Below are 288358 nucleotides of genomic sequence, written 5' to 3'. Positions count from 1 at the left end.
GAATAAATTTGCAAAGGACGAAGCTTATCTCGCTTGGTACATAAAAAGGGACAGAACACTGTTGGAGAAACAACGAAAAGAGCGTGGTAAATTTAGAGAAACGTGAAATCTCCAAATTTGGCGATCTTTTACAGAAGCTCGAAATTTAGCGCGAACTTCAATGCGAGATGCTTATAAAAGTTTCCACAATGAAGCTTTGTCTCGAAACCTGGTAGAAAACACAGATTCTGGTCGCATGTTAAGTATGCTAGCGGCAAGACACAATCAATAGTTTCTCTGCGCGATGGCAATGGAAATACTATCGAGACAGTGCTGCTAACCCAGAGTTGCTAAACACAGCCTTGCGAAATTCCTCCAACAAAGAAGGCGAAGTAAATATTCCAGAATTAGAATAAAAAACAGCTGACAACATGAGTAACTTAGAAATAGAATCCTCGGAGTAGTGAAGCAACTTAAATCACTTAATAAAAGCAAGCCTTCTGGTCCAGACTGTATACCAACTAGTTTCCTTTCAGACTACGCAGATGCAATTGCTCCATATTTAACAATCGTATACAACCGCTCGCTCGACGAAAGATCCGTACCCAAAGACTGGAAAACTGCACAGGTCACACCAATATTCAAGACAGACATTACGAGTAACTCATAGGCCCATATGATTAACATAGATATGAAGCAGGATTGTGGAACACATATATTGTGTTCGAATATTATGAATTAACTCAAAGAGAACGGTGTAGTGGCACACAGTCAACAGGGGTTTAGAAAACATCGTTCTTGTGAAACACAACTAGTGTGTTGGGTGCTATTGACAAGTGATTTCAAATTGATTCTGTATTTCTAGATTTGCAAAAGGTTTTTGACGCTGTACCACACATGCAGCTTGTAGTGAAATTGCGGGCTTATTTCTAGCAATAATTTTCTGCAGCTCTAGTAAACTGCAGATTTAACACTGTCGAGTGCACAGGAAATATTGTGACTTCAGCGAGTTTGATTGTGTCACTGTTCATAGGAAAAGATGTTTAGCTACGTGATTGGATTCGTGATTTCCTGTCAGAGAGGTCAAGGATAGAATTAACGGAGTACATCGAGAAAGTTTAAATAAAAGCAGCACCTTTTTTACTGTCCAAAATAGGGGAGAGAGTGGCACTGACATGATACAGGATTTGCGGTGGACATCATTAAAAGAAAAGCATTTTTCGTTGCGGTGGAATCTTCTCACGGAATTCAGTTACCAACTTTCTCCTCCGAATGGGGAGAAACGATCATCATGATAAAATAAGGGAAGCCAGAGCTCGGGCGGCAAGATATGGGTGTTCGTTTCTTCTGCGTGCTGTTCGAGATTGCAATAATAGAGAACTATTGTGAAGGTGGTTCGATGGAGCCTCTGCCAGGCACTTGTGTGTGATTTTCAGAGTGTCCATGTAGATGTAGATTTAGATGGCCGCAGAGAAATGTGACAATTTGAAGAATTGGGGGCAGGCCAATTTGAGGATTGTTTTGGGAGTCTTGCCTCCTTCATCTAGTCATATATTGTCCCTGAGCTACACTTTATCCGATAAACCCAAAGCATGTAGCTTACAAAGCACTTTTTGTTCAACTTTAGTTATGCCAGGCAACATTAGAAAATAGAAATCATGAAAGTAACGGAATAATTGAAGGGTTTGGTGCAGAAACGGTGTAACCCACAAATGCCCATTTTTTATATTTTTGTGTTTGTTGTTACTTCATTACATTGTTTTTATAGCCCATCATTTTTGTACTTCTTTCAGGTGCCAGGTCAAACATTAGTGGCGTAACTCGTAGACAACTATTTTGAAATTAACTGAGTGCAAAACTGGTGTAGCCCACTATGGATTCATTTAGTGAAGAAAATCTGAGTGATTCTGGTTTTGATCAAGAATATGTTCCACATGCTTCTTCATGAGAAGATGACTCTGATTATGAACCCCCCCCCAAAGGAAGCGTAAAAAGAGAAATGTGAAAAGACACACCAGTGCTGAAACAGCAAGACTACAAGCATCTGCTGTGTCAGCGCCTATAAATGATCTACACTCCTGGAAATTGAAATAAGAACACCGTGAATTCATTGTCCCAGGAAGGGGAAACTTTATTGACACATTCCTGGGGTCAGATACATCACATGATCACACTGACAGAACCACAGGCACATAGACACAGGCAACAGAGCATGCACAATGTCGGCACTAGTACAGTGTATATCCACCTTTCGCAGCAATGCAGGCTGCTATTCTCCCATGGAGACGATCGTAGAGATGCTGGATGTAGTCCTGTGGAACGGCTTGCCATGCCATTTCCACCTGGCGCCTCAGTTGGACCAGCGTTCGTGCTGGACGTGCAGACCGCGTGAGACGACGCTTCATCCAGTCCCAAACATGCTCAATGGGGGACAGATCCGGAGATCTTGCTGGCCAGGGTAGTTGACTTACACCTTCTAGAGAACGTTGGGTGGCACGGGATACATGCGGACGTGCATTGTCCTGTTGGAACAGCACGTTCCCTTGCCGGTCTAGGAATGGTAGAACGATGGGTTCGATGACGGTTTGGATGTACCGTGCACTATTCAGAGTCCCCTCGACGATCACCAGTGGTGTACGGCCAGTGTAGGAGATCGCTCCCCACACCATGATGCCGGGTGTTGGCCCTGTGTGCCTCGGTCGTATGCAGTCCTGATTGTGGCGCTCACCTGCACGGCGCCAAACACGCATACGACCACATTGGCACCAAGGCAGAAGCGACTCTCATCGCTGAAGACGACACGTCTCCATTCGTCCCTCCATTCACGCCACCACTGGAGGCGGGCTGCACGATGTTGGGGCGTGAGCGGAAGACGGCCTAACGGTGTGCGGGACCGTAGCCCAGCTTCATGGACACGGTTGCGAATGGTCCTCGCCGATACCCCAGGAGCAACAATGTCCCTAATTTGCTGGGAAGTGGCGGTGCGGTCCCCTACGGCACTGCGTAGGATCCTACGGTCTTGGCGTGCATCCGTGCGTCGCTGCGGTCCGGTCCCAGGTCGACGGGCACGTGCACCTTCCGCCGACCACTGGCGACGACATCGATCTACTGTGGAGACCTCACGCCCCACGTGTTGAGCAATTCGGCGGTACGTCCACCCGGCCTCCCGCATGCCCACTATACGCCCTCGCTCAAAGTCCGTCAACTGCACATACGGTTCACGTCCACGCTGTCGCGGCATGCTACCAGTGTTAAAGACTGCGATGGAGCTCCGTATGCCACGGCAAACCGGCTGACACTGACGGCGGCGCAGCTAGCGCCATTCGACGGCCAACACCGCGGTTCCTGGTGTGTCCGCTGTGCCGTGCGTGTGATAATTGCTTGTACAGCCCTCTCGCAGTGTCCGGAGCAAGTATGGTGGGTCTGACACACCGGTGTCAATGTGTTCTTTTTTCCATTTCCAGGAGTGTACAAAGTAAAAGAGGTAACCCTACTCTCATAGATCCTGGAAATGACGGACAAATGCAAGTACCTGAACTAAACAGTTACTGTCGTTGAAGGATATGGAATTGCTGATCTGGATGCGAGTGGATACTTAGTGATGTTGAAGATGGTCCTCCTGCCATTCAAAAAAAGTGTAGAAAGAAAACAAGAAATACTGATTTGTGGAAACTAAATGTAAAGTAGATGGACCGTGTTACTGGCAAGTACAAGAGGTTTACTTTCTATCATTGCAATTGTCCTAAAAACTGAGAGATTAATGTTCCTGAAGAAGACAGGCAGTGCAATTTTGAAAGGTTCTGTTCCCTTGGCAAAGAGGGTGAATTAGCGGAAAAAAGCTTTATCTGTGGATTAGTGCAACAAGCAATGAAGAAGCGGTTATATAGTACAACAGAATCACGTCGTGCATTCACTCGTACATACACCTTAAAGAAACAGAATGATACTAATGTTACTGTGTGCAGGCTTGCTTTCCAAAACACCTTTCAAATTTCGTCTTGTTGGCTAGATCGTGCTGTTCCTCCTTACAAACAAAAAGGAGAAGTCGCTTCAGATAATCGTGGAAATGTGAAACTGCAAAGAAAACTCCTGCAGAAGTGAAACGTCAAAGTTAGAGAACACATAGAATCATTCGCAAGGTTCCATTCACACTATTCCAGAAAGGACAATCTAAATTGAGAATACCTTAATCCCGAACTGAACATTGTCAAAATGCATCGTTTGTATTTGGATCGGTGTAAAGAACGAAATAGCACGCCAGTAAAGGAATCTGTTTACCGTCAGATATTTACTTCAGATTTCAATCTTTCATTCCATCCACCACATTCTGATACATGTAAAAGTTGTGAAGTTAAGAAAACAGAAATAGCAGCGTCAACTGATGCAAATGAAAAGAAAAAGCTGGAACTGTCGCATCAGCTACACCTCCGAAGAGCTGAACTGGTGAGGTCCCAAATGAAGGAAGATGTAGAACTGGCCAGATCTGATGCTGAGATGTGTGTTATAACATTTGATTTGCTGAGTGTTCTTTCATTACCTAAACTCCCAGTTTCTAATATATACTATCTACGGCAGTGAAGCTGCTTCAATTTCTGTATGCACAATCTAGTGGAAGGCAAAGCTTCCATGTATTTCTGGACAGAGACACAAGCAGCCACAAGAAGTTGCTTCATGTATTTTGCACTATGTGAAAAACCTTCCATTACATGTAAAGAAATTGGGCTGCTATAGTGATACTTTTGGGGGACAAAATCGAAATTTCAATTTGTCTCTTATGTTGCTATATATTGTCACGAATTCAGAGATTAGTGTTGAGACAATTGGGCTGAATTTTTTTGTATCAGGACTCTCTTCATAGCCTGTGACCAGGATTTCTCATTTACAGATAATGGGATGAAGAAAGAACAATATGTTTTTGATGCTGAAAGTCTTATTAGAATTATTGGGGCGGCAAAGGTCAAAGAAAACAGATTTCAAGTAATTCATCTACAGGAAGGCGCTTTTAAAAGCATCATGCCTTTGAAAGATATAACTGTGAAGAAGAAGATGTGTATGGACGATGACAAAATCAACCGGCTGAAGATGCAGCGGCTGAAATTTCACAAGGAAAAACCTTTTGAAATCGATTTCTCTGAAACAGTAAATCGAGATATGCCATACGGGTCAATGAATTGCAAGAAAACCAGAAAAGGACGTCAAATACATCAACCAGGTTGTGTCACGCTTTTGAAGTTATCTAAGGTGAAAAAACCTACAGTAACACATGCTAAAGCTAAAGACTTAATAAAGCTGATGAAATATGTTCCTCCCATCCATCACAGCTTTTATGAAGATATTAGTAATTCATAGGCTACACTTCCAGAGTCTGATACAGGCATATCTTTGAGCGAAAAAGGAGGAAATGGAGTAATTGTTTGTTTACAGGGAGAAATGTCTAGACATTTTTGTAACATTACCTTAGAAAGTTACATTATTTTGAGTACTAATGTCAGTAAAGAAAGAAGTTGTACTTTGTATCCCATGTTTGTAGGAAAATGTGAAACAAATGTTATTTTCTTCAATACATACTGTTTATTTAATTCCAATGATGTTATTTGCATCATTTTTCTTAAAACTATGAATGTAGGTTACTTTATTCTGGGAGCAAATACATATTTTGTTTGTAGAGAGCAACAATGACGCATAAAAGAATAAAAATGTGGAGTCCACCAATAAAGTTTCAAAGTGTAACCCACAATTTTGACACTGAAAATGTAATTTTTATGTTCATATAAAGAGCGAATATTTACATTTAATAATATATAATTTTTGTAGCAGTAATAGTTAATTTATGGAGTTTCTTTAACTTTTAGTCATATTTTCTAAAAAACAGGAAACTTGTGGGTTACACCATTTCTGCAGGAAACCCTTCAATTAAAGACCGTGGCGCGTGAGTGAAGCTCGGTAGTTTGGCACGCGAGTTTACCTGAATTTTGGAGGTTTTGTTAAGTAGTCAGGTTGATCTATACATTACCAGACTCGTGTGACGAGTGGCTAGTGTCGTATTAGCATTTGATTCTGCAATTATGTGACCTGAAATTGCGTTTAAAACGGGTAACCGTCGAACAACGCGCACCATCGCCGCTTAGCGTGTTTGCCCACCACGCAGAGGGCCAGGGTTCTATTAACAGCCGGGTCGGAGTCTTTCTTCGCCGAGTAGACTCGGTGTTATGTTGTCACCGTCATCATCATCACCGACACGCAAGTCGCCCATTGTGGCGCCACCTGAAATAAGACTTGCAGCGCGGCGGCCGAACTTCCCCGGATGGGGCCTCCAGGCCAACAATGCCACACGATCGTTTCATTTTTTCGTCGCCAAAGACCAGTCCGGAGAGAGCGCCGGTGTTGGGACGACACCGGGAACTGCGGCCATAGGGCACGGCGTCTCCGGCGTCGCGACGCCCGTGAAGGCTGGGGTGAGCAACGCGCTCCAGACACGAGACACGCTCGGTCACTGATGATGTCACTGCAGCAGTGACGGGCAGAGTACAGCAGACTATAGATGCAAATGCGAGTGACGTCCGTGCTCTGGACTAGTCTTTATAAGAAACTGTGGATAGGGCACGGTTGCTCGAAAAAAAAAAAAAAAAGCTGTTCGAGAAATCTGACTAGCTTGAACAATAACAGGGGCGCAGTAATCTCTGACTGTTCGGCATTCTTCAGAAAAGTAGAGAGAATACATTAGTGATTAATCTTGCCCAACAGAAAGATAGGCCTGTAGATGACGCTGAATGACACGGACAGAAGTTATACACTGAGATGAGAAAAGATAGGGGATAGCGGGGATACGGATACGCACACGTACAGACGGCAGTAGTATCGCGTGAGGTATAAAAGGTCAGTGAATTGGCTGATCTGTCATTTGTACTCGAATGCCTCACGTGACAAAACTTCCGGTGTGATTATGGTCGCATGACGGGGATTAACAGACTTTTAACAAGGAATGATAGTTGGAGCTAGGCGTATGGGATCGCCCACTTCTCAAATACACTCATGTTCAGAAAAAAAGACCAGAACGACTTGAACGACTAGAGGTAGGACGGTTGTATTCACGGGACATGTACACTCGACAGCAAAAAAAGTGGGTCACCCCTGAAGTCCAATGCGTAGGCTGCACCTGAATGTATGCAACCAACATAACATATCTGTGTTGCACATAGTCGCAACCCTCCACAGTACAGTCGTTGTAAGATACACAATGGGTACCGCAAGAGACTACTAGAGAACACCAGTCTTTATGACAGTCTGTCCAGATGTAAAGTAAAACCACAATAGTACAGAAGATATCAGACAGTCCTTAACGTTTGTAAACTAAACTTAATTACAATAAGTGACATTTCAAATGTTATGGGCAACTAGTTTTGTCACATAAATCGTTCAGTAATCCTTAGGCACAATTAAATATTTGAGACAGTATATAGATTTATAAAGTTGTATGGCAATTGGAATCTAGTTCTTTGATATCTAAAAGGTTTACCCAACACATGCTGAACGTCGTTCAACGTTCAACGGGGAGTGGTTTCGCATCAACTTTATGTAATACTAAGCAGTTAAAAGAAAACGTGATTTATGGCGGCAACCACTCTATGGAAATCCCAACATTAACAGCGAATCACAAGTAATATCATTGTTCACATTACTCATCAACAGTTACTTGTACACGAAGTTGTACTTTAAATGACATGACCAACGTCTTCGTTCTGGATCCAGATGCAAACCCAGAACGTAAAGCCATTGTTAACCAAGCAAAGCTTTGTGCCTTATCGAGACTCGATCACTAGGCAGAAAGAGACGTCAAATATTGACGTTTGCACCAGTATCAGTTATCAATTCTCAACTTAAACGTAAATGACGATAATGTTTGCACGAAAGCAGGAACCCTAACATGACAATTACCTTCTTGGTAATTAACCTCGAAAGACGCTGTATACTGTTGCATTGTCAAGGAATAAAGGATGCACATGTTTATAATTGAAATGCCATCATGTAATGCTGGGGACAAGGATGCGAATCCAGCACCTAATCGGATTCTTGAATAAGTACGTAAAATCAGAATGCAGATATCACAGTTTGTCACCAGTAGTGGGGTTGGAACCTTAAATGACGACTGAAGTTGTATTGTCTGACCGGGATTCGAACCCGGCGCCTACCGCCGTCGTTGTCTAACCAGGAACAGACGAGAAATGTGCAATGTTGGTTCACCATCACCGAGATGTGCACACGTTTAACTATAAATAAGGTGACGAAAACGTGTATGCTGACTGAGAGTCGAACGCCGCACACATGGTTATGAAGACACGTTAATAATCAATTTCATATTCAGTAGTAGCTAGGAGTAGCACGTTTAGTTGCAGACTTTAAAGCCTTACTCATCCCTAGTAACGTGTTGCCTAATATCTGCGATCTCATGATGTTAATTTACAAGTTGATTGACTGCCGTAAAGAGCAATGTTCTCTAGTAGTCGTGTATCATTGAGACGTAAATGAAGTGCCTCAGCAGAAAGTAATTTCCGTCGCGCAGTACGTATTGTTTCAGAGACACTGAGAACATGTTATAAGTGCACAAAACGTGTATTATATACTAAGTGTATACTATTATTTGGAGAAGCTGCCGCCTACCCGTTTAGTCCGCAACTCGTAGTCGTGCGGTAGTGTTCTCGCTTCCCACGCCCGGGTTCCCGGGTTCGATTCCCGGCGGAGTCAGGGATTTTCTCTGCCGCGTGATGACTGGGTGTTGTGTGATGTCCTTAGGTTAGTTAGGTGTAAGTAGTTGTAAGTTCTAGGGGACTGATGACCATAGGTTCGAATCCTGCCTCGGGCATGGATGTGTGTGATGTCCTTAGGTTAGTTAGGTTTAAGTAGTTTTAGGTTCTAGGGGACTGATGACCTCAGATGTTGAGTCCCATAGTGCTCAGAGCCATTTGAACCAATCATGCAGGCTAAGATTTCGTGGCTGACGGAAATTAACAGTCACTCCTGACTAGGCATAAAGAGAGTGATATACCTCATTTTTGGACAGTATCAGTTAGCAAATATCAACTTTCAATTACATAACGTAACATTTTTAACGGACGCTAATTCCTACCCAGCATCTATTGTACCTGTTAACGAACTACGAGAGATGTTAAATACTGCTACTTCACAAGCAACTTACTTGAAATGCAGTGAGGTAAAGCTTTGTGTTGGACAGGGATTCGAACCTAGAATGTAATCGGATTGTTAGTTATGTATTCCTAGAAACCCAAAACTTGCTTGTCAGCAGCGGAAAGAGGCGTTACCTGTTGTGGAGCATTGTAAGTTTTTCACCATTGCACTATGAGCTGAAAGTATTTTCTTACGATTTGCTAATCAATTTATTTCCTTCATACTTATCACCCTGGCATGGGAGTCTTAAGTGAAGAACATTATTGAATTTCGTATCGTTGACGGTCGATTCGAATTTCTTCAGAGACGCATGTATTGTATAGCAGCTTGGCAGTCAGAAAGCCGAGATCTACAACCATTAACACAACTTACTGTGTCGAGCTGCCAAGAGGATTTGATGTGTAAAGGTTTTCTTCTGATTTTGTTACATAATTTTTTCTGGGAATTCGCAGCTCCATGAAATAATACACAAAAAAAGCTCGCACGCTTTGCCCCTACCACGGTTACAACTGACGATTTTCTTAACCGGAGGAACACGAGACGCGGGCGGTAGGTAGCACGGGGCTACGGACACACTGCTGTCAGCACGCCACTCTCGTCTTGGTATTGGTCGCTCAGCCTCATAACGCATCGTGAAAGATATTAAAAGTTGTCACTTATGTGAAGAATAGCATTTCTGAAGCCAAAAACTTGAAATTTCTGTCTCAGTGTCTTAGCTTACGTGAGGATTATATACCAAGAGTCATTCAAATGGAAAGGTAATACCAAGCGAATTTAGCGAGTCAGATCAGTACCATACGCGGAAGTAATTGCACTGTCACAGTGTTGCCAAATGTTTGTGACGATGTTGCCAATTCTCAGCTGTGCTAGGAACAGCTCTGTAGCGTTATAGGAGGAAAATCCTGTGCTCGTGTCATAGGAGGATACGGAGAGGAGGCGCGGGGTTTGCTTAATATGCACCGTTTTCTCCTACCAGCTGTGTCAAACATTTAGGTGTGTAATCTTCCATCACGTTTACAGTTTCCCACAAAATATATACGAATAAAACACTTACCTTGTTACTATGTTACAAAAGATTATTTCAGTACAATAAAAAGTCTTTGGAAATCAACTTTGCCAAACTGTCACGAAAAGTAAAATAACAAACACTTTGCACCTCGAAATCAATTGCATCTATGGGCAGTATTGTGATCATACAAGTAGAATTTCATGAATTGCACGAGAATGTAGAAAAATGTTGGTGCGAATGGAAGCTGTAACAAACACAGTTACCTAATTATTCTGTACCACGTAATAATCAATTCATTTGATAATTCAGAAGAGAAGAAACTAAAAATTATGGTCATTAAGACAGAAACTAAAGTGCAGATGCGGGCACTGTGCAGATCTGCACTTTTTCATCTTCAGATCTATACAAATAATGTATACTAACTAGCGTATTCATTGCTTTCGCAATGTATCCCTCTTGTTTAGTCTTATGATGAACTTATGATGAACTGGATCCACACCCATGAGTCCGATTTTTTCTTTGTATCCTTCCATCTACTATCTTTGTGTGTTATTGTTCGGTGTTCAAAAACCAAAATATTATGCCTGCTCCCACGAGGTATTAAGATGAGGTCGCAAACTGTGGGAAGTTTGTTTTACAACCTTCGTACCTGGATAAAGAGCTTTTCCTATTTGAGATATCCGTGAACCTTGCTGCTTAAGACGATTTAAGAAGAAACTAAATTCCTTCAGCTACGCCAATGTTTAAAGAAATCGTGTTAACGGCACTAAATCGTGGTTTGTAAATCGTTTACCAGTCGTACTCTGCCGCATTTCGCTGGCTCGAAGGCAAAACGCTTACGACAAATTTCACAGAAGGAAAAAGGGGACGAAATGTCTCCCACTCTAAGGTCATGTTGTTTTACTTAAATGATTACAAAATCGGGTAAAATGAACAATGAGGTTGTCAGTATAAGCACATTACTGTTGTCAATCTGATGTTGCACCGCCCAGGGACTGTAATGATAAAGGGCCCGTTTAGGTCAGGCATATTGTACACAGAAGTGAAAGAGAGAGCACCACTAAATTTTACAATCCGTATGTATTGCATACACACAGAAATTACTGTTACAGTGTACTTATGGAGCCCAATGAGTGAATTGCATATTTTCCGGTGAGAAAGAGCACTGGCAAACAGTCTTCGCTACATTTGGTTACTTAAACTGGCGTCACTTTGAGCTAGAATTTATGGCCAGCGACTAAATGTAAGGACAGTGAGTCGGATGCGGGTTTTGCAACTGTGAAATACTTTCCTTGCATTATGGAAGCGAATATTAAATTTGAACTAATATTGCGAAAATTCTTGACTTGGATAGCTTAGAATGAAAATCTTTCTGCTTATTGCAAAGGAAAAAAATCGATTTTCTAAAACATTCTGTGTCATGCACAACTTGAAACTGGCCACGTCGACCAAATCATATCGAAGAACCGACAGCGACGTATATTGGAAGGCAGTAAGATCCCTTGGCTTTTGGTTTGGCAATATTCGACAGCCAATTCTAGGCGCAAGTAAATGAAGAAAGACAGCGCGTTTTCGTTATCAAGTAAGGTCTTCATCAATTACTTTAGTTTTAATGTGATCTACGAGTAATTGCTGATGTTTGATATTAACATGAAAAGGATTCCGTAGACAGGGAAAGAACTTGTTCTTGGGCAACTACTTCTATAATGACCAACAGGACTTACATGATCTTCAAGCACAATGTGTTCCAGCAGCGGTATTTAGAAAATGGTAGTAATAGTGACGGTGATAATCGAATTATCCGGTAACTTCACACTTCAAAGTGGATTTTCTGGAACTAAGAGATTCCCTGAATTAGTGAAAATTTCAAAATGGCTTCAAATCGAGGCTATGACGCCTAGAAGAGTCTTTACATCCTGCTGACATGAGAATAGCATAATCTCCACGTCAGAAGCTTGCTTCTACTTAACCATTTAACAGACTCGCGTTTTTTCCACCGTGACTAGTTTAGTAAGCTAAGCACATCATCCATTACAGCACACTCCTGGGGCTGGGAAATGTGGCCACAATGGTCTGGTGGAACGAATTATCACAAGTGCAATGCGTGGGTTCAGGCATTTACTTTTAAGAGGCACAAACAGATTTACTTTGCCTCTGGTAACCTCAAGAGAAAGCTGTTGTAATCCAGAATCCGCATTAAACATCACGTTCCTTCATTCCAAACTGAGCAGAGCCGGTTTACGTTGGAAAATGACATAGGTGGAGGTCAGGGTAAACAGAAATACTGTCACCAGTAAACTTACTTACATTAGAAAAATTTATTTTATTTGATGAACTGATAGCCTCCTAAAGGAACAGGGTTCTTATTTACTAGAGACGTTGAAAAATTTGGTGCCTGACTATGATTCGAATTCGTATCTCCTCTTTCGAGGATCTGAATCTCTCGGAACAGTATAGTTCAATCATTTCATTCCTTTTCCCAAGACTGCAGTCTTCTTTAGGTTTCCTCCAAAGGTAAATATGCGGGTCCGAATCCTGATCCAGTACAAAAATATTCATAACTTCATTTCAAGCCCGATGTGCACACCGGCCTGCTAGTGAAAATTAACGTGCATTTTTAATGTCTTTTCATGTTGCCAACAATTTCTGGACAAACACGCACACATCTTACTGTCGGTGAGTAAGCAACTGATACTTAAGCAATATTCGTGGACAATAAAGAAGAACGATAGGAGGGCGGTTCGATTGTCGCTCAGGCACAAAAATTTGTGTCCTTGTTTTAGATTAAACACCTAGTAGCTGGCAAGAAAAACCGATACGTAACATTTTATTGTACTTAGTTAACAATCAGATTACGTCTTGGGTTCGTATCTCCGTCGCAGAACTTAACATCATGCGCTTCATCTTTAAATTCATATACACTTCGTTACTTCTGAATTGAGATATATCAGACATCTTTCATGGTTAGTTAACAGGGATGAAAGGGTCTTGATAGGAGTCCCGGTTTATTACAAAACTGTCGTCTTTTATTTTCAAGTTTAGATTTGGTTACTGATATAGGCGAAAATTTCGGTACTTCATGACTCATCATGGATAGTCAGCAGTATGATATGATTAGATTAGATTAACACTTGTTCCACAGATCATGAATACGACATTTCATAATGATGTGGAACGAGTTATTTTAATGAAAGATTTCTTTACATACCAGTATTGAATTTCTTTACAACAATTTTTTACCCTCTCTCTCTCTATCTATCTATCTCTCTCTCTCTCTCTCTCTCTCTCACACACACACACACACACACACACACACACACACACACACACATTCTCTTTTTATTTTTATTTGTCTGTTGTGCTCGACTATCGGCGAGTCACGAAAACGTCCGTGAATGAATTTCTTAACTTACAGTTACGAAAGAAATATAAAAACAACTATGAGAGTTACTGATTTATGATGCTTAGTAGCAGTCAGTTCTGAGTATTATTAGCAACTAAGCTCCAGTCCCTAAACCTAGTTACAGAAATGCGAATCAGACGCATTACGTATTCCAGGCCGTAGCAGCCGCGTCTTTGAGGCGCCAGCTATGATCACTTCCCAGCCCGCTGTAGGATCACATGGGTTCGTCTTCTTCCTGCTAGTAATGTAACTGAGATTTGGCAACAGCGCAAGGTATGTTTGGCAACTCTGTGATCGACGAGTTACTTCCTGGTGTGCACGGAATTAAGCCTCAAAGTTCACTTGATTTCGCGTGTCATTTCCATTGAATAACCTGAGTTGTTATCGCTTGAGGTGTAACAGAACATTGTAATTTTACGGTTTTCAGCCCAGCAAAGTCATTGAACGTGGCAATCGCAACTAATCTCGTCCTGTAAATAGCGATTTACGAGTTCTAGCCACTATTGACCTCGTAAGAGGATGGCCCAAACCATATCTATCCGCTAGCTCCGTATTGGCGTGCTGACCTGTGAAAACGCGACTATTATGGTTCGCCGTTCCAGCCTCTCTTCATGTAACGTTTTTATCCCTTCTGTGTAAGAGCTGCAAGCAGTCAGATCAAACATCGATAAGCAAAACGTAAGAAAATACTATCAGCTCATAGTGCAATGGTGAAAAACTTACAATGCTGCACAACAGGTAACGCCTCTTTCCGCCGCTGACAAGCAAATTTTGGGTTTCTAGGAATACGTAACTTTATTTATGAAATGCCACGTTTGCATACCTGTTGAGTATGACACAGCATACCGTTTAAACTCAGACCCAATCGAAATCTAAGTGAATAGTGTTTTACTAATTCGTGCAGATAGAGGCACGCTTGTGTACAGATACTCAGTTTTGTTAAAACAGACTTTCGTCGTAAGGTTATCTTGGGTAGTTTTATTTCATTTCTTACAATACAGTGCACAGTTTTCGTAAGGTTTCTTTTAGTGTTGTTAAAACAATGTTAAACATGAGAGAGAAATTAATCATCAACGATATATGCGAATTCTCTGATGTTATCTATAACAGTCTGACAATGCACATGCAGTTTATTGATTACATGCATGTAGAAAACTTGTTCTGAGTTAAAGCTGTCAAACAAAGTTTGAAGAAGAATAAAATGCCACTACCAGACAACAGCTAATATACAAAATACTTTTCTGACTATTTTGGCACGATACGCTCTCCCCATACAAAATACAAAAGCTTCGAGCGCATCTGCTACCTGGCCGTCTATTAAACCTGAAAAGAACAAAATGACGCAGAAGTTAGCCTTTTTTCCACATGCGACTATTTTGGGTTGAGAAGTGAAGAGAATTATGTTCAAAGTTCCATTAAATTGATAACTTTAGCAGACAGCAAAACTGCGTTTAAAAAAAATGTAGTAGCGAATGTAATAGAACACGCGACATCCCATCAACAATGCACTACGCTTACCGTTACGCTACTAGCTGTGACGTAGCTACAGCACCTCTGGAAGTGCATAAAAGTTCCTCCAGAACTTCGGCATTCCACAGTGCTGTGAGATAATGCATATGGTCGGATATAGACTTCTGAGAGACAGACAGTTACAGCATTTCTTTTGCACTGCACGATGGTTTCAACAAACAGATAGCGCAATAGAGTAACTCAAATGGAAAGGAACACTTCCTATTTAAATATCTGCATCCTACACTGTTGGCAGTTCTGTGTAGGTGGCAGTTACGTTATTTTATTTCGGTGATTACAAAATAGAGTCGAATGTATGCACTGGGTAGCCAAGGCAGCTAGTTCATGGCGATTCGGTCAACCAAGTAAATGAATGTACTGAACATCCTGCAAACTACTACAGGGAGCCTGTGTGTCGGAATTCTCATCTTGAGTGCCGCAACGGAGTTATGATAGCGAAATGAGCCGTAGAGAAGTGGTTGTGGTGGTCTGCTGGACTCATGATAGTTTCATATGATGTTGGTCTCGGTTCGACTCCAACTTTTGCCGATGTTTTTTTTATAGGGAGAGGCAGATTCTATTCTCTTCAGCCTACGTCAAGTGACGAAGGTATAATGGCATTGTGGTCTGAAAATCACATTAAACATGATATTCCTTCTCTACCAAGTAGACGTTAGGTGGAACCACAATAAAGTAAGGAGTGGCGACATGTAGAAACTCTATCACCAGTAACTTTTCCTATACTAGTTATTTATTTCTAGTGACGAAACAAACCCTGTGTATGGTCACAGGACACTTATTCCATCTTTTATTTGAGCTTCTGTAAGTCGATAAAATTGGTTCTGAACTGTGAATGAAACTCAGACCGCCCTTAACGCGAAATTTGATCCCTTCATGACAAATCAGCTCGACTACAACTTGTTGTTTGTTCAAAACTGCAGATTCCTCAACATCTCCACATATTGCGCATGAATGGGTTGGAATCCTGGCCCAGCACTAAACTTTTCACTATGTATTCTCAAGCTCTAGCATGAGAACACCTATCTGCTGGTGGATAACAATTTTTATTTTTAATGCATTTTCATTCGTTGTCAACACTTACGATATCTGACGTTTTCGACTCCCAGTGAGACACAGAACTATTTGCGAGATCACTGTAAGTTCAGGGATGTTATTCCGAGCTGCTGGTGGAGAAAAATTCGGTAAGTGTCGTCTCTTTGTGTATAGTCAACAACGATATGTTTGGGGTTCGATTCTCAGTCAGCACTGAATACTTCGTCATATTATTTCTAGTTCAAACATGCTCACATGTCGCTGCTGGTGTAACAAACCCATACTCAGCGTTCCTTTTCTCTGGAATATAACAGCGATATGTGCCGGGTTGGAGTCCTGGAAAGGAAAAATTAATGTTTCGTCTCGTCATTTCATTTAATACATCTAGCTACTGCCGAGAAAATCCGATATGTCAAAGTTGATTGTGCTTCGATAGCAATCCGATTACATTCTGGGTTCGAATCCCTGTCCAACACAAAGCTTTACCTCACTGCATTTCAAGTAAGTTACTTGTGAAGTAGCAGTATTTAACATCTCTCGTAGTTCGTGAACAGGGACAATAGATGCTGGGTAGGAATTCGTGTCCGTTAAAAATGTTACATTATGTGATTTAAAGTTGATATTTGCTAACTGATACTGTCCAAAAATGAGGTATATCACTCTCTTTATGCCTAGTCAGGAATGACTGTTAATTTCCGTCAGTCACGAAATCTTAGTCTGCATGACCTGGGTTTGAATCCATATGCAGAACGAGTCGGTTCGTCGTGTCATTTGAAGTTCATACATATTCTCAACTAGCTGCTCGTGAATAATGTAAATTTTTAATGACTTTTGTGTTAAATAACAAGTATGGTATGTTACTTTGAAGAGGAAATCATGAATACGACGAACTTACTACGTGCATTACCTATCTGACGTAATAATGAGAGTGCTAACATTTCAGGTATGTCAGTTATTGCAATAAATGTGAGCTTACAAGCCTTAAGGTCAGTCTTATCCGTGATGAGGTGTTCCCTGATATTTGTAGTATCGTGGTATTACTTTACATCCTGAGTTATTGCGATACAGAGCAGTGTTTTCTAGTAGTGACGTGTTGGAACCATTTTCAATAGTCAAACGACTGTATCAAGGAGCGATTAGAGGACCTGCTATACAGCTGCGTTATGTAGGTTGCATGGGAATCAGGCGAAATGCAATCCAGGTCGTTCGGATACTTTTGAGCATGACTGTACTTCGTTAACAATCCGATTAGGTGCTGGGTTCGCATACCTGTCACAACCTTGATATGGTGGCATTTCAATTTTAAGCATGAGCATATCTTGTTCCTTGTTAATGACACCATATTAAACGTCATTGGGGGTAGTTCCCAGGACGGTAACTGTTATGACAGGATTCCCAGTTCAGTACAAACATTTTCGTCATTTATTTTCAGGATCTGAATTGATAACTGATACTGGTGCAGACGTCTATACTTCACGTCTCTTTGTGCCTAGTGATCTGGTCTCAATAAGGCACAAACAAAGCTTAGCTTAGGTGGCAATGGCTATAGGTGCTGGGTTTGAATCCAGGTCCTGAACGACGACGTTGGTCATGTCATTTAAAATTCAAATTTGTGTACACGTAGCTGTTGATGTGTTACGAGATCAGTGATATTACTGGTGATTCACTTTTTTCCAATTGCCGTACAGCTTTGTAACTCCATATATTGTCTCAAGTATTTAATTTTGACTAAGGATTACTGTACGATATATGTAAAATAATCCGTTTTCTCAGACCTTTTGGAATGTCACTTGTTGTAATTAAAGTTAGTTTATGAGTGTTATGGGGTTTCTCATCGCTAAGAACGTGTTTTCTAATATGTTTTGTATGACGATATTAGTTGACGCTTAGACTGACTGCCATAAAGACCTTTGGTCTCTTAGTAGTCTCTTGCGGTACCCATTGTGTGTAGTCAAACGACTATACCCCACGGGGTTTTGGTGTTTAGAGGACCTGCAACACAGCTACGTTATGTTGGTTGCATTCGGCATTGACCCACTTTTTTTGCTGTCAAGTGTACATTCTGCAGAAATGATTAGTATTTGAACCATGTCGACCTACGGGTTCAGGGTCAACATCGATATTGCGGAGCAGCACCACCTACCGGTAAAGTGTGCCCGCGGCTCTCGTTATCGCTATAAACCGAAGACAATGGATGAGTGTGACTTGAGCAGACGTGCAGGATGCCTCGCGGACGTATGCGCGAACTGTACCGTCAAATCAGCGAGTTTGAAAGAGTGCGCATTATTGGCATGAGAGAATGTGATGCATCCATCCGGAAAATTGCTGCTCGTGTGGGACAAAGTGTTTCGGCAGTGCAACGGGCGAGTGCCGAACAGGTCACGAGAACATGTCGAGATGGGTCAAGTCCCACCACGCAGACCATACCCCGAGAAGATCGACAGCTCATTCTAATGGCATTGTAGGACAGATCTGCGTTCTTCTCGGATCTGGCCCAACAGTGGAACAGTGTAACACACCGTATACTATGCTACTGGCCATTAAAATTGCTACACTAAGAAGAAATGCAGATGATAAACGGGTATTCATTGGACAACCATATTATACTAGAACTGACATGTCATTACATTTTCACGCAATTTGGGTGCATAGACGCTGAGAAATCATTACCCCGTAATAACGGCCTTGATACGCCTGGGCATTGAGTCAAACAGAGCTTGGATGGCGTGTACAGGTACAGCTGCCCATGCAGCTTCAACATGATACCACAGTTCATGAAGAGTAGTGACTGCCATATTGTGACGAGCCAATTGCTCGGCCACCATAGATCATACGTTTTCAATGGCGAGAGATCTGGAGAATGTGCTGGCCAGGGCTGCAGTCGAACATTTTCTGTACCCAGAAAGGCCCATACAGGACCTGCAACATGCGGTCGTGCATTATCCTGCTGAAATGTAGGGTTTCGCAGGGATTGAATGAAGGGTAGAGCCACGGGTCGTAACACATCTGAAATGTAACGTCCACTGTTCATAGTGCCGTCAATGCGAACAAGAGGTGACGGAGATGTGTAACCAATGGCACCCCATACCATCACGCCGGGTGATATGTCAGTATGGCGATGACGAATACACGCGTCCAATGTGTGTTCACCGCAATGTCGCCAAACACGGATGCGACCATCATGCTGCTGTAAACAGAACCTGGATTCATCAGAAAAAATGATGTTTTGCCATTCGTGCACCCAGGTTCGTCTTTGGGTACACCATCGGAGGCACCCCTGTCTGTGGTGCAGCGGCAAGGGTAACCGCAGCCACGGCCTCCGAGCTGATAGTCCATGCTGTTGCAAACGTCGTCGAACTGTTCGTGCAGATGGTTGTTGTCTTGCAAACGTCCCCATCTGTTGACTCAGGGATCGAGACGTTGCTGCACGGTCCGTTACAGCCATGCGGTTAAGATGCCTGTCATCTCGACTGCTAGTGATACGAGGCCGTTGGGATCCAGCACGGCGTTCCGTATTACCCTCCTGAACCCATCGATTCCATATTCTGCTAACAGTCATTGGATCTCGATCAACGCGAGCAGCAGTGTCGCGATACGATAAACCGCAATCGCGATAGGCCTTTCACCAGGCAACGCCGGTCAACCGCTGTTTGTGTGTGAGAAATAGGTTGGAAACTTTCCTCATGTCAGCACGTTTTACGTGTCGCCACCGGCGCCAACCTTGTGTGAATGCTGTGAAAAGCTAATGATTTGCGTATCACAACATCTTCTTCCTGTCGGTTAAATTTCGCTTCTGTAGCGCGTCATCTTCGTGGTGTAGCAATTTTAATGGTTCAAATGGCTCTGAGCACTATGCGACTTAACTTCTGTGGTCATCAGTCGCCTAGAACTTAGAACTAATTAAACCTAACTAACCTAAGGACATCACACACATCCATGCCCGAGGCAGGATTCGAACCTGCGACCGTAGCGGTCGCTCGGCTCCAGACTGTAGCGCCTAGAACCGCACATCACTGGGGCAGGAATAGCATCAGATAGTGTTTTTGGACGAATCCAGCTTATGTTTGAAAATGACGACCGCATTTTGGTCACTTTAGTTCGGCAGATACAGGGGGAGTGACATCACAGTGACCGCATACGCAAAAGACATATAGAGCCAACTTAAGGCCTTATGGTGTGGGGTGTTATTAGGTACAATAACAAATCACAGTTGGTGCGTGTCCAGGGCACTTTGACCAGTGTGACCTACGTGAATGTCTGGCGTGAGGAACTTGTTTATTCTGAATAACAAATAGTAGTAAATAATAATTGTGATGCTGTCACTGTTTGTTGGTAATGTTTACTGACAAAATGCAACCTAACGCTAGATTGCGTACTTACAGCTATCCTGTGTGGCCGTTTTTCAGTACGACTTGAAAATAGAGCGAGATTATTAATTGATCACCGATGCGTCGGTTCTCGATTGTGTTCAAGAGAAGTACGGATTGATTACGCGAAGGGGTTTTCTGAATTGACCTTTTGACCCGGATTGCCTTCACGCAATCAGAATCTTCGATGAAAATACCTGAGAGATCTATTTGAATATAAAAATGGAAATGAAAGCAAATTAGTGGAATTTCGTAAGAGAAAGATTAACAGATCGGAAGTTGAACACATTAGTGGTCTCCCAAATACAATAGAGACACCGCGATAAAGAGCGAACCTGTAACAAAGCTCATATACAATTTGAACATCATTTTTGGTTAGTGAAAGAAAAGAATAAGAAGGAAATTACTGCATCGTAAGATATTAATATATTGTGAACAAATTGGCTTTAAACTTCTAGACATTGACAAATACACAATAAATACATGACTTACATCTGATATTTCTTTTTTACATGGCGCAGTCCAATAATCGCTGCTTTGTCAGCCAGTTCCTTCTTAAAATTAAATGTCCTTGTGTGTGCGTAAGTACATTATATCCTCAGCCGAGTTAGCGAAACGTTTGTTCGTCGTTTCACATAGTTTTTACACAAAATGTAAATACAACTTGTATCAATGCTATGTAGTACGTCTTAATATGTCGGCGACGAAAAGTACAAGGGTTAATGAAATCTCTAGAATATTTCTTAACAAAATATAGTGTTCTTTCTTCTGTTTCGCAGGTTCTTGCTATCAAGCTCTGCGGCAATGATTTTAAATATCTGCGCCCAGCGGGTCATAGTGTTTATTTAGTGCATTTAAACGCTGGACGCCCGTCTTGGTATAGGCCCACATAAAAAAATATTTCGTCTCTTTACTCTCGCGCTGTGATGCTTCGCTTTTTTACGAACTACAGCTCGTTGTTTGTCCTTTTCTTTTATGACAAATGCCTCATAAGCAAAGTATCTGAAACCCAATAATATTACAAATGACATCCTGTGATCCGTAGGATCTCTGCACAACATCCCAGACGCCGTTTTCCAGTAAGACTATGGACGACCACACGCTGCTGCACGAACACGTGCCTTCTTGGTATCACAGGATGTCAGCCATTTGCCCTGCCCGGCCAGATCACCAGAGTTGTCGCCAATAGAAAATGTGTGGGATATGGTGAAACGACGGGCGCAGAGCTGAAACAGAAAGCAGATTAAAAAATTTGGAACCATGTAAATGGCTGTACCACAGGACGCCATTCGCGCCTCGTACGCTCACGCATGGAACAAGTTACCAGGGCCCATGGCGGACCCTGTGCCCACTAGGCAACTGGAGTAACTGAAATGCTAATCATTTCTGCACAACATACTTATGTACAAATCCTGTGAATATGAACGTCCTATCGCTAATGATTCAACGTGTTCTGCTTTTTCTGAAGATGAATGTAGTTAGGAAATTCAAAATTCCGAGATCCACTGTGTGAAGACTGTGGCGAGAATATCAAATTTCACCCAGTACCTCTCACCACAGACAACACACTGGCTGACAGCCTTCACTTAACGAGCGAGAGCAGCGGCATTTACGTACAGTTGTCAGTGTCAGGCAGGCAACACTGCATGAAAAAACCGCAGAAATTGATGTCGGACGTACGAATAACGTATCCATCAGGACAATGCAGCGAAACTTGCGAGTGCCTTTGCTAACAGCACATCACCTGCAGCAGCTCTCCTATGCTCGTGACCATATCGGTTAGACCCTAGACGACTGGAAACCCGTGGCCTGATAAGATGAGTCCTGATTTCAGCTGGTAAGAGCTGCTGGTAGGGTTGTAGTGTGGCGCTGACCCTATGAAGCAATGGACCCAAGTTGTGAACAAGGCACTGTGCAAGGTGGTGGTGCCCCAATAATGGTGTGAGTTGTGCTTAATGGAATGGACTGGGGCCTCTGGTCCAGCTGAACCGATCATTGACTCGAAATGGTTCTGTTCAGCTTTTAACCTCCCCACAGATAAAATGTATAATAATAACTTCCCAACAGATAAATTCCGTAACCTACCAATAATAAAAATGTGACTAACCTCTCAATAAAATTGTGGCTTACTTACAACCTTTCAATAAGTAACTGACTGTGAATCTAAACTGGTAAATTTGGACGTCAGCAGTGCTGCGTCATTGCCCTGAAAGATCATACTGAATAAATTGAAAATTCTTACCTCAATGAAGTCACCAGATAACGTGTATATATCTGCTCCTATAAGAAATTTTTCTGGCACAGCCCAGTGCAATGCTGGCCGATAAATTTGTCATCTATAAAAGAAACAACTGAATTTTCTTTACAATAATCGGGATGACCATGGTTTGGAGAAATTAGTAAATTCTTTAAATTGAGATGAATGATTGTCAAAAGCTATTTTTTATAAGAAAGATTATTATTAAGAGATTTTAAAAAAAACATTTACATGGGACTTGATGTAACAATAGTACATATGCGCGAAGCTGCTTTTACCTTATACTACATCGCTCAGGCACCGCCATCGCTCCCCACGGCCGGCCCAGCCAACTCGATACACCATACTGCTCGCTACTACTTACTCCTACTGACACACAGTTCCTACTGCATACAACACTGCTCTCTGGTCGGAGATTCTCTTATAGCTTACATATCGCAGGCAGCGCGTGAGCAATCCATCGAAATTACATCTGCTCGAGTGCTCTAGCAATAAATGCCTTAGTCATGGACTTCTTACAAGCTACTTGGAGACCAAACAACGATGGAATTCTTAAGGATGGCAGTGTGCCATATCACCAGACCATGATTGTTTGCCACTGTCTTGAAGTCATTCTGGACAATTCGAGCTAATGGTTCAAATGGCTCTGAGCACTATGGGACTCAACATCTTAGGTCATAAGTCCCCTAGAACTTAGAACTACTTAAACCTAACTAACCTAAGGACATCACACACACACCCATGCCCGAGGCAGGATTCGAACCTGCGACCGTAGCAGTCCCGCGGTTCCTGACTGCAGCGCCAGAACCGCACGGCCACCGCGGCCGGCTCGAGCTAATGATTTGGCCACCAACACCACCTGTCATGAATCCCACTGAACATTTATGGGATATAACTGAGAGTTCAGTTCATACATAAAATCTTGCATCGGCAACGCTTTCGTAATTATGGACAACTATAAAAGCGGAATGGCTCACTATTTTGGAGGGGACTTTGAGCGACTTGTTGAGTCCATGCCACATCGAGGTGCTGCACTACACCGGACAAAAGGAAGTCCGACACGATATTAGGAGGTATCGCACGAGTTTCGTCACCTCAGTGTAGACCTATAATAGTGAAGTTTGTGTTGTACAGGAAAAGGGCTGAAATCTTCAGAGCGAAGTAGAAACTCGCAAAGTCAGGTCTGACAATATGCGGGGTTCTCAGCTCTGAAAAAGTAAAGATTTTGAACAATGCGCTGTCGAGCTTTTGGGCCACAAAACGTGTGGACGAACAGCCGCAGGATAATGACGAAGACCGGAAAAGACAAGTCTGAGGTGCAGATGAGCCCAAATGCCTATGTTTTACAAGCTGAAAAACATGTCAGTTGTTGCTGCCTCTAGTTTGTGTTTACTTTTGTGTCTTTATTTTAAAAGAAACCATTTATTTTGTAATATTATTGGCGTTCGTAAGCGTCTGAGAACGTGACATACACGGTAGACAGCAATATGCGTACAAGGTGATGAAGATACTGCCTCACTGAACATTATACTCAATGAACCATGGCTAAATCATTATACAGACATGTGGTGTACATCGAAGGCCGAAGATGACACTGGAGAAAGTATGTACAGTGAAATAGTACCGCAGACAGTTTGGAATTTGGGCATTTTATTTTCAGTATCAGAGTCATAACCAAAACTTACAGCACAGTCTAAATAAGATATTTCAGACGCGTGTTCCAAAACTGAACTATCCAAAACAATTTTTCATCTGACTGGATATATTCCTCGGAAAGACGTTATTTTTGTTTTATTGCTAGAAATTTTAAAGTTCTACTTCTTGCAAATTTCGTTCAGCGGTAAACTGATCTTTGGAGATCATCTTCATTCTTATGAAAAATAACGATGTCATCACAAAACAAAGGTACATTTCCAATTGCGAAAAATGAAGTCAAAGTAGATGCGTTCTTGCACACTGCAGTTACATACTCAGTCTAATTTAGATTTTCATCTATTGTTACTTCTATTTGCTTTAACAGAGAACTTCATATTTGTCTCATTTAGCGCTAAAGATGGTAGTGGTTTCAGATATTTCGAGCTAACGACCCTAGAGTGATCAGCCAGTCACGCTTCGCTTTTGGATGGGTTGAGTTTTAATCCTATATCCTGCGTCCATTTCGACAGTGCGCACAGGTCAGTGTTGAGATTCTCCATAGCTGTCTTCAGGTTTATTGGTTTTCCGCTTAGATGCATCCGGAGGTCATCAGCGTATATGTGGTATGTGCAGTAGGAAAAAAACTGTTGACACATTATTTACTTACAATGAAAAGAGTATAGGACCTAATACTGAACCCTGGGACACAACTGTTACTACCTGCTTCCGTTGTGACCGTATTGTGCCGGACATGACGCATTGCTGGCGAGACGTCAGGTAGAGTGGAACCATTGCACCGCACTTGGCGAGAAATTTAGGCTGCTACGTTTGGCAAGTAAAATTTTGAAGTCGACAGTGCCAGAGGCTTTGCTGAAATCTAAGAAGCACAAGACAGTCGCCTCCTGTGCATCCGTGGCAAGTTTCAGGTCACCTGTTACCTTTATTAAGGCAGATGTCGTTCTGCGATGTTTACGGATTGTTTGTAGTTAACTGGTCGTGGACTGCAAGGCCTTGGAGGATGCAGAAGGACTGCAGATGGTGCTGTGGCAGCGTCCTTTATAGGTAGTGGCTTAACTAGTTCCTGTTTCCACGCCTCAGGGAAAAAAATTGTGATTTAGGAGTGGTTGAAGATGTCTGTTATAGTGTGCAGTAGTGGGTTAATCATAAGCTTCATCATTTGGACTGTGATGCCATCATGGCGATCTCATACACAAGAGGGCTTCTTCGACGGTATTGTCAGTAACATACTTCAAATAGAATTTTTCTTGGCTATAGTCGTTTACCCCCATGAAGAAATCAATGAGTCACTGTCTCATTTGTTGTTCAATTGTGGTTTTAGGTAACATAAAGTACCGTTCAATGGGATCAGCTGCAGCTTTTACTTTACCTGAACCAAGACTACAGAGGTTTCTCCATAGGACATCTGGTTTACTTCTGTTGTAGGTTAATGTATGGTCATACCTGAGTTTTGTTTTTCTCACAGCTTGACTCACTCTGTTCCGCTTCTACCTGTAAGCAACACGATTTTCAAGTGTGGGGCGTAGTTTGTATGCTCGATGTGCAGAGAGTGAGATTCATGGGTGTTTCAGATCTTCATTTAGCCAAAGCGCAGGTTTCCTTCTTAGGTTTCCGATCTTAAGGGGAGCACATTTGTCATACATTTGATTGCCGGTCGAAGTGGCCGTGCGGTTAAAGGCGCTGCAGTCTGGAACCGCAAGACCGCTACGTCGCAGGTTCGAATCCTGCCTCGGGCATGGATGTTTGTGATGTCCTTAGGTTAGTTAGGTTTAACTAGTTCTAAGTTCTAGGGGACTAATGACCTCAGCAGTTGAGTCCCATAGTGCTCAGAACCATTTGAACCATTTTTTTTTTCATACATTTGATTAAGTTTGTTAGTAAATGCAAGACTTTTTCCTTTATGTCCGAGAAGGGAATTGAGCCATGTATCGACTCGTGCTACACCTTGTGTTTGGATTGCATTGGTTTTCCTTTTCTTCCCCTGATGCGTTTGTTTGATATGTTGTTAGTCATTAAGTGGCTGCTTGGTTGTCTTTTCCCTCTGCTATCAATATCTGCGTTTTTGCTTCCGGGAAACTGCTATGGAGGAAGTGAGATCTTTGAACGGTTGTAACCTCGTGTGGCGGGTGCGGAAGAGGGGGGGTTGCGCGGAGAGGGTGTGGTGGACACGGGAGGGCAGTGTGGCTCTCCAGCGCGAAGCAGGCGTGGTCGGTTGTACCGAGTCGCCACGTGATGTATGTCGGTTGTGTGTGACGAGCAGGTCGAGTTGACCGAAGAGCGCCCCGCGTGTTGGTTGTATACAGAATCGCCCCACGAGTAGTTGCTGTACATTTCGCCTTGGTGGGACGTTAACAAGCTTCTTTAAATCCTTCGTTTCAACACTGGAGTTTAAAAAGGAGACAGCTAACATGAAGGAGCGGTCACTACCCGTCAACGTTGCAGAGAAGACGTGAACTCCGGTGACAGAGCGTGTTGTCGCGTGACAGTGGCGTGTTGGGTACGCTGGCGACGCGTGCGCGGTCGGATGTGTGGATCCTTGCCATCGGAGGTCGTGTACTGCCTGTTCGAGCATAACTGCAAGTTAAATTCGTGGAAGGTTTAATCATTAAGTAATAATTTTGTGTAACCAGCGTCTCCTCTGCCTTGTGGCCTCCGGCGACCGGGTTTCCTGTCCGCGGCACCGGTGTAATTGAAGACAGTGATCTTTCCTCCTCCTCTCGTTACTGTCCGATGGGAGGTGTAGTTTTGGCAGTTTAATTGTTTCGCTATTCTGTCGTGGGTTATTAATAAATTCATGCTTCTTGTCGGTTGATCATGTGGTCGCTCATTCAGGACTGTGTGGTGTAATGTTTCCTTCCACGAGGTTAGCTCTAATTCTGTCAGCAAGTTAAGCCATCTTATACCAAGTTTTCGCTGGCTAAAAGTCGGTGCAGTGACCAGCCTGAGAGTGGCAATTGTGTTTACGGGCGTATTTAAATTGGTCAGTATTCTGTCTAGCCTGAGCATCCCTGAGTGGGTGATTTGTGGCCGCCTTACACGGGTCCGTCATATCTGTTATGTTCTAATGATATTCCAGGACACTTTTGTTTAAAATTTTGTTAAATTCCTCCAAGTTTGTAAATTCCTTTTATTGCCATTAATCGTGTGTTTGCTGAGACCTGTTTAATTTTTTTAATGGCGGTGTTGGTAGCTTCACTACCTCACCGTACCTTATTAACAAAGTTCTGTATTTGCTTTAGTAGCCTGTTTACTAATGTTCTTTAAATTTTTTAAAAATTGTTGTATTGCTATAAATTACTTGATTGCCGTTAGCGGCGTGTTTAAAAGGCTGTTTATTGCCGTACTGCTAGTTTCTGTAAGATACGAATAAAACATTTGTGAAAATCTCAACTCGACAGTAAACTACTAGAAATTTGGCCCCGTTTCCCAATTTGCGGTGCGGCTTGTAGTAACCGTAACCAGTGTGTGTCAGGAATATAAGACGTCCCACAAACTATTTCTTGCGACTCAGTTGCAATTTCTGATAAATTAATGTGTTTGAAGTCTCGGTATGTAGTCAGTCGCGGTTTCTTTCAGGGGCATTCTAGCAAGTACGTGATGAAAATTATGTCATGGGCAGACATGCCTCGTGCAGATATTTGATAGATACGAATTACTCTTTTGGGGAATTTTGTTTCAAATATATCTATAAGAGAGTGACTACTGTTCGTGCAATGAGTAGGTGCAAGCTGAAGTGGCGACACGTTTGAAGAAGAAAGCACAGTGCAAGGGCTACTCTACAGAAAATTTATGTTAGTGTCACCAGCTATAATTATATGCTCATATGTCGATTCGAGACTTGAAAGAGGAGTTTCGAAGCAGGCGAGCCAACCGACTTTGGCAGGTTTGTACATGTCACATATCAGGCACTTTCTGTTAAGGGATTTGATCTCCATGAATGTGCATTCCACTCGTTTATCTTTGTCATTGTGTGTAGTACATTCGGTGATAAGTCAGAGTATGTACACCTCTACTCCGCCCCCTCATCTGTTACATCTGTCGTATTTCAGAAACATGCAGCAGTCTAGATTTACTGAATTTGTGGGAGTAGTTGGTTTGAGCCAGGTCTCCAACAGTAGTATCATACGGATGTGTGTGTGTCTTGGAATATATGACGGAAGTCGTAGAGACCAGCTGGCAGAGACTGGATGCTTGCCTGAGCAATATGGAGCTTGGTGCACTCGGGTGCAAAGCTCGCGAGGATCCGGCTGCCGGACATTTTGGACTGGACCAGAGGGGGTGAGGGAACAATGCATAGCGGGTCTGCGGTAGGGGAGCGCGGTTCCCCAGAAGTGAAAGCGACAGACATCTTGAGGCAGAGGGCAGATTTTGTGGCCAAGGCCGGCAGGCGTTGTCAGCGGTCATTAAACAACCGACTGGTGTCAGGAACTGAAAGTCGCTAAACAGAGCTGAAATAACCTGTGCGCAACAGTACTAAAAACGAGATAAACAGCGTAAAATCAGACTGTACTGTTAGTGATTCTAACGATGAATAACAGTGATATAATAATAAACTGCTAAATAAAAATGGAAGTATGATAGTAAATTAATCGTTGAATTAGAACTTTTTCAGAACATTGAAGTAATAGTGAAATATTGCACTATGTTGGTATTATGGAAATTGAACAAAATTAGTAAAAGTAAACCTAAACAAGAAAATGGCAGCAACAGGAAAGTATTCATCATCTTCCGTTCAAGGATTAGGCTGTCACCTGTTCCGAATTCACAAACAAAATCATTCCCATCTTTTTTTTAGGCCTTCCAATATCTCTCTTCCCATTCGGCTTTTAGTTCAGGATCTTCTGGGGAATTATGTTGTCTGCGTTTCTCATGAGGTGTTGCCTCCAATCTTCACGATATTTTTCAGTTTTTCATTGATGTTGAAAATATTTAATTCTGTTATAATATCTTCGTTTCTAATCATCTCTCTTCTTGTGCAGCCTTTCGACTTCCTTAGTACCTCATCTCCGCTGGTCAAATTTAACTGTCTTTTTTGTAGTACCCAGTTTTCGCTTTCATAGAATAACACAGGAACAGCCATTACTTTATAGAATTTCATGATGATGATATTTTTTTGTACTTCATGGCCCAAAATTAAAAAAGCTATTCCTCTTGACCTTGAAAAGAAACCTGTATAAACACTTATACTTCCAGTTACAGTGATGAAAGCTGACGGCACCTGGAACTGGTTATATCTGTCGTTTTCGACCCTTTGATCACACTTCACCATCATATACGCAACTATCCTGGCTGCAGGCAGACAACTGCAGAGATTTCTGTATGCTCTGTCTTCTCTACTGCCTTATCAACGTCCACTGTCCCTCATATCTCTCCTCTACCTTAACGCTCTTATCTGAACAAACACCTGTTCCCATCCTTTCTGTCCTACTCTATATTTGAGCCATTTTCTAGAAATCATTCTCAACAGCAAGAACGCTACTCTGGAATAACCTCCTGTATTGTGTTACAGAACTGAATAACATCTCCAGTTTCGGAAGACAGTTAATGACATCTCTATTAAAGCAACAATAAGGGTTACCACTGTCCCTGTAGGAACTCGTTACCTTTGTACATCCTCTTTCCAACCAGATCTTCCTTATTTCACAGTATTCTTAGCTGGTGCAATCTCCTCAAATTTACTTTACACAGAACTCGCTATATTTGAAAATATCTATATCGTACAGCTACACTGCCTAATATCCTGTAGGGCCTCCACGAGCACGCAGAAGTGCCGAAATACGACTTGGCATGGATTCGACTGATGTCTACAATAGTGCTGGAGGGAACTGACACCATGAATCCTGTCCATAAATCCATAAGAGTACGAGGAGGTGGAGATCTCTTCTGAATAGCACGTTGCAAAGCATGGATTCATGAGGTTCTCTCCATACCTGTACACATCCATCTGCTCAATACAACTTGAAAGGAGACTCGTCTGACCAGGGAACATGTTTCCAGTCATCAATAGTCCAATGTCGGTACTGACGGGCCCAGGCGAGGCGTAAAGCTTTGTGTCGTGCAGCCATCAAGGGTACGCGAGTGGACTTTCGGCTCCGAAAGCCACTTGGCATGGCTCTGAGCACTATGGGACTTAACATCGATGGTCATCAGTCCCCTAGAACTTAGAACCACTTAAACCTAACTAACCTAAGGACAGCACACAACACCCAGTCATCACGAGGCAGAGAAAATCCCTGACCCCGCCGGGAATCGAACCCGGGCGCGGGAAGCGAGAACGCTACCGCACGACCACGAGCTGCGGACACTTGGCATGGATTCAACTGATGTCTACAGAAGTGCTGGAGGGAATTGACCCCATGAATCCTGCAGGGCTGTCCATAAATCCATATTAGTACGAGGGGGTGGAGATCTCTTCTGAACAGCACGTTGCAAAGCATATGCTCAATAATGTTCCTGTCTGGGGATTTTGATGGGCAGCGGTGGTGTTTAAACACAAAAGAGTGTTCCTCGAGCCACTCTGTAGCAATTCTGGAGTCTCGCATTGTCCTGCTGGAATTGCCCAAATCCGTCAGAACGCACAATGGACATGAATGGATGCGGGTGACCAGACAGGATGCTTACATACGTGTCGTGCATCAGAGTCGTATCTAGACATGTCAGGGGCGCCATGCTACTCCAGCTGCACACGTCCCACAGCATTACAGAGCCACCATCAGTTTGAACAGTCCCCTGCTGACATGCAGGGTCCATGGAATCATGAGGTTCTCTCCATACCTGTACACGTCCATCTGCTCAATACAACTTGAAACGAGACTCGTCCGACCAGGCAACATGTTTCCAGGCATCACTAGTCCAATGTCGGTACTGACAGGCCCAGGCGAGGCGTAAAGCTTTGTGTCGTGCAGTCATAAAGGGCACACAGGTGGACCTTCGGCTCCGAAAGCCCATATCGATTATGTATCATTGAATGGTTCGCACGCTGACACTTGTTGATGGCCCAGCATTGAAATTTGCAACAATCTGTGGAAGGGTTGCACTTCTGTGGCGTTGAACGATTATCTTCAGTCGTCGTTGGTCCCGATCTTGGAGGCAGAATCTTTTTCCCCCGCACCGATGTCGGAGATATGATGTTTTACCGGATTCCAGATATTCACGGTACACTCGTAAAATGCCCGTACGGAAAAATCCCCACTTCATCGCTACCTGGGAGATGCTGTGTCCCGTCGCTAGTGTGTCGACTATAACACAACGATTAAACTCAGTTAACTCGTGATAATCTGCCATTGTAGCAGCAGTAATCGATCTAACAATTGCGCCAGACACTTGTCATATATAGGCGTTGCCGACCGCAGCGCCGTATTCTGCCTTTTTATGTATTTCTGTATTTGAATACGCATGCCTATACCAGTTTCTTTGGCGCCTCAGTGTATAAATTCTTTTTATATCTGCTGCTATTATTGTTTTTATTGTCATTATTGTCATTATTACTATATCATCAACAGTTGGAGCAGCAGCAGCAGTAGTAAAAGTACCGTCATTATTAACTTTATTAGTTTGTGGGGATTATCTGCTACAAACGACGACGAATAGAAAGACATTTTTATTATTCTTTGGTCGAGTTGTAACGTGGTTATTCTTTGCTAGTTTTAGTTTTGACAGTTCTGTCATTGAGTCCGTTGTCAAATTGTTGAAGTCAATTCTGGGGAGAAACGAGTAATTATCGTGCTTACTATCGCCTTTCCTTGCAGTAGAGACAGCGCAATGAGCTATAACTATAAGATGATCACCCCATAAAAGCAAGAGCAAGCGGTGTATTCGAACGTGTCACGAAGAGAGAGAGTAACTTCGTGTTACGTAGCCGAACGCAAACTGATACAACTACAAATTTCACGGCTACAAGAAGCAGAAATTAAAGACCCGCAAATGAAAAGTAGTTATGCAGTATAGGACGACAAGAGTTCACACCTAGAGACGGCGACGGCAGCAGCCGGAGGAACAGGGCACATTAGGTGGTCGCTGGCCTACGAACGAAGATACAAGTACCAAAGTTCCTACTATGGGAAGCAGGAGCTGTGGTTTGCCGTGCTGAATCTAGCATCTACACAGCATAACGTTACAGCAGATTACACTATATTCGCGGCGGCTGTCAACAGTATGGACGCGCGAGCGGTAGAGACAGTGCGGAATGTTACAGTGAAACCCCCCCACGCAAAACCGGCACCGACACTTTGGAGATACGGTAATTGTTGTGTACATAGTTCCGCATAATCAGCGCGTACACAACTTTCCCACTAGAGCGCGCCCCGCTGAGCACAACAGCGCAGGCGCAGCGCTCATCCGTCTCCGCACTACGAGATGGCGCTGCCTTAGAGATGGACCAAATTCTGCTTCCGCCGATCCGAGTATTAATATGTAACGCAGCCAGTGAGATTGCTGCTAACGTAGAACCTTTTCTCCTCGCAGATCACACTCGCGCAGTGACACATAAACGCGCGAGGTATTATAACGGGTGTACAGATCTCCGATTAGTCAGTCTGCATTTATCTGCACGTGTCTGTACCGGTCTATAGTCAAGTTTGTCTGCGCCTAATAAGAGTATCATATTCCTGTACATAGCCATGAAGATAAATGTATAGACACTTTGTCAAGTATCAGAGACATGTGAGAATAAGATTAAAGTACCAAGACCAAAGAAACTTGAGATTGTCAATTGTAAACATCATCTAGAATCAAGTTACGTAATGTCTATGCTTTTTATTATTTTAATAAATGTGTGTGAAAATTAATCAAGTTCTGTTTAAAGTTGGTCACTGTCAATCTGCTACTCTAAGCGTGCAAGTGGCATTTCTATCGTCTGACCTAACAGCAGAAGATAAACACGCCACGATAAGACCACGAGACATATTGCTGACACTCGCCTACTTCGTTAGAGCGACAAGTCAAATAATCTGGTGGTGTGTGTACCGAAGGTCTTACAGTACGCACACCACAGTGATACAACGTCAAAGCAGATTGAGGAAACAAAGGATGCAGCGGGTCCTGCACTCGGAACAATTGCCGGCCGGAGTGGCCAAGCGGTTCTAGTCACTACAGTCTGCAACCGCGCGACCGCTACGGTCGCAGGTTCGAATCCTGCCTCGGGCATGAATGTGTGTGATGTCCTTAGGTTAGTTAGGTTTAAGTAGCTCTAAGTTCTAGGGGACTGACGACCTCAGCAGTTAAGTCCCATAGTGCTCAGAGCCATTTGCATCGGAACTATTTTCGATAGGACACATTCCAAGTTTTGTCGGCACCTCCGAAGTACTGTAGAAGAGAAGTCAATGTTTAATGATACACCAGGGCACGTATGGTTCACGCAGCTGCCACTGACGGTAAAAACGACGATAACCACACGCAGCTCTGATGGCATCGACCCTGTGCTGCCGCTAGCAGCGGAACAGGGACAAATGGGCGCAGCAGCGATAACACAATGCGTCGAACGATGACAGCAAGGCGGAAGGGCCGGGAGCGAACGTTGGCGCGTAACTACGTGATCTGATGCTACAGAGTGAGGAAATACAGATGCAGCTTCAACACTAGTGCCGAAGAGAGAGGGCTCACACGGGATTACAGAGGCAAGCACGGGGGGGATGACATCAACTGGTACCACGAACGGTTCGGCGCAATAGCTACAAGGAGCACTGCACCCTGCTCGTTCCCAGTCGAGCTCAGCGATCTGCAACAGGTGCAGCGGGCCGCATGCTTCTCGTAAGTCGCCAAGACACAGGTGAGATGACCGTCGCTACAGTGGTTCTGCAGCCGTGAGAGGTGAAACAGCTTAGCCCATTCATGTCATCTGTATGTAATAACAGACAAACAAACGTTACCTAATCAATAAGGTATCAGACACAAATGTGCCGCCATACAGATAGAATAAAGAGGAAATAGTGGGGGCAGCACTTCATCTAACGGCCGCCAACGACTCGCCGACTAAGACATATGGTAATCGAGAAGTAACAGTGGACGCTGGGTTCAGAAAGAGATTCAGGTAGAAGTTTGTACTAGCAGAAGTGCTCGAGCCAATAGTGGGAGCAGACTTTACGCCGTACCGTGGGCTACAACTGGGCGCAGCACATATTAGACGGAACAGTGAGGTAACTATGGGCACTGCAAGAAGAGTTGCAAGCTACACTGTCGCTTTAGACAATAATACATTGAAACCTTCGCGTCTCCTCTATATCTATTTTGCTACGCAACCTTCCCTTCTACAATAACCTATGAAACCTTCCCTTAGGATTTCTATCTCTTGCTTAATAATAACAAATGAAATCGTCTCTTTGAAATTTATTCTCTTTCTCAATCTTCGCATACAAATTTGATTGCTGCTTATTAAAAGTGATTTTCTGATTATTTCGACGAGACAGAATGTGTCGTCGTCGTGGCTCTCAGTCGTTATCTACAATAACCTAAAACTGTTCCTTACCTTTTTTACTATTACTAGATCTCCATCTGACTGCTACATCGAACTGCGACATGAATATACTTACTCTGGTTTACTATACTCTATTAACTGCTGGTGGGCTGTCATAATAAGTGGCTGTATTTATTACCAAAGCTGACGTTATTCTTTAATACCAAAGCTGACGTTATTCTTTAATTAATTTGACTGAAGTTACGCAATTCATAGTTACACTTCATTCTTGACAACAATAAAATTTTTGCAAAGTTTTACGTTGATGGTTTTTGGGATGGATTATAATCAGTCATGCAACATTGCTGGCAAAAATTAATTATATTCTGAAAACGTTTCTTCAAATATTTCCTGCTGGTAATGAAATGATTTTACAAACGTTCAAATGGGACTTACTTTTTACAATAACCTTACAACTAGCATTGCGCAAACATACCTTCAGTAGTCTTGAGTTTCACAAAGAAAATAATTCAATAATGTAAGTTCCTCTTATGATAATAGTTAGCTAATGTCTCTGTACATCCGTTTATAATCTCTTGTAAATCATAGCTGGTGGCTGGCAGGCACACCGCTCCTCTCACCCTCTCGCTTCAGACCTGCTACCGACTCGCTTCACTTCTCGCTTACTACTGACTTCCTACGAACGCTAAAGCGCGGTCTCTCCTGCCAACAATGCTTTCTGGTGCAGACAATCCCTGCTACCATTACAAAATGTATCAATGCGCGGTCTTTTCCGCTCTTTCCTTAAAATGTATCCATGCGCGGTCTCTCCTGCCCTTTTTAAAATTATATCAATTTGCGGTCTCTGTTGCCAACAGTACTTTGGTGCAGGTATTCCCTGCTACCACAATTTCAAGTTAAGGACTCCCGTTTTATGCTACTGTTCTGCATTTGTTTTTAAAAATGACGAGAAATGGACTCCTGTTGTTTTATATAAACCGCAATGGTAGATACACAAAAATTCCTGTCTCACTTCTCCGCTTTTAAGAGAGTGAAGTCATGTTCTTCTCTGTAATGAGAGCAGTAAAAAATTTAAAAAATAAATTTAAAAAATGGTTAGCGTTCGAACTTCCTGAGACGAATCTGAATAAGGCGATGATTCGACTCCCGCTGAGCCACAAAATTTAATTTATGATTTTTCATAACTGGTCATGTTATTTAATTTATACGCTATCTACGAGGCGATATAATTTAAAAAAACACACACATATATTTGCATTAAGTTGTAGTGAACTTTATGTTATTTGACTACTTACTACTTCACATTTGTTAGAAGAAACATATTTATAACTATCGACAAATAAACGAAGAAACGCATAGTTTTCCTGAAAATGTAGGCCTGTCGTGATATCCGGAACTGCATTGCACCTCGACGCTTCGAGCTACAGAAAGAAGGGCAGGCCCCATTTGGCAGTTAACCTGTGTAGTTGTGAGACGTCACTAATGTACCAAGGACGAATAGTGTAAGTGCAGATTTCTTGAATACACGGAATTTGCACTTGTTCTGCAGAAATGGAGGTCCCTGTTCTTCTACTACTACTGCAGAAAATGAATATCATGACGATTCCAACCGTCGGCTAGTTCGCGACCCTCTTGCAAACCACGAACGCCAGGCACTTGGCCACACTGAACTCTTACTGACAGCACCTTTGTACAGGGACATCAGTTAAATGATAGAATCGTAAGACTTCTCTCTCGATTTTCTCTGAATTGACGGAGTAGTGCACCTTACTACTGCACGTTATGTTGTTTTAATGGCCTACTAAAGCTGTACAAAGTTTGAAGTAAGTTCATGATCCCATGTCGCGGCCTCCCTTTGTGAGAAGTGACGGTGCTATAGCGTATGCGCGAGGCATGGACCACGGCGCGCTGCGCTACGACCGTTACCTTATCTCTTGTTTGCCTTTCAGAGTGCTGTTACAGTGAGAGAACGTTATGGCCGAAGATTCTCTCTCGCCTGTTCACCTGCAGTAGACTACTGGGCCGCCGTTTTTAAGAACGATAATCTTCTTCGAAGATTGCCGGCATTTTTCCGCACAGATGGTCGTATTCTCATTCCCGGATTCCCTGGCTTCAGTGGAGGTAGAGCTGCGTTTCGGCACAGTAATACGTTTCCGACGTACATATATTACCTATTGCCTGATTACATCTACACCTACATGCACATACATACTCGACAAGCCACCTTACCGTGCATGGAGGAGGGTACTCTGTACCACTCTGTTAGTCATCCCTTTCCACTTTCCAGATGTCTCTCTGTCTCCTATATCTCGCCTCTGCGGTCATGACACGTGATTAATGTTGGTGGCAGCAAGACCGTTCTACAGTCTGTGTTTCGTGAAAAGGACGTCAAGCATTTCCATCCGCGTTTCCAGAGCACTTCTCTAATATTCGCATGTCTTTTTTTTAGTCGTCATTCATCTGACTGGTCTGACACGGACAGCCACGAATTCCTCTCTTGTGTGCAGCTGGATTTGCTTTCGTGCAGTCTGCATTGTTGCCAGATTTTCCTCTTCCCCTCTTCTATGACATAATTTAATGACATCATACATTGTTGCCATGTTTCTCCGCTCCACACCTCTGAAATCATATACCAACCGCTCATTCAAAGGACTGTGGGAAATTAAAAAAATCCAACATGGCGAACTTAGCCCAATTGTTCTAAGTATAAATCCAAGATGGCGTACCTTAAACGTCCTCTATGACTTTAGAATCCCAAGGCGGCGAACTTGGGGATGCTAGTCCAGCCTACACGAATGTCGGATTTACTGTTTTTCTCCCAAACCTATGACGTCAGAATTCGAGACGGCTAATGCAGGGCTACTGGTTGCAGCCTATGTGGTTTTCAGGACACTTGTGCTAAATAAAGAATCCGAGATTGTAGACCTGGGGATACCGCTACAGACTACAACATTTCGCGTGTTCTGAGGAGGGCACTATGTCCGCGTGGCAGAGCCGTGTGAGCAGCACGCCCTAGCCGCCACTCGCTTCGCACGCACTGCGGAGGTACGCAGCCGGCAGGTTTCACACACGTATAACGTGGGCGCGCACTCACTGAGGTGGTGCTGCCATGCGGCTAAGGAAACAAGGACTCCACAGCTTCGTGAGGCGTAGTGGCACTAATAGCCCCGGCAAGCACGGGAATGCATTTGGAAGTAGAATTTCTTTTCAGCTGTTGATTTCCCATTTTTTCTATGCTGAAAGTGTGCCAAGTATTACCAGAACGATTGAGTACGATCACGTATAACGAAAATAAGTGATAATGTTATTGCAGATCACTGATTTAGCGATGGAGCTGTCAATGTGTGTAAAAAAATTGCTGATGAAATAATGCTGGCATCCAGTTTGCTGCTAAAATCGCACTGACATTGAAACGTATTTAGGGCAGAACAAATAAAAAAGATTTATGCTGAAGAGCATGACAATAGATTATAATTTTCAATTTTGTTTATAATTAACGAAACAAAAAAATGGTTCAAATGGCTCTGAGCACTATGGGACTTAACTTCTGTGGTCATCACTCCCCTAGAGCTTAGAACTACTTAAACCTAACTAACCTAAGGACATCACACACATCCATGCCCGAGGCAGGATTCGAACCTGCGACCGTAGCGGTCACGCGGTTCCAGACTGAAGCGCCTTTAACCGCACGGCCACACCGGTCGGCAATTAACGAAACAACTTCAGTTTAGTTACAATGTAGCCTCTGACGTATAAACTGAGTAAATGAACTAATAGTTGATAGTATGGCAAAGTCTTCGAAAATCAAATAATCTTCCTGGCGAGACATTTGAAAAAAGAGTTGTGCTGAAAACTAATTTAAAAGCAACAAAATGGAGATTTGATTAAAAAGTGAAGTAGAACTGGAGCAATAAATGTCACTGGGTTTCAGATGTATCCATTATTTGTAAAGCTATTTATTCACAAATGACAAATAAATCTGTTCATCTGTGTAAATGAATAATGTTTCGAATAAAAATTATTATTATCTGTTATTCACGAGTAAGGCTATTTACTTACAAATGAAGAAAAAGTGTTTCTATGCGCGTAAATGAGTAATATTTAGAATAAATATTATTTGTCATCCACAAAAAATAATTTTTATATGTATTCGTTATTCGTTATTCAAATAAATTTTGTCAAACTTTGGTGATAAGCAAAGCACATTGCACGTTCGCACACTGCAAACTCGTAACCTACACTGAGATGACAAAAGCAATAGGATAGTGACATGTATACTGGATGTATCATAATTAATGGCGTAAACGTATACAGTTGAAAGTACACGATACTAGAAGGAAAAAAGTCTCAGTAAACATATGGTCGAAAATACATACCTTAAGAGCAACGAGCAATTTTTCATCTTATATACTATGAAACAACTCTCTTCTACTGCAAGTTCCTTGCTTTCCACATTTTGGGAAGTGGCAGTATGGACCAAAATATGAAAAGAATGTCCAGCAAACATTTGCTCTAAAACGCATATCTTAAAAGTTACGAGAACGTGATCATTAGAAGAGTTGTGTTTCAAAGTAGCAAAGATGATGGTTCAAATGGCTCTGAGTACTATGGGACTTAACATCTGAGGTCATCAGTCCCCTAGAACTTAGAACTACTTAAACCTAACTAACCTAAGGACATCACACACATCCATGCCCGAGGCAGGATTCGAACCTGCGACCGTAGCGGTCGCGCGGTTCCAGACTGAAGCGCCTAGAACCGCTCGGCCACACCGGCCGGCGTAGCAAAGATGAACAAGTGCTCATAGCTGTTAAGGAATACATTTTAGATCACATGTTTAGTGAACTTTATTTTCTTGTTTTGGTCCATACGACCAGTGCCCAAAATATGGAAAGCACAGAACTTGCAGTAGAAGAGCTCTTAAGGTATGCATTTTCGAGCCATGTTTACTGAGACTTTTTTGCTTCTAGTATCGTGTACTTTCAACTGTATGCGTTTACGCCATTAATTATGATACACCCTGTATATACAAACGGTGGTAGTATCGTGTCCATAAGGTATAAAAGGGCAGTGCATTCTCGGAGCTGTCATTTGTACTCAGGTGATTCATGTGAAAAGGTTTCCGACCTGATTATGGTCGCACAGCGAGAATTAACACACTGATCGCGGAATCGTAGTTGGAGCTAGAAGCTTGGGGCAGTCGATCCCAAAAATCTTTAGGAAATACAATGTTCCGAAATCCACAGTGTCAAGTGGATGCCTAGAATACCAAATTTCAGGCGTTACCTCTCACCAAAGACAACGCAGTGGGCGGCGGCCTTCACTTAACGATCGAGAACAGCGGCGCTTGTTTAGAATGATTGTCAAGACACAAGCACCACTACGTGAAATAATTGCAGAAATCAATGTGGACGTAAAAACGAACGTACCCGTTAGGACGCTGCGGCGAAATTTGGCGTTAATGGGCTATGGAGCAGACGACCCGCGCGAGTGGCTTTGCTAACAATATGAGACCGCCTGATCATATCGGTTGGACCCCAGACGACTTGAAAACCTTGGCCTGGTAACGTGAGTTCCGATTTCAGCTAGTAAGAGCTGATGTTAGGGTTCGAGTGTGGTGCAGACCCCACAAGGCCACTGATACAAGTGGTCAACAGAGCAATGTGCAAGCTGGCGGTGGCTCCATACTGGTGTGGACTCTGTTTACACGGAATAGACTGGATCCTCTGGTCCATCTTACCAGCTAGGACCATTTGCAGCTATTCATGGACTTCATGTTCCCAAACAACGATGAAATTTTTGTGAATGACAATGTGCCGTGGGAATGATTTCGTCACCCAGATCGCTCGACATGAATCCCATCGAACATTTACGGTCTATAATCGAAAGGTCAGTTCGTACCACAAAATTCTGCACTGGCAACACTTCTGCAGTTAACGGACGGCTATAGAGGCATCACGCCTCATTATTTCTGCAGCGAATTTCCAACGATATGTTTAGTCCGTGTCATGTCCAAATGCTGCACTACCCTGGGAAAAAGGAGGTCCGACATGATGTCAGGAGGTATCGCGTGGTTTTGGTCACCTCAGTATATGTGCAACTGAATGCGAGTGCTTGACATTCACGCAGCTGCTGAAAAGTGCTCACTCGCTCCGAGGCCGTAGGTTTCGTCACATATCAGATTTGTCCAGAACACTTCGTGGCGACTTCCCTGTTTTACCATTTCTGCAGACGCCAGCGACCTAGCAGCCGCAGTGTCAAAAATGCGTAGTGAACTTCAGCGTTGCAGTTGCACTGAGCCCGGGTTGCGTCAGCATTTCCCCTCCCTGTCTCCGCCCACCGCAAAGAACAAAGTTGTCATTTCCATTTTTGTTCATCATTGTCAGCAACTGTTTTTGAAGAATACAGAAGATTTTTTTAACGAAACTGGTGTGCTATTTCCTCACATCGGTAATCTTGTTAATCTACTCACATCGCCAGCCCCCCTGTGTAACGGACGACTTCTTCGTACCACCTATACTTGCTTCGCACAGACAAAGGCAAAGACTGGACGCGATAAAGCTCAGAAAGTAGTAAGATTCCAAAACAAAATGAAAGTAAAATAATGTTCTATAATATTCCGTTTATTTATTATATATTTTTTATTTTTTTATATTTATTTTTAAAACAGTTAAAAATAGCAGGAATATATTATTCTGGACGTCCGCAATGTAAATCTTGTTTTGCCTCCAGGTTCTCCATTCGACAACTGGAAACTTGCAACTCTCGTACAGATTACGCGGGACGTTGTTTTTCCGAGCCCAATGGTAGGAAACACTGCGTCTTCTTCAGTGGAAGAACCAGAAGACGCCGCTGGCATAGATGGAAACCTGAGACGAAAGTTATAGAACCTAACAATCAGCAGCATACAATGCCTTCCTGTGCTAAAGATGACGACAGGTTTCGCAGGCCTCACTGTTCGAAGAGAAGCATCAGGAAAAAGGAAGATCAGAAAAGCGAGTGACAGGACTGCAGGAGAAAAAATTCCATTTCAAATATGAAGAAACAAACAGATGTTTTGTAAGACGGCCATTTATTTTTAAGATTACTTTCTTATATGAGTCGTTTGGGTGATCTAGAGAAGTTCCAGCTCCGCTCTGAAACACAAAATTGCATATTGGAGGCTGTAAGAGAACACGGAACGAGGGAGCCACATGAGCAATATCCTGCACGATATGAGTCGTCGTCAACCAACATTAGTTGTACTGAACGAGAAAACACCTCTCGACCACTCATATCGTAGCCGAGGCCTGAGACATAACCCTAGGCCAATCCAGCTCACAAATAACAACTTCAGCGCGAGTATTATTGAAGATCTCGAACTTGAATGTATCATCGAGCAACGACGTAGCCAAGAATTTATCAAGAAGAAGAAGGGCGGGGGGGGGGGGGGCTCCGATTTGTTAAAGAAGAACTTGTAAAGACTCATGTTTTTCATCTATTCTGTAAATTAGCATAATGCACAATAAACCATTTTATTCGACAATGATCTCGGAGTTTTCACCAAGCGGAGGTATGATCTCGTTACTTACATGTGCTGTATTTTTCAAAACCACTAAGAAGCAGTCATGATCCAGTCTCCCTTCACCCTCCGAGATCTTCTTCTTTCAGTCTGGATTTGAGTTGAGGAACTGATGAGGAATGAACGAGCGCTAATTTTTTGCGGACTGTGATTATTACAGGAAGGGCTTTTGGAATTAAGAGAGCTCTGTTCGACAGAGAAGCTAAAACAATTTTTGACAGCAAAAATGCAAAGGATATAAAAACATTCAACCTTACACTTTCCTAATTTTCTCATTTGAGTGTCATCTGTCACTTCTTGCAACGTAAGAAACATCATTTTTTGTATTAAAGAGTCCCGGGCCGCGCGGGATTAGCCGAGCGGTCTCAGGCGCTGCAGTCATGGACTGTGCGGCTGGTCCCAGCGGAGGTTCGAGTCCTCCCTCGGGCATGGGTGTGTGTTTGTCCTTAGGATAATTTAGGTTAAGTAGTGTGTAAGCTTAGGGACTGATGACCTTAGCAGTTAAGACCCATAAGATTTCACACATATTTGAACATTTGAAGAGTCCTGGCAGACAAATTCATGAGCCTGAATGAGGAGAATTTGGATTATTATTTAGTTATGGTATGGCTTTTGGGGCCGGGAGTCTCTGAAGAGATGCGCGGCTAGCCTTCGAAGTAGCTCTTTTTATTTAAGCAGAGGGGCTGCATACTTAACTGGAATTGTCAGGAAAGAAAGGTATTCGCAAGGAATTGGTTGTGGCTTATAATAAGGAACCAACCATGGCATTTGCCTGAATTGGAAATGGTAAACCACAGAATACCATTTTCAAAGTTGCCTGCACATGGATTCAAACCACAGTGCCACACGGATTGCTAGCTCAGCGCCTCAACATGCAGAGCTACCCCAAATCGGTGGAGGATTTGGAAAAACTGATTGTTGTAAACTGTTTTATGACAAAATAGGATGCATCAAAAAAGAAAACTGAACTCGAACATTGCATGCTTTTCCTTTAATAGTGCGTGTTTAATCGTCTGACAGTCCATGAATGCTTGCATATTTTAGGATTTAATTGTACATGTAATTGCTGGCTTCAGTTATTGTATGGAGTGTTCAAAAAGTCTCTCCGCAGTGCCGTATGCCGCAGTGAATATACCGAAATGAAACTCAGTGAAATAAAGTTACTAATTTATTGAATATTCATTTTTATTTACAAATTTTCACATTAAATGTTGAAAGTTCCCCCTGTCGTTGAATACACTATTCAATTCGTCTAATCATGTTTCAAAACACAAGCTGTAACATTTCTTCTGTAACAGAGCGGTGAAAGTGGATATTGCAGTTTTCAATTCATCCATGGATTTTGGACGGTTTTTATAGACAATTGCTTTCGCTGCACCCCATAAGAAAAAGTCAGGTGGTGTTAGGTCAGGCGATCGTGGAAGGCCGAAATCCCTGTGAAATTATGCCATCACCAAAAACATCAGCAAGCAGTGACATTGAAACGCGAGCTGTATGCGAGATTGCACCATCTTGTTGAAAATAACTGTTTAGTGTTTCATTTAACGCAAGTTCTCCTATGAATGGGTACATAATATCACTGCAGTATCGTTGTGCGTTTATTGTTTCATTGAAAAATATGGGACGCACAATCTGACGTCTAGGAATTGCAATCCAAACTTCTATTGTCACAGAATGAAGTTCCTCATGAATACACAACGGATTTGCAGTACTCCACATACGAGCATTTTGCGAGTCCATGTACTCGGATAAATGAAACCACGCCTCATCAGTGAAAAACGTTTCATTAGGAATATCCCTTTCATTTTGTTGAACGAAATATTTGAACCATTGACAATAATGCAGTCTCTTGTAATGATAAGTATTTTTAAGTTCTTGCACGACTGTCACTTTGTATGGGAAAAGTTCTAATTTTTTCCTTACAGCTGTGTGGGCCGTTCGGACACTAACATCGATTTCCTGGGCGAGTTTTCTTACTGTCTTGTTCGGACTCATGGGGCATTTTATCGGAAATATCGAGTAGTTTATCCTCAGACAAAACGCTAGAACGACCACTTCTCGGTCTATCTGTCACTGAATCCGTACTTCGAAATTGGTTAATCAAATCTTGCACAGTATCGCGATGTGGGAGTGTTGTCTCCCGGAAAAATGAATTAAATGTTTGATGAACTGAAACTGTGTATTTACCGCTAGTTTTGAACACTTGTTCGACTAAAAACACACGTTCTTCGATGGTTAGCATTTTAACAGTGACAAAAACGAAACAAACTAACAAAGGAACTAAACTTACCAAACGTTCACGTCAACACGCGACACACACCAACGATACTACTAACGCTGGCTGAGATAAACGAAACAGTGGAATGTTGGGACAGTCCACTTGCAGGGAAGTAACGCAGGCGGGCGAACAATCATTCGGCACACGCGGCTAACAATCATACGGCACTGCGGAGAGACTTTTTGAACATCCCGTAGTATTTCAAAAGTGTAAATAGATTTTGGACGATAGTGGGAGGGAAGGATGCAGGGCGCAGTCGGTTCAGATAAATTCAAGCAGCCACTGATAAAATCTCATACAAAACAAACGAACTAAGGAGTATGCTGTCATCACATACCATTTTAACTCTACACAAACCCCTCCTCATTGTTTCATATCGAGGCTGCTTTCGTAACTGAGTACCTCCCATGTGACCAGATTTGGTGATATTTTGCAGTTTTGGCTACTAATGATAGAATTTTGAGCAAATTTTTAAAGAAATGCAATCACTGCCGTTCGAGGGATATTTCTGTTGATCAGCGCGGTTTTTGGGTGACAGACGAATCAAAGTGTATTTTTATACTCTGGTTTTAATTTAGTGTTATTTGTATTGTTATTTATAGTTTCGCTGCCTTATGAAATATTGCAACCCCAAAGTTGCCTGCCCCCGGTAGCTGACAGAATGTCAATCCTAACGGCCCAGGTTCGATTCCCGACTAGGTCGGAGATTTTCTCCGCTGAGGGACTGGGTGTTGTATTGTCCTAATCATCATCATTTCATCCCCATCGACGCCCAAGTCACCGAAGTGGCGTCAAATCGAAAGACTTGCACCCAACGAATGGTCTACCCGACGGGAGGCCCTAGTCACACGATGTTTATTTACCCCAAAGGTCTGCCAACCTCCACATAAAGACTCCATTGCTAACATAAAACTGCTATAGACAGGTAATTAGGTTATTATCGTAGTGCGTATACATTATTAACTTACCATAAAACTAGCGGACGAATCAAAATCGATTTTCCTTTTCTTTCTTGTTACAGAATTATCCGTAACTACACTAAGTTGACAGAAGTCATGGGACTGCGATATGCACATATACAGATGGCAGAAGTGTCAGGTACACATGGAAGAAAACGGCAGTGCATTAACGCTGCTGTCATTTGTGTAGTCCGCGCAGTTTTTGTCCAATGCGCCGGGTGAGTTCATTCGTTTGTTCAGAAGCGAAGGCCAACAGTGTCGGAAACCTTTCGGCTGGTCGGCGATGACAGAATCGCGGCGGCACACACCCAGCAATCTTTCTCAGACGATTTTACAGAAACTTTCAGTAAAACAATTAAGTTATGCTTTACTTATAGCTTTATATGTCAGGTTCACGATTTCGTGCCCATCATTTCGGTAATGGGCATAGTCATTTTAATATTTCCGTGGAAACAAGACACTGAGAGAAATTCGAAAAAGTTTGTAATGAAAAATAGAGGTCGCTGTAATTTTGCTTTTAGTGCATATTACATAATACATTTCAGCGTATGAAATTTTTTCTTTAAACTTGGCTGGAGGTCTCTATCTGTTACCAATTTCGAGAAAATTCTTTTGACGTAGCACTCTCATTTGCGATCGCATTGCGCCAGCGATGAAGCCAGAGGGAAACATTCACGACATTCCTCATACTTCATTTGAGGTATCGAAATGAGATTTCGGCAACTAATAGCACACAGAGAGGAGAGTATTTTGCGATATGGTTATTATTCAAAACTTCATTATCTACCATGTTATTCCACTAACTAAAGACTATTTCGATGAAAGAATGCAATTTTTAAAGGCCATTGATAGCAGGTGAAACAAGAAATGTTATAGGTTTTTGAACAACATAAATGAACACATCAGACGTTTATTTTGTACAGAGATTGTGCTTTTTCGTAAGCTACTGACCGTACTGCAGTTCTCACTTATAAACCACTTTTCCAGAACTTTTGCAACTGCGTCTGCACAACATGTTAATGAGATGTGACTGTGTAAATTACGCTGTGTTTTGACAAAAGAAGCAAATTTTAATATGGTAATCAGGTTTTACTCAAAATTCGCCACTCAAGATGCTTCTTTGAAAGTTTCAAATGGTTAACAAACCAGGCGAAAATAAATCGCTGCATTTTCGGCGAAACTCGTTTCAGATACCAAGCAAAGCAGAGGTGACAGTAAATCTTTTTAAATGGCCACCATGCAATTGTGGGCGTGGAGTACCCCACTTTACAGAAAATGTGAGCGTAGGCTTCAGTTTAGAACGGCATTTTCCTCTGCAGTGCCTGCTCTTAACCCGACCCCACGCCCCACCCCCCACCCCCTACCCCATGCGGGCCCTGTCATCTGCGCATATAGCGGCCATGGCATTCTGCGCACACTATACTCAGATGATTCATGTGAAAAGGTTTCCGACGTGAATTAACAGCCTTTGAATGCGGAGCAGTAGTTGCAGCCAGGCGCATTGGCATTTACCATTTCGGAAATCGTTAGGGAATTCAATATTCCGCGATCCACAGTGTCTAGAGTGTGCCTAGAATATCACATTTGACCCATTACCTCTCACCACGGACGACACAGTGGCCGACAGCCTCCGCTTAACGACCGAGAGCAGCGGCGTTTCCGTAGAGTTGTCAGTGCTCACAGGCAAGCAACATTGCGTGAAATAACAGAAAAAAATCAGTGTGGGACACACGACGAACGTATCCATTAATAAGCTATGGCAGCAGACGACCGATGCGGGTGCCTTTGCTAACAGCACAACACTGCTTGCAGTGCGTTTCTGGGCTCACGACCACGTTGCTTGGACCCTAGACGAATGGAAAACTGTGGGCTGGTCAGATGAGTCCCGATTCTAGTTAGTAGGAGCAGATGGTAGGGTCCGAGTGTGAGACAGACTCCATGATGCCCATGATGCCACGGACCCAAGTTGCCAACAAGGTACAGTACAATTTGGTGCTGGCTCCATAACAGTATGGTCTGTGAGTACATAGAATGGACTTGGTCATCTGGTCCAACTGGTAGTTTGAGACCGTTTTCAGCCATTCATGGACGTCATGTTACCAAACAACGATCGAATTCTTGTGGATGACAATGCGCCATCTCATCGGGATACAACTGCTCACGATTCATTTGAAGAACATTCTGGGCAATTCGAACAAATGATATGGTCACTCAGACCGTCCAACACGAATCGCATTCAACACTTATGGGACAAAATCGAGAGATCAGTTCATGCTCAAAATCCTGCACTGGTAACACTTCCGCAATTGTGGACGGCTATAAAGGGGACTTGCAACAACTTGTTGAGTCAATTCACGTTGAGCTGCTGCACAATGCTGGGCAAGAGGATGTCTGACACCATTTTAGGACGTATGTCATCAATTTGTCGCCTCGGTATAGAAACTGTCACAACAGCACATAGTACAAAAACAATAATCCGCAACACATTAATCTTATAAAAACAACAGTTGAGCTCGAGCAAGGCTAACAATTAGTCTTGGCTAAAATAGGGTTTGGCGATAGCCGGTAGTGCTATGGATCTATCGTTGGCATTGCTGTTAATAGATAGTGCGTATTCCTTTTTCATAGTATGATCAATCAAAATATCTTTGAGTTCCACTGCACAGCAACTAGGTCGTGAATAATTGTATTTAGGTGATACGAGGTGAGGGTTCCGGACACCCTGGACGCCCCCTTTAGCAATGTCCTTGTGTTAAGCGAGTGATGTAAACGCATTTCTAATAAGGTATGTTGGATTAGGGATATGATATTGAAATAAACTACAGGTACTGTTACAACGCTAGAAATATTAAAAGTTGTATGTTGAAATCTCATATGACTGGGAATTTGATCTATTTCTAACAACTGATTTACGGTAGCTTCGTGGGGACAGGGCTACTGGACTCCAAAAATCGTAAGTGTCGCAGCCAATGCGGGGCGTCTGGTCTGGCTTCGTCTCATCTGATTAAATTTACTAGCAGGAAACACGTTAAATGAAATCTGTGTATTTTTTCTAGCAAATCGTGCAGCTAACTTTGGTCGCAAATGAAGCAGAGCCGTTCTGCAAAATACCAGCTTTCAAGCTACAGGTGTAAGAGCAGATTAAGGACTCTGACACGGCTTCCCACTTAGATATGTTGAAGGGTTTTTCATAATATGGTTTCCGAGTGCTTACCCAAACACTGAAATTGCTTTATGGATATTGTTGACACTGCTAGTGACTACAGTATATTGTGAATGCAGCTTCAGGAAGTTAAAAGACAATAAAACTATTTAATGTCGAGTATGGGCGAAAGATTTAGCTATGTTGTCGATAGAAAACGACAAAGCTGTTAAACACGACTACAGTGAGACAGTAAATAAGTTTTCTTCACGCAAAGCAAGGAAATGCAGAATAAAATTGTAATTAAAAACACAATTCCTGAATGAAATATATCCGTGGCGCTTAATTACAGCTCCTTTCATTTGTAATTAATAATTTGTCGACTGTAAATAACTTACGAGGAGCAAACCAAATATGTTGTGTGTTATAATTACATCACTGTAATACAGTGATACATATACTTTGTTGTGCACAATATTTCTTACCATTGTAGTTCATTTAAGTAATATTTTTCAATAACGCTTCATTTTTATTAAACGTACTTACAAAATTAGCTAAATCTGTGAAGACAAATTTGTAGAAATGTAATTTTTGGGTTGGGGGGGGGGGGGGGCGGAAGGGCAACTTGGGCAGTTCCGCCAAGGATGCTGGAAGGCCTTGGTATGGCTCTGATTGTTTGCTGTACATTGTTAACAAAGTTCGCGTCGTTTGTTTATTAACGATGTATTAAACGACGGGCCCCTAAATCAAACAGTCGGACAACCAGAATACTCCCACATCCAGTTTGATAGCTGCTCTACTCAGTTAAGGTTAGTGATAATCTAGTTCACTCAGTATTGTTCATGTATGTTTTCTACCATGTTTTGTGATGTGGCGCAGTGAATTGTTCCACAGAAGTTATTTAGTCTCCGAAGTTTATAGTGCGGCGCATTTTATTTTTTACACTGAGATGTAGTAATTTCTACTAGTCTGCCCAAGGCAGAATCAGCAATTATTTCAGAGTTTTATGTTGAAGAGGGAAATTGTACGTAAGAGGCAAATTGAATAAAATTTGCACCAGCGTGAGCGAAATCTCTTTCTTCAGCATTTACGAGAGCATAATACCGTATGCGCCGTAAATACAGCGCTAAATGTGTGCTATATTATTTAAATTTGACCATTTAAAATCCTTTTCCAGACACGGAGTTCAAATCCAAATCTCGTTTTTCGCGACAAGTAACTAATTTTTTCCACAATTTTCATTGAATTACTTTATAAATAATCTTCATCGACGTGAGCACTCCTTTCTGATAGCGGGAGTACTGAATTGTAATAGAATCCAACGAATGTTGTAGTTTTGGTGTATAAAATAGCACAAAACAGTAAAGACCAAACTAGAACTCTTCTGCAGAATGAATAAAATTCCCTGGAAAATTAAAAACCTTTTGGTAGTAAAATTCTTAATAGAAACTATTCTTGGAAACTAACATTCGTTTGAAAAGCGAAAATCTTGAAACCGAAAAATTTTAATGTCTCCAGGTGGGTAGTTGAACCTTGATTATGGCGCAGACGGTGAATTCTGGAAGCCCTCGTTTTCACAATCTTTAAATGTAGAACATCGAAGTGTCCAAGAATCCATCTGTGACTGCTATTTTTAGAGAGGGGAAAAAATCTCAAGTCAGGTATCAAAGTGCAATGTATGCTGGTTGCCTACTGTGTTCAGTGTGATCCTGGAAATGAAAACTACTGGGAACTTTTACCTTACTCACTCACTTACTCAATTCCAGATACAACATTTTTCTTTGCAGGTAATTAAGCATTCTGCTTCAGTGATTATTTGACACTTGTCACAATATGGGGACATTGCCGAATGGGTTTTAATACTCTTCTCCACTTGTAATTACTGATTCCATCAATGTGTACATCCAATAGAAGTGTCTGCAAGTGTATATGCCTTCAAATATTGTGCCGATTCCTTGCCAGATTATTGGGGGTGTTGTGGAAAAGCAGATGTTAACTTGCAATAAATGTATGAAATGGTGGCCTGAAGCACCTCTTTTTCAATACAGCAAAATATGTTGACACAATCACATCTGTGTAATTGATGTGACATGTCTGTTTTTGTGAGAGTTTTGTATGCTTGCTGAAGTAAGATTGCTATGTAGTAGACATTCTGGCCAGTCAGTCCCCACTTGTAAAGCACTGTTGTTATTACAGCATACCTTAAAGATGATTCCTCCACTAATGTTAAGGCGCTACTTTGGGTTGAGGGTACATTGCTGCAACACCATAAAGATTTATCCATTATGAAGAATGCTGTCTGCATCATACCCATTTTTGTTTTATCTGATCGGTGTTCGAATTAGACCTGCACTATCCTTCCGATTGCTTAACCACATGCTTTGTGGCTACAGACTGATATTCAGCCCCCAACTGCTTCTGCTCAGTAAAGTGACGCAAATACTGGGTGGTGATAACATTGGAAATACTGCTCAACTGTATTATATATGAGCAATTTGTTCACGTTGAGTTGTCTCCTCTAGCTTGCTTGTAATTTTGGAACAATTTTCTCATAAATAATATATTAAATTTTACATTCTAGTACTGACACACTCTTCTATATGCGAGATCAAGTAAGGTGATGTGGATTTTTTTTACAACTGCCCTCTTTGCTAAAATATGTAAGGTGGTAGGTAACAGGAATCCCTGTTGCAGTGCACTTTGAATGGCAGTTTGTTGCAGGAAGATATGACTTTTTGGAGTCACTTTTTCAATAGACACGTTTCTATCTCATAATACACTTTCAGAAGTGTGACAGGTCAGTAGTCCATTCTACTGACAAGATGTCTCTGTTTAGAGTATCAAGACAGTCGCTCCATCCATGAACCACATGGGAAACTATTGTCTTCTTAAAACCACATGAGAAATTACAGTAAGCACTTCCCTCATTATCTGTCAGTATATCCTGTACAGCTCCAGTGGTGTGCTGCCCATGCCCAGTGAATTGTGGATCACTGCTGGTGTGATAATTTTGGCTCCCATGATGGTTCCAATGGTATCAGGTTTGATGCACTGCGATTGTGGTGTGCCCGTCCTTCATCTAAAGCCATTAATTTATTTTATCTGGTTTCAGACATAAAATATTTGTTGTAACGAGTAGTGAATAACTGTGCTCTAGATTCCTGAGGGAATGGGGGGCGGGGGGGGGGGGGGGGGGGGGATGACGACACCAGCAAGTGTTGCACGTTTTCTCCCCTTGTGGATGCCTATGACCATTGACCAAGTGATCAATGATGATGATGATTTTATATTTTCTAATAGTATTTCTTCAGTTATCCAGGCTGGCATTTTGTGAATTTTTCTTCATCCAGGGAAATAAAATTCTTAAGATTTTTCATACCAGTGCATACATTTTTTCAACAGCTGTGTGATTTTAGACTTATCAATAGGACTATCTAATCTTGCATTTGTATCATGCATTAGTCTTTCTCCCTATGTAATTCCAAATGCCGCTGCCACTTCTCTAAGTCCCTTCCTGACATTAATGTTTAAAATTTTAAGGAGGTACGCAGAGATCACGTTAGAACTATGTGACAAGGGTTTTGGAACACATTCAAGGTTATGTCAAGGCCTCCTTTGGAATGGTCATCACACAGAGATGTTACTTATAAAAAAGAATCTCATTTGCATATTTTAGATGCCAGTTATGATAACAGTTGGGACTGGGAGTCAGCTTTCACGGTATAACCTCAAAGTGACAGTGATATGTGTAGTGTCCGTAACTAGGGGTTATTACTGTGCAGTGTCTTCTAACAATTTACGATCATGTTAAACAAATGCACATTTATTATGCTAGTTAATGTAAAATTTAAAAAAAATATGTATAAGACCCTGTTATTCTTGTGGCTTACATGTATTGCTGTTATTTGAAACGTTTTGCTGCAAGGACTGCAGAAATAAATATTTTTCTCTCAGTTTCCTCTAGAAGAAACTATTGTGAATAGATTTTATCAAGTAGCCTATGTATGAAGTCCTATAATAATTTTATATTACATTATTCCTACTGTATTGACATTTTCTTCCTTATATGGCCATAATTAAAATACCTGCATGCTTCACATATCTCATTGAAGACACCTGAACTGAGATACAGCATCTATTGATATGTGAAATGTTGTTAACATAATTGTCTCTAGTTGTTACAAACCAGTGTGTTTTATTCTGGTTATGCTTCAGTGAGAAGTCAACAAAGCAACAACTGACACACTTGCATTGTTTTTTGCAAAGGAAGGCTTGACTTAATTCTACATTTCCCAGCTACGTAAAAGTTTGGTCCATACATTTTTATTTTCCTACACTATTTTGTGTACTGTGTCGAAAACCACAGTTTTGCATCCCATCTATAATAACTGATGTATCAAGTGTGTTGATTACCGTAGAGAGAAACAATGCGGTTTTCACAGGTATGGTACACAATGCTCGTATTCTGTTCTTTCGTTCCTACCAGAGTAAACACTTTTCAATAAGTACAAGTGAACTCTCATGAGAACTGGTGAAAATGAGGCTGTGTCAGATCTGCCTGCTGCCTATTAAAATAATACTGTTTCATACCAACTATTAATAATATGTTCATTATCCACTAGCATTTAGTTATTTCTCTCTGCTTCTTCTGCCCCCCCCCCCCCCCCCCCCCCAATCACCCAAGCATTTTAACTTGCTTGAGTTTCTTTCCTCTTTGTCATATTGGGGCTTACTGTTTGCTTATTTGCGTCCATCTTCTCCTCACCCCTATTTTCTTCCTACTTCTTTATTTTTACACATTTTGTCATTATTTGATTTTTATCTGCAGTATTTATAGGACATACTACTTTGGTCTCTGTTCTGTGTTTCCTAATAAAATAATGTGAAACATTTCAACATAGTGTACAAAATGTGGAACATTTCAACATAGTGTACAAAAACAGTACATCACAAGAGAGAACAACAAAGTATTTGGGACAATGCAAAATATAAAAAAGAACACTAGACTATGTTATACGAATAAACTTTAACAAAAAATATTTTATTAACAAGTCACCATGAAACATAAGAAAGAAATCACAGCTTGCTGAAATAAAGCACACTTGAAGCAAACACTGCAATAGGTTCCTTATTTGTACTTCACGCTAACCAATACAAAATTTTAGTGTGACTTCTCTACAAATCTTTATAAATTAGCATGACATTGATATTTACCTCATTTGCACAAACAAATTTTAACAAAATCTCTGACATTTTAATAATGTTTTCTAAAACATCAGTATATTGCAGAATTGAGTTCTTTTTATCCCAGCAGATACAGACATTGTACTAAAAATATTAGTTCTGTAAGGCATATATTATTGCACCTCACTGAAGTGTTCCTTCTTTCTACAGCTATTTTATTTATCTGTGAGGCACAAATGTTGCAAGTATTCTTTGATTTAAAAAAATATAATATGGACGTTCCACATTTGTCATCACAAAGTATGGTTCACTTAGCACGTCTATTCCAACATTTACTGTACACACGAGAAAACATATTTCCTACTTACATTGAATAAGCATTAGTGTCTCTCATTTCTTTCAAATTTCAGTTATTATTGTACCATTACACAAATCAATTTATGTATTCATGTGCTAGGAACCAATCACTTTCATGAATATAATAAAAGAATTATACTCCATATGTTACACAGTATAATTAAGTGTGGGCTCTGTCCTGTATCTCCTCTATTTTCTTGTACAATCTCATTTAATCAAGTCTGTGACTAGCATGAACAAAGTATAAGTACAACTATTCTATAAGAATATGTAACAGCTTTAACAGAAACATGATAAAAATTCAATAGTAATAATGTAATTAATATTTACTATTATTATAACAAGATAAACAACCATGATACATTTTGATTTTTTCATATAAAAATCACTTCAGTCAATATATCATTTCACACCATAAATACTTCATCATTCTTCAAAACAAGTATACATAAGCTGGCATCCTTAATTTCTTCAAGCAAGATGAAAGATGTAAGAACAAAGGTTCTATTCACATAAAATAGGCTATTATTGTACATACATTTACATTCCTTGATTCACAGTCATCAACGTAATATTTATTCTAGTCTGGTCATAAAGCATCTTTTACAACTATTTACACACGATAATCTACCTATTTGTGTAGATTAAAAACAATGACACATCTCATCTTACATCATATCACACTATATTCAGAGCAATATTATCACTTGAAATTGCTACTATAATATTTTTCCCCTCCTCTGAATAGTCTTTTACAACACAAAATTTGAGTATTTGTGCATATACTGTAGCAATACACAGTTACCCAAAGATGAGAGAATGTGGACCCTGATAATATTTCAATATTTAATGAAGAGTGATTTTGGGAGAGCATTTTATTTCACATACAGTGACACGAGTACACCTAATACTTACAATGACAGTTTGTCTGTGAGAATGATCTGCAACTAAAAGCTTCAAAAAAAACATTTCACAACCAAATAATTGCCAAACGAACACTTCATGCTCGCTGTGCCATGAATGGATGCAGTGAATCGTACTGACCAAGACCCATCTGGATGTGTTTCATGCGAAGTTCCACAGAGTCTTGGAAGCACTGCAGGTTCTCTGGACTCAAGCCAGCACGTATTTGCTCCATTGAACTCTGTAGCACTTTTACTTCATATGCACTGCGATCTGTACCAGCTAAGCTCTAAACAAAAGAGAGAAAAAACACACCCTAATTTGTTGAAACATGACAATTATTTCTCACAGAAAAAAATTTACAACAAACACAATGTACAGGACTTACAATTTCACAAAAATCAAATCCAAGCTTTCCATTATGATTTTATTAGCGTATGCAGTTAAACATGGAGCAATGCATCCAATGTGGTTGCCCTAATAAAATTAACTCAGTGACAAGATAGCTCTGCAATTATGAGTGTGATAGTGCAATCAGTAAAAAGAGAGGGAACTAAATGTTAAAGCTTGAACTCAGGAGCCAAGGATTCCCTCTTTTGGACCCAGAGGAGAAGAAGAAAAGATACATGGAAGAAGTGTACATAATTACCATTTTACTTTTTAGTGTGGTCAGAGAGCAATAAGAACACAGATACTTATAAAATATCAAATAGAGCCACATAGTGAGGCTTAATCAAGAACACAATAATTAATAAAATGTCATGAAAAATATAACCCTCTCCCTCGTACGTACCACTTACTAACTGACAACTAGAAAAACTATCATTCCAGTCACAGTATCAGCATGAACTGCATCTTTGTCTATACTAATCCACATTACAGGTGGTTCCTAGCAACATGGGTCCTGAGTGACTTGCTCTTCTGTTTTAACCTTTTCTAACTTTTTTTCCTGAGGAATGAACTACTCTCTCTCTCTCTCTCTCTCTCTCTCTCTCTCTCTCTCTCTCTCTCTCTGTGTGTGTGTGTGTGTGTGTGTGTGTGTGTGTGTGTGTGTGTGAGAGAGAGAGAGAGAGAGAGAGAGAGAGAGAGAGAGAGAGAGAGATCACACATTTTATCTCCTGGAGTTAAGTACTGGCCAGCAGGCCTGTCAATTTATTTTATATTTTTTATCATCATTTTCTATGCATTTATATCAAGAAATAACAATGGGCACACAAATGCATCTTTAATGTGCTTTGTCCAGTTACATGTGTAAACTTAGTCCCTGCAAATGTCAGATAAATCCAATTTTGTTGAGACGGACATCGATATAGATTAGCAAGAATTTTGTTCTCATTTTAAGATCTTTACCATTATCTGTGCTGGCAGTACACAAGAAAATGAGCTAATAACAGAAATATAAATCATCTTCATGAAACTGTAGGTTTATATGCATGCACATAATGCATATAATGTAATAATGACAAAGACCTTGTATTTTATTTTTATTACTCACCTTTACCTGCAATACGAGTGCAGTAAGCTGAGTGATGAGATTCAACGTACGTTCACTTTTAACTGGATTTACACACGTAATGCGATTATAGCGATTTACAATTGTCCTAGCTTCGTCGAGAGTGCTGTCTCGTAAATGTGATGGTGCCAGCATTACAGCCACACTTGGTTCAGGAGCAATCTATAATTACACACAGAAATTCAGCTACAAAATGTTTAATTTAATATTACATATAAAACCTATGCGTATGCAGCAGGAATTCAATACACTATTTACAATGGAAATTATATAAAAATGGAGAATGTATAAAAATTGAGAATTCGTAAGCATAACACACAAAATAAAACACACCTAACTTCTATAAACCTTACTTCATTTCCCAAATGTTCAACATTGGTTTCTATAGATTTTTAATAGGTAAGTAGCTACTTATTTTTACTGCAGATGGAAAATTTACTTTTTAGAGGTAGTTCAAAGACTGCTACTTAAATTTGTTCCTTTACAAGAATGGAGGCTTCCTCTTAAGTATTAATCTTATCAAATAGCTCATTTACTTACTACTACAGCATTGCAAGAATGTTTAATGTGATGCTAGCATTGTCCAGTCACATGCACTGCGTACATATAGTGACAACCACATCAAAAGTTGAAATACATAATATGTAAATGCACATGTGTTTTTGTTGGATCACGGAGCAAGTGATATTGGTGCCTCCAAGAGTGAGGAGGTCCATCGGTCACCAGTGCTACTGCAATTAATCACCAATGACAAATAGAAGTTGACACACTCCCAAGGATGAATCACACCTGTGACTATTCATGCTGTCCTCTTCCGTATATGTTTAATAATCCCCTGTTAGTCCTATCTGGTACAGGTCCCACATACTTGAGCAATAATCCAGAACTATTTGCACGAGTGATTTGTAAGTAATTTCCTTTGTAGACTGATTGCAATTTCCCAGTATGCTACCAATAAACCAAAGTCTATCACCTGCTTTGCCCACAACTGAACCTATGTGATCATTCCATTTCATATCCCTACAAAGTGGTACTCCCAAGTATTTGTACGAGTTGACCGATTCCAACAGTGACTTATTGATATTATAGTCACAGGATACTGGGTTGTTTCATTTTGTGAAGTGCAAGATATTTCAAATCTGAACATTTTAGAGCAAGTTGCCAATCTCTGCACCATACTGTAATCTTATCAAGATCTGACTGAATATTTATGCAGCTTCTTCCAGACAGTACTTCACTACAGATAACTGCATCATTTGCAAAAAGCCTGATTTTACTATTAACATACATCCTGAACAGCAAGGGTCCCAACACACTTCTCTGGGGCACACCCAAAGTTACTTCATCTGATGATGACACACTATCCAAGATGACATGCTGTGTCCTCCAGACCAAAAATTCCTAAGTCTGGTCACAAATTTCACTCGATATCCCATATGATCATTCTTTTGACAATAAGCATGCGGTACCGAGTCAAATGCTTTTTCAGAAATCGAGAAATACTGCATCTACCTTGTTGCCTTGATCAAAAGCTTTCAGTATGTCATGTGAGGAAAGTGCGAGTTGTGTTCTGCATGATGAATGTTTTTGAAATCCATGCTGGCTGGCATTGAGGAGGTTATTCTGTTCAAGATCTCTCATTATGTTTGAGCTCAGACTATGTTCTAAGATTATACAACAAATCTATGTCAAGGATACTAGACAGTAGTTTTGTGGATCACTTCTACTATCCTTCTTGTAGACTGGTGTGTCCTGTGGCTTTTTCCAAGAACTGGCTACAGCTTTTTGTTCCAAAGATCTACAATAGATGATAGTTAGCAGAGGGGTAACTCAGCTGCAGATTCAGTATAAAATCTGATAAGCTCAACACCACTGATGCTAATAGTGGTACGTCAATTACATCGGGTTTTCCTTTGTAAAGGAACATTTGAAAATGGAGTTTTAAGCATTTCAGCTTTTGCTTTGCTACTCTCAATTTCAGTTCCTGTCTCATTCACTACAGACTGGACACTAACTCTGCTGCCACTAACAGCCTTTACATACGACCAGAATTTCTTTGGGTTCTATGAAAGATCACTTGACAATATACTGCTGTGGTTGTCATTGAAGGCATTAGGTATTGCTTTCTTGACAGCCAAGCACGTTTCATTCAGTATCTCTCTATCTATAGCCCTAACCTTTGCTTTACACGCTTTGTTTTACACCTATTATGCAGTAATCTCTGTTTCTTTAGAAGATTCTTTACAATGACTGTACCATGAAGGTTCCTTCTCATTAACTGTTCTATTAGGTACATATGTATCCATTGTGTTGAGATATGTAAATTGATATCGACAGTTTTTCTTTTTTTGGCTGTAATTACTCGGCAGTTATTATGCATTCTGGGATGTGTAATAGCTGTTATGCATGTACTGATTAATTAATAAAACATTCCAAAAAACTCTCACTTCAATATTAAAAAATGCTCAACAAAAGGTTATGGGTCAATGGACAGGTGTGAAAGTATGGTTTTACAAATGTTAAAATAGAAATCGTGTATGGAAATCCAGAGCCAGTTCAGAAGTTACGCATGTGCCAATCACTCATATTTTGCCAACTGATCATTCTTGCATGCAGACTGACAATATTTTTTTCTCTCACTCAAAGCTAAAAATGAGTGGTACAGCACTTCCAGTGGTTGAAATTTGATCAGGCATTAAAATTATTCAAAGTGGAAATTTGCCATGAAGGCATATTGGGTCCATGACGAACTGTGGGATGATGTTGAAAACCCTCCTTCAGATCCAACAAAAATGGGACGATTCTCGGAAGAAGAGAAACAAATGGCACATTCCCGAATAAGGGACACACACAGGGCAGCAGAAGGGGCTTCCTTAGATCATTAATCACAATGAAATTAGTTAAATGCACATCCGAGACGACTACTGAGATCCCCTGTGAGTTGTGCATGATGTGAAAACGGTCATGTCTTCCATTCAAACAACCTAGCAAAAGGTATTCTGAGCAAATCTTAGACTTAGTGGATTCTGATTTGTGTGAGCAAACTGAGACAACACCTATTGGTGGAAATCATTATTTTCTCACATTTATTGATGATTTTTCAAGATTGAAGTTTGTTTATTTCTTGAAGAAAGAATCTGAGTCAACACAGATACTTATAAACTTCAAAGTCATGGTGGAAAAGCAGACAGGCAGAAATATCAAGAAGTTGCAGTCTGACAATGGAAAGGAGTATGTCAGTGATGAGCTAAAAGGATTTGGGAATTCTGAAGGTATTATCCATCAGCTTACAATACGTTACAGTCCACAGCAAATTTGTGTTGCTGAGAGAGCTAATAGAACATCGGTTGGAAAGGCTTGTACCATGATGTTCAATGTTAACCTGCCATGGGAGTATTGGGCTGAAGCTGTGTTTACAGCTGCATACCTATCAAATCATTCACTGTCCACCAGGTAAGATGCCACATGAACTTTGGCATAGGCCTTGTTTATCGTATCTGAGAATTTCTGGCTGCAGTGTAATGGTTCACATTCCAAAACCCCGTCACAAGAAGTAGGATAAGAAATCACAGGCATTGACATTTGCAGGCTATTGTCTGGCAGCTAAAGGCTATCGATTCATCAATAGGGAGACTGGTAAGGCTATCGATTCATCAATAGGGAGACTGGTAAGGCTATCGATTCATCAATAGGGAGACTGGTAAGGCTATCGATTCATCAATAGGGAGACTGGTCAGATAACTGTCAGCAGGCACGTAAAATTCATGGTGGATGGAAATTTTTCAAGTTCAAAGACAGAGGAACCTAAGACCACACGTGCCTTAGTGTTGAAACAAGTAGTAGTTCTCCAGGACATCAATACTTCACAAACTGAAGCAGAAGTTAAGTCAGAAGGCTGTGATAATTAACACTTTTATGGCTTTCAACAGTAATTCAATAGAAACTGAAGCTCAAGACAAGGGTTATGAGAATCAAAACATAGTTCAAGAGGTTACACCCCAAGGATCAAACAGAGAACCAAAACCCAAGACACAGCCTGACCATGTTAGTTACTATTTGAAAGAAGGACTTGCAAGTAGACATTGATGCCAAAAAAGCCTTGGGAGAGTCAAATAATGAAGAATGGAAAAAAGAACGAAGACAGAATTCTCATTTCTAGTTCATAACAACACATTTGAAGAAGTAGAGTTACCCAGGGGGACACAAACCACTCAAGACTAAGTGGGTATTAAAAATAAAGCATGGGACTACCAATAAACCACAAACATTTAAGGCACACCCAGTGGTAAAATGATGTGCTCAAGTTCAAGGTATTGATTATCAGGAAATCCTCACACCAATGGTCAAACATGCACCCATTAGATATCTCTTGTCTATAGCAGCTCGAGAGAACCTGGAGGTTGACCATGTTGACATCACTACTTATCTCTATGGAGATTTAAATGAAGAAATTTACGTCATTCCACCAGAAAATTTTGCAACTCCTGGAAAAGTATGAAGGCTGAAGAAAGCTGTTTATGGACTCACAAAAGGCTGGTAGGAACTGGAATCAAGAAATTGGTAGGAAACTGAAAGAGATCAAACACTGATCCTTGTATCTATTTTCACAGAGATGGCACCAAACTTGTCATCATAGATTTATATGTCGATGATATGCTATTTTTCTCAAATGCCAGAAGTGTTTTGGATCGATTCAAAAGTTCTTTGAAGGGATTTTTTGAGATACAAGAATTAGGACAGATAAGCCAAAGCCAATGCCTAAGCATGGAAATTACACAGGATTGTGATAAAGGCAAAATTGGGATCTCCCAGAAACCCCATGCAAAAAATGTTCTGGATAAATTTGGAATGAGTGAAGCCAAGCTGGTGTCGACACCACTTGGACTTGGTTTGGACTTTCAAGGGCTCGAATCATGAGATGTCAAGGTACCATATCAAGAAGCAATAGGAAGTCTTCTATATCTATCCCAAATCTCCAGACCTGATATGTGTTTCGCTGTAAATCTCCTTAGCAGATACAACCAGTTTTAAAAATATTGATTGGTTGTCAGTAAAAACATTATTTAGGTATTTAAAGGGAACTGTGGACTATAAGCTAGAATTTTGGAGAGATGGTAACAGAGAAATAATGGCCTTCAATGATGCAGATTGGGGAAATGAAATCGGTGACGAACACACTGTAATTGGTTCATGCATAAAAATGCAAAACTATTTAATTTCATGGCCTCTTAGAAAACAAAAAACTACTGCACTTTGTACTTGTGAAGCTGAATATACGGCCTCGATATCAACTGTTCAAGATTTACCGTGGTTAAGAAAACTTATGTTTCAGGTAGATCCATGAAGTGCTGTAAGTAAATTGTGATGATAAAACAGTCACTTAGTTATGCAAGAATCCAGTGACAAACTCTAGATCGAAATATACAGATAGAAAGCATCATTTTAATGCATGCTCAACAATTCTTTTAAATTTGAGCCAGAGTTCCTCTACATGCTGCTATCCTGTGCTGAAAGTTTCAAGTTACTCACTGAGATATGACATTACTGATTTTTTATCTATTTTACTGAACATATATGTCTTTCTGCTTGTTTTAGCTGTCCACTGTACTTTGGTAATCATTGTTGCCACAACCATATCATGACCACTGACACCAGTTTCAATGGTACATCCTCAAGACGTCAGGTCTATTTGTTGCCATTAGATGCAATATATTTCCATAATGAGTGGGATTCCTAAGTATCTGTTCTTGATAGTTTCCAGAGAAGGCATTTAGTGAAGTTTCACAGAATATATCACAATATCCTTTTAAGTAAATTAGAATATTACGGTGTAACAGGAAATGCTGCAACTGTTTTAAATCCTACCATGTATCTCAGACTGGAAATAAAGGATGTAATTAGAAAGGAAACATATAATAAGCCATCAGGCATCATCCTATTGGCAACTAATTACATGTGGTATGCTACAAGTTTCAATCTTAGGGCGCTTACTTTTTTGTGTGTATATCAATGACCTTTCATCTGCAACATTACCAGATGCTAAGTTTGTTTTGTTTGCAGATGATACAAACATTGCAACAAATAGCAAATCAAGTATAGTCTACATTTACACCTATATCCATACTCCACAACCCACTGTATGGAGTGTGGCACAGGGTACCCTGTACCACTACTAGTCATTTCCTTCCTAGTTCCAGTTGCAAATTTCTTTGTTACTAAACTAAAAAAAAAACACTACACGCAGTTTACAATTTGTAAGAGGTTTCACACTAGTACATGTCTAAACTATGATGACAAACAGATATTCTAAGATGACGATGTCAAATTCTTAGGACTGTGTGTTTAAATTCTTCGGATTACAGCTTGTTAATAAATTCAGCTGGGAGGAGCCTACCACACAACTGCTGAAGCACCTTAGTAAATCTCTGTTGTTTGCGATGTGAATGTTGTCAGACGTAGGTGATGTAAAAATGTGGTGTTCAATGCTTATCTTCATTACATAATGTCACACGGTATTACTTTTTGGGAAGCCAAGCTAAGGTTTTCCGGGTCTAAAACGTATAATAAGAATAAGGTGAGATGTGAATCCGTGTAAGAATTAGTTGGTGTGAACCCGAGAACATACTGCAGAAACCAGTTACGGAAGTAGGGATTCTGGCTACTGTTTCCAATATATTGATTCCTTAACGAAATCTGCCATTAAAATATATCCTTTTTCACACCAACAAATCAGTTCATAGAACCAATTATGGAAATAAGAATAATATCCACAAAGATTTAATGTTTGTTACTCTGGTCTAGCAACGTAAGGTTATCTGCATCTCAGGGTACTGAACATTTATATGTTTTGTGACACGTTATTTACCTTCTTCTATAAGATTTTTTTTACTTATTTCATATCCATGGGCACCTTTTCGCTTGGGATTTGAAGATTCTGACCCCTTTTACATCTCGGAGGATCTTCTCACTATATGGATCCATTGGAATGGAAAATACATCTAATCTCTGAACTACTCCTCCTCCTCCTCCTCATCATCATCATCTCTGCTCTTCTGAATTGTGCAATTCAAGTAAATAAGAATGACAACATACAAAAATAATGAGGAAAACCAAGAAGTACACTAAAACATAAAAGTAGTCTGAATAAAGGCGGTGATAACAGATCAGCAGTCTACCAGTATTGAGGTTATAAGAAATGAAATTTTAACATACTATTAGACATGAAATTTTAACATACTTGGGCAAGTATGATGAGAGACTGCAAGAGGTTTTGTTGGAGAAACTGTCCTACATCTGCATGAAAGATGTTGGTGTAGCACTGCAAAAAAAATTACTGAGCACAGCTAAGTAAAACTGACACATCTGTAACAACCGATCCACTGGTGCGACACCTGGAAGCCTACTTCAGCTGCTGCTCGCATCCCACCCTGGAGGTCTACAGGTTGAGTCCAGAGCAGTGCACAGCCATTCCGCCACCACTGCCCATGAAAGCAAACTCCTTACTCCTTGCTGCTTGCCTCTGTCTGTGCAAGCAGCTATCAGTACTGTTTGAGCCATCTCACTCATCCTGTGTCCATGACATGATTCTGCACACTATGTTCTGGACTGCTGGGCAGTCTCTAGCCTGCAGTCAGCACCCTCGCAGAATCACTGCCGTCATTACCAGCAGTCAACTGACACTTTAAGTTATTAGGCCACCAGCAGACAGCCACCTCTCCTTGCATCCCTTACACGAGCTTGTGTCCTGCATTCACCGACTTCTTCGAGTATCATCACGATTGTTGTAGTTTATGAACAATAAATATCAGTTTCAATAGTGATGTTTTTATGACAAAACAGACGACACCCTGACACCAGCTCACTTATTAAAATTTTTGGTATTATAATTAATACAAAGCACAGCAGTTATTTCACAGTACATTATTTTATTCTTTTTTCATTTCTTCTTTCAAAATGTATACGTTGTTGGGTAGTTAAATTTTTATAACTGTCACATTTATATAAATATTGTACAATTCAGGAGGTAATTAACACAATACATGGGTGCCACAGCAACAATGATGAAAGAAAACTGTTTGTAACACCCCCCTCCCCTTGCAATTTGTTATTACTGAATTAAATTTTAATACCAATAATTAATATAAAAAGCTGCTACACGACAGTGTTTTGTTTATGAATTGTCTTACTATCATAGCAAGTTCACCTCAATTGCACAACTACACTGCCGGAAAAAAATTAGTACAGTCTTTTAGAGGTTTCCAATTCACTCAAGATTTATTGTTGCAATAGTGGATATGGAGTACAAAAAATGATTACATTTACAGATATGTAGCACAAGCGTTTCTGAGGTATGAGACATTGACCAATGCTGAAGCAACCAACCATATTAGTACATGGCGTATGTAGCCTCCACGGGCAGCACTGACTGGCATCCAGTAGACGGTGCAGATGGCAAATACTGTCCTGGGTTACATTACGCCATGCGTGCTTGTTCACATAGTCAAGTGCTTCATAAGAGACAAGCCTGGAGATCATGCTAGCCAGGGAAATTGCTGAATTTCTTGCGTAGCATGTCGAGTTTCACGAGCAGTGTGAGGACAAGCATTTCCTGTTGGAGCCTTCCTGTAGCAAGGAAGGCAAAAGAATGGATCTAACAACATTCTGCACATACCGCGTGCTGGTTAGCGGCCCCTTCAAGAAACATCAAAGGTGAACGAGAGTCATAGCTTATCACACCCCAGAGCATTAAGGCCTGGGATGGGGCCTGTGTGTCTTGGACAAATGCAGTCTACGAGACAGTGCTCACCAGACCAACGTCTTATATACAAATGACCATCAATTGCACACGGGCAGAATCTGCTTTCATCACTGAAGACCATGGCATACCATTCCATCTTCCAAGTGATCCTCTGACGGCACCAGTCAAGCCATCCACTTCAATGCTGTGATGTGAGTGGAAGATAGGATAGAGGTGTGCATGTGCATAGTTTCACTGCTAAAAACCAGTTTGCAACAGTTTGTGTTGACACGTGGGCTCACAAGCCCTCTTATCTGTGCTATGGCATCTGTAATCCACCACTGCTGCTGTTGTGTACATAGTTCCGCGTGGTCAGCGCGTACACAACTTTCCCACTAGAGCGTGCCCCGCTAAGCACAACAGCATAGGCGCAGCACTCTTCCGTCTCCGCACTACGAGATGGCGCTGCCATAGAGACGGACCAAATTCTACTTCTGCCGATCCGCGTATTAATATGTAACGCAGCCAATGTGATTGCTGCTAGCGTAGAACCTTTTCCCCTCGCGGATCACACTCGCGCAGTGATACATGAACGCGCGAGGTATTATAACGAGTGTACAGACCTCCGATTAGGCAGTCTGCATTAGTCTGTACCAGTCTGCATTTGTCTGCACCAGTCTATAGTCAAGTTTCAGTCTGCGCCTAATAAGATTACCATATTCCTGTACATAGCCATGAAGATAAATGTATAGACACTTTTGTCAAGTATCAGAGATATGTGTGAGAATAAGATTAATGTACCAATACCGAAGGAACTTCAGACTGTCAACTGTAAATAGCATCCAGAACCAAGTTAAGTAATTTTTATGCCTCTTATTATTTTAATAAATGTACGCGAAAATTAATCAAGTTCTGTTTAAAGTTGGTCACTGTCAATCTGCTACTCTAAACGTGCAGTGGCATTCCTATCATCTGACCTAACGGCAGAAGATAAACACACCACGATAAGACCACAAGACATATTGCTGACACTCGCCTACTTTGTTAGAGCGACAAGTCAAATAATCTGATGGTGTGTGTACTGAAGTTCTTACAGTACGCACACCACAGCTGCCTTTAAAATACGATGATCCTGGCGGGCGTCCGTCCTGTGCGGATGTCCGGAGCCTCATCTATGGGTGTGAGAATGTTCAAGTGAACACTGATGTCAGCATTGTTGCACAACTGACGCACCATGTACATTTTGGGGGGCAATTCTCCGAAAAGACCATCCTGCCACTAGGAAGGTCACAATTTGACCCCTTTCAAACTCGCCCATTTGGCTGTAAGAAGCACGAGTGCATCTCTATGGCATGGTTGCCTGCTTGCTTCACATGTTCACACCACACTGAGCCTTCTAGCTGTAAGCATTCCCTGGCAGAATATGTTGAAACCATTATCAGTACGTCTATTATCTCACAGTGGCATATGCCATCATCGGATCAAAGTTAACACTGTCTTTTCAAATGTGCTATTTTTTTCCCAGCAGTGTCTGAAAGATGCAGTTCTGGTAATTACGGAGCACAGAAGGCTTTGTTGTTACTGCCTTCTGATAAATGTGGGGCCATACACAGCTTGCCAAACTACACACGTGCAGCATGTGCAGGCCGAGGCCCAGCCTCTCACTCAAATTTGCTAGGTCGTCCTCCGAAGAGCTCAGTTTGCGCATGAGTGACAGGTACTGCATAATCGCTATGAAATGACATTACAATACCACACACATATAAAGATTTAGTTTACAATGAAAAAGCAAATTATTACAATGATTGACACATGGGATTCATTGTTATGTACATTAAAAAGCACTTCCTGCTAAATTTGCAGGCCTAGAGCACACGAAGAAATTAATTTCACAAATAGTAATATTTCTGAAGTTGCACCCATTATTCCATAATCAGTTGCAACAGTTATCAATGCAAATGAACGAAGAGTATGGAAACCTCATATATTACTGCAAAGTATGTCCGTTAGGTCAAGAGTCCTACCTGGAACGATTTTTCGATTTAAAACTTGCTACCATTGAATTTATGACGAAAAAATGTGCACAGGAACAAAAATTAGAAACAACCAAAGTAGACTGCAGACTTCGCATTTTATGGGGACCCGACTGTTTTTGTCCACAGTAAGACATTGCAAGCTAACTTCTTTTTGATTTTATGGGGATGCATTTAAAAAGAAAATCACACGGTAGAAGTGACACATATCGACAGGGATAGTCCAGTTCCCTAAGCTCACCAGTGTTATAGAGAAAACAAGGTTTGAAGAATTTATCGTGACCTTTAAAGAACTACAATGAGAGATTTGTAAAGATTTTGAGGACACTGTCAATCTTTCATCCGTTTCTGAGCTGTTTTTGAGACTGGTTGCCATTTCAGTTGAAGGTGCCCCTGTGCATGTGCAGATGTGACCGACCTGCATGGAGGTAATTCCAGTTTTAATTGCAAATTTTTTATGTTAAAACCATCCAGGATGTCTACATTTCTTTCCTCAGGTAGAGTTTCCAAGCTTCTGGAGTGAGGCTGCAAAAATCTTACAAATATTTCGACTGACCTGTTTGTGTGCAAGACCTTTTTCGATTATGAAATTAAATTACTCACAATTACATGGCAACTTGAGTGCTCTGAAATTGTCTGCATCTGTCTGTATGCCTACAGTTTGTACCACATAAAAATTTTAATATATCTTCAGAATGGCAAAAATAATTAAATAATATCGAAAATTTGTTTTGTTTGCGACCCATGTTGCTGGGAAATGTAAAAATATAAAATGAAGTAGTATGCAGTGCAACTAAACTACTATTTAAATGCGTCACATTTGCAGTTTTCCCCTCTTCCCCCTCCTTGCAATCAGACAGCGTGGCATTGCAGTGGTGGAAAGGTGAAGCGAGGCTGAGGGCTTTGCCACCTGGGCCCGGGTACGGCCTGTGAGCCATCTTGAACACTCCTGCGATAAGCAGGTCAAAAAGAAAGACGGATGCTTCATTGTCTTGTAGTTGTCTCTAGTCTAAATATTAGTTTCATGCGGCTGTCCACATTAATCAGCCCTGTGCCAGTCTCTTCATCTCTGCGCAATTATTGCAACATACATTAATTTGAACCTGTTTTCTGTATTCATGTCTATGTTAACAAGTTCTAAGGAGCGTAACTGAACACACTACAAGACGACATCCATTCCATATGAACAATAGGGTGTGCTTGTTTTTATATGAACAGCAGACCAACACACAAAGTACTTATTGCTTCTTATTACGTTATCCTTCTCTTTCTCCACAGGATGACCACAGCACACTTTAAGACTCCACAAATCAACTTTGCTATCTGAGTGCTCTTTTGTTAAATGTTTTTGTATTGCCACTGTAGCCTAAACATGAGGTTTATACCTCTTAAACATGTTGCTTCATTAAATAATTTGAGTGTCAACAAATTTTGTGACTGAAGTGGCTACAGGCCGATACTGGCCAGTAAAAGTCATCTGTACAAATAATTTAACAGGCTATGGTGGATATTTAAAATAGTTTAGTCATTCAGGAGATAGAAGAAAGTTACTATAATTCTGTGTCTCGAAACCAATACCTGCCGAGATATGGATCATTTTAATTGTGGCAAGTAATGTGTACTATTCAGTGCTACAGACACTCTTACTGTTGCAGTTCGTTGTGCAATGAATCACCAGTGCTGTTGGAGAACGTTATCCTTGCAGAAAAATAACTGTGGTTTAAGCAGACGGGGCACCACCCCATTTTCTACGGATCGTGCACAGTACCTCACTACAATGTTTCATGGATGATGGACTGGTCAAGGAGATCCGGTGGCATGGCCTCCCTGTTCACTCGATCTGAGTCTGTTGGATTTCTGGCGATGGGGATATTTAAAAGGCGATGATGTAGTGGCCATCAAACTTATTTGGTCAGAGCCAATACTGACATTATGGCGGCAGTATCTCAGGCCATGTATATACCACTCTTATTATTAATAGGTAACCTACATAAATTAATATGATGTCAGCCCCAATACACGAGATGCAGTTTGCTGTTGACCTCCCCAGTACTGATCATTACAAGTCAGCATCATTCAGAACACTTTGTGTTGACTGTCCTCTGTTTCAGATTGTCCCACTCTCAGTGACCCCAAAGTGACGACACTGCAATTGCCTGACAAAATGTTGTGTTGCCTGTATGAAGGAATGATTAATTTGTTAATAACACTAATTGTACTTATATTTAAATGCATTATGCAGTATCAGACCCAGATCTGCAAATGTTTACTAAATGTTTTTGAATGTCATTTTTCTTCTACTCATTGTGCTTAATTACAACAGCCTTTAATTTCATATTACTTAGTAGAAATATACTGTCTCTGTAATGCGTGTTCACGAATCCATGTTAGTTCTGTTTAAAACTTATACCTCAACAATTGCTCAGTACTAGGCACACAGAACAAAAGAATGGATCTGTTTTTATACTTTCAATCCACCAACCACTGATCAGATATTGAGAGAGGTATGAAAATAAAACTTAAGCACCCTTCTTTCAAATGACTGTAACAATAAGGGAACACCACAAAAATCTGGTAACGTTTTCTTGGATATCTTGTTCATCTAACGTAAATTTGTAATAAAATGAAACAATCAAAAGCTTGAAACCAGCTAAAACTATTCCAGTTTACTTCTGGGTTTGTTCAGCAGAACATACATCCCATCTCCTAACATTATAGAAGGTGCTCCTTCATCGTCATAGCACTGCAACAAACAGCACTCTAATGTCTAGGAGTCTCACGAGTGCAATGGGAACACAATGGGCCACCACACCACAGGCCTGTTGCTGGTTTGAGCCCCACTGAACCTCATGACTGCAAGTATGCTACAAAAGGTGGCTACAAGCTTATGAGTGATATTGAAAGGTTGAGATGATTGGGATCTATAGTTGAAAGTTGGCTGAAGTTATTGTGCATCAAGTTCCAACAAAAGAATACAATATTGCATTGTATCAACACCACCTCTGCAACGCAAATAACTTAGCTTTTGTTTATAAATTCATAAAACTTTTCCTACTTGTAGTGCGGTACTTCCACATTGATTTAGCTGTAGTTGCTAATGCATATAAATTGAATGATGACCTCAGCTCACAAATGCACATTTCACTATATGAATGGATGGAGTTCAATTTCTCGCAAACAGATGGCTTTTAAATGTAATCTAAAACAAAGTAAAGGCAATGTGTATCACATGGTTGCTGATCTTAGTAAACAACCAGGGATGACTTGACCAAACACATACAAACGGGAAACACCTTGAGAATACCACAACAAAAATATCAACTTGCAATAACGTAATTCAGAAACTACATGAACAACTGCTGATACTCTCCGCATCTCATACTTGCTCTGTGGCCAAATGTTGTGCCCCACTATATATCAGAAGTTGTCAATCCAAGCATGCTGATGTAAAAACTATTACCACCACGAACCTCAACTCTTGGACCATCAAATCACTCCAACATTTTTAAAAAAAAGTGTTGAAATCCTGCCTTACCAATCCATGGAGATCTCCCACTACTAAACTGCACGGATGACTAAAGTCCTCATAACTGTCGCCATGTCTGGCTGAACGACTTCATAACAACAGTCAAAAATCAAAAGATAAATGGACACATACAAAGTTTGCCAATGTAATCCCATTCCTGATGTCCAGGCGGAGCTTCAAGGAATCCTCAGAACCTTAGGCCCCTACAAAACCTTTCACCCGACTCCATCAACCTCTTGACCCCACCGACACCCCGCACTCCTACCTTCTACCTTCTTCCTAAAATTCACAAACCCAATCATCCTGGCCGCCCCATTGTAGCTGGTTACCAAGCCCCCACAGAACGTATCTCTGCCTACGTAGATCAACACCTTCAACCCATTACATGCAGTCTCCCATCCTTCATCAAAGACACTAACCACTTTCTTGAACGCCTGGAATCCTTACCCAATCTATTACCCCCAGAAACCATCCTTGTAACCATTGATGCCACTTCCTTATACACAAATATTCCGCACGTCCAGGGCCTCGCTGCGGTGGAGCACATCCTTTCACGCCGATCACCTGCCACCCTACCTAAAACCTCTTTCCTCATTACCTTAGCCAGCTTCATCCTGACCCACAACTTCTTCACTTTTGAAGGCCAGACATACCAACAATTAAAGGGAACAGCCATGGGTACCAGGATGGCCCCCTCATACGCCAACCTATTCATGGGTCGCTTAGAGGAAGCCTTCTTGGTTACCCAGGCCTGCCAACCCAAAGTTTGGTACAGATTTATTGATGACATCTTCATGATCTGGACTCACAGTGAAGAAGAACTCCAGAATTTCCTCTCCAACCTCAACTCCTTTGGGTCCATCAGATTCACCTGGTCCTACTCCAAATCCCATGCCACTTTCCTTGACGTTGACCTCCATCTGTCCAATGGCCAGCTTCACATGTCCGTCCACATCAAACCCACCAACAAGCAACAGTACCTCCATTATGACAGCTGCCACCCGTTCCACAACAAACGGTCCCTTCCCTACAGCCTAGGTCTTCGTGGCAAACGAATCTGCTCCAGTCCAGAATCCCTGAACCATTACACCAACAACCTGAAAACAGCTTTCACATCCCGCAACTACCCTCCCGACCTGGTACAGAAGCAAATAACCAGAGCCACTTCCTCATCCCCTCAAACCCAGAACCTCCCACAGAAGAACCACAAAAGTGCCCCACTTGTGACAGGATACTTTCCGGGACTGGATCAGACTCTGAATGTGGCTCTCCAGCAGGGATACGACTTCCTCAAATCCTGCCCTGAAATGAGATCCATCCTTCATGAAATCCTCCCCACTCCACCAGGAGTGACTTTCCGCCGTCCACCTAACCTTCGTAACCTCTTAGTTCATCCCTATGAAATCCCCAAACCACCTTCCTTACCCTCTGGCTCCTACCCTTGTAACCACCCCGGTGTAAAACCTGTCCAACGCACCCTCCCACCACCACCTACTCCAGTCCTGTAACCCGGAAGGTGTACACGATCAAAGGCAGAGCCACGTGTGAAAGCACCCACGTGATTTACCAACTGACCTGCCTACACTGTGACGCATTCTATGTGGGAATGACCAGCAACAAACTGTCCATTCGCATGAATGGACACAGGCAGACAGTGTTTGTTGGTAATGAGGATCACCCTGTGGCTAAACATGCCTTGGTGCACGGCCAGCACATCTTGGCACAGTGTTACACCGTCCGGGTTATCTGGATACTTCCCACTAACACCAACCTGTCAGAATTCCGGAGATGGGAACTTGCCCTTCAGTATATCCTCTCTTCTCGTTATCCGCCAGGCCTCAACCTCCGCTAATTTCAAGTTGCCGCCGCTCATACCTCACCTGTCTTTCAACAACATCTTTGCCTCTGTACATCCGCCACGACTGACATCTCTGCCCAAACTCTTTGCCTTTCCAAACGTCTGCTTGTGTCTGTGTATGTGCGGATGGATATGTGTGTGTGTGTGTGTGTGTGTGTGTGTGTGTGTGTGTGTGTGTGTGTGTGCGTGCGCGCGCGGAGTGAATACTGTCCTTTTTTCCCCCTAAGGTAAGTCTTTCCGCTCCTGGGATTGGAATGACTCCTTACCCTCTCCCTTAAAACCCACATCCTTTCGTGTTTCCCTCTCCTTCCCTCTTTCCTGACGAAGCAGCCGATGGTTGAGAAAGCTAGAATTTTATGTGTATGTTTGTTTGTGTGTCTATCAACCTGCCAGCGCTTTCGTTTGGTAAGTCACATCTTCTTTGTTTTTAGATATATTTTTCCCACGTGGAATGTTTCCCTCTTTTTTTATAAAACCAGGAAAAGATTTGACGAAGAAAAAGTTGTGCCATTAACCACTGAGAAAAACTGATAGAAAACCAATTTTCTAATATCTGAAAAAAGATACAAATCCTCAAGATATATTCTATTCTCTGCTCCAGATGTGGACTGCATGAGAATATTTTCAAACAGTATTTCAGGCATCAGCATCACACAAGCTGCATATAAAATGTGAATCGTATTGAAAAACAGTTAGTTTGATTTCTAACAGATCCCTGCTATCACATATGAAGCATTATCTCTACATACTCATAAAAAATTCAACAGTAAATTGCTAATACATACCTCATGACAGAAATTCTGAACTGTTGTCAGATATTCTTGTAAATCATGGTTTAACCTCTCCAACTCAATTATAACACTTGCATATCTACGTTGAAAATCTTCTGGGATGTGCGTACCAAATGACTTCCTTTTTTCAGCTTCTGTGTTCATGTCCCTAAGCTTTTTAATCTTTGTCTTCTTCACATTCAGTATTTTTGAAAGACGTACCTAGTAACATAAAAAAGCACAACAATAAAAAAGGAGAAATCTTCAGATTTTAATAATTACTATTTTATCTCTTAGCAGTGCTATCTTTAATCCAGCCAGTATATTATTAAGATTGCCTATTATTCTTATTATCTCAGGTGTGTAATGGGAGTCTTTGCATTTGTTCTCCTCCTCATTGGTGGAGCTTCAGTGACAAATTTGGACTAATTGGTTAAACAAGTCTTCATTTTTGCAGATTTCTTTTAAGAAAATTATCTGCAATATGAGATTATAATTAAATATTTAAAAGCCTAACAACTGCAGCAGAAACAAATATGCACAAAAAAGTGACAAGTGCTAGCTTTCGGAACCTGCATGTCTTCATCTGGAAACTGGGAAGGTATGAAGAAGATGGGAAGATAGATAAGAAAAGAACAGTTGGGGTGGCCACCCCCCCACCCCCCCCGGGTGTAACTTTGCACATTACCTCTAAGTCATTTCACCCTAATACTTATTAAATAAAGTAATTAATTGTTTACACTAAATACTCTACAAAAGTGGGTATTAGCTAAGTGTATAAATAGAAATAACTAACAAGGAAAATGTTAGACCTGTGATGTTGAATCATGTTTTAATTTCTCTACCCACTGTTAATTAAATCTGCATAAGTTTGGCACTTACACGTTTACCCGACAACATAAAATGCAAGTTATGAACTGCCTGTGCAGAGCCCTGAATTTGTGCTCTACAAGCTGCAGCTTCCACAAGTTTGCGGGATGAGCACTAACTCAAATATTGAAATACAACTCAATATTGAAATACAACTCAATATTCATAGAGAAATAGCAATTACATTTTATCCATAATATTCTTTCAAAACTGGTAAGGACTATATGCTAACAGATATAGGAGTTGGACAAACATATGGAAACATTGTGAGAAATGCATGCTTGAATATAAATGCAGATGTTAGCCAAGCCTCCAGGTTGCACTGTTGTATCTGACCATGAACAGCACCTGTGTAATGTGCTCAATTCGTTGGAAGTGTCAGTCATGGTCGGAACAGTGTTCTGTGTAATCAATATATGATGATGATGATGACGATGATGATAAGTCAATTCAAATGTGGAAAATCATTAGTACGTGTCTGGTGTGTGCTTCCATAACCAAGGCTGATGAAATGTTTGGTGTTTCAAAATACACTGTTGAAAAGTTATACTGTATACATGGAAAACAGAAAAACATCATCTGGTAAGTTACAATGTGAAAGAAAGTGTGTTGACTGATTGTGATGTACAGTCACTGAAGAAGACTGTGAGAGGATGAAATGCAAAAGTGATTACAAAACTGAATGTTCCCATCATGAATCCGGCAAGCGTTGCAACAACAGAAAGGCAGCTCCTGAAGCAAGGAATTACAGGGCCAGCAGGAACTGCAAAACCACTCAGTGATGTCAATGCCCGTAACAGGAAAATGTGGTACTGAAACTGTAAAAACTTGAACTTCGGAGCAACAGGAGACAGTCATTTGATTGGGTGAGTGTTGTTTCACACTGTTACCTATTTCTGGCTCAGTTTATGTCCCAAGATCGAAACGTGGCACAGATTCGTTGATGGTTTGGGCTGCAAGGTTGCATTACTGCCAAGGATTAAGTAACAATTTTAGCTGATCAGGTCTATGCCACAATATAATTTGTTCCCACATGATGATACTGCATTCCTAGAAACAGTGCTCACATGGGGTGTCCAGTGATTTCTTTTTTCAGTGTCATATTGTTCTTAGTCCATAACCAATTTCAACTGATTTTATATAAAAAAAATATACAAATTTTGTCAATATATAGGAACATAATGGGAACTATACTCTGAACAAAACCTTGAAATGAACATTATTTATTTTAATCAACAAATAAACATACCAGGATATAATGACAGAATTAAATGTAAAATGTAATTTGAACAAAAAATTGCAGAGAAATTAGAGTGAGATTACGTTGTGCAGGAAAATTACAGAGACTAGGTTGCAAAAGAAGTAAAACAATAAACATTTAGATTAAGAGTAATCATCTGGTGGGAGCCACAGACATAAAAACAAAGAACATTATTTATTTCAGGAAAAAGTATACTTTTTACATGAGACCTGAAAATAAAATTAAAATACAATTTGAACAAAATGGTTACAGAAGAAGTAGTAATAGACTAGCCTGATAAGGACACATACTGAACATTAAGTGAAATAACAAGCAGTAGTTTTTAGTGATATAACTACTACTTCAATCTCAGCACTTTCCACGAGTTTTGTCTGCATACTTTGTTGTCCTCTAGCCTATCTCTGCTCAGTTTCTTCTTTCTTTAATTTTCTTTTGAGGACTTTTCAGCTGCCCTTCCCTGTGTTATCCTGCCCTTTCCTCTGTTACCCTTTCACTGTACCACTAAGTGCTTTTCAGAAGCTTTGTGACAGTTACAGATAAAACATGTCCGCAACCCTCTGCGTGAACAGCACGAACAGCTATGAGAGAGGCTTCAGTCAATCTTTTGACCAGACTAAAGTTATCAGATAAACTTTTTTCAAGGCTGGCATTGCCATGGAAGACACTGCAAGCAACCTTGACAAATTTCTTCACATTTTCATGCCCACTCTGTGGTTGTTCATTTTCAGAAGTTTGTGATTAAATTTTAGTCAGATGCACTCTTAACTCTATATCTGTATACTTCCCTACAGTCTGTGGTCAGAGAATTAATGAGAAAAATTTTGTCCAACACATTGTTCATAGAAGCAGACTAGCGTCTATATATATATATATATATATATATATATATATATGTCTGCTTGTGTCTGTATGTGTGGATGGATATGTGCGTGTGTGCGAGTGTATACCTGTCCTTTTTTCCCCCTAAGGTAAGTCTTTCCGCTCCCGGGATTGGAATGACTCCTTACCCTCTCCCTTAAAACCCACTTCCTTTCGTCTTCCCCTCTCCTTCCCTCTTTCCTGATGAGGCAACAGTTTGTTGCGAAAGCTTGAATTTTGTGTGTGTGTTTGTGTTTGTTTGTGTGTCTATCGACCTGCCAGCGCTTTTGTTCGGTAAGTCACCTCATCTTTGTTTATATATATATATATATATATATATATATATATATATATAATAGAGGGAAACATTCCACGTAGGAAATATATATCTAAAAACAAAGATGATGTGACTTACCAAATGAAAGTGCTGGCAGGTCGACAGACACACAAACAAACACAAACATACACACAAAATTCAAGCTTTCGCAACAAACTGTTGCCTCATCAGGACTCCTTCCCTCTTTCCTGATGAGGCAACAGTTTGTTGCGAAAGCTTGAATTTTGTGTGTATGTTTGTGTTTGTTTGTGTGTCTGTCGACCTGCCAGCACTTTCATTTGGTAAGTCACATCATCTTTGTTTTTATATATATATATATATATATATATATATATATATATATATATATATATATATATATATGACAACATTAATTAGCCACAACCTCAGAAAATGGACACAACTTAGAGAGCTCTGGGTCATTGTGACATAGCAAAGGTAGATATCTTGGAATTCCAGAATGAGTGATTTACATTTATGAAGAGTACGGTATCCAAAATTTTGGATAAATTGCCCCTGGCATATTCCATCACAAAGGGCAGTCCCTGTTTAGGCCCAGAAGTGGCAATTAACACACACCATGAGGAAAGGCAGGTAGGTGTAGCATTGACCCACTCACTAGCTTAACCACTTTGGTGGTCACGAGGCTGATGCCATCGCCTATGAGTTCCAAAGTCTAGTAGAGATCATGTCAAAACAAGAAATATTCAAAGAATTTGATGGGGATTGTGTTTGCATCAATCAATTCTGGATGACAGTCATTGAGTTCCGAGAATTGGCACATTTTAGCATGTAGTGGTGCAAGGAGGCTGGCAGTGTGTCATTCAGTTGTGGTGTGCCCCAGCAATCAAGTTTTGCTATGAGGCAGGAATACTACTGTTCTTCATTGCATCTCGTACTTTCCTGCAACCTGCACTTCTTTCTTTCTTTAGAGCAACTTCCATCTCACCACCTCTCTCCTTGACTGCATCCACAGGAAGGCAATAAAGTCTTCCTTGCTTGCGTATAATTGAAAGTAGTTTATGTTGACTAAGACCTACAGCAGCTTTGGAAATGTCTGCCAGAGAGGATAGAAATGACTAGAAGAATCACCTCGCACCCCATGCCCCAGCCACCTACTCCCACAGTCCCCACTCAGCATCTGGCCACCTGCATTACACTATTTCTGTTGCAGTCTTTAACTCAATGTTAATTAAACCAATAACTGCTTGTTAATGTTCTACTTACACTATTTTGTATCTACCACTAAAGGGCTATCATCACTCTTATTCATACTCAATGTAATCAGATCGATTGCTGCTGGCATATACAACAGTAGAGGGAAACATTGAAAAATATATCTAAAAACAAAGATGATGTGACTTATCAAAAGAAAGCGCTGGCAGGTCGATAGAAACACAAACAAACACAAACATACACACAAAATTCAAGCTTTCGCAACCAACGGTTGCTTCGTCAGGAAAGAGGGAAAGACGAAAGGATGTGGGTTTTAAGGGAGAGGGTAAGGAGTCATTCCAATCCCGGGAGCGGAAAGACTCACCTTAGGGGGAAAAAAGGACGGGTATACACTTGCGCGTGCGCGCCCACACACACACACACACACACACACACACACACACACACACACACACACACACATACAGACATAAGCAGACATATTCAAAGGCCTCACCCCTAAGGTGAGTATTTCCGCTCCCGGGATTGGAATGACTCCTTACCCTCTCCCTTAAAACCCACATCCTTTCGTCTTTCCCTCTTTCCTGACGAAGCAACCGTTGGTTGCGAAGGCTTGAATTTTGTGTGTATGTTCGTGTTTCTATCGACCTGCCAGCGCTTTCTTTTGGTAAGTCACATCATCTTATATATATATATATATATATATATATATATATATATATATATATAAACAAAGACCTGCCAGCGCTTTCTTTTGGTAAGTCACATCATCTTATATATATATATAAAAAACAAAGATGAGGTGACTTACCGAACGAAAGCGCTGGCAGGTCGATAGACACACAAACAAACACAAACATACACACAAAATTCAAGCTTTCGCAACAAACTGTTGCCTCATCAGGAAAGAGGGAAGGAGAGGGAAAGACGAAAGGGTGTGGGTTTTAAGGGAGAGGGTAAGGGATCATTCCAATCCCGGGAGCGGAAAGACTTACCTTAGGGGGAAAAAAGGACAGGTATACACTCGCGCACACACACACACACACACACACACACACACACACACACACACATATATCCAGACACAAGCAGACATATTTTGTCTGCTTGTGTCTGTATATGTGTGGATGGATATGTGTGTGTGCGCGCGCGAGTGTATACCCGTCCTTTTTTCCCCCTAAGATAAAAGTCTTTCCGCTCCCGGGATTGGAATGACTCCTTACCCTCTCCCTTAAAACCCACATCCTTTCGTCTTTCCCTCTCCTTCCCTCTTTCCTGATGAGGCAACAGTTTGTTGCGAAAGCTAGAATCTTGTGTGTATGTTTGTGTGTCTATCGACCTGCCAGCGCTTTCGTTCGGTAAGTCACATCATCTTTGTTTTTAGATATATTTTTCCCACGCAGATGGCAGTCAAATGCCTCTGTAAAGGATCAAATCAGGCCTTTTCCAGGGTTTTAAGACAAACTGCAAAAATTCAAGTTTTCCAGAACACACACACACACACACACACACACACACACACACACACACACACAAACCACGAGTTTTCCCTATTTTCCAGGACACTGGGCACCCTGTCACATCGTTGAAGACTGGTTTTGTGAGCACAAGAATGAATTGTTGAATCTTCCCTGGCCACCACGATCACCAGCTCTCAATATTATCCAGCCTTTGTTGACTACTTTGGAGAGAAGAGTGCATGATCACTACCCGCCTCTGTCATTGTTACTGGAACTTGACACTATTTTGCAGGAAGAATGGCACAACATTCCCTTGAAAACCACACAGACCTGTATTCTGAGACAACTAGGAGCAGTTTTTAATGCCAACAGTTTTTGTACACTGTAGTAGGCATGGTAATTTTTTTGAACCTGTGGTCTAGCAGTAGCATCTCTGTTTAGTAATCAAAACATCATGGGTCCCAGGTTCGAGCAGCAATGGTGACGAATGACTGGTGTAAGAAGTCACCCTCACTTTGCCAAAGGCCTTGTCAAAGAGGGAGGAGGAGTGCACAGATTTTCAGGGCACTCTCATGCCCTTGGAGCGGGAAACTGCCCCAAAAACAGCAGGAGAATCACAAGTGATCAACGGCATGGAGATGCAGAAGGCAATGGTAACCACTGCATTAAAGACACGTGGCCTGTAATTGAAAATGTGTCTATGTTCTCTCCATTGGCAAAAGATCTATAGGAGGGGACTCAAAAGGTGGAGGTGACAATGAGAAAATATGGAATAACCAACGAAGGGTTTACATTTTCTGAGTCTGAGCATGGAATCTCTGCAGTTTGAAAATAGTAGGGAAACTACAAAATCTGAAAAACAAAGTGCAAAGGTTCAATCTGGATACAGTGAGGGTCAGTAAAATGAAACGGAAGAAAGATAGGATTTTCTGGTCATATGACTATAGGTAACATCAACAGCAACAGAAATATGTTTGTAATGGGAGTATTACTCATTATGAGTAGGAAATTGGGGCAGAGAGATACGGTTGTTCTCATCAGAAAGAGAGATACAGTTGTTCCCATCAGATCTGGCAGCAAACCACCGACGATGATGATGATGATGATGATGATGATAGTTTGGGTTTACATGCTGACGTCACAAGCGGAAGATGAAGAAGCTGGGAAAGTATATGAGGATATTAAACAGTATGTAAAGGGAGATGGAAATTTAATGATTATGTTGGATTGGAATGAAGTTGTAGGAGAAGGAAAGAAGGAAGCGATACAGAAGAATACAGACTAGGCAGTTCCGCACTAAATTTCATATGGTAGTAGTGAATCTCTTTTCAAGAATTGCAAGAGGAGGAGGTATACTTGGAAAAGATCTGTAGACGTAAGAAGATTCCATCTGGATTACATCATGGTCAGACAGAGGTTCCAGAATCAGAGATATTGGATTCTAAGGTGTATGCAACAGCAGATACAGACTCTGATCATAATTTAGTAATGATGAAGAGTACACAGAAATGTAAGAGAATGGAAGAATCAGTGTGGAAAGAAGTGGGATACTGAAGTAGTGAGGATTGATGAGATGTGTTTGAAATTTGCAAAGAATGTGGATACTCCAGTAAGGAGTACTCCAATAGCCAGCTCAGCTGAAGAGGTGTGGACAGCTGTAAAAAGGACAATTACAGATGTGGACAGTCAGACGTAGGTATAAGAAAGGTAACTCCAAAGAAACCTTGGGTATCAGACAAAATGAAGTACAAAAATGTTCAGTGAAAGACATAAATACAACAATATAAATCACTTAGGACTGAAATGAAAAGGAAGTGCAGAGCATACAAGGCAAAATGCCTAAAGGAAAAATGTGAAAAATCAGAAAAGAAATGATGATCAGAAGGACTGACTCAGCATACAGAAAAGTCAAAACAGCCTTCAGTGAAATTAAAAGCAAGCTAGGAACATGAAGAGTGCAATGGGAATTCCACTGTTATATGCAGAGGAAGGAGTGGATAGGTAGAAGGAGTACATTGAAGACCTCTATGAGAGCGTGGACTTGTCCGATGATTTTATACACAGTGGCAAATCAGAAAGTCTTTGCCCCAGTTTTTTTTAGGCAAATTACGGCTCTAAATATGAAGCCCACATATCCATTCCCATGTTGGACATTTCTTGGTTTATGCCAGCCTTATCTGCCATAGTTCTAATGCTGCTGTCAGTTGTTAAAGATGGCAGTTGTGCTTCACATGTCCACAACATTTGAGAACTGTGAGATAATGGTGATGAGAGTTGAACAAAGGACACAAAGTCCTGCATGACAGTGAGTGGTCGGGGAGGCTGCATTCATCACTGACTGACATTTCTCAACATCACGGCTATTTCCTGGAGCTTGGCATATCGTACAGGGTGCTTATGACATCATTCACAGGTCCCTAGCGTACTGTAAGATTTCATGTTGGTGGATGCCTAAGAAGTTGGATAACATGATGAGAGGTAAGCAAGTGATGTATTCACTGAATCATCTGGAATGGTACTCCAAGGAGGTTGAAGAGTTCCTGGACCACAGTGTCACTGGCGATGAATAGTGGATACTGCATTTCATGCCAGAATCCAAGCAGCAGAGCATGGTGTTGAAACATCTGGGTTCACCGAAGACAAAAAAATTCTGTTCAGTACCATCTGATGAGAAAGTGATATTAATGACCTTCTGAGATAGCTGTGGACTGCTTCTGCTGGATTTCATGTGGCAAGGTGCAACCATCAATGCTGACAGTCATTGTCATGTAGGAGGGTTGCCATCAGGCAAAGGCACCAAGAGGTTCTTGATGTGGACAGCACGATTCTGCTCCATGACAATGCAATACTACATGTGGCAATCAGAACTGCCAAAAAGCTCGGGCATTTCACAAGGAGATTCTGAAGTACCCACCATACAGTCCAGACTTCACCCCCTACTGATTTCCATGTTTTTGGACTGCTCCAGAAGTTCCTGGCAAGACAGTGATTCACAAAAAATGAAGCAAGGACAGAATTCTGAATGGTGGTTCCATTGCCAGCCGGACAAATTCTACCACAGAAGCATCTCAAATTTAGTGATGCGATGTGACAAATGTGTTAACTGGTGTGGGGACTATGTGGAAAAATAATGCAAGGTATAGCTTACTTTGACCAATAAACAGTAGCGGCAAAGACTTCCGATTTGCCCTTGTAAGGAAGACGTAGGGCTCCAGTATTAAAGTCAGAATTTATAAACGCTCTGGATGACTTGAAATCAAATAAAGCAGGTGGGGTGGGTAACATTCCATCAGTATTTCTGAAATCCTTTGGGGAAATGCCAACCAAATGACTATTCAAGTTGATGTATAGAATCTATGAGACTGACGACATATCAGTGACTTAAAATGTCACTCACACTTGTAATTGCGATGATAGCAAGGGCAGATAGATGCGAAAACTACAGCTTAGTCAGCTTAACGTCTATGCATCCTAGCTGCTGACAAGAACAATACAGAATGGAATAGAAAATTAAGGATCTGTTAGATGGCAATCAGTTTGGCTTTAGTAAAGGTAAAAGCATCAGAGAGGCAGTTCTCACTTTGCACTTCATAATGGAATCAAGATACACTCACAAAATTTGTTGATCGAGAAAAAAGGTTCAATAATGCGAAATGGTGCAAGATGGGCAAAATTTTGAGAAAAATAGGAGTAAGCTATATGGAAAGGTGGGTGATATACAGTATGTGCAAGATCTACGAAGAAGGAATAATAATATTAGAGACCAAGAACAAAGTGCTCAGATTGAAAAGGGTGTAAGACTGGGATGCAGTCTTTTGCCCCTACTGTTCAATCTACACTTCAAAGAAACAATGATAGAAATAAAAGAAAGGTTGAAGAATGGGATTAAAATTCAGGGTGAAAGAAAATAAAATAAGATCTTCAGAAAAAGTGCAGAAAACTTACAGGGTATATTCAATGAAATGGTCAGTCCAATCAGTACAAAATCTGGATTGAGAGTAAATTGGAAAAAGACATTAGTATTGAAAAGTAGCAGCATTGAAAACAGCCCGAGCAGCTTAATATCAGAAATGATGATCATGAAGTAGATGAAGATAAGGAATTGTACTACTTTGAAGCAAAATACCCAATGGCAGAGCAAGGAAGCGTGACATAGAAAGCAGATTAGTGCAGGCAAAGAGGGCATTCTTGGCCAAGAGAAGTCTACTGATGTCCAACACAGGGTTTAATTTGAAGGTGAAAATTCTAATAATGTATTTTTGGAGCACAGCATTGTATACTAGTGAATCATGGACAGTGGAAAACCCAAACAGAAAAGAACAAAGCATTTGAGATGTGGTGCTAAAGAAGAATGTTGAGAATCAGGCAGCCTGCTAAGATAAGGACTGAATTGGTTCTTCGCAGAATTGGCCAAGAAAGCAACATAAGGAAACCACTGACATGAAGAAGGGACAGGATGACAGGGCATGTGTTAATACATCAGGGATTTACTTCTGAGAAGAATAAAAACTATTGGGAAGACAGAGATTGGCATATACCCAGCAAATAATTGGGGATGAAGGCTGAATATGGGCAATTTCATCTCAAGAGTTTCAAAGTTTGCTGAATAAAATATGTGTTGAAGTTCCACATGATCTCTCCAAAACTAAGATATTTTGATTTTCTGATGATTTGTTAAAATGCTACAAACCTCTCTAAATGAGAATATTTTCGAAAGTGTTGTAACAAAGGGAAAATTGTAATAAAGATAGAGATATCAATTTATTTTCAATAAATACTCTTTGTTCCCAATGCTATGAGACATGCTTAATACATATATACTTCTGAGTTTCTCCATTTTTTTTTGGGGGGGGGGGGGGGGATTAACTATTTTGCGAATTTCAGAATTATATTCTAAAAACATGAATAGTCACAGGACATTAACAGTCTTGAAAAATGATAAATGGAACGACTGCTAACCGTCAGCTAACACATTAATGCATGAAATTCTTAAACCGTCAAAATATTGGTACATAAAGATCAAAGAATATGAAATTTTTTGGTCATTTAGAAATTATTTTCTCTAAATACTACTTCCTAAATGTTCTAGAAAATTCATGGTACTTTAGTTGGTCATTGTACTTGGGGAATGTACAATAAGATGGGGCTATACTTGTCTGTACAAAACATGACAATTTTTTTTTAGGTAGACCTAGCTCTACTCTCAAGGTCAAAAAATCAAGGACACTTAAATATTTAAATTGATCACAGATTTTAAGTAAATGTCGCGCAAAACTGGTATTTCTGAATCAAAATAACTATTTTGCAACATTATAAGTTAGTGGGAAAACAATTCATAATTTTTTCGAAAGCATTTTATAACAAAAATGAGATACACAATATTTATACCCATTTTTCTTTTTATATTATTCACAAATTATTATTGTCTTCATGATTTCACTTCTTTGTGGCTTTCCATGAATTAAAATTGCCTAAAATGTAACCATCAACATTGCACCGTTGAAAAGAGTTCACCCCCCCCCCCCCCCTCCAAATCTGCTTCTCATTGAACTTGTACAGGCGAGCTGAATTTGCACATGGACAAGGATGATCCAACAAGAGCAGTACTTGGAAAATGGGAACTGCGCAGTGATCTTTTCATGATGGCCTTTTGAAAGCATTAGCAGGACCATGAGGTGTCAAAGGAGATAGTTGTATCTTGCAGCTCACGAGACACACTTATTATCTGTCCCACCTACCAGCGATCATCATACACACAAGAAATGAAGTGCCTTACTACAGAGTCTTTTAGTAATTCCTACCACAGGCTTCTTAGCACACCACACTTCTCTCTTTTTTTAAATGGAATTCCCTTAATGTACTTTCATTTAGAATTAAAGAGTTTCATGTTTGTTATCAATGTTGATATGGTGTGTACAAATCCAGTAGCACCTCTTATAGCATCAACAGCTTTATGCTGGAGATTGAATCTTGTTGCAAGAGGTTTACAGATACTTCCTACCCATCATGTGCACTTTTTCCGTGACCTGTTGCTGAAAATATCTATTTTTTGTCTTGATTCCTGTACTACAATGTTGACCAAGCCCATAAAGCTGAAAATGGTTTCTAAAATGAGATTATGCGCCAACAATCACATACACGTTTACGGGAGGCATGGCCTCTAGATTCTACGTCATCAGTTATCATGCTGACATCTTAGCATGCATGAGCACTGTCATGAAGGAGATGATCACAGACAATAGCACAACAGTGTTATGTTCCAAGGAAGTGAGCAACACATGTGAATATTGATACCTGTGATGTGTGCCAGTGGTAGCTTTGAATTTCATTCTGCAAAGCAACATACCAGTCCTCAGCGAAGTCAAAATGAAGAACTAATGTGTCAGTATTCTGGGGTGTGGCTGATTTTACTTCTGCTACGGCCTGTTTCTGAAACCTCTGGATATGATAGTGAGTTATTCTGCTTGAATAGTCATAACTTCAGCACGAGGACACATTGCACACTCCTGCAACCAACATTTATCTTGCGGCTCTTGACATATATAAAAAAGCATCAGGTCCATCTCTGTGTACTACTTTCCAGTGAAGCTGCTTATGGCTAAGCAAACACGTTTCAAATCAGTGCAGTAAATACATGTGCATACTCCTTTCACTGGCTGGCATTTTACCCATTTTGGTCATACGGAGTAGAATTTTGTGAGACCAATTTTTAAATTTGGGTTCTCCTTTTCCAATAGGAGATATGCTTCTCTTATTGATCCCGTCATATATCTTTTTACCTTTTTAACTGATTCACCATTTTCACTAATAGACTGCTTAGGACTTGCCTGCTGCAATTTGTCATCATTTAGGTAATATTCCAGAGCAGCAGTGCCCATCATCTTGCAACGGATGCCTACAGTAAGAATTCGGACATGCCCAAATACTTTTCTCATTCTTTATTTTATGAGCTTTTGAAATCAAATAATGGGAGGAAGTGGGTATGTATTTCTGTGTTTGCTGCTTAGAATAGCTACCTCGTGTCATTGTCGGTAACTGTACCTTCTCAGTATAGATGCCTGCTGAGATAGCAGTATTTAGGTTTTGAAACCACACATACGTTTCATCCATATATCTTCATTTTCTGCACCAAGTGCGTCTACATTACACACTTCACAAAGTTTTAAAGATTCTTCTGTAAAAATTGTTTCAGTTTCTTCTTACATACTGTTTCCTTCTTGTGCTCCTTACCTTTCCTGGACATTTAAGGGGGGATATAGTAGGGGCTACAGCAGAAATTCTGACATTCAACAAATCAACAACTTAACACTGAGGAATATAAACATCTACACTGTCTTCTTCAGTTTCACATTTGGGTGATCGTGATAGTTCAAGATTTTTTTCTTGTAGCAAGTGTGGCAATTCCTGCACAATGGGTGTGATGCTAATACCATTACTTCTGACAGATTTCCAACAACTGTGAAGTGTTTTTGACTTTTCTTAAATACCACCTTCTTGTATCTTTTTTCATAGTACACACACCTCTCTTTCACTACAGTATTTCCTCACTGACATTGTGTCTAACAAAAAGTTCAAACCAAACACAAAATTCAATGTAGAATGGTGTATGTACAAATTCTCACTTGTTTGTTATAAACAGAAGAGCACTGGAAACAGTGTTGCCAACATACATACTCTACACCAGAAATTCAATTATGCAAAATATGCAGAATGTTGAAATATTTTTAATACCTCACACAGAAAAATATTGCCCACTGTGTTTGTACCAACTATTAACATAATAACCAACCAATATTTTGCGTAATTCTCAAAAGTTTTCAGATAGGGTTTTCAAGTAAATAATTCATAAAAACTACTAAAAATGCAATTTTTTACGTTTTTAGTAATAAACATCTACGTAATACAGAGAGCCAGAGCTGAGAAGATATTGTTTGTAATTACATTAGTAGTATCCAGTAATATGACAGAAAAGATAGCATTCTGTGACTTTCCAAATCAGTAATAAAACAATTAAGTAGAAAAATTAACTTAAGTTTAGTATTTTCGTCTTAAATTTCTAAGTTAAAGGAAGCCCATATGTATGCTGGTGTCAGCTTAAATTTCAGCACACTAAGAGGGAGCTTTAATGCAAATTATCTGTCAGGTCTCTCTGGTTTATTAGTTATATATTTTTTTCTTTTCTTCTGTTTTAAGAGTTACTTACAGAATATACATTTTTCAAAGGGTCATGCCATTTACAAAAATTAAGATAAAACGAAAATACTTTATTTCTTAACACTCATGATATAGAGGCCTAATGTATATTTATTCCAGAAAAATTAATAACCATGAGTTGACATGACCTGCGTGATTTCAGATGAAATCACTCAAATGTTACTGGAAAAGGAAGAGGTTGCCACAGGAGAGAAATTTCTGGGATTCTGCACCACACCTGTCAGAAGACTTGTGATGATCAAGAAAAGAAGTGCTGTGTTTGTGTGTTTGAAAGCTGAAAGTTTAGCAGTCTTTTCATTGTGTCCGACTGTGACTTAACGCCTCCTCCTCTGCGTGTTGAGTCACAATCTATCATTTTTATATTGTTGTTTTTCATACTGGACGATCAGTTGTTCAAAGTATTAAAACATTTAAGTATTAGTCTGAATACAACACAAATTAGTACTACATTTATTAGAGAACACTCAAAATTTGCTTGATCTACTAGACAAGCTATATGATTTGCACATATTTCATGGTAAACAACAGAAGAGACAAGAGTATGGATATCCACCACCCGATGTCAGTCATGGCACACAAACAAGAATATAATGTTCACGGCAGGTTTTGTCAAAAGAGACTTGACACAACCAACTTAATAAAGACAACAGTTCATCACGTCAGCATAACAAAAATCAGTATTAGAAAGGAAAGCAAGCAACTTTGTATAGTAAAGGCAAAAAACAATCATGTGGTAGCTAGAGCACTATTTTTCAACATTTCAATGTAGGCAGGATAGCAGAGTTTGTTCCAAATGAAAATCTGAAGAAACATCAGCAATGAAGTCAGCCACAAACAGCTGTATCTATAAGCGAAATTTCAAGAACACGCTCAATATTTACTCGACTAGACTTTGAATCAGGGTTCAGTGACAAATGTTTGTCAGCCTTTGTTAAATTTATGGAAAGAGAGAGAAAATAGTGGAAACTTTGTTGCGAGAAGACATAAAAGAAAGAAAAGTGATAGTACATAAAAGAAAGAAAAGTTATAGTACAGCCAACACTAAAAGCTCAACATTGAAGAGAAAAAAATGAGGACTACTTTGGCCCATACAGGTAGTCAGATTAATTTAAATATACCTATGGCAATAAATCTCAGTTGATAAAAATGTGAAGTGTTTACAGAAAAGAGGATACTATTACAAGGGGGTACTAGGTAAGAAATGTAACGGAATTTAGAAAGAAGCAATAGTTAACTTTATACTTTGTAAAATTTACATTTCACGCAAAAAAGTGTTTATTCTTTTAGTAGCCAACTGGCTGAGTGACATCCAAGGAGACTTAGTTACGGATCAAATGATGAGATTAAAACATAATGGCAAGGAACGAACAATTGATTTTGAAATCTATTGTGTCTCAGATACAGGTCTTGTCGCAGAAAATATGTGGGACGTATTGGTACATGATGGATAATAGTAAACCTCACTAAAGAAAAATGCAAAAGCAAATAAACCAAATTTAGGTCGTGAGGTGTCAGGTGCCAATCAAAGGTGCTTACAATTGCCAAAATTGATGGCACCACAGAAGGAACAGTTAACAGACTAGACAGCTAAATGGCTTAAGCAGTTAAATAAAATATGAGGTGTGATCAAAAGTAATTGGAACTTACTAATTTCGTGGGCTTTATGCATCTGATATTCAGAAATTTTTTATGTTTTTGGTAAAGGTGTTCCTGATATATGTTCGTATTTGCAGCTGTTCTCTATATTTAGTTTACTGCTGGAAAGGTTATACACCTTTCCAAGTGCTCGGCAAATTTTTATTTTCAAAAATGATGGATCAAAGAATTTGACATTAAATTGCGCTTAAAAATGGAATAAAGTGCAGCATGACATTTGAAGTATTGACTGTGGCTTTTGGCAAACCTAGTAGGAGTAAGACAAGAGTTTACGAGTGGTATAAATGTTTCAAAGAGAGTCAAGGCAACACTGAAGATGACAACCACCCTGTATGCCCTAGCGCATCAATACTGATGAAAGTGTGGAAGAAGTGAAGAAAACAGTTCCGAAAAATTGCTGAATCATTGTCAGAAAGGTTTCTGATGATGTCGGGGCATACCCTTTGGCTAATCCTAAGCATCCCCCCCCCCCCCCCCCCCCCCTTCTGAAATTGTTGAATTTGGACCAAAAACAATGCTGCTTACATATCGCTCAGGAATTGCTGAATGGAGTTGACAATGATCCAGAACTTCTATCAAAGGTTAACAGGTGACCAAACATGGGTATTATACAGATATGACGTCAGAACCAAGGCCCAATCATCCCAATGTAAACTGTCTGAAGAGCCAAACCTAAAATAAATTTGAGAAGTAAGATTGATGGATGTTCTTTTCACCGTTTTCTTCGATTACAATGGGATAGTGCACATCACGAGTTCCTGCCTGGCCTACGGTTGTGGGGGCAATAAGGAATACTACGAGTAAGTTATGTGCCATTTGCATGAATCAATGTAGTGGGGAGGGGGGCCATTATTGTTGTGAACTAATCGTGGAAACTGTATGATGATATGCACCCCAACACGTGTTCATGACATTTCGGTGAAAAACAAAACCATTATGTTGCCTCAGCCACCCTAATAGCTGGACATAGCTCACGTCTTTTCTATTCTTGAGCCTGAAGAGAACCATTAAAGGACATCATTTTGCCACTGTTGATGAGATAAAAACAAAATAACTGAAGGAACTGAACACCATGACGAAAACTGAGATCCAGAAGTGTTCCCATGATTGGAAAATTTCTGGCATAAGTGAGGGGGTTACTTTTAGGAGGACAAAGTCGTCGTCGATGAATAAATAAAGATTTCTTAAGAAAAACAAAAATTCCTGTTACTTTTTGATCACGCGCCTCATACATGCATAAAAGTTTAAAAATGCATGACAATGCGAAGGGAGAAACTAGCTTCAGGCCACTCTGGGCACATACTGCAGCAAGAAGTAATCCCTCCAAAATGCACCAGAAACTGAATGTTCATTAAATTTTGTTATGAAATCCATTTTCCCTGTAGAACATGTAGCACTTTGAGAAATTTGTGGAGACTAGATGCATTATCAGCTACCAAAGTGAAATTCCCTGATTTCCAGACACAGTTTTAGAAATTTCTCTGACAAATCTTGAGATCTGAAGGGTGAGTGTACAGGCGAGTTGACAAAAGTTTGTAAGGACTTCTATATTTATGAACATGTTATGAACTCTAATTCTGAATCAACAGCAAGTTGTCAGCTGTACAGAACTGAAGATGTGAAGGGTAAGTAAACTGGTAAGTTGTGTAAATAAAAGCCATTTTGAGTTGAAGGATTCCCCTGTTTATTAATGAGTTAAGTCAAACTTTGACTTAACTGCATGTTTTTGTTCCCTCTCACATACAAGATTTATGAACTTTCCAGGCGAGTCATTGCATCAATGAAAGAAATATGCAATATATATCCCCCCCACAATGAACCATGGACCTTGCCGTTGGTGGGGAGGCTTGTGTGCCACAGCGATACAGATAGCCGTACCATAGGTGCAACCCCAACCGAGAGGTATCTGTTGAGAGGCCAGACAAATTTGTGGTCCCTGAAGAGGGGCAGCAGCCTTTTCAGTAGTTGCAAGAGGAACAGTCTGTATGATTGACTGATGTGGCCTGGTAACATTAACCAATACTGCCTTGCTGTGCTGATACTGCTAACGGCTGAAAGCAAGGGGAAACTACAACCATAATTTTTCCCGAGGGCATGCAGCTTTACCGTATGGTTACAGGATGATGGTGTCCTCTTGGGTAAAATATTCCGGAGATAAAATAGTCCTCCATTCGGATCTACGGGCAGGGACTACTCTGGAGGATGTCATTATCAGCAGAAACAAAACTGGTGTTCTACCGATAGCAGCATGGAATGTCAGATCCCTTAATTGGGCAGCAGGTAGGTTAGAAAATTTATAAAGGGAAACTGAAAGGTCAAAGTTAGATATAGTGGGAATTAGTGAAGTTCAGTGGCAGGAAGAACAAGACTTCTGGTCAGGTGAATACTTGGTTATAAATACAAAATCAAATAGGGGTAATGCAGGAGTAGGTTTAATAATGAGTAAAAAAATAGGAGTGTGGGTAAGCAATTATGAACAGCATAGTGAACGCATTATTGTAGCCAAGACAGACACGAAGACCATGCCTACCACAGTAGTACAAGTTTACATGTCAACTAGCGCCGCAGATGACGAAAAGATTGAAGAAATGTATGATGAGAGACGAGAAATTATTCAGATACTGAAGGGAGACAAAAATTTAATAGTCATGGGGGACTGGAATTCAGTAGTAGGAAAAGGAAGAGAAGTAATAGGTGAATATGGAATGGGGATAAGGAATGAAAGAGGAAGCTGCCTGGTAGAATTTTGCACCGAGTGTAACTTAATTATAGCTAACACTTGGTTCAAGAATCAGGAAAGAATGTTGTACATGTGGAAGAGGCCTGGATACCTGGAAGGTTTCAGATTGTTTATATAAGGGTACGACAGAGTTTTAGGAACCAGGTTTTAAATTGCAAGACATTTCCTGCAGCAGATAAGGAATCTCACCACAATTTATTGGTTGTGAACTGTGATTAAAACTGAAGAAACTAAAAAAGGTAGGAATTTAAGCAGATAGCATCTGGATGAACTGAGAGAACCAGAGGTTGTAGAATGTTTCAGAGAGAGCATTAGGGAATGATTGATAAGAATGGGGAAGGAAATACAGTAGAAGAAGAATGGGTAGCTCTGAGGGATGAAGTAGTCAAGGCAGCAGAGGATCAAGTAGATAAAAAGACGAGAGCTAGTAGAAATCCTTGGGTAACAGAAGAGATATTGAATTTAACATGCAAAAAGGAATACAAACATCTCAAAAAAGAGATGGAGAGGACGTGCAAAATGGCTAAGCAGGAATGGCTACTGGACAAATGTAAGGATGTAGAGGCATATATCACTAGGGGTAAGATAGATACTGCCTACAGGAAAATTAAAGAGACCTTTGGAGAAAAGAGAACCACTTGTATGAATATGAAGAGCTCATATGGAAAACCAGTTCTAAGTAAAGAAAGGAAAGCAGAAAGGTGGAAGGAGTATATAGAGGGTCTATGCAAGGGCAATGTACTTGAGGGCAATATTATGAAAATGGAAGAGGATGTAGGTGAATACGAAATGGGAGATACGATACTGCGTGAAGAGGTTGACAGAGCACTTTTCGGAGAGCCAGCCCTGACAAAACTCTACCCTCTGGTGAGCAAGATGTACTATACTGGCTAAATACTCAAGACTTCAAGAACAATATTATAATAATTCCAATCCTAAAGAAACCAGGTGTTGACAGGTGTGAAAATTAACCGAATTATCCGTTTAGTAAGTCACGCCTGCAAAATACTAACGCAAATTCTTTGCAGACAAATGGGAAAACTTGTAGAAACTGACCTTGGGGAAGATGAGTTTGGATTCCATAGAAATGTTGGAACATGTGAGGCTATACTGACCCTACAACTTACCTTAGAAGGTAGGTTAAAGCGTTTGTAGATTTCGAGAAAGGTTTTGATAATGTTAACTGGAATACTCTCTTTCAAATTCTGAAGGTGGCAGGGGTAATATACAGGGAGCTAAATACTATTTACAATTTGTACAGAAACCAGATGGCAGTTATATGAATCGAGGGGCACGAAAGGGAAGCAGTGGTTGGGAAGGGAGTGAGACAGGGATGTAGCCTATCCCCGACGTTATTCGATCTGTATATTGAGCAACAAGTAAGGCAAACGAAAGAAAAATTTGAAGTAGGAATAAATAATCCATGGAGAAGAAATAACAACTTTGAGTTTTGCCAATGACATTGTAATCCTTTCAGAGGCAGCAAAGGATCTGAAGGAGCAGTTGAACAGTATGGTCAGTGCCTTGAAAGGAGGATATAAGATGAACATCAACAAAACCAAAATGTGGATAATGGAATGTAGTCGAATTAAGTCGGGCGATACTGAGGGAATTAGATTAGGAAATGAGACACTTCAAGTAGTAGTTGAGTTTTGCTATTTGGGGAGCAAAATAACTGCTGATGGTCGAAGTAGAGAGGATATAAAATGTAGACTGGCAATTTTAAGGAAAGTGTTTCTGAAGAAGAGAAATTTGTTAACATCGAGTATAGATTTAACTGTCGGAAGTCATTTCTGAAAGTATGTGTATCGAGTGTAGCCACGTGTGGAAGTGAAACATGTGTGATACATAGTTCGGACACAAAGAGAATAGAAACTTTCGAAGTGTGGTGCTACAGAAGAATGCTGAAGATTAGATGGGTAGATCACATAACCAATGAGAAAAGAATTGGGGAGAAGAGGAATCTATGACACAAACTGACTAGAAGAAGGGAGGCACATTCTGAGGCATCAAGGGATCACCAATTTCGTATTGAAGGACAGTGTGGAGGGTAAAAATCATAGAGGGAGACCAAGAGATGAATACACTAAGCAGATTCAGAAGGCTGTAGGTTGCAGTAGGTACTTGGATATGACAAAGCTTGCACAGGATAGAGTAACATGCATCAAACCAGTCTCTGGACTGAAGACCACCACCACCACCACCACCACCACCACCACAACAACAACAACAACAACATGCAATATATATCATAACATTAAAGCTTACAACTAAAACAACAGTGCTAGAGTACTTAGTGACATTTTCCCTGCCAAATAGTAATCAAGTGTTTGCTCAACAATAAAACATCAAATATACAAAATTAACCAATGGAAACCAGTCAAGACTCCGTTGTGAGGAAAGTGATTTCTATCCACTTCAGTGGCCCTCTCGGCCAGTAGCCATGACTTTTTGGCATTAAGTTCATTAAGATGAACCTCTTTCATCTAGCTCTCTTGGCTTGTTCACATTTCTTCTTGCTTTAAAGCCTCACCACACCAATCTCGAGTACTGTGACAGTCCAGAATAACGTTCTCATTGACATCATTCTTGAAGAGATGACCAGCCAGTTTCAGGCTGTCATATACTTGATGTATGGCTGCCAATGGCTTGATTCTTGGTTGACTAAGTGACTATCATATACTCTTTATTTATTATCTTACTCTGTGAAGGCTTGACAATGGCTCAAAATGAAAACATTTTAGAGAATGTTGTGCAAATGCTGACAGGTGATATCACCACAAAATAAATCTCTTCAAAAGTTATCAATTCTCGTTTCACATCACATACAAAATTTCACGGCAGATAATACATCAAGGTTAACTACTATGGACATCACATCAGCAAGAATAAAAGACAAAACAATGTACAGAAAGGTGCCATGAGTCCAAACATTGGAATTCACTCAGAAATGGCATGACCTGCCAAAAAAACTATATTTTAGCTGGCAATTGAAGATCTTCAAGATACTTCAACATCATTTAACAACTGTAAGTATCTATTTTAATCTTGTGCACCTTTACTTGTCTGTGCAAGTCTTCAGAAGGAGGATGATTTTTACACATCCATTGGCCATATCCTCGTTTTTTTCAGCCAATGCACAGAGCAAAACTTTTTAGGGAAATGTAGATTTTCTTGTTTATTAAATCTTTTCTGATCAGCTCTTCTTACAGGTACATTCTTCAACACATTATAAATGGATCTAAGTACAATTCCCCATTTAGTCTTTGAGGCTGTATTCTTGAAATGCTGGTGAACTATATGGAGTACACAAGGTCCCACATACAAAAGCTGATGCCCTTCAAGAGTGCCCAGTTGACATTGGTCCGTCCACTGATACTTGAAGCATGTTGGGAAGACTCAGGTCAGAAATTTCCACCTTAAAACCATTCAATATATCGGCCGCAGTGGTACAGCCTAAAAATGCAACTGAAAATTAGTGCATTTCAATCTGTTCAATTACTTTGTGCCAATAGCTGTGAGTGATACTTATTTGCTGCAACCTTGCCACCTTGTGAAGGCTCTCGTCAAATGATATTACGAACAGGGCATCCCCTTCAAGATCTGTGATAACATTTTGCCTAAAGTGCGGAGCTAACCCATAAACGATATCTTACGATGTCTTGCTCTGCCACGGCTGCAGGATACTACATAGGTCGGAACATGACCTGAAACACAGCAGTCTGTTTGTCTGTATTAGAAAAGGTAACATGGGTTTCGATGGCCTGCTGAGTCCATTGTATTTCTGCCCTTGTAACGTCATACGGGATTAGGTACTTTCAAATACGGCTATACACAGTGTTAGTGGCAGTGGTGAATGTGAGATTGGACTTCGGTTGCTGGGAGAACAACATACTGACCATTAATTGTGAGATCCCCAATTCACCTGCTGCCACCATCTGATCAACTGTCAAGGAATCGTCATCATCCACGAAGACAGGAAGTGATCAGGAAGTACCAGTGCCCTGAAGACAATCAAACATCCTAATACGATGATGAAATTACCCATGAGATACTGTACGGTAGAACAGCAGTCATCAACAGATGAGTCTGTCTCATTTGTTTCAGTATGTGCACATGAAACCAACCTCATTGTCTAAAAAGGAAGTGAAAACAGCAAAAACATTGGAAAAACAGAATGTACCTTGCTGATCCTCCCTCTTCACCGCAAAACCAGTAACAAGTTTATAATTAACACCAAAACTTGATATTAGAAAAGGAAAGGGTAGGCTGCATCAAACTGTGCAAGCGTAGGTTGCAATGCCAAAGTCAGGCAGTCACTTTGGAGTGCCACCCTGTTGACGAGGAACTCAGCTCGCCTGACAATCCTGTTCTCTTTGCCTATCTTTTAAAAGCATTGTTGGAATACCCTTTTAATGGCTGACTACATCTTCTCAATGCTAAGGTAAAAACAACTTGAAAAAAGTCGTATTGGGGTTCGTGAGGCTACTCAAGAGCACTGGGTAAGAATAAATATACTCTAGAGTGATTTAAGAAAACTTTATAGTCTGTGAGGGGCTATACAAATACAGAGCAATGTGAGATTATAACCTTACTCAAAACATATCCCCATATGTCAGTCTTTTGTTCAGATACCAGCTCCATTGTGATGCTTTTTGTTTCCTGAACCTCCCTGTGTCCTGAACCCAGGTGTTGTGTTACATAGGCAGCCTCAGAGTCTATGCATCACTTAATGATCTTAGCACCTCAACTTATCAAGGACTGACAAGAGATGCCTGCAAAACAGGTCCATGGTTCTGGTCTGTTGCGGAAATCTGTTCATGAGTTGGCAGATATTCAGGCTCAGTCATGAGTCACTAACATCAAGTTTTGAACTGTCACAATTGTTATCAATCTGTGCAACAGATAACTTGTGCAAATACTCAAATCTCACACCTACTTGCCACTCTTGTCAGAAGCTGCTCGGCTGCCACCAAGCAAGCAGTGGTGATGCTGACTGCAAGCTGAGGGGAATGTTGGAGAGGGGAGATGCGATAGAAAGGATGGTTTAGGGAGGCTGTGCACAACACCCAGCAGCTATTCAACTGCATACCGCCAGCAGCAATGTATGGCACCTCTGTAAACAAACCATTTTATCTGCTGAGCCAAAAACAAGAATTTCCAGTGTTTTTTTTCTGAATTTCCTTGGCACATTTGAAATTCCCAATTTCCACAACTTCTTGCAGCCTTGGCTTCAATCTGCAAGTATCAATGGCAATGAGATAGCCGTGATGATTGCTCCTTTCACATCGGCCCACAGGACACACACTGTTGACAATATGAGCGGTTGTGAGATTACTACCACAGCTGCATGGGAATCCTCTTGATGCAAAAGGAACTCATTTAATATTACTGTCATTCTGAAGCTTAACTAATAGGTCCTGCATGTTCATGACCAAAAGATTGTTGGGGTAGCACCTGCAATATGCATTGCAGGCACGGAATTGCTACAAACAAATAAGTCCTTTTGTGGAGAGGGTTTTAATGTACTCACGACCCATCATATGGCGAGCAACTCTCCAGTATATACCTTGCACGCTCTTGGCAAGAATAATTCTAATGCTTCGTGCATGTGTAAAAGCAAAACCAACCCTGTCATTGACTAACAATCCATTCATGTGGATACATGTTGAATTTGGATAGTCAAGGAGAACTGAGTGGAACAAGTACCTGAGAACAGTGGGATAAGAATTTTTCTTATGGTCACAAAGGAGGTTCATCTGAATCATAGGACTGCGTACATACTACGTGGGGTGCAGGGAGGAAACATTATAAACAAAACTGCAAGGTAGGGCAGTTGGAGATCCTAGCATAGAGCTTCCGATTTTATCCCAACTGGTCTACCAATTTTTGGGCAATTCATAAACGGTCTGAGCTGATGGTAGTGAAACAATGGAATAACACAGACTGAGAGACATTCGACAGATTGTTGCCACAGAGTTGGTGGGGTGGTCTGAGAAGAGAAGGGACACCAGCTTCCACCAGCAAGCATCTACAAGACTTGTATGGAAGTATCTAGTTGTCAACCATGGATAGACCTAACAAGCTCAGACTGAGAGTGCTGCCAAACCAACAGGCAGCAGTAGTCACATCAGGATAAAATCAAGCTTTATAAAATTGCAGAAGAACCGTGAAATTTGTGCCCCAGGAAGTGGTGCTGAGAAATTTGTGAGCACACAGTTCGCGTTGAGCTGGCATTTGTGTGAGAATGTTAACTTACTCTCAGTCAATAAAATAACACAGTTGGTAAAATGCACACAAATGATAAAAAGCACGCAGTTAAAATCCTTGTAACATTCACGCAAGTTGGTGGCAAACATGATTCTCTCAAGTTTGCACAAACATGATTCTCTCAAGTTTGCAGCAGAGCACCACACAAGCAGCAGCTTGGTGCGGTGCGGCAAGCTGCCGAAAGTGAAAAAGGAGATCAAAAGCATGATTAAGTGGCACATTACTGGATGTTCTGCTAGCCCCTAAAGATGTTCTGCTAGCCCCTTTAGCAATCTGATTATACTGGTGGAAGAACTTAATGAGGGAGTCCATCTGTTTTGGGTGCCAGAACAGTTTGCCAGTTTATGTAAACTCAGGAAGACCAGCCTATTAACACAGATGAAATTTTAACAAAATATTTTAGTGCTTTAGATCCAACTAGTGATTTTTGATCCAGATTAAAGGCAAGTACACAGCTCTGCTCTTTTATGTTCTAAGGGAAGTGTTAACCAGTTTCCTGTTGACTTAAGAATATCATGTCAAAGTTTCAGCCAGTACTATATTTTGCCTTAAGGGAAGGGTTTATCAGATGAAATTATTTTATATAAAGATGATGTTCCACTTATTTAAAAACTTTGGGAAAAAACACCTTTATTTAATACAAACATTATTACCAACGCTCACAGAGCAATGTATCAGTGTAAAATTAAAGAAGGCCTATTTTGATTGCATTAAATTAAAGTTTTTAGGACATAATTAGACCACAAGGTATTAGACCAAATTTGGGTGAAGTGGAGGTCATTGCCAAATTTCCCATACCTAAAAACCAAAATCAAATCTTAATTATGCCTTGTTAGATCCTACAGACATTTTGCACAAGAGTGCAATGAATACGACACAGTCATTTAAAAAATGCAATGTTGAGAAATGGACATATGAATATCAGCAACAATTTGATCACATTAGGTAGGTACTCAGCAGTCCCTGTCACCCTGTTTTGAGGAAGTTTTTCATGTAATGACAGATACATATGGTTTTGAATTGGGATAAGATATATTTCAGCTAATTCAAACTGGACATGGGGAAGAAAGAAGGACCACAGCATTTGTTACTCGGTTGCTTGTCATCTGTGAGAATAGTTATACAGTTACAGAGAAAGAAACTCTTGCAGTAGTGTGTACTTTCAAGAAATGTACATTTTTTTGTCAGGTCACAAAATCATAGTGCAATCCCACCGCTGTGCCGTGTTCTTTCCAATGCAAAGTGGCTACTCCATAATAGAAGGACTTTGTCATTACGAGAGTCTGACTTTCACATGAAGTGTGTAGAAGGAAGCAAAAATTATGTAGCACATGCACTTTCAAGGGCACCAGTTGGCCTGAAATGTGATACTAACATGAGATATGTAGATGATAAAATTACTGTGTTTTGCTAAAACAAGTTGAGAGAGCTAAAAAAAATGGTTAATCACTTAAAAGAGAAACAGGAGGGAGATCTCCAGTTAAAAGAAATAAGGTTAAGACAATTTTGTATTCACAATGACATTTTTTTGACGCAGATATGCGCACCACAAGAGTATATATTGCTCCTCATATAATATAGACATGAGGGGCATGGATATTTTGGCCCAAAAATTTTTATAGAGAAGACTAAAAAGCATAATTTTTTTAGAGGCATGATGTGTAAAATAAAGAAGACAGTAAGATCATGTGAAACTTCTCAAAAAGACAATGGAGTTTTGAGGCACATAAATTCCTCAAAAAGACAAATGGAGTATTCAGGCACATAAATTTCCTATGTACTCTATTGTTTCAAGTTAACTGCAGAATTTGTGTGCAGTCGACATTTACATTCGCTACTAAAAAGAGTAGGAGATGCAATACTTGTTAGTAAATTTAGAGATTTGGTCTAAGCTTGTCAAAACTCGTCCTTTGAGACCAACTACATGCAAGGCCTTAAAAAGAATTTCACTGCCAAGATATTCAGAGATAACACATATTTTAATATTAAAATTTCATACACACGCAATCATAATGTGTGAAATTGGAAGGCTGTTCTGTACAAAAACGGTCCAAGTGGGCAAAGGAAATATAAACTATTCTGAATAACATGCTCCACTCTTGCAGAAGTAACTCACTGCAAGGGTTCAGATGTCCTGAAGGGCATGAACTTATTCTTAAGAATGTGTTGGCCTCCCCTCACACAGTTTAGGGAACTGAAGCAGGTGTCAATGAAAACTTAGACAAAATAGCTAATAATTGTGAGAGTAAACACAATGTAAATATACATGTATCTAATTTCCAAGTGGAAAATATAATTGAGAAGAAACATCACAAAGTATGCTTATCATATTTTTTTGGGGGTCCAGCCCCTGAATATATTTTTGAAATTACTGAGAAGTTGTTTAACCCTTTGCTGAAACATTAAACTTTATTTATTCAGTTTTATTTTTCACTGGACATCATAACTGCTTTGGTTTTGGTTCTAGCATATGAAAATGTTGGGTCATAACTTTGTAACCAGTTGAGATGTGGAGTCTGATGTTTTGAAACTGAGTTTATGTCTAACAGTGTGTTTAGTAACACCTTTCAAATTACTGTTGTATCTTTGGTTTCAACAAGATCTCTCAAGTTTGGTTACACAGCATTAATAGCGCTCCTATGTTTAACTATTTTCTCCTGGTCTTTACCCTCACACTCCTCTTTAAGGGCAGCAGGAAATTCTCCTGTACATAGTGTACAATAAACACGTACACTGTAACTGTCATTATATAGTTTCAAAAATTCTTATTCCTGGTGCAGGTTAACATTAGATGCACACTTTTTTTGCCCACTGTTATAATAATAATAATAATAATAATAATAATAATAATACAAGGTAAAATGATCAAAAACGTGTACACAAGTTATTTCATATGTGAAAACAATAGGCGTATTGCTCCTGTTGTGTTGCTGAATTACTAACAGTGGTCGAAAAGTTGTGATGGAACCAGGAGCCATGTATCTCCACCAGTGTCAGTGCTTGCTCCAAAATCAACTGAAGAGAGGTGCAGCCTTAAAAGAATGTTTATAACTGTGATGTCCAATATATAGGACTTAATAAAAAAAAAAACCTCACTAATCATAAAATTCTCTGACTCCGGACATTCTGGGAACTCCTGTGGTTGCCCCAGGCAGCACTAAAAAAAACCAGGCCTGTGGCAGCAAAGCCCAATTGTATGGCGAACATTTATTGTACAAGATCCAATTTCTAAATAGACATTAGGACTATTTGGCAATGGAGATCTGACGCAATGCCCAGCTGATGATGATGAAATCATTGTTGTCACAACCACATCATGGTCTCTGATACCAGTTTGAATGTGGACACCCTCAAAGACATCAGATGTATTTCCTGCCATCCAGTCTAATTATTTCCGTCATAAGTAGGGTTCCAAACTGTCTGTTATGGGCAGTTATTAGAGAAAGGATTTAGTAAAGTTTCACAGGATGTCATGTCCACTACTAACAAAACTGTAATTTTCCCAATTGATTGCTGTATGATTGGAGAACTTATATACAAGTGAACTGAACTTTTCTCTAAAGTTTTCGATTATGTCAGAAGGTGAGTATGGTGGGCAACAGAAGGATCCAATTAACATTTTAGTTTAGTTATGTCAGGTTCCACAGATCATTTTCCCGATTATTTTATCAATATCATGTGGAATAAGTCAGATTACAAGATATATATACACACACATGAATAGAGCTAATATTAATATTACTGAAATTTTTAGTTCTGCACATGCAACTACATTTAGTGGTACTTTTTTTCAATACCATTTCTGGAACAGCAACTCGTCCATGGAGTAGAAGTAGTTGTCCAAAAGAAATGATTTTAAGATAGATTTAAAATTTGGTCTACTACCTGTCAGACCACTTTATGGTGTTGGGCAAATGATCAAAGATTTTTGTTGCTGAATAATGTACTCCTTTTTGAGCAACTGACAGTTTCAATAACAGTTAGGATAGGTCGTTTTTCCCTCTAGTGTTGTACGTATGAACATCACTGTTCTTCGTGAATTGAGATGGATTATTTGTAACAAATTTCATTAGCGAATATATGTACTCTGATGGTGCAGTTAAAATACCTAACTCTTTGAAATGGTGCCTACATGACGTCTTTGGGTGAACACCACTGACGTCCTTGGGAGAACACCACTAATTATTCTCACTGCTCTTTTGTGCAATCAATACTTTATGTCCAAGTGGTTAGTTACCCCAGAAAACTATTCCATAAGACATTATTGAGTGGAAATATGCAAAGTACGTTAGAAGGCTGTTTATTACCAAGACTAGCGATTATACGAAGAGCGAAAGAAGCTGAACTTAGTTGTTTGAGAAGCAAGTAACATGCTTCTTCCAGTTCAAGTTGTCATCAATGTGAACACCCAAAAATTTGGAGAAATCTACCCTGTTAACTGAGCCCTGTTCATATGCTACCATCAATTGTTGGTATGACTCTATTCTGTGTACAGAACTGGATATAGTGAGTTTTTTAAAAATTAAGGGAGAGTCCATTTTCTGAGAACCACTTAATAATTCTTTGAAAGACATCCTTAACAATATCTTCAGCTGCTTTTTCTGGAATGGGATTTATTGTAACACTCATGTCATCTGCAAAAAAGTACTAGTTCCGCTTGCTGAACATTAAGTGGGAGGTCATTCACATGAATAAGGAACAGCAGAGGACCTAAAATTGAACGCTGTGGGGCTCCCTTTGTGATAACTCCCCATTCACTAGAATTTACCACCCTCCCAACATTATTTGTGCTATTCAGCACAATTTTTTGCTTTCTGTTCATTAAGTATGAACCAAACCAGCTGTGTGTATAACCATCCATAGAGTCAAATGCCTTGGAGAGACCACGAAAAATACCAACTGGTAACAATTTGTTATTTAGGGCTTGCACTATCTGATTTGATGGGTAAATGTGTAGATAGCATTCTCAGTCGAGTAACCGTTCCGGAATCTGAACTGTGACATGCTAAGTAAATTATTTTCACTTAAATGAGAGACCACTCTTGCATACGTAACTTTTTCAAATATTTTAGAAAATGAAGTCAGAAACGAGACCCCTGTCCAATCAATCTCACCTTCAGTTTCTATCTTTGTGTATTTGAGTTTCTAGTTTCTTGTGACAAATACACCTCCACCATTTACAATCCTTTTCATAAACACTTAAATTTTTCCCAACAATCTCACTGCCTGTCAATTTCATGTTTCAGTACCTAGTGCTATGTGAATTCCACAGCTCTTCAGGAGCACTTCAAATTCTAGCTTTGTTGCAAATGCTTGGCATTTAACCACTAGGATTTTAATACTCTCACCTGTAGAGGCCATTCTTTTCGACTTTGCTTCTGGATATCCTACAGCTGTTGTTATCTGGACTGAATGAAGAGTTGACAGCTTGTGTGCACCCCACACATTGTAGTGCACACCTGACCCATTTAGAGGGACCTTACAGTTCTCAACCATATGGTGCAGGTCTAGGAAGTCATAGCCTAGCTTGTCACAGAACCTTTTAAGCCTTTGGTTCAGCCGTTCCACTAGACTTCTGAACCAGGGGGCCACAATGAATTCTGGGGACAATGCTGCAAATTGAGCCTCATTGAAACGCCATTCACAGGACTTAATTTCCGCATATTTAAACTGCTGATGATTGGCAGACCCCTATCCAGTTGAGTTTGCCTCCATTTAACACGACAAAGCAGGTTTCTCCAAAACAGATGAAGTGAGACCCACTGGCTCAGTTTCAGTGAAATACAGCACCACGAACTGGTTGTAATGGGGATCAGTAAACCACCGTGAGTCCTCTCTGGTTCCTCTCTATCCTGTATGGAACACCTAGATTTCCCATTAACACACTACCACAGTCAAACAGATGAGTAATGACACATCCCGTACTTCCTGCAGAGCAGACAGGGTCCACAGGAGAGGATAGTACTTGAGGTTCCTTTGAAACAACAGGTATACAAGTCTAGGGAGCTCTTTCAACACACCAATTTACAGTAGCCACTAATCATTTGACAGGAGTCAGGGCTATTTCCAACTGCTTATGAACGTCAACTAACTAAGCCCGTGTTTGAGAACAGCATTCACAATGGGGCTGCACTGTGGCTGGTGCAATGTTTTATATACCAAGGAAATAATAATTTTAAACTATGCCAGCTGACTATCTTCTAATCTGTTGAGATAAAAAATTACTAATTCACTCTAAGAATTTATGCAAATACACAAAACGAGATTTCTACGTATGTGTGTTCATTCATATACTGCGGCTCATTTCATTGTTGCTAGGCGCTGGTGAATACAGTCAAAAAGAATACCTATCAGCAATTTTAGTTCCTCCTCCTGACTACAATATAACTTTATAATCTGTATTTAGTCGATAAGAGGAAACATTTATACTTTGCTCTTTCTTTTTCCAGAGCTATGATCCATTTTCATCACAAGTCAAATGTCTGTTCGTACTGCCAAGTTACTCTGCAAGAGACAGCCAACAGCCACTAGGTTGAATCATCTGTTTCCAAGAGCTAAACCAGAGAGAATTAACATCATCTGAATCCACACTGAATCACTATCAAAGATTAAGAAACTCAAAGAAAAAAGAATCTAATGTAATGTATCCGACATACACCGTTCCGTACGGCAAAAGCCATCATTTGTGTGCAACAAAGTAAATTAATTATGCAGAGAAGGAATTTTAATTTTCATTTACTTCTTTCCATACACTTCCCTGGGGTGGTCTATCCAAGATAATATGTCATAGCCTTCTTGTATCAGACTTACATGCCAATAGATCAGCTTTAATCATTTTTTAACCAAGCTGTAACTAATAATATTTTTTCTTTTCATACTGAGAAGATTGTTTTGGAATATACGTTTTGTGTGATTGCTTTTAATCACATTAAAATGGAAATGGGGTAACAGAACCTATTGTTTCTTTAAAGATTTTCTATGCACAAACATTACGAATTTCACATTTATGCTGAAAGTGCCAAATAAACGTCCAAAAACAGATAACTGTTGTCATTTGATCATTATGTTACAAATACCTTTCACTTATTTTCTTGCAATGATTTTATTCTTTAATGCTGCTTTGCCATTACACACCAATCAGCATAGATAGCTGCTACCACTGCAACTTAGACTTTAATTGGAATTAACAGTAATAAGCTGTAGTAAATCCACCAAGAGAGGTTATGACATGAAAATCATTCTGAAAAATACATTATTTTATACCATTTGCTAAACCCACCTATAAAGATACAATTTATTACTAAATTATATTTCAGTAATTTTCCCAAAGGTTCAAGCCCATTAAGAGACTCAGCTCAGTTGTTAAGAAACACAATGAGATCGAGCAGTGACATTTGTTACATTCATCTAAACTGAAAATGACCTCTATTCTCAGCTGATTATTATTTCATTTGAAATTTTCATTTATTAATGTTCTTTGGGGCAAGAGCTATTGCAGAGACTACAGAGCTTCTGTTTCGAATTTTTCATTGCATTTTGACATTTTGATAAATAATAAAACGAATATTTTCTGTATTTGGACTTCTCATTGCAAGATTCCGATAAACTGGTATACAGCAATTTCTCTTTTGTGGAAGTGGTAGGTGTGTGGCACTGTTTCTGAATTATCTACATTTTGGCAATGTATAATGTATTTTATGCCCCTTCCAGATCGTTATGTTGAATTTGTACATGGACTACTGAGCACATAATTACTTTCATTGATGATGACTGGGATAAATTCAGACTTAAATTTTTGATTTATCCAAATAATATCTTCAACAGTATAATTTTCTTCCTTTTTAAGTCAGAGTTCCTGGAAAGCTGAAGCCCATGAAGTTCTGATTTCCTCAATAAGATTCTTACAAGTGGAATGGGAACAAAGTACTCTCACAAGGTTAAGCAGAACAGTTAACAAGTTTGTGACTCTCCTCACTATTGCTAATAACACACAGTGTAGCTCAAGATAGTGTCAGTTGTCACACAATCAAGAATGCAACAGTACAGTTTGTGTACACGGTTCAGTCTGCCTACATGCCTCAGAGGGTCACTTCACCCTGAGTCGTATGTGTCACTTTACTGCAGGAAGGGTTTGTGGTGATACAAAAAACATTCAAGATTTGTCTCTTAGTAGTCACTATCGGTCAACATCACCTGATGACCGCTACCTGCAAATAGCAGCTCATAGGTAACCCGAGGAAAAAGCAACAGAACTGATGCCCTTCTGGGAATGAGTGGGAGAGCTGTGTTCACCCAGACAGTAAACAACTATTTTCATGGTTAATTTGGCCTCTGTGTGTCCAGTATGAACAACACTACAAACCACCAACACTACAGGCTGTGATGAGTGTGGGTAAGGATACACAATGATACTGGAGAAATGGCATCCGGTTCTCTTTACTGACCGATACAAGTTATGCCTGACACATGATCACTGTGTAGGGGTGTGGAACTGGCAGAGTACCAAGCGACCCAGGTGTGCAGTCTAATGGTTTCAGCAGGAAGGTGGATCAATCACATTTCGGGATGGATTCATGTATAGATTGAGGGTAACTTTGAGGAGTTTTGGTGTTAGGATAGGATCCTCCAACTCATTGTTCTCCAGGAGGCAAAAATCTATTAATGGAATGGCCTGTAGTATAAACATAAACCTTGAACATCCTTGGGGCCCAGTAAAATTTTCAAGGTGTTATTACTGAAATCCTGCTGACACACTGGCTACTTCAAGATGGCAGTTGTCGGAGAGTGGGACAGGCTCCAGCAGCAACGTCTCAACTGTCCTGTGGACAACATGCCGAGAGGTGTCCAAGCATGTTACAGTGCACAAGGTGGAGCAAAACTGCATTAAAGGTAATCCAGCAACAAATTTTCAATTTACAGATGAGAAGTCCTGAACAAACTCTGGGTTCTTATATTGATTTTATCTCACAGCATAGTATAAACACTTTGACATAGCAGTCAATCTTTAAGCATACAAAATGGAAACTCAGACCACTGGGAAGGCAGGCGGGGGAGCGGACTGCCACGTAGAGGAATGAGCCACACTACCTACACACAAGACTGGCAGCCTACATCAGCCTACATCTCTGTTTCGTGCTTCCATGAAGACAGAACTGACACTCGGAGACAGTGAATGCCTATTATTTTTGGGGTTGTGGGAGTCATACTCAAATTCTTGGATGGATCTACCGTAGCCCCTTCACTCACTTCACAATACGAAAACAACGTGCAACACACATCAAACAGAAGTAAACAGAGAAATAAATAGTGGCTACTGCAAATCACTTGCCGAGGTTGGTAGTGCGGTAAATGAGGTAGTAGAAGATCGACCTCTACTGATGTGTAATGCAACTGTAGTCCAAAATATCCATACTTAAAACTGCCACCTTGAAGTGTCTGTACTATAACTTTTTTTTCGGTTCTGTTTCATTTCACAAGGATTATTCTTTCATTCTCTCTCTTCTAGAATCTAAGCCCACACACATTCACAGATAGGCAGATGGTACAGAATGTTCCTTGAGTAGTGTGTGTGTGTGTGTGTGTGTGTGTGTGTGTGTGTGTGTGTGTGTGAAAAAATTGAAACAAACGAACCAGCAGCATCACTAAAATTTGTATGGCCTTTAATACTACACACAATTTGTTCCATTCCATTCAAATTACACAATACAGTAGCTTTTGCTGAATAGTGTGCTATACCAAATATAAAGAAATGGTTTTGGTATTTTTTTCCAATTTTACCGTGAACTTCCTCTTCTGTTACATGTTTTCACACTATTACTTTCAGATTTACAGATTAACGTAATACCATCAATAAACATGAACATCTGTAACAGTTTTAAATACAGTTAGTTCATTTTTCTCAATTCAGAAGTAAATATTATTGTGTTCTTCACTTACTATCATTTCTAAGAACTTTACTGGAAAACCACCAAGGATCCCATCAGATGGGATATTTTTATTCTTTGTAGAGTGTGAACTGCTCAGCATGGGATCACTGATGAGCCTTGGAGACAATGCACCTGAATAGCGTGGAGGTGTTGTTATAAATGGCACAAGATTCCGTGGTCTGAATTTCTGAGCGAAGCTTGAGAGTGTTATTGTCTCTGGAGGATCATTTGACTGAAACAGTATAACACATCAGCTATACACACACACATACAATAATCAATCTAAGTATATAATATTTAAAAACTCTGATAAGTAATGGTAATATATTCCTGCTTTACATTTGAGAGATTTAAAGGTCATAAGATGTTAAACATTAAATAACAGCAATTGGCAAATTACGTTATCATGCAAACAGTACTCAATACATTTCTTTCTACCATCCCATAAATGTAAAGAGCAATTACCAGCAATCCACACAGTGAGCACAAAATACAAACAGCAGTGAAAAGATCATATTTAGATAACTATGTACAAGGTAACAGCAATGTAACTGAATAATATCTTTCCTTCTGAATAAAACAACAACAAACTCTTCTCTAGCGTAGTGGACAGTTAGAAAGAAGAGGCACATAAACATAACTTACTAGAACTTCATAATCTGGCACTGAATGAGTGCCAAGTCCTCCTCTCTCAAATGTTATTCGATATGTGTTGTTTGATGTGTCCACGGCATCAATACTTCCTGTAAATAGACCATCCTGCGGCTTACGTAATCGAGCTGTAACTTTTGTGCCTATAACAAGTTGCAAGGGAATCTCAGGAGGAAGATCCTTGCAGGTAGACAGGTCAACAGTCTTTCGCTGTTGCAACAGTCTGATTTTTGTACGTTTTCTATCCAGTTCCCGGCGCTCCTCTTCAAAAAATGACTGAAAAATACACAAACAAGTTTAAATACATTAACCTCCTCAGTCTAATGTTAACTGTGATTGATATTTGCTAAACATAAATTAGTTTTTAAGTTTCCTGTGTGTGTTCCGGTCACAGAAAATTTTAAATACAACAACCAGTTCCGTGCTTAGATAGTAGAATTTGAAAGATTTCGGGAAATAATATCACAAACTACAAAACAATTCATAAGTAACAAGGCAGCAAATTCAATTTATGACAGCTGAGCTGTTACGCCCTTTTTATATCCTAACCATTTCTCAGCTTTATATTTTGTACTTAAAATGAATGACAGTGTACTTTTTTCCTCTATCATGATTTTTTGTTATTTTGCTAAGGCAGTGACACATAGCCAAAAATATTGAAATAGATTAGTGTTAAGATCACCATAAGCTGCTACGATATATATAACCTTTATTGAACAACTAGATCTGGTCACATGAACTTCATAAGGCAATATGTAATACAGTGTATACCATGCACAAATGCAATTGGCTAAGATGAAGTCAGCTAAAGTACATCACTTTCTGAGTTTGACAAATGTACATGTTTCCTCTGAACTGCAACTTTGCTTAATGCCAAATTTCTGTGAATGGGTACTGTAGGAAATTACTACACTATACAAACAAGTTCTTGATGACTGATACTGTCTACATGGTAGTGTTCCATACTTGGGCACCTCCTAATGTGAACTGAACACAGTGCATCCAATGTCAACTTGAGAATGTCATTCAATATATTCTCTAGCAAGTAGGGGGAGGGGAGGGGTCGGGCCAGCTGAGGTTACAACCTCTCATATTATGACTTAAAATGGCTCCTTTTCTAGGGAAATCAGTCTGTGGTTCCTGAATTCAGTCAAAACATAGGTCATTAAAAGGCAACAAAGCTGAAACGCGAAATGAACAGTTACAATTAAACTTTTTTACTTTCTTTCTTTCTTTCTTTCTTCCAGAGTCCATTTAGTGTCATGCTTAAGGAAAATTGGCATCCACTGTTGCAAATTAAATCTCATTTGTCATGTTAATACCCAAATGAAGAGTACTATGGATTCGACAGCCTGTGCTGTATCGGCTACAACTGCAGATAGCTCAGATGATAAACACACATTAAAGTGTAAGGAGTTAAAAAAACTGATGGCACCCTGTCAATGGCTTGTCACAGTGAGAGCAAGGTGGTGCTGGGTTGCCACTCTCAACAAATGATGATGGTTAAAAAAATGGTGCCCCATATGTAGTCTAGTTCTATCTCCTTTTGATAGCAAAACGTTGCCTAAGCTGTAGAGAGGACTTTATCTCCCATAACCTGTTCCCATGGAGTGATGACCATTATACATGCCAGAGCAACAGCATGAACCCACATATAGCAACACTGAGATCATCTGAGGTGACAACAGCTAAAAGGCATGAGTAACAGAGCCTCATTCCCCAACACATCTACCAATCCATACCAATGACACAGTAGTGCCAGTATAGGCAAGCGAGTAAAGCCATTCCTCAATCCATTGCACTAAAGGGTAATATGTGTCACATCACACACAGGCTCTGAAGGAATCTGAGTATATGACAATTTAGATATTCTGTGTCACCAGATGGACAAGGTGGTCTGATAAAGAGCAAACAGCTCTGTAGTAAAAATCAAGCACTGGGCTAAAAGTGGATATATAAACACCTCTTCACTGACAACAAATATGCATCTCATGTCATGGTCATCATTAGAGTCGTGAGTGTTAAAGATGTTCTCCCCTCACACTGCAAATGAAGCTCCAGAAAAACGGCAGGTAATATGAGATGAAGCTTTCGATGTAGTATATGAAACCAAACTCTATGAGGCTACAAGGAAGCAGAATGTGTCTCATTTTGGTGGTCAAGGGAACGGTCAGAAAAATAAGTATAAGGTGGGTGGTTGGACATGGGGGACAATCAGCAAACATACTTGCATAGGAGGACATCACACTAGAATGATAGCATGGTAATTCAGCAGCTTTCACACAGAGGCTCATAACTGCTCTGGTGGGCAACTCACCAGTAGACAAATGAATTTGGTGGTGAATCACGTGAAGGCGTTGTAAATTGGTTGTGCAGATGAATGTACAATGTATCCATAGTCCAGCTGTGATCATGGTGAATACAAAACTAACTTGTGCCTATGAGACACAACATGTGAACTTACAGTAATGTGGGATTCAATACTATTCTGGACGTGACACTCTGCAATGGCTTAGGAGCACGAGATCTGCCACGTTGTTCTTTAAACTATAACAGTAAATCTCAATCAATAAACTGTATGCCTTATTTGATAAAAGTATACTCTAACTAATAATACTGTCTATCTTACTGCCTAGTACAAGATGGATTTATCAGATGCCACTGTGCTGACTTTTGAATAAATAGAACTTTGTTACTTATGTTAAGATTCTCCTAATTTCCTCTTCCAGCACTATACCTCAAATTAACATAACTCTGTAACTGACATTTCGTAGAGTCGAATGGTAGTGGTCAGGCCAGGCACAGTGCTTTCTCATGTGCTTGCTATTAATAATGACCCCTCAGCACCAGAAGTAGACATTAATTGGTCATACACTGAATGCAACACACTGTAAATTTCCTTGGACTACAGTTAGATAACAAGTTAAAATACAGTCAAGCTCACAGATGAACTAATAAAGCAGCTCAGTTCAGTATGTCACGCCTCTAGAAGCATCTCTCATTACATTAATATAAAGTCTTGGCTTATTTTGCATATTATCAAATCTGTATTATCTTATGAAATTATATTGTGGGTAGTGCTCCTACAGTAAATAACACTTTTTAGCAAAGTGAGCAGAAAGAATAATGTCACACTGTAATTACAACAGGCACCAAATCCAAAAGCAGGGTCGTCAATGAAGTACAACACTTGGCAATGAAAGCACGTTTATTATTGACACAAACATACAAACTGAACGAAACTGCTTCCTGAAAAGAAAGTGCTGCTATTTACACAAAAATCAAATATTCCAGAATATGGAAACAAAAGATATTTCAAGAACTTGATAGAAATGATACTGCTGCTTCTCCTGGGGAAACAGTGATCCACTGTTTCAGAAGTTCTCATTGGAGCTGATAAAAGCATCCTATATCTAGATAGTGTCAATGGACCTCTATGTATGGCAGCACTTTATGATGAGCCTCAAAGACAAACCCCTCACACTGAACTTCGCAATCATCTAGCAGGTCTTCAGTTTCCTTGAACTAGAAGCCCTCCATTGTCAATCTGCACCTCAGGGCTATAGTTGGGCTTCATAAGGAAAACATGAACAATTTCTCCATGTTTTTTTCTTCTTGATAAATGGTCATAATCCTCGACTTTGTAACACTTTAATAGTTTACTAATTATTCTGATAGTGCCACTTTCCGTATCAGTGTAAAAATCCACATCAAGTCTCCTAGGCTGTAGTCTCACCAGCTGGTACTGTTCTGACCAAAACCCCATTGTGCGTATGAGGGACATGCTTGATAAGACATGTTCATGGCCATCCTGTTCCATCACAGACTCTCCAAGAACTCTCATGAGGTCTCATTGAATAATTGGACCAGACAACTCAGGGGGACCTCCATAAACTTATACAGAACATGCCAAATAGCTGTCATGCAGTGATAAATGCTCACGGAGGCCATAGGTCTCAATGTTATTGAACTTTAAAGCTCCAAAAGTCATGTGAAAATCACTCAGGACACGGGGATGAATGATTATTAACACTTTGTTTTCAATGCCTGTAGGACTTTCATGTTCTTTTTATGCAAATGATCAAGGCTGTAATGATGTTTTATTGTGTATTTAAATTTTGAAAGCTAAAGGCGTAACTGGGTAACATACCCAGTCATTAATTATTCCTCAATGGAGAATGGCAGATGCCCAAAGTCAAGTTCCAATATTCTTCTGCACAGATTATATAGGGCCATGACATGCACTGTTCAGGAGCATACCAGAAACACCGACAGTGTACTCGCCTCCTCCAAGCTAGCAAATCTACTACTGAAGAAGTCTGTATTTCTATTGGTTATTTGATGAAATACTAAGAAACAAAAATTGTGGCCTTCACTTCAAACTTTTAGAACTCTATTGTCAGTGAATAGGTGGAAATACAACTGTCAGCAGCCCATATCAGTCGAGATGGCAATTTCCAGCTAGATAATGCATGGGATCCTATCATAGAATAATTCTCTGCATAGCTCATTTCCTTCTGTGATTTTACCATGTGAAGGTGATTGATTTGGTATCAATGAGACGAGCTCTCACCATAGTGAGCACTTACAGCAGGACATAAACTTGCAGCAGAAGCACATGCATTCTAACACGTATGCGCAATGACAACTAGGTACACCAAGGATATGCCGACGGGATCTTAACCTCTCAAGTGTGATGCTGGCCTCCAACTGACAGCATCTGCAGTGCAACATCTATTGTGCACGACTGTGAGAGATATATCCCTCCCATACTGCACATGCTATATCTAATGAAGTACTGGAAATAAGATTCTGAAAAGTAGAGTTGTCACCTAAAACTATACGAATTTAATAGCCTAACTCACTTTGGGCACGAAGAGTTTTAATCATGTTATAAAAATTAATTGCTTACAAAGTTTTTTCAGAGTGATAAAGCTCAAAGCATGGAACAATACACACTGCTCAGTTTGCAGGACATGTTTTACATCTATATGATGTCTCTCTTCTTTGCTGTTTAGTTGCACACATCTCCTTAGGCCCACTCTTCCATATTTTGGTGCTGGATTGTCTTCCAGGAAGTGTCTACCAGTGAGACAGTGACTGTCACTGACAATGTCAGATGGCCTTCTTTGCTTCTGTTCAATGGCACTGTAATGGTAATTAGTTACAAGCTCATCTGTCAACGTCACTCTAAACTCTATATGGTCCTTCAAGTTTCCATTCTGCCAATACAATATGTAAGCATTAAGAGCAGCCACATTTAACAAATGCTTAAAAAGTTTTTAGTATCAAACTTTGTTCTGCTTTCTTTTCACAGGGAGAGATTCCAATTACTGGTCTTTAAAGTACACTTTCCCCATGTCCTAGCTGCTGTTCGAAAGACAGAGTGGTATTTAGCTCACTGGCACTTCTCCCTCTTTTTCTCTTCTTCGCACATCTAATGTTGATGCACCATGGTTTGTTGTTAGCACTGAAATTTCCCTTTTAGCCTCCAATTTCAGAGCCAGAAACTTATTTCGTGCACTTATGACATCCCTTCTGTAATTCCATATTTACAATATGTGGTATTCCTTTCCTACGTGTTCTAGCTGGTCCTGCAGCGTTAGTATTCCTGTCCACAAGCCCTTTGAACAAGTCAGGACTTGAGTGGTAACTGTCCATATACACACACCAAACCACATCTAACAAATTTAAAACGACTTTTGTTGATGTGAGGTGGTTGTCTTTTCTTATTTGACGGTTAAGATCAGAATCTCTTAGAATGTACAAAATAAAGCTCCATAAATACCTATTCCTCCCCCCATGAACCATGGACCTTGCCACTGGTGGGGAGGCTTGCGTGCCTCAGCGATACAGATGGCCGTACCATAGGTGCAACCACAACGGAGGGGTATCTGTTGAGAGGCCAGACAAACGTGTGGTTCCTGAAGAGGGGCAGCAGACTTTTCAGTAGTTGCAAGGGCAACAGTCTGGATGATTGACTGATCTGGCCTTGTAACAATAACCAAAATGACCTTGCTGTGCTGGTACTGCGAACGGCTGAAAGCAAGGGGAAACTACGGCCGTAATTTTTCCCGAGAGCATGCAGCTTTACTGTATGATTAAATGATGATGGCGTCCTGTTGGGTAAAATATTCCGGAGGTAAAATAGTCCCCCATTCGTATCTCCAGGCGGGGACTACTCAAGAGGATGTCGTTATCAGGAGAAAGAAAACTGGCGTTCCACGGATCGGAGCGTGGAATGTCAGATCCCTTAATCGGGCTGGTAGGTTAGAAAATTTAAAAAGGGAAATGGATACGTTAAAGTTAGATATAGTGGGAATTAGTGAAGTTCGGTGGCAGGAGGATCAAGACTTCTGGTCAGGTGACTACAGGGTTATAAACACAACTTGACCAGAAGAAGGGATCGGCTGGTAGGACATGTTCTGAGGCATCAAGGGATCACCAATTTAGTACTGGAGGGCAGCGTGGAGGGTAAAAACCGTAGAGGGAGACCAAGAGATGAATACACTAAGCAGATTCAGAAGGATGTAGGTTGCAGTAGGTACTGGGAGATGAAGAAGCTTGCACAGGATAGAGTAGCATAGAGAGCTCAGGACTGAAGACCACAACAACAACAACAACAAATACCTATTCTTGGCATACAGTTCGAAGAATTTCATCCCAAAGGACGCTATTTCAAAGATATGAACTGCTTCCACGACAGTCTGCCTTTCCATAGTAACAAGGATTCGTCAACAGTTACATTATTTACTGGCTCATAAGCTTTCTGAAAAGGTTTTTTTCTGCCATGTCCATGTTGAGTTTCCTGTTGTCAGCAAAAGTAGAAATCTTGTCAGGAGATAACATTAGGGAAGAATGGCATTTCTTACATGTTCTTTCTGGTAAAATACATTTCAGCTATTCTTTTAGACACTATTCCAAGTAAAAATAATTGTTAAAAGAACTCCGACTTCTTCAACATCAGTTGGAAATTACTTTCCACATTCCGATTTCTTCAGAAAAAATATTTTTTCACTATCCTTGTGTAAAAAAGCTTTCCACAAACTTATTTGTTTCTTTGACAATAATTTCTATTATTTCGTTGTAAAAGAACAATACACAATAAACTAATGGCCCTGCATTTGGAGTTTCAGCCTACTTTCAGCAATGCTATATTGTCACACTCCTTTCCGTCAGATGACACTGCACCATGCACTGACAGTTCGTCATCTGAAGAATCATCTGAAGACAATAAAAACTTGTCTTCCTCATTATCACTCTCCATCAAAAGTCACAGAACTTCATCTTCAGTCAGCCCAGTCTCTGCGCACAACCTAAGAAAAATTGGCAGGCACACAAAAACAAAAACATTTGTAGCACATGCAAATAACAAATGCAAACTTCGTCAGCATGAAATTAAGGAATGTATGACACTGCCATCTAGCAGCGGTTTTTCAAACTGTAATGGCAGAGAGGAAAAATGTATTCGAAAAGCGCAGACGGCATATGACATTTCACACACTGAGCGAGTGGTCGGTGGTGGATAGCATATGCCACTGCACATGCTTGAGGTGTTAAACAGGGGAACCCAAGAGTCCTTTCACCAGAAGATGGTCAGAAGGCTCTGCTCTAAATATAGTGGAAGCAAGTTACTGTCAACTGACAGTTCCCACGACATTTCATGGAACAATCTAAACACCCAGAAAGTTTTAAATTCCACTTCAATAGCAGTGTCACAAGTGACTTGGATATTGTTCAAACATCTCTGAAAAAACAACAATGTCTTCTAGATGGCAAAGACACATCATACATTTAAGGCATTGAAGGACGTTCTCCACAACACGCTCAAAGGTGGCTGGTGTGTTACATAGTCCAAATAGCATTGTTTAACTCAGAGGCCATCAGGTGTTATGAAGACAGTCAACTTCAAATTTCCAGCAGCCTGGCTGCATGTCCCTAACTGATAAATGATTTGCTCTCTCAAGCAGTCTAGGATATCAATGGATAGTCACCTTTCTTCTCGATTTTGTTCAGTCATTGGTAGTCAATGCAAAAAACGCCATATGCAGTCTTCCTCCTTCAACAAGGACAATACGAGGGGATCATGGACACTCTGGGGGTGTTTTTCCATTGGCTTCTTGGTCTGTCTTTTCTCCAATCTGGTATCTGTAAAATGCCTTGGTCACGCCAGATACTATTGGCAATTCGATAGTTCCTTCCTACACTATGGTGTCTATAGTGGTGACTCAGCACAATTCTTTGTCAATGGCACCGAGCTGCCCATCCTAGAACAGTCTGGCTGTTCCGAAGCACATGCCTTTAGGGACGAGTTGTGATTGCTCATGACAATTATTGATCTGAAGTTCTCCTATAACACCGACATAGCTTACAATTGTTGCAGACATGAAGATATTTTTCAATTGACAAATACTTCATAATTTAATTGGGTATCAAGACTGACAACTAGAACCCATCTCACTAATGATGAGGGATAACATCTTCGACGGCTCACAATCACCCAGAGCAATTTTTGTTACGTGGGCTTCTCCAAGTAGCTTTGTCAATCTGGAGCTCTAATCGTCCTCAATCTTTGATTGATTGTGACGCCTGCAAGAAGTCCCACCCAAGAACAACATTATGACTACAATCTGATAAAACAAAAAATCGGAAGGGCTGTGTTCTGCTACTAATAGTTATTCTTGTAGTACACATTCCGGTTGGCGGGACGTAGTACCTATTTGCAACTTTCAGTGCAGTTGCTCTAGTATATCATGGAATATTGTCTTCTTTAGCTGGTGACATTGAGCATTCAACATTACAGAAAAGGAAGCCCACAAGTTGGCTAGCGCCTCAACAGGTTGACCATTTCTGATATCAATATTTCCCAAAATTTTGGTTACTGTCGTCCATGAAAGATTTTCATATGTAGCAGCCTCACCTCCACAGATGGTCGCCTCACAAAGTTTTCTTGGATTCGGCAGCTGCAAGTGCAGCCAGTACCTCTGTGCAGTGACAGGCTGTAGCGTGTCGGTCAGCAAACTTGTCCAAGGTATGGTGAGTGGCTTTGTCCCAAAGGTCAACTATAACCATCTGCAGTTGACTAGTGTGAGTAGGACAACTGTTGTAGTTAACAGCTTGGGGCACAACAGTCAAACACATCATCATCTTTCTCTGTAGTGGCATACATTCCGAGGGCATCCACACTGGAAACCTACTGGTGTGTTTGTCCTCAGTCCTCCAAATGTGTGTTGTTCTGCAGGGCATTATGCTTGGTGGAGGAATTGGTTGTACCTGTGCCGATCTGATGGTGCGACAGTGGTGTTTGACGGCTGCCGCATAAGTCTGAGTTGGACGAGACCATTCTTCATGGTGCATGTGACTGATGGCACAGATTGGTGTTAAAGATGACTACACCTCTTCTTCAACATTGTCTACCACCACCTGGCATATGGGTCAACATTCTACGGTGCTATCTTTTCTGCACTAAGTCCAGTATTTCTAGATGCCATTAACTGCTGTTTCTCTCCTCTTGCTACTTGGTGCATGATATGTGGGATCTTGGTGGTCTTCCACAACTGCCACAGGGATCGCATTTCGAAGTCGGTCATACTTCTTTCATTTGACTTTTTTTCCGTCACGCTTCTTGATGCACTGGCACCACTTGATGAATTCATCTGTTTTTGTGACAAGTTTTACCAGAACACCTTGGTAAATGTCTTCTGTTACTCATTTAATCAAGTGTGAGATTTCCTTTTGCCATATCTGTATTCACCACGTTGTCTATGGTCTATGACTGAAACATTCTGCACGTAAAACCGTGTCATTTCCCCATGATGTTGGGGCCTGTTCTACTGTTCCTCCACTAAGTGGATTTGCTGCTCACAGTCACCAAATGTTTTCTTTACTTTGGCCTGGAATTTGTCCCATCTATCAAGCTGCTTCTTGTTCTCGAACCACTGCTGGGGCGTGGCATAAAAGTAAATGCACACATTTTCCAAAGACGTCATTATCCAAGTTGTCGTATTTGGCGAATGAGTCAAATTCTTTCACTATTTTATTGAATCCTGAGCAGTTTCTCCGGAAAATGCGGATGGTCTGTGTCCAGCTGACTTACTGCTGTTTTGGAATCCATTAATCTCCTGTTTGATGTACTGCTTGTATTCAGGTTTCTATATGTGTCAGCAACAGCTTTTATGTTGTCTAATTGGAGCCATGGTCAAGAAGACATTTTTAATTACACAGCATCTCCACCAAAGCATATCTGTCAATCACAATGAAGACCAAATCTGAAACCAAGGCTTTCAATGAAGTATAACACTTGGCACTGACAGTGTGCTGATGTAAGCTGTCGTTAGCACATCGTTCGGCAAAGATGTATTGTGAAGATCAATAGTAGGCACACTCTCTCTCGACTGCGTGTATTTCGATCACCGCTGCTGGCCGGAGGGCCTCACTGATCCACTGACTCCTACTCCAGTTTGGCATCTGTCAGTTAGTTGCAGTGCAGACTTTGTTCACTCATGCTATGACAGTGCATAACAACCAGACTAGTGACTGGAGTTTGTAATAGCAAGATTACCAACATTGTCTGCAAGAGGACTATTACTGATGAGCTTGCATCATGAACATGGACTTTATTAAGATTAAGTATCCAGTCCATGTAAATAAAGAACCGCATTAAACCACGAGTGCATTTTTGTTTAAGAGGATACTGGGCACCCACAACAATATCCTCTCCCTTGCTTCCTTGATAAATGACACTACAGTGGTGATGAGGATGGGATACAACAGTGGCGATGAGGATACTACAGTGGCAACGAGGATAATTCAGTGGCGATTGAAATTAATCAACTTGGCTTGCTTCACCTGTTGTGTTTTAGCTTGTAGGGATGATCGTGTTCAACTGTTGGTAACTGCTAATTTTTTGTTATGTTCTTGCACGTATTCCAGGAGGGGAACCTCAGAACCAATCAAATTTCTGTTTTCAGAGGCTTTGCTTGCTTTTTGAAATTACATTTGTGTGAAACATGAATTCCCCGACTCCTCCACCCCCTGTCCGCACAGCCCAGTCGCAGACAGTCATAGTGATGGATCCAACACAAGTTTTTCAGTTTCGGAACCAACAAATTGCTACCCTACTGACAATGGTATAACAACTACTGGATGCACAGCCACAACCAACCAATCAACCAGCCAGCCTAACAAGTGCTGCCAACCAGTATTCCAATTGCTTTATAAGACAAAGTAGACAGTGAATTGAAAGAATTGCAATGCAATGGTGTAATTGCTCCCATTCATGCTAGTCAATGGGACAGTCCTCTCCTTTTGTTGCCTAAGCCTTCCGGTCACAATCCATTGTGTGTTGACTAAGTTTACAGTCAATTAACAAACAGTAGTTGACACTTATCCGCTACCTCACCCTGAGGAACTCGTGGACAGGCTTGGCGCAGGACGTTACTTTCCCAAGATAGATTTGCGCGATGCCTACTTGCAAATTCCATTGGATGAAGAATCACAGGAAGTCTTTGTTGTAAATACACACTTAAGCCCATTTAAGTATTTGTGTTTAGCCTTTGGCAGTACCTCTGTACCCACCATTTGTCAATGTTACAGGAAACAGCTGACTGCAAAAGTGCCATTTTGTTCAAACTACCTTGAAGATATTGTCATCTCAAGTCGTACACCGGATGAACACATCACGAATTTGCTTACCCTTTTTCGAGTGTTGTCAGATGCAGGACTCAAATGTGACTTTTTTCAAACTGAACTACAGTCATGTGATAAACAGTCAGGGTGTGCACCCCCTCCAATCGTATTTGCTTGCAATCCATGACCTGCCTGTTCCTCGCAATGTGCGTGAATTGCAGTCAGTACTAGGCAAGATGACGTACTACATTCAGTTCATACCGAATGCCGATCAGATCGTTGCTCCATTGCATTGCTTGAGTCACAAACATGTGCATTTTGTGTGGACTAAAGACTGTCAAGACGCATTTCACAAAATTAAAAATGCCTTGCGAATGACAGACGTTTAGTGCATTTTGATCCCACCAAGCCAGTAGTTTTGCAACTCGGTGCTTCTTCCTACAGATTCGGTTCTGTGATTTTGCACAGAATTGTTGCACAAAACAGACCTATTGCTTTTTCATCAAAGTTACTAACTCAAACTCAGTGCCATTATTCTCAAATAGAAAAGGGTGCTCTCACTACTGTGAATGGGGTGAAAAAAATCTATCTCTATTTGTATAGTCACAAGTTCTATTTAGAGATAGATCACAAGCCTTTGAAGTCCTTGTCTCATCTGTCAAAGCCAGTTCCTACACGCACTGCACAAAAATTGCAATGAAGGGCTTTGTTGTTTTTGTAGTATCAGTATGAAACTGTGTACAGACCTACAGCAAAGAATGGCAGTGCACATGGCGTATACCTTCCGAATGGTCCAGACTCTGATTTGCATGTATCTGCCGCATCTTGTTGCCAAATCGATGCACAGGACTCTGAACTGCTAAAATCTTTTCCCTTGCACTACAAAAAACTGCACAGGCCATGGAAGCAGACCCAGACCTCAAGATTTTGTTGCATTACATTCACATGTCTTGGCCTCGTTCATTGAACATTATCCAGAACTCGGTTGTGTGTCGATATTTTGCACGTCGGCATAACCTTTCAGTTCAGCATGGTGTGATTCTAGTCCAAAATGACAGTGGATTGTGATTCCTCCACTAAGGACATTGGGAATTGTTCACACTAAAGATTTTGCACAATGGCACTGTACTTGGCTGGACACATACACCCATATTGTACAGATGACATCATGTCCGCATGTGCAGAAAACCAATCCACTCCGCCACAGACATTCTCAGCTTGGCCAAACACTCAATCACCACAGCAGCAAGTGCACATACACTTCGCAGGACCATTTTGGAACACTCGTTGGCTCATAGTGTTAGACTCTTTTAGCAATTTCCAATTTGCGGTGCCTATCAACTCTACCACATCACGTAGCACCATTTAAGCGTTGTCCTCCATACTTCTCATTGTAAGTTTGCCAGAAGTACTTGTGTCCTACACTGGACCACTGTTCACTTCAGGTGATTTTGAACAGTTTTGTGAAATCAATGGCTTTCATCATCTAACAAGAGCTCCATTTCACCCCCAGTCCAACGGAGAAGCAGAATGCTTCGTACACACCTTTAAACAACAGATGGCTACGTTTCGCACCTCCCATACAAGGGAACGGGCACTGCAATTCTTTCTCGGCTCCTATCACTTCCAACCACGAGACGGACCATCACCGGCGAAACTTCTGCATGGCCTCTACCATTGGACGCTGCTACACTTGCTATACCAAATGCAGCATCCAGTGCTGCCAATCGTCTGCAAGTATCGCTTTGCATCACGCGATCTTGTTCTTTTCAGGGTTTATGGCAATCGTGGGCACTGGAAAGAGGCATGATCCAGGAATGCATTGGCTCTTTATGTACTTGATTGGAGGTCCCCATGGTTTGCAGTGCTGCCAAATTTGTGCGTGTCACTTACCTAGTAATTTGGCTGCTTTTCTTTCCCCAGATTCACGGCCTCACAGGAACACATGGCCTTCACAGCCACCCACTGGTTGCACCAGGCTACCCAGGCCACGTGGATGAACGATGCGCCCTTGCCCATGCTGTCCCCGCTCACTGACCCAATGGATGTGAACCCAGTGTGCCATCATCACCCCAGAACATCCCTTCAGGCCTGGACTGTGCTCTGGCAGCAGTTTTCCGGAGGATGTTCCTGTTGCCTCACAAACCACAGGGTGAGATATGGTCTGTAGTACACCATCTCCCAGTCAAGGCTCCCAGCTCATTTCTACACGCAGATGTAGTATGAAGATCGATAGAAGGCACTGGATCAAGTGTGTCTATCACAAGAGGGGCCAGAGACACACCATCAAGCAACACGGCGCCAATGCCCTCTCATAAATGGGTATTCATTGGAAAAATATATTATACTAAAACTGACATGTGATTACATTTTCACGCAATTTGGGTGCATAGATCCTGAGAAATCAGAACCCAGAAGCACCACCTCTGGCCGTAATAACGGCCTTGAAACGCCTTGGCATTGAGTCAGAGCTTGGATGGCGTGTACAGGTACAGCTGCTCATGCAGCATCAACATGATACCACAGTTCATCAAGAGTAGTGACTGGTGTATTGTGACGAGCCAGTTGCTCGGCCACCATTGACCAGAAGTTTTCAATTGGTGAGAGATCTGGAGAATGTGGTGGCCAGGGCAGCAGTCAAACATTTTCTGTATCCAGAAAGGCCCATACAGGGCCTGCAACATGCGGCCGTGCGTTATCCTGCTGAAATGTAGGGTTTCGCAGGGATCGAATGAAGGGTAGAGCCATGGGTTGTAAAAAATCTGAAATGTAACGTCCACTGTTCAAAGTGCCGTCAAGAGGTGACCGAGACGTGTAACCAATGGCACCCCATACCATCATGCAGTGTGATACACCAGTATGGCGATGATGAATACATGCTTCCAATGTGCGTTCACCGCGATGTCGCCAAACACTGATGCGACCATCATGATGCTGTAAACAGAACCTGGATTCATCCAAGAAAATGAGGTTTTGCCATTTGTACACCCAGGTTCATCGTTGAGTACACCATTGCAGGCGCTCCTGTCTGTGATGCAGTGTAAAGGGTAACCGCAGCCATGGTCTCCGAGCTGACAGTCCATTCTGCTGCAAACGTCGTCGAACTTCGTGCAGATGGTTGTTGTCTTGCAAACTTCCCCATCTGTTGACTCAGGGATCGAGACGTGGCTGCATGATCCGTTACAGCCATGCGGATAAGATGCCTGTAATCTCGACTGCTAGTGATACGAGGCCATTGGAATCCAGCACGGCACTCCGTATTACCCTCCCGAACCCACCGATTCCATATTCTGCTAACAGTCATTGGATCTCAACCAACGCAAGCAGCAATGTCGCGATACAATGAACCGCAATAGGCTACAATCCGAACTATATCAAAGTCGGAAACGTGATGGGACGTATGTCTGCTCCTTACACAAGGCATCACAACAAAGATTCACCAGGCAACGCCGGTCAACTGCTGTTTGTGTATGAGAAATCGGTTGGAAACGTTCCTCATGTCAGCACGTTGTAGGTGTTGCCACTGGCGCCAACCTTGTGTGAATGACCTAAAAAGCTAATCATTTGCATATCACAGCATCTTCTTCCTGGCGGTTAAATTTCGCATCTGTAGCACGTCATCTTTGTGGTGCAGCAATTTTAATGGCCAGTAGTGTATTTGAATTGCCATCACTGACCAGAGGGCCTCACTGACTCGCACTCTAGTTCAGCGTCTGTAAGTTAGTTGCAGTGCGGGCGCTGTTCACTCAGTTTATGATAGTGCTTAGCAACCAGATACGTGACTGGAGCTTGTAACAGCAATATTACCAATATTGTCTGCAAGAAGAGTATTACTGATGAGCTTGCACCACGAACACGGACTTTATTAAAGTTAAGTACCCATTTCATGTAAATAAAGAACCGTATTAATCCACATGAGCATGTGTGTGTAGAAAGGATACTGGCCACCCATAACAACAGCCTCTCCCTTGCTTCCTTGGTAAAAAACAGTACAGACAGCATATTTATTATGGACACCAACGTAGACAGAACATAACTGTCTCTGGACAGACATTACTGCTTTTTATACAAATACTGAACATTCCAGGATGTGTAAATATTACAAACATAAATCAGTTTCAGTATAATAGTGATTTAAACAGCTGCAATGTCGTTATCATCATCTTCTTCTTCTTCTTCTTCTTCTTCTTCTTCAGTCCGAAGTCTGGTTTCATGCAGCTCTCCATGCTACTCTATCTTATGCAAGCCCCTTCATCTCCAAATAACTACAACCTACCTCTTTCACAATCTGCTTACTGTATTAATCTCTTGGTCTCCCTCTAGGAGTTTCATCACCCACACTTACCTCCAATACTAAACTGGTAATGCCTTGATGTTTCAGAATGTGTTCTATCTATCAATCTCTTTTTTTGGTCAAGTTTTACCACAAATTCCTTGTCTCCCCAATTCTATTCAGTTACGTGACTGGCCCATCTACTGTTCAGCATTCCCCGATAGCACCGCATTTCGAAAGGTTCTACTCTCTTTTTGTCTAAACTACACTCCTGGAAATGGAAAAATGAACACATTGACACCGGTGTGTCAGACCCACCATACTTGCTCCGGACACTGCGAGAGGTCTGTACAAGCAATGATCACACGCACGGCACAGCGGACACACCAGGAACCGCGGTGTTGGCCGTCGAATGGCGCTAGCTGCGCAGCATTTGTGCACTGCCGCCGTCAGTGTCAGCCAGTTTGCCGTGGCATACGGAGCTCCATCGTAGTCTTTAACACTGGTAGCATGCCGCGACAGCGTGGACGTGAACCGTATGTGCAGTTGACGTACTTTGAGCGAGGGCGTATAGTGGGCATGCGGGAGGCCGGGTGGACGTACCGCCGAATTGCTCAACACGTGGGCCGTGAGGTCTCCACAGTACATCGATGTTGTCGCCAGTGGTCGGCGGAAGGTGCACGTGCCCGTCGACCTGGGACCGGACCGCAGCGACGCACGGATGCACGCCAAGACCGTAGGATCCTACGCAGTGCCGTAGGGGACCGCACCGCCACTTCCCAGCAAATTAGGGACACTGTTGCTCCTGGGGTATCGGCGAGGACCATTCGCAACCGTCTCCATGAAGCTGGGCTACGGTCCCGCACACCGTTAGGCCGTCTTCCGCTCACGCCCCAACATCGTGCAGCCCGCCTCCAGTGGTGTCGCGACAGGCGTGAATGGAGAGACGAATGGAGACGTGTCGTCTTCAGCGATGAGAGTCGCTTCTGCCTTGGTGCCAATGATGGTCGTATGCGTGTTTGGCGCCGTGCAGGTGAGCGCCACAATCAGGACTGCATACGACCGAGGCACACAGGGCCAACACCCGGCATCATGGTGTGGGGAGCGATCTCCTACACTGGCCGTACACCACTGGTGATCGTCGAGGGGACACTGAATAGTGCACGGTACATCCAAACCGTCATCGAACCCCTCGTTCTACCATTCCTAGACCGGCAAGGGAACTTGCTGTTCCAACAGGACAATGCACTTCCGCATGTATCCCGTGCCACCCAACGTGCTCTAGAAGGTGTAAGTCAACTACCCTGGCCAGCAAGATCTCCGGATCTGTCCCCCATTGAGCATGTTTGGGACTGGATGAAGCGTCGTCTCACGCAGTCTGCACGTCCGGCACGAACTCTGGTCCAACTGAGGCGCCAGGTGGAAATGGCATGGCAAGCCGTTCCACAGGACTACATCCAGCATCTCTACAATCGTCTCCATGGGAGAATAGCAGCCTGCATTGCTGCGAAAGGTGGATATACACTGTACTAGTGCCGACATTGTGCATGCTCTGTTGCCTGTGGTTCTGTCAGTGTGATCATGTGATGTATCTGACCCCAGGAATGTGTCAATAAAGTTTCCCCTTCCTGGGACAATGAATTCACGGTGTTCTTATTTCAATTTCCAGGAGTGTATTTATCATCCATGTTTCACTTCCACATACAGCTAACTCTAGACAAATACCTGCAGAAGATACTTCCCTAACATCTAAATCTGTATTTGATGTTAACGAATTTCTCTTCTTCAAAAAAAATTTTCTTGTCATTGCCAATTTACATTTTATATCCTCTTTACTTTGGCCATTATCAGTTAATTTGCTGCCCAAATAGCAAAACTCGTCTACTACTTTCAGTGTCTCATTTCCTGATCTAATTCCCTCAGAATCACAGGATGTAATTCAACTACATTCAATTATACCTGTTTTGCTTTTGTTGATCTTCATCTTGTATCCTCCTATCAAGACCCTGTCCATTCCATTAACTGCTCTGCCAAGTTCTTTGCTGCCTCTGACAATTACAATGTCATCAGCAAACCTCAAAGTTTTTATTTCTTCTCCTACTCCAAATTTTTCTTTGGTTTCCTTATTGCTTGTTCAATGTATACTGAATAACATCGGGGATAGGCTGCAACCCTGTCTCACTCCCTTCTCAAGTACTGCTTCATTTTCATGCCCCTCAACCTTCAGAATTACAAAGAGAGTATTCCAGTCAACACTGTCAAAAGCTTTATTTAAGTCCACAAATGCTATAAATGTAGGTTTGCCTTTGCTTAAACTATCTTCTAAGATAAGTCATAGGGTCAGTATTGTCTCATGTGTTCCTACATTTCTCTGGAATCCAAACTCATGTTCCCAGAGGTCTGCTTCGACTAGTTTTTCTATTCTTCTGTAAAGAATTCACATTAGTATATTGGAACACTGGCTTATTAAACTGATTGTTCAGTAATTTTCACACCTCTCAGCAACTGTTCAACTGTTTTTTTTTTTTTGGAATTACTACATCATCTTGAAGTTTGAGGTTACTTCACCTGTCTCATACATCTTGTGCATCAGATGGAGGAGTTTTGGCACTCCCAAGGCTATCCAGTAATTCTAACGGAATGTCATCTACTCCCGAGGCCTTGTTTCGACTTAGATCTTTCAGAGCTTTGTCAAATTCATCTCGCAGTATCGTATCTCCTATCTGATCTTCATCTACGTCCACTTCCCTTTCTGTAATATAGCTTTCAAGTTTGTCTCCCTTGTGTAGGCCCTCTATATACTCCTTTCCCTTCTCTGTTTATGACTGGTTCACAGCACAAGACACAGAAATGAATTTTACATAGAGTTTGTCTCCTTGTCTAGCACTCACAATGGAGCAACATACAGTGGAGAGAATCTATTCAACAAACTCTCGTTCAACATAAGCAAGAAATTGGGGGGATCTCCACCAATCCAAAAAGACGTTAAAAACATTAGCTGGTCTCCTACAAATTATCTAAATATCTAGATTCAGGCATGGAAAATTCTATAGCAACACGACAGGTAGCACTGTAAAGCTGTGCGAAAATCATTAATGTACTGTGAATACAACTCTGTGCTTACGGATGTGGGTATAGATTTTCTTGGAAAAGTACCAATGAAATAACAATAAATATTAGTCTACTAATGGCAAATAAACAGCAGTTTTATAAAGTAAGTGAGGAGGCAGTAGCTATTTTCAAAGTAGCAGCCTTCTTTCTAACTCATCCAAGTAAATTTATTCGGATGCTTTATGGTAGAATTGTGCTGTTTAGTATATTGCTGATTGTTTCTTTCAATTCTAACCCCTGTTACACCTTGCTTTCTATCTGTCCTTTCTCTCATCAAAGACATGCTGCTCTGACATCTGTAACTACTAGTATTTTGCCACTCAAGATGATGCTTCCCTCCCTTTAGGTTTTCTGCTATCAGCACAGCCAATTTATGCAAACTTTTCCCATTTATACAGAGAACGTGCTTGGTATAATCCCCTATACTGATACAATCAACAACAATCACATCAATGTGTGACACTGCACACGACAAACAGCTGTTTCAGATACAAATTTACGCTCCTAAGAGAAGTGTTGAAATGAGACAGCTCAGAACAGATATAAATTCAACAATGTATCTCTTTACCCTGTCACACTCTATACTGTACTCAGGTTCTATGTCAACACGTTTTGTCCAGCCCACCCTCCACAACCACGGCATGCCTTTGGTGAAATTTTTACAAAGAGATCTACTGTTCTGATACAGGCTCATCCTGCAACAGTTGACCTATACCTCTAACATGAGAACAACCTAACAAAAATTCTTACTTTCTCTGTCCTGACTTTCTTGTATTCTTCCTTTTAAATGGTTTATTGAAAGTTCGTTGTGCCCCACCTACACCAACCTGAGGTTTGTCGATTTCCAACAAAAGCAGAGTCAAACTTGTTTTCACATTTTACTGTAAGCTGTCTCAAGTAGTCCTATGCATATTCCCTCTATTGGCAGTTTCTATTTCCCACTTAGTATACATTTAAATCAGTTTAAAGAACCAATTTCTCTTACAAATGTTAACAATGTACACATACTACTAGGGACAGAAAGCTGGCTGGAACCAGATGTCAATAGCAATAAAGTTTTAAATTTTGACTGGAATATACATCAGAAAGACAGGATGAATGCTGGTGATGGAGGCAAGTGTATAGTCGTAAGAGAAATGATAATATCTAATGAGATTAGTACAGATACCAAATGCAAAATAATTTGGATCAAGACAAGTATTGATAGGGTCAAACATGGTTATTTGATCTTTTTACAGACTATGCCTCAGGAGCAGTAATAGCAGGACATTAGGGGGGAAGCTTGGAGAATATTTCATGTAAATTTCCTGAACATGTTGCAGTATTAGGTGGAGACTTCAGCTTACTAGCTATAGACTGGAAAGCTTGAGTGATTAGAGCAGGTAGTAGGAACAGGGAATCATGTGAAATTATTTTAAATGTCTTATCCAAAAATTACCTTGACCAGTTAAACAGTGAATCAACTTGACAGAAGATCCTAAACAGTTTTGGTCTTATTCTAAATCAGTATACGGATCAAAGCCCTCTGGTCCAGACGCACTGTCGCTGTAATGGCACTGAAATGGAGGGCGACACAGGTAATGACAAAATAGTAAATGCCTTTTTCGAAAACTGTTTCACAGAGGAAGATCGCACTGTAGTACTTTCTTATATCATTTCATGAACAAAAAAATGGCTGATATCGAAATATGTGACCAAGAAATAGAAAAGAAACTGAAATCCCTCAACAGAGGGAAGGCCACTGGACCTGACAGGACACCAATACGATTCTACATTGAGTATGCGAAAGCACTTGTCCCCCTTCTGGCAGCAGTGTGTCACAGGTCTTTGGATGAGCGAAGTGTTCCTTATGATTGGAAAAAACCGAAGGTCATCCCTTTTTCAAGAAGGGTTGTCGAACAGACACACAAAACTTCAGGCCTAGGTCTCTGAGGCCTGTCAGTTGCAAAAATTTTGATACATGTTTTATGCTCACATTTTATGATGTTTCTGAAGACTGAAAATATCATCTGCAGATATCAGGTTCTGAAAACAATGATATTATGGGATCCAGCTCATTCTGCTCATTCACAGAAGACAGTAGAGAATGGTGCCCAGATACAGGCTGTGTTCCTGATTTTCGTGTGGCATTCTGTATAGTTCTACACTTCTGTCTAGCGAACAAAATATGAATGTATGGAATGCTTATGTAATTGGATTGAAGATTCACTAACAAACAACACAACACGTCATTCTCAACGAAGAGAAGCCTTCAAAATGTAAAAGTGACTTTGGACATACCCCAAAGGAGTGTTACAGACTGAGGTGACAAAAGATATGGGATACCTCCTAATATTGTGAGACACCTCCTTTTGTCCAGCATAGAGCAGCAACTCTGTGGAATGGACTCAACAAGTCAATGGAAGCCCCTGCAGAAGTATTGAGTACGCTGCCTCTATAGCGTCCAAAATTGCGAGTGTTGTCTGTGCGGAATTTTGGGCATGAACTGATCTCTCGATTATATCCCATACATGTCCACTTGCATTCATATCAAATGATCTGGGTGGCCAAATCATTCGCTTGAACTGACCACAATATTCTTCAACCAGTCATAAACAGTGGCCCACTGACATGGCGCATTCTCACCTGTAAAAATTGCACCTTTGTTTGCTGCAAATAGCATCTAAGAAGCCAAACATAAATATTTTCAGTCAATGATTGGTTCAGTTGGACCAGAGGACCCAGTCCATTCTATGCAAAAACAGCCTATACCCTTATGAAGCCATCACCAGCTTGCACGGTGCACTGTTGACAACTTGGGTCCATGGCTTCGTGGGGTCTGTGCTACGCTCTAACCCTAACATCAGCTCTTACCACCTGGAAAGGCCACCATTTTCTTGTTGTCTAGTGTCGAACCGATAACGTGACTAGCACAGGAGAGGTACAGCAGGCAATGTCATGCTGTTCGCAAAGCCACTCGCGTCTGCTGCCATAGCCCATTAATGCCAAATTTTGCCACACTTTCCTAAAGTATAAGTTCGTCATATATCCCACATTGATTTATGCAGTTATTTCTGTTGCTTGTCTTTTAGCACTGACAACTCTTCGGAGATGCCACTGCTCTCAGTCATTAAGTGAAGACCATTGGTCACTGCATTGCCTGTGATGAGAGGTAATGCCACAAATTTGGTATTTTCAGCACACTCTTAACACTGTGGATCTCTAAATATTGAATTCCCTAACGATTTCTGAAATGTAATGTCCCATGTGTCTAGCTCCAACTGCCATTTGGCATTCAAATCTGCCGACTCCTGTCATAATCAAGTCAAATACCTTTTCACATGAATCACATGTGTATAAATGACAGCTCTGCCAATGCCCTGCCCTTTTATATTTTATGTATGCGATATTACCACTATCTGTATATGTGTGTATCACTATACCATGACTTATCACCTCACTGTCAGTCCACTATTTCTCACAGTGTATATAAACAACGCAGCAGACATCTCTGGAAGTTCCATGAGGTTTATCACAGATGATACTGTTCTATACAGAGAAGTCACAATGCTACAAAACTGTAATGAGGATCGAAGTTTGATGCAGTGAGTGGCTACAGACCCTCGCATTAACAAATGTAACATATTTCATATACTATTGCAGAATTATCACTGGAAGAAGTTACTTCCATAAAATGTCTAGGACCACGCGTATGCACTGATTAAAGTGGAATAGCCACATAAGCCTAATCAGGGAAAGGCAGGTGCAGAACTGAGATCCATCGGACGAATCCTTATGAAATGTAGTTCACCAACGAAGGGGAGTAACTAGACCCTAGTTCAATGAATAGTTGAATATTCTTAGCACTATGGGATCCATACCAGATCGGATTGGTACAGGGAATACAGAAGGTCAAAAAAATAGCAGCATGTTTTGTTACAGGTTCATCTGGTAAGCATGACAGCATTACAGATCAACCAACTCCAGTGGCAGGTACTGCAAATAAGGTGTTCTGTACCACAGTATGGGGTACTTTTAAAGTTTCAAGATCGCATGTCCTTAGAAAAGTCAACAAATATAATGGTTACTTCTATGTATCTAGCAAAAAGACCATGCAGATAAAATTAGAAAGATTAAAGCCGACATGGAGGCTTACCAACAATTGTTATTCCTGTTAACTATTCACAACTGGAACAGGAAATGGGAGAAGTGACAGTAGTACACACAGTACTGTCTGCAACATACCACAACGTGGTTTGCGGGGTGTGGACGTAGACGTAGATGCCCTGGGAAATCTAACTTAGGATGGTACGATAGGTACTTTAAATTCCTTCACCAACATCCAAGTCCAATCCCTTAACCACTGTTCACCTACCCTGGTGGTGTTGAAAGTTTAGAATAATATATTATACTGAACAAAATAATTACAGTATAAATGCTTCACTGAATATCTGTAGACTACTTTGCTATCTTTTGGCATATCAGAGTAAATTCGAGGTCTATTGATACACCCAGTATAAAAACAATTGGAATGTGAAATCCACATGTTCAGCAACAAAATCTGCAAAATATCTTTAGTAAGGTGCCATATAGGTCCTTAACAGAGCCATCATATAAAATTGTAAAATCGATGTGGGATTTTGCCATGTTTGTCGTTTTTCTGTGTTGTAATAGCTGTTTCTGTTAGTGGTGGTGGTATGGCTAATAGCACATGCTGGTCTGCTCATTAGTTCCCGTATACATATGAATTAAATAGAACTTTCATCACTAAAAATGGTATGACAACATTGGAAAATAAATAAATGGTATAAAAAGAGGAAGTACTGTGAACTGTTAAATATAAACATATCCAGAAGAAAGAGAAGTTTTCAGCCTATTAAAATTAAAACTTAACAAATTGGCCAGTGTCATGACTAACAGATGGGATCTAGAACACAAATTTGAGAATTTGCATGTGCTTATTGTTTTTACTCAATATAGCAGGCAAGTCTTCCTCCATACCATGGACTGACCTCACACTAGCAAACATTGTGCATTGTGTCAGGAAGTCGTGCATTGACATCTGTGTCCAACTACTACACAAAGATGAGTGGGCCTCCCTGCTGGAGAAGAAAACAATGTGTCAAAGGAGCGTGTCCTATTTGAAGGCATGTTGGGACGACTTATCTCACCTCACCTCATCACCTGTGACCAAGTGTCCCACAGCTAGACAGTCAGTTTCTCTGAACACAATTTATTAACCTCCACTTCTCACCATTCACTCACCAAACCTGCATGCTCCACACTCTCAGCAGCAAATGTAATGAAGTGCAGGGGGCTAGCATAATGTGTCATTCTGTTTCTATAACAAGCACCTTTGCCTGCCGAAGTAAGGCAGTTCGATTCCCTGGTCCTCCTTATATACCCTAATACCAACATAATGACACCACCTTCCATCTCTTTGTAAGGAAAGGCTGCAATCAACAGAATGGAGTTGTTCCCTGCTAGGTGCATATGCTGAATCGCCTGAAGGGCACTCTGTGAATCACAGCAGACAAGACATTTTTTGTTGCAATGTTGTCTCATATGCTCCTGTGGCCTTAGGATGCAGCTCAATGTCATAGATGGTGTATTTCTTTGGTAAGAAAACCTCGATAGCACATGCACCAAACAAAGATGAGCAGCCAATGGACTCTCCTTCAGTGTTTACAGTAAGATCTAAGCAATCCTCAAACTCTCAGTAAAAAGCTTAACACATTTTCACAAGCATTTTGCTTCTTGTATTCATGTAAATCTAACTATAGTTGGTCTTTAAATATGTCTGCTTGTGTCTGTATGTGTGGATGGATATGTGCATGTGTGCGAGTGTATACCTGTCCTTTTTTCCCCCTAAGGTAAGTCTTTCCGCTCCCGGGATTGGAATGACTCCTTACCTTCTCCCTTAATACCCACTTCCTTTCGTCTTCCCCTCTCCTTCCCTCTTTCCTGACGAGGCAACAGTTTGTTGCGATAGCTTGAATTTTGTGTGTATGTTTGTGTTTGTTTGTGTGTCTATCGACCTGCCAGCACTTTTGTTCGGTAAGTCACCTCATCTTTGTTTTTATATATAACTATAGTCTAATCTTAACTCTGGACCACCTCAGCAGGCCAGGTGATGAATGGTTTCATCATATCATAAGAAGAGAGACTTTCCCAACTCCTAATGCCACTAAAACATGATTAGCTTGTATTCTTAGCAGACTTGTAACTTGTGAAAGACTATCAAAAAGCTGATCCATCTAACAATGAACAAAGTATGGAACATTGATGACAAGTGGCAATTCTTTGCTACTGTGCAAGTTCTCACAGCCATTACTTTAAAATTAAGGCCTCTAAATGTGGCTACACATGCAACTGCATCCTTGACATACACACGATTCAATGTTTTGCAGAAGCATGCAAAAATCCTTCACAACTTCATACGGCTCAATTTGTATCTGAAATATATCAAGCACAGATGACAATGCTCTCCCATAAGCAGTCCACAATAGCTACAGGTTTTGCAAAGATGTGGAATTTTTCAGAGTGTTGGTGCCATTGATGAAAAATAGGCAGAGAGAGTTCTTCCAACTACAAGTGACTCATTTTATTCTATTCGGAATGAAACTAGCTGTCACTTAACAGGCAGTGTGCTGCATGGCTCCCACCACCACTACAACAAAGGGAGCTGTGCAGATATGACACTGTCAGCTGCCATTGTGTTGCTACTACTTCTGTGCTATGCTGTGCTGTGCTGTCTAAACCAGCGTGCCAGATAGTCCTTAGTGAGCTGGCATATGTGGCATATGTGGGGAACTAATGGCGCAGGCATCAGCAGAATGATCTCTGTGTGGTCAGGGGGTTACAACCAACAGGGTACATGGCGGCCCCACCACAATGGACTGGCTACCATGCTGGATATCAGGTGCAAAGAAGTCCATGGTCATCGTCAACACAGAAATCGACACTGCACAGTGCATGGTGGAAAACGCACCCGGGAAGGTGTCCTCGCCCAAGAGATGGTGAAAGGGCAGGACTGCAATGCGACAACAAGAAAGTGGGCTAAAGATCTCAATGCACAATGGACATGATGCACCTTGTAAGGTGCCCTTCCCCAATTGGCTCACTCTTCAGGAAAATTTTGAATGAAGGTCAAACCCTACAGGAGACCATCACATAAAGGCCGAAACATGTGAAAATCCTTTTAGTAGCCTCGTACGACATACAGGAATACCTCGGGCCTATTCTAACCCCCAAACCCGCAGGGGGGAGTACTGCAAAATGGTTCAAATGGCTCTGAGCACTATGGAACTCAACTGCTGTGGTCATAAGTCCCCTAGAACTTAGAACTACTTAAACCTAACTAACCTAAGGACAGCACACAACACCTAGCCATCACGAGGCAGAGAAAATTCCTGACCCCGCCGGGAATCGAACCCGGGAACCCGGGCGTGGGAAGCGAGAACGCTGCCGCACGACCACGAGATGCGGGCGGAGTACTGCAAGCTTCCATCAGATGTTGACATAGGTCGTGCAGGTTTTGTCGGCACTACCTGCTCATTGAGCCACACCTCAAGGGGCTCTAGACTAGAAGCACCTTCTGCCGCCGTGATATAAGATGGCGGGCGACAGCCAGACAGTAATTTGAGCTTGGAGCCACTTCTCTACATGACGCTATGCAGACGCCGCCTAGTCGTTGCTCTGCCACCATCATTTGTGCTTTAGTTCAGAGAGGCTCATCCTTGTTGATAACGAGAGCCGGACTTCATTTCTTACTATAATGAGTCTTTGTTCACTTGGTGAAATACACTTTAATTAAATCTTTTGTTTACTGTGGTAACGTGTTCGCTAATCACTTCTGTTTCTGTCCAGCTTTCCTACAATGACACTTGCCACACCACTGTTGCCCACCTCTTCTTACCATTGTGTATGAAATCATACACAACAGTTGTGCCTGGACATACCTCAACCCAGTAGAATAGCAAGCTGAACATGCACTGTGGAGGCCTGGTGGAGCTTTATCACACTTTGGGGGATGTTCAGCTAAGGCATCACTGCATCTGTGAACTGTGTGAACATTATTGCAGACCATCAGCATTCCTTCACACCTGATGTCATCCCTTATTCCAATGGCACCTTCCTGCAGGATAACTGTGCCTGTCACAAAGCAAGAATTACACTACAGTGCTTTGAGGAGCACAATAGCAAACTCTTGTTTATGTTCCTGCGCAAACTTTGCCTGATCTGTACACAGCAGTATACATATGAGAGACTGTGGTGTGCCAGCTCCACACTCACATACCACTGATCCGTAATTTGTGGAACTGCGTGACCTGTGCATAGAAATCTGGTGCCACATCCCTCCGGAAATTGTTTATTACAAAATAATCCTACCGAATTGTCAACTGATTCTTGTTTTAGTATTTTGAACGAGGTGTTTCATACGGAAATGCAAAGTATCTCTGCAAATAGAATTTGTGCAACATATCACAATATACAGCTGCTTACAGCACAAAATGTGTTTCAAAGCCAGTGTAATATTTAGTGACAACAAGGTTTGGTAATCATTATATCATGTTCACAATGAAGAGATGCTCAATTTCATGTTGTTCTGAACCAACCACTTGCAAGTAACTAACTAAATTACTTGAATGACTCTATTCTTATGAAATATCCAAGGTAAGTGCAATGTTCTAATGAAACAGAAAGAATAAAAAACACAATTTTCACTTGGATTAATGACCACAGAAGTCAAGTTACTAATCAGATTCCTACATGCATGTGGAACAAAAATTACATGTTGTAGTTTCATTACATATATTGTTTGTATTAAATGGTGTGTGTGTACAGTAAACAAATCCCAAAAAATGCTAATTTTCATAAACGCTGCACTAAATGTAGAAGTCTTACCTGTGAGCAACGTCTAGGCTTCCCCATCATACGTCTAATCTTACACCATTCAACCCGTGTCAGTTTCCTGGTTTTCAAATGTGGAAAGGATTCTCTCAAGCAAATCATAAAATCATTTTCTCCTTCGAACAGTGGCCTGAAAATATTGTATTTTGAAAAATCAACAACCTGGAGTTTCATTTGTTATATTATGAAAAGTTAGAACTCAAATCACTAAGGACGACACAGACAGTAACTGAACTGCAATGTTAGATTTAATCTAATATTAACATACACATTTCATAAGGTGCTATATAAGGAAGGTGTGAAAGTGTTGGCTGAGCATGTATCATCACATCTCTCCTATGTCCCTCCTGTCCCTATTTTTGTAACAGCCAACAAAAAGCCTTTTACTTGGTTCACAGACACACACGTCATCAATATAGGTTTGTCATACTGTTGCAACTGATCAGTTACTTTTGCATTTGCTGTATACAAGTGCAGTTCTGATCTTCCACAGATACCTTCCTGTTCTTGTTCGTGTATTGTTATAATTCACTTCCCATACACAGGGGTCAAATGGCCGGAAGGATTGATGGAATTAAAGTGACCAAACTATGAGGTCATTGGTCCCTTAATCCTTTGTGTGTCAAGCTGGAAATAGTCCCCAGAGGGCAATCACACAAAAGACAAAAAAGTTGGATGCCCCTGGAACATGTTATGCGATCAGAAACACACACTCTCTGTATCCAATTGGTGCCTCCACATCCCCATTGCCAGGAGAAAACCAGCTACACAGAGCCTCTCAGGAAAGAGAACAATGAGTAAGAGTGTCAGCCAATGGTAGGTATAACGGAATAAGAAAAATTAAAAAGGTGGGAAGGGCAGGAGCCAACCGGACCACTGAGAAAGGGCAGCCACAGACCCCTCGGATTGGAGGCAGCAATGGAGCATCCCTCCAATCCCTCAATCACAGATGAGATTAATGTGCATTACATCACAGAAAGGAGTAAAACCCACTTTCACAGGTAATAAATCAAACCAAATCAGTTGCTTTGTGCTATTCACTAGAATCAGAAGTAGCGTGTCAGCATGTTTAAGGTTTCACCGTATGGTGGCCAAAATAGGACAGTCCAGTAGGATGTGGGCCACTGTGAGGTAGGCATCACACCTACAGGTGGAGGGTGTGGTGCTGTGGGTCAGCCAAGTGTGACCAAAGCGAAGCTGACAGAGGACAGTAGATTTGTTTTGAGAAGCATGAAGGGAAGACTGCTACACGATTATGGTCTTTTTTACGGATTGCAGTTTATTTGGACATTCCAGGGCACACCAGTATGCATTCCAACTCTCCAAAAATTGTTGGCATAGAGCCGACCAAAGGTCCGGTTTCGGTACCCCCATCTCCAAACCTGACATCCTGGTAGCCAAATGACCTAGATGAACACAAGCAACCGCTCAGCATGGTAGATGTCATACACGAGATCCTTGATGGTCGTAACCAACGGGTGTCAAGCGTATCACTGGCTGACAACCTGAACACTACTCAAGGAGTCACTACCAGTTAAAAACGACTTGCCAGTCTAAGAATGACATTGACAAGTGACTCGACCAGTGGCCACCAATTCTGCACCGAGTTCACTGCATCCTTTTGGCAGGGAGGGTAGTTCACTGCATCTGGCATGTGGGTATGCAGAACCGGTCCGCCCATCAACCATACAGCCGTTAGCGTATACCACATCTGAGCCTGGAAATGCTCTCAAAATCACGATGCAACAGGATCAAAGATTTGTAGAGCTGCAAAAGTGTAAAGCAGTCTGCACCCCAGCTGGTGTCACTGCAGTGAAGAGTATTAAGCTGTGACCAGCACGTTTGCTTAAGTTGTTGACGATGGGGAAGGCACCTCAAATACCAGAAAACAATGAGACCCCACCACATCAAGCGTTTGGTCCTCGAGGTAAGGTTTCGGTTGAGAGTGGATAGCATGACGGCAACAGATACACCTGACACGTCTTGCTGGTGGAAAACCTGAAGCCATGGGTGAGAACTCAGGACTGTGCCATTTGTTTGACACCCTGCAGTCGGCATTCAGCAACACACACAGTTGAGGAGCAATAGTAGATGCAAAAGTTGTCAATGTACAGGAGAGGTTTTGTTTGTTCTGTTTTTTGGGTGCAAAAATAACTGAGGTCATACGTGCCCACATCAAAACCATAGAACACGAAAACAGAGAGGAGTTAAAAAATGACTAAACATCAATCCTAATTGACATAAGAGAAGACAGCTAAAAACCGAAGGGCTACCAAGGACACCATACAGAAACAGAAGACCAAAACTAAAAATTAAATGGCCTTCATCATATTGCTTTGACGGGTAAAAGAAAAACGCGGTCGACAGAATGTGCGTCATTTGCTAGAATGGCCGATAACTCAAGATGGCAAAGCCAAGAGGGAATGTAAACAGTTAAAAAATGGACATTCCGTTAGGAAGTGGCCGACAGTTAAAACCTGAGCACAATGTGCACAAAGTGGTGGGGAGCACCACTTATTAAATGATGATGGCTAACAAGGCACTGCCCAATATGTGACCTAGTTAAAATGATCTCCTGGAAGGACAGCAGAGAGGTGGTCATCCAAGCCGCTGCGAGAGGCTTAATAACCCTGAGCTTATTCCCATCAAGGGAGGACCAATGGCGATGCTAAAGGGACACCACTTCCTTACAGACGGCAAAGCCGAGATCACTGGAGGGAATATAGGCACTAGTCGGCTGAGGTACGAGGACTGCAGCCTCGGCAGCAGCGTCAGCACCCTCATTTCCTGGCAGACCGACATGAGCAGGAACCCAGATAAACTGCAGAGTGGCTCCACCTAGAGTGAGCAAGTGACAGTTTTCCTGGACCCGTTGCACAATAAGGGATGGGTGGTGTATAGTGCACACAGACTTTGACGGGCACAGAGAGTTTCTGAGCAGAGGACACAATTGAAAAGTCAATGTCTTCAGATGTACTCCGTGGCTTGATACAGGCTGAAGAGCTCGGCTGTAAATACTGAGCAGTGTGCCGGAAGCCGAAATCTAAAAGATGTGGGCGCCAATGATGAAGGCGCACCTGACATCACAGTCAGTCCGAGAGCCATCTGTGTACACAAAGGTACTACCACGAAATTCCATACGAAGGTTGTGAAACTGAAGGTGATAGAGCGAGGTTGGAGTACATCTACATCTACATTGATACTCCGCAAGCCACCCAACGGTGTGTGGCGGAGGGCACTTTACGTGCCACTGTCATTACCTCCCTTTCCTGTTCCAGTCGCGTATGGTTCGCGGGAAGAACGACTGTCTGAAAGCCTCCGTGCGCGCTCTAATCTCTCTAATTTTACATTCGTGATCTCCTCGGGAGGTATAAGTAGGGGGAAGCAATATATTCGATACCTCATCCAGAAACGCACCCTCTCGAAACCTGGCGAGCAAGCTACACCGCGATGCAGAGCACCTCTCTTGCAGAGTCTGCCACTTGAGTTTATAAAACATCTCCGTAACGCTATCACGGTTACCAAATAACCCTGTGACGAAACGTGTCGCTCTTCTTTGGATCTTCTCTATCTCCTCCGTCAGACCGATCTGGTACGGATCCCACACTGATGAGCAATACTCAAGTATAGGTCGAACGAGTGTTTTGTAAGCCACCTTCTTTGTTGATGGACTACATTTTCTAAGCACTCTCCCAATGAATCTCAACCTGGTACCCACCTTACCAACAATTAAATTTATATGTTCATTCCACTTCAAATCGTTCCGCACGCATACTCCCAGATATTTTACAGAAGTAACTGCTACCAGTGTTTGTTCCGCTATCATATAATCATACAATAAAGGATCCTTCTTTCTATGTATTCGCAATACATTACATTTGTCTATGTTAAGGGTCAGTTGCCGCTCCCTGCACCAAGTGCCTATCCGCTGCAGATCTTCCTGCATTTCGCTACAATTTTCTAATGCTGCAACTTCTCTGTATACTACAGCATCATCCGCGAAAAGCCGCATGGAACTTTCGACACTATCTACTAAGTCATTTATATATATTGTGAAAAGCAATGGTCCCATAACACTCCCCTGTGGCACGCCAGAGGTTACTTTAACGTCTGTAGACGTCTCTCCATTGATGACAACATGCTGTGTTCTGTTTGCTAAAAACTCTTCAATCCAGCCACACAGCTGGTCTGATATTCCGTAGGCTCTTACTTTGTTTATCAGGCGACAGTGCGGAACTGTATCGAACGCCTTCCGGAAGTCAAGAAAAATAGCATCTACCTGGGAGCCTGTATCTAATATTTTCTGGGTCTCATGAACAAATAAGGCGAGTTGGGTCTCACACAATCGCTGTTTCCGGAATCCATGTTGATTCCTACAAAGTAGATTCTGGGTTTCCAGAAATGACATGATACGCGAGCAAAAAACATGTTCTAAAATTCTACAAGAGATCGACGTAAGAGATATAGGTCTAGTTTTGCACATCTGCTCGACGACCCTTCTTGAAGACTGGGACTATCTGTGCTCTTTTCCAATCATTTGGAACCCTCCGTTCCTCTAGAGACTTGCGGTACACGGCTGTTAGAAGGGGGGCAAGTTCTTTCGCGTACTCTGTGTAGTGTCCTTAGGAAGCAAATGAAGGCCAAGTTTAACATGGGCCATTTCGCGAAGCCAAGGTGGTGAAGGGTTCACACCCATCAGGAAACTTGCAGGTAGTGTGAAGTTAAGCTGCTGAAGCAAGAGCCAAAAGCGGACTACAGGAAGTAACAGAAGAGGGGTGTAATCCATACTGGCTATCAAAGGAATTATCGAAGGAGGAGGTATAGAATGGGTGGCCACGCATGGCATACAAACAGCATCCATACCTGCTGAGGGGAAAGTCACGGCAGAAGGACAGTGGTAGTCCAGCAGCTTCAGCATACAGACTCTCAACCGGGCTAGAGTAAAAGGTTCCAGTGGCCAAACGGATGCCACGATGGTAGACAGTGTTGAGACTGCATAAGAGGGATGGACGTGCAGACACAAAAACAAAGCACCCATAGTTGAGTTTTGAATGGACAAGAGACCGGTACAAACGGAGGAGGGTGGTTCGATTGGCGCCCCAGAAGTACCATTGAGGGCACGTAGGACGTCGAAGGACCGCATACAGCAGGCTGCGAGGTAAGACACATATGGAAGGACCAAGAGTGTTTCCTATCCAGCATGAGCCCCAGGAATTTCATAGTTTCAACGAAGGGAAGGGCGACAGGCCGAAGACATAAAGAAGATGGGAGAAACATTTGCACCACCAGAAATTCATACACTGTTTTGTCAGAGGAAAAATGAAAGCCATTGTCGACGCTCCAGGAGTAAAGACTATCAAGACATCGCTGAAGACGCCACTCAATGAGACAGGTTCGGGGAGAACTGCAATAGATGGCAAAATGGTCAACAAAAAGGGAGCCGGAGATGCCCAGTGGGAGACAGACCATAATAGGGTTAATGGTAATAGCAAAGAGGACAACGCTTGGGACGGAACCCTGAGGCATACTGTTTTCCTGGATAAAGGTGTCCGAAAAGACAGAACCCACATGCACTTTGAAAACTCGATCTTTTAAAAATTCCTGAAAGAAACAGGGCGGGCGGCCATGGAAGCCCCACGTGTATAGAGTGCGGAGGATACCAGTTCTCCAGCAGGTGTCGTACGCCTTCTCCAAATTGAAAACACGGCCACAGTCTGCCCCTACTGCAGAAAACCAGTTGTGACATGGGTGGACAAACTAATGAGATTTTCAACTGCAGAATGCCATGCTCAAAATCCACACTGTGCATTCGTTAGTAAATAGAGATGGGGCGGTAGCTAGAAGGAAGAGTTTTGTCCTTACCAGGCTTAAGTAATGGGTACGACAGTGGCTTCACGCCAATGTCCGGGAAATGTCCCCTCTGCCCAGATGCGCTTGTATGTGTTAAGCAGGAAGTGCTTGCCCTCAAGAAAAAGGTGCTGCAACATCTGAATGTGGACAGCGTCTGGCCCTAGGGTGGAGGATCGGAATGAACTGAGAGCATGATCTAGCTCCCTCATAGTAAAGGCAGCATTGTAGCACTCACGATTCTGAGAAAAGAAGGGCGTCACCCGAGCCTCCTCCACTTCTTTCCAATGTAGGGAAGCAGGGTGATAGTGGAAAGAGCTCTAAATTTCCACAAAATGGCGGCCTAAGGTGTTGGAGATAGCAATAGGGTCCACGATAACATTGTCTGCCACTTTCAGGCTGGTATTTGGCAAATGGATCTTGGTCCCAAAGAGCCGTTGGAAGTTGGCCCACACGACAGAGGAAGGGGTGGAACTGTTAAAAGAACTAGTGAATGAAATCCATCTAGCTTTATTGGTATCCTGAAGAACATAACGACACTTTGGACACAACTGTTTATAATGAATGCAGTTTGCCATCCTAGGATGACGCTTAAAAATGCGGAGAGCATGTCTCCGTGCTCGAATTGTGTCGCAGCGTGCCTCAGCCCACCAAGAGACTGGGACACAGCATGGTAAAGACGAAGTGCGAGGGATGCAATGTTCTGCAGCAGTAACGATAATGTTTGTAAGATATTCTACCTGGTCATCACAACTGGGGAAATCCTGTTCTCCGATGGTCGCCAGGGAGGAGTAAAGCCGGCAGTCAGCCTTAGTAAGCTGCTATTTGGGTGTACACGCAGGTGGGATAGAAGACAGCAAGCGGGTAGCACATCGGAAGTGGTCGCTCAAGTAGATGTCAGAATGGATCGCACAAGACGATGGGCAAGTTGGGCAATGCAGAAGGAAAGGTCAAAATGGGGTTCCAGGGTTAAGGCAGAAGAGGTAGAGTTGATTAAGAAGATCAGCCAAGAGGCACCTCTCTGACAGATTCTAGGAGAACCCCAAAGTGGATGATGCACATTGACGTCACCGAGTAGAAGAAATGGGGGAGGTAGCTGCCCAATAAGCTGAAGGAAGTCTGCCCTGGTGACATAGAATGACGGAGTCACATAAATGGTACTGAGGAAAAAGTCAGGTGGGGAAGGAAAATGCGAGCTGCAACAGCTTGAAGGTGGGTAGTCAGGGAGATGGGCTGACTATGAACATCACCCTGTATGAGCAACATGATACCCCCACGAGATGGAATGCCGATCTCAGGGGGAAGGTCAAAACGAACCAGGAAGAAACATGAAAGCTCAAAGCAGTTGTGAGGACGCACTTTTGTTTCCTGAACACAAAGTATAAGTGGATGCTGCTAAAAGCAGCTGTAAATTGGAGGAGAGTCATGATGAGGAAGAGATGAAGTGGTGTCACCACGGTGACTGCTGAGTGACAGCCTGCGAAGTCGCTGCTACGGGGTACAGAAGCAGGAGGATCCTGCTCCATGGGGTCTACAGAAGCATCAGCTTGCTTGTGCTGTTGGTCTGTGGAGTCCAACGTAGAAAATCCATTGGAGGTGCGCACCAGCGACACGGAGGCCGGGCAGGCTAAGGTATCATATGGCAACACTGTCTAAGAAGATCTTCCAGCTGATGAAGGAGAAAACAGTTTGTCTTTGGTGGATTTGTCCGGGCCTTTCCAGTTAGCCGAGGATGACTTTTGGGGGGGGGGGGGGGGGGGGGAATACTACTCCTGTCCTTTCCGGCCTACCGGTTGTGTATCTGGTGGCTTTGCCCATTGAGGCGAGAGTTTGATGGCTTGTTGCACAGCTAGACGGGGGAATGGTAATACTACCTTGACACTTGGCGATTTCACAACCTCAGGGCTGAATTTGAGGTCGCATGTCTGCATGGCTATATCCTTCACAGAGCAGGGGGTAAGAAAAACAAAACTATTGGTGCTAGACGGGAGAATGCAGGGTTGGCGACTTGCCAATAACTTGCAAGCAACTGGGTAAGGAACTTTTTCCTTTACCTGGATCTCCTGGACAGCCTGATCATCAAGATACACTGGACAATCCCAAGAGGAGGCAGCATGGCAGCCACTGCAATTGATACAGCGGGCAGAAGGAGGAGGACAATCGCCCTCGTGTGCATCCCTACCACAAGGGTGTGTGGGGGAAGGAGGGCAGGAGGGGGATGCAGGGGGGGGGGGGGGCGTTCCTAGTAACGGGATCGCCAAGTCAGCTGCCAATAGTATGGCTACAGTTTTGCTCTGGAGAGCCACAGTGATACCTGCAACTGGTAGGGTGGAAAGGGTTATGGCCGTGGTGAAAGTATCTCACAGTTTTGGAGAGAAGCCATTTTGGGTGGACACCCAGGTGAGTGACGCCAAGGGAGGATCAAAAGGATCAGAAAATGATCACTGTCACATAAGTCATCACGAACTCTCCATTTGTTGGACAGCAGAAGACGTGGGTTGCAACAACTCTAGCGCGCCAATGGTTGTAGTTTCACTCACCAAATGGTTGCGGGCATTGATGTCACCTAATATTTTACAGATGGTAAATTCCAGAGATGTCTTCACACAAATGGCCACAGCCTCCAAAGTCATGTTGAGTGACATGTATTTGGTGAAGAGTGTGTTTAGAACATACGTGCAAACAGCACGCGATGCTCTTTCATACTGCATTGCGAAAAACAGGGGAAGCACACAGAAGATGTCACAGCTCAGCCAAGTGGCAGAAAAAACTGCTACAGTTCCAATACAGAATCATGCTACCAGTATCCTGTGGGGGTGTGAAGGGACCAAGGAGATAGGTTATGCCTCAGTGGTGCCTGCTGCTACGGGTTGTGAACATACTCCATCAATACACAGTTGTTCCAAGGCAGGGTAGCGTGTGTGTGGGGGGGGGGGGGGGGGGGCATAGGGACCACCAGGAATGCTGCCTTAGGTACAGAGGTGTAACAAGTATGTCTGGCAGCACAGGGACCATCAAAATCTCCTCCTTTTTGCTGCCACATATTCTGGGACGGAAGAGGAATGCTCTACAACTTGGAACCTGTGGCTCCTTCAGCCAGTGTTTTGCAAATCAGAAGAGTCCTGTGAAGGAAGTGCTTAAAGGACCCTTTTCCGATACGGGGTGCTGGAGCAGGGTATTGCTTCTCCGGCTGGGGGTTGGGGACTGATGTTCCCGGAAGACAGGGAGTCAACACTGCCAAAGAGATGTTGGGGAAACATTAGGACGATGACACCAAATCACTAGTGTAGCTGTGCAGCCCCGAAGGGCACAGTCAATGAACCAGACATCAAAGTCGTAGCAGTGGCATACGCCATTGTCATATGTGTAGGAAGTAGTCAATTCTGTTTCCTCTTGCCCTTGGACATGTAAGGCTTTTTGAGGGTCTTGTAATCGATTTTTTTTTCTTTTTTTTTTTTTTTTTTTTTTCATCTTTGAAAACAGTGCAGTCCGGTGAACAGGGAATATTGCTCACATTGTCGATACAAGACAGGAGGGCACAAGGAGCATCTGTGTGCAACTAATGGCCACAATCCCTATAGACTGGCCTGGCGTTGCAATGCAAATACATGTGTCCAAATCGCACCCATTTGTAGCTCCGTTTGGGAGTATAAATACATATGCCCCTACGTCACAGGAATATACCATCACCTCGACTTTATCAGGCAATGCATCACCTTCAGAGGCCAAGGTGAAAGCTCCAATATTCACTCTGTTGTTTTTGGATCCCAGCCGGATATGATGGAGAAAATGCACACCTCACAATCCAGACCGGCACACCGTTTGTGATTAGTCTGTAAAAGGAGATCTTGGTGGAAAATGATACCATATTCAGACATTTTTGTGTGTTATAGTGATAGGAGTATCACTCACCCTACCGCATCCAAGCAGCCCCCATAACTGAGCGGTGGAGGCCATTTTAAGTAGAACAGGGCCACTTTTCATTTTTCAAATTGCTGCCATTTCCCCTAATCTGTCCTCGAGATCTACAATGAAGAACAAAGGCTTTGCAGTCAAAAAGGCATCCCCGTCCGTCCTAAAACAAACGAAGTGTTGGAGGAGGTTATTTCTCGTCTTGTCTCAAGCTCTATGTTCCTTCCATGGTGTAGCCAGGGAAGGGAACAGTTTAGGGAGGGTCATACCACTCCGTATTGTAATATGTCTTAGTTTCAGAAGAGACGGCTGGGGCTGTGTTGCCACCAGCAGAAGAAAGTTTAATTCACTTCATGTGCAAATCTTCCACCATGGTACCACCCATTCCAAATGGGGGCTCTCCCCATTGTTTCCAAACTGCCACAGCATGGGGAGTTTCCAGCTCAGACACCAACAGTGCAATCCCTGCATGGTTAGTGGGCTACCGACATGCAGTTAATCGAGTATAGCCTCTCCACCCCCCTCAATGCTATGGCTACCAAGTTGGGCTTTGGGTGTAGTACTATTGCAAGAAAGAAGGGTGCAAAAACAGAAAGTGACAAAGGTGGAATACACACCATTGTAAAACTTAGAAAAGAAGTATCAACTCTAATCTAACAATGGCATCGTATAATTAATAACGAACCGGTGTAGAAGAGTGGAAAGTAAGGAAAACAAGTGTCCAAAATACAAACCAGATCCAAGCACAATCACAGCCAAGAAGACCATCCAATGGAAAGGTAGCAAGGAAAAAAGAATACTAGAACGACAGACTTGCAACACGAAAAGGGGAATAGCACTGCAAGGGCAGAGGATCTGTGGTGGCCTTTCATATACTTACAAATGAGATGTTAATGCCGTGGGGGACAGAGGAGGGGACGGCATTGGTCAAATGATGGGAACCATTTCAAGATGTGAGAATTTCTTAATGGTCTTTAAGATTCCAGAAGAAATTATCACCACTGACTGTAATGGCAATGACTTTTATGAGGAAGCCATTGATTTTTCATTATGAAAAACTGATTTCAGTACTATGCCATCCTAAAAATGTGTAAAATGATAATTTTTTAGAATAAAAGAAGCCAAAAGAATTAAGAGAAATTAGTCTTATTGAGCAAACAACAGCTCTGATTTTGAATTTTCAGATACATTTGACGAATACTACTTCAGCTCATTACAAATTACAATTTGTGTTGCGTATGTAGTCCTCATTTGACTTTTTTGATACAACTTTTCTGTTTTGTATTATCTCATGTAACTAAACAATGCCTTACGTTTACCGTTTCAGTACAACATTTGATGATGTTTCTTCTATTACTGTCCCACTTTTTCCAATGGGAAGTTAATTAATTTGTAAATTATACATTTATAAAGTTACTCTAGCAAACTAAAAACATAACAGATGTTTTACAGTTGATAGCACATTCTTGTTGAAGGTAGAAGAATATAGTAAGTCAGTTCTTTCTGCTTTCACTAAAAGCTTTTGAAGATCTCATGAACAACCTTAAATGGAAATTGTTTGTTCTTTTAATATTTAGCAATAGAATAATATTCAGAAATTTGTTTCTGGTACAGAGAAATGTCCTTGTACTGGTTAATTTAAAAGGAAAAAAAAGACCTATTTCCACAATTACTAGATTTATATTTGTTTTTCAATATCTTGCCAAAAGCATCAGGAAAGGTAATTAATATATCAGTGATAAGTGGAGTGAGGGCGGGAGTGCGATGGCGGAGGGGGAGTCGCGCTCCAAATGCCGTGTTGCTTGTGCAGAAATATCTACTCGAACTCACCCTGCTACCACTACACCCATTCTCTTACTTCTCCCTTTCCTTTCTCCTCCACACAACTTACCAGCTCAAAGTAGAAGACCTGCTGGGTGTAAAATTCCTGTGCTAGCATCTTTGTTCATTTTATTTGCTGGGAGCACAGAACTCATGCTTTAGGCTTTGAAGATACTTCAGATGGGCAACCACCACCACCACCACCACCACCACCACCACCACCACCACCACCACCACCAACAACAACAACAACAACATTAAAAGAAAGGCTCAACAATGGAGTTGTATCTATTATTTTACTACAGTAATGATTGATGACAATTGTTGGCAACCATTTTTGAGGGTCAGTTATACAGTTACCATCACCTCATTCACAAAGCAATAGTGTTGCTTCATTGGCACAACTCAGCAGCAACTAAATGCCTGTCAGTACAGTTTGTGGTACATTAAGCTACATTTGTGGAAGCCCAAAGGTTACCAATTTCTTGTGACAGAGGGTTATTGTGAGGAAGTAAGAAAAATATGTCAATGCTGAAGGTGATACCTCCCAGCCGGCAATTTCAGTGCCTCATGTTGCACAGATTTTTACAGCTTCTCATTACATTTCTTACTTAATAACACGGTGGATCAAAACGACAAGGAGGTTAACAGTATTAATTAGGGCATTTACTGCCATCAGCCTTACTTTCAACTCTGCACAGTTGAGTTTGTATGTTTAAAGGTCACTTTGGATCTTTACAGCACCAACATTCTGAAGAAACAATGTATCTGTGTCAGTAATAATTTGTAAATTTAAGCAGCATGTTGGGAATATTTAATAATGCATGAACATTGCAATAATAATCGGTAAGTCACTATGGGAACTTAGAATTACGCTTTTCCTAACTGATGTGACCACCTGTGAACTATAACTTTTCCTCGCTATGCTACATGATTGGTGATGAATCTATTGAGTGCTGGGCATTAAACTGCTACCTGTGCAATGTACTTTAATGAAAACATTTACTCAATTTTCCTCACATAATTTTGCTGTATCATTATCTTCTGTAATGGTAACTTGAAAACAAAACTTTTACTTACTTGTCTATGTTACTGTAAAACCACTCGTAACACACCCACTTGTGTGCTTTTGGCAATTTAAGCAGATTACGCAGTCTCATACCAAGGCGTTGCCCAGCACGGCGATCAGCGGACCAATTTGCATTTACATATGTGCTAGATGTGGAGGCTGTTGGAGGCTCCTGATGAGTGTTGCTAGGGGGACGCTGTTCCAGTTCTTGTAGTTGTTGTTGAAGCTGCTGCTTCTTTATCTGTGTAGCCAGTAATTTACTGTTCATGCCTACTGCTGCCTTCTTTGTAGGAGATGCACGTGGACCCCTTTTGGCACTGGAGCGAGGGGGCATTGCATTCACTACGTCGTCATCAAAGAACAGTCTGTTCTTTTTTCGGATGCGTGCAGGCTACGTAGAAATATGCATTACATTACTATTTTTGTGCTTTGGCAACATGAATAAATATTTTAAAAGAACACTTGTACATAAGAAGACTGGGAGTAACAACATTTATTTTTAAATATCATTGGTAAATATAAACATGAAGGAAAGAACAAATTACATTAGACAATGGAAAATCCAGGATGGAATGTAACAATATTGTGAAAAGGATGTGACAGTCTTTTTATTGTGTCATCTGCGACTCCTGATGATAACCTAACAAACTGGCAAACATTTACAAAAGCATTTTGTTTTCTCACATACTTTTTCAGCTCCCTAGGTGATGAGTATGTGTCTTCTTCTGCTGCAATATTTCTTCTCTTGCTGTGCTATATGCTCTTTCTAACTACCGTATTTTAACTGTTTCTGTTACTGGTGATTTTATTTTTAGTCAAATTACTCAATTCATACAAAATTAAAATCAACATAAAAGTTTCCTCAACTGCAAGTAATTATTGCCTCACATATATAACAACAATTATTTTTTGCTGGCTAAAATTAAAGATTTAAATACAAAGTGCAAAAAGATGTGTTTAATTAGCAAATATAGAAGCGTGCACTAGACTAACGGTAGTGTAATGACAACTTTTTAAGTTTAAATGCTCAATCATGGAGTATGACCACTACATAAAATTCCATTGATGTATAGTTTATCAAAAGCAGATGTCCAATTCACATAAAATACTCTTTTTTGTTATTAGCTGTTAGTCTAAAAAAATTTCTTGCACTTAGTAAAACATATTTATGTTTATTTTATTCTATGAAAGATTGTGTGCATTTCTCAACGAAATAAAAATATGCCCACAAAATATTGCTTACAAGTTCTAATCACGCACTTCACAGAAAGAACTGGAGGAAAAGACTCTTTCTCACATGAAAGTGAGCTACACAAATGTCAGTAGCAGCTTTTACATACCTCTCTGGTGGGTGGGTTGAATGTCTGCTTTGACCTATGATGTAATAACGTAGTGCGTGACATCACACATGCATGGGCAATTACTGAACAGAACACTGACAATATTCATTGTCCTTCTATATTATTTTTAGGAATGTGGGCTGTGGTAAAAGATTGATTTATAGTATAGCCCTACATCTAGATTAGGTTAAAAAGTCAACAATATTAGGAAAAGAATGGAATGCCACTCATTGTAAAGATGACAAACTGAGTTGCAGACAGGTGCAATGAAAAAGACTTAAGCATTTATGTCTTCGCTATAATCAAGTAGAAAGGAAAGAACACAAGCAAGCACATCGCACGAACATGAACATCTCCAACAGCTTGGACAGGAATACAACTGATGTCTAATAAAACAGTGATCTGGAGTGGGGTGGGGAAGATAAAGGGATGACAGGGTATGGGTAGGGGAGAGAAGAGTGTTGTCTGGTGGTGTGTGTAGGGACTAGATGGAGGCATGACAAGACTGCCAGGTGCAGTTTTGGGAAGTTGGCAAGCAGGTTGTGGCGAGGGAGGAGGTGGGGGGAGGAGCAAGGAAGGGGAAAGGTGGGTTGGTGTGTTGGCATGTCGGTAGAGGGCGGTTCATAATGAGTGTGAGGGAACGTGAATAGGGAGCATGCGATAGAACCGAGAGGGCAGGAACTGATTGGTGGAGTGGAGGGCGTGGGGAAAGTAGTTTACCGCAGGTTGAGACTGGAATAATGTCTAAAGTAGTGAATCTATTGCAAGGATAACTCCTATCCACACAGTTCAGAAAAGCTGGTTGGCAGGGGGATCCAGAAAGCCCAGGTTGTATGAAGCGGCCATTGAAATCAAGCATGTTATGTTCAGCTGCATGTTACACCCATGGTGGTCAACAATGCTCTTGGCCACAGTTTGGCAGTGGGTATTCATCCTGGTGTACAGCTGGTTGATAGTCATACCAACAAAAAAAAAGCTGTACAATGATTACAGCTGAGCTGGTATATGACATGACTGCTTTCACAGATGGCCCAGCCTCTCGTGGGATAGGATAAGGCTGTGAGAAGACTGAAAGACAAAGTGCTGGGTGAGGATCGGGAAGGACTTACATCTGGTTCTTCCACAGGGATATGATCCCTGGGGAGATCTGTTTGTGGACTATGTCTACTCTTGGGGTTAGTGCTCGTCTATAAAGGCCTTGGTGAAACATCCAGCAAAGTGGGCAAGGGAGTTCTTGTCACTACAGATATGCTGTAGCCTGATGGCCAGGTTATTTGGGAGAGATTTTTTGGTGTGTGAGGGTGGCAGCTGTCAATATACAGGTACTGTTGGTGGGTTCAGGTGTGTGGATAGAGCCATCAGGAGGGGATCTCTCTGTCCCTGAAATGCTGAATGTCTGTCTAGTAGAAAACATTACAGAGCTCACTCTATCTGTTTTGTCATAATCATAAAAAGTCTGAGAAAATTTGTTCAGAATTTGGAACAAACTTCTACTTAATATCAGCAGTGATATCACATTCTTCAAGTAATGAGTAAGTTTTGAATTTGGAAGCAAACAACTGGAAATGAGAACACAACAATGGATGCATACAAGCAACTTCTGCCAAGTCAGACAAAGTGCCATACAGGACAAAGTGTCATACAAGGGAAACGTGCACAATGTCCACATCAAGTGTGTGAGCAACATACTTCAGAGGTCTGTCAATCACGAGAAGAAAATATGTGGAAAACTGAATAATTGAGAGGCTATGATGATGGCCACACTCTATAGTGTTCTTTCTCCTGGACACCTTAGCTCCAATGCCTCACAGAAGGGCCTCTGTAAAATCTGGAGAACAATGGAAGTCAATTTGTGGCTGTTTAAATCTTCCTGAAGTATACTGCATATGTAGGCAGATGTTCATGGGGTTCAACTCACATTTCAGCATGCAGCTGCAATCTATTCTAAGTCATTACGAAAAGTAAAGAGAATGCATCTCTAACACAAAGTGTGTCTGAAAGTTTTGCACTATGACAGTCAGCCTAATTATATGCACAGCAAAATTGTAAGTTCCTAGGGTTTGATTATTAATATGGACACTATTATTGGCAACTGAATCTGAATGAAGCACACCTCCAGATTCATCCTTTATCACATGAAAGAAATTTCTTTCATTGTTCATGTATAATTGTTACAATATGAATGTAAGTGTATTTTATATCACTATTACTTTTTCTTTGGAACTTCAGTTTCCTTACCTAGATGAATATGCATTATTTTTTGTTGTGTTTGAAATAAGTTGAAGTGATTAGAAAATGTTATAAGTTAATTTAAACCTAGCAATCTGTTTCTCATAATAAAATTGAACCAAACAGTATTTGATGTTGAACCAGAGCACAATCCACCACATTTAACTCAAATTTTCTTGTGCTACTTATATGACAGTCATTATTTGAAGTGACTGAAAATATGTATTTTTAAAACTTTGTTCGCATAATGTGTTAACCTATATTCAGTAAGATTCTCACATGTGGAAAATTCATCATCAGGAAATGTATTTGCATAAACTTTGTTTATTGACTTAAAAACTTATTATCCTAACTACAGCTAAAACGAAAATACAGCAGGTATCTTACAAGATACACTGATGCCAGCTCTATCTTTGTAGATTGATAGTTGCGAGTTCTGATTAGACATGTGTTCTATTAGGGAAATGGCAACTCTGCTATGTACCTCCACATGTAACTGAAAGCGTGTCAATTCTAAAGTAATTTTGAAGGGAGTATAAATCAGATCTTCCCTAACATACTACTACTGCAATATTTGTGGATGATGAATACATCAGGTCATTGAATAGAAAACATTATACATTAAGTTCTCTATTTTTCTCTTTAGTGGATGTATACTTCAAGATAAATATTATTTAGTTTAAATGTCTTAATGTATTTAAAAATAGGTCTAACCATGCCACGTCGATTAAGAACAAGGCCTGGCTGGGATGTAGGTGTACGAGGAGTTTGTTCTTCACCAACTGGCTGCAGCCCCAGAGCTGCGGGACCCAGAATTGGTGTATCTTCTGCTTCAAACATCTCATCCTCTGGTTCCTGTTTGATGCCTTCATAACCCAAACCACCATTTTTGAAAGAAAGTAGGGCAGCAGCAGACTCATCTGTTGTAGGAAGTAAGGCATCTTTAGTGGAAATTTTTATTACAACACGAAGCACACATTTGCAAGAAAACATTAAGTTAAGAATTTCAGCTTCCTTTTACTAAGGCAAATAGTTAAAAAAATGACTTTTGATTTGCAAATGTACTACCAGTCTTCCTCTAGAAGCCTACAACAGCATTAATATCATTCCACCAGCACAGAACAGTAACTTCGCGTCCAAGGTGGTTGATTAAATTAATCTTGCTATTTATGTTGTAATCTAACACATGTAATGGTCACTGATATTTTTTAAGTCATTCACAGCAGTTAAATATGCACCAGAGTTATTTCTTTTGGCTTCAAAAGAGACTAACAAAATGCGAAAGAGTTGTCAATTAGCAATTAGGCCTACTACCTCTCATAATACTGAAACTATAAGAACATAAATAAAACAAAATTTAGATAAAAAGTGAGCCTCAATCTTATTTATATTATGCAATGTACACCACATTATTTAAGTCCTGTAGTTTCCCTAACACTGTGTTATGCAATTACGCATTATATATATACTACAGTGTGACACTGGACTCCCCTGAAGTCTTGGTTGTGATGACAGAATCTAGGTTAGGTTGAAAAGTGATAATTAGGTTGAGATTTGATGAAGATAGAACTGAAAATAAGATTTCCTATTATTTATCAAATATATTGACATAACACTAATGCTACACCTACACAGCATATGAGGCAGTTTGTTAGTGGTTCAACTCATAACAATTAAATGGTCACTCGATCACATTATAAAATGCGTATTTGGTTTTGTTGCCCGTAAATGCATTTCCTAGTTAATCTGTTTCTCTAACATACTTTCACAATGGGCAGATGATGATAGAAGAAGATAAATTCTAATCTTTAACACATGTGCTGTTCTATGATACACGATATCAAAAAACACGTAAGATACGAATTTACAACTCTCAAAATTACACATAAATATCATTCGAGGCGTGGGACGAAACAATTTTACATATTTTTATAGAGGTATTGTGGAAAGGTGTGACGAATATATTACACACTGGCGACGCACAGTTTCAATAAATATCTTCTGAACATCTTTTTAATATTGAAAGGAATACATACCCTTTTAAGCAGCAACGTAGTTATTCAGTTTTCATACAAATTATTGTCGTAACTACTGCAAAACTGTCAAAACTCCACGGTTTGCAAAGATTTGCTCTAAATTACTTCACAATAACACGACCTTTTAAAAAATTCAGCAGGCGTGTTATAAACACTGAAAATTTCAAAACTAAGAAGAAAATGTAATATTTACGCTTGCTAAGATACTTAATACATGAATTCGGACAATAATGGCATAATTAAACCATTGGACCTGATATATAATAGTTTTATATTACATCTCAACTTTCAAATTTTCAAAATTTCATAATCTGCTGCGCAAAGCTTGCTCCACAAATTCAAATCTAAACTTCACGAGTGTATTATGGGGTTATCGTATACCACTAAAAGCACAAGAAACACAGCAACAATATCCAATCAAAAGGAAAAACAGTAACACGCCCGTCATTAAGGATGCACAATAGCAATTTCCTTCAAATTAAACTTACTTTCAAGTTGGTCCGCCATATTGACGTAGTATTTGGAATTTCGTCTGCGGTACTGCCAATCCCCCGAATGTTAACACTCAATTAACAATTCTAAACATTGACGCTTCCTCTCACCCAAGATGCAATTTCTGCGCCATAATGCAGTTAGTTATAAATAAACAGCATAAGTAAAACATAAAAATAGTTTCATTTGTTTACGAAACTTTCTGCTACGTCCCCGCACATCAGCTGCAACGACTTACAAGTTATCTTACCCTGTATGACTTTCGCGAGGCGCATTCCGGTACCAACAAATGAAAATTGAAGGCGCCAACTCTAACTTGATTCTCTTTTGAGCAGTGAATATTCATACCATTCCGTTCGTAAATGGAGCGTCAAATTCAATCGGGAGCTAAATGAGTTTTCCTTAATTCAAACATTGTACTTTTTCCTAAGTAGCAGGAATATCAGAATTACCTTATTTCACCGTGTCTGTCCCAGATTATTGGGTGATTTAAAGACTTTTGTTAACTCATTGCCTAAACATCTTAGTATCTACATCTCGTGACGTAATTGATTAGTAGATAACGCTGGGTATGGATTATGCAGCTTTTTGCAGCGTTACTGTTCAGATAATCTGCTGTTTCATCATTTTCTTGAGTTACACAGGTGCCGAAAATTTCAGTCACTGCGTGGAACGTTATAGTCTGCTTACTGGAAACGACGACAGAAGTTTTAAGTTAATCCCTGCAAATCTCGGCACCGACCTGATCTTGGAATGCCACTATTGGTAAGTCATATTTCATCAGATATTTAGAATATCGAGTTAAAATTATTGCATAAAATTTGCTTCATGTAGGTACTCAAGGGTTCCTTTCGTTCTGCAGCAATGTGGATGATGACGATTTACCTAAGGTATGGTACTACCAGAATATTTCCATGACGGAAAATGTTTCAGAAGTTATTCCTGATACAAAGAATAACGAATCGTTGAACAGAATAATAATTACTAATGACCATTCTTTGGTTATCAAAAACGTCACCAGGGAGAGTACTGGACTCTATTATTGCCACAGTGCGGATGGCCAGGACTCATCAAAATATAATTATTTCATTGACAGTACGTTCATTATTTCAGTTTGTGGTTCACGCCTTTCTTTCACAATATGCTCATAATTTTAGTTTCAGATAGTGAGACCGAATAGTTATTTATATTTTGTCACCATTGCCTTCATTTTGGACTTTTTTCCGTTATGTGGTAATGGTTGACTATTATTCGTTCTATTCACAACATACTATTTAACGTCAGCCGTATATTATGTCAGATGTTGATGTAATGGATAATCAAACGGATTTTCAGGCAGTACCTGCGTCATTTTAGTACAGCTATTATAGCAGTATTCATTTTTACATTCATTGTCCATCAAAAGTGCTTATGAGAGTGTTGAGACACGGAAAATTTGTATTACTTAATGTTTCAAGCAAATCATCTGCTCCCAGTTAATTCCTAGTTTAAACGAAGACCTTTCTTACCTCGTGTTTGCTTATGTTAGAAATACGTAGCCAATGGTCAGTATGCAGTGCAAATATTTTTGAATAGGTTTAGCTTCTTGCCTAACAGAAATTCTATGTCATCAATCAGAGGACTGTTGACTACTCCGTTGATGCTTGCTTTGGGACAGTAAGTGAATGAAAGAGCCAATGCACTCACACTCAGCTAATAATGACGAGAGGCTGAAACATTGTTGCGTATGTGGCCCAGTAGTACGATGTTTCTTGTGCCATTCTTCCAGAATTCCACACCAGCAGTACTAAGATTTACACTATTCATAAGGTTCCAGAGGAGAATGGTTGCATTTAGCGACTCAACAATATTGGATTTATCAGACTCAGACACAGGGCGCATACCTCATTCCGTATGAGGAAGTAAATCAACTGTTGCCTTTTTCGACTGGCATTTGGGGAGAATGATTACTTACATGCTGCTGTTAGTCTAATGTCGGATCTGATGCGCTAGGGCTAAAGCGCGTGCCCCTGAAGCCATAAGGTCACGCGACAGAATCCGGTCGGCATTTCTCAATGATGTGTAGGTTTGCCAGGAACTGCACGTGATTCGGATTCCACATTAAACGGCAGGCCCCCTTTCTCCGATAGGATTGCTGGGGTAAGTTAGGGACACACAAGTTAACCGTAGTAGCCAAATCAAAGACTGTTACCAGCCAGTTTTTTTTTTTTCTTATAATATTTTGTCTGCTGGAAACCTACAAAACCCAGAGACAGGCTAATAAACATTCGTTGATTTCGCTCAAAAGCTGGTTCTTGAAATTGTGAAACCTTGTTTCTACAGTAGTGCGACTACCAAATGAGGTTGCAACACTACACTGGACTTGCGATATATTTTGGAAGGCGACAGGCAACTATGAGTTACCACCCTGACAGCAATCAGTTTAACTAGTAAACCTTCCACTTGACCACCTGCCCCATAAGTCTGCTAGACTGATTTTGCCCTTTGACTGTGTTTGTTGTCTTTAGTCTGCATTAGAGATTAAAACATTTCTCATAATCTAAATAAACTTGAATGCTGAAATAGTATTAATTAAATGCTGGCCCTGACACTGTTTTAGTCAATTGTTGATGGGTTATTGATATAACAAGGGATTGATCTTTTATGAAAGTTATGGCACAAGTTTATTGATTAAAATAGGAAAAAATATTTGTTAAGCATAAAAACAAAATAAAACATGATCTGGTGGCAGCATAAATATGCAAAAGACAGTTAACACTCCCCTGGTCGCCAAAGACAAAGGTTTGTCTGATTGAACTATTTACTCTGGCTCATAATATGGACAACTCAATCAGAAATTATCTAAAACTGAATAGACTTTGATGGATCTAGTCTACAAAGAAGTTATACTATGTTAGTGCAGCTGAGAACAAGTAGCGAGACTGTGATTCTGTTTGTCCTAACAAGCTGGAGCAGCAATACCGTACCCCTTTCTCGACGTGTAGCGCTGTCTCAGGTGCCGGCCATGGTTCAAGCGTGTGCAGAGCAGCGACGTGTTAGACAGATCGCAATTACCCTGAAATGTCGGCAGATTCGAGTGTGTGACACGCTCGTTCACCAGATGGCTCAATTTGACTCACTTATACGGCAGTGCGCACAAGGAGATCAAATGTCAAGGCAGCAGACCTGTCATGAATAAGACTGCCCTCGGCACAGAGAGTTTTCCTATATGACTGAGGTCTAAACTGTCGTTACAGCTAACTCCTTACCACAGGCGTCCCAGTCAAGGTTAGTGCTAGTGCAAGTCACGTTCAGGACAAGTGTTTCAAGTGCAATCCACTCATAACAACAGTCAAGACCAGAATCCTCTCCAGACCACAGTCTGAATCAGAAGACCCTCTCCAGACCAGAGTCTGTATCGGGAGTTTCTCCTCTCCTCGCTTTCCATCAAACCTCAGTAAACTCCCCAAAGGCACTTCCACAACTGCCCCCACAGGAGCTTCGTGCCAGTCACAAGACTCTATGTTTCCCCTCTAGCTCGTCTGCTGTACTCACTGGCGAGTCCTAATCAAAGTTAACAATATTTTTGTGTTTCATCTACATCTACATTTATACTCCGCAAGCCACCCAACGGTGTGTGGCGGAGGGCACTTTACGTGCCACTGTCATTACCTCCCTTTCCTGTTCCAGTCGCGTATGGTTCGCGGGAAGAACGACTGTCTGAAAGCCTCCGTGCGCGCTCTAATCTCTCTAATTTTACATTCGTGATCTCCTCGGGAGGTATAAGTAGGGGGAAACAATATATTCGATACCTCATCCAGAAACGCACCCTCTCGAAACCTGGCGAGCAAGCTACACCGCGATGCAGAGCGCCTCTCTTGCAGAGTCTGCCACTTGAGTTTATTAAACATCTCCGTAACGCTATCACGGTTACCAAATAACCCTGTGACGAAACGCGCCGCTCTTCTTTGGATCTTCTCTATCTCCTCCGTCAGACCGATCTGGTACGGATCCCACACTGATGAGCAATACTCAAGTATAGGTCGAACAAGTGTTTTGTAAGCCACCTCCTTTGTTGATGGACTACATTTTCTAAGCACTCTCCGAATGAATCTCAACCTGGTACCCGCCTTACCAACAATTAATTTTATATGATCATTCCACTTCAAATCGTTCCGCACGCATACTCCCAGATATTTTACACAAGTAACTGCTACCAGTGTTTGTTCCGCTATCATATAGTCATACAATAAAGGATCCTTCTTTCTATGTATTCGCAATACATTACATTTGTCTATGTTAAGGGTCAGTTGCCACTCCCTGCACCAAGTGCCTATCCGCTGCAGATCTTCCTGCATTTCGCTACAATTTTCTAATGCTGCAACTTCTCTGTATACTACAGCATCATCCGCGAAAAGCCGCATGGAACTTCCGACACTATCTACTAGGTCATTTATATATATTGTGAAAAGCAATGGTCCCGTAACACTCCCCTGTGACACGCCAGAGGTTACTTTAACGTCTGTAGACGTCTCTCCATTGATAACAACATGCTGTGTTCTGTTTGCTAAAAACTCTTCAATCCAGCCACACAGCTGGTCTGATATTCCGTAGGCTTTTACTTTGTTTATCAGGCGACAGTGCGGAACTGTATCGAACGCCTTCCGGAAGTCAAGAAAAATAGCATCTACCTGGGAGCCTGTATCTAATATTTTCTGGGTCTCATGAACAAATAAGGCGAGTTGGGTCTCACACGATCGCTGTTTCCGGAATCCATGTTGATTCCTGCATAGTAGATTCTGGGTTTCCAAAAACGACATGATACTCGAGCAAAAAACATGTTCTAAAATTCTACAACAGATCGACGTCAGAGATATAGGTCTATAGTTTTGCGCATCTGCTCGACGACCATTCTTGAAGACTGGGACTATCTGTGCTCTTTTCCAATCATTTGGAACCCTCCGTTCCTCTAGAGACTTGCGGTACACGGCTGTTAGAAGGGGGGCAAGTTCTTTCGCGTACTCTGTGTAGAATCGAATTGGTATCCCGTCAGGTCCAGTGGACTTTCCTCTATTGAGTGATTGCAGTTGCTTTTCTATTCCTTGGACACTTATTTCGATGTCAGCCATTTTTTCGTTTGTGCGAGGATTTAGAGAAGGAACTGCAGTGCGGTCTTCCTCTGTGAAACAGCTTTGGAAAAAGGTGTTTAGTATTTCAGCTTTACGCGTGTCATCCTCTGTTTCAATGCCATCATCATCCCGTAGTGTCTGGATATGCTGTTTCGAGCCACTTACTGATTTAACGTAAGACCAGAACTTCCTAGGATTTTCTCTCAAGTCGGTACATAGAATTTTACTTTCGAATTCACTGAACGCTTCACGCATAGCCCTCCTTACGCTAGCTTTGACATCGTTTAGCTTCTGTTTGTCTGACAGGTTTTGGCTGCGTTTAAACTTGGAGTGAAGCTCTCTTTGCTTTCGCAGTAGTTTCCTAACTTTGTTGTTGTACCACGGTGGGTTTTTCCCGTCCCTCACAGTTTTACTCGGCACGTACCTGTCTAAAACGCATTTTACGATTGCCTTGAATTTTTTCCATAAACACTCAACATTGTCAGTGTCGGAACAGAAATTTTCGTTTTGATCTCTTAGGTAGTCTGAAATCTGCCTTCTATTACTCTTGCTAAACAGATAAACCTTCCTCCCTTTTTTTATATTCCTATTAACTTCCATATTCAGGTATGCTGCAACGGCCTTATGATCACTGATTCCCTGTTCTGTACATACAGAGTCGAAAAGTTCGGGTCTGTTTGTTATCAGTAGGTCCAAGATGTTATCTCCACGAGTCGGTTCTCTGTTTAATTGCTCGAGGTAATTTTCGGATAGTGCACTCAGTATAATGTCACTCGATGCTCTGTCCCTACCACCCGTCCTAAACATCTGAGTGTCCCAGTCTATATCTGGTAAATTGAAATCTCCACCTAAGACTATAGCATGCTGAGAAAATTTATGTGAAATGTATTCCAAATTTTCTCTCAGTTGTTCTGCCACTAATGCTGCTGAGTCGGGAGGTCGGTAAAAGGAGCCAATTATTAACCTAGTTCGGTTGTTGAGTGTAACCTCCACCCATAATAATTCACAGGAACTATCCACTTCTACTTCACTACAGGATAAACTACTACTAACAGCGACGAACACTCCACCACCGGTTGCATGCAATCTATCCTTTCTAAACACCGTCTGTACCTTTGTAAAAATTTCGGCAGAATTTATCTCTGGCTTAAGCCAGCTTTCTGTACCTATAACGATTTCAGCTTCGGTGCTTTGTATCAGCGCTTGAAGTTCTGGTACTTTACCAACGCAGCTTCGACAGTTGACAATTACAATACCGATTGCTGCTTGGTCCCCGCATGTCGTGACTTTGCCCCGCACCCGTTGAGGCTGTTGCCCTTTCTGTACTTGCCCAAGGCCATCTAACCTAAAAAACCGCCCAGCCCACGCCACACAACCCCTGCTACCCGTGTAGCCGCTTGTTGCGTGTAGTGGACTCCTGACCTATCCAGCGGAACCCGAAACCCCACCACCCTATGGCGCAAGTCGAGGAATCTGCAGCCCACACGGTCGCAGAACCGTCTCAGCCTCTGATTCAGACCCTCCACTCGGCTCTGTACCAAAGGTCCGCAATCAGTCCTGTCGACGATGCTGCAGATGGTGAGCTCTGCTTTCATCCCGCTAGCGAGACTGGCAGTCTTCACCAAATCAGGAGAAGCAGCCAATTCCTAACTCGCAAATTTCCGCGCAGGAAGAAGGAGAGGTTGTACACCCAACTTGTTTTTTTTTTATTCCCATGGCCACTTTAGGCCGCATGTTTGGAGTTTCCATATAGCTCTAAAGTGAACAACACATTTATCATGGAGATCATTATCTGGACAGCTCAAATGCTACCGTGTGTCTGACCAGGGGCCTGGCTAAACTAATAGAAGTGGTTTTGTGTCCCAACACAGATCATTTCAGAGCCACTATAATTGCTGCAGTCCTTCTAAAATTGTTTTGTAGGCATGGGGTTTCCCGAAAAATCCTACAGGCTGAGGAACGACGCCTCCTGATGGCTCCCTCGATAACGCCCTGTCTGCGGTGAACATGGAAAATCGCGAATTTTTTTATGGTCGCCATCCCTGTTCACAAAGGGCATTTACGACCCTGACGTAACGCATTGACCAGGCGATTTAGATTGTCTTGCGCCCCTGTCCCTGCTGTGGAAAGAGGCACCTAACAGGTAGGTCCAGGTAGGCCGTTTTTTCACCTCTTTGACCGACCTCATTATCTGCACACTGGTGCAAGAAATTCCTGGGCCCAGCATTCTGTCCCCAGTAACTGCTTCCAAATGTTCCTTTTTCTAATAGCTGCACGTGGCTTTCAAGTCAACCCCAAACGTCCACTGTAGGGTTACTGTTAAATGACCAAACCGAATGCTCGTTTTCAAATTTAGAAAATTACTTTCCAGAGGAGAGCCACAATAAAGATTCCACAGTCTTCAACGATGTACACGCTTTCACCAGTGCCTGCTCATGCAGATTACTTCCTGTCGTCTCACAAAACTGATGCCTTGGGTGTAAGGTCAATGTTAAATTGTACCATTGAATATGGAGAATAGTGAGAGAATCACTTGTCCTATTTCACTGCCCCCCACCATAGTTGATTTCCACATGTGTAGTGTTTAACTTCAAACGTCATAGTGTGCAACGAAACAGAGGAAATCAACGTATAGTACTTAGATCTCACAATGATGACTTGAGTATTGGGGACTACTTTGCTAACCAAGACCACACTTAAAAACACCCAAATTTGACCTCACTCACCTCAGGGGTCACTCACTCACACAATGCTGCATGCCTGCAAGACTTATAGGTGAACATTGCTGAGTGTAGTATAATTCTTGTGAATCCAAGAGTTGTTGCTACACCACAGCCTTCTTATAGACAATTAATAAGAGGTTAAAAGACTTTGCAACGGTATTTTTGACTTATACAATTTCTGAGGTCAGAGACAACTAGTGTAGCTAATCATATTACAATTACATAGTTTTTGCACCGTTCTCTGCCTCAGTGATTTAACCGCACAGTCATACACAAGAGTTTAGTCATCCTTGACGTATAAGGGGTGTTCAAAAAGAAATGAGCCGGAGGAATAATTATATAAACCAGTACCGATATGTTAGATTTATTGACCCTGGCTGTCGAGACACTTGTCCCACTGCGACACAAGGTGGTGAATGGCTGTCTCATAAAATTCCTGGGGCTGCGATGTTAACCTGTTCCGCATGTACTGCTGGACGTCGTCGCCCGAGGTGAATCGTTTGCCACTCAGAGCAATTTTAAGGGGACCAAAAATGGCGTAATCAGAGGGAGAGAGGTCCAAACTGTATGAAGTGTGGCCAAGAACCTCCCATTCGAATTTCTGCAGGAGTGCTGCGACTGCATTGGCCATATGAGGCTTTGCATTGTCGTGGAGCAAAATGACCCCACAGATGAGATTACCCGGTTGTTCTGATTTGATCGCTTGATGAAGGGTGGTCAAGGTGTTCGAGTAACGCTGGCGTTCACTGTTGTCGTGTGCTGCAGGAAGTGAATCAGAAGGGGGCCATCTCGGTCAAAGCAGAACGTCAGCATAACCTTAATACAAGATTAACATTAATGAAGTAAAAGCCTCTCCTTATGTTACAGATCTAGACTGCAATGATAAAATGGGAAGCAAGTGTTAATTAGAACTCAGGGAGAAGTTGTAGTCTAATTGACAATCGATTTATTCATCTTATGCATGACAAGACAACAAAATTATTAAAGAAACATCACACAAACATTTCCATTTAACAAACGCCGTACGAACATGAGATCTATGGTGGACAAAGTGATCTGCTGGGGATCAACACACGACACTAACCAGAACACTAATCGCTCTATCTGACTTCATACACATGAATCCAGGTTATGGCACCAAACTACGCCACCACCAAGCATATATATTCTACCATATAAAAAAAAAAAGAAAAATATGATTCGAAAGAACAGGGTGCTGAGAAATATATATTATGGCCCTACATCGCAGCAGCGAATACTTTACCCTCCTTCTGGTCAAGGCAGCACACCACGATCCGTTCGGTGACTGAAGTCATGAACGGTGGCAATCTGTTTTTAAATGCATGTTCCCAAAAAATGCAAGCATGCGGTCTCGCGTTCGGTTAATTCAGAACGCAGGTACTTCCCTATGAGCCTCTGAAACCCCGATGGAGGGACTGATGACCTCAGAAGTTAAGTCCCATAGTGCTCAAGCCATTTGAACCCCGATGGATTCCAGTGTGCAGGTGGACCCGTTTGCTGGTCTGCCAAACCAATTTGACTCTGTGCCACGACTGTGCGTGTCGGAATATGTCAAATGTTTAGACCGCCGACTCAAAACAAATAAGTACACGCACGCGTCACTCGTTGTGACCGTGATGATATAAGCAGTACCTCTGACGGTTCAGAAGGTGGCTGGCACCGGCTCTAAGTCGCACACTAGCAAAGGACACAAGTTTCACCCTTTAAGTAGAGACCTGCAGTTCTTTACTAGCGAAGCGCCAGTACAAGAGACTTGTACCAGAGTGATCCTTCTTCCTTTCTCACCGCTTCCTCCTCAGCTCGGTTCCAAAAGCACATTTATCTTTTTTGACTTCCCCCACTTTTTGCACAAGCCAATCACGAGCTTGAGCCCGGCATTCTAGGCTGGGAGAATGGTCTTTGCACTGCAAACCGATTTGACCAATCAGAGACTTTAAAGTTAATTGGCAGAAAACAGAAAAAAGATTCAGCTTCGCGGTCTCTTTCCCTCGCGTTTGCCGTGTCTTTTGCTAGCACAATACAAATAGCTCCATAAACAGCTTGTTATCTCTCCTGTTGTGTCCATTTCAAAGTTTCCAAAGAACGGCCATAAACTCGCCAAAAGCATCGTGCTTTCACAAACATATTTTGAAACAGAGTCTGGACATCTGGATGCCAGTTTCCCTGTCCCACGTAAATTCGCAGAACGTTTACATTTCTTTTGGCGGATTGCTCCCTAACAAGGGCCCGTCCTCTGCTTTATTCCCGGCCTACAATGCGCTGTCCGGTCCAGCGGCAACTTCTCGGCGCTAGCCTGTATACCAGGACGTCTGCCTCCCAAATTAATGTATTTTGAACAATGCGACCATGGCACGCGGTCGTCTGGAAATGTCCTCTCACCGTTCCCCAGAAAAACACGCTTTGTCATCCTACCAACGCCGTGCTTTTACTGCAGTCGTTTAAGTCGGCACCCTACTCCTTTGAACACAGCTGAAGCTTACCGTATTTCCTTCCCTAGAGCACGCAAACAACACCATTAACTACTGCCCACCATTTCATCATAATGTATGAAGTCAAATCACAGTAAAGATCATATTCCCTACGAAAACGAAGTGGCGTAACACCGAATCAGAAGTGAGAGAACTCTGCAACCTCCCAACCTTTCGGATTCGCCTCAGACGACGACATCCAGCTGTACATGCGAAACTGATTAATTTTATGATACAGCCATTCACTGCCTTGTGTCACAGTGGGACAAGTGTCTCAACAGTCAGGGTCAATACTTCTAACATACATGTACTGGTTTCTGTAACTATGCCTCTGGCTCGTTTCTTTTTGAATGCCCATTATACAAACAGACAAGACTTATTACTTAAGAAATTCACTTATTCTCAAAACCTAAACAAATAAGTAACGTGTGTCATCTGTTGTGCTTATTTCATAGGGCAGTATAATATTGTTTCTTCTACCTCAATGACCTTTGCAAATCACTCTCATTAAGTTAACATAAACGCTTGACAAATGTGTACACTAGATTAGTGGTAAAAAAATAGTTTCACAAGAAAATATACTGGATTACATGCATGTCTGAAACATGAATCATCCTGTCTGTCCCTTCATATGTTATCTAGTACCTCCCGCCGCGGAAGTCGAACACGCGCCAGAACAAATGGACGTGGCCAGCCCATAGACTATAGAGGGCTCCGCGTCCGCGGCGGTTTTTCCGCGCAGCGGCTCTCGCGCAGCGAGGGCACCACCGCTACGCCACGTGCAGACCGCGGCCAATAGCCGCAAAAAAAAAAAAAAAAAAAAAAAAAAAAAAAAAAAAAAAAAAAAACACTAGTCGAGTCAGTCTGGTACTCGCTCTGGATTTCGACTATCTCGGTGGTACTGCGTTCTGGTCGTTGTGGTCGTTGCTCGTTGTTGACATTTGCCTGGTTCTGGTTACGAGTGGATTTACTGTTGGTGTTTAGTGTTGTGGTTTCTACAAGCCTCCGTTGTTTATCTCTTCTTTGTTGTGTCGGTCATAGTCGCTCGCTGTCGGTTGTCGTTGGTCTGTCGTCCGACTCGTCCTTGTGTTTACCCGGTGGTGCGTGCTCCACCGCCGGCGGCTTCCCCGCCTGGCGACTCCGATCCGCAGCCCAAGGCGTTCCCGCGGTTGGTTTTGTTTACTACATGTTACATTTACAAAGACACACAGGTAGAACATGGCTCTTAACTCACACAAATGAAGCATCGAGGTGCAGTAACGTCGCACCAGAGTGAGGGTTGTTCTTCACTCAGCACTTGATGTAAGAGCTGCGGCAGATGGCTCTGGTCCCGAATCTGGTCCATGGCAGTATCACTGAGGCAGCTAGGCTGTTAGCATCATCTCAAACTAGCAGCAGTTGGCAGTCTGGCACATTGTCGGGTGACACCTCATGGGAGAGAATGAAACACCAGTGTGGCTGCACGGCGCCAAATATCTCCAACACAGGTGACGTCTCAGCTGCTGCCTTATCTCTCGATCCAGTAGCTGAAAGAGTGCAGGCTCCCCTTGGATTAGGTGGTGAGACAGCATTGCATTTCGTGTGAAACCTGTCTCCTAGTGAAGATTTCCTCTTTCCCAATGTGTCAGTGGGTAATTTGTGATGCCTCCAATGTCGCTGGTGCCCGTCTGCATCTTTGTACACAACTGCAGGAGCTACTCGTCCAGATCGCAGCTACCTAGTTGTGCACACCATTTATGAAGGCGGTGTGTCCACCTGGGGAATCCTTCTGCGTCTTGTTGTTGCACTGACTCATTTGCAAGTCGTTCGAAGGTGTGTCATGACATCAGGGGTGGGCTCCACTCTGGCACTCCGAATCACAACCATTCAGTGGGTGGTTACTGTTGGCTGCCATTTACTCGGTACCCGGACCATCTACCAGGCTGTCAAGGAAGTGACGTGGCATCAATGGTGGGCCACCCTTGCCCAGAGGGCTGACTCCAATCACAGCCACTCAGAGCAGTCTGGTTTACAGCAGCTGTGACATTGGCATAGCTCCCCCTCCCCTTTCACTTTCGCTGGGTTGTGAAAGTGGCGCACAGATCCCCAGTCGTTCCAGCACTCATTCAGTGCTGATGACCGGCCGTCAATTTGGCAGGTCTCTGGACCACATCATTGTGGACAATCTCCTTGGGACTGCCATGTGTCATCGTCGTCGGTCACAGGTTGTTGTCTTGTGACACCCCACAGGATGCGTCAATTGTGGGTCTGACAGCTCCCCAAACCTGCACAGCCCTCACAGTACATTACAGTGCCAATGTTTTACAAAGTTCTACATACATAATTTCTTATGAACAAAATAACAACCCAAAAACAAGCTCTTTGAACAAATACATTGAGTGTGTATGCATAATTACTTATGTGATTGGAATAACAAAAAATAAAAATAGAAAGTAAGTATTATCATATAGACTAAACATGACATCCTTAACATTTATATTGTCTTAAACTGCATTACTCTTATGATAGGTCAGCAATGCATCCACTCTTCACCCAAAATGCTTTTTCCACACAGCAGTTAGTATTCTTTTTTCCCAACACCTGTAATATTTATCTTTAAGCCCTCTCTACTCTTAGATGATGACTAATCTACATATAATCCTTCTGTTCTTGGTATTTCTAACAGCATTGTCGCCCAATGTCGAAGTGATCTGAAACCATGCTCTCATTTGTCTGCATTGACGCCCTGTCCATAACCCCTGCTCCTGCATCCACACATATGAAAACTTACAAATGTCATTAGTTTCTGCTTACTTGTTGCTCTACATGTTAGAAAAACCTCTCCAACTTGCTCTTGTTGGATCACGCTGTAATAAAACACAGGAAGGAAAATTAGTTCTTCGATGTAGGTCAGTCCTCATCCTCACCAGTGGATCCCTTCGTACTGCTGCCCTCCTTTTCCTGAATCTGAGGTGTGCCACACCACCGTGACTTACACCGTACGAGCTCATCCCTCATAGTGTGCTTTGCCTATGGCGACCTCTAGGCGCCACCAAACCGCAAAGACCTCGAGTGAGGCAAGACTGACAATGGCTCAGAATCCCAGAAGATTTAGCATCTCCACGCATCAAATGTGTGGGCAGCTAATGCCACTCATAATACACTCGAAAATCGAGACAAAGATGCACAGTGGCATGGTCGCAATCTCGTTTTTACTAAACAGCGAAAAGCAACGTACACTCGCTTCTTGGGCTGTGGATAAGAGATCAGGGAAAATGGACAGAAATACTCTCACAGACCATAGTGATATTATAGAAGACACCAGTACGAGAACTATACAGCTGAATTTGATGTTCATAATGCTGTCGTTTCTTGACTAACATTCCTTTTTTTTATTTTTTTATTTTTGTTTTTTCATTCCAATTGATCCGTAGTGAGGAGGTCCTCCAGGATGTGGATCATCGAACATGTCAGAAAAACATGTCCTTGGAGCGTGATAATGGACAACAACAGTGCGGTCCAAAGACGTAACGGCCATTTATCACAAAGGTAAATGAAGGTTAGACCCTGAGTTCAGTTCAGTCACTGTTCGGAACTTATCATGCCACAGAAGAGGTGTCAGTTAGCAAAAGAACAGTCACCTATAACGAATTTCTATTCAGTCCTGGCTTTAACTTTCAAGCAGGCAGTGAATGCATTGATACGATGATGTAACAAGCACGTTACTCATTTGACTATGCTCCTCAAGGAGTCGCACCACAAGCTGATGTATGACAATCACAAATACATCAGTTTCAGAAACTCAATAAACGAATAATGTGGACCGCATTACACAATATCACCTAGAATTTGCCTCTCCATTGAAGATAAATGTACAAATCGATTCTAACCTAACAGAACTAGCGTAAATAGCTACTCTATAAATCTTGTATTTTCATATTCCAATATGTTGATGTTGCTCGTTCCGATAGTTCCTGTGGCCTTGTTTTGAGCTCTGACCGCAGCAGCCGAGCCTCAGTTTATATTTAGACTTCTGCTACGTTTCCCCTGTGACAGGTTGGGTAGCCTAATCCGGATATTATGATCTTGTTGGTTTTCTTGCTGCCATCGCCTGTTGTTCCGCCAGTTGTTTCTTTGCTGCTATGGTTCTCCAGTACCCCGCTGGCACTGGTGTGGTTTCGTTGTTCTCCCCAGTTTCCTTTTTGCCGTTCGTTGTAATTATCGTTGTAATTGCCTCGTCTACCTCTGTTCTCCCACGGTGGCTGCTTACTCCCTCTATAGTTCGAGTTGTTGTTTTCCCGCGATCGGTAATTTCCCCCATTTCGCCTTTTGTCCTTCCTTTCTGACGAGCGTTGCCTAGCGCGGTCATTGTTTCTGCTCCTGTTTCTTGCGTTTTTTACTTCGTGGGCGATGTCTAATTAGCTTAGGGTGCTCTTGAATGATCCAATGGAATCGTTGCACCTTCAAATAAGGAGCTGTTGGTAGTGTAGAGGTAATGTGACACAACAGTACCTCATGATTTCCTTGGTACTGTACGGATGGTTCAAAAACCGATTCATCTTAATCAGCTACTCGAGAATTCTGACGCTTCTAGGTGTTCGCCCAGCATAATCTGCTACTCGATTCTTTCTTGCGCGTCTTGTGACCAACATGTTTTCAGAGACGCGTCTTACATGAGCGACAGCTCTCAGCAACACTACACATATGTTCCGCACTCGATCTCTCTAAACATCCCCAGATAAATTCCAGCTTGCATTTCTGTGGCAACGATTCCCCTAGCAACTTGTCGTACTGAGCTATCCAACTTTTTGCATGTAATGGATTGCTGTTCTCTTTGTACACCTTGAAATTTTAAATGGCTAAGGAATGTTTGTGGTCAAGTGGTTCGACATTTACTGCGAACGATTTTGCCCTCGTTTCTGCAGTGCGCGTCTCCATAAATCGATGTCCAAACAGTCCTTGTGCACTTTTAAGGCGTCCTCCCGTGTCATAGGGTTCACGGAGTAGTGCTTCCGTTAGCCTAAGACGTACACAATTGTGTTCTGGTTCGGTTTCTGTTTTACTTTGCGTCTCCGACTGTGCGCGCTCTGTCGTGTGCCCTTTGGCGGCTGGTGTGTCCTCCTGCGGCATTCGCCTTTGTGCCGGTGATGTAGCCTCGTGTTGCCCATCGAAACGTCGTAATACACGCTCTTCTCTCCTTCCCTGATCATGCTGGAGTGCTGCCACACCAGACCGTGATTCTAAATGCGCAACCCGCGGACGTGCTTGCTGGATGTCGTTCGCTAGCTCGTTTTGCTATTAGGTTATCCGAGTCTGCTTTTCTTTAACCTCTGATATTTTCGCCTGTTTGTTCTCGATCTGTTCGATGCGCTTCATGTTCTCGCTAATTTTGTCTTGCGCTTCATGAGCGATCCTTCTTCCCCGTTTTGGGAGCGTGGTAGTGTTTTACCTATTATTTAACCAACGAAGCGTCCTTGCGTGCACCTTGGGTTACTAAGCTTGCCACAATGACGCCGCGTTTTGCCTCGTTCGCGACCTCTCGCGTCTCTGTCGATGTTTTGTTGACGTTTTGTACCTTCCACAGCTGTTCAGCAACCATCCGTATCTCCTGCATCTCCTTAGTGACTAATTCATTCATCTTCTTCACCTCCTTTGAGGTTTCTTCTCTCCCTCTTGCCTCTTCTCCTACGCTTCTTGTCTCTTCCGCTCCGCTTACTGCACGAATCACACGAGGGCCTCAAACCGAAATCCTCCGCTAATACCTAGAGGACTAGACGAACGCGAGTCCATCGATCTGTGACGTTTTGTTGATGAGTCTGCTGCGCTGTTCTCGCTAACGGTACGTCTAGCCCTGCCAGAAGATCCTACATGGCGCTCCACTGCTCTTTCACCTTCGCAGTCGTTATCTAACAGCATTTCTTCGTCACAGTCAGAAAATTCCAAGATCGACATATCCGCAAGGGCAGCAACTACATTCGATTGAGAATTCACTGCAAATTTCTCTTGATCAGTACTACCGGTCTGACACTGATCCATCTACGACGAGATTCGAATATTCTCACTACTTTGCAGTAAACGTGCCTTGCTGCCAGTGATCATGCATTGAAGTTTCTACTTCCGAAAGATTTTTATTGTTCCTCTTCGCAATGCCACACACTTCTACCCTGAAATTTGCCACATACTTCTACCCTGAAATTTGCTCTGGCGAGCTAATTAATTATAATTTCCTGACAACGCATATCAAATAAAAACAACCCCAATCTACGATAAAATCCAAGAGCCACAAATAATCTGCCGCCCTACATGTTAACACAACGGTCTTCTGTGTCAGGAACAATTAACAAGTAACACAGAAATCACAACAACAAATGAATAAGAATACAGACAAATGACACACACAAAATTTACAAATCATCAATACAAATAACACACACGAAATTCACAAATCATCAATGCATTTGGCACCAGTAATTCTTATGGTTACGCGAAACCGATGTACCTCAGTGCTCCAACTGCATTTCAACATGGGAGAGCAGAAACCTTGTAATGGAAATTGCATCTGACTGTCACAGAAGGTGCAATCAATTCAGGATCCTGACAGTGCTCACCAAATTGCAAGACTACATTAGGCTTGCAACATGTTTTCGAAGGCGACAGGTGTCCATGACTTACCGCCCCGACAGCAATCACTTTAACTAGTAAACGTTCTATTTGACTCTCTGCCCCATGACTGCTAAATTCATTTTGTCCTTTGACTGTGTTTGTTGTCTTTTATCTGCGTTAGGGATTATCACATTTATCAGAATCTAAATGAACTTGAATGCTGAAATAGTATTAATTAAATAGTGACACTGTCATTGTTTTAGTCAATTGTTGATGGATGATTGATATATCAAAAAGGGGTTGATCTTTTATAAAAGTTATGGCACAAGTTTATTGATTAAAAATAGGAAAAAATATTTGTTAAGCATAAAAACAAAATAAAACATGCACTGCTAGCAGCACAAACATGCAACAAACAGTTAACACTCCCCTGGGTGGGAAAGACAAGGGTTTGTCTGACAACTATCTAATCTGGCTCAAAATACGTATAATGCAATCTGAAATCATGTAACACTGAATACACTCAGATCGATTTATTCCATACAGAAGTTATACTACGTTGGTGCAGCTGAGAACAAGTGATGAGATTGTAATCCTCATTACCCTAATAAGCCAGAGTGACAATACAGTACCCCTTTCCTCGATGTGTAGCGCTGTCTCATGTGATGCTCGTGGTTCAAGCATCTGCAGAGCAGCGATGTGCGGCGCCAGTAATTCCCTATCACGGGCACTAAATAGGCAAAGTCACAGATGTTGATCTACTAGACGGATCACAATTACTCTCAAATGGAGCCCTCAAATCTCAGCAGATCCGAGTGTGTTACACTCCCTTTCGCCGGTCATACCATGGCAAAATTTCATTCACTTATACGGCACTGCGTACAAGGAGATCAAACGGCAAGGTGGCAGACCAGTCACAAATAAGATTGTTCTCAGCACCGGCAGTTTTCCTAGATGATTGAGGTCTAAACTGGCAGTACAGCTAAGTCCTCACCACAGGCTCCCCAGTCAAGATCAGTGCTAGTGCGAAGTCACACTCAGGCCAAATGTTTGAATTGCAACCCACTCATAACAAAGTCAGTACCTGAATCCTCTCCAGACAAGAGTCTGAATCAGAAGACCAAGTTTCACCTCTCCTCACTTTCCATGAAACTTCGGTAAACTCCCGAAAAGCACTCCCGCAACTGTCCCGGCAAGGGTTTTCTGCCAATCACAAGACTCCACGAGCTCCATGTCTCCCCTCTAACTCATCTTTTCGACTCACTGGATAATCCTAATAAAAGTTAACAATATGCTTCTCTTTTCAATAGCAGCCAATCGCTGACTCACAGTTCGCACACAGAGAGAAGGAGACATTGTTATCCCGACTTGTTTTTTTTCCCAAGGCCACTCCAGGTAGTGTGTTTAAGAGTTTCCGTATAGTTTCATAGTGAACAACACATTTAGCATGGAGATCATTACTTGGACGGTCCGAAGGTTATCGCGTGTCCGATCATAGGTCCAGGTTGAACTAAGAGAAGTGCTTTTATGTGTCAACATAGATGAGTTGGCCGGCCGGGGTGGCCGAGCGGTTCTCTACAGTCGCAGGTTCGAATGCTTTCTCGGACATGGATGTGTGTGATGTCCTTAGTAGTTCTAAGTTCTAGGGGACTGATGACCTCAGAAGTTAAGTCCCATAGTGCTCAGAGTCATTTGATTTTTGAATAGATGAGTTCAGAGCCGTCATAAATGTTGCATTTATTCTAAAATTATTTTGAACGCCTGAGGCTTTCCAAAAAACTCTGCAGACTGAGGGACGACACCACCTGATGGCTCCCTTGATAGCATCCAGTCCACTGTGAGCATGGGAAATCGCGCATTTTTTGTGTCCGCCATCCCTGTTCACAAAGGGCGTTTATGACACTGTCATAGCGCTTTGGATGAGCGACCTACATTTCTGTCGCACCCCTACCCCTGCTGGGGCTAGAACTGCGTAAGAGGTAGGTCCAGGTAGGCCGTTTTTTCACCTCTTCAACCAAACACATTGTCTACACACCGACGCAAGAAATTCTTGGGCCCAGCATTCTGTCCTCAGTAAGTGCTTCGAGATGTTTTCTTCGCTAATAGCTGCATGTGGTTTTCAAGCCCCAAACGTCCACTGCAAGATTTACTGTTAAATCACCAAACTGCTAACTTGTTCCCAACTCCAGAAAAATACTTTTCGAAGGAGAGCCACCATAAAGACCCCACATACATTAACAACATATACGCTCCGAGCAGTGCCCTGCTCATGCTAATAACCTTCTGTCGTCTCACAAAAACGATGTCTCGGGTGTAAAATCAACATTAAATTGTACCCTTGAGTATGGGGATTAGTGAGAGAGTGACTCGTCCTCTCTCAAGGTTTTTCAGTAATTCTGTTACACTATTCAGTTGATGTGGCTATTCACACTGCTCTTCTTTGTATTGCTCGATTTGTGTAGTTATTCGACCTCCTAAGTGGAACTGTTTTAAGGCACAGGACTGATTCGAATGAATTGTTATAAAAGTGGATCCCAGGATGGTTTCTTCCAAAAGGACTGGGGCGATTTTATTCCCTGTGTTTTTCCTGTCTGAGCTAGTGCTCCGTCTCTGAGGATCTCGTTGTCAATGTGGCTTGAAACTCAAATCTTCCTACTTTCTGAAATGGATCCCACGAACTTCAATAATATTCCAGTATAGCCAATAAAAGCGTTTTGTAAGCAACCTCTGTGTTTTAAAAATTGCAATTGTCTTGTATCCCACAGGAAAACATGATCGTTCTGTTGTATGCCCCACACATGGTACCCTATGACTACAGTACCAATACCTAAGCCACATTTGGAATCAACTAACTCATACAAATGCACGGATGTAGGGGTCTAACAGTTTGCAAAATATGAAATGGAATGGTCACATAGGCTAAGGACGTAGCTTAAGGGGGGGGGGGGGGGGGTCTGGACCATCCCTGCCCTATCACCCAAATGAAATTACACACGATCTAATTGCAACGTAGTGAAATCAAAAGAGATAAGCGACTATCAAAAACTTTCCGTTCGAGGGCGTGCGTGCAGCGAATATGCAACGTAGAGCGACTCTGATGGGGGTATGTAAGCGTCGACATATCGGCAAGGGATTAGTGCGTCATTTGCGTCTTTCCAAAGTGCGTGCTGTTCTTGCGGTAGTGGGAACTATAGAGACTTTGTTACCTCTTGTTTCCAAATAGGACCAATGTACTGTTATTCTTTTCTTGGCTGCCGAAGGACAAACACGGGTAAACATCCATCAGAGAATAAAGGATGCCTGTGGGGGAGCACGTCTGTCAGAAACCAGTGTTGTGAAATGATGCAACAAGGGATGCTGCTGCTTCATGATAACTCAAGTCCCCATATCGCAAATGTCGTACCGCACAAGCCACCCCATCTCAAGTGGGAGACACCTGAGCATCTGCCCCGTAGTCCTGATCTCCTCCCACCGATTATCACGCCTTCGGTTCCTCAAACAAGGCCTCGAAGGGGCGACGAGTCCTCTCTGTCAAGGATGTGCGGCAGGCAGTTTCGGACTTCTTCACACGGCAGGGCGCAGTGTTCTAGCAAAGTGGTATCTTCAGCCTGGTGCACAGATGGGATGGTTGCCTCAGGGATCACGGGAATTTTCCGTGAGTGGCATATACGGGGGGTGTTCAATACAGAATGATCATAATTTTTTTTTGCAACATACCTTTATTCATCCTCATAATTTTGACGGCCTTCTCAAACTAGTCTCCCATGAATGCCATGCACTTGTCCCTGCGTTTCGCCAGTCTTCAAATACATGCTGGAAACCATTTTTTGAGAGGTTCTTCAAAATCGTCTCCGCAGCCTCCACCACTGCTTCTGATTGTTGATAATGCCTCCCACGAAGGCGTTTCTTCATGTTAGGGAATAGAAAAAAGTCACATGGGGCTAAATCCAGACAGGGTGAGGGATGCACTTAATGTCGATATTTGCAAGATATTCAGCAACAACATTGGCAATATGCGGCCGCGCATTATCGTGGTGCAGCATCCAGCCTGCTTCACGGAAATGTGCCTGATATGTACTTGCAATGGTTTCAGGACATCCCTGTAGTATTGTCCAGTTACTGATGAGTGTGCAGGTACAGTTATGGATAATTTATATAGCAAGAAAGAGGAGGAAACACGATGTTTATTCGCTCAACAGTGTTATGATAAGTTAAAAACATGTACACTGTTATAATAGCTTAATTATTTTTCTATAGCAGTTACTTGGAGACTGGTAGAACATTCGGGTTGGAATATTCGTAAGGCAGCGGAGCGGTTAACATCATTCCAAATAACAGTAGATTAAAATCAGTGGATAAAAATACACTTCTATTCGCCTGTGTCGCTCAAAAATCGTTTTGGTGGACAAAAATATCGCCGAAAAGGCGATGATTGCATTTCTATAAAAAAATTTGCTCAAAATTAGTGGCCCAAATGGTAAAATATCGTCCAGTCTGGTCACGAGGGTGGAATTTAACTATGGAAACTAGTTCGATATGGAACGATAGGGATATATTTGTGGAAAGCGAAAGGGGTATGTGATGACAGCACGTTCTGCAGTTCATTTCTAAAAACAATTTTCAGCGGCCTGCTTCAATTCGTCCATGAACATCAAAGAATGAGATGACCATAACTTTCCCAGCAGAAGCAACCACTTTTGCTTTTTGGGGGGTTGGTGATGAAGGAGATTTCCGCACTGAGCTTTGCTGTTTGGTCTCAGGATGAAAATGAGGTGCTATGTTTTATCAGCAGTGATTACATTTGAAAGAAACTCGGGATCTTCCTCTACCATAAACTTTAACTGGATGCAGACCTTTTGTTCGGTTATCAACAGTCTTGGAACCCATCGCGCACAAACATGTGTCATGTGTAATTATTCTGTCACCAGCGTGTGGGTGGCACCCAATGAAGTGTTCAGCATTTCGGAACGTGATCTTAATGTAATTCGTCGATCCTCTCTCGCAGTGACAGCAGCAGGGTTGATGTTTTCTACCGAAAACACCGCGTCCACCTTCCTTTGCAACTGACTGTCTCCCTCTTTAAACATTTTAAACCACCTACGAGCTGTGATGTAGGGAAGCACAGCCTCTCCATAGGGCTCCTGCAACATTGCATAGGCCTCAGCTGAACATTTGTTGACATGAAAGCAGAATTTCAAACCCACATATTGTTACTCGCGTGTTATCTCCATTGCAGCGGTAGGCGATACTGAACTTGTCTGACCCGGCCTGCCTCTCACAGGCGGGAACCAGGAGTCTCAACAATGAAACTACTACGGCGTGTTTTTTGCACATTAAGCTAACAGAATATCATAAGATTAAATGTTAGCGGGAGAAATTATGACCATAAAAATTATGGTAATTCTTTATTGAACAGCCCTCGTAGATTCTGGCCTGTACGGCCTTCAAACAGAAACCTTTTTAATCGCGCCGTATATTTCAGTTTTCAGTTATACGATGAAAAAGGGACACTCACTATGGATAGTCAATAAGGCCATCGATAGACTTAAACTGACGATATATCAATAGCACTATCGGCTATCTCCTACCTGCTTTAGCCAAGAGCAACCACTGTACGTTGTTGACATTACTTAGGTTTAGTTGTTGTTTTGTTAACTAGGTCAGTTCTTACTTACAGATAATTTAATGAAGTGCTACCGTTTATTGTTTTGTGCTGTGTGCTGTTCTTACAGTTTCCAGTTATCGATAATTTATATAGCAAGAAAGAGGAGGAAACACGATGTTTATTCGTTCACCAGTGTTATGATAAGTTAAAAACATGTACACTGTTATAATAGCTTAATTATTTTTCTATAGCAGTTACTTGGAGACTGGTAGAACATTCGGGTTGGAATATTCGTAAGGCAGCGGAGCGGTTAACATCATTCCAAGTAACATTAAATTAAAATCAGTGGATAAAAATACACTTCTATTCGCCTGTGTCGCTCAAAAATCGTTTCAGTGGACAAAAATATCGCCGAAAAGGCGATGACTGCATTTCTATAAAAAAATTTGCTCAAAATTAGTGGCCCAAATGGTAAAATATCGTCCAGTCTGGTCACGAGGGTGGAATTTAACTATGGAAACTAGTTAGATATGGAACGATAGGGATATGTTTGTGGAAAGCGAAAGGGGTATGTGATGACAGCACGTTCTGCAGTTCATTTCTAAAAAAATTTTTCAGCGGGCTGCTTCAATTCGTGCGAGCCGACTGCACCCTGCCACCAACCCCTCTTTTCGTCCAGAATCTATTTACGCTCTTGTAATACTATAATAAGTGAAGCAAGAAGTTCCACGCACAATTAAATCTTAACATACGCACGCACTATGAAAAGGAAAGCTGCTACTCATCATAGAGCGGAGATGCTGAGTCACAGATAGGCGCAAGAAAAAGACTGTCACAAATATACACTATGTGATCAAAACCATCCGGGCACCTGGCTGAAAATGACTTACAAATTCGTGGCGCCCTCCATCGGCAATGCTGGAATTCAGTATGGCGTTGGCCCACCCTTAACCTTGATGACAGTTTCCACTCTCGCAGGCATACGTTTAATCAGGTGCTGGAAGGTTTCTTGGGGAATGGCAGCCCATTTTTCTCGGAGTGCTGCACTGAGGAGAGGTATCGATGTCAGTCGGTGAGGCCTGGCACGAAGTCGGCGTTCCAAAACATCCCAAAGGTGTTGTATAGGGTTCAGGTCAGGACTCTGTGCAGGCCAGCACATTACAGGGATGTTATTGCCGTGTAACCGCTCCGCCACAGGCCGTGCATTGTGAACGGGTGCTCGATCGTGTTGAAAGATGCAATCGCCATTCCCGAACTGTTCTTCAACGGTGGGAAGCAAGAAGGTGCTTAAAACATCACTGTAGACCTGTGCTGTGATAGTGCCACACAAAACAAGGGGTGCAAACCCCTTCCACGAAAAACACGACCACACAGTTACACCACCGCCTCCGAATTTTACTGTTGGCACCACACACACTGGCAGATGACGTTCACCGGGCATTCGTCATACCCACACCCTGCCATCAGATCGCCACACTGTGTACCGTGATTCGGCACTCCACACAACGTTTTTCCACTGTTTAATCGTCCATTGTTTACGCTCCTTACACCAAGAGAGGCGTCGTTCGGCATTTACCAGCGTAATGTGTGGTTTATGAGCAGCCGCTCGACCAAGTTATCTCACCTCCCGCCGACTTGTCATAGTACTTGTAGTGGATCCTGGTGCAGTTTGGAATTCCTGTGTGATGGTCTGGATGGATGTCTGCCTACTGCACATTACGACCATCTTCAACTGTCGGCGGTCTCTGTCATTCAACAGACGAGGTCGGCCTGTACGCTTTAGTGTTGTACGTGTCCCTTCACGTTTCCACTTCACTATCGCATCGGAAACAGTGGACTTAGGGACGTTTAGGAGTGTGGAAATCTCCCGTACAGGCGTATGACACAAGCGACACCAAATCACCTGACTACGTTCGAAGTCCGTGAGTTCCGCGGAGCGCCCCGTTCTGCTCTCTCACGATGTCTAACGACTACTGAGGTCGCTGATATGGAGTACCTGGTAATAGGTGGCAGCACAATGCAATGGGGTGTCCGGATACTTTTGATCACATAATCACATAGTGTAGCTTTCGGACAGTAAGGCCTCCGTCAAAATTAGACGACAAAAACACACACACACACACACACACACACACACACACACGCAGACGAAACTCTCACACACACATGACTGCAGTCTCAGGCAACTGAGGCCACACTGCCTGTGGCATGGTTCCACATCCTTTTCTGTTGTACCTTCCACACCCTCATCGACTCTGTTCCTACACTTCCGCGTTGAACAGGTGGTTATTTAGGCTTTTGACTGGTGGTGAAATTAATGTTACTGTATCGTGTATAGTGAACATCGTTTGATACAGTCATAGCTTGGGAATTATTAGAGATAGAACAGCGTGGTTTGTTGTAAAACGTTTAGCAGCTCGCGAAGATTTTTTTCCGTTACATATATCAGAATTTCTCTGGGTGTCCCACTCGTCGTTCGTAGAACATCAAGACACTATTCGAGTTCCGCCAATGTAGGAAATGTGGCATCCAGCATATCTCGCACGTTCAAACGCCATTGCGGAGGTGTACCATCACGCTGGAAGATGACGGACGGCTGCAGCTCTCCAATCTGTGGTAGCAGAAACTGTTCGAGCATGTCGAAGTAAAATATCCCGTTATGGTTTTCCCTGAGAAAATAATGGGCCTATAACCCTACTGTGCATTGGTCCACAACCAACATTAAGATTCGGACCATCACGGATGGGTTCACACGTGTTGTGCGGGTTTTTGGAGCCCCAGTTCCTAATGTTGTGGCGATTCGCATGTGCACAAATGTGAAATGTTGCTCCTTATGGAAAACAGGGACTTTTTCAAGTAGTCAATGTCAGGTCTACGGAGGCCAGCATGGAACACACGAATGCCAATCACAGAGGACGATTGTTTGGCTGCAATGCTAGGACCATGCTTCCTCCCTGCAACTCGCTTGATGTACGATGAATTTACGCCAGGGGAGATGTGTTAAAATTCAGCTTGCAGTCTTCTAACACATTCTTGAGACACAGGGGGGACGTCCACCTCGACGAAGGTCGTTAACACTGCCTGTGTCTACAAAGTTTTTCAACCAACTCATTATACTTGTTTCTGCGGATGGAGCCCTCCTGTGATCGCGTCGATAATTACGCAGAACAGTTGTCAGAGATTTGAATTTTTCATACCAGATGACACTGCACATTCTCCTGGTCTGTCGCCATCTTCATGCACTCCCAGTCAAATCTGCAACAAATGACAAAAAAAAGTACATTGATAGCTGCTAAACGTTTTACAACAAACAACGGTTCTCTATCTCTAACAGTTTTCGAGTTGCGATTTTTGGAAATGCTAGCGGGACATTAGGAACAACCTGTATAATACGGACAGTAATTGGGCATCATAGTTCCTTATCGCACACACTAATACTTCCGTGTCTGGAGGTAGTATTTTTCCAGGACAAAGTGCTCCATTCTTCCCATCAAAGTAATTGAAATCTTGCTGTGCACCTCTGACTTTTAATGTACCTTTGCTGACGTAATGTGGATAAATTGTCTAAAGAGCGGCTGTCAGATCCTCATTTTAATCCAGACGGTATAATTTACAGTCCGGTGTGAGAGACCAACTGAGTAATTACGACGAAGGCAAGAATAATCTTGGATTCAGATGCTGCCAACAGCACAGAAACTGGCCAGGTTTGGTGTCTATAGACGGAGAGCTTTTCTTCAAACCCGAGCATCGTTACAGGTTTGCGTGGCGAAGAGAAAATTTTGTCCGCATCCAGAAGTCCATCATCCGCATTTAGTTTATCAGCATCCGTGGATATCCGTATTTTGCAAACTACGTTAACCCGTCACGTATGCGGTGGCTGAATTGTCGTCTGCTGAAGGCAGGCCTCGTAATTTATACTGCCCTGACTAAGAACGTTGAAGTCGACCATGACACAGAATAAGATGATGATGATGATGATGATGATGATGATGATGATGTGATCTGCCCATTGGACAGGGCCATCGCTGCACGTTTGCCTTCCTGTCTCCACCGCCCCCACCTCCCCCGGTTTCCGCCATCCTTTTCGTACCTGCATATGTACATTTATCTTGATGTCGACAGGAAACTGTTTTATTTAATTATTTTGGCTTTAGGGAACATTGAACATATGGCCAGCAGTAGTTGTAGCTGCACAGTGTTAACACCTAACTTTGAACAAAACACAATCAGTCTAAAACGCAAATGGTGTTTATTTTTCTGGTAACCAGTTTCAGTCATAGACAGACCGTCTTCAGAGCAGTACGTATCTATGAAATCAATAAAGCAGGCCAGGAATAATACATCTGTTAACCTCTAGTGCCCCGGGAAGTGTGATAGCACCGCTATTATTTTCTCTATTCATAAATGATCTGGCGGACAGGGCAAGCAGGAGTCTGCGGTTGTTTGCTGATGATGCGTGGAAGGTGCCGTGGATGAATGACTGTAGAAGGAATTAAGATAACTGAGACAAAATTTCTAGTTGGTGTAATGAATGGCAGCTAACTCTAAATGTATAAAAATGTAAGTTAATGCCGATGAGTGGGAAAATCAAACCCATAATGCTCGAAAGCAGTCTTAGTAATGTGCTGCTTGACACAGTCACATCGCCTAAATATTTAGGCGTAACGTTACAAATCAATATCAAATGGCATGAGCATGTAAGGTCTGCAGTAGGGAAGGCGAATGGTCGACTTCGGTTTAGTGGGGGGAATTTTACGAAAGTACTGCTCCTCTGTAAAGGAGACCGCATACAGGATACTAGTGCGACCCATTGTTGAGTACTGCTCGAGCGTTTGGGTTCCGCAACAGATCGGATTACAGGAAGTCATCGAAACAATTCAGAGGCGAGCTGCGACATTTGTTACCGCTAGGATCGAACAATGCGGAAGTATCGCGGAGGCGCTTAGGGAACCTAAATGGGAATCGCTGGAGGCGAGCACTATTGAGAAAATTTAGAGATCCGACATCTGAGACTGACTGTAGAAAGTTTTTGCTGCCATCAACGTACACTTCGCGCAAGGACCACGAAGATAAGATTAGAGAGATTAGGGATCGTACAGAGGCATACAGTCGTTTTTCCATCACTCTGTTTGCGAGTGGAACAGGAAAGGAAATGGCTAGTAGTGGTACAGGGTAACCACCGCCAAGCACCACACTGTGGCTTGCGGAGTATGTATGCAGATATATATGGTTTAAACTTTATTAAAGCAATATGTCCTCCCCCCATGAACCATGGACCTTGCCGTTGGTGGGGAGGCTTGCGTGCCTCAACGATACAGATAGCCGTACCGTAGGCGCAACCACAACGGAGGGGTATCTGTTGAGGGGCCAAACAAACTTGTGGTTTCTGAAGAGGGGCAGCAGCCTTTTTAGTTGTTGCAGGGGCAACAGTCTGGATGATTGACTGATCTGGCCTTGTAACACTAACCAAAACGGCCTTGCTGTTGCGGTACTGCGAACGGCTGAAAGCAAGGGGAAACTACAGCCGTAATTTTTCCCGGGGGCATGCAGCTTTACTGTATGGTTAAATGATGATGGCATCTTCTTGGGTAAAATATTCCGGAGGTAAAATAGTTCCCCATTCGGATCTCCGGGCGGGGACTACTCAAGAGGACGTTGTTATCAGGAGAAAGAAAACTGGCATTCTACGGATCGGAGCGTGGAATGTCAGATCCCTTAATCGGGCAGATAGGTTAGAAAATTTAAAAAGGAAAATGGATAGGTTAAAGTTAGATATAGTGGGAATTGGTGAAGTTCGGTGGCAGGAGGAACAAGACTTTTGGTCAGATGAATACAGGGTTATAAATACAAAATCAAATAGGGGTAATGCAGGAATAGGTTTAATAATGAATAAAAAAAATAGGAGTGAGGGTAAGCTACTACAAACAGCACAGTGAACATATTACAGTGGCCAAGATAGACACGAAGCCCATGCCTACTACAGTAGTACAAGTTTATATGCCAATTAGCTCTGCAGATGACGAAGAAATTGAAGAAATGTATGATGACATAAAAGAAATTATTCAGGTAGTGAAGGGAGACGAAAATTTAATAGTCATGGGTGACTGGAATTCGACAGTAGGAAAAGGGAGAGAAGGAAACGTAGTACGTGAATATGGATTGGGGCTACGAAATGAAAGAGGAAGCCGTCTGGTAGAATTTTGCACAGAGCATAACTTAATCATAGCTAACACTTGGTTCAAGAATCATAAAAGAAGGTTGTATACATGGAAGAAGCCTGGAGATACTGGAAGGTATCAGATAGATTATATAATGGTAAGACAGAGATTTAGGAACCAGGTTTTAAATTGTAAGACATTTCCAGGAGCAGATGTGGACTCTAACCACAATCTATTGGTTATGAGATGTAGATTAAAACTGAAGAAACTGCAAAAATGTGGGAATTTAAGGAGATGGGACCTGGATAAACTGAAAAAACCAGAGGTTGTACAAAGTTTCAGGGACAGCATAAGGGAACAATTGACAGGAATGGGGGAAAGAAATTCAGTAGAAGACGAGTGGGTAGCTCTGAGGGATGAAGTAGTGAAGGCAGCAGAGGATCAAGTAGGTAAAAAGAAGAGGGCCAGTAGAAATTCTTGGGTAACAGAAGAAATACTGAATTTAATTGATGAAAGGAGAAAATATAAAAATGCAGTAAATGAAGCAGGCAAAAAGGAATACAGATGTCTCAAAAATGAGATCGACAGGAAGTGCAAAATGGCTAAGCAGGCATGGCTAGAGGACAAATATAAGGATGTAGAGGCTTATCTCGCTAGGGGTAAGATAGATACTGCCTACAGGAAAATTAGAGACCTTTGGAGAAAAGAGAGCCACTTGTATGAATATCAAGAGCTCAGATGGAAACCCAGTTCTAAGCAAAGAGGGGAAAGCAGAAAGGTGGAAGGAGTATATAGAGGGTCTATACAAGGGCGATGTACTTGAGGACAATATTATGGAAATGGAAGAGGATGTAGATGAAGATGAAATGGGAGATACGATACTGCGTGAAGAGTTTGACGGAGCACGCTGAAAGACCTGAGTCGAAACAAGGCCCCGGGAGTAGACAACATTCCATTAGAACTACTGACAGCCTTGGGAGAGCCAGTACTGACAAAACTCTACCATCTGGTGAGCAAGATGTACGAGACAGGCGAAATACCATCAGACTTCAAGAAGAATATAATACGAGGGCAGTTCAATAAGTAATGCAACACTTTTTTTTCTGAAACAGGGGTTGTTTTATTCAGCATTGAAATACACCAGGTTATTCCCCAATCTTTTAGCTACACAACACTATTTTTCAACGTAATCTCCATTCAATGCTACGGCCTTACGCCACCTTGAAATGAGGGCCTGTATGCCTGCACGGTACCATTCCACTGGTCGATGTCGGAGCCAACGTCGTACTGCATCAATAACTTCTTCATCATCCGCGTAGTGCCTCCCATGGATTGCGTCCTTCATTGGGCCAAACATATGGAAATCCGACGGTGCGAGATCGGGGCTGTAGGGTGCATGAGGAAGAACAGTCCACTGAAGTTTTGTGAGCTCCTCTCGGGTGCAAAGACTTGTGTGAGGTCTTGCGTTGTCATGAAGAAGGAGAAGTTCGTTCAGATTTTTGTGCCTACGAACACGCTGAAGTCGTTTCTTCAATTTCTGAATAGTAGCACAATACATTTCAGAGTTGATCGTTTGACCATGGGGAACGACATCGAACAGAATAACCCCTTCAGCGTCCCAGAAGACTGTAACCATGACTTTACCGGCTGAGGGTATGGCTTTAAACTTTTTCTTGGTAGGGGAGTGGGTGTGGCGCCACTCCATTGATTGCCGTTTTGTTTCAGGTTCGAAGTGATGAATCCATGTTTCATCGCCTGTAACAATCTTTGACAAGAAAATGTCACCCTCAGCCATATGACGAGCAAGCAATTCCGCACAGATGATTCTCCTTTGCTCTTTATGGTGTTCGGTTAGACAACGAGGGACCCAGCGGGAACAAACCTTTGAATATCCCAACTGGTGAACAATTGTGACAGCACTACCAACAGAGATGTCAAGTTGAGCACTGAGTTGTTTGATGGTGATCCGTCGATCATCCCGAACGAGTGTGTTCGCACGCTCCGCCATTGCAGGAGTCACAGCTGGGCACGGCCGGCCCGCGCGCGGGAGATCAGACAGTCTTGCTTGACCTTGCGGCGATGATGACACACGCTTTGCCCAACGACTCACCGTGCTTTTGTCCACTGCCAGATCACCGTAGACATTCTGCAACCGCCTATGAATATCTGAGATGCCCTGGTTTTCCGCCAAAAGAAACTCGATCACTGCCCGTTGTTTGCAACGCACATCCGTTACAGACGCCATTTTAACAGCTCCGTACAGCGCTGCCACCTGTCGGAAGTCAATGAAACTATACGAGACGAAGCGGGAATGTTTGAAAATATTCCACAAGAAATTTCCGGTTTTTTCAACCAAAATTGGCCGAGAAAAAAAAAATGTTGCATTACTTATTGAACTGCCCTCGTAATTCCAATCCCAAAGAAAGCAGGTGTTGACAGATGTGAAAATTACCGAACTATCAGTTTAATAAGTCACAGCTGCAAAATACTAATGCGAATTCTTTACAGACGAATGGAAAAACTGGTAGAAGCCGACCTCGGGGAAGATCAGTTTGGATTCCGTAGAAATGTTGGAACACGTGAAGCAATACTGATCTTACGACTTATCTTAGAAGAAAGATTAAGGAAAGGCAAACCTACGTTTCTAGCATGTGTAGACTTAGAGAAAGCTTTTGACAATGTTGACTGGAATACTCTCTTTCAAATTCTAAAGGTGGCAGGGGTAAAATACAGGGAGCGAAAGGCTATTTACAATTTGTAAAGAAAGCAGATGGCAGTTATAAGAGTCGAGAGGCATGAAAGGGAAGCAGTGGTTGTGAGGGGAGTGAGATAGGGTTGTAGTCTATCCCCGATGTTACTCAATCTATATATTGAGCAAGCAGTAAAGGAAACAAAAGAAAAATTTGCAGTAGGTATTAAAATCCATGGAGAAGAGATAAAAACTTTGAGACTTAAAACTTTGAGGTTCGCCGATGACATTGTAATTCTGTCAGAGACAGCAAAGGACTTGGAAGAGCAATTGAACGGAATGGACAGTGTCTTGAAAGAAGGATATAAGATCAACGTCAACAAAGCAAAACGAGGATAATGGAATGTAGTCGAATTAAGTCGGGTGATGCTGAGGGAATTAGATAGGAAATGAGACACTTAAAGTAGTAAAGGAGTTTTGCTATTTGGGGAGCAAAATAACTGATGATGGTCGAAGTAGAGAGGATATAAAATGTAGACTGGCAATGGCAAGGAAAGCGTTTCTGAAGAAGAAAAATTTGTTAACATCGAGTATAGATTTAAATGTCAGGAAGTCGTTTCTGAAAGTATTTGTGTGGAGTGTAGCCATGTATGGAAGTGAAACGCGGACAATAAATCGTTTAGACAAGAAGAGAATAGAAGCTTTCGAAATGTGGTGCTACAGAAGAATGATTAGATGGGTAGATCACGTAACTAATGAGGAGGTATTGAATAGAATTGGGGAGAAGAGGAGTTTGTGGCACAACTTGACTAGAAGAAGGGATCGGTTGGTAGGACATGTTTTGAGGCACCAAGGGATCACCAATTTAGTATTGGAGGGCAGCGTGGAGGGTAAAAATCGTAGAGGGAGACCAAGAGATGAATACACTAAGCAGATTCAGAAGGATGTAGGTTGCAGTAGGTACTGGGAGATGAAGAAGCTTGCACAGGATAGAGTAGCATGGAGAGCTGCATCAAACCAGTCTCAGGACTGAAGACCACAACAACAACAAAGCAATATGTATCTCTGAACTTAAAAAAGGAGGCCAAGAATGGAGCTATTTACCTTGAATAGCTGTGTTTTTCCTGGACTACTTTATTAATTTCAGAGAGTCTGAGGGTGGTCTATCTACGATTGAAACCGGTCACCGGAAAAATAAACATTTGCAACCTATACGGATTGTTTTGTATTAAATTACGATATAAGAAAGCTGTTCTCTCATTTATGACTTGAGACATTATTGCAAAACTTTGAGTAAAATGACAGAGTAAGCTTAGCCTTTTTTGATAATGAAATATACCAATGAGACTGCATGACGCGCAAGTGTGTTCTTACGATGTTTTTATATAGAGTTTCTTATTCAAGGTAGTTTGAGTCTACATGTACAGTTATAAGTTCTTAATTTAAAAAGTGTGCAAAAGAACAGTAAGTTGAGTCCTCATATACAAACACTAGTGATTCATTTATATATATGTCGTGTGACTAGGGCCTCCCGTCGGGTAGACCGTTCGCGTGGGTGCAAGTCTTTCTACACTCCTGGAAATTGAAATAAGAACACCGTGAATTCATTGTCCCAGGAAGTGGAAACTTTATTGACACATTCCTGGGGTCAGATACATCACATGATCACACTGACAGAACCACAGGCACATTGACACAGGCAACAGAGCATGCACAATGTCGGCCCTAGTACAGTGTATATCCACCTTTCGCAGCAATGCAGGCTGCTATTCTCCCATGGAGACGATCGTAGAGATGCTGGATGTAGTCCTGTGGAACGGCTTGCCATGCCATTTCCACCTGGCGCCTCAGTTGGACCAGCGTTCGTGCTGGACGTGCAGACCGCGTGAGACGACGCTTCATCCAGTCCCAAACATGCTCAATGGGGGACAGATCCGGAGATCTTGCTGGCCAGGGTAGTTGACTTACACCTTCTAGAGCACGTTGGGTGGCACGGGATACATGCGGACGTGCATTGTCCTGTTGGAACAGCAAATTCCCTTGCCGGTCTAGGAATGGTAGAACGATGGGTTCGATGACGGTTTGGATGTACCGTGCACTATTCAGTGTCCCCTCGACGATCACCAGTGGTGTACGGCCAGTGTAGGAGATCGCTCCCCACACCATGATGCCGGGTGTTGGCCCTGTGTGCCTCGGTCGTATGCAGTCCTGATTGTGGCGCTCACCTGCACGGCGCCAAACACGCATACGACCATCATTGGCACCAAGGCAGAAGCGACTCTCATCGCTGAAGACGACACGTCTCCATTCGTCCCTCCATTCACGCCTGTCGCGACACCACTGGAGGCGGGCTGCACGATGTTGGGGCGTGAGCGGAAGACGGCCTAACGGTGTGCGGGACCAGCTTCATGGAGACGGTTGCGAATGGTCCTCGCCGATACCCCAGGAGCAACAGTGTCCCTAATTTGCTGGGAAGTGGCGGTGCGGTCCCCTACGGCACTGCGTAGGATCCTACGGTCTTGGCGTACATCCGTGCGTCGCTGCGGTCCGGTCCCAGGTCGACGGGCATGTGCACCTTCCGCCGACCACTGGCGACAACATCGATGTACTATGGAGACCTCACGCCCCACGTGTTGAGCAATTCGGAGGTAAATCCACCCGGCCTCCCGCATGCCCACTATACGCCCTCGCTCAAAGTCCGTCAACTGCACATACGGTTCACGTCCACGCTGTCGCGGCATGCTACCAGTGTTAAAGACTGCGATGGAGCTCCGTATGCCACGGCAAACTGGCTGACACTGACGGCGGCGGTGCACAAATGCTGCGCAGCTAGCGCCATTCGACGGCCAACACCGCGGTTCCTGGTGTGTCCGCTGTGCCGTGCGTGTGATCATTGCTTGTACAGCCCTCTCGCAGTGTCCGGAGCAAGTATGGTGGGTCTGACACACCGGTGTCAATGTGTTCTTTTTTCCATTTCCAGGAGTGTATTTGACGTCACTTCGGCGACTTGCGCGTCGATGGGGATGAAATGATGATGATTAGGACAACACAACACCCAGTCCCTGCGCATTATTCCAAACAGTCTGACTCCATAAGATTACTTGAGCCAAGCGGACTTTCTCTTCTTGTTCTTGTTGTTGTTGCTGCTGCTGTTGTTGCGGTCTTCAGTCCGAAGACAGGTGTGATGCAGCTCTCTGCGCTACTCTGTCCTCTACAAGCCTCTTCACCTCCGAGTAACCATTGCAACTCACATCCATTTGAAACCCCTTACTGCACTCGGTCTCTTGGTATTCGTCCGCAATTTTTGCCCTCCACATTTCCCTCCAATACCAAACTGACGATTCCTTGACGTCTCAGATCGTGCGCTATCAACCGATCCCTTCTTGTAGTCAAATTATGCCACAAATTTCTTTTCTCCCCAGCTATATTCAGTACCTTCTCATTAGTTACGCGACCTACCCAGCTAATCTTCAACATTTTTCTCTAGCAGCTCATTTCAACAACTTCTATTGTGTCCTTGTCCGAATTGCCTATCTTCCGCGTTTCACTTCCAGACAAGACTACAGTAGGTTAGGTCTTTGATGTCACATCAAATGAAACAACTAGTTTACTGTTACTAGTCACTGTTTATCTCTACGACGCGTTTCAAAGGTTTAAACGAACATCAACAGGTGGATTTATATTTTTTAGTACGACATTTGTGTTTGTATTGTGTCACGATTTTCTGCAGGAACTTATGGCACTGTTTCCAGTGGTCACAGGTCCCTTTCACTGTCGTAACACATCACACACATCACATGTATACTCTCATATTTTGTAAACAATGTGTAAAACCAGGTTCGCAGAAGAGCTTCTGTGAAGTTTGGAAATTAGACAGAACTGAAGCTGTGAGGACGGGTCATGAGTCGTGCTTGGATAGCTGAGATGGTAGAGCACTTGCCCTCGAAAGACGAAGGTCCCGAGTTCGAGTCTCGGTTCGGCACACAGTTTTAATCTGCCAGAAAGTTTAAAATGTAAAACATGTATACTGTCATATTTTGTAAACAATATATACTGTCAACAATATATACTGTCATATTTTGTAAACAATATTTGTTTACAAAATATGACAGTATACATGTGATGTTTTGCGATAGTGAAAGGAACGTATGACCACTGGAGAAAGTGTCATAAGTTCCTCCGAAAAATCGGAACACAACACAAATTTCATACTAAAAAATGTAAATCCACCTGATCATGGAGGTTTTAACCTTTGAAACGCGTCGTGGACATAAACAGTGAATGGTAACAGTAAACTTGACATTTTTCTTCTTCAGAAACGTTTTTCTTGCCATTACGTGTCTACATTTTGTTATCTTCTCTACTTTGGCCATTATCCGTTATTTTACTGCCCACTTAACAAAAATCATCTACTAGTTTCAGTGTCTCGTTCCCTAAACTGATTCCCTCAGCATGGCCTGATTTATTTCGACTACATTCATTTACCTTCCTTTTGCTTTTGTTAATCCTAGAGCGCTTAAGAGGAGAAAATGTTGCTTAGCTTCTAAGCCATCGTAAAGTTTACTACTGCACATTTTATTCGAAGGAAGTCTTAACATAAGAGTTCTGCACTAATTAATTACCGTTATTAGATCTCCAATGGTATATTACATACCAAATTAATTGCAAAATGTCCTGACTGATACCCTACTGCCAACGTAATTTTTACGACGGTTTAGCAATCTAACGTTGATCATCTTATATCCCCGTCTCCAGAAACTGCTCGTTCAGTTCTCTGACAATAGGAAGGGAAACCCATTTGCAACCAGTTGCCCGTACAGTAACTGTTGTGCTTGGTGCACGCCAGTGTCACATGACTCAGACTGGTCGCTTCAGCTTTGTTGTGTTCGCAACGTCCACAAACTAGAATTTTCATTCGATTTTAATGTGCTGGGCAACATCCGTGTCCCAGCCTCCGACGAATGATGGAGGACACATGATCGTAGGTTTAAAATCGGTATTAGAGCTCGGTGTTAGACGGAATGCTCCAGTTTGCCATCTGGTCGACTGTTTGTAAAATTCCTTGATGCCCTTTTACCAATAGAAAGTGGACATCTGTGTCATTTTCCTCGCTTACATATCTGTTAATCTGGTTGTCGAATTTTTGTTTTTGTAATTTCTGCGTAACAATTTGGTAGTCCTTGTGTATCAGTAGGAGCTTAAATGTCTTTATGTGCCGGCCGTTGGTGGCCGAGCGGTTCTAGGCGCTTCAGTCTTGAACCGCGCGACCGCTACGGTCGCAGGTTCAAATCCTACCTCGGGCATGGATGTGTGTGATGTCCTTAGGTTAGTTAGGTTTAAGTAGTTCTAAGTTCTAGGGGACTGATGACCTGAGATGTTAAGTCCCATAGTGCTCAGAGCCATTTGAACCATTTGTCTGTATGTCATACATAATACATGGTCTTTCTTACGGCCAATAACTCCGCTGTTTGAGGTGTAAGAGCAATCATTTATTAGATGGTATTAGAGTGACTGAGGAAGACGTGTCGCACTCCATCTTCTGTTTTAGAATTGTCTGTGTACCAGGTGTAGAGGTATGAAACCGGAATTTGGTTGCAAAATTTACACGTCTGTTCTTTTCAAACTGATAAACATTGTTTTATTCAAAATAATCTCCATTGCTATTTATACATGTCTCCCACATCTCCGGCAGGCTATGAGTGCCAAAAAAACTGTTCTTCTTTTGAAGCGAACCAGTCTGCGAGCCATTTTCGTACATTTTCATACGAATTGAAGCGTCGTTCAGCGAGAGCGTGTTCCAGTGATGCAAACAGATGATACTCGGACAAAGCCAAGTCTGGAGAATAAGCCGCATGCCCTAGTATTTACCAACTGAACACCTCGTTCGTTTCCCTGACCCGTTCTACTGTGTGTTATCGGGCGTAATCATGGAGCAATGTGACTTTGTATTGCCTTTTTTCATATTCCGGTCTTTTTCACGTAATGTTATTTAAATCGATCGTTTGCTGTTGGTAGCGATCAATGTTAACAGTTTTAACAGGTTTTAGCAGATCATAGTAGATGACACGCTTCTGATCCCACCAAGCACAAAGGATTGTTTTCTTTCCTAAGCGATTTGGTCTTGCGAAGGATATCGATAGTTCGCCTGGATTCACCCATGATTTACGACGTTTAGGATTCTCAAAATATATCCATTTTTCATCATCTGTTACTATTCGATAGAGAAACGACTTTTTTTTGTATCTGACGAGCAGCATTTCACAAGTTGTCTTTCGATTTGCTTGCTGTCTTTCATTCAGTTCATGCGAAACCCATTTTCCCGCTTTCTTCACCTTTCCCATAGCTTTCAACCGAAGAGAAACGGCGTTCTGCGTCACATTCAATTGTACCGCGAGTACCTGTCGAGTGTGAGTACCATCTTCATCCAGTAAGGCCTACAATTCGTTGTCTTCGAACTTTTTCGGTGGTTTCCCGCGCTTGTTGTTTCTCGCGTCAAAATCACCACTTTTGAATTTTTTGAACCACTCGAAACACTGTGTTTTCGCAGGAGCATGTTCGCCGAAAGCTTCGACAAGCATTCAGTGCGATTCTGTAGCAATTTTCTTCAAATGATAACAGAAAACCAATGCTTTCCGCAAATCGTAGTTCGTAGGCACAAAACGCGACATGTTTACGGGTTTGAAACAGATACCGATATATGAAACTTGGGTTACTGTGTGTTGACATTCGTCTTTAGTCGTTACAGGAAGCAAATTGCGCTGCAGAGGCGGTCTCAAAGTCCCTACACTGACGGTTAGTACCATCTATAGGGAAATTCTGGTTTCATACTTCTACACCTGGTATAAGAAAGCGTGTTGTGGCCAATGTTGTTCAATAAACTGCTCTCGTTCGTAATTGATGGCCTCCCTGTTTGTAAAATCATATGGCAAGTGTGACATTGGGGCTGCGTTAAAGAAGAGGTCAAAAGGATACAGAAAGTACGGAAATTTCGTGTCTCGTAGGATTATTGGTTGAAGATTTCGCCATTTCTCGTAGCTTCCTACTGGCGGAGGAGTTTTGCTTTTGTTTTTTCCTGTGATATACTTGCGTTGACCTCCAGACTTTATTCACTTTCTTTCTGGTGTTACGATCAGATGTCGATAAACGACTCAAGAGAGATGTATTTGGGAAAGTGTATTTTCGTGTCATCTTCTCCCACCCCTTGTCCTCTTCCCAGTCACCGTTCCTTCTTGTGCCTCTTTTATTATGCAGTCGCTTCTCAAAGCAGCGTCCTAGCCAATTTTTTTCCAGTATTTGTCACTTTTCGTTCATCCTTTGTGACATAGCCTCGATTTTTATTTTATCCGTCCATTTCACACCTTCCACTCTGCTCTAGTTCCACATCTCAAAGATCTCTAAGCATTTCTCTTCTCTACGCTGCTGTATTCATGTTTCTACATGGCACAGGACAGTACTCCATACTCAACAGTTCAGTAATCTTCTCCTTAATTGTTTATTTAATGGACAATAGAAAATACTCCTCCTTCCGTAAACCGTTTCTTTCGCAATAGCTGTCTTTGATTTTATTTCTTGATTACCTGTAATATTCTGGTAAATTTGTATACTAGGTACCTGAAGTTAATAACTTGTTCCAATAACCCATCACAAATTTTCGCTTTCATCTTCCTTTATTGCCTGGTAAAAATCATTATTACGTTAGTATTGATCACATTTATCTTCTTTCAATATTCCTCACAGATGGTGATCGGTTCTTTTAACATATTGTTAATTACCTTTAATAGAACGTGGTCTGTCGTTTTCCTACGAAGTTCCTATTTTCTGTGGTAATTACTGAAACGGGTTTTGCGAAATTTCCTGTGGGACATTTTTGCAGCACAGGGAAGGCGAACTCGCGTTGGATGTTGTTACATCTTACATACTGGTAAATTTTATTCATTTATTTATAAAGCGTTATGTTTAACCACGTTAACGTGCAACACTTCGCAGTGTTCAAATGGTTCAAATGGCTCTGAGCACTATGGGACTCAACTGCTGAGGTCATAAGTCCCCTAGAACTTAGAACTAGTTAAACCTAACTAACCTAAGGACATCACAAACATCCATGCCCGAGGCAGGATTCGAACCTGCGACCGTAGCGGTCTTGCGGTTCCAAGCTGTAGCGCCTTTAACCGCACGGCCACTTCGGCCGGCTACTTCGCAGTGTAGTGACTGCTGCGCTGTGTACTTACAAATAGCCTTCACAGAAACGTCCAACTGATTTTATATCAAACTTTATTTGTGTCGTATATGATAAACAAACTAGAGTCACATTACGAAGTGTAGATTCATGTGGTTGGACGGTCCTAGGAGAGCGTGCGGCAGCTTTCGATGATTGCCAAAGTAGCCTCTGTTAACGCGAACGAGAGAGGAATGACTCAGCTGCCGGCACGACGGAAGCAGGATGAGTGTGTAAAGGTTGCTGAAAACGAGGAAGCGGGGTGTGACGCCATCTTCAGTGTTTGCGGATACCAGATGTCCTCTCCAGGACATTTCGCATTCGAGCCAATTATTGTAGCACTTTTGAATGGATAGTCTAATAGCAGTGATTTTGAAGGGCGTTCAAAAAATAATGAAGATTTTTGTTTTTTGGAAAGAATTTTATTTATGCATCTACACCAATGGTCTTCCCTTCAGAATGGTTTTGTACACTTAATGGCAGAGCTTTTTCTAATCCCTGAAATACTTCTTGAATTCACTCTTTGCGACAGGTTTCAGCTCTCTTAGCGATCTACATTTACATCTACATATGTTCTCTCCAGGATCTAGTCTACATTTACATCTACATCTGTCTTCTCCAGGACATTTCGCATTCGAGCCAATATTGTAGCACTTTTGAATGGATAGTCTAATAGCAGTGATTTTCGAGTGCGTTCAAAAAATAATGAGGATTTTTGTTTTTTGGAAATAATTTTATTTATTTATCTACATCAGTGCTCTTCCCTTCAAAATGGTATTATACACTTAATGCCAGGGCCGGCCGAAGTGGCCGTGCGGTTAAAGGCGCTGCAGTCTGGAACCGCAAGACCGCTACGGTCGCAGGTTCGAATCCTGCCTCGGGCATGGATGTTTGTGATGTCCTTAGGTTAGTTAGGTTTAACTAGTTCTAAGTTCCAGGGAACTAATGATCTCAGCAGTTGAGTCCCATAGTGCTCAGAGCCATTTGAACCATTTTGAACTTAATGCCAGAGCTTTTTCCAATCCCTGAAATACTTCGTGAATTCACTCTTTGCGACAAGTTTCAGCTCTCTCAGCGATCTACATTTACAACTACATCTGCATATACATCTTTACTCCGCAAGCAAACTTATGGTGTCTGGTGGAGGGTGCTTTATGTACAACTTTCACCTTCTCCTTCTCCTGTTCCTTCCTTAAGTGATTCGCAAGGTTGGGTTGTATTGGGGGAGGAGACCAGAGAGCGAGGTCCCCGGTCTCATCGGATTAGGGAAGGACGGGGAAGGAAATCGGGCGTGCCCTTTCAAAGGATCCATCCCGGCATTTGCCTGGAGCGATTTAGGGAAATTACGGAAAACCTAAATCAGGATGGCCGGACGCGGGATTGAACCGTCATCCTCCCGAATGCGAGTCCAGTGTGATTCGCAGGTAGAACGATTGTTGGTAAACTCTCTAACTTTGTCTTCATGCTCTTTTCGGTAAATATATGTAGGACAAAGTAATGTATTGGTTGACTCTTCTTGGAATATACGCTGTCGGTATATTAACGGTAAGTCACACCGCGATGCAGAACGCCTCTCTTGCAGCGCCTGGCACTTGATTTGGCTGAGCATCTCCGTGACGCTTTCGCGCTTACTAAATTAACCTGTGACGAAACGTGCTGCTCTTCTTTCGATCTTCTCTGTTTCCTTTATTAAACCTATCTGATACAAATTCCAGACTGGTGAACAGTATTCGAGTACTGGTCGAACGAGGGTTTTGTAAGCTATCTCCTTTGTGACTGCATTACGTTTCTTGAGAAAAGGGAATTTTTGTTTTCTCAAAGAATTATTATTTATTCATCAACTTCAACTTTGTCTCCTTCAAGTAATCTGCCTCAGATTTGATTCACTTGCACTAATCTTGGAAGCACTTCTGGAACTCATTTTTCGTTATGGTGTTTAGTTACTTCAGAGATTTTGTTTTTATCTCATCCGTGATGGCAAAACGACGTCCTTTCATGGTTCAGTTCAGACCCGCGAATAGAAGGAAGTCGGAGGGGACGATGTCCGGCGAATAGGGTGGCTGAGCCAACATAACGGGTTTGTTTTTTGCCAAAAAACCACCAACAAGCATTTGGGTGTGAGCGCCAATACTATCGCGATGCAATTTCCACAGCTTGTTTTGCCACAATTCTGGTCGTTTTCTTCGGATTGTTTCACGCTAATGGCGCAAGACTTCGGGTGGTGTTCCTTGTTGACCATACGACCATAAGGCAGGAATTCATGATGGAATGCCCCATTGCAATTCAAGAAAACAGCGAGAAGAACCTTCACATGTGATCGAACTTGTCGAAGTTTTTTCGGTCTTGTCTCTTCAAGCCTTGGACCTTGGTTTCGACGTCGTACCCGAATACCCATTTTTCGTCTCGTGTTATAAACTTCTTTCAGCAATTCCTGACCCATGTCTACGCGACGTCGCTGTTTATCAAAATTCAACATTTTCGGAACAATATTTCCTGCTACATGTTTCATGCCCAAAACATTGAAAAAAATTTGCTTGGCCTGAGCCAAAGGATAAGCCGACGTCGTCAGCAACCTCTCTGGTGGTGATTCGGCGATTTTCCATAGCCAATATGTTTATTTGTTACATTTTCGTCAATAATTGACGTGCTACAGCGTCCACGGCCGTCTTCGTCTTCATTGTCTTCACAACCCTCTTTGAAATGTTCTTACCACTCGTAAACTCGTGTCTAACTAACAGTAGATTCCCCAAAATCCACAGTCAACATTTCTAATGCGACGCTGCACGTTATTCGATTTTTCAGGCGAAAATTAATACTAATTGCTTGATCGATCTTTCTCGCCGAGCACTCGAAAATACGTACAATCTTTTCGACAGTCAAGAATAAACTAAATATTCAGAACAGCTGAAAATACGAACGTAGTTCAGGACATGTCTAGTTACAAGTTAAAAAAAGGTTTTGAAAATCGGATGTATAAAGCCCGCGAAATTAAAAAAAAAATCCCTTTACTTTTTGATCACATCCCGTATGTATTCTGAAACACAATGTTTCTGTAGCATTCCCTTAAGGCATGCCCGAAGTTTCTTTTACACCCGAAGATTTCCCTCTATTGAGAATGATATGCTATGTTCTGTTTGCTAGAAACTCAGTCCAGTAACACAAGTTGTCTGATATTCCGTACACTCGTGTTTTGTTCATTAGGCGGCGCCGGCCGCAGTGACCGAGCGGTTCTAGGCGCTACAGTCTGGAACCGCGCGACCGCGACGGTCGCAGGTTCGAATCCTGCCTCGGGCATGGATGTGTGTGATGTCCTTAGGTTAGTTAGGTTTAATAAGTAGTTCTAAGTCCCATAGTGCTCAAAGCCATTTGAACCATTTTCATTAGGCGGCGGTTCGGTACTGTACCGAACGCCTTCCGGAAGTCGAGGAAGAAGGCATCAACCTGGGAACCGGTATCTGCTGCGTTCTCGGTCTCGTGGACGGGCGCAGCGAGCTGGGTTTCACGCGATCACTGTTTCCGGATCCCATGTTGATACCTACACGTATTGAGATTTTCAGTCTCCACAAATGTCATAATATGCGGGCGTAAAACATGTTCCAGAAGTTTACAACTGACCGACTTCAGAGATATAGGTGTATAGTATTACGCACCTGTTCAACAAACCTCGAAAACGGGAATAACCTGTGTTTTTATTTTCTAATCGTCAGGAACATTTCGCTCCTCCAAAAACCTACGGTACACTGCTGCCAGAAGAGGGACAAGGTCCTTCTCATACTCCATGTGTGGCGGACAAACAGAGTGAGCTGCGTCTCACAAGATAGTTGTTTTCGGAACCCATATTGATATCTAGAAATGTCGTATTAGGCGACTATCAACCATGTTTCAAAATTCTACAGCCGACCGACGTCAGAGCTGTATACATATAGTTTTGTGCGTCTGTTCGACGAGCCTTTTTGAAAACGTTGCGTTTTTAAGGTCAGCTGTGCTTGTAAAACGGCAGCCCTTTAAGGTTTTCTTTATTTTTGGGGTCAGAAGAATGTGACGTGGGGTCATGCCTGGTGAATATGGCTGCCACTGCGTCCTTACAACATTACTTTTGGCAAAAAAATCACGAACGCCCAACGAAACGTGAGCATGTGCATCATCGTGATGCAAAAGCCATAAATTTCTTCGCCACAAATCCAAGCGTTTTTTTCTGATTCCTTTACGGAAACGGCGTCGAAATTGTACGTTATTAATGGTTCCACCCTATGACAAGAATTCGCGGTACTATACGTTGTCAAAATAGAACAACACAAACAGCACAACTTTCACACTTCACCGCACTTCTCAGAATTTTTCGGACACGGCGACTGAGCCTCAGTTTCGACGTCAGATCTGTAAACCCGTATTTCGTCACCCGTTATCGAAATACACTGAAGCGCCAAAGAAACTGGTGCAGGCATGCGTATTCCAATACAGTGATATGTAAACAGGCAGAATGCAACGCTGCGTTACGTAACGTCTTTATAAGACAACATGTGTCTGGCGCAGTTGTTAGATTGGTTCTTGCTGCTACAATGGCAGCTTTTCAAGATTTAAGTGAGTTCGAACGTGGTGTTACAGTCGGCGAACGAGCGATGGGACACAGCATCTCCGAGGTAGCGATCAAATGGCGATTTTCCCGTAATTTCATTTTACGAGTGTAGCGGATTATCAGGCATCCGGTAAAACATCAAATCTCCGACATCGCTGCGTCCGGAAAAAGATCCTGCAAGAACGGGGCCAAAAACAACAAACATCATCGATATGGGTTTTCGAAGCCGAAGGCTCACTCGTGTACCGTTGATGCCTCCACGACACAAACCTTTACGCCTCGCCTGGCCCCGTCGACACAGACATTGGACTGTTGATGACTGGAAACATGTTGCCTGGTCGGAATTGTATCGAGCGAATGGACGTGTACGGATATGGATATAACCTCATGATTGGAAGGACCCTGCATGTCAGCAGTGGACTGTTCAAGCTCGAGGAGACTCTGTAATGGCGTGGAGCGTTGTAGTTGGATTGATATGGGACCTTTGATAAGTCTAGACACGACTCTGACAGGCGACACGTGCGTAAGCGTCCTGTCTGATCACCTGCATCCATTCATGTCCACCGTGCATTCCGACGGACTTGGGCAATTCTAACAGGATAATGCGACACCGCATACGTCAAGAATTACTACAGAGTGGCTCCAGGAACACTCTTCTGAGTTTAAACACTTCCGTTGGCCACCAAATTCCCCAGACATGAACATCATTGAGCATATCTAGGATGCCTTGCAACGTGCTGTTCAGAAATGATCTCCGCCCACTCGTACTCTTACGGATTTATAGACAGCCATGCAGGATTCATGGTGTTGGTTCCCTGCAGCACTACTTCAGACAGTCGAGTCCATGCCACGTTGTGTTGTGACACTTCTGCCCGCTCGCATGGCCCCTGCCCGATATTAGGCAGGTGTACCGGTTTCTTTGGCTCTTCAGTGTATTTGAGTAGTTCCACATGACTGTTGAATCTGTCAACTCTTGAGCAACTTGGATTCGCTGCTGTTTTTGTTCGGAATTTAACAGTTTTGAAGCGAATTTTGCTCTGACACGTTTCTTACCCAAAACATCTTAAAAACTTAATGGCATGAGCTAACTCATATGCCCACATCGTCAGCGACTTCTCTGATCGTGATTCGCTACTCTTTCATAATGATTTGTTCAATGTTTTCCACGATTTCATCGGTTTATGATGTGGCGGGGCGTTCAGGGCGCTCGTCACCTCCAACGTCATCACTGCCTTTTCGGAATGCTTATACCAATCGTAAATAATTTTTTGCTCATAACAGACTTGACAAAAGTAATATTTAACATTTCTAAATCTTTGCTGCAGTTTATTCCGTTCTGACTGCGAAATTTAATATAAATTCTCTAATCGATTTTCATACAAAACTAGCTGTACACGACATGCGTTGCAATGTCACGGAAAGAAAAAAAAAAAAAGTTTGGTTTCATAATCTCTGCCGGCCGAAGTGGCCGTGCGGTTAAAGGCGCTGCAGTCTGGAAACGCAGGACCGCTACGGTCGCAGGTTCGAATCCTGCCTCGGGCGTGGATGTTTGTGATGTCCTTAGGCTGGTTAGGTTTAACTAGTTCTAAGTTCTAGGGGACTAATGACCTCAGCAGTTGAGTCCCATAGTGCTCAGAGCCATTTGAACCATTTTTTCATAATCTCTTTATTGAAGTTCTTTTGAAAACACAACATTTTTGGTTTTTCGGTCCGATAACAAAAGTCTGCGCCTGTTCGTGCCGAGACACGTGAGAGTATCGGGCGTTACCCGGGGGAGGGAATATTCCATGAAAATAAATCTAGCGGTCCAGTCATAACCCGGCCAAGAACGTGCCGGGCGGAATTTGTTCTGTTCAATTTTTCAAGTGACGAACGACGCGGCGGTAAAATTGTTTTGTAGACTGTGTAACTGTGCAAGACAATTTTTGTGTACAAAAAACGGATATGGGAAGACTAACAGAAGAAGTTCTAAGTTTCCTGTGCTTTACGACTACACGAATGAAAAATACCGGAATCCCATGTACGAAGACAGAGTCTGGAAGAAAACTGCAACAGATTTGCAAGTGAAAGGTAAGATTAAAATTACACAACTTTTAATACCGGAAATACATTTATTTAGTTTTTATTTTCCAAACAAATAGAAGTTTTTGCTTTATGATCGCTATATTGCCAAGGCGACGTGTTAGTATTCTGCACTCCCTTGCGTAGACTTCTAGAAGCTTTTTACTTGGTTTCGTACAGCAAACGTTGCTGGTTTGTGGCAGGTTTCGAAGATTTGATGATTTTTCGATTCCTTCAGCAGTTTCCTTTTGATCGATTTTCTGTTCGGGCACCCTATAATCCTCAATTTTTCGAATAAAGTTGTACCATACACACGCTGCCGTCATAGTAGTTGTTTTAGGATCTCTCTGAAGGATTCTTCTAAATATTCGAAATTTCTGTTGAAAAATACCGAATGCGTTTTCGAATGTCTTTCTTGCCCGATCTAAACGATAATTGAATATAGCCTTGTCATTTGTTAAGCCCCTGCCAGAGTATGGTCTCCTCAGGTACGTTTTGAGAGGAAAAGCGACATCGCCTACTATTACCATTGAAAGTTCAACATTAGTTAAAGTTTTAGCCTTTCCTATGCTAAGCGTAGTATCCATATTCGAGGGGGCACCCAAAAGAAGCGGAATTATATTTTAAAAGCTATATACTTTCAAATTGTTTACAAAACAACCTTATCTACTTCAAAATACTTTACAACTATCTACGGGTGCTTCCACTGTTCGAAACATTTTTTGTAGTCATCCTTGTAAATGGCTGACACCCTCTCCCGCGTTTTTCTCTCAACTTCTTCAGCGTTGTCAAATCAGCGTGTCCTTTCATGCCTCTTTTCTTGCATGAAAATAAGAAAAAGTCGCTTGGAGGCAGGACAGGGGAGTGGGGCAGCAGAACCATGCCATTATTATCCAAAACCTGTGTAACAGAGAAGGCTGTGTGGGCAGGTGCAAGGAACCAACTTGGCAGCAACTCTTTTCATTCCCAAATCTTCCGTTAAAATCCACTGAACTGAGCTGCAAGATAACCCACTAATCTCTGACAGTTGATCAATTGTCTGTTGACGGTCTGTGAGCACAAGCTCTAAAATTTTTTCAATGTTTTCGTGGATTTGTGCAGTTGAAGGATGTCCAGAACGAGGTTTGTCAGCAATCGACATGTCGCGATTTTTAAACCGAGCAAAACCACTCATACACTTATAGTGTCATCTTGGTAAACTGTTTTCAACATTAAAGCAGTTTCAGCACAAAATTTCACAGCTGCGCGTTGTTCTCTTAAGCTTGCCATCACAAAAAACGAAACAAGAACAAAACTGCACTGCAGGCGAAAGAACCAGCCACGTCGAAAGACAGGCGTACTGAGCTGGCAATGAGTTGCGCTATACACGCCTAGCGGCAGAATTGCGAACTACTGAAGCTCCGCCCATGGCAATGTTATTCCGGTTTTTATTTTTGGGTACCGCCTTGTATTTCTTCGCTTCTAGCCATGCTTCTTTTTCTTCTTCCTTTAAGCAAGTGGTACAAGTCCTAATTCACTATTACAAAAATGAGCGAATGTATTTAACAACTTTCACAAACAGAAACAGAGACCACCACTTCCGAGCCATTACAGGGAACAACAAAAACGCGTACGAGCCTCAGTTACGTGTGGTTCGCGCGGGGTAACGGGCCGCGGCACCGCCAGCACTCGTCCGATGCTCGGTCCTGGGCACGAGCTGGACGCGTGTGATCGGTTGTTAAGGCAGACGGTTTCCCAACGCGTGAGCAAGCCACGTACTGTTGTCCGTGTGAGACACATGGGTTTTCCAAATTTAGTCCACACACTAGTAGTGAGTGTCCTTGCCCTTGTTGATGCTCATTGCAGGTGCTCATTGTAATGGCTGAACTCGAATGGCATATCTGTTGGAATCACTTGAATGCGATTAAGAACATTTAAATTTTTTTATTCGTGTGTTATTAACAGCAAATCTCGGAAAGTTCTTGACCGGTTGATTTGAAATTTTGACACAACGTTGCACTGGAATACGCCATTGGTTGTATATTCTTTTTTAAATACGTTTGGGGAAATCTGTTGTGAATAGTTTTGTCTGTAAAGAAATAATAAAACAAAACGCCATGCGTCGTGACGTTGCAGTTTCTCACGCATCTCCATGTTTATGACGTCATATCTCCTCAACTAGGCTTCATGCAATGATATTAAATTGCTGGCACAATTTGTGATGTATGTAGATACTGTATGCAAAATATGTTGCAAATCGAATTGGTAGTAACGAAGAACTATATGAAAAACATCATGCTTCATGCAGCAGTTTTACGGCACGTGCAGCGAAAATGTAGTAAGCGTTAACCTTTTTTTCCTTTCATCATTTGCTGAGGGGCGAGGGAGGGGGGGGTCAGCGAGAAAATTTATTTGTAAAGGTTTGAAATTATAAATTATGTGAAACTTGTTGCCAGTCGCTAAGTGTTCTCATTTGTAAATACTGAACGGATAAACCTGAGTTTTCACGCGGTAACATCTCATTATTTATGACGTCATATCTCCTAAACTATGTGTTGTACTCGTGGTGGAGGGGCTAGCAACCTTTGCGAGCATACCGGGAACAGCCCACGAAAGTTTCACCGCAATCGGATGAATGGTTCGGGAACGCATATAGGACAAACGTACAAAGATACATTAATTTTCATTTATTATATGGACAAATAACCGCCGATACTACTGAAATACATGTAACCTTCTTGAGAGCCGACAACAGAATAAATATACTGTTTGGCTAACACTGTATAGTTACTTACAAGGCCAGTTTGTCAACACAATAACGAATAAGACCCGCAAATGAACCCGCACTGAAAGCCGCATGCACCCCGCGGATTAACAGCGCCGCAAAGGCAGACGAAATAAAGACAACGAGGTTAGTCGATTATATTGTAACGGTGTCACAAACACGAAAGGATGTGGTAGATCAGTTGAACAGAATGAATGATCTCTTGAAAAGAGCTTATAAAAAATAAGTCGACAAATGTACAACAGAGGTAATGGTGATCACTCGAATTAGATCGGGCGATAATAAGGGAATTAGGTTAGCCAATGCGACACTAAAATAAGTGAGGATAGCTGGAGCATAGAGTATATAAAATGCAGATTGGCAATAACAAGAAAAGAATTTCTGAAAAAGAGAAATTTGTTAACATCGAATGTAAATCAAAGTGCTGAGAAATATTTTGTGAAGATATTTGTCCCTCCATAACCAAATTAACTATTCCCTGATGCCTCAGGAAGTGCCAAAGTAACCAATCCCTCCTTTTAGTCAAACTGTCCCATAATTTTTTTTTTCTCTCCCATTCAGTTCAGTACTTCCCCTTTACTGATTTCATTTACGCATCTACCCGCATTCTTCTGTAAACCACATTTCAGAAGCTTCTATCCTATTCTCGTCTGAACTGCTTATCATTCATTTTCCATTTTACACTCCAGACAAATACCTTCACAAAATTTTCTTAACACTTCGATTTACGTTTTTCAGAAATTCTTTTCTTGTTATTGCCAATCTGCATTTTATATCCTCTCTGCTCCAGTGTCTCATTGCCTAACGTAATTCCCTTATTACCGCCTAATCTAATTCGACTAATCACCATTAACCTTGTTGTACTTTAGTTGACTTACTTTTTATAAGCTCTTTTCAAGACATCATCCATTCTGTTCAACTGATCTACCACACCCTTTGCTGATTGTGACAAATTACAACGCCATCGACTAACCTTGATGTCTTCCTTTTTCCTCAGTGAACTTTAATTCGCTTCCCAAATCTTTCTTTGGTTTCCTTTTCTGCTTGCTCCTTGTACAGACTGAAAAACATTGGGTATAGGATGCAATTCTGTCTTACTCCCTTCACCGTTACTTTTTCCCTTGCACATGCTTCGACTAATATAAATGTAGTCTGATTTATGTACAAGTTGTAGCTAAACTTTCGCTCCCTGTAACTTATCCCTGCTACTTCAGAATTTCAAACGGTGCATTGCAGTCAGTATTGTTAAAAGCTTTCTCTAAGTCAATAATTCCTATAAATGTATGTTTGCCTTTATTCAGTAAAAAATGTTCAAATGGCTCTAAGCACTATGGGACTTCACTTCTGAGGTTATCAGTCCCCTACTTTAACTTCACTCTGAGATCATCAGTCCCCTAGACTTAGTACTACTTTAACCTGACTAACCTAAGGACATCACACACATTTATGCCCGAGGCAGGATTCGACGTGCGACGGGAGCAGCAGCGCGGTTCCGGACTGAAGCGCCTAGAATCGCTCGGCCATAGCGGCCGGCGATTCAGTAAATATTCTAAGATGACTAGTGTGATATTTGCTATTTTTGTCTTCATTAAAACAGCTAAAAATTACACTTTCAGCCAGAAGGCGAATACTTGTTTACAAAGAATGATTAATGTATAATAAGGCGTCGCATAGCGACGGTGCAATTTCCTAAATAATGTAATTCGTCGTCTTTGGGCGGCAATAGAAACAGAAGAATACGGATCGATATGCGATCCTTCACTATTTTGTTCGCTGGAGAACAAATGAAGCCTCGAGCGCAAAACACTTTACTGTTTTTCTTAAGTAAGACGGACGCAGATTTGTGGCGATCTGATCTAATTTTTACTAAATGTATAAAACCGTGTTCCGTCTAAGTTTGAGTGAAATGTAAAAAGAACTGTTATATCTTACGCGACCGCTACGGTCGCAGGTTCGAATCCTGCCTCGGACATGGATGTGTGTGATGTCCTTAGGTTAGTTAGGTTTAAGTAGTTCTAAGTTCTAGGGGACTGATGACCTCAGAAGTGCTCAGAGCCATTTGAACCATTTTGTTATAGCTTATAGTGACGATGAACGGGCGACACAAGAGGACAATGGCTATATAAAAGAGCGCTCAATGGACATGAAAAGGACATAAAAATCTACCGTCATTGTTGTACTAAGCATAAGGTACGATATATATTTTAGTTATAATAAATATTTGTTCTGGAAATATTGAATCACTTAGCAGTGCTCATTCCTATCATCTCCTCAGCATTAATTTCATTTTAATTATGCATTTTGCTAAGATTACAGAAACCAAGATCAGCAGTCCAATGTGCGTCTTACATTAAAAAATAACTGTTTTCTCGTCTTCTTGCATCAGCTTTAATATTGAATTCCAGTTTTGTGTGATGTTAAAGCTGTTTTTGGGCCCTTTAGAACTTTCTGGTCCCTTAGGAAATTGTTTTGTCATAACGATAACTTCACAACCGGGTATGATCGTATCTACGGTCATGAATTTCTGAATCGATAGCACGCTAGCTGCGACTACCTAAAGCCACGCGCAACTGCAAGTAAAGACAATTTACATTTCATAATGCAATATCTCATGACAATGGTCAATCCATGATTCTTACGCCAATCGTGATTGATAAAACAATAAACGAAATCTGAAATTCTAACTTTTCCATTGAATAACATCACTTTTAGTTTACTACATCACAGTAGTAATGCTAGAACCCAAAGTGATCTTCCCCAAGCTTAGCTTTACGTGTTTTCCCATTCTTCTGTAAATAAATCGCTTCAATATTTTACTACCGTGACATATTAAACTGATTGTTCTATAAAATTCACATCTGTCAGCACCTGCCTCCTTTGTAATTGCAATTATTAAAGTCTTCTTTAACTCTGAGGGTATTTCGCCCGTCTAATGTACGCAGTGTGTGAGGAAAGTAATGAGACTCTCAACACTGTGAGCGATCTGGCAACACTGTGTTGTTTTACTTCAGTAGACCGGAGTGTTCATCCCTCTCAGATGCTTAGTCCGAGTTTCAGCTCCGTACAGCTGTCACGTGATTTTTGAGAGCGCCATCAGAGAAATTTTGTTTTTGTTGTGCGTTACGAAAATAGAACAGAGAAATATAGAGCAACATTATGCCTTCAAGTTTTGCGTTAAACTTTGGGAATCCGCGAGTGTACTCTTTGGAAAGTTGAAACAGGTCTATGGGGAATATTCCTTATCAAAAGCACAAGTTTTTCGCTGACACAAATCATTTATGGAAGGCCGATGAACCTCGCTCAGGGACACCTTCTACTTCAAAAATCGACGATAACGTCGAAGTGTGCGTTCTCTTGTCAGATCGACGTTTAACAATAAGGATAATGGGTGATGTGTTAAACACTCACCATACATCAAAAATTTTGACTGAAGTTTTTCACATTTCACAAAAGTGGATACTGCATTATGACAAAGCCCCATAACACACGGCCACTTCCACCACGGAATTTTTTACCTCAAAAGGCATTCCTATTGTTCCACCGCCACCCTATTCGCTGTAGCTACCAGGTGAAGTCTTTCAGCGCTGCTACCAAGATTTGGAACAATGACTCTCCCGGTATATAGCTGCTAAACGGAACAACACTGAAGGGGACAATATTGTTGCCTGCAAAAAATAAAAACTTTGGTAGATAAAAAATCAGTCTCATTACTTTTCTCACTTTCCTCGTATCCATCCCAGTTGGAATAGTTTCTTCATATGTTCTTCTAATGATGTCAATAATTTTTAGGATATGTCATCTACACCAAGTGCATTGTTTTGACATAGGCCTTTCAGTGCTCTGTCAAATTCTTCTTGCAGTATAATATCTCCTATCTCATCTTCATCTGCATCTTTTTCCCTTGCCACAATAATGTTTAAAAAAATTCTTCCGTTTCTTTCTTATGCATAGCCCCTGCATATGTTTCTTTCACATTTCGGCCTTCCCTTCTTTGCTTGGTACTGGGTTGCCATAAGAGTTCTTTATATTCAGTTGCTTCTGTTTTCTCCAAAGTCTTTTTTAATTTCCCCAGATGCGGCATCTACCCATCTCATAGTCATGCTTGCTTATGCAGCTTTGCATTTCTGCTCTAGCCATTACTGCTTTGCTATTTTGCATTTCCTGTCAATCTCACTTTTTGACATGTGTATTCGCTCTTTCAAGATTCATTTGCTACTTTTTTTTAAAAATATTTTGGCTAAATTTTTTTTCAATCTCTTCATCACCTATGAAAGCATACACAGTTTTTACTACTGTAGTGGACGTCTGCTTTGTGTCTATCTGTAGAATCTTGGAACACATTACGAGTTCAAACAAAACGAAGCATCTTGAACGGAATGACATTCCACACGTCAAACAGCCTGGATTCCGAAAACACTGGTCAAGCGAACCAAACTGCCGCTTCTGTCACGTGACGTCTTGAAAGCCGTGAATCAAAGCAGTCCGGATGACTCAGTTTTTACGGTTATTAACGAAAGCGCGGAGTATGAAACGAAATACGCTACCGGAATGAGGATTTATTGGTCGGGAGGACACAATAGGTTATAGCGAACGGAGCGTCATGGACGAGTATAAAAACAACTTCAAGAATTCCCCAGGGAGATGTGACAGGATGCTTGCCGCTCACGTTATATCTTCATGAGCTGGAAGATAGTGCTAATACACGAACGGAAAAAAATCGCAGTTAGCAAGAAGGGGTTGTGCGACATAACCGGAAGTTGATAGGCATGTTCCTACATTTGAAAGATGATGTCTGATGAAATTTGGCGCCAGTCGCGTAAGAGTGACTCTATTACCGCCACTATGAAGATACAAAACAGGTGTGCTATTTTGTCTAAAACTGACATGGTGACACCGTGGCTGTGTACAATTAATGTAAGTTGATTCTTACAAAGAAGAAGACAGCAACCAGCCACTATTAGTCTAGTTGCTGTCTTCTTCTTTGTAAGAATCAACCAACATCAAAACAGGTTTGGTTTAAATATACGCTGTAACCGGCGCGATCGATAGTTACCTTTGAGGCTGGACGTGGTGAACTGATGTTAGTCAAGATTTCCTTTAAGGCGACAAAGAGACCATTATCAGCATGCCACTGAGTTTGAATGAGATCGTGTAATAGGTCTACGAAAAGCTGGACGTTCCTTCTGCGATATTGCAGAAAGACTCGGCAAGAATGTAGCCACTGTACATGATTGCTGGCAGCTGTGGTCACGAGAACTTAACGGTCACAAGAAGACGGGGCTCCGGACGGCCACGTAACACTACCGAGAGGGAGACCATTTGTGTTTGGGATGTGGCTCTGGCGCATCGTACTGCGTCTGTAGCAGCAGCCTGAGCTCCAGCTGGCACCACGGCGACACAACGAACTGTTACAAATCTGTTACTTCAAGGACAGTTCCGAGCCTGACGCCCTGTAGCGTGCACTCCACTGACGCAAACCAACGCTGTTTGCGAGTTGAAAAATGTCAAGTGAGAGCTCATTGGAGGGCAGGGTGGAGACCTTTTCTGTTTTCTGATGAAAGCTGGTTCTGCGTCGGCGCCATTGATGGCCCTGTGTTGGTTAGGCCAGTTGGGGTCTTGCAACCACCCACTCTGCGTGCTAGACACACCGGACCTACACCTGGAGTTACGGTCTGGGCAGGAGCACTCTCGTGGTTATCCCACACACGCTGACTGCAAATTTGTACGTCACTTCAGAGATTCGACATGTTGTGCTGCCATTCAGGCACAGGGGATGTTTTCCAACAGGATGACGTTCGCCCACATACAGCTGTTGTAGCCCAACATGCTCTGCGGATTGTCGACATGTTGCCTTGGCCTGCTTGATCTACAGACCTGTCTACAGTTGGGCACATATGGGACATCATCCGACGACAACTGCAGCGTCATCCGCAACCAGCATTAATCGTTCCTGCATTGACTGACCAAGTACAATAGGCACGGAACTCCATACCACGAACTAACATCCGGTACCTGTGCAACACAGTGCTTGTATATAGCATTTTGGCGGTTTCACCGATTGTTAATGTGCCAGCATTTCACATTTGCAATGGCTTATCTCACGTTTACATTGACCTATGATCTTGCAGTGTTGACCACTTAAATATGTTGCCTAGACAAATGTACTCCCGATATTCCATTACTAAACAGTAGCGGCGCGGGATTAGCTGAGCGGTCTTAGGCGCTGCAGTCACGGACTGTGCGGCTGGTCCCGACGGAGGTTCGAGTCCTCCCTCAGGCATGGGTGTGTGTGTTTGTCCTTAGGATGATTTAGGTTAAGTAGTGTGTAAGCTTAGGGACTGATGACTTTAGCAGTTAAGTCCCATAAGATTTCACGCACATTTGAACACTAAACAGTAATTATTTTCTGGTGTTGAGATTTCTTTTTCCGTCAGTCTAGTAACCTCGGACTTTTCACAAAAGACGCAGTTATATCCAGTGAAGTAGTGTCTGAAAAAAGCAGCACTGTTGTGAAGATATCGAAGTGGATCAAAGACTGTGAACCTACTTTAAATGTTTCATAACTGCCTGGATGTAGTAATTTATGGCGATATGAAATTTATTGACTGCACAAGCCCAGTCGTGCGTAATGCATGTGGCAGATGTCGGATTATCAGGTCATTTTTAAAAACCTGGTTTACAATAAGGAATTTTTTATAAGCAAAACCTGTAGTTCTAACGTAAAAAACAAGTAACTGTTATTTATTAAACACAACAGGTGCTATAACAGTATAAAAAATTGAAAGTACGTATTACTGTTTCTAGAAACAAAACTGAATTAAAAGTGGAATACAGTACTGCTCTGTTAAATCAATTTAATTCTCAAAGTTTAAGAAAACTTTAGTACACGTAAATAACTTTTTGTACGCCAGTTACGAAATAAAACAACGGCTGCTGATTTGAAAATATCAAGAACGAGTCAGTTAATAAAAACAGTGACCAAAGACTTGATGCAATTTAATTGAATCACTGTCTTTAGGATTAGCATAGAAATCTGTCCTTTTTGAGGGCGTAGAATGTATCAGAGTGGTATCTATCACTGATGGTTTAGCTGAAATATTATTCTGACCCCTCTGGAACATTGCACAAATGCTAACGTATTTCCTGGACTGAGCTCTTTTTTGCCAAAAAATATTTTTTTATGATTTGCAAATTCATAACTTCAGAAGCATTGTATTGTTGGCTGCTCTCAGAGAATTTCACGGAAGTGTTCAAGCCTTCGATTCCGATGTTTCCCGAAGGCGTCCGACTGTGCTGCGTTCCACTCCGAGCTAAAAATACGGGAAAATTTCCGATGCGTGCTGCACTATCGGCTATGCCAGATTATCGCGGCCTTAACTGAATTAGGGCGTATTGAACGTAACACAAAGAAGGTCACTGGTTTAGATGACTCATGCGAGACTGTCACGGAAGTACTGACAATCGGAATTGGTGGACACTTTAAGAACGACAACTAAACTGCCAAAGCCTACGTATAAAGTTTCAAGAGAAGTGAAGAATCTAGAAATACACAACAGACCCCTATGAATTCTTCCTTCATGACAGCGAAGGTAAGCTTAAAGTAATAACATCACGTACAGTTTTTTTCAGTACGTGAATGGCGCGGTGGCACCCTCCGCCATCCAGTTCACAATAGTTTGCGAAGTATGGATGTAGATGTAGATTCCTTCCCTGGAGTATTACGTTTTTACTGTGGGGGAGCCATGGTGGCCCCATAACGGTGAATTATGTTGTTTAAGTGCGCGAAAAGATTTAAAAGGTGACCAATACCGGCCGAAGGCGTTAATCGCCTACATCAAGTCTCAACCGCGACTAAAATAAAAGAATATACATTCCAAAAGTGTACTAAACTTTTTTAAAAAAGTGTGAGACTGACGTACATAACTATATTTTTTATTTCACTGGAACAGAAATGTACAACAATTTTTTTAGACGAGCCATTCCAACAATAACGCTACGTGGTTAATGGAAATAAACCGAATGTAAACTGAGGGGTACTGATTCGATAACGATTCATCCTCAACGCAGTCCACCATTTTGAGCGCCTTTGCACAAAGCATAATGTGTCACTTTATAGTCTGAGCAATATGCGATTCGTATTATGGATGTTCATAGAAAATGTGATTCATGGTGCAATGTAAGTGGGGCTTCTTGTCAGGCAACAAAGAGGCGTGCTAAACAGAAGGAACTTCAAACTAAATAAAGCGTATGAACGATTGGAGGAGGGTTCGCGTATTTTGAAAGGGAAATTTCTCTGTTATGGACACATCTGTACCTCTGTTTCCATTACATAACCAAACGGCAAGCGTAAACAGTCTTGGATCACGAGTGGATATAAATAGCTGTGTTTGTTTCCACTGAGCGACGACACAGTTCAGAAGAGAAAGCTAACTAGTCTAGAAGAGCCGGTTTCTTGTCTTAACCCAAGAACTAACATCCTCGTCAAAAACTGCTTTACGGTTTGTGAAATATGTTACAATATGAAAACAGTCATCGCTACCGACCGTTCTTCGTATTTTCGATGTTGGCCCTATTCTGACTACGATGCTCATGTCTGTTCTCCGCATCCTTGTTAGTTTTCCGATAGATCTTCGTCCTTTGACTTCGTTTCTCTGGGCAAGGAAAAATATTTTTTTCCCTCTTCCTTTCATGAAAACTGTTGTGACTTGGCAAGACATCCAAGCCACTAGGAGAGGAAGCCGAAAGGCACGCGTTTAAGCTCACGCAGGCTGGCGTGAGGTCTGGAACAGGTAAAGTAATTATACTAGCAAAAGAAGGTACGTAGCTTCTGAAATACTTAACTTTAATCCATAATTGGTGAACATCGGTCTGACGGTACATGCATCACAAGATAAATAGCAAATGATAATGGCGCCTTGCTAGGTCGTAGCAAATGACGTAGCTGAAGGCTATGCTAACTATCGTCTCGGCAAATGAGAACGTAATTTGTCAGTGAACCATCGCTAGCCAAGTCGGCTGTACAACTGGGGACGAGTGCTAGGAAGTCTCTCTAGACCTGCCGTGTGGCGGCGCTCGGTCTGCAATCACTGATAGTGGCGACACACGGGTCCGACGTATACTAAAGGACCGCGGCCGATTTAAAGGCTACCACCTAGCAAGTGTGGTGTCTGGCGGTGACACCACAGAAACCCTTGAAATATTGTATCAAAATTGCGTTGTTACCTACCTTTCTGGAAACTGTCTTGCCTTTTCCGTACATACCATGCTTTTTTCTGTTTCTTCATTCAAGTCGAGGCTTTCATTTCTTTAGCTCCTACATTCATCTTGCTGTAGTCTTACTGCCTCCAAGATTTTCCTTAAAAGGAGTCTACATTCCAATATTACATCGCCGAGGCCGTGATGGATTAACAGGTAGAGCAGTAGACTGCAGCCTTGGGAGCCTCCTGTTCAGTCCCAGAAGGGGGAGGGGATATTTCCTCGTACTTTTCCCTCCAGCACGGCCCCAGGTCTCCTGAACCTGCTACCAAATAAATATCGGGGGGTCTTTCCCGGCGGTAAGAGGTGCCCGTGGCGATGGGTCCGCCTCCCTCCCCCTGCTAGTGCCGCGGCCAGTAATGGCTGCATTCTACCTGCAGTCAAACAGTGCAGTGACGGGCTTGCGCCGCGGACTCTGCCTAATTAGATCGCTACGATAATAAGCACGCGAAAAAAAATGGCTCCCATGATACACCACGCTAATTGCATGTGACACCGCCTGTTGCCTTTGGTAATGGCACCAGTGCGGCGAGGAAGAGAGTTGACAAATTTCTTCACGAATGCCATGTCCTTATGAAGCCACTCGTTGGAGATTAGATCCCACGGGGCTACCAAATTTCGCCGATATTCGTTACTATGTTTTACCCTCTGATCCAAATAGCACCAAAGATGTCGATACATATGCTATAGCGTGCGCTACCAATATGTTCCAAAACACGTATAAAAACGGGATTCTTCCGGGGTCTGATACCACGGGTTCTATTCGTGATAGAAAGGTAAATATATCGGGCAGCCCTTGGGCTAGGGATAAGTTGTATATTCAACAGAAGGATCGGCTTAGTGGCACTATCCTTCGGTATAGTGTCAAATTACCAATATTACACGCCGGCCTGAGTGACCGAGCGGTTCTAGACGCTACAGTTTGGAACTGCGCGACCGCTAAGGTCGCAGGTTCGAATCCTGCCTCGGGCATGGATGTGTGTGATGTCCTTAGGTTAGTTAGGTTTAAGTAGTTTTAAGTTCTAGGGGACTGATGACATCAGAAGTTTGGTCCCATAGTGCTCAGAGCCATTTGAACCATTTTTGAACCAATATTACACACTTCCTCCTGCTTAGTCAAATGGAGCAAACCGCTGGTTCTTTTTGCATTTGATTTGGTCTACGCTCGGCCTTAAGTAGCTTATGGAGGCCCCATTAGTGCATGGAAGGTACGTTAGAAAAACTCAAAAAAGTGATTTTTGCACCATCTTTTCGTACCAAAGCCGAGCAGTGGATTCCAATATGGCAATGCACAGCAAATGGGTGAAATTTTGACGATATATTCTTAAGATCCCGATCTCGAACAAACTTGAATATTTTCTTGATGTCTTTATCCGCTTCTGAGATCCAAAGGCTAATAATGGCACCAGTTCGACGAGAAAGAAGAGAAGACGTAGCTTATAAAGGACGTAGCACGGCGAAATATGCTCTGAAGTGTCTCCACTATCATCAGAAGGGTTCTTGGAAACTCATGCTGTTGTCGTAGTGAAGCACATGCAAAATTTTTGTGCACGTAAAATCCAGTTAAAGGTGTGAAATTAATTTTTGCGCTATTCATGTTTTAAGTAAGTAAACTATCAAAAGTTCTTTTCATGTAAGGGACATGTCCTGCTGTAGCAGGGAGAAGGGGACCAGCGGAGAAATGCTCCTATCAGAGCACGAAAAAGGCCAACATGCTCTGACTGAAACAGGGGAACCAGCTGCCTCGTTCTACCTTCCTCAGCACCTTTAAAATTTTTCCAATTTTCCAAAAACGTATGCGCATTTTTTTATGCTGGGAGAGAAGAAGACAGTGGCAGTGGTAAAGATACGGATAGGTAACAAATCTGGAAGTTAGTAGACAGTGGCTGTGGTAGAGAAAGAGCGAGAGAGACGATGGCAGTGTGAGAGAAAGAGAGAGATGACGATGTTTGGTTTATGAGGCGCTCAACTGCGCGGTTATTAGCACCCGTACAAATTCCCAACCTTTGCTCAGTCCAGTCTGGCCACTTTGGTTCAGATAGCTCTGAGCACTATGGGACTTCGCTGCTGAGGTCATCAGTCCCCTAGAACTTAGAACTACTTAAACCTAACTAACCTTAGGACGTCACACATATCCATGCCCGAGGCAGGATTCGAACCTGCGACCGTAGCGGTCGCGCGGTTCCAGACTGTAGCGCCTAGAACCGCTCGGCCACCACGGCCGGCCCTCGGCACTTTCATGAATGATGAAATGACGAGGAGAACACAACCACCCAGTCATCTGGAGGCAGGTGAAAATCCCAGACCCCGCCGGGAGTCGAACCCGGGACCCCGTGCTCAAGAAGCGAGAATGCGACCGTGAAACCACGAGCTTTGGACGAAAGAGAGAGACATAGTGGCAGTGGAACACAGTAGACAGTGAGAGAACAGTATTAGGAAAAGAGAGGAGACAGTGCCAGTGGGAGAGGAATAACACGGAGGAGAAAGTGGAAGTGGGTGAGAGCCTTTGGTAATGACAGACAGAGTCTATGCTATGACAACGAGGAAGAGAGAGGTAGTGACTATGAGAAGAGACAGCAGCAGAGGGAAGGCATGAATGACATAGTAGTAGTAGTAAGAGATCAAGTGGGATGCAGTGACAGTGAGAGGAGACAGCAGTAGTAGGACAGAACGGAGGTTGACTGTGGCTGTGAGACAGCATACAGTGACAGTTTGAGAGACACAGAGAGATAATGACAATGAGTTGAGCTGAATAAGTGAGCGAGAATGAGCTAGTGGGAGTAGAAAGGTAAGAGTGATTCACAGACGTTTCCTACCATTATTTTAACCATTATGCAGTTATAAGGCTGGCATATAGGTCCAGAAATAATCGGTTCTAAATTATACTGAAAAATGTACTTTGCGACTGTTTTACTTATCTTAGAACCCAAATCGTTGCGCTCTCTCTCTCTCTCTCTCTCTCTCTCGCCCGCTCTTTTCATAAAAGACAGCCCTTACTGTCTTATTTGTGCAGGTTAAGTTTCTCAACTATTCCTGCTTATCCTTGATAGGTGTTTATAATTCCTAACAGTTGTGTATGTCCTGTTGGTGTCGTAAGCTTGTGACACGTTGGTCTGAAAACGTAACTCAGTGCTGAAGAAGGTCGGGCCAAACAGTGGTCCTGCGTCTGTGGTGCTGATTTCCCAGAGTCGTGATTAGAATATTTTCATACTGCCGCGTCCCTTCGTTGAACCGTAGGCAGTCTGTTTCATACGGACCCTAACCGTGGGGATGCCCGTTTCCTCGTGCAGAACCCTAGTAGGATAACCTCGCGGAAGGCGCAAGGCGAGTCACATTTTCTCGCACTCGTCGTAACACGTCCCAATAGAGCCATCGATTAACAGTTTGTTCCTGTGGCACGAATTCATGATAAACTAATCCATCAAAGTCAAAGAAAACTATTATCATGGCTTTGACATTTTACCTGACCTGACGACCTTTTTCTGGTCTTGCAGAAGCTTTCCTGATCCACTGTGAAGATTGAACCGCGGTCTCAACATCACAACCGTAGACCCACGTCTCATCATCAGTTACGATCCTCTCGAGCAACGTCTCGTTCTCATTTGCGGAATACAAAAACTCTTCACAGGTTGCGATGGGGAAGTCTTTCTAGTCTTGGCTCATGAGCTATGGGTCGAACTTGGCGGCAACATGATGCATTCTGGGATGCTGTGTCAGGATTTCATGACATGATCCAACTGAAATGTTACAGTCTCCTGCAGTCTCTCAGACTTCAGTCTTCGATTGGCACACACAATTTCGATGACGTTGCAGAGATGAGCGTCGTCGGCAGACGTCGAAGGGGGTCCTGAACGAGGTTCATCTTTAACTTCCGTCCTGCCATTTTTAAACAGTGTGCACCGTTCGTAATACCGAGTACAGTATAAGCACTCTTCACCGTGGGCTTACTGCATCATTTGGTGTGTCTCTGCAACGGTTTTCCCAAGTTTCAAGCAAAATTCAATGCAGACGCGTTCCTCCTCTAACTCTGCCATCTCGAAATACGCAAACTGTGCGACACTACGTTCTACTCAATACAGCACTGAACAATAACTAACAGACATACAACAATGAAACTTCCGGCAGTTACGCATTAAACACAGGCGTGTGCAGGGATGCCAACCACATTTCGCTCCAACACACCACACGCCGAATGTTCCGAATGCCGGCCGCGGTGGTCTCGCGGTTCTAGGCGCGCAGTCCGGAGCCGCGCGACTGCTACGGTCGCAGGTTCGAATCCTGCCTCGGGCATGGATGTGTGTGATGTCCTTAGGTTAGTTAGGTTTAAGTAGTTCTAAGTTCTAGGGGACTGATGACCACAGCTGTTAAGTCCCATAGTGCTCAGAGCCATTTGAACCATTTTGTTCCGAATGGCCTGTTCGGACGGAGTTTAGTTTAGTTTTAGGTTTTTAAGAAAACGATTCTACATGAGCTCACTACGCAAGAGACCTAAAAACGTCACACTTCATCGTCTTCCAACTAACCAACTGTGTCCATAGCCCGTGAGTCCCAATATGCAGTCACCAACACTGTGCCCGTCAGAAAACGGAATCTGATTTTTTTTCCTCGTATTTTCTCCCTCACACGCTCACTGTTAACCAACAGTAGTTCAGAAGGGAATCACGCTGAACCGTACATACAATCTTTCCATAGAGCAAGCAGTAAACGAAATCAAAGAGCTTTTAGGAAACGGAATCAAGGTTCAGACTTTGAAGTCTCTTGATGACATTGATTTATGTCAGAGAAGGAAAATGGCTCGCAGGATCAGTTGAACGGTATGTACAGTGCCTTAAAACAAGATTGCAAGATGAACATCAATAAAAGTAAGACAGCTGATTCTAGGGGAATTACGTTTGGATATGAGACTCAGAACGTACCGTAGTTTTAGAGTTTTGCTACTTAGGTAGCAAAGTAATTCATTTCAAAACACGTGAAGACGATACAAAACGTGACGGTGGTAAATTGCAGCCAGCGTCAAAGTTGCATACAGCATTGACACGAATGAAGCGAAACATGACGTTTTGCTAATTATTTTGAAAACATATGGAGGAGGAATTATCACTTGAAGTGATAAGCACAAATCGTCCTTTCTGAAATCTAGACCTATTCCAAGAAGACAAGAACGCTTTTATCCAATTAAATTCTCTTCTTATTCAGCCGTAGGTACACTAGATATACACTTAACTGGAAAATTTTTGCTGCCCGTCACAGTAGCTCAAAGATAAACCAGTATGCATTCTACGTACAGAAGCTATGTTTTTCTTCTTTGCCGTATAAGACACATGGCATGTGGAAAACATTCCTCTGTTTCACTGTAGAAGAGACAGGTTTCTGGCTGTAAATCAACAAGTGTCACTTGTGTCTGCATGAACTGGACATCCCCTAGCAACGGTCAAATGCACAGTTCAAATACGAGGAGAAGTCCAAAATGTAAAGGGACTTTCTCAATTTCTTGCCGTAGGGCTTGGTAACATTCCTAGTATCCAGAGCTGAAGTAATGTTGTCTGCAACAATTCTATACAACTTGTTATTTTCATTCTCGCGTTAATCGTTGTATTGTAGCAGACCGTGAAACATGGCAGTTCCACTGTCATTCTGCACCAAGGAGGAAGTGAGGGCAGTGATTCGCTTTTTACATGAGGAAGGTGTTAAACCTGTGGAAAGTATGCGTCGAATGCAAGCGCAGTATGGTGACAGCTGTCACGATGCAAGATCTATAAATCGATAGAGCGCTTAAAAACAGGAAAAAACTTTTCTATGTGACGATGAAAGATCGGGCAGGCCATCGACGTCAACTGAGGACAATGCTTAAGTCGCTGAGGGTATGGTGATGGAAAACAGGCGACTCACAGTGGACGAAATGGCCATTACCTTACATATCAGTCGTGGTTCACCGTATTCCATCTTAAACGACAGGCTAAATTTTCGGAAAGTGTGTGCAAGGTTGGTACCGAAAGAACTGCTAGCACAGCATAAGGTGCAAAGGTGAGGATCTTACGTAAACATTTGGTCCCTTACATTGCGAGGGAGATGGATTTTTACAACAAATCGTTACTGTAGACGAAACGTGGGTCCATCATCACGAACCGAAAAGTAAGGTTACAAGCATGGTTTGGAAACGCCTATCATCACCAGAAGATAAGAAACCATCAGTTGGTAAGATTATGCTAACTCCATTGTGGAACATGAAGGATGTGATAACCCCTCATTTCACCCCCAAGAGGCAAAATTGTGAACAGTGAGAACTATTGTAATCTGTTGCGAACTAAACTGAAACCTGCAATCAGACCCAAACGTCGCGGAAATCTGCGAAAAGGTATCATCCTGCAGCAAGATAACGCTCGGCCACAATTAAGGAGTTGGGGTTCGAACTGCTGGAACACCCGCCATATAGTCCAGACCTGGCTCCAAGCGATTTCCATAGGTTTGGATCAATGAAGGAAGCGCTCAAGAGAAAAAGATTCGCAGCTAATGCAGATGTTATAAATGTGGTACAAAAGCGGTTACAGGTGCAACCAAAAAACTTTTTTCCGACGGAATCAAAAAAAAAAAAAATAATAATAATAATTGTAAAACGTTGGAAAAAATGCGTTCAAGTGCAGGGAAGTTAAGTAGAAAAATAATGTATGTTGCAGTTTTGTCATTAGAATAAATACTTGTGACTTCCGCTTGTACTTGACCAGTTTGCATGTGAAAATAGCCTACATGTTTAATGTAATGATGCAGGGCGGGAACATCAGTGAATGGCTGACATCTGGAAGAACGCATTTGATGTAGAAGGGGCAGCTTAAGGGGCAATACCCGGAAATTAAATGCCAGTAATATGTTTGCCCACCACGTTCAAATTGCTGACAGGGTTCATAGCTGATAGAATTCAAGAATTTCTGGAAGAATGTTACATTACACCAGTAGAACAAAAAGGCAACAATCGAACGAACAGGATCACAGAAATCTAGCTCCTGATCGACAAGACGAATATGGAAAAGTTCAAAAGCCGGCAAACTTATCTATATATGACTCAGATTGACCACAAAAAGTGCTTGACTCACTGCCACACAGTTGGATCATGCCAGAAGCCATCGGGATCACCAAAAACATCAATAAAGTCGAAGAAAATGTGATGGATTACTGGAAAGCACAACTAATTGTCGGAAAAAAGGTTACGTCTACAGTAGTGAACACGAAGACAGGCATCTTATAGGGAGGGGGGGGGGGGGGAATCATTACCACCACTGCTGCTTCCTATCGCCTTCATTCTTTCGTCAAGCGTCTTACAAAAGGGAAACCTGGCCTGTCAAACAGCGAGAAATTCTCAGAAAATATCCCACCAGCTGTAGCTCTGTGGAAAATCTGAAATTGAAATCCAGCCTCTGAAAAATACAGCCGAATTTTCTACAATGCAATCGGCGTGAAATTCGGTTCAGACAGGTGTGCCACACTAGAACGAAACAAGGATAAATTCACAGAAAGCGAAGGCAGTGAAATATCAAATGGACAAACCATCAAGTGCCGCCAGCCAGTAACCTACAAATAACTAGGCTATTTGCAGTTGGGCAACGTCAACATGCGCACGTAAGAAAAATTTGGAAGGACCACGAAAATTTTGCAAAGCAAACCGAATGGCGGCAGTACTATCCAGGCTCTCAATACGTGGACCATACCCGTCACCAGTTATGCTGCAGACATTGTGAACTGGACACAAGCCAAGCTGGATAGTTTGCCCAGGAAAACAAGGAAACGCGTGACAACTCACCACCCACTCCACCCTCTCAGTAACGTCGGCAGGCCGCACTTGCCCAGAAAAGGGGACGGTAGAGGACTCTTGCAAACGAGACAGGCAGTGGAAGAAGCGAGGCGTGCATTGACAGACTGTGAGTGAAAGATAGCAAGAGCTTCTCAAAATACAGCAAACGAAGAATCAATGCTGGGAAGCTGTAGTCCAGTGCAGAACAGCTTACGCAATACACCATTGCACGGGTCGTTTTCGGAGAAGATTCAATGCAAAATCCATAAAGAGAAGACCTGGTCTTGGCTGATCAACCGAACTCTAAACGATGAAACTGAGCGGCTGATTTACTGCTCCGCGGGAAGCCATCAGGATTAACGTAATCGAAGACGGAATCAAGAAATCAGCAAAAGATCCAAAATACAAGCTCTGCACAGACGCTGACGAAACAACTGACCGTATCTTGAGCTGTTGCAAAAAGACTGCTCAGGCAGAGGCACGATGATGTGGCACGAACCATCTGACGGTACCAGAGAACTGGTACGACAACAAGCCAGAAAAAGTTATCGATAACGAACGTGCCAGATTACTGTGGAGCATCCGAGGTCAGAGACATTGATTGCTGGAACGCAATACGACACACATCACACTTGTGGAGAAAAAGAAAGCGCGGATCATTGATATTGCCATACCACGTTAGACCATAATCGAAGAGAGACAACTTGAAAAACTTGCCAGATACGAGGGCTTGAAAATCGAACTCCAGTGACTTTGGTGTAAGCCACAGAAAGCGGTCCTAATGGTCCTCGGCAGTGCCAAAAGATCTTAGAGAGCACATGAACACCATTGGAATTGGTAAAATATCCATATGCCAACTATAAAAATGCAATATACTACGATCTTCACCAATCATCCGTCTCTGTATCACGCAGTCCTAGACTCCGATCAGAGATGAAATACGGTCTGTGTAGAGAACACTGTCATAGGGGAATGGTGTAGAAAGAATGTGGCACTGATTCGCAGAACAGCAAGATAGCACATCTCACTGACAATGGTGCTGCAACCAGACGAAAACTACATACCACAACCAAAAAAATACTTGGTCAGTGACCAGGAAGACCGATCATATACGATCTATAGAGATAGATAGATCTATAGAGATATACAGACCATAGATAATATCCGCAACCCAGGCAAAGCTACAAAGGAAAGATGCTAAATATAGGCAAAAGTAGGCAAATTATATCTCACCATAGGTGGAAATATGAGGTGGAAAACAAAAGAGGAACGGACAGAAAGGAAGGGTTAGAATTAAGAGTGATGATATTGCAATTTTTGTGTGGTTGACTGCTACCGGTGTCTTCCTCCAATGAAAGTGGTGTACTTGCTCATACTAAATGGATACAAAATAAAGATATGCTTCGAGGGAAAACAAATAACATTTACGTCCAGGATGAACTGCCAAGCCCTGCAGCAATTGTCTAAGGACTTCCTGGATTTCGCGACAGTTTACAGGCGCACCCGTAGACAACAGCAGTATCCATGAACAGCCTTATGGATTTTCAGACGTTATCCACCAGGCCATTTATACATATATGTCGCAAACAGTAACATGACTTAACACTCCCTTTGCGGTACTCCCGAAATTAGCTTTACATCTGTCGACAAAATGGGCATCGTCGACATTCAAGAAATGTTCGAAACAAACCACTAACTTGCACCATAAATACAGAATGAAAAATGGCACGCTACAGTGATCATAAAAGGGTCGCACCATCGATATCGAAGGCGAACTCCTTGGCAGTTATAAACTGTGTAGGACGTTCAGCTACGTATCCACTCCTAAAAAATGCATGCAGAATCATACTGGTCTAATAATGGAATGCGATGGCGTGCAACATTAAGGCGTGGCTGCACATGGTGCCCAAAATACGTTTCATGGGCACGGAAAAAACAAACACCCAGAGGCTGAATTTGTTCAGCGGTTCCAGTTGGTATGAATTGCTGCGTCACAGACTTTTTCAGGAGGAATAATTTCCTCTTAAAGGACTATGATTTTTATACGCACACCAGGAATCAAACAAAAGCAAGTTATGCTCACCAGCTATTGGCCAAAAGCAGTGCTCATACGATAGTTGTTCTCTTAGCCCATTTTCCCACTCTCGCTTGCTGTGATGTAAATATTACCTGCTGCCCTTGCAAGATCACATACGCGAGAAAGAAACTTAGGTGGCAGAGCACCTCCAACTTCTCACAGCACAATAAATAACTTTCCAGCCAATTTACCATCCAGATTAGCAGTCGCCATAATTGTATACGAACGCGTTAAGGTATTGATCTTAGTTCATCTTGATACAACTCTTGGTACTTTTAATTTCCACAGTTTCTTTCATATACATTTCCTCTTCAAATCTCGATTGCTCAGAATCGAAAACAAATTCCATCTGAACGATGAGGTAATATGTTTATCTCATCTACAAATTTTTGGGCCGATGCCGCAGTTTGTTGTCCATCATCAAGTTAATGCGTGTTTGAAATTTCGCTCTCTTACGTCTTCCAATTCTGTGGCACTGTTTGAAGTTATGCAACCATCTGCTGCTTCCCTTGAAATCACTGTAAGCTATGTTGCTCGCTATTTGATATGCGTAAGATAGTAGGTCACTATCACGCAAATCCTGTAAATTATATCGAGTTTCTTTGAAACGTGCAAACACCAATTTTTTGTAACAACCAGGCCTTGTCTTCACTTGAACATCCGTACTTTTTCTTACGCGCTACACTTACTTCCATGTACGTAATTATGTTTAGTACCCGATCCTTAGGCAATGATTGAACTTTACTATGTTTCTCTGGAAACGGGATATGTAGCTCCCTGTCCATCTGTTTCAGTATCACTTTCGTTTGTTAAGCTCGTATCGTCATCACTGTACTCGTCATGCGCATTGTCCGCACAGCCGAGCACATACAATTCCACACATTCACTGTCCGCCTGCGTAGCGCAGCGGTAGTGTTACCGCCTACCACGCATGGGGGCACGGGTTCGATTCCCGGCAGGCGGCTGGTTGTTGTGTGTCCTTCATCACTATTTTCATCATCATTGACACGCAAGTCGCCGAAGTGGCGTCAACTATAAAGACTTGCAACGCGGTGGCCGAACCCCAAAGGGGATATTCCGGCCAATAAATGCCATACGATCATTTCATTTTCCACACATTCACTGACTCACCTTACAGAAACGCTAATATTTCATCTGCCATATCTTTCTCATTCTGCGAAATTCCTTGGGTTCGTTTCTGACGAAATGTCAACTTTGGCAACTGTTGCAGAAATAATGCAATGTTTGCTTTGTTTATCAAAAATGGCTCTGAGCGCTATGGGAATTAACTTCTGAGGTCATCAGTCCACTAGAACTTAGAAATACTTAAACCTAACTAACCTAAGGACATCACACACATCCATGCCCGAGGCAGGATTCGAACCAGCGACCGTAGTGGTCGCGCGGTTCCAGACTCTAGCGCCTAGAACCGCTCGGCCACCTCGGACGGCCTTTGTTTATCGTTGCTTCGTATGAACACCACTAGCACTGTAGCACTGTTGTGAGTACTCATCAACTAAGCAGTTCAACTACGCTCCGTAGCCTCGTACTGTGCTCATCAAGGACCACGAAAATTTTGCAAAGCAAACCGAATGGCGGCAGTACTATCCAGGCTCTCAATACGTGCACCATACCCGTCACCAGATATGCTGCAGACATTGTGAACTGGACACAAGCCAAGCTGGATAGTTTGCCCAGGAAAACAAGGAAACGCGTGACAACTCACCACCCACTCCACCCTCTCAGTAACGTCGGCAGGCCGCACTTGCCCAGAAAAGGGGACGGTAGAGGACTCTTGCAAACGAGACAGGCAGTGGAAGAAGCGAGGCGTGCATTGACAGACTGTGAGTGAAAGATAGCAAGAGCTTCTCAAAATACAGCAAACGAAGAATCAATGCTGGGAAGCTGTAGTCCAGTGCAGAACTGACAGCTTACGCAATACACCATTGCACGGGTCGTTTTCGGAGAAGATTCAATGCAAAATCCATAAAGAGAAGACCTGGTCTTGGCTGATCAACCGAACTCTAAACGATGAAACTGAGCGGCTGATTTACTGCTCCGCGGGAAGCCATCAGGATTAACGTAATCGAAGACGGAATCAAGAAATCAGCAAAAGATCCAAAATACAAGCTCTGCACAGACGCTGACGAAACAACTGACCGTATCTTGAGCTGTTGCAAAAAGACTGCTCAGGCAGAGGCACGATGATGTGGCACGAACCATCTGACGGTACCAGAGAACTGGTACGACAACAAGCCAGAAAAAGTTATCGATAACGAACGTGCCAGATTACTGTGGAGCATCCGAGGTCAGAGACATTGATTGCTGGAACGCAATACGACACACATCACACTTGTGGAGAAAAAGAAAGCGCGGATCATTGATATTGCCATACCACGTTAGACCATAATCGAAGAGAGACAACTTGAAAAACTTGCCAGATACGAGGGCTTGAAAATCGAACTCCAGTGACTTTGGTGTAAGCCACAGAAAGCGGTCCTAATGGTCCTCGGCAGTGCCAAAAGATCTTAGAGAGCACATGAACACCATTGGAATTGGTAAAATATCCATATGCCAACTATAAAAATGCAATATACTACGATCTTCACCAATCATCCGTCTCTGTATCACGCAGTCCTAGACTCCGATCAGAGATGAAATACGGTCTGTGTAGAGAACACTGTCATAGGGGAATGGTGTAGAAAGAATGTGGCACTGATTCGCAGAACAGCAAGATAGCACATCTCACTGACAATGGTGCTGCAACCAGACGAAAACTACATACCACAACCAAAAAAATACTTGGTCAGTGACCAGGAAGACCGATCATATACGATCTATAGAGATAGATAGATCTATAGAGATATACAGACCATAGATAATATCCGCAACCCAGGCAAAGCTACAAAGGAAAGATGCTAAATATAGGCAAAAGTAGGCAAATTATATCTCACCATAGGTGGAAATATGAGGTGGAAAACAAAAGAGGAACGGACAGAAAGGAAGGGTTAGAATTAAGAGTGATGATATTGCAATTTTTGTGTGGTTGACTGCTACCGGTGTCTTCCTCCAATGAAAGTGGTGTACTTGCTCATACTAAATGGATACAAAATAAAGATATGCTTCGAGGGAAAACAAATAACATTTACGTCCAGGATGAACTGCCAAGCCCTGCAGCAATTGTCTAAGGACTTCCTGGATTTCGCGACAGTTTACAGGCGCACCCGTAGACAACAGCAGTATCCATGAACAGCCTTATGGATTTTCAGACGTTATCCACCAGGCCATTTATACATATATGTCGCAAACAGTAACATGACTTAACACTCCCTTTGCGGTACTCCCGAAATTAGCTTTACATCTGTCGACAAAATGGGCATCGTCGACATTCAAGAAATGTTCGAAACAAACCACTAACTTGCACCATAAATACAGAATGAAAAATGGCACGCTACAGTGATCATAAAAGGGTCGCACCATCGATATCGAAGGCGAACTCCTTGGCAGTTATAAACTGTGTAGGACGTTCAGCTACGTATCCACTCCTAAAAAATGCATGCAGAATCATACTGGTCTAATAATGGAATGCGATGGCGTGCAACATTAAGGCGTGGCTGCACATGGTGCCCAAAATACGTTTCATGGGCACGGAAAAAACAAACACCCAGAGGCTGAATTTGTTCAGCGGTTCCAGTTGGTATGAATTGCTGCGTCACAGACTTTTTCAGGAGTAATAGTTTCCTCTAAAGGACTATGATGTTTATACGCACACCAGGAATCAAACAAAAGCAAGTTATGCTCACCAGCTATTGGCCAAAAGCAGTGCTCATACGATAGTTGTTCTCTTAGCCCATTTTTCCACTCTCGCTTGCTGTGACGTTAAATATTACCTGCTGCCCTTGCAAGATCACATACGCGAGAAAGAAACTTAGGTGGAAGAGCACCTCCAACTTCTCACAGCACAATAAATAACTTTCCAGCCAATTTACCATCCAGATTAGCAGTCGCCATAATTGTATACGAACGCGTTAAGGTATTGATCTTAGTTCATCTTGATACAACTCTTGGTACTTTTAATTTCCACAGTTTCTTTCATATACATTTCCTCTTCAAATCTCGATTGCTCAGAATCGAAAACAAATTCCATCTGAACGATGAGGTAATATGTTTATCTCATCTACAAATTTTCGGGCCGATGCCGCAGTTTGTTGTCCATCATCAAGTTAATGCGTGTTTGAAATTTCGCTCTCTTACGTCTTCCAATTCTGTGGCACTGTTTGAAGTTATGCTACCATCTGCTGCTTCCCTTGAAATCACTGTAAGCTATGTTGCTCGCTATTTGATATGCGTTAAGATATTAGGTCACTATCACGCAAATCCTGTAAATTATATCGAGTTTCTTTGAAACGTGCAGACAACAAGGCCTTGTCTTCACTTGAACATCCGTACTTTTTCTTACGCGCTACACGTACTTCCATGTACGTAATTATGTTTAGTACCCGATCCTTAGGCAATGATTGAACTTTACTATGTTTCTCTGGAAACGGGATATGTAGCTCCCTGTCCATCTGTTTCAGTATCACTTTCGTTTGTTAAGCTCGTATCGTCATCACCGTACTCGTCATGCGCATTGTCCGCACAGCCGAGCACATATTTTTCCACACATTCACTGTCCTCCTGCGTAGCGCAGCGGTAGCGTTACCGCCTACCACGCATGGGGGCACGGGTTCGATTCCCGGCAGGCGACTGGTTGTTGTGTGTCCATCATCATTGACACGCAAGTCGCCGAAGTGGCGTCAACTATAAAGATTTGCAACGCGGCGGCCGAAACCCGAAGGGGATATTCCGGCCAATAAATGCCATACGATCATTTCATTTTCCACACATTCACTGACTCACCTTACAGAAACGCTAATATTTCATCTGCCATATCTTTCTCATTCTGCGAAATTCCTTGGGTTCGTTTCTGACGAAATGTCAACTTTGGCAACTGTTGCAGAAATAATGCAATGTTTGCTTTGTTTATCAAAAATGGCTCTGAGCGCTATGGGACTTAACTTCTGAGGTCATCAGTCCACTAGAACTTAGAACTACTTAAACCTAACTAACCTAAGGACATCACACACATCCATGCCCGAGGCAGGATTCGAACCAGCGACCGTAGTGGTCGCGCGGTTCCAGACCCTAGCGCCTAGAACCGCTCAGCCACCTCGGCCGGCCTTTGTTTATCGTTGCTTCGTATGAACACCACTAGCACTGTAGCACTGTTGTGAGTACTCATCAACTAAGCAGTTCAACTACGCTCCGTAGCCTCGTACTGTGCTCATCATTGGATACCTGCAGTCCCGCCCCCTGTTGCCATAATCAGCCTGTATTGTGGTTGTGTGGTGGACATTATGTGGGGTATCGAATGCCGTAAACATCATTGACCTGTTGCGATCTCGCAATCAAGGGGTTCCTTGTAAGAATTGTTCGTACAGAAGAATTTGAGATGATTCATCAACAAACAACCGCGATATTCTGGCCGTGGAATTCACGCGTCACAGAAAACAGTACTGAGATGCTGATGGAGCGGCAATTACACCTCTGTCATCAACGACTGCAGGCTAGCTTCCCGTCTTCCCTGATGAGTCAGTTGAATGTATGGTGTCGTTAACGCTCGATTCTACGGACAACATACATGAGAAGTACAATGTTGACGATACTGGCGGGAGTAAAGCTGTGAGGACGGGGCGTGAGTCGTGCTTGGGTAGGTGAGATGGTGGAGCACTTGCCCGCGAAAGGCATAGGTCCCGAGTTGGAGTCTCGGTCCGGCACACAGTTGTAATCTGTCAGGAAGTTTCATATCAGCGCACACTCCGCTGCAGAGTGACAATCTCATTCTCTGACTGTACGTGCGTAACAAATGAAAGTGATATGGAAACAGATGTCCAACCATGTTATTCATCACCCTTGCCGGACAGGAAGGCACAAATATCGTCTCCATACATAGTAAAGTTATGTAAGTGGATCAACCACAGCAGTACTGCGATACAAAATTACTTAAAAAGCATTTATACCGAAGCGAAAACAAGAGAACGTGGAACAGCGAACTACAATTCTCTCTGGCGTAAACACTAGGATAGCGCAAGCGAACTACATTCGGTCTTGTTCGGGTAGCATTCGATAGTGTTCGCTCACGTTCCGATGGTTGGCAATCTTTTCGCGAACCATCAAAGAGAGTTCGCCTCCTCACTGCTTCGGCGCTTGCAGTACAGAAAACTTTCGCCTGCTATCTCGTCTAATTTTGTTGTTGTTGTTGTTATTGTTGCTGTTGAGATGCATGAGCACTGGAGTGCTCCGAAGACAATGTATTGTTGCTGATAAAAAAAAAATGTAGCTATCACAGGTGCTTCTGGAATCCACAGTACAAATGCCGAAGGAGAAGAAATATGATAGGCGGAAAATTGCCTCAGCATTCAAGGGTCGTACTGGGCACACGAGAAAGACGACAAATTCATTAGATATGTGAAAAACCTCATAATTGTTGTTGCTTACGTTCATGGTATCCCTAATTGCATGTCTGATGTATCACTGTTATGTTGGAAATTTTTAATGGCCTTAAAACTGGTTTACCGGGATAATGCTTATCTGCCTCCAAACAACTATATAGCAGATTTCATCAAGTAGCTTATATGATAGGTCGTAAATACATGGTTTTTCACAATTCATGTTACACACTTCTAGAGGCTTAGTGGATCTAGTTTTTCATAGGAACCCATGTACGGAAATGTCACCCGACGGCGCTATAGAGCGTCACGTTACAGGCACCAGCGCCTTTAAATGTATGTATATACAAGGTGATTGCCTGATGATGTTACTCTAGGATGATGCAGAAGGATAAATGTATGAATTTGAGGTAAGAGTCGCTGTACCGGAAGCGAACGAGTCGGAAGTTATAAGCGAAAACTGTTCTGATATCTCTGATAGAATACAGGTACTGGCACTGTTGTTGCTGACATTATAGGAAAGACAACTTTCAGAGGTGGTAGTGTGAACCAAAACAAGAAAAATTTCCCGTAAATACTGGCTCTAAAATGCATACCTTAAGATCTATGATATGAGCACTTGTTCAATAGAAGAAACGTGTTTCATAGTAGCGAAAATGAACAAGTGCTCATAGCTCCTTAGGTATGCATTTTAGAGCCCACGTTTACTGGACATTTTTTCTTGTTTTGGTCCACACTACCACCTCTGAAAGTTGCCTACCCTACAATGTTAGCAACAAGAGTATCAGTACCTGTATTCTATTATCAGAGGTACCAGAACAGTTTTCGCTTCTAACTTCTGACTCGTTGTCGCTGAATGAACTCAGTAGAAACTGGGGGCGAACTGCTAGATACAGTCGTAGCTGTTTGTCTCACTGTACAACAGGAAACATCGCTATTTGAGGAGTGTGGCGAGATTTTATGCGCCATTGCAATGTGTGCATTTTTTTCACTTTCAACAGATGCTTTGAGATTAGGTCGTTACCTTTTAAGCTGCTTACGCCAATAAGAAGCTAAATATTCATTTTCAACAGTTAGTGCCATATCTCAAAAGTTCTCAGTTTCGGATATCCTATCATCTGTATTATTTTGATCTCGAAAGATTAAGACAACCTGAGTTCGGTAAATTCACTAATAACTGACACTTATAGCTCGTGAACTAGTCACGCGATGACACCAATTAGGCAGTTACTCATGGAAAAATTCCATATGTTCCACAAACTGACGCCATCGAAAAACAATTGTAACGTTATTACAATGATATTTCACGCTGCAAAATATACCATTTCAACTATTGTAGGTGGCCAAGTCGAGACATGAGCCTGACTTACATGGCGCAAACGTGCAGTATTACCGTAATGATCAGCTTCATAACGTCTGCTCTGTTCGGTCGTGATTGTATACATTATTGTTAGTCATTTATGTAGCAAGTACTTGTTCGTAAGATCTAAAAGAAAGTGATATAGCCAACGACTTTCTAGCCGTTAGCAAAGATGTGTTATAAATAAATAACAGCATTGGAGCGCTAGTAATTCTTTCATACCTAGGGTATCTAATGGGGCGACCACGTGGTGCATTTTTGTAATGGCCGTCGCACATGCGCTTGATTCAAATGTTCAAATGTGTGTGAAATCTTACGGGACTTAACTGCTAATGTGATCAGTCCCTAAGCTTACACACTAATTAACCTAAATTATCTTAAAGACAAATACACACACCCATGCCCGAGGGAGGACTCGAACCTCTGCCGGGATTAGCCGCACAGTCCATGACTGCAGCGCCTAAGATCGCTCGGCTAATCCCGCGCGGCTGCGCTTGATTGTTTACACGTTCGAAGGAAGGCATGTATTTCGCGCACATGTGTTTCGTCCAACCGGATGGCGTTCGTCCTTGTGCGCTCTTTGACTGGTAACAATACTAGCGTTGTCGGTCTGCATACGAAGTGCACGCACGGCCCAGCCGTGGGATGTGTCTCACTACTAATGATTTTCTCCTTTGGATTACATAAACTGTTTGAAACCGCAGTGTAAACTGAAGAGAAATAGGTTGTCTACGTCCTAGGTGCACGTCTCGTTGCCGATCAGATGGCTAGGATATTCGAAAGGGTGTCAGAACTTTATGCGCGCACATTGACACAATGTTTATTGTGTATTTCTGTCCGCGATTTTCAAGGTTCAAAAATGGCTCTGAGCACTATGGGACTCAACTGCTGAGGTCATTAGTCCCCTAGAACTTAGAACTAGTTAAACCTAACTAACCTAAGGACATCACAAACATCCATGCCCGAGGCAGGATTCGAACCTGCGACCGTAGCGGTCTTGCGGTTCCAGACTGCAGCGCCTTTAACCGCACGGCCACTTCGGCCGGCCCGCGATTTTCAAGGATAGTAAAGAAAGCATTTTGGAGTTATCACAGGACACCAAACGTGTTCAGAAAGTCTATTCCAGAAGATTATCTTAAGAGAAGACGGCCAGATAACCCACAAACAAAGAAATTTCAAGTCCAGTAGACTAAAAATGCTTGCTTGTATTGAAATTTCTTATAAATTTTTCTACCTGGAGATGCATGTGAGTGAACACGAATTTCATTGTCCATTTGTGTGAAGACAAAACCTTTACGGAATGTTAGAACTCCTGCCGTCTCAAAAATATCATTAAATCACAAAAGTTAAAAAAATATGGCATTCGAGTATTTTTGTGAGCATGAAAGCACTGTCATGAAACAATTTAACTACCCGAGGAATGTAATAAAGTGCAACTAAAACTACATCTTCTACTTCGCTGTTTCAGGTCAATCACAGAACTATCATCTTGTAACTAAGGAAAGTGATTACGGCCGTGACTGGACCTAACGATTCAGTCATGAATAAAACTCACACTGAATGTCGTACTGCCTTGTTTGAAAACGCTAAGTTAAAAGGATCGAACCCGGAAGTGAATCATAGTTTTCCAGTGAACGAAGCGTTCCTGCAAGCTTTATACAGGATGATGTAAAACTAGCGCGCATCAGGTACATTATTTCATAACCTCACACACTATGTTTATAATACATGCTCAAAATAGTTACCCTATACAGAAACGCAAGCAGCATCTCATTTTACCACGTTTGATGCCTTTGCGGAGAACGTGGACATTGATGACAGTTTCTGTTGTTCGTTGATCTTTAGTTTCGCCAATTCGTGCGGCCTGTTATCCCTCGGGAAGAAGTCTGGATAATGGGAACAAAGTGGGGGCAATAGTCCTTTATAGATAACTCGATCACCAAAAAAAGTCGCTTAAGAAATGAATTGTTTCATTAGATTTACTACAAGTGGCACTGCCTTGTTACAACCAACAATAAGGTTCATTCGCTTCTTCTTCTTTTTCCTCCTCGTAATAAAACGTTTCTGCTTATGCTGGTCGTTCACAGAGCCTCTTCTATTCTTCTGTCGTTCAGGATTTCGTCCCATTGCAGTCACCTTCTATTTACATCACCCTTCACCTGGTCTCTCCATTTTGTTCATAGTCTTCCACTTGATCTTCTTCCAGATTATGTTCATTCCAGAGCTATTCTTGATGCTGTTTCTTTTCACAGTGTTTCACCGTGGCCATACTATTTCAGCCTGTTTCTCTCCACAGTTGCCTTTTGAGGTAGGATCTGAAGCATGTTTCGTGTTGTTTCATTTCTTATCCTGGCCCTTCTCGTCTTATCGAGGGTCCTACATAGAAAACTCATCTCTGTTGGTTGTGCTCTGCTCAGGTCTTTCTGTGCCCAGGCACAGCATTCTGTGCCATCGGTCAAAATTGAGAGATAATATGATTAGTATTCATGATCTTTGGTGTGTCAGGTATTTTCCAATTCCTAATTACGTCCGATACACAGTAGTAAAATTTTGAGCAACTTTCTATCATGTGCTGTTTCCTGTCTTGGTTAGCTTGCTTCAAAGCTGCGAGAAAGCATCTGCTTTGATAATATTTCCATAACAGCTTACATCCTTCATTTGTTCGCTTTTCCTGCTGATTTTCATTAGCTTACTTTTTGTCAAGCTTATTCCCATACATGCTTCTTCAGTTACCCTCTGCCAGGTTCTTCCAATTTCTGCTCACTTTGTTTCCACATCATCACATCGTCTGCATATGCTATGATTTTCATATCATCTGCCCTTGACCCTTGGTGAACTTTCCTTATGATGTCGTCCATGATAATATTGAGGGCATTGATGAGAGGACGTTTCCTTGTCAAATCCATCTATCTGTTCTAAGCTATTCTGAATTTTTGCTGTCTATTACAACTCAAAAGAACCTGATCTGCCTCAATATAAGCAAAATAAACTGCGTAATAATGTCTTGGTACACAATCCTGTTCACTGTAGCTTCTGAGAAAATAAGTAGAATGTCTCTTATGGTTTGGAGATCGCAAGATTATCTGACCGCTAATATTTGCTAGTTGATATAGCGTTACCAGGGGTGCACATGTAGCGTTCTGTACACAGACACGAACTGGCTTTACACCCCTTACCAACGCATGGACCCAAAAATGAACCGGACAACTAAACAATAATATGACGTGTATTACCGAAAATCCATCGGGATTTGGCTTGCTTGCCGCGCAAAACATGGTAGATGCTAAACAGAATAAGAACACAACATGCCGCAATGGGGGTAAGCGACCGTCTACACTTTGTGAACCACAGACCATCTTGACACATTATGAAGGAAGGCTACACAATATCATACACTAGTAGATCAGTAGACTTCCTGCTGGCGAATCTGTGTTAGGTAAGCGTTCTAGATGTTTGTTTGTAAGTTTCTTGTATTGCATATATTATGCTATACATTCCACATATTTTTCCAGTTCATCAAAACGCCATACGATATATATAAAACAAGTAAGTAAAACAAAACAAGGCCCGCTATTCGACGACCCGGTACGGCACACCACACTCCAATTTTCTGACGGTGTAGGCTGTTTTCATAAGGGGTGGTTCGTGCAAAATTTTGCAAGTGTGCTTCAATATTACAGAAATAAACACATTGTGTTTCGCTATGTCGTCACGATATGTGTGACTTAATATTTATCAATACTGATATTGCATTGCTCTTAGCTCAATCCGAAAAAAAAACGAATAAGAATAATATGTATTTAAGATTATCAATGAAAAGTCAAAATCGATTATCAGTAGAATATTTCTACTTCTCCTTCACTACACAAAAAGTCACTCCGGCCACATTATCTGAAATTTTCTGAAAACCAGACGTAAACTAACAATCCAAGCACGTTTAAAAATCATTTGTGCGTTTACGTGGTACCGAAAATAGATTGTGGAAGAGGAAATCGGGCAACTAAAATCGTATATCCAGAATCGATATTGGAGTGTTTATATAATGAACCAGACGCGGTAATCGGAAGTTGGTTTACGAAAGCTTGTTTCGGAAATAAAATGTAAACATAGTGAGAAAATACGTTTCTCAGTATCGTAACAATATTATGAGAAGGAAAGTTGCGCGTACACACACACACATACACACACAACACACACTCACGTAAACGCAACTCAAACTTCTGCAGTCTCAGGCAACTGAAACCAGTTGTAGTGTGTAGTGAGTGTGTATGTGTGTGCGCGTGTACGTATGTGTGTCTAATGTTGACAAAGGCCTTAATGGACGAAAGCTTATTTGATGACAGTCTTTTTGTTGTGCCTATCTGCGACTCAGCAATTCCGTTATACGGTGAGTAGTAACTTTCCTTCTCATAATATTATTACATTCCATCCTGGATTTTCCATTGTTTAATTTCTCAGTATTGTTGCTATTGTGACCGGTGCATTAATACAGGTGTCAGAGCCGAACTGCATTTATGTGAGAGCGCGGCCAACTGTAAAATTTACAACTTTAAACTAAATTAAATTTTTCTGTAATTTACCATTACCATTTAAATTCACAATGGTTGCAACTTTTTGTCTTCCGAAGTACAAAACGATGAAAGTCAGAGGAATAAATAGTTAAGTTACACTTGGTTATTTCGGGAACAGAAACGATACAACGAGACGTGGATATTTTTCTCGAGCCATCACAAAAGAATTGGTACAAGATCACTTGCATAGGAGAATTTCAAATCCAGTTTATCCCTTATCTCTGTCATCTATACTTCGTGAAATTCCAGGAATTGATGGGGAACGGAGGGGAATCGACACAAACGAATCCAAAGTACTACTAATGCGCGGAAGAGGTATAAACAGTGTAAGAAGGAAAAAAGAACTTTCGAATTAACCCGCGATCACTCGCGTTGTTAGAAAAAAATCTAACATTTATGATTTTAGTTAATTATTCCAGCACATCTCAAAGCTAATGAACTGACGATATAGAAATGCTTTCTTTCATATCCCGTGCTTCAAATAATCTGTGACTCGAGAATCAAATTTCAACAATAGCTTGCTAGTTGTGCCATTATTTGAAGTGGTGCGCAGCGTTAGATATTTTCTAACACGGGAGTCTTTACGTAACAATTACTTCTCCTTTCGTGGAATACCGCCTAGCTTTACTTTTAGCCTGTTTCTTGTAACATGCGGCTGTGTTCGTTTGTTTTATCCTGTAAGTGTTCAGCATATGTTAAGTCTTTTATAAGAAAAGTAAGTATTCTTAGTGGGTTTTACGAACTGAATGAAGCAATTGCTTATACAGAGTACATGACATTCTCTGTCGCATAGGAAAATATATAAAACTTTTCAGGGAAGAAGTCATGTCAGAGGATATTAACATAGAGGGTCTGTCATCAGATACTGACCACCTTCTGAACATGAAGAGATCAGTCAAGACAGCGAATCTGGTACTTCTGCTACAGCTGTTTCTCAATATACAGATCGTGAAACCTTTCTTGGTAAGGATGGAATAACAGATTGGTTGAAGCAACACTCTCCTCCAACAAAAACTGTCCGTCAGAATACTGTAACACAGCTTCTATGTGTGAAGGGTGTTGCAAAAAATTCGAAAACAATATTAGAATGCTGGAAATTATTTTTTCTAGATAGTGTAATTGGTCGCATTGTGGAATACACAAACCAAGAACTTGACAGAATGGCAGCATCTTATTCACGGAGTGCTCGAGACTACCCACGGACAGATTTTGAAGAGTTATCTGCTTATTTAGTGTATTATATATCGCAGGAGTGAAAAAGGCACAGCATCTTAATAGTGATGAGCTATGTGCCACTGATGGGACTGCACCGGATTTCTTTATTGCATCGATGAGCAAACGAAGGTCCCACACACTTCTCCAAGCTATACGTTTTGACGACAAATCTACGAGAGCTCAGAGAAAGGAAACATAATCTGGCACCTATTAGAGAAATATCTGACGAATTTGTGAATGTTTACAAGAAGAGCTATAGTGCCGGTGCATTGACAACGGTAGACGATACCTTAGAACTAACGTTGCAAATTTTGGCAGTATATAGCAAACACGCCTGCAAAATATGGCATCAAGGTTTATGTGCTCTGTGATGCCAGAACGTTTTATACACTAAATATGGAATTATATGCAGCAAACAGCCTACTGGGCCATATCAAGTACCCAATGATGCAGAGAATGTGCTGTTACGATTTATTCGACCGACTGACAAAACAGGCAGAAACGTGACGATGGACAGTTATTTTACGTCTATATCATTGGCTAACAAAATGTTCGCCAATCATCGTGTCACAGTAGTAGGTACTCTACGGAAGAATGAAATAGAAATTCCACCGGAACTTCTCGACATAAAGTGTAGGCAACTAAACAGCAGCACATTCGCATTTGAAGAAAAACCAAGCAACAACTGCTTAATTTGCTCATACGTCCCAAAAAAGAAACAGAAAAAGAATGTTCTAATGTTATCCACCATGCACAATGGCTATGCTATAGACGCTGACAGTGGCGAAGCGAATAAACCTGAAGTCGTTACATTTTACATTCTCAGAAAAGGAGGTGTAGATGTTGTCGACCCTTTGAAATCAGAATATTCTGTTTCAAGAATAAGCAACCGCTGGGCTCTTACACTGTTTTTTTTTTTTTTAACACAAATGACTTAATTCTAGGAGAAGATTCATCATAGAATTGAGTATGATGCTTACAAAAGCCCACATGATCAAACGTAGGTCTATTTCAAGGATATGACTTCGCTTGAAGGAGAAAATAAAAGATGTACACATTTGCAAACCACCAACAGCTAAAGAAGAAAATGAATCAAGAGAAAAAAAAACAAGATGTCATTACTGCCCTAAAAAGAAAAACAGATTCACACAGCATCGCTGCCATCGTTGTTCCAGCCCTATCTGTAAACAGCATCGAGTGTTCTTATTTGCCATGATTGTACGTCACAAGAAGCCATATCCGAATCTGACGAGTAAAAAGGAGTGTGGTTAATTTTAGTTCATCACTTGCTATAAATATTACGAATTGCTATTCACACAGGTGCTGTAATCAAAAAAGTTTGTGAAATCTTGAATGTTGAAATATTTTTAAGTTTAGAAAATTACATGTTCCATACCATGTTTATACTAATTTATAATGCTTTGGTAATAATAAAGAAATGATTTATTGTTTTTATACTAATTTACAATACTTTGGTAATAATAAAGAAATGATTTATTGTATCGTAAGATAGAAAAAGGTGCAACATCTCGTTGTTAGAAAAAATCTAATACGGGAGTTGTTGCGTGACAACAATATACGCGAGCGACCGCGGGTTAATAGATACACGTGTAATTCATGTGATGCTTATCTCTGTTTCTAATATTCAATAATGACTGAAGATTAAACGACTGATTCACAAAAGGTTTACGATCCTTTAAACCACGAAAATCAATTGCCTTTTATCACTGTGAACAGTGGCGGATAATTGGGGGGGGGGGGGGGGGGGGCACAGGGGCACGTACAATGCTAACCCCAGGTGTGGTCGCTTGTTAGAACATTGTACTCATGACCCACGCATTTTGCACGTATTCACTTCGAACCATATCCGATGGATGATTATATTAGAGGCACTGGTATTCCAATGCGTTATAATTAAAACAAGCAAGGTTGACAATCCGTTATTTGTGGAATGAACGTGATCGCTCCAGCAAATGACAAAAGACACTTCACTAGTTCTTTGCCAAAACGTAAAACGTGAAACGTGAAATTAGTGTTGGAGAAGGGGCGTCACTTTCAGCGATTGTATATTCAGCTTCTACTAGTAATTCCTCTGTAAGTAATGAGAGTGGTTTATGTGATGACGTCACTAGTGTGAATGAACATGACTATGTGGTGAACAGAAGTCGAAATATCACGGAGTAGGAAATATTTCAATGGTTAAAGCGCATATCTACATCTGTACTCTGCAAACTACATGGTTTCTTCACGTTCCATTCACATATGGAGCGCAGGAAGAATCATTGTTTCAACGCCTCTGTGCAAGCTGTAATTATTTCAATCTTATCCTCACGATCCGTCATCATTTAAATACGGTTCCTCAACCTTTGCGAGGAGACTTTCTCGGGGCAGTTTACTACCTTCAGGAGCCTGTCAGTTCAGTTTCTTCAGTATCTCTGTGACACTCTCCCAAGATCAAACAAACATGTAACCATCCGTACTGTCCTTCTCTGTATATGTCCAATATCCCCTGTTAATCATATCTAGTATGGGAGCCACACTTCAGCAATATTCTAGATCCGGTCGCACGAGTCATTTGTAAGCAATCTCCTTTATATACTGACTGCATTTCCACCATGTTCTATCAATAAACCAAAGTCTACCGCCTGCTTTACCCGCGAATGAACCTACGTGATCATTCCATTTCATATCCCTACAAAATGTTCCATCCTGGTATTTGTATGATTCCAACAATGACTCATTGATATTATGGTCACAGGATACTATGTTTTTTTCGTTTTGTGAAGTGCACAATTTTACAATCCGAACACTGCAAGCAAGTTGCCAATCTTTGCACCACTTTGAAATGTTATTAAGATCAGACAATATTTATGCAGCTTCTTTCAGACACTATTTCATTATAGATAACCGCATTATTTGCGAAAAGTCTGAGATTACTATTGTCTACAAGGTCATTAATATGCAGCATGAACAACAAGGGTCCCGACACACTTCCCTGGGGCACACCGGAAGTTACTTCTACATCTGACTATGACGCTAGATTCACGATGACCTGTTGCGTCCTCCCTACCAAAAAGTCCACAATCAAGTCACAAGTTTCACTCGAAACCCCACATGATCGTGCTTTTGACAACAAGCGTAGGTGTGATACTGAATCAGACGCTTTTCGGAAATCAAGAGACACAGCATCCAACTGACTGTCTAGATCCACGGCTATCGGTATGTCATGCGAGAAAAGTGCGAGTTGGGCTTCACATGATCGATGTTTTCGGAATCCATTGCTGGTTCGCATGCAGGCGGTCATTATGTTTGAGCTCAGAAATATGTTCTGAGTTACTACAACAAATTAGTGTCAAGGATATTGGACAGTAGTTTTGTGCATCACGTCTACTACCCTTCCTGTAGACGGGAGTGACCTGTGTTTTATTCCAAGAACTGGACACGCTTTTTTGTTCGAGGGATCTACGATAGATTATAGTTAGATCAGGGGCTAAGTCAGCTCCAAATTCAGTATAGAATCTTATAGGAATTCCATCATGCCCTGAAGCTTTGTTCAGTTTTAATGATTTCTGTTGTTTCTCAACACCACTGACACTAATAATTATTTCACTTATCTTTTCAGTGGTTCGAGGATTAATTTGGGGCAATTCTCCTGGGTCATCCTTTTTAAAGGAACAGTTAAAAACAGAGTTAAGCTTTCAGCTTTTGCCCCTAATATCAGTTCCTGTCTAATTCGCTAGGGACTGGACATTAATTTTGGCGCCACTATCAGCCTCTACATACGACCAAAATTTATTTGCATTCTGTGAAAGATCATTTGATAATATTCTGCTAGAGCAGTCATTGAAAGCTTAATGCATTGCTCTTTTGAAAGCCAAACGCATTTCATTCAGTGACTCTCTACCTGTAGTCCTATGCTTTGTTTTACACCTATTACGCAGTAGCCTCTGTTTCTTTAGAAGTTTCTTTACAATGACTGTACACCATGGAGGTTCCCTCCAAATATGAACTGTTCTACTGGGTACATATTTATGCTGTGCATAGTTAACTAATCTTTTAAACCTGGGCCACAATTTCTCTACATGCTCCTGACCTGCGCTGAAGGTTCCTCATTGAGATGTGACATACTGATTTGTTATCTAGTTTACTGAACATATATATATCTTACTGCTTGGTTTTGTTGCCCTTTGTACTTTAGAGACCATTGTATCACAACCGCGTCGTGGTAACCATTGCCAGTTTCCGTGAAGACATCCTTAAACAAGTCAGATCTATTTTTTGCTATTAGATTCAATACATTTTCCGTCATGAGTAGCGTTCCGAATTATCTGTTCTAGGTTGTTTTCAGAGAAGGCATTTAGCAATGTTTCACAAGATTGCTTATCAAGACCACCACTAACAAAACTGTTGTTGTTGTGGTCTTCAGTCCCGAGACTGGTTTGATGCAGCTCTCCATGCTACTCTATCCTGTGCAAGCCTCTTCATCTCCCAGTACCTACTGCAGCCTTCATCCTTCTGAATCTGCTTAGTGTATTTATCTATTGGTCTCCCTCTACGATTTTTACCCTCCACGCTGGCCTCCAGTACTAAATTGGTGATCCCTTGATGTCTCAGAACATGTCCTACCAACCGATCCCTTCTTCTAGTCAAGTTGTGCCACAAACTCCTCTTCTCCCCAATTCTATTCAATACCTCCTCATTAGTTATGTGATCTACCCATCTCCCTTCTTCTAGTCAAGTTGTGCCACAAACTCCTCCCCAATTCTATTCAATACCTCCTCATTAGTTATGTGATCTACCCATCTAATCTTCAGCATTCTTCTGTAGCACAACATTTCGAAAGCTTCTATTCTCTTCTTGTCTAAACTATTTATCGTCCATGTTTCACTTCCATACATGGCTACACTCCATACAAATACTTTCAGAAACGACTTCCTGACACTTAAATCTATACTCGATGTTAACAAATTTCTCTTCTTCAGAAACGTTTCCTTGCCATTGCCAATCTACATTTTATATCCTCTCTACTTCGACCATCATCAGTTATTTTGCTCCCCAAATAGCAAAACTCCTTTACTACTTTAAGTGTCTCATTTCCTAATCTAATTCCCGCAGCATCACCCGACTTAATTCGACTACATTCCATTATCCTCGTTTTGCTTTTGTTGATGTTCATCTTATACCCTCCTTTCAAGACACTGTCCATTCCGTTCAACTGCTCTTGCAAGTCCTTTGCTGTCTCTGACAGAATTACAATGTCATCGGCGAACCTCAAAGGTTTTATTTCTTCTCCATAGATTTTAATACCTACTCCGAACTTTTCTTTCGTTTCCTTTACTGCTTGCTCAATATACAGATAGAATAGCATCGGGGAGAGGCTACAACCCTGTCTCACTCCTTTCCCAACCACTGCTTCCCTTTCATGTCCCTCAACTCTTATAACTACCATCTGCTTTCTGTACAAATTGTAAATAGCCTTTCGCTCCCTGTATTTTTACCCCTGCCACCTTCAAAATTTGTAAGAGAGTATTCCAGTCAACATTGTCAAAAGATTCTGTAAGTCTGCAAATGCTAGAAACGTAGGTTTGCCTTTCCTTAATCTTTCTTCTAAGATAAGTTGTAGGGTCAGTATTGCCTCACGTGTTCCAACATTTCTACGGAATCCAAACTGATCTTCCCCGACGTCGCCTTCTACCAGTTTTTCCATTCGTCGCTAAAGAATTCGCGTTAGTATTTTGCAGCTGTGACTTATTAAACTGATAGTTCGGTGATTTTCACATCTGTCAACACTTGCTTTCTTTGGGATTAGAATTATTATATTATTCTTGAAGTCTGAGGGAATTTCGCCTGTCTCATACATCTTGCTCACCAGATGGTATAGTTTTGTCAGGACTGGCTCTGCCAGGCCTGTCAGTAGTTCTACTGGAATGTTGTCTACTCCCGGGGCCTTGTTTCGACTTAGGTCTTTCAGTGCTCTGACAAACTCTTCAAGCAGTATCATGTCTCCCATTTCACCATTTCATCTTCATCTACCTCCTCTTCCATTTCCATAATATTGTCCTCAAGAACATCGCCCCTGTATAGACCCTCTATATACTCCTTCCACCTTTCTGCTTTCCCTTCTTTGCTTAGAACTGGGTTTATATCTGAGCTCTTGATATTCATGCAAGTGGTTCTCTTTTCTCCAAAGGTCTCTTTAATTTTCCTGTAGGCAGTATCTATCTTACCCCTCATGAGAGAAGCCTCTACATCCTTACATTTGTCGTCTACCCATCCCTGCTTAGCCATTTTGCACTTCCTGTCGATCTCATTTTTGAGACGTTTGTATTCCTTTTTGCCTGCTTCACTTGCTGCATTTTGTATTTTCCCAATTGATTGTTGAATATTTAAGTCTCCACCGATGATTTCAGTATGATTAGGGAATTTACGCACAAGTAAACTGGTGGGCGATAGAAGGATCCAGTTATCGCTCTATGCCCACCCCTGACGCTAAGTCTTGTCCAAACAATCTCACATGCAGCTTCAGTTTCTGTCTCGGTGTCTTTGAGTGTCTTGTCTACTGTGACAAATACACCACCTCCATTTCCCACTTGCCGATCCTATCCATATACACTTCAATTTTTCTCAGAAATCTCGCTAGTATCAATTTCAGGTTCCAACCAGCTTTCTGTACTTAGTATTATGTGAGCGTCACTGTTTTTCAGGAGTACTTCAAACTCTGGCATTTTGTTGCGAATGCTTCGGCAGTTAACCACTAGGGTGTTAACACCCTCACCTGTGGGAAGTATTTTTATCGATCTTGCACTGATACTTCTGGGTTTCTTACAGCTATCGATATCTGGATTGGATGGAGAGTCGCTTAATCTAAAACAACCCTTGCGTGCACCCCACATATAGTCAGCTAATTCAGCAACAGCCTCTGATGTGTAGTGCACAGCTGACTATTCATCGGGACCCTAAAGTTCTCAACCCTATGGCCCAAGTGCAGAATGTCGCAGCCTAGCTTGTCACAGAACCTTCGAAGTCTCTGGTTCAGTCCTTCCACTCGACTCAAAACCAAAGGGTTACGATCGGTTCTGGAAACAATGCTGCAAATTATGGGCTTCTCTGTAGCTCAATGCGCAAGATTGGTCTTCGCGACCTTCGCTGCCAGTCGTTGGAAAGACCCAAATATGACTTCGGAACCCGGACAACAAGCATCATTTTTTCCAACGTGTGCCACAGTCTGCAGTTGGTTGCACCCTGTTCCCTCAATGGCTGCCGGAGAGCCTCTTCAACATGTCGAGAAGCCACGGCATACACACTGAGTGCACCTGGTGTCCTCTTTTTGTCCCTTGCTGCCGTTTCTTAAGGGATGCGTTTGAACAGCCGACAATTAATAGTTGACAGTCGTCAGGCCTATTTCCAGCTGTTTACGAATGTTAACCAAATCATTCAGTAATGAGAATGAAATTTTCAAGCGGAGTGTGCGCTGATTTAAAACCTCCTGGCAGATTAAAACTGTTTACCGGACGGAGACTCGAACTCGGGACCTTTGTCTTTCGCGGGCAAGTGCTCGGCCAACTGAGCTATCCAAGCACGACTCACGATCCGTCCTCACAATTTTACTTCCGCCAGTAAAGGTGCAGAGTTCGAGTTCGGTCCAGCACACAGTTTTAATCTGCCAGGAAGTTTCAACTCATTCCATGTTCGAGAACAGCATTTACAGTGAGGCTGCGTTTTAACTAGTGCGATGTATTACTGGACAGTGGATAAATAACTTTAAAGTAAGCCCACTAATTATCTTTTAATCTGTTGAGCTAAATACTTCCTAATTCCCAATATGAATTGAAGAAAAAAATCATGAAACGAGATTTTTATTACAGCAAGGAAATACCTATGGTAAAAATTACTAGTTTCCTAAAACTTTTTGAGGTTAATTATAGTTGTTAGCCAACTAATAAACAGGATACATTTACGATAGATGCAGATAATATACAGGACTACTCTCCTTTAAGAGGGAACTAGATGTTCGTTAGAATATCTGCTATAGTAACTAATCACAAACACTGATTTACTACAAATTAAATTATGCACAGGACGATAGTAACTTCCTAAAAATCTCAAAAGAGCACGTTTATTTGCGATGATATAAGATGAAATTCTGGGGTGATCTATTCTTTGCCAATAACTATGAACCACAAACCCGCATTTGCTACGAAATACTTTACGTCTCCAGAACTCTCGTACCGGGTACTTAAGAAAATATAGTTTTGTAAGCGGCCGAAATTTCTCGGAAATAACGTATATCTCACGTAATTGTACAATGAAATAGAGAACGACTGTTTTGAACGAGGATTTCCTCAAAAATTATAAAAGAACACAAATAAGTTTAAGCCTACAATTGACGATAACAGTACGAGTTTGTTGCTGCACTCGCGAGTGTTCGAAATTTCACTATATATCACAATACAAACTTTTGTATTGATACAATCAATGAAAGATAATGCAGAAGCGACTTGAACAGTGAAATATGAATGGGCACCTCCTACCAAATTTTGCTTTCCACAAGTTCCAGAAGGTAATAAAATGCGATCGTTTCGCAGAAAATGGCTAGCAGAAATGTTTGGATGACCAACAGCAACGAATTAAGGGGCGGATTTTGTAAAGCTTGCGTTTTCTTCGTTAGCGCGGAATGAGGCAACAATGATGTACAATTGGGGAGACTAGTGAATGAATCAATAAAAATGTATAAGAAAGCAACTGAAATTATACAATCAACGAAAGAAAGACTATCATAAGAGAAATATGGTTGCCTGGCAGAAGTTTCTGCATGCAATCGAACGGAATTCAACGGATGTTTTAATAGGAATGATGAGTTAGAAAGAGAAGACTGGACGAAAACAGAAGAAGCTAATCCCAATTATAAAGACAATAGCGTTATGTGGAGCCCAGAATATGTCTTCACGGGGGCATAGAGATGATGGAAGGCACTAAGGAAATTGACAGTGAATAATCACTGGAGTTGACCTCAGAGGGAAACTTTCGTGCGTAACTGAAATTTCGAATGGAAGCAGGCGATGAAATATTAATACAACACATGCAGTCGGTCTCAAAAAACGTCAGTTACATCAGTAAGACAACACAAAATGATTTAATAGATTGCTGTGCTTATGTTATTACTGGAAAAATGGTTGAGTTCATAAAGGAATCAAAATTTTTCACCATAATAGCAGATGAGACAAATGACAATCATCTTTGAACAATTATCGCTAGGCATACGTTGATGTTTAGAGTAATGTTTTAAGAGAAGAATTTCGAACATTATTTGCTATTACTGATCTGACGGGTGAAAACTTAGCAAACACCATCCTGCAGCAGATTAAAACAATTGACATTGATGTAGCTTATTGTCGAGGGCAATCCTATGACGAAGGAGCGAATATGAGTGGTAAATTTGAAGGAGTTCGAGCAGTTATATCACAGGAACAGCCATTAGCAATTTACAGGCACTGTGCTAGTCACAGGCTCAATCTTGCACTAGCTAAGCCTGTACTCTGAACAGCGTACGAAATGCTATGGGTATAATTGGTTCAGTAGCGAACTTCATCAGTGAATCTGCTCAACGATGACACATAATTAGAAGAAGAAATACAGTCATCTCTTCCAGCAGGAAATATTTGCACAATAAAGAAACTGTGTGAAACTCGTTGGGTACAGAGGCATGATGCCGTTCTGTGTTTTCGAGACATCGTTCCTACCCTAACTAATGCGCTGCAGAAACTATGCAACATATGCAGTGGAAGCAGTACTGCAACGAAAACATTTTCCTTATTTCTTGCTGTACAGTCATCAAAATTTGTTATAAGTTTATGTCTATTTGCAAAGAGCTTGGGATAACATTGCAACCTGCTCGACAACTGCAAGACAAGGAAATCGATCTATTCCAAGCAATGCAACTCGTGGAAGCAGCGTGCGCCAGCTTGAAAGAACGTTGTCAGGACAGTATTTTACACTTCCATCCTATCTTTAAGACAGCAGAAGGACTTGCTGAGAAATTTGGCACAGAGGTCCCCAGCTGAGTCAAATGAGAAATACTTCGCGTGGCCATCTGGATTCCTTTTCAAAATTTTCTGTGTAATGAACTGGTCTACAGTACCCCCAAAGCGCACCATGAAGACGTTGGTTATTTAAAGACGCTAATACCAAAATACTTATCTGGTGAGTCTACTGGGGGGAAGCGTTGAAGAGCGCTGAAATATACAACAATGATTTGGCGTGTTTCGCAGCATTGGAAGGGGAACTGATGATCTGGAATGAGTTGTGGAAAAAAACAAAACCACAAGCCAACCTCTCCAGCAGGACCTCATAAAAGTTCATCTTGTGTTGCAAACATCACAGTCCTCCTTTAGCTCTTATCCATTTTGCCCTTCACTACTAGCGCAGTAGAAAGATCGTTTTCTGCGCTGCGACGCATAGAAACCTCTCTTCGTAGCACTACGGCAGAAAACCGACTAAACGGTTTAGCTTTAAAGAACACCAACAGGAACGTAAAATTTACAGGAGAAGAAAACTGAGAGTACAACATTTTTCAGAGTGTATCTCACGTTATATCTACATAAAATGTTTATTTAACTTGCTTTGTTGTAAGTAAATCAGCAATATTTGAGTAGAACAGTTCAGTTGATTTAAATTTGTTTTAAAGTCCTTGAGAGGACAGGCTTGACCTTAATATATACGTCATCATCATCATAGGCACTTACTCGTTGAGTAATGGCACACCCAGTTAGTGTTGACTGAATGGTATAACTGGTTTGTTCCTCTCAAGAGCTCTTGTTCTCTTCTGCGATCTCTCTTCCTATTCTCCTGCAATTGCCTCTGCTCTTCAAAATTAAGTGTTCCTTGGTGAACAGTTTGTCGCCATTTGGATCTATCTAGGGCTGCTGTTTCCCAATCATTTGTATTTACTTGACATTTTGTCAGTTTGACTTGAAGACTTCCTTATATCGTTTTGTGCGCCCTCCCTGATTGCGTTGGCCATTCTTCAATTGGGAGAACATGATTTGGTTAGGGAGACGGGAGTTTGGCATGCGGATGATATGACCATCCCAGCGAAGTTGGTGTATGACAATTTTTGCTTCAACGCTGGCGAAGTTGGTTTCTTCCAAAATGCTGTTATTTGTTCACCGATCCTGCGACTTTGCTTTGAATATTCTCCTTAGGCAGTGTTGGTGACATTTTTGTAAGGACTTTAAGTTACGCCTGTAGGTGGTCCAAGTTTCACGTCCATAAAGAAGTGTAGGCATGATAATGGTATTGCAGACTGTAAGCTTAGTTTTAACACTGAAATCATGATTATCAAACACTCTATTCAAAAGATGACCATATGCAGTACTCGCACACTTTAGTGGGTGTTGAATTTATGATCCATGTTTGAATTTGCGGAAAGATGGCTTCCCAGGTATGGAAAATACTCTACAATCTCTAGAGGTGTTCCATCAACTGTGATAACTGGAGCTGCTGCAGTGGAATTTGTGGCTGGCTGATAGAGGGCTTTTTTTCTGTCTATGTTAATCTCTAGACCAATGGATTTGTACGCCAGACTGAATGCATTTAGGGTTGTTTGTAGATCCTCCTCTGTGTTTGCCAAGAAACGTTATGATTGGCGTACTGAAGTTCGATGACAGCTGTTGAGGTTATTTTGCTTTTAGCTCAGAGTCTGCTGACGTTGAATTCATCAGTCCTATAAGCTATTTCAACACCCTGCAGTACGTTTTCTTCCACAAGGTGAAGTATGGTTACCGCAAATATCGAGAATAGGCTACCTGCAATGACACATCCCTGCTTGCTGTGGTAATCTTAAACGTTTCTCCGGGTCCATTGCTGGCAAAAACAGCGGCATTCATGTTATCATGCAGAGGCCAAAGTATTTTGATGTATTTTCGATGACATCCATTTCATGCCAGAATTTCCTAGAGTGCTTCTCGATTAACATATACGTACCCTATCATAGACAGGTACACTGTGCTCTACTGTGACATGGATAATTATTGGCGTGAAAGCTTATGCCCCTCCCTCAAGAAAAATATTCTAAATCTGCCCATGACTGAATAATCAAAAGCACTTCTGGACTAAAAAAATTGCATAATAACTAATGATTTTGTCAATCGGTGTTTACTATAAACTTTACTACATCTCTTCTAATTATGTTTGATAAGGTTAACCTTCGGTCCAAGACGATCTCCAACCAAGATTTGGTTTAACTTAAACAGAAAGAAAAATGACATTTCAGAGATGCTGCGTGGCCAGCGGTGTTGTGCAGGAGCCGCGATTAACAGTTTTTTTTATATTCCCTTTACACCGACGATCCGTACACGTCCAGCGCGACAGCGACGTGGCGGTAGAACGGGTGAAACAAAGAAAATTATCCAAGCGCGGAGATAGCAGTTCTGAACTTCCGTGAATTCGCGCACGCGCAATCAGTGTTGCCAACTCTGTCACACGAAATTCGGCCAAGTAACTTTCAAAATCTGCTAGAAATCGGCCAGAAAAAAATATTCGTATGAGGTACGTGCTTTTGTTATATGATGCTAAACACATTATATTAAAGGCGCACTGTTCTTTCATTTGCATAATCATTTTTTCTTCAGATTACAGAACACTCCACTCCATACGAAAAACAGGTACTTTCTTCTTCCACGACCTGTGTTAATATTGAGGGTTCTGTGTTGTCACTGCTAATGCCACTATTCTTGCCGTAGGCTTGAATGGTACTTATGAAACAAACAATATTTATTTTGTAAGGCGCGGTAATGTAGAAAACCCGAAATATTTACGAATTTATGTGATCATTCAATTATTTCGAATTCAACCATTTTTTCATAGCTGCGTCTTCAAATTGAAAGTTGTGACAGCACTTTCTGAGGTACCCAAGACCGGCCAGCACAGATCGTCAGGATAGAATTGAGCATGGCTTTCTCCATCCTGTTCCTATACGAGTTATCGGAAATTCATCACTAAAGCACATGTCTACTTCTGCATTTGAGAAAGGCAGCACTAAAGGTATCAGCCACTAAAAGGCTTTTGTCCACTTCCATCGCAATATTTTGATACTTCAGACCAAAATCCTGCCGTGTCTGCCAGATTCTCCAATTCATAAATTTGATTTTCTGTCACTTGAATCTTCCATCAGACAGGATACCATTCTGATACCGTTTTTCAAAGCTAATGCTGTGTCTTGTAGTTTGCTCGATTTAAACAGTTTTCTGGTGCTATATATAATTGATTGCGTACAATTTCAACATCCTTAGGGAAACAGGCTTGGAGCTCACTGACATGGCGTGCAATAAAGTTAATGCAAATTTTCCGAATTCCCATTTCGGTATCCACAGTCATTTTACCTTTGGCGCGCAAAATTCCCACCGTATTTGCTTTCAGTGTGGCTTGGGATGGAGAAAATTCTTAACATTTACAAAGAGCAAACCCTCGTGAACCCCTTTCACGATTACCATTTGTACAAGTGTTCTGATTAAAATAATGAGATCTTGCAGCATCTTGGCGGGGTCAGAAGATTTAGACTGGAGCGCCTTTTTAACTATCGATACATCGTACTCTCGCAGAATTGGTCGGAGAAACATGAAAAACAATTTACTGTAATGGTCTTTATAAGTTTTATATAGGAGTGACCATTATAGCAGTTTTCATTCACTGTGGCATCCCTGAAGTACTGCGTTCCACCGATTAAGTAATCGTTCTTCACAGACGTATTCAATCGAGAACCATCGTGTTCTGGGGATTTGTAGAGAACCTCATCATAAAGTCTATTACATAAATCACTGTAGGTCGAGGTGGGATGAAAGCGGCGGTGTCTTTCTAAAAGAATGAATTCCAAATGGGCTGCCAAATCTTCTTTACAAGAACGAGAAAGGACAACTGGATGGGGCGACAAGAACATGGCATGAGGATTAGGTTCGCAATTTCTCGCTTAAGGAAAGACTAAACTCCGTTGTCTTTGCCAACCATAACAGATACATTATCTATATCTATGCCAAGCATTTTCTGCAAATGAGTTCAAAGTCAGCTGATACAGGTTTTCACATCTTCAAGAATTCTTTTGCTTCACCTGAGTCCATCTCAGTTTCAATAATGTTGAAACTACACACCCTTCGTTTTTTGAGAAGACAAAACACAGACACCCAACTGTTCCATAACACTAATGTTGGTGCTCTCATCCACAAATAGGCTATAAAACATAATTTTCAAGAAAACCTTGAAATGTGGGTATATTACATTTTTTATCACTAAACTTCATTTTGTGCAATGAATTTTTCAGATCGCTTATATAGAAACACCGTTTGTTTAGTTCGCTGAGGTGATCAACACACTGTATAACACAATGCATACTGCACGTACATTAATAATGCCATTCTGCCTCGGCTCCAGCTGCTGTGATTGGATTTAGAATGACCTCTTAGTCCAAAATACTGAGAGGCTTTGACAAAAACCAGTTCGTAGGGCGCCGACTTATAAAAAATATTTGGGGGGGTGGGGGCGGGGCATACAGGAGGTCTTGCCCCGGGAAATTTTCTTAATTTTAGTTGAAAGATAATGAGTTTTAAAGATTTTTAACCATTTTAGAGTTATATGGTCAACATGAGAACCCCGAAAACTGAACCCTCGATAACTTGACACTCCAGGAAACTCGACAGCCTACACATTTTTTGGCTTTGAAAAAAAAAAAAAAAAACATAAACACAGTATTTTCGTAAAAAGCTTATTTAATTTACAGTAATAATCATGCTTATAGATTATTACAAAGCAGTGTATATGTAGCTCTGAAAAGACTGAAATTATATTTAAATAAATCCTGTTGTTGTTGTTGTGCTCTTCAGTCCAGAGACTGGTTTGATGCAGCTCTCCATGCTACTCTATCCTGTGCAAGCTTCTTCATCTCCCAGTACCTACTGCAACCTACGTCCTTCTGAATCTGCTCAGTGTATTTATCTCTCGATCTCTCTCTACGATTTTTACCCTCCACGCTGCTCCCCCAATATTAAATTGGTGATCACTTGATGCCTCAGAACATGTCCTACCAACCCATCCCTTCTTCTAGTCAAGTTGTGCCACAAATTTCTCTTCTCCCCAATTCTGTTCAGTACCTCCTCATTAGTTATGTGATCTACCCATCTAATCTTCAGTATTCTTCTGTAGCACAACATTTCGAAAGCTTCTATTTTCTTGTTGTCCAAACTATTTATCGTCCACGTTTCACTTTCATACATGGCTGCACTCCATACAAATACTTTCAGAAAAGACTTCCTGACACTTAAATCTATACTCGATGTTAACACATTTCTTTTCTTCAAAAACGCTTTCCTTGCCATTGCCAGTCTACATTTGATATCCTCTCTACTTCGACCATCATCAGTTATTTTGCTCTCCAAATAGCAAAACCCATTTACTACTTTAAGTGTCGTATTTTCTAATGTGATTTCCACAGCATCACCTGATTTAATTCCGCTACATTCCATTATCCTCGTTTGTTTTTGTTGATGTTCTTATTATATCCTCCTTTCGCGAAACTGTCGATTCTGTTCAACTGCTCTTCCAAGTCCTTTGCTGTGTCTGACAGAATTACAATGTCATTGGTGAACCTCAAAGTTTTTATTTCTTCTCCATGGATTTTAATTCCTACTCCGAATTTTTCTTTTGTTTCCTTTACTGCTTGCTAGTATATACAGATTCAATAACATCGGGGATAGGCTGCAACCCTGTCTCGCTCCCTTCCCAGCCACTTCTTCCCTTTCATGCCCCTCGACTCTTATAACTGCCATCTGGTTTCTGTACAAATTGTAAACAGCCTTTCGCTCGTTGTATTTTACCCCTGCCACCTTCAGAATTTGAAAGAGATTATTCCAGTCAGCATTGTCAAAAGCTTTCTCTAAGTCTACAGATTCTAGAAACGTAGGTTTACCTTCCCTTAATCTATCTTCTAAGATACGTCGTAGTGTCCGTATTGCCTCAAGGGTCCGTATTGCTTCACGCGTTCCAACTTTTCTACGGAATCCAAACTCATCTTTCCCGAGGTCGGCTTCTACCAGTTTTTCCATTCGTCTGTAAAGAATTCGCGTTAGTATTTTGCAGCTGTGACATATTAAACTGATAGTCCGGTAATTTTCACACCTGTCAACACCTGTTTTCTTTGGGATTGGAATTATTATATTCTTCTTGAAGTCTGAGGGTAGTTCTCCTGTCTCGTACATCTTGCTCACCAGATGATAGAGTTTTGTCAGGACTGGCTCTCCCAAGGCCGTCAGTAGTTCTAATGGAATGTTGTCTACTCCCGGGGCCCTGTTTCGACTCAGGTCTTTCAGTGCTCTGTCAAATTCTTCACGCAGTATCGTATCTCCCATTTCATCTTCATCTACATCCTCTTCCATTTCCATAGTATTGTCCTCAAGTACATCGCCCTTGTATAGACCCTCTATACACTCATTCCACCTTTCTGCTTTCCCTTTCCTGCTTAGACCTGGGTTTCCATCTGAGCTCTTGATATTCATACAAGTGGTTCTCTTTCCTCCAAAGGTCTCTTTAATTTTCCAGTAGGCAGTATCCATCTTACGCCTAGTGATATATGCCACTACATCCTTACATTTGTCCTCTAGCCATGCCTGCTTAGCCATTTTGCACTTCCTCTCCATCTCATTTTTGAGACGTTTGTATTCATTTTTGCCTGCTTCATTTACTGCTTTTTTATATTTTCTCCTTTCATCAACTAAACTCAATATATCTTCTGTTACCCTAGGATTTCTACTAGCCCTCGTGTTTTTACCTACTTGGTCCTTTGCTGCCTTAACTATTTCATCTACTCATTCTTCTTCTACTGTATTTCTTTCCCCCATTCTTGTCAATCGTTCCCTAATGCTCTCCCTGAAACTCTCTACAATCTCTGGTTCTCTCAGTTTATCCAGGTCCCATCTCCCTGAATTCCCACCTTTCTGCAGTTTCTTCAGTTTTAGTCTACAGTTCATAACCAATAGATTGTGGTCAGAGAACACATTTGCCCCTGGAAATGTCTTACAATTTAAAACCTAGTTCCCAAGTCTCTGTCTTACTATTATATAATCTACCTGAAATCTTCCAGTATCTCCAGGCTTCTTCCATGTATACAACCTTCGTTCATGATTCTTGAACCAAGTGTTAGCTATGATTGAGTTGTGCTCTGCGGAAAATTCTACCAGACGGCTTACTCTTTCATTTCTTCCCCCTGTTCCATGTTCCCCTACTACGTTTCCTTCTCTTCCTTTTCCTACTACCGAATTCCAGTCACCCATGACTATTAAATTCTCGTCTCCCTTCACTATCTGAATAATTTCTTTTATCTCATCACACATTTCATCAATCTCTTCGCCATCTGCGGTGCTAGTTGGCATATAAACTTGTACTACTGTGTTAGGCGTGGGCTTCGTATCTATCTTGGCCACAATAATGCGTTCACTATGCTGTTTGTAGTAGCTTACCCGCACTCCAATTTCTTTGTTCATTATTAAACCTAATCCTGCATTACCTCTATTTGATTTTGTATTTATAACCCTGTATTCACCTGACCAGAAGTTTTGTTCCTCCTGCCACCCAACTTCACTAATTCCCACTGTATCTAACTTTAATCTACCCATTTTCTTTTTTAAATTCTCTAACCTACCTGCCTGATTAAGGGATCTGACATTCCAAGCTCCGATCCGTAGAACACCAGTTTTCTTTCTTCTGATAACGACGTCCTCCTGAGTAGTCCCAGCCTGGAGATCCGAATGGGGGACTATTTTACCTCCGGAATATTTTACCCAAGAGGACGCCATGATCATTTAACCATACAGTAAAGCTGCATTCCGTCGGGAAAAATTATGGCTGTAGTGCCCCCTTGCTTTCAGCCGTTCGCAGTACCAGCACAGCAAGGCCGTTTTGGTTAGTGTTACAAGGCCAGATCAGTCATTCATTCATTCCTGCAACTACTGAAAAGGCCGCTGCCCCTCTTCAGGAACCACACGTTCGTCTGGCCTCTCAACAGATATCCTTCCTTTGTGTTTGCACATACGGTACGGCTATCTGTATCGCTGAGGCACGCAAGCCTCCCCACCAACAGCAAGGTCGATGGTCATCCTAAACGATCGATAAAAGAAATAAATAACGCTTTGATTAATAAGGAAATAGCTAAATTAAGATTACTTTGAAAAAGGCTTAGGGTTTATTAAACAAAAACAATATCTCAAAGGTTATGCTTTAATACAGTTAATAAAGTTAATACAGTATGCCTAATACTTTCAGTCAAAAAGTATGTAAATAGCGTGTTTTAGTTGGGTCTTACACCCTAAAAATATTTAAGTATTTGAAAATAACTAATACAACACTATAGTAATATAGTAATACAGTACTACACTAGTACTAATATTTCGAAACTGAAAATTTAACATTATTTATGTATTTAATTCTCTATTTTATAAAGATTTTAATTATTGCCCTAAATGCGATTATTAGGGCTAGAGTGTCTTTAGAACGGTGCAAATGTCGACCGTCTGACTGGATTACTGAATATGAAGTCGTTGATGACTGGTCGGATATCCAATTCATTCATCAACTCGATGGGCATGAAGAACAGCCAAGTTGTTCAATCGCTTCTGTCCCATTATTGATCAGAGGCGTCTAAGGGCGCTACATGACCGTTCTGCTGTTGCTGTCGTGATTGGAACTACTTGGAGAAGCTTAATGCATTTGACTACTTCACGTAATATTTCTCCAACTGCAGGCTCTTGTGTAATGTACTTTCTTCCATTACGTATGTTTTAAAAGACCAGTTGTTTTTTATTAGCGATATCGGCTAACATATTCAAGCGTAAGCGCAGTCTCTCAATGTCTCGGTCATTTTTGAAAAACTCAGTTGTTTGTTCCATATTTGTTTCGCCACTTTTACTAAAAGCAACCACTCCTGTTCAACTGCAATGACCTGTGTGAGTCTCGTTGAAGCAAACCAATCAGTAATGCAAGATTGCACCGTTTCACTAACTTCAATTGAAATAGCTTTGTAGTATTCCTTTGGGGTTTTGAAAGTGTGGTGGGAGCTGGCTTCGTTATTTTCACACTTCTTTGGTAAATTTCGATTTCGAGGAAGCGAAGGATCATCGATTTGTGAAGGTTTTTCTTTTAAACACAATTCCCAATAGTGCTCAGCACTATCACGCCTTCTATTCAATGTACAAATCAAGCCCTCATATATTTTTCCAGATGAGCAACACTTAGATGAGATTACTGAATTTTTTTCATTAACATCCTCTATTGGGTTCATTGCATGGCAATAAAGACGTAAAAAGAAATAAGTCTTGAATTGTAACATTGACTCAAGGTACCCTGCCTCTGTTTTGTCTTCTGCAGAAAATGTTTCAGAAAACTCTAGAAGTTCTTCAAAGTTTTTCAATATTCTCAAGATACTAGAAGCTCGCATAGTCCACCGAGTCGGCAAAGGGGTCATAGACCAGCATGGTCGTTGGCACTCTCACAGCGTATGCTTCAGAAAAATCCCATCCATTTATTGGATTCCTTTACGGTGTTTATTAAGTCCTTGGGTAAAGCCAAAATATCTCTCATAGGCGTAAGATGGGGGAGACTGTCTACAGCTGCCAAGTCCTCTGAACTTACCTTTCATAACCGAGGCACCATCATAGCACTGTCCTGTCCTCGTAAGTTATCCATTGACAAATCAAGACGAGCAAAAACGTCTTTTAAAATACTAAACAGAGTTTGTGATTCAGTGTTGGGGGTCTTGTATAAGCCAATAATGTCTTCGTTGATGATTAAGGAATCATCGACAGTACAAATACAAAATGACACTTGTTCGTGAATCGAAGAATCACTTTTTTCGTCAACCATAATAGAAAAACGTTGTCTTCTTAATTGAAGCCAATATCTTTCTCAACACAGACTTTCCTAGTAGATCAATGACCTCGTTTTGAATATCGTGGGACGTCCACTTATACTCCGAACGCCCTAACCAATCTTTTAACTCAGGTATGTCATTCTTTCAGAGTTCTAACAATTGAAAAAAAAATTGAGTTTACATCTTCGTGCCCTCTAATTGCTAGTTCTTGTCAGCACTGCACATTAGTAAAAATTGTCTCAAGAGCTAAACGGCCTTTCTTCATATCACTCTATCTCACTGTTCATTCAATTGGGAGGCCACACTTCGGTTAGTGATAGAATTTAGTTTCAGAACACCTTCTTTATTCGTACACGTGTTTTCATGAAGACGGAATTTTTCCAAGTATTTTCCGATTCATATCCTTTTTACAGGTGTTGCACAATACATTCTTACCACGCCCTTTCTCTTTAGGATCAATTTCTTCACAAATTACGTGAACAAACAAACCACACGATTAACACTTGTAAGCACCTAATGCAGGTTTTGAGCAAACAATACAGACCATGAAACTTCCTGGCAGATTAAAACTGTGTGCCCGACCGAGACTCGAACTCGGGACCTTTGCCTTTCTCGGGCAAGTGCTCTACCATCTGAGCAACCGAAGCACGACTCACGCCCGGTACTCACAGCTTTACTTCTGCCAGTATCTCGTCTCCTACCTTCCAAACTTTACAGAAGCTCTCCTGCGAACCAGGAGAGCTTCTGTAAAGTTTGGAAGGTAGGAGACGAGATACTGGCAGAAGTAAAGCTGTGAGACAGGGCGTGAGTCGTGCTTCGGTAGCTCAGATGGTAGAGCACTTGCCCGCGAAAGGCAAAGGTCCCGAGTTCGAGTCTCGGTCGGGCACACAGTTTTAATCTGCCAGGAAGTTTCATATCAGCGCACACTCCGCTGCAGAGTGAAAATCTCATTCTGGAAACATCCCCCCAGGCTGTGGCTAAGCCATGTCTCCGCAATATCCTTTCTTTCAGGAGTGCTAGATCTGCAAGGTTCACAGGAGAGCTTCTGTAAAGTTTGGAAGGTAGGAGACGAGGTACTGGCAGAAGTAAAGCTGTGAGTACCGGACGTGAGTCGTGCTTCGGTAGCTCGGTTGGTAGAGCACTTGCCCGCGAAAGGCAAAGGTCCCGAGTTCGAGTCTCGGTCGGGCACACAGTTTTAATCTGCCAGGAGGTTTCATATCAGCGCACACTCCGCTGCAGAGTGAAAATCTCATTCTGGAAACATCCCCCAGGCTGTGGCTAAGCCATGTCTCCGCAATATCCTTTTTTTCAGGAGTGCTAGTTCTGCTAGGTTCGCAGGAGAGCTTCTGTAAAGTTTGGAAGGTAGGAGACGAGATAACGGCAGAAGTAAAGCTGTGAGACCGGGCGTGAGTCGTGCTTCGGTTGCTCAGATGGTAGAGCACTTGCCCGCGAAAGGCAAAGGTCCCGAGTTCGAGTCTCGGTCGGGCACACAGTTTTAATCTGCCAGGAAGTTTCATATCAGCGCACACTCCGCTGCAGAGTGAAAATCTCATTCTGAAAAATACAGACCATGTCATGCATATTACGCTTTTCAGACTCCGTACGAAACTGTGATTGCTATTCTGCTGAAGTCGTAACTCAGTGATGACTCCTTCAAGATGCAAAAGTGATTCCTTAGAGGTGCAGGGTTACTGAATACTTTTCATAACTGTTTAGTCATCGGTGTAGAAGGCAATTTAAAATTACTGATGATTAATTCTTGTATTTCTATGGATGATTTTGTAGAAGCAGGCTTAACAGAATGCCCTCTCACATAAGATTTGACGGTGCTCCCATAATAAGAGACTCTCTTGTGAATCTTCTAATTTTTCAAAGTCTTCTTCAGTATTTATCGAATGTAATTCACTTTGTAGTGTAATAAAGAAGAAAATCCCACTTTTGCGGCCACAACAGAACGTGTTTTGAAAGGACTTGTTTTAATTGCAGAAAGAAGGTCGCGAGTCTTCATGAAATGTACATATTGTACGCTCTCACTCCACTTGTTAGTTTTGTTTTCAGCCATCCAAACAGCGAGCATGTTTTCAATGTCTTGGGTCGCTCGTTCTACACTTCCTTGCCGGCCGGAGTGGCCGTGCGGTTAAAGGCGCTACAGTCTGGAACCGAGCGACCGCTACGGTCGCAGGTTCGAATCCTGCCTCGGGCATGGATGTGTGTGATGTCCTTAGGTTAGTTAGGTTTAATTAGTTCTAAGTTCTAGGCGACTGATGACCACGGCAGTTGAGTCGCATAGTGCTCAGAGCCATTTCTACACTTCCTTGGCTTTGGCTGTGTCTAGGTTTGCCATTAACCATTTTCATATCTGGTGACAGCTGTGTTATACATTCTAAGATTTTATTAAAAAGTTCTCGTCCGTTATCAGAATGTAAAAATACTTGGAGCGCCAAAAAGGAGAAAAATATCAAGCAAGTTATAGGCTACTACATTCTCCAGTCTTGACGTTATTTTTTTATGTACTCGTTCGGCATATACAAAGGCAACCATTCTTACATTAATTACAATATACTTATACAAAATGGTAACAACACTCTCTACATGTGTCCTTATAATACTACACACCATTACAAATAGTCCCGAGCCACTTTAAGGACGAGTCACTGAGTCTGTGTATGTCTTTCAAATCACCATCATATCCGTACACTTCACACACTAGTAAATGGTCCAGTGTTTGGATTTCACCACTTCACATTCAGAGCTGTCTGACAGGCCCAATTTCTTCATTAGTTGCTTGCATCTGCCGACACTTGTTCTTAGGCGGTTCAAAGTTGTCCACAGTTTCCGTGGGAGGTTGAGTCCTTCAATCTTCTTGTTGGGGTCGTCCACTACATTGCAGTTCTTGTGTGCACTTGCAGCCCATAGTTCCTTCCAGGTTGTTTATGAGTTGAAGCCTTGAAGCTCTTCGCCGATTTTCCAAAAAGCTGTCCTTTATTTAAAGCTGTTTGTAGTTGCTAGATCTTCGTGGATAGGGAGGTCGGGATTGTCTAGGATTTTTTGGTATGTTCTTAGGGCTCTTAGGGCTAGCTGTGATCGCCTGATTTCAGGGGGTTCTATGTTGGCTAAGACAGGCACAGAGGGTGGCCCTGAGTGTTCCCGAGATTATTCGCATTGTCTCCCTCAGCTGGACTTCCACTGTAGCAACGTGAGCACTTCTCATACAGACTGGTGAACAGTATTCAGCTACGGTGTAGACATGAGCTAGTGCTGATGTCCTTAAAGTGCTCGCGCCACATCCCCATGTCGGTCCAAATGGCTCTACGTACTATGGGACAACATCTGAGGTCATCAGTTCCCCAGACTTAAACTACTTAAACCTAATTAACCTAAGGACATCACACACATCATTGCCGAGGCAGGATTCGAACCTGCGACCGTAGCAGCAGCGCGGTTCCAGACTGAAGCGCGTAGAACCGCTCGGCCACAGATGCCGGCCATGTCGTTCCAGCCAGTATCGAATGGATAGCATTGCGGGATTTTAGTTTCTGTTTTGTGTCTTCTAGGCGTGCGTTGTATGTTACAATGCGATCTAGTTTCACACCCAAGTATTTAGGCTGATCTGCTGTCCATTCATAGAAATCTGTAACTGTGTGTAGGTGCCACTTGGTGTTTTTACTTTGATATGCTATGGCCAGGTCTTCAGCGTAAGCAAATTTACGTGATTTGGTTTCTAGCATGTCGGCTATATACAGGTTGAAGAGAACGGGTGTTAGTGCCGAGCCCTGTGGCAGATCATTATTCAGAACCACTCCTCTTGCTGTTCGTGCCATGAAGTGAGACTTTCATTCTCCTGCCTATTAATATGTTCTTGAGTAGTGTGTAGGTCTGTTAGCATTTTATGACTCTAGTTAGCTTGAACAACAGCCCTTCGATCCACACTGTATCGTGAGCTGATTAAGACCTATAAAAACAAATCCAGTTTTCATCTTGTTTTGGAAGCCTTTCTCTATGTAGGTTGTAAGGGACAGCACTTGATCGCTACAATTTTTGCTTGCTCGAAAACCGACTTGGTATGTTGGAAGGTTGGTGTCAATCTACGGAGTTAATCTAGTCAGTAATATACTCTCGAATAATTTATAGGAGGTACATAGCAGGGATATTGGTCTGTAGTCCTTTGAGTCCTTTGAGTTATGACCAGTCTTTCCAGGTTTCAGCACAGCAATGACTTTGCTTCTTTCCAGATCTTGGGGAGAGCACCTGCACTGATACATTCCGTGCAGAGTTTGGCGAGCCACCTTCTTCCTAGAGTTCCCAGGTCCTTTAAGAATTCTGGTAGGACCTCGTCAGGTCTGGGTGCTTTTCTTTCTTCATTAGCTTCAGAGCCTGGATAATCTCTTCTGTCTCCACTTCTTTCACAATGTCTATATTGCTTGGATTATTGACTAATAAATTGCTCAGGTTTCTGGAAACCTCTTTTTTTCACATGCCTTTATTTGGATTTTGGAGGTGTGTTTCAGGACAGCTGAAATCTCAGAAGCACTTGTGCCAAGAGACGGCCCAACATAATTGAGAAGAAATGTAAACAATGTTCGTAACAAATCTGCAGACTACTTTACGAACAGAGGGACAACTACAATAGCAGTTTTAAAAAATGTGAGCTCACCTTGCTCAAAATGCCACATATATGAAGTATATTTTGTATGTTTAATCGTTAAGTAATACTGAAAGTCTGGTACACATCTAATTTGTTAATCATTTTTTTGCTATGATACTCACCAGTTGGCTTTCTCTCTGCTGGACTTTTGAACAGCCTTCACACTCCACGTGTCATACTGATGGATATTTTTCAACCTCAGAGATCAGATCCTCTGTAATCACATCCATCTCCAACTCGGTGTGACCTACACGGCTGCACTACAAAATAACTATGTGCAGCGTGCCGATTGTTCGGACACTGCGACTGGCCGCCAGAGCCGTGTGGAGGCCCCCACTAGAAGCGGTGTTCCACCCAGTGTTGTTATGAAGTCACTGCAAATGGATCATACAACCCACTACAAAAATGTCATACTACCACCGAAAATATCACACATTTTTATTTTTCAATCTGCGCTCCCAGATCATTTTTATCAGAAGCTACAATAGCATTCTCTACAATAGCCGTTTTTTTATAATCAGCTGTACTGAAACGAATCTCTTGAGCTGCTAAGAATATGGCAGTTCTCAGCTCGGCTTCCACAGTTAGTTTGTCGAGCGTTGTCGTATCTTTAGACAAAAACTGCAATAGAATCATTACAGTATTTGACTTTTATCTTATAAGAACTATTGGGATCCTTTGCTATCCATGAATGAAATTCTTGATTCCACTCTCATGCAGTGCGATATTGTTCGAGCCTGTGGTGAGGTTTCTCACTTTGCATCTTGTTTTTCTCTGGTAGAAAGATCATACATATCTTCATTACTACTCAATATTGTTGTTGTTGTTGCTGTTGTGGTCTTCAGTCCAGAGGCTGGTTTGATGTAGCTCTCCATGCTACTCTATCCTGTGCAAGCCTCTTCATCTCCGAATAACTACTGCATATCTACATCCTTCTGAATCTGCTTAGTATATTCATATCCTAGTCTCCCTCTACGATCTTTAACCTCCAGGCTTCCCTCCAATACTAATTTGGTGATTCCTTGATACCTCAGAACGTGCCCTACAACCCACATCGTGCCACAAATTCCTCTTCTCTCCAATTCTCTTCAGTACCTCCTCAGTACTTACGTGATCTACCCATCTAATCTTCGGCATTCTTCTGTACATTACACTCGCTTAATCAATTACACAAATTCACAAAATTTTAACGTTTTATGCTGTTCGACAAGGCGTGCTACGTACCGAACTGTGTACGCGCGTAAAACAGAATGATTGTTAAGGAGCTCACAGCTCAGCTACCGGTACAACCACATGTAACGAGAAATCATACACTACAGAAAGCATCTATCCGAAATCCATTGTTAGTTAAATATTGAAGTGTTAAGCCGAACTGTAGTGGACACACAGCACTAAAATGAACCTTACTAGCGCTTCGCCAGCGGAAACGCCAAAGAGACGTGGGAAGGGGAACAGCAGTTATACTGTATTGAAACGAAGTCTTCTCATAAACCGCCAAAATGAAATATATAACCGATCAGTCTACAATATTATACACAAAGTACTGTGAAATAAAATAACATTCTGATTAATACTCATCCGAAGCAAGTCTGTAAATAAATAACAGCCGTCATTTACTTATAGTTAGTTTCAACGTATTTCTCAACTTTTCCGGCACTATGCATCCTATAAAAACGCCACAACTTGAATTATTATTTTAAAAAAGGAAAGTTTTCTCTATTTTGTGTGTCGCTCTTTAGTAGTAACTGAAAAATAACTTTTGGTAAGGGGAAATTAACTGGAGTACCGTCAATTAAAAGGCGCAGCCAAATAAAAAAATGATGATTTTAAATTATCACATGGCACGATAAATTTACCACTAAGAGAGAGAAAATTAATAATTTAAGATTTTGTTTAGACTGCTTTGATACCGTGGAGTGGACTGACCGCGCATATCGTTTGTTGGCCGTATGCCGATCATTAATATTACGCATTGAGGCACAGAAGTGCTGCCCGGAAACTGCGTTAACAGACCGGCTTAACAGATCTCAGGGATGCTACCACTTCGAACATCAACGATGTTGCAGCGGCCATCAAACGATATGTCGGCGGTCTTCCAGTTCTCCTAACTGAAACATGGACAAGTTGGCAGGCAAGGTTAACGTTGTTGACATGAAACATTGGTAAACAAACAATTATTCATATATTGACGATACTTTTACATAGGTAAATACTTCAGACATCTTGAAAATATCTTTCAAGTACAACTGCCTGGTACAAAATCATTCGAGAGAGCGACCATTAATAGAGAGCGATCGGCAAGAACGGAGACATCATCGGAGAGCAGGTAACAGGAGAGAAACAGAGTGATATCGACATAAAATTTTTGTTGTTGACGTTACTTGTGCTGCGTCTGATGCACTATATGCCAATTAAAAAATACAGTTGCTCTCTTTCGCTAATTTTAACATACGTATGCTATCTCACATTTAAGAATTAATTATAATTTTACATTATAAGGGAATTTAAAGACATTACATGCGATTAATACAGAAATACAGCGTTTCTTACGTAGGTTTGCATTAGTTTAGGTTTGGGGCTTGACTGTATTTACACATAAAAATAAACGTTTCAGACTGTCAGAGTTACCAGCATATTATAGAGAGATTTAAACACTGACGTGAGTCACCTTGTTTATCTACTACCGTTAATAAGGATCACTAATTTGTATAAGCTCTGGAGGCGCATTAACAATATATAGTATTTATCTTAAAAAAAAAGAAAAGAAAAACAGAGTAGAGGTTGTCCACGCAGCTATTAAATGCCTTTATGGTCGCCGTCTGTGTCTGATTTTATTTTGTTATATCGTCGACTGTGGTTTGAAAATTACAGATTCATTACAATTTGGAGATTGAAAAATTGTTCGGTTTTCTAACTACCGACTCACGTTCCTTTTACTAACGTTGTTTCTCCGTTACCGACTGAAAAAGCATTCCGTTTCCGTGTGCTCCCGCGCAGAGGCGTGACGTTAACATGTTTTTAAAATTCCGGCCTTTGTCGATTGCTGTCATCCGCTACTACATTCACCCCGTGGTGGAACTTCCATCTTCAGCACCGGAATTCAGGTATCATTCAGTTTCACACCGTCTTCATTTAGATTAACATTATTGGGGTGTTAGTAAAATCTATGGCGTTTCTCCTGGGTGCAATGTATCTTCGCAACAGCTCATCTGCCTCTTCCTCCCGTTCTATAGTTGCCATTGCATTCTGCTAGCTTTTTCGACCGGTCTTTTATCTGTGTCCGTTACATGTTTCCACAACTACATGTTATCCCGTACATTCCTGCCTTTTCCTGCGGTTTGCGAGTATCCTTTGGCGACAGTGGTATTCCGTTTCGTCAAGATCTTTCCTATGCCGTCAGTAACATATTTAATGACTGCAGGAAAACCTTCGCTTTCGCAGACGCCTGTACATCGCTACAATCTTTTCGTGGATGCCTTAACGCTCTTTTTATTTCAGCGTAAGAATATCCATTCTTCGGCCACGTATTGGTGAGTTGTGTCAGTTCCGCGTCAAGCACTCCGGTTCGTACACGTTCCTCTCTCTCTAACCGATAACGTTTTAACGACTCCCAGCTTCTGTTGTGAGTGGTAAATTGAATCCGGTGTAGGATGAAAGGAGAAATCGAAGAAAAGGAATATGGAAATGTATAGCGCAAGCAAACGAGAAAACGCCAAAAAGCCATGGGTTACACAGGAAATTATTTTGAAGATGGAGGAGGAAAGAAAATTCAAAAACAAGAACAATGAAAATGCAATAAAGATGTACCGAAGGCTGAGTAATGAACCGCGAAGAGAAATGGAGCAGTCTGGGGAAAAAGGGGCTAACAGAGAAGTACGTCGCAACTGTAGAACTGGACAGAAAGGGAAGATATGATTTATTGTACAAAGAAATGAAGAGTGCAACATGCTGTCAGAACAGACCAGGAAGTGCTACTATGGAAATTCTCAGTAAAGACAAAAATATACATAGTGCACAAAGGTCGCGAGGACGTCCACAGATGGGGGAAGATTATTTAAAAGAGCTATGTGACACAAATCAGAAACCAAGAACTCTGGAAATTGAACCTTTGAACAGCACGAATGACGATGAGAAAGGACCAACAATCAAAAGTAAGACGTAAAGAGTGCAACAGCTGCAATGAAAGATGGGAAAGCAGTGCAGATGCAGATAGAAATACTACAATATCTTAAGCAAGAAGAAGTAGGAGAAATACTGAGGTTATATAACCAAATACATGACAATAGTGAATAACCAGGAGACTTTATGACAACAGTAATGATTTCAGTACTGAAGAAACAAGAAACTGACAATTACGGTCAGCACACGACAACTAACCTAATGTCACACGTACTGGAAGAGCTAACGGGAGAGAATTTAGCGGAAGAGCAGTTTGGTTTTAGGCGGAATTCAGGCACAAGATATGTGATTTGGCTTTTGGGAATTTTGAGAGAGCTTTATTGAACACGGAAGAGACCGATACAGAGCGGTAAAGAAACAGTCTGAAAAGCTTGCAACGATGTTTCAGGGTAGGTTGTGCTGAGGAGTAACTGTTAAGAAAGAAATTCGATACGTTGCGCCGTTTCAGAGTTAATTAGCATTGAAGTTAGCCAATCAGTCCGTTGCGCGCGCAAATTCAAGCCAGGTACAATGAATTTCAATTCAGTTGCTCTCATAGTGTAGACGGTAGCGCAGGAGAATACTCGACCCTACTATCGCTCTCTTGTTCGGTTTTAGGAAATCAAGCCAAGAACAAGTCTTGCGACGCCGTGTCTGGTGGGCCGCTTGAACTCGCGTGCGCAACTGCCTGACTGGCTAACTTCAATGCTAATTAACTCGGAAACGGCGCAACGTATAGAATTTCTATCATAACAATTATTTCTCACCACAACCTATCCTGAAGCATTCTTAAAAGTTTTTCAGACTGTTTCTGACCACCCTGTATATGTGTTTTTAGACCTTGAAAAGGCATTGAATAATGGCTTGGGATGTTTGCAGCTATAATGAGGGAAACGAGAATGGACTGGAGAACCAGACAACTCATAAAGTAATTACATTTAAATAAAGAAGGACCACGTGGGTAGAATTAGAGAAACGAGTAGGACAAGACCGCTGTCTGTATCCTATCCTTTTCAGTCTGTGCTTGGAAAATATGATTGACCATTGGCCCATAGTTAACAAGAGGGTAAAAATTTGGAGGTAGAAGGAATGATATTTGATGTTTTCTTCTAGCACCATATGAAAAGGAGTTGTAGGATGTAGTGGATGCTATTGAAGCTAAAGGATAGATTTATGGATTGAAAATCTATACAAAGAAAAGAGAAGTCATGGCAGTAGGAGCAGATAAAATGAGAAAGAAAATGCTGAAGCAAGAAGTATTAGAACATATGCAAAGCTTTAAATGTTTGGGAAACAGGCTAGAAACCGACTGGAAGAGCAGCACAAAAATTAAAACCAGAGTATGAATGGTGAAAGAGGGATAGAGGGATTTTATATATAAAAAGGAGGATTTTCTGCAGCTATATGAAGATTTGAGGGAAAGAGTAATAAAATGTTTCGTATAGTTCCGACACGTGGACACTGAGGAACAAAGACAGAGCGAGGCTGGGGGCTTTTGAGATGTGGACATGGCAGAGGATGTAAAGAATGAGTTGGATGGGTAAAGTGAAAAATGAAGAGGTACTGAGAAGAGTGGGAGAGCAAAGACAAAAATTTGGTTAAAAAAAAAGAAGAAAATGAAAGTGGATTGGACATATATTGAGAAGAAGACATATATTAAGAAGAAAGGGCTTATAAAAACAGTATTAGGGAGGTACGAGGAAGGCAAGAGGAGGCAAAGGAAGAAGAGATATCAGATCTTGGATGATGTGATGGACGGCGGTATACAGCGGTATTAATAAGGACGTGATGGATCGCAGGAGATGGAAAGGACCTGCTAATACAGCAGATAGCTGGTGATCATGATGCAGGTAAAGATCCCCGTGCGTGGATTATCGGTATATCGTGTACACCTCGCTATCAGACTAGCACATCAAGGCAATATAATCTGCCATCTACCTCCTCCTCCATAGTGAACTGAATCGTCGGACTAATCTGAGATTTCATAAAAAACGTTCTAATTACTCTCTGCCATGTCTTCACAACACAAACGTACTATCTACGAAACGGAACCGCGTATTCGGTTTTTTGTTGGCAGTTCCTAATATCTGACCTTCGAATTTTTCCGTAGAGAAATTTGCCATCACTGGACTTACGGGACTCCCTGTAGCCAAGACATTCGTCTGTTCGTAAATCTCGTCGTTCCATTTGAAATACTGTGGTCGTGTGACAATATTTAAACAGTTCTGTAATACCGGCAGAACAAATCTGATTCATCTGTCCAAACACCTCACCAAGCGGATCCACGGTAAATAACTTTTACAGTTAGTTTCAAAGTTTGTTTTATTTGTGAAACTTATCTTTACTATTTATGTGTATGATGCGTGCGGCAACTGAGGATATCATCGTAGCAACAGCGAAGGATTTACGTGTTCTCCGTCGTTCCTATATGGGTACATTTTGTCCTCTACATTTTTACAAAAACAAGAGCATCGAATTTCATCTGTGGGAACAAAACGTATGTAGATGCTGGACAAGTCAATAGCGGGTATCGACTACCCTAAAAAATAAACCGTGCATAAATGTTGTGTACTCTTCTCCTGTACCACAAAAGCCGTCGACTGGATGTTAAAGCCTATTCTTTCTTCCTTTTTACATCCTTTTTGTAAGGGCTCCTGTGATCTACACCCGATCGTGAGAACATGATTCGGAGTTGCTGCATCACAATGACATCGACGAGTAAACCAAGTCAGTAAATGTATGCCATGCACTCAATCTACCCCCCCCCCCCCCCTTCCTCCTTTAAATCCTTGTAACAGCTTTTACAACATATGTCATTCCTTAACAATTGGAAATTTCGTCGCAAGATGGCATTGGACCGTGGCGTCCCTAATTAGTTTCCATTAACGTACTTCTGATAATACTGCGTCAACAGATAATGAATTGTCAAGGGGAAACTTTCGAGATAAGGAAACAGCTGTAAAGCATTACGTTATCTGCTCCGTATTCATTCCACCGGTTTTGAGTAACGCAGTGGTTGCAAAGTTCAGTCCCGGCAGGAATTTTAAATCGACTCTGGACATGAAAGCATTTTCACATTGCTCCTCAGTTTTTTTTCAGAGAATTTTAATAGGTGTGTTGGGTTTGCAAAGTACGGTACGTGTTTCACATTGTAGTGGCTACTTGCATACGGAGGTGCATTCTTCGTTCAGCTTCCTAGTTTACAGGAAAAAGTCATACAAGACTTCCAAAGATTCAGTCTCTGATTCTCGTTTGGACACCCGAAATGTATTGTCACCTAATATGACTTTCATCTTTAACAACGCCTGGTGCATGTGAAAAATACACTCAACTGTTGCTACCATCGTCGTCCCCTTCTTTCCATTCCACAGGCAGGTTGCCCAAGTTGTACTGCAGATACCGAGCAAGTGCACTCTGTGGTATAGACCCATTGGTCGAACTGGATATTTTGAATGTCACCTACCTTTTACTGATGCTTATAAGTTATCACATTGTTGGACTCGTCTCGTGTTTGTCGCCTTGACAATTACTAACTCTGTCCATGAAAAACGCATCAGTATCAGGGACATCGACTATGGCTCGTTAAGGGTACACTAAATGCTGTGTACACAAACACGTTGATGGTAGCTTGGAACGTACAGGGATTTGGAGAAAACAGACAACAAAACACTAACTGAAAAGAAAGGTGAAAAAATATTCGTCGTTGAAACAATCAAGAAACTAAAACGTGCCGAAGGTTTGGATGCTTTGTAGTGATTCATAATGCAGTAGATATTACTAAAACAGTACAGCACAACTTCTACTAAGACAGTACACCGCAACTTCAGTGTGTGTAGAGTGGTTGGTAAAACAAAAATGAGCTGACGTCAGAGTGAGTGTATGGCCATAGTTTATTCAACCACACGTAGAATACTGAACTGACTGAGCTGAAATTTTATATGAGCATAGTTAATATGTCTGGGTCTTATAGAGGCCTGTTTCACTTGCAAAATTTCAGCATTTCCAGATGTCGTCTATTTATATGACATCATTACAAGAAATTTCCTCCTTTTTGGCGTTTACCCTACAAGTCAATGTTTCCCGGCTTAAAAAGAAATGGCTTATTGGCTTACCCATTTGACCTTTTGAAGTTGTAAGTCATCTTAACTACAGTAGCCTAATATCAACAAACAGCATTTCTCGAAAGAATTTACATCCATATATATTCTTCGATCCATTATTGACTACATTATAATGAAGAAACGAACTGGCTGGTTCAAATGGTTCTGAGCACTATGGGACTCAACATCTTAGGTCATCAGTCCCCTAGAACTTAGAACTACTTAAACCTAACTAACCAAAGGACAGCACACACATCATTGCCCGAGGCAGGATTCGAACCTGCGACCGTAGCGGCCGCGCGGTTCCAGACTGTAGCGCCTAGAACCGCATGGCCACACCGGCCGGCAAGAAAAGAACTGCACTTCCGAAGAGGTGAGGGGAGTGACCTACATTCGAGATATTTCACGTAAAGAACAGCTGTTTGATTAGGATATTTTATGTTATCACGGTATTTCAGCAACTGGAATGCATGGTTTCGAGGCGGTATATACTGATAAGATTTCCTCGAGCATCCGGGGGCGTCATCTTGTTCCCACGAGTTCTTGGTCGAATGCTCTTCGGCCATTGTCAAGTGGTGACTGTCGTGTGGTCGCTGTTACCGTCAACTAATAGCCCTGCTACCTAAGCCTACCGCATGCGACATCACAGCCGCACCTCCAGTGAGGTACAAGGTAATATTTTCGTTCGCAAAACTGCCTGCTTCCAACCTCCCAATGGCCAAGACCCAAGTTGCGTTTAACTGCAGACAACTGTCTTAACTGAATGGTGAAATAAACTAAAAATTAGTCAAAATAAACCAAACAGCAACTAAAGCTGTAGCAAAAAGAAAATGTTCAGGAGAAACCTTAGTGTTTTAATCTGGAAAGAGTAAGCAGAAGAAAAAACGTATTTGGATACACACAAAACGGCTCTGAAGAAATCAGGCAAATATAAGTACAAATGTACGTATAACCACAATGGGTACAACCACGGATCTCAGTTGGTGCGTGTCCAGGACACTGTGACCAGTGTCACCTACGTGATTGACATCGTGCGACCCGTAGCCACACTCTTTCTTCACGCCACCCCAGACGCCAGTTTTCAGCAAGACAATGCACGATCACAAGTTACTGCATGAACACGTGCCTTCTTGGTGTCAAAGAATGTCAGAGTTTTGCCCTGGCCCGCCATATCACTGGACTTGCTGCCAATCGAAAATGTGTGGGATGTGGTGAACAGGCGGATGCAGCGTTGCGACCCAGTCCCAATCACCACATGAATTTTGTAACCAGGTGAATGTGCCTTATACGAGTCGATGTCATCACGCATGGAACAAGTTATCAGGGCCCATGGCGGACCCTGTATCTACCAGGTTACTGAAATGCTAATCATTTCTGCAGAACATACCAATGTAAATGTTCCGTGAATGTGAACGCTCTGTCCCTAGTCGTTCATGGAGTTCTATTTTTTTCAGAACATGAGTGTATTTTTCCTTACAAACACTTATAGGATACAAATAGCAGATTAGCTGAGCTGTCAACGACAAATATTCAGTGCTCAGGATGGAAATGTGGAGCACTTTGGAAAAAATTCAAAAGTATCGATCAGTATGCCTTCGACAAATACACTACTGGCCATTAAAATTGCTACACCAAGAAGAAATGCAGATGATAAACGGGTATTCATTGGACAAATATATTATACTAGGACTGACATGTGATTATATTTTCACGCAATTTGGGTGCATAGATCCCGAGAAATCAGTATCCAGAACAACCACGTCTGGCCGTAATAACGGCCTTGATATGCCTGGGCATTGAGTCAAACAGAGCTCGAATGGCGTGTACAGGTACAGCTGCCCATGCAGCTTCAACACGATATCACAGTTCATCAACAGTAGTGGCTGGCGTATTGTGACGAGCCAGTTGCTCAGCCACCATTGACCAGATGTTTTCAGTTGGTGAGAGATCTGGAGAATGTGCTGGCCAGGGCAGCAGTCGAACATTTTCTGTATCCAGAAAGGCCCGTACAGGACCTGCAACATGCGGTCGTGCATTATCCTGCTGAAATGTAGGGTTTCGCAGGGACCGAATGAAGGGTAGAGCCACTGGTCGTAACACATCTGAAATGTAACGTCCACTGTTCAAAGTAACGTCAGTGCGAACAAGAGGTGACCGAGACGTGTAACTAATGGCGCCCCATACCATCACGCCGGGTCATACGCCAGTATGGCGGTGACGAATACACGCTTCCAATGTGCGTTCACCGCGATGTCGCCAAACACGAATGCGACCATGATGCTGTAAGCAGAACCTGGATTCATCCGAAAAAATGACGCTTTGCCATTCGTGCACCCAGGTTCGTCGTTGAGTACACCATCGCAGGTACTCTTGTCTGTGATGCAGCGTCAAGGGTAACCGCAGCCATGATCTCCGAGCTGATAGTCCATGCTGCTGCAAACGTCGTCGAACTGTTCGTGCAGATGGTTGTTGTCTTCCAAACGTCCCCATCTGTTGACTCAGGGATCGAGACGTGGCTGCAAGATCCGTTACAGCCATGTGGATAATATGCATGGCATCTCGACAGCTTGTGATACGAGGCCGTTGGGATCCAGCACGGCGTTCCGTATTACCCTTCTGAACCCTGATACGAGGCCGTTGGGATCCAGCACGGCGTTCCGTATTACCCTTCTGAACACACCGATTCTCTGCTACCAGTCACTGGATCTCGACCAACGCGAGCACCAATGTCGCGATACGATCAACCGCAATCGCGATAGGCTACAATCCGACCTTTATCAAAGTCGGAAACGTGATGGTACGCATTTCTCCTCCTTACACGAGGCATCACAACATCGTTTCACCAGGCAACGCTGGTCAACAGCTGTTTGTATGTGAGAAATCGGTTGGAAACTTTCCTCATGTCAGCACGTTGTAGGTGTCGCCGCCGGCGCCAACCTTGTCTGAATGCTCTGAAAAGCTAATCATTTGCATATCACAGCATCTTCTTCCTGTCGGTTAAATTTCGCGTCTGTAGCACGTCATCTTCGTGGTGTAGCAATTTTAATGCCCAGTAGGATATATTCCGAGCAAAATCTCAAGGGATGTTAGAAAACTGTTACGTACGTAAATAAAGAGAGCTTCATCACAGATTCAAGAGAAGACAACACCTAGCAAACAAAAGCTGAACGAATCGAAAATGTGCTTAAGGGTGGTCAAATCCAAAAAATTACGATTTTTTTTTTGCTACCGAAAATTAATTGGAACATTCCTCTTTAATGTAAACTTTGAATTATTGTTCTACTCGCCCTAGAAGTGGACTTATTACCATTTTCCCCCACGCCTGCAGAGGAAATGGGCGGCCGCTCTCTCTGTCTCTCTCTCTCTCTCTCTCACACACACACACACACACACACACACACACACACACACACACACACACACTCACACAAACTATATAAACATTCATTTTTATTTTTATTTGTTTGTTGTGCTCGACTATCGGCGAGGCACGAAAACGCCTGTGAATGAGTTTCTTAGTTTTGAGTACACTTAGTAAAGAAATATAAAAACAACAATGAGAGTTACTGATTTATGATGCTTAGTTTGCAGTCAGTTCTGAGTATTATTAGTATCTACGCTCCAGTCCCTAAACCTAGTTACAGTAAGCGAGTCAGACGCATTACGTATTCCAGGCCGTAGCAGCCGCGACTTGGAGACACCAGTTATGGTCACTTCCCAGCCGCTGTAGGATCACATCGGTTCGTCTTCTTCCTGCTGGTACTGTAACTGAGATTTGGCAACAAGGCAACGTATGAAACTTCCTGGCAGATTAAAACTGTGTGCCCGACCGAGACTCGAACTCGGGACCGAGTTCGAGTCTCGGTCGGGCACACAGTTTTAATCTGCCAGGAAGTTTCATATCAGCGCACACTCCGCTGCAGAGTGAAAATCTCATTCTGGAAAGGCAACGTATGTTTGGCAACTCTGTGATCGACGAGTTACTTCCTGGTGTGCACGGAATTAAGCCTCAAAGTTCACTTGATTTTACCTGTCATTTCCATTGAATAATCTGAGTTATTATCGCTTGAAGGGTAACAAAAGATTGTAAATTTACGGTTTTCAGCCCAGGAAAGTCGTTGCAGGTGGAAATTGCAACTAATCTCGACCTTTAAAAAGCAGTTTACGAGTTCTAGGCACTATTGCCGTCGTAAGAGGACGCTCAGACCCCTACCTCTTCGCCAGCTCTGTGGTAACGTGCTGACCTGTGGAAAAGCGTCAGTTGTGGTTTGCAGTTCCAGTCTCACTGACTGCAACGTTTTTATCCCTTCTGTGAAAGAGCTACAAGGAGTCGGATCAAACATCAATAAGGAAATCGCAAGAAAATACTTTCGGCTCATAGTGCAATGTTGAAAAACTTACAATGCTGCACAACAGGCAACGCCTCTTTCCGCTGCTGACAAGCGAATTTTGGTTCAAAATGGCTCTGAGCACTATGCGACTTAACATCTATGGTCATCAGGCCCCTAGAACTTAGAACTACTTAAACCTAACTAACCTAAGGACAGCACACAACACCCAGCCATCACGAGGCAGAGAAAATCCCTGACCCCGCCGGGAATCGAACCCGGGAACCCGGGCGTGGGAAGCGAGAACGCTACCGCACGACCACGAGATGCGGGCGCGAATTTTGGGTTTCTAGGAATACGTAACTATATTTATGAAATGCCACATTTGCATACCTCTTGAGTACGACACAGCATACCAATGAAACACAGACCCAATCAAAATCTAAGTGAGTAGTATTTTACTAATTCGTGTCGATAGAGGCACATTTGTGTACAGATACTCGGTTTTATTACATCTACATCTACATCTATACTCCGCGAGCCACCTTACGGTGTGTGGCGGAGGGTACTTATTGTACCACTATCTGATCCCCCCTTCCCTGTTCCATTCACGAATTGTGCGTGGGAAGAACGACTGCTTGTAAGTCTCCGTATTTGCTCTAATTTCTCGGATCTTTTCGTTGTGATCATTACGCGAGATATATGTGGGCGGTAGTAATATGTTGCCCATCTCTTCCCGGAATGTGCTCTCTCGTAATTTCGATAATAAACCTCTCCGTATTGCGTAACGCCTTTCTTGAAGTGTCCGCCACTGGAGCTTGTTCAGCATCTCCGTAACGCTCTCGCGCTGACTAAATGTCCCCATGACGAATCGCGCTGCTTTTCGCTGGATCATGTCTATCTCTTCTATTAATCCAACCTGGTAAGGGTCCCATACTGATGAGCAATACTCAAGAATCGGACGAACAAGCGTTTTGTAAGCTACTTCTTTCGTCGATGAGTCACATTTTCTTAGAATTCTTCCTATGAATCTCAACCTGGCGCCTGCTTTTCCCACTATTTGTTTTATGTGATCATTCCACTTCAGATCGCTCCGGATAGTAACTCCTAAGTATTTTACGGTCGTTACCGCTTCCAATGATTTACCACCTATGGCATAATCGTACTGGAATGGATTTCTGCCCCTATGTATGCGCATTATATTACATTTGTCTACGTTTAGGGAAAGCTGCCAGCTGTCGCACCATGCATTAATCCTCTGCAGGTCCTCCTGGAGTACGTACGAGTCTTCTGATGTTGCTACTTTCTTGTAGACAACCGTGTCATCTGCAAATAGCCTCACGGAGCTACCGATGTTGTCAACTAAGTCATTTATGTATATTGTAAACAATAAAGGTCCTATCACGCTTCCCTGCGGTACTCCCGAAATTACCTCTACATCTGCAGATTTTGAACCGTTAAGAATGACATGTTGTGTTCTTTCTTCTAGGAAATCCTGAATCCAATCACAAACCTGGTCCGATATTCCGTAAGCTCGTATTTTTTTCACTAAACGTAAGTGCGGAACCGTATCAAATGCCTTCCTGAAGTCCAGGAATACGGGATCAATCTGCTCGCCAGTGTCTACGGCACTGTGAATTTCTTGGGCAAATAGGGCGAGCTGAGTTTCACATGATCTCTGTTTGCGGAATCCATGTTGGTTATGATGAAGGAGATTTGTATTATCTAAGAACGTCATAATACGAGAACACAAAACATGTTCCATTATTCTACAACAGATTGACGTAAGCGAAATAGGCCTATAATTATTCGCATCTGATTTATGACCCTTCTTGAAAATGGGAACGACCTGCGCTTTCTTCCAGTCGCTAGGTACTTTACGTTCTTCCAGCGATCTACGATAAATTGCTGATAGAAAGGGGGCAAGTTCTTTAGCATAATCACTGTAGAATCTTAAGGGTATCTCGTCTGGTCCGGATGCTTTTCCGCTACTAAGTGATAGCAGTTGTTTTTCAATTCCGATATCGTTTATTTCAATATTTTCCATTTTGGCGCCCGTGCGACGGCTGAAGTCAGGGACCGTGTTACGATTTTCCGCAGTGAAACAGTTTCGGAACACTGAATTCAGTATTTCTGCCTTTCTTCGGTCGTCCTCTGTTTCGGTGCCATCGTGGTCAACGAGTGACTGAATAGGGGATTTAGATCCGCTTACCGATTTTACATATGACCAAAACTTTTTAGGGTTCTTGTTTAGATTGTTTGCCAATGTTTTATGTTCGAATTCGTTGAATGCTTCTCTCATTGCTCTCTTTACGCTCTTTTTCGCTTCGTTCAGCTTTTCCTTATCAGCTATGATTCGACTACTCTTAAACCTATGATGAAGCTTTCTTTGTTTCCGTAGTACCTTTCGTACATGATTGTTATACCACGGTGGATCTTTCCCCTCGCTTTGGACCTTAGTCGGTACGAACTTATCTAAGGTGTACTGGACGATGTTTCTGAATTTTTTCCATTTTTGTTCCACATCCTCTTCCTCAGAAATGAACGTTTGATGGTGGTCACTCAGATATTCTGCGATTTGTGCCCTATCACTCTTGTTAAGCAAATATATTTTCCTTCCTTTCTTGGCATTTCTTATTACACTTGTAGTCATTGATGCAACCACTGACTTATGATCACTGATACCCTCTTCTACATTCACGGAGTCGAAAAGTTCCGGTCTATTTGTTACTATGAGGTCTAAAACGTTAGCTTCGCGAGTTGGTTCTCTAACTATCTGCTCGAAGTAATTCTCGGACAAGGCAGTCAGGATAATGTCACAAGAGTCTCTGTCCCTGGCTCCAGTTCTGATTGTGTGACTATCCCATTCTATACCTGGTAGATTGAAGTCTCCCCCTATTAAAACATACTTTCGTCGTAAGGTTATCGTGGTTAGTTTTATTTCATTTCTTATAATACAGTGCACAATTTTCGTAAGGTTTCCTTTAGTGTTGTTAAAACAATAGTAAACATGAGAGAGAAATTAATCATCAACGATATATGCGAATTCTCTGATATTATCTATGGCAGTATGACAATGCACGTGCAGTTTATTGATTACATGCAAGTAGAAAACTTGTTCTGAGTTAAAGCTGTCAAACAAAGTTTGAAGAAGAATAAAATCTCACTACCACACGACAGCTAATGTAGAAAATACTTTTCTGGCATATTATGGCATGATGCGCTCTCCCTACACATCTTCGAGATGCATCTGCTGCCTGCTGTCTATTAAACCTGAACAGAACAAAATGTCACAGTAGTTAGCCCTTTTTCCACATGCGACTACTTTGGGTTGAGAAGCGAAGGGAAGTATGTTCAAAGTTCCATTAGATTGACAACTTCAGCAGACAGCAGAATTGCGTTTTAAAAAATGTAGCACTGAATGTATTCGAACTCGCGACATCTTATCTACGCTACTAGCTGACACGTAGCTACAACAGCTCCAGAGCTCGACAACTATTCCTCCAGAACTTTTTGATTCCACAGCACTGTGAGATTATGCATATGGCCAGGTCTTTACTTCTGAGAGACAAACAGTTACAGCTTTTATTTTTTTATTTTTTTTACTGAACGACGTTTTCTACAAACAGATAGCGCAATAGAATAGCTCAAGTGGAAAGGAACACTTCCTATTTAAACTTCTGCATCCTACACTGTTGGCAGTTCTGTGTAGGTGGCAGTTACGTGATTTTATTTCGGTGATTACAAAATATAGAGTGGAATGTATGCACTGGGTAGCCGAGGCAGCTAGTTCATGGTGATTCGGTCAACCAAGTAAATGAATTTACTGAACATGGTGCAAATTACTACAGGACGCCTGTGTGTCAGAATTCTCATCCAGTGTGGCGCAACGGCGTTACGATAGAAAAATGAGAGAAGAGGATTTCGTGGCCTGTTGGACGGATGGTAGGTTGTTATACCTATGGTCTGGGTTGGATTCCCACTTCTGTCAATGATTTTAGATAGGGAGAGACAGAGTCCATTCTCTCCTGGCTACACCAAGTGAAGAAGGTGTAATGGCAGTGTGGTCTGAAAATTCACATTAAAGATGATTTTCCTTCTCTACCAAGTAGACGGTAGGTTGAACCACAATAAAGTCTGGAGTGGCGACATGTAGAAACTCTATCACCAGTAACCTTTCTTATACTAGTTATTTATTTCAAGTGACGAAACAAACGCTATGTATGGTCTCAGGACACTTATTCCATCTTTTATCTGAGCTTCTGTATGTCGATAAGATTGGTTCTGAACTGGGAATGCAACTCAGACCGCCCTTAACGCGGAATTTGATCCCTTCGTGACAATACAACTCGGCTACAATTTGTTGTTTGTTCAAAACTGCAGATTCTTCAACATCTCCACATATTACGCGTGAATGGGACCGAATCCTGGCCCGGCACTAAAGATTTAATTATGTATTATCAAGCTCTAGCATGAGAACACCTATCTGCTGGTGGATAAGAATTTTGATTTTTAATGTATTTTCATTCGTTGTCAACACTAACGATATCTGACGTTTTTAACTCCCAGTGAGACACAGAACTATTTGCGAGATGACTGTAAGTTCAAGATGTTATTCTGAGCAGCTGGTGGAGAAAAATTCGGTAGCTGACGTCTCTTTGTGTATAGTCAACAACGATATATGTGGGGCTCTATTCCCAGTGAGCGCTGAACTCTTCGTCATATTATTTCTAGTTCAAACATGCTGACATATCACTGCTGGCGCAACAAACCCATATTTAACGTTCGTTTTCTCTAGAATATGACAGCGATAGGTGCCGGTTAGGAGTCCTGGGAAGGAAAAAATTAATGTTTCGTCTCGTCATTTCAGTTAAAACATCTAGCTACTGCCGCGAAAATCCGATATGTCACATTTGGCTGTGCTTCGATAGCAATCCGATTAGGTTCTGGGTTCGAATCCGTGTCCAACACAAAGCTTTACCTCACGGCATTTCAAGTAAGTTACTTGTGAAGAAGCAATATTTAACATCTCTCGTAGTTCGTTAACAGGGACAATAGATGATGGGTAGGAATTCGCGTCTGTTAAACATGTTTGCGTTATGCAATTTAAAGTTGATATTTGCTAACTGATACTGTCTAAAATCGAGGTATAGCACTCTCTGTATGCTTAATCAGTAATGACTGTTAGTTTCCGTCAGTAACGAAATCTTTGCTTAGTCTGCATGAGCTGGGTTTGAATCCATATGCGGAACAAGACGGTTCGTCGTGTCATTTGAAGTTCATACATATTCTCAACTAGCTGCTCGTGAATAACTTAAATTTTTAATGTCATTTTGTGTTAAATAATAAGTACGGTATGTTACTTTGAAGAGGAAATCATGAATACGACGAACTTACTACGTGCATTACCAATATGACGTAATAATGAGAGTGGTAACATTTCAGGTATGTCATTTATTGTAATAAATGTGAGCTTACAAGCCTTAAGGACAGTCTTATCTGTGATAAGGTGTTCCCTGATATTTGTAGTACCGTGGTATTACTTTACATCTTGAGTTATTGCGGTACAGAGCAGTGTTTTCTAGTGGTGACTTGTTGGAACCATTTTCAATAGTCAAACGACTGTACCAAGGAGCGCTTAGAGGACCTGCTAGACAGCTTTTTTTTTAATAGGACAATGTTCCTGTCCAATAATTGTTAGATTAGTTACAATAAGCTTACGCTGCAAGAGAACTCGCTTGTATTTTTCAATATGTGGTCTGTTGTCGGTTTGAAGGCCTTACATTGCAACGGCAACTTAGTGCAACTCCACCGAGGGCTGTCTGGAGTAGGGTGGAGATAGCAATGTGAAAGTTGAGAGCTGTCGAAGACGATCTTCATATTCCTAATGCGATTAGGCCATCGTATACTCTTGACGACGTTTAGCACCTGTGCGGTCAGTCAACCAATTTCAGAATTCATGTTGAATAATCCTGCTAAATTCCCATAATATTGTCTTTTTATATTGATGAGTAATATGGATAGTCGTCACGTTCATGTGCCGTCTACAACGCAAATTTAATGTTACTATCCTAGGAACTAACCTGCAATACGTTTCGTATTTCATAATCGGAACTATCTGCATTAACCGTCATCAGAGCAATGTCAGGGAACAGAATGCAGCAGTGCCTTGGTACCTACTTGGGGACCTGCTTGAGTCGTGTTCTAAGGAAAGGGTAGTTGCTGGTTCACATTATATTACACTAGCGAGAAGTACCGACTTTTCCTTTTCTCTGCAAACATCCCGAACTAAATTCAGTAACTAAATGGGTCAAATGGCTCTGAGCACTATGGGACTCAACTGCTGAGGTCATTAGTCCCCTAGAACTTAGAACTAGTTAAACCTAACTAACCTAAGGACATCACAAACATCCATGCCCGAGGCAGGATTCGAACCTGCGACCGTAGCGGTCTTGCGGTTCCAGACTGCAGCGCCTTTAACCGCACGGCCACCTCGGGCGGCTCAGTAACTAAATGCTAAGAATATATTTGCATGGTGCCAACTCAAAGATCAATAGATATGGATATAGATATAGATTTTTATATTTAAAGCCATTCTCGTTCTGCGTTGGAATAAACATTATTCATTATTTGATTGTTCTTGTTACGATTCTTATTGTCATTCTCTCACTCGCAAGAGTTTTCACATTCCTATTTGGTATCGATGCACATGAAGAGTGGCTATGAAAGAAGGGAATACTGAATGTTACGTCATGCAGAATACACTCATTTACTTCTGCTCCTTGTGATCAACGCTACAGGAGAAGTGAGATACATAAAGTTGACAGTGTGAGGACAGACATGCTGGCACAACTCTGCGACTACACAGTGTTACCAGATAAAATGGTGCTGCGGAATCGAAAGTGTAGTACGGACTCTGCCACAGTAGGAGACAGCTGCTAATTTCGGACCATGACCGTGGATTACACTTCGGTCAGTGCTGGTTAGAGTGTTGCAACTGTAAATGGAAGGCTTTGTTTGACAGTCTTGTGCTGATGCTGTCTGAATAAATTATGCCATTGGATAAAAAGCGGTTTAGTTTTGAGACCTAACCCACAAGGGGAGAAGGCACAGTGGTCTGCTTCAGGAATTCCAAGCAATAAAACACAAAAAGCAACCCAGGAAGGGTTCGAACAGCTACTTTCATGCAGAGACATGCATTTGGAATCTGTTCATCGTTACGGGGCCAAACAAGAGGGTAACATTACTGAAACAATGATCAGGCTACTTAGTATATAAGAGAGCATACAGATTTCAAGGAGGAAACGTATGAAGACGCAGACTTCCTCGTTATCAATATGTGCGGCATATCTTTCGTGTTAACGAAAGTAATATCCCGCTTTAACTCTTCTTACGTCTCAAATGAAATGAATGCCATGAGGAATCGAATATTTGTTGACTGCGTCTCTCCTTGCTTCCATCCGTACCAACATATTTCTTCATTCTCGTGGTAATCATGACATTCTTTTTGTATGCTGCAAAAGATTGCACGTGGACAAATTCGACATCGAGGTGCAAAGCGTTTGGTATCTTACATTATATTCAATTCGAATAAACTTCAGATGTATTTTTACTTCGTTTGTATTTTTAGATGATTATGAACGTTACGGAAAATTATCTCACATGCTTTATGTTGGATGAGAAACATTGAATGACCCGTTTTGCTTTCCCTACGTTGAAATGATATAATGTCGGCGTCAACAGCCTTCTTCCACCCCGGAAGCTGAAACTTGTATCATTCTGGATTAATGATAATTGAATGTCTCAAATGTAGACATAGCCCACAAGGCGACGTCAGAAACCATCAGGGGAGAACGCCGCATAAAAACCAAACGTGCGCGCGCGTCTCCACTCTGAAGGACCGTATCGGAGAATCACGGCAAGCATTTCGCTGAATAGCTGCCTCGTAAGAGAACCGAGAAATGGCAGCGTTGTAGCAAGTATTTGTCAACACTCTGATAGTGCATTTACTTCAGGGTGTAGGCCGGCGTTACCTCGCTAAATTCACTTGACATTCGTTTTCCACATCGAAGACTCGTACGATAGAATCCACTGTAAGATGAGACACTTAGAAAGTATAATTAATTTCTGGACTCCAAGAACGGCGTTCTTCACATAAGTAACACCTGTTTGTGTGTTTTAAGGTTGCGTTTTGAGGCTCAGGCAACATCGCAGTGACTATAGTCCGTCTGTGGTCGCCAGTGTGTCGTTAGCTCAGAGGTTATTCGTCATATTGTGGCTTTTCTAACGCGGGACATTCTGAATCGGAATACTCCCCTTTCATTATTAGTTCCGGGACGTGACTATTTTCCTCGGACAAAGACCAATGCTGTGAATTGGATTCGCGGACATGCCATTCACTACCTAGTTGGACAAACTGTAGACTCTGTACTCGATTTTTGGACATACCTCAACGACCGTCATTATGTCGTTGTCCGCCACCCAAAATACAGACAATTTTTCTCGAACTTCCGTGGGAGTGCTTTCCACGACCCGCCTCGCAGCTGGAATGTGTTAAGCCAAGAGTGAAGAAGGTTTCCAGTTTGAACGAATGAACATTTCTGAACTACTGAACAGAACACACCAATTTCGAGAAGACGTGACTCAACATATTACCAGCGGGCGCAGAAGGCGTCTGATCAGTAACACAACAAAAATAAACAAAACAAAAATCAAAATAAAAATAAAATTCAGAAAAAGGAAGATTTTGTTTTGTTTGTAATGATAGCCCTAACCTTGAATTCCCATATTTCCCCTGGTATATAGGCAGCTCTTGGGGTAGGTTTAGTCAGGAGCCAACGCCTGAAGTGGACCAGATCTTTTTTTTTTTTGTTATAGGATGAAAAGTGGCGGTGGCACTTAGTTTCTTTTTTTATTGCCATTTTCCCAAGGGGCTTTAAAATAAGAGAGAAAAAAGGGGTAATCGTCAAAAAAAGTAAAATAAAAAAAAGAGGTTCCCTTGTGCATTGCGGTGGTCGTACTGTATGACATAGCAGTTCCAATCTCGGTGGAAGCCGCTGACTACAACCTTTTATTTTCCATTTTAATTAATGGAGTTGCAAACGGCTAGTAAAAATTCTTTATACGAAATCTGAAGAATGCCTTTAAACATCAATCTTCGTCCGATTCGACTTAGTAAATTAAGTTAATATCATGGATGTCTGCTTTGCAAATGCCAAGGTGCTTCACTGTAAAATAGATCCTGAAAAGATTCAAAGCGACTGTCAACGATATAAATTTGAGTTTTGTTCGTCATATAGGTCTAACATGTCAGAAGGTTGTTTATGAAGTGCACATGCTGATTAATATAGTTCCCCTCTTCTAAATTTTTGCAATAGCATTTAACGGTAGACGTTTTCTAACACCGGCGTTAGCAATTCCTTTCCGTTCTCTGAAACCTCCAAAACGACAAATTTTTCTGGTCCAAATCTGATGACCTTAACTATCACTTCCGATCAACATTAAATACTTCATGAACCCATACATGGAACTCCAAATGTGCAGTGTTCCTGCACTGCTACAGAGCATGCATTGCAAGGTATTCACACAGTTTATCGCATAGAGTTACCATAAGGAATGAAACAAGAACTGTAATACACTGTACACCACAGACGCTCACCCCGGCTTGACGAAAACATCCGAACATTGACCAAAAGTTGCACAAATAATTGAGTTTGAAAGGAAAAGAAACGAGGTATGAAGCATTTATAAATTCATCGAATGTAGCGAGGTGGTTTAATTTCGTCCCAGTCTATAAAATTAATTTCGGGCCATACTCAGCTCTTGCCGATTAATGTAATATAATACCCGCCTACTAATCAGGGCGTCTGTCTCCGTTGCTTTTGAGCGTGTATGGAAATCGTAGAAATTTTCTGGTGGAGGAACATTTAATAATAAAGCGTTTTAAATCGTCAAAAGCGATGAGCGGGAGCAGGCGCTTTCGATGAAGAACGGGGGAGTGCAGCCCCACTGCTGTCGCCACAACTGCTGCCGGTAGCCAGCAAATGGATCCCGGAGCTTTGCCGCATACGGCGTCCAGAGGAGGACAGTCTGCAGGAAATCTGCCGCAAAATCGTTACTGGATAAAATTTTGATATCGGTGTGTCAGAAAGCGAAATAGATTGAATCTGCGCTACCATTACATTCACGTCTTCTGCATTCAGACAGAAGAGGCTATAAAAATATTTTATGCCAGCTGCTCTCGATCCACTGACATTACGAACAGAAACAATGCACGCTGCCGCTAGACCACAGGCGTAATCAGCCTAGTGTTTCTCTATCATGGGACAAGTTTTCCTCCAGGAAGTGCCGCAGTCTACAGTGTTGCCAGATTGTGCAGATAACCGGACTTAGAGAATTAGCGAGTTGGCCAGTTTTTTTGTCCTATGTCGCGATCGGCGCGGACTTGGCCTTTGAAGCGGCCGGCCGCCGGTCGAGTTTTATGTCAAAGAGTGTACGTTTCAATTGTTTCGGGTATCATTTAAAGTACATTCGTGAAAATTTTTTTATTATGTGTATCATTGACAATTTTGCTTGTGGTTGCTTCGATCAGACGCGCCTAATGGTGTGCAGTCAGCAGTCTCAGACCACACTGTCGACGGCAGCTCAGCGAACCATGAAGAGATGCGTGCCGAGAATCACCGGGAGAAACACGAAAGTCCGCAGCTCGTGGTCGTGCGGTAGCGTTCTCGCTTCCCACGCCCGGGTTCCCGGGTGCGATTCCCGGCGGGGTCAGGGATTTTCTCGTGATGACTGGGTGTCGTGTGATGTCCTTAGGTTAGTTAGGTTTAAGTAGTTCTAAGTTCTAGGGGACTGATGACCTCAGATGTTAAGTCCCATAGTGCTCAGAGCCATTTGAACCATTTTTTGAGAAACACCAAAACAAACATGTGTATCAGGTCACAGCCGGAGAGGAAGGCAAAGTTATGAGGTAGGCTGGAAATGATGCTAGGTGAGCAGACAGAAGACAGACCGAGGGAGTTATTTTGCTGTAGGCTAGGCAAGTCTGAAACGACGACTTACCCGAGACTGGATCGATGGCATTAGGAAACGTCTTACGTGTGTAGGCAAACACGCTGGAGGCGCTTATGCAACAGTGGATCCGAGCTCTACTGGGTTTGTCCAAGTATACGACCTGACGCGTAGATAGTGATTGTTGTTTCAAACAAATTACTATGGTAGGAAGTACCTACCCTATAAGACTTAGGGAGAGGTTGCTATCAAAGGGCTACCTAAAGAAAATGTGTAATAAAATTCTTGGATATTGTAATAAATATTTTATTTTCAGTGTAATTTGAACCTTATCTTTTGCATTTTAGTGCAGTAGAGACAGAAGATGTAAATATTCACTGTTAATGAAATACTTGAAAGATAAAAAGATGTGTCAGCAGCCCAATCAAGGCGACTAATTTCATTCGTTGGGCCTGCCAGTTTCCGCGAATGGGCTGTAGCTATCAAACACTACACACATCTAAATAAGTGTCAGCACATTTCACTTTTTTTTTAATTTTAGGAATTTTTTTTGCGTCTGAAACAGAATAACATATTTTCGAAACTAATATGGCTAAAAGTAGATACGTCACCTTCGAAGGTAAATAACTCACTTGACTGATTACCAAAACACAAACTATTATAAAACGTGTAACGAAACTCATCGCTTAAAGTTTGTTCATATTGGCTTACTTACGTCTAAGATTCGACAAAATTCGAGACGAATCATTCAAGGCAACTCGCACTGCATCGCTTAGCAGTACGCTGTGTCCGTTCTCCGTCAACAGAACCTCACTTTATGTAGTAAGTAAGACTAAATGACGTGAAGTGCTTGTACTTTCCAATGAGGGGTACAAGAATTTAATCACTATTACCACGTCACTTACAAGAACATACAGGCAGTGCAAATGCTACCTGTTTTCACTGTTGCTTAGTTTTTTTGTAGAACCACCCACGACGAAGACGGCGAATCTTTGGTAACACGGGGTGCACGATCGGCAGTATGGACCTATTGTCAATATTCACAGAGAAATCGAGCGCCCACCGAGCGAGCCGGTCCATCAATAGCAAACTTTCCCTAAATTTGAAATTTGACGATGGTACGTTGATTAGTATTTGTTCAAATGGTTCAAATGGCTCTGAGCACTATGCGACTTAACTTCTGAGGTCATCAGTCGCCTAGAACTTAGAACTAATTAAACCTAACTAACCTAAGGACATCACACACATCCATGCCCGAGGCAGGATTCGAACCTGCGACCGTAGCGGTCACGCGGTTCCAGACTGAAGCGCCTTTAACTGCACGGCCACACCGGCCGGCTAGTATTTGTTTCGGAGCCGCCAATAGTGAACGCTTTCAGCGAGTTTGTAAACATAAATAAAACTGCTCATCTCGCTCTGAGATACAATACTTTCAGATGAAAAGTCGTAGTGGAACTAATATTAAAGCTGAAGTGAATTTTACTCTGGGGGGAGCCTGCTACAACATTAAAATACTGGGTGGCAGAGCTACCAAGAGGACAATCGCTGCTGTCGACCGAATAAGGTGATCGCGACAGAATATGCGAAGAAGGTTCATAAAATGCTACTGCATGACCATCGACTGGAAATACACAAGCTAGCAGACCTCGCAGGCATTTCAAAAAGTGCTGTACATTGCATACTGACTGAAAATTAGCCCATGAGAAAGCTGTGCGGAACATGGATACTGCGTTTACTGGCAATGGAATGGAACAAAATCGGAGTCGTGATGGTGTTTCAGTCCAGAGTCTACTGAAGTTCCGCTGCAATAACGCCGTTTTCACGTCGATTCACAACCGTCGATGAAGCTGCATGCCTGAGACGAAGTAACAGTTAAGATAGTGAACTGAAGCGAGAAATCAGCTCCAAAGAAAGTGAAGACGTCTCCATTTCCAGGAAATATCATGGTGTCAGATTTTTTTGGTACGCGCGCTTACCCAAAAAGAAAATTTTGTGTCATGACGACAGTGCACTAGTTCACACATTTTTACTATCGCCATGGTGCAAATCCAAGTATTAAAGTTGGAATTGCATCCTCGTGCACGCTATTTGCCGGTTTTAGCCTTACCTGATTATTTTATGTTTTCAAACTTGGAGAAACGGATTACTGGTGGAAGATTTGCCAGAAATGACTCTTTTGCAAGGCACGAATGTTCTCGCTCAAAAATGGCTCAAATGGCTCTGAGCACTATGGGACTCAACTGCTGTGGTCATCAGTCCCCTAGAACTTAGAACTACTTAAACCTAACTAACCTAAGGACATCACACACACCCATGCCCGAGGCAGGATTCGAACCTGCAACCGTAGCAGTCAATGTTCTCGCTATAAATAGTGTAACGAAGCCGTTTGAACATCGCTGGGAAAAGTTTATCGAGCTGAAAGGAGTCTATGTAGAGAAATGATGATTTTCCCGAAATTTTTCTGTTTTGTTAGGTCGGGTACTTCTGCGATAGCCGTGGTATATGGGTATATAGGTGGGTGCCGCAGCGCGCTGAACAGTTCAAATGGTTCAAATGGCTCTGAGCACTATGGGACTTAACAGCTATGGTCATCAGTCCCCTAGAACTTAGAACTACTTAAACCTTACTAACCTAAGGACAGCACACAACACCCAGCCATCACGAGGCAGAGAAAATCCCTGACCCCGCCGGGAATCGAACCCGGGAACCCAGGCATGGGAAGCGAGAACGCTACCGCACGACCACGAGATGCGGGCGCGCTGGACAGTGTATTGCGGTGAG

At 41.8% G+C, this 288358-nt stretch overlaps 1 protein-coding gene across 2 annotated transcripts; it reads right to left on the bottom strand.

The window, feature by feature from the left end:
• Nucleotides 1-53775: 53775 nt before the first annotated feature.
• Nucleotides 53776-155868, bottom strand: LOC124605529 (protein lin-9 homolog). 2 transcript variants are annotated; one of them, XM_047137276.1, is made up of 9 exons: nt 155711-155868; nt 153901-154106; nt 149629-150008; nt 136963-137098; nt 109059-109340; nt 108424-108645; nt 73661-73867; nt 56704-56883; nt 53776-55497 (listed from the first exon to the last, which is right to left on the bottom strand). In XM_047137276.1, exons 1-9 carry the CDS (start codon nt 155727-155729, stop codon nt 55306-55308), a joined length of 1824 nt encoding a protein of 607 aa, XP_046993232.1. In that variant the 5' UTR covers nt 155730-155868; the 3' UTR covers nt 53776-55305. The 2 variants fall into 2 exon arrangements, with proteins under 2 accessions (XP_046993232.1, XP_046993233.1); XM_047137277.1 differs by lacking the exon at nt 155711-155868 and adding an exon at nt 155223-155336.
• Between the last annotated feature and the right edge of the window lie 132490 nt (nt 155869-288358).

This window comes from Schistocerca americana, chromosome 3 (assembly GCF_021461395.2).
Source record: "Schistocerca americana isolate TAMUIC-IGC-003095 chromosome 3, iqSchAmer2.1, whole genome shotgun sequence".
Lineage (NCBI taxonomy): Eukaryota > Metazoa > Arthropoda > Insecta > Orthoptera > Acrididae > Schistocerca > Schistocerca americana.
The sequence above is the reverse complement of the archived record's forward strand: the minus strand, read 5'-3'. Positions and strand labels throughout refer to the sequence as shown.

Coding starts and splice junctions, on each gene's coding strand:
- LOC124605529 (XM_047137276.1), bottom strand. Junction 109,341..136,962: donor AGCCTAGACGTTGCTCACAG/GTAAGACTTCTA, acceptor TGTATTTTTCAG/TCATTTTTTGAAGAGGAGCG. Junction 56,884..73,660: donor TTCAGAATTTCTGTCATGAG/GTATGTATTAGC, acceptor GTGTAATTATAG/ATTGCTCCTGAACCAAGTGT.